Source organism: Streptopelia decaocto (assembly GCF_964273445.1).
Source record: "Streptopelia decaocto genome assembly, chromosome: 5".
NCBI classification, from domain to species: Eukaryota; Metazoa; Chordata; class Aves; order Columbiformes; family Columbidae; genus Streptopelia; species Streptopelia decaocto.
This window is the reverse complement of record NC_138659.1, coordinates 32,648,697-32,937,054: the sequence shown is the minus strand read 5'-3', so window position 1 is coordinate 32,937,054 and position 288,358 is coordinate 32,648,697. Positions and strand designations below refer to the sequence as shown.

At 39.2% G+C, this 288,358-nt stretch overlaps 1 protein-coding gene across 2 annotated transcripts; it reads left to right on the top strand.

Annotated features, from left to right (window-relative positions):
* Nucleotides 1-52,382: 52,382 nt before the first annotated feature.
* On the top strand, nucleotides 52,383-263,272 carry BRINP3 (BMP/retinoic acid inducible neural specific 3; the record flags this gene model as incomplete). Of its 2 annotated transcripts, XM_082053365.1 has the most annotated exons (7): nucleotides 52,383-52,618; nucleotides 163,766-163,956; nucleotides 174,682-174,872; nucleotides 200,636-200,741; nucleotides 203,635-203,871; nucleotides 225,421-225,643; nucleotides 262,156-263,272. In XM_082053365.1, the coding sequence occupies 7 exons, from the start codon at nucleotides 52,383-52,385 to the stop codon at nucleotides 263,270-263,272; spliced, it is 2,301 nt and encodes a 766-aa protein (XP_081909491.1). The 2 variants fall into 2 exon arrangements, with proteins under 2 accessions (XP_081909491.1, XP_081909492.1); XM_082053366.1 differs by lacking the exon at nucleotides 163,766-163,956 and having other exon boundaries at nucleotides 52,498-52,618.
* Nucleotides 263,273-288,358: the final 25,086 nt, after the last annotated feature.

Below are 288,358 nucleotides of genomic sequence, written 5' to 3'. Positions count from 1 at the left end.
CCTTAAAATCAGTCCTATCTTCTGACTGAGGCTGAGTAAAGTAGCTATAAATTTTCACTAATTATGGTAGTGAGGAAAAGGGAATACAGCTATTACACATGAGTTCAGCCAAGAATACTATGTAGTATATCACATCTCCTGAGTTGGGAGGGACCCACAGGATCATGGAGTCCAACTCCTGTCCCTGCACAGGACACCCCACAGGTCACCCCGTGTGTCTGAGGACATTGTCCAGTCTCTTCTTGAACACTGTCAGGCTGGGGCTGTGACACCTCCCTGGGGAGCCTGTTCAGTGTCCAGCACCTCTGGGTGAAGAACCTTTTCCTCATGTCCCACTGACCCTCCCTGGCACATCTTCTGCCATTCCCTGGGCTCTGTCACTGTCACAGAGCAGAGCTCACCCTGCCCCTCCTGCTCCTGCTGAGGAACCTGCAGCCCCATGAGCTCTGCCCTCAGTCTGCTCTGCTCCAGCTGAACAAACCCAGGGACTTCAGCCGCTGCTCATACGGCTTCCCCTCCAAACCTTCACCAACTTTGTAGCCTCTTCTGGACACTCTCCAGCAGCTTTATCTCCTTTTTATGCTGTGGTGCCCAGTAGTCCATCTTCTGAAAACGAGAAGGCATCAAAAGAAGAGGAACTCACCTAACTGGATTATTATTGCAGAGTATATAAGAAAACATTTTGTCTGGCTGTGCTCTTAGAAGAGATTCCAGCAAGATCATGGATGGGATGGCAGCAGGTGGAGGAATTACCATGAATAAAATAGAACCAGCAGCAACAGAGAAGTTGAGCAGCTGTGCTGAGGCATTCAGTCCTGCCCTTTCTCTGCAAGATTTATTCCATGGGCATCTCATTGAAATGGTTTTAGCTGGCTGGCTGGATCTTCCCTAGACTTGTCTAATAAGTGATTTTCCTTCCTAGAGAAGGGCTGTTCGAGCTTATTGTTGTAAATTTAGGATAATGGCTTAGTACAGGCTTAACAAATATCAGCAAGAGATGCTCAGGGGAAGAAAATAAAGTTATATTCCACTTCATTTGGAGGCTCCAGAAGTATTGTAGTAGAATCTACTTTTCCCAAAATTGCTGTGTGTCTGTACAGGGTATTTTATATTTCTCTTGTACCTACTATCCCTCTTGTTCTCAGATGCCTTCACAGAAGACTACAAGGAACTTTTGTTGAGTTATTTCTGTTCCTCAGTGTTCCTCATCTACTGATATATATATAAAAAAAAGCCTCTCTGAAGGATAGCCTGGTGGTAACATGGCAAGTGTTTCTATTTCTCTTTATCCATACATTGTAAAACTCCTGCCAGCAAATTGGATTCTAATAGAGGCAAAGGAAAATCAACACGTGTGTGACTGAATTCCTAACAAAGGCAAATCCAGCCAGTGGTCTACACTTAACTTTGGTATGAGCTGGACACTGAGTTTACTGTTTTGCTAGAAACACAGATGCTAGTGTTTCATCATGAGTTCCTTTTACCCAGGGGTGAGAAATACAGTGAGATTCTTGTAGGTAGCAGCAGATGGCACTTCTGACTACTTTAAAGCAGTGATATTAACAGATGCAATCGAGAAAAACTGTGTGGGTTTCACTATTTTTTTTGATGATGTGTAACGTTGGAGAGTCTCATCAGCTGGTTTTGTCATAATGTGAGAAACAATAATTACAATTGTTGGCTGTTTCTAGCTATAAGGTGGTCCCTTGCTCAATTCAGATGCTGTAAAAATAGCTACGAAGGAAGTAAAAGCAACTCTGGATTTCTTTAAGGAATGTCTTGAGTTTCTGTGCTGTGTCAAGGTGTCCTGGTTTAACTGGGGAAAAAATAAATGTTCTTCCTAGTAGCTGGTAGAGTACAGTGTTTTGGATTTATAATAATGATAATGTTGATAATATGTAGAAGTTTTAGTTGTTGGTAGGCAGTAATCAATGTCTTTTCACCTTCTCACACTGTGCCAAGTGCACAATAACCTGGGAGGGGGACACAGCTGGGACAGCAGACCCCAACTGACCAAAGGGATATTCCATACCATGTGACATCATGGTCAGCACACAAAATTGGTGGAAGCGGAAGGAAGGGGTGGATGTTCTGAGTCATGACATTTGTCTTCCCAAGTCACTGTTACCCCAGCTTTCCTGGGGTTGGCTGAACACCTGCCTGCAATGCAAAGCCGTGAATTAATTCCTTGGTTTGCTTTGCTCTGTGCACTTGGCCTTTTTCTTTTCTTATCAAACTGTCTTCATCTCAACTCATAAGTTTTCTCACTTTTACTCTTCCAAGTCTTCCCCCCATCCCACTGCAGGGGAGTGAGCAAGCAGCTCTGTGGTACTTAATTGCTGGCTGGTGTTAAACCATGACACAAGAAGACCAGAACAAGGCACACTGATTCAAATTTCTTCTTTTGCTCCTCCCCTGACATACCATTTTTTTTTTGCTTGGTTTGGTTTTAACATTTTCACCAGTAATATTGTATCAAAATGTATTAATCCAACATCTCTTTTTGTGTCAGGCTGAACTGTGACTACAAGCATTTCAGAAAAAGTCTTGTTGAGAGAACTTTGGGAAGGTGGTCCACAGTTCATGAAAAAGTTAATGCAAAACGATTCAAGGGTCTTAGCTGGGAAGAGGCATATAAAAGGCCAAAAAAAATAAGTGTTAATAAAACATAATGAATTATGTACTTTGTCCAAGTACAAAGCTACATTGCCCTAAGATTAGTCCAGGGAATGCGCTGAGGCTTTAAGACTTAGTTGGTCTTGCTTCCTATCTTGCTTAATTGGGGGTGCAAAGAAGAACTGACAGCTTGTTAATACATGACTAAGAGCATGCTCTTTTCTTCTGGCTTGCTTGCTTGTATGGGACAGCAAATGCTGTGCCCTGGAAAGCTCAGGTCAGATCGTGTAACGTATGTCTGCACATACTTGAGAGAGGAAAAGCAACACAGAATAGCTCTCTCAGGAATATAAGCAAGCATTTTATGTTCCATTAGTCTCCTTGATTTTATTCTCACTTTCTTCAAGAGAAGCAGACTTTATACTGTACCTGCACTGACTTATAGCCCATTATACAGAGAAACCTGAGAGATAAATTCACAGGCACTCACACATCCCTCAAACCACCCAGCTCTGAGACGCTTTACTCAGCCTTTATCTCCTCTCCCAAATCCATTAATTGACAAGTCTGCTGAAGGCAAAAAGCACATGAGAAATTTCAGGTGCCTAGTCTGAAGGTAAAAAGCAGGGCTGAGGGTCTCTGGTGCCGTAGTCAGGCGCACGGACCTTCAAGCTGTGTGCCAGGCTACGTATTGTGGGCTCCCCAGAAGCAGAAGCACCGTGCAACACAGTAGATGCACACAGCCTGCAGCTGTCAGTTTGAAAGCTGCAAGCGCACACGAAGAACCACGTGATATTTTAACATATTGTTGACGACATCATCATTGAGGTGAGCCTGGTATGCCTAGGTTTGGTTGGTTTTGGTTTTTTTTACAGTGGTTAAAAAAGTAGTAATGTGCGTTTGTAGTAGCAGTGGTTACCTTGAGACTTCTAACTCCTCAGAAAAAGCAAACCAGGAAATTAATTGACTGAATGCCGTGAAGACCAAAGGTTTTTCTTTTGAAATGTTCACATGAAAAAGGGCCTTTGCTCCACACAGAAATCTGAAAATTCATATAAACCCTCAGCAGATAGTCTGAGAGAAATGAGAACCTAATAGATAACCTAATACTTGAAATAGAGAACCCAACAAAAACTTCTTAGAAATTGAAGGAGTAAAATTTTATAAAAAACTTAAAAAGCATAACATCTATTTCGTCACAACCACTTTTGCCTGTAACTGAAAGAAATCAGAGCCCACATCATTTGGCAAACAGATTTCAATATTATCTGGTTTTGTTTTGCTTTTTTAATTCCTTCTATATTGTTTTTACATCAGAAAACTGTGAAACATCCTTATCGCTCTCTTGCATTTGTTTACTAGTTTCAGTAATTGTTAAAATCTTCTTGGGGCAGTAAAAAAAAAAAAGTATCTTATTATTTTGTGATCTTTAAACGAAGCAGAAAATTGGTACATCTGTCCTTTTATAACCTTTTTTTGATCAAAGACAACTAACAGAGTTTAGCAGTCTATAAAGCAAACAGAAGATCTAGTCTTAAAGCTGATATTTATTGCCAGCATTCCTAGGCCTGTCAGTATATAAGTAGCTAAACATAGTTTGACATTGATGCATTTTAATACAGTTCATGGTTAATTAGGTTACTGGTATCACTGACAAGACCTTTAGTTTTGTTTTTGTTTTGTTTTGTTTTACTACAATATATGTAAATGGTCACCTTGAGTATCTGTGTTTTTAGAAAGCAACCTCTTTTCTTCTCATTAAATACAAGGTTTGTAACATAACCTGAGGATGGAAATTGCTTTAGCCTTTTTTGCACAAGCTATATGCAAGTGTATAGAAACATCAGCACTTTTTTACCTCCACTGTAAATTGCCAAAAAGCAGCTCTTCATTCTCAACACGTGTGCAAGAAAACCTTGTTGCGCAGCTGTGGTTCCACAGGCTCAGTTAAGAATCCTAGAATTTCCAGCGATTACTGCATTTGTGTTAGGACCCTAGTTCACACAGAACTGTGGGTAGAATTGAATTAAAAGCTACTTTTAAAAATCTGCTTCATCTTCTACATCAGTAATCTGTCATATCCTGTTGCTTTACAAAAATTATCATATAACGATAAATTTGAAAGAGTAAAGAAAGCAGTAGCTGAATTTTTATCTGGATGCTATGGATGGATACTATCTGAAATACTGAGAGTCACTGAAAATTTAAAGATTTCTGAATTAAAACTAGCTATCTCCTGGTCTTCTGCAGATGCCAGACCTTCCACTAAAATTTTAAGCTGTCTTGCATACAAATGCTTGTCTTTCTTTAGCTCATAATACCAGTCTCCAGAGAAAAGAATCAATTCAGAAGATGATGTCTTACATAACATTTTGCCTGACCAAACTACAGCATGTACCTTCAGAACAAGAGTCATGTTCGTCTTCCCTCATAGCTTTGTTGTTACAGTAAATTTTAAAATATTACAACAGTATTTTCTCATTTCTGAATCTACAGATTTATTTTGCACAGCCTAAAAAATGCATCCTGAAGAGACTGCGGTGTCTTGAAATTTTTTTGTGTAAGAATTTACAAAGGGTAAGAAAACATTTTACCAACAGTCCTTCTCTTCCATGGAGGAACTTATCAGAAAAGAGAAGCTTGATATCAAAATATACTAAAAAGTCTCTTGATATAAGGACAGTAAAGGTGCCAAAAGAGAAGTTTCTGCCACTACATTACCTCTAGGTGACCTGCTTCCTATAGAAAAACTTGAGCAAGGAATCATTCACCACTGGCTAAATTTCTCAAGGGTGTGTAACAGGAGACAAGGGTATATAATAGGAGACTCAAAGGTGTATAATAGGAGATTATGTCTTTCTGTTAACTTCCCAAGTTAGTCTAATGCCTTGGTAGAAGGAGATGGTGTGGTGAATATCTGGTACCTTACCAGTCACAATTCCAAGCACATACAGTAGCAAAGTAGCTGTTTCGGTGTTAAGAACTGTTTCAGAGAACCAGACTATTGTGAGGGCAGATATCATTTAGAAAGAGAGGACTCTGCATTATCAAAAAACAAATTGTTTTACACTGCAAAGGACAGATGCTCAGACTGGGATTCCAAAAATAGTTTCAATATTTTATTTTACTTTATTTTATTTTATTTTATTTTATTTTATTTTATTTTATTTTATTTTATTTTATTTTATTTTATTTTATTTTATTTTATTTTATTTTATTTTATTTTATTTTATTTTCAATGACTGAAACACAGGATTTTTTATGGCAAGATTCTCCCTTTTCCCTCCTGCATGGAGATGGTCTTGGCTTACCAAATTTGTGTTCTAATTTTACACACTCTCTTTTCCCAGAGTGCAATGAACAGAGGGCTTCAGCATATCAAAGAGACAGCATATGACTCAGCAACAGATTCTTCTTACCCTTGCAGATTTTAACTGATTTTGAAACATCAAGACAGAGCAAAGGCAAATAATGGCTTTCTCATTTCAGAAGAATCTTCACATGTGACCATTATCCCTGATGTAAAACAGTTGAAACAGAGTTTGTGTTCATACAGCATCAGTCTGGGAAGCCCAGAATCATACAAACAGTATCAGAGAACGTCTTGGGTGGAAGATCATCTAGTCCAACACTGTACCATGGGCAGGGACAACTTTTGTTGGATCCAGTTGCTCAAACCCCTGTCCAACCTGACCTTAAATGCTTCCAGAGAGGGAGTATCCACAGCTTTTCTGAGGAGCCTGTTCCTGTATCTCACCATCCTCATAATAAAAAATGTGTTACTTATGTCCAATCTAAAATGACCTGCTTTCCATTTGAAACTGTTTCCCCTAGTCCTGTCACTACAGGCCCTGGTAAAAAGTCTTTCTCAGTCTCCCTCTTTAGATATTGAAAGGACACAATAAGGTCTCCCTGGAGCCTCCTCTTCTCCCAGCTGAACAACCCCAACTCTCCCAGCATAAGAACAGGTCCATAATTGTTACTGCATTTCTCTACATACCTTGTGGATAGTAAAAAAAGTTTAAAAATTGCCTCACTGTTGTCCTCTACATGGCATTCTTGTATTATTTACTCCTTAGAACATTTTGCGATGAGACTCACAATTGCTTTAAAATCAGAAGGAACTTTTAATATTGTCTGGTCATCTGGGAATCTAATTATCTGGTCATACTCTCATTTTCTGTCATTGATGGGAGGATTGTGTTCCCATTTCTATGTTTAAAAGTTCAAGTCTTATGAGTCAGTAAAAGCAAAACCTTCTAGATAGTTTTCTTAAAGCTTAGAGTAGTATAAATTTTAAAAATTTCCTTTTAATTGTAAAATGTGTTTTTCAACTCAGGAAGTTAGGCAAAAGAAGACACAGAAATAAAAATCTTGACCTTTATATTAAATTTTCTGTAAAAAAAAGTAACTTTATTGTCATTAAAATTCCACAAAACCAGCACATTAAAAATCCCAGCAACACATAAAATCCTTCGAGAGTTAAGGTGCCTTACCTCAGAATTATCGATATTGAAGAAAGTTAACCTTAGACGTATTACGCAAAATTCAGTCCCAAACTCTTGTGGCTTCACTGAAGTCACACTTGCAAGGAGTGAACTAAATTTACTTTCGAATCATCACTAAACCTTTCCTGAATTTTTTGTTCTTTACAGAGTTGGTAAAGATTTTTTTTTCCCTCCCTATCCTCTCCCTCCCTCAGAAAGGTCCAAACTCATAATAAAATGATCCATTATTTTTTTTAATATTAGGTTAATAATGGAATACTAAGAGTTCAACAAAAACATCGGACTTTTGTTCCCTTCTCTACCTCTTCTTATTCTCTGTTCTTCATTGCTTGAGAAATGAAATAAGTAAAAATGGAACTACATATTTTAAGCCAAGACTACAGAATGGCAAGAGATTCCCTTTTATTTCATTCATAATATCATGCCCAAGACAGGAAGTTAGGAAGTTCCATAACCCTTGAAATATATTGTTTAATTGGCCAACTACAGAAGTCTAATTTCTGTTATTAAGACCAAGCACCAGCGTTTGAACAACTTAGACTAACACATGCGATGTTTTGCCCAAACACAGATTTTGTCAGCTGAAAGTAGAAATGTTTTCTTTCTGGTTATTCCAGTTTTCCCACTGCCATGTTTTACATCTTGGTGGGACATATAGCACACGAAAGCAGCACTACTTTGCCTCCTAGCTCTGTGTATGTTGCAGTCTTCAGGATGACAGAGGCAGGAGACCTCTGCAGTAAACATTTCTAGTGACAACCTTTCCAAACCTCTGCAGCCTTTCAGTTCGGCACACGTAAGCCATAATGCTACTTCTGACTGCTGAGTGGGAATACAGATGACACACTTAGTGGAAGACTTACCCAGCAACAGCTGAATATTTATTTGGCAGTGGCCACTACAGCTTTGGCAGGGAAACATTTGCTATTGATTTAGGTAGAAACATAATTTCATCTTTGAAGTGAGGAGAAATTTTGTATGCATAGTCAATAACTGAGGGTCCTAATTTTGACCAGTGAGTAGCGCAAACCTTGAGACTTCGATCTTCATGGTCTGTGTCTCTCCCTCACCCTGTTAACATACATTAACATCTATTGATACATAAACAGATCTCACTTATTAAAAGACTGCTTTATGATCTTATGGTGTACATTCCATTTTTGTAGCAGATGGTACTTCTTGTTATTGATGCTGATCACATTTTTTTTTTCTGGTAGAAAGTGTAACACTATCGACATAATAACAAATTTAATATGTGGAAATAACTGAGTTCTGCATTCTGCACAGGAATGTTAAAATCCCAGAATACCTGGATTTGTCTGTCAAGTTGCAAATTTAGATACATTTTTTTTTTACAGTTACATTGTCCAAAACATTTAATTATGGCTTTCATCTTAAAATCTCAACTTTTCTTTCCCCCACCAATGCCTTTGCAAAGGCAAACTGTCACAGATCATCAGAGACAGTCTACGGGAGTTCCACCTTTTCTTTCTAATCTCCCCTCCACCCTTAACTGACTTCTTTATTTTTTAACTCTAACAAAATATTAAGCTTTTATTTTTCCATTTACATGGGCAATCTTGCAAGCAAAGCTGAGGCTTCCCACTGCCTTAACCAAAAGCTGTCTTTTGTAGTCTATGCCTATATTTAGGAATTTCAAGCTTGCATAGAAGAAAAAGGAATAAATCAGAACTTGACAAAAGTCAGAAGATAACAATTTATGTGCAAGATGGTAAAACAAGGCCAGAGAGTATCAATTTACCTGTACAATCTGAAGATGGGTGACGGTACCCCCTGGTGCCAAGAATCAGCAGATGTAGTTTAATCATGTCTTAACTGCTACTTCCTTTGCTGCTAGATGGGGAGTTGTGTTTTGTATGGATAGAGGTTTGAGGGCCAGTCCTACCCAGTGACTCAAGGTCAAGAAGTGGGTCCATGTGAACTTCCTGAGGTTCAACAAGGCCAAGCGCAAGGTCCTGCAAATGGGTTGGGGCAATCCCCAGTGTTAATACGGGCTGGGGAACGGAGAGCAGCCCTGTGGGGAAGGACTTGGGAGTGCTGGGGGATGAAAGATGGGACATGAGCTGGCAATGTGCACTTGCAGCCCAGAAAGACATCCCTGTCTTGAGCTGCATCAAAAGGAACATGGCCAGCAGGTCTGGGGGAGATTCTGCCCCTCTGCCCCGCTCAGGTGAGACCCCCTGCAGTGCTGGTCCAGCTCTGGGTCCTCACCACAGGACACACATGGAGCTGCTGGAGAGGGGCCAGAGGAGCCACAGAAATGATCCAAGGCTGAAACAGCTCTGCTGGGGGACAGGCTGAGAGAGTTGGGGTGTTCAGCTGGAGAAGGCTCTGGGGAGACCTTATTGAGGCCTTTCTGGACTTAAAAGGGGCTGGTAAGAAAGATGGAGACAGACTTTTGAGCAGGGCCTGTCGCAATAGAACAAGGGATGATGGTTTTAAACTAGAAGAGAGGACATTCAGGCTAGACAAAAGGAAGAACTTTTTTATAATGAGGGCAGTGAAACCCTGGCCCAGATTGCCCAGAGAGGTGGTGGATGAACCATCCCTGGAGACATCCCAGGCCAGGCTGGACGGGGCTCTGAGCAACCTGAGCTGGTGAAGATGTCCCTGCTCATGGCAGGGGGGGCACTGGGGGAGCTGGGAAGGGCCTTTCAGCCCAAACTATTCTATTATTCTATGACTCAAAGGGACAATTGTTATGTAAAGAAAAAGGGAAGTGCTGCCTTTCTGCTTCTCTCATGCTGTCCAGATCCCTTTCTAATGACCCAGCAAAGTTTGTCTACAGAGCTGCAAAGATGTGAGTCAGCTCTTTCCAGATAAACTCTACCAGAGGAAAACAGCAATCTATCATTGACTTTTCTCAAAGTGCTCTTCATTGCTGAGAATGGGAAGCTTTTATTCCATCCCTTTCCTTAACCTCCATTCTGTTAGTTGGTGATCTTGGATTAGAAATTTTAAGACCTGAGAAGAAAATTAAGAAAGTAGTCCATTTAGGAATTAATTCTTCTTAAAAGTAAGGGCAGATTCCACCTGTTAGCCTCTCAAAATCTCTAGTGACTCTGAGCTCTCCTAAAACAAAAGTGGATTTCTTCATCAAGATCATCTTGTTATGTGCAGCAGTAGCTAGAGAAAAGTAGTCTCTATAAAATTGAGATGCTTTGCTTTGGTATTATCTCTATGCCATAAACCTTTGCATAGAGGTTCCAGGAGAAGTTTCCTTTTGTATCTCACCTTATAAAATTCAACTGTTCTTCCCTTGTCATCACTGTCCCCTTCATTCAGTTTTCCAGCAAGGGTGTATTTCAAAACAAGTCCTAAAATTTTTGTTAGGGATGGGTTTTACTGTTGGACTTCAGATTATGTCACATGCACGCTCTGCATGGCCAGAATTAAATCAAATCCATTCCAGAGAAGAACAATAACTTTTTAAATCTCTTAGCATGGATAGGTTATCTGCAAGATTAGAAGATAAATCTTTACACTTTCCTAAAGTCCTTTCATGGGCACAAACTAGCTATCATTAGTTAGCTAAATACCCCTTTGAGCTGATGCATAATCTTTTTTTATTTTGCAGCATGTAACAGATATTTGTGCATGTTCTAATTCTGTCCAAATTATTTCAGGCTACTAGTCTCTACCTTCATTTGTACTCTTACATGATTGTTTTTCATTTAACTGTTATTGTATTTAAATGGCTTGCACTGGCATTTTTATTTCCCTTTTAGTGATTTTAGATCCCAGTTTTTTCTCCAAGATCTCAGTTTATTTTGTTCATACTGACAGAGTCTGGTTTCTCATTCCTTGTGAGGCATTTCCTTCATTTTCAATGTTAGTCTAAGTACCTTCTGTTGCTTTTTTTTGTTCTTTTTCAGTTTCATAGAATATCATAAAAAGAAAGGCTCAGAGTATTTCAAATGAGGCTTTGTTATTGCTCTAGATGTGAGTATTTAAGTTCTGATTTATACATCTCACTTTTAGAGAAATAATACATGCCAAGACGTGCCAAGACTTTGTTTACCTTCTTGCTGTTACCAGACATTGTGCAGATGGCTAATGCATTATCTTTAATCACTCTCAGGTCTTGCTACTGCTCTGTTTTGTAGATGAATATTCTTATTTGTACTGTAAAATTTGCATCATTTGGTTCTGGTCTTCATCTCCACTTTTCCTTACACAAAGGATAATCATTTCCTATTGAATCAGACCTGAATTTTGGACCATGGCGTAGGGATGCTTCAGAGGATGGCTGCTTCCTTAGGACTGCAAGAAAAATTGCAAATGCTGCATTTTATACTCTCTTTTTTTTTTCATTCAGTGAAATACAATGAGTCACTCCAGCTGATGACTCAGAAATCAAGTGGCTAGAGAGGTTTGGGAATGTATTCTATATCCAATAATATAGAATATAGATATTTTATAGCTAATAACGGGCCTTATTAGACCAAGTAGTGCCAGAGGCCAGAAGTCCACTGTATTTACAAGCCCAAAAACTATTTGACAGGATATTCCAAACAAAGAATTCCCACTGGAGTGCCTGGGTTTGTGCCCAGTATAGCATCCTGTGTCCTGTATGGTTTAATTTCCATACACAGGAGCCATCACAACATCTTTGTTCCTCTCCTCACAACATATTTTCTAACACAGAAGGATATCAACCCTGGATTTAAGTAATACTCTGTACAAGCTGAGCTCTGAACTGGAGCTCCCCGAATATTGTGTTAAAAAGCCCGGTGAGCAGCTTTGTAGCCACTGTGCCCATGACGGAACTGAGAGACTGTTTGTTATTTGGCTATCTAAAATAATTCCAGAATTCCAGTTCCCAAACTCATCTAGTTGTCAGTGTGGTTTCAGTCACTCTGACTGTGGGGGTAGGCAGGAAGCAAGAGCAGTTTCAGCACAAAAAGGGAGAATAAGTGAATCTTCTTGCTTAAATGGCAGCGTGTTAATTTGTGCCTCCCTTTCTGAAGCACCAACTGTACCAGAAGAAATTTTCCAAAGGAATAAAACAAACCATTTAGGAGCATCATGTGAATTGCCTGAGCCTTTAGGTCACAAAAAACGTTCTGTTTGCAAAAAATCCTTTCAGAAACTCATTAGTCCAAACGAACCCCACCTGCTCTCCATTACCACAGTTTTTTTATACTTTTTAAAATTTTTTTAATGTGTAAGAAAATGTCACCTTATCTAGAACAAAGTCTGTGATACTGTAGGAAACAGTGTTAGATGGGCAAGTTTAAATTAAAGTTTATCTTGGTGGATGAAACTTGTACGGAGAGTGAAAAAGCTGTACATAAATATTACATCATTATAAGTAATAGGGTCAGAGGCACATTTGCTGTGTGAGTGTCTTCTGACCTTGCTCAGCTCTCAGGCTATAGAGGCTTTATGAGTGGAATGTATTATTCAAGTTTTTGCCAGGAAACAAAAATACTTTCTCATTTCTGTTTCATGAGAAAGTGATTCCTCTGATTCCTGAAATAACGCAAAGGACAGTGAATAGGGACACTGAGGATAGTTACAGGAACCCCAGGGGGCAATTATGACTCCTTGTTTGAGCAAGTCATAGAAATTTTGAACTATAGAAGGCTGATATTTTTAATTTCAACAAATAGTTGATTAGCAAAAAACAGCTGACTGCCCGAATGCAAAGGACTGTTTTAATGTACTACCTGGAGAATATGCTTGTCTTTCAGCTTTCCACTTATTTCTCACCCCGAGGAAGTTCGTCCTTTCACTGCATATTGCAGTGTCTTATTCCTACTCATTCATGCCTGTTTACAAACAGGTCATGCTATTTTCATTAAAACAAAGTCCGTCATGGGAGTCTAAGGGTTCAGAGCAACACCTGCATACTGCAAGACTCAAGTGTTGCCTCTTGTGGGGAGTTTTTCAATGCATCATCATGTTTTCTTTAAGATTCACAAGAAATGACATGATATTTTTGTATTCCGCTTAAACACTCAGAACCAATTTCAGTTTCACATCCATGTCAAGGTAATTAATTCCCTTTGAATAATTATCCCATATAATCCTCCAAGCTATGCATGAAACACTATGCCCTGAAAAACAAAAGACATCTTGGGGAATAAAGGGAAAAGTAAATAGTTAACAGACTAGTAATCTGGTCACACAGAGTGCAAATGAGACCCATGTCTCTGTTATACCTGATTAGGATTACAGGCTTAAGTATAATTTCATATAGCCCTGATGACTATCTGGATACCAAGTTATTAATTATTCTCTGATCATGAAATCATACAGGGATCCTCTCCAAGGTCTTTCGTTGTGCAAGTTTATTCAAAGCCAGTACATTCCCACTGAGACATTTCAGTCTTGGATAAATAAATATTTTACAAAAATTAGCATCACCATACTGACAAAAGATTCCTATGCAGTTCAATTTTAATGTAATCACACGAAGGGCTCGTGTAACTGAAGAGATGTACAGGCATTGGTTAGTCAGTTAACTGAATACTTTTGATTATTAACAAAAATATTTGAATTGTTTTCCTTAAACCTGGAGTCATACCCAGTTTTTAGAATCATTCAGTGCAGAAGAAATGAAGTTTTTGTTCATCCAAATACCAATTTCCTTATACTTCACTAATAAGATTTTTACCCTAGTCTGTCTGAACCACTTACATTACATACACAGAAATTCATTAATACAGCTTAGCCTTAAACCTACCAATCAATGCAAATAATATCAAATTATATATGGTACTTTATATATTTGGATTATTGCCACCTGCTTCAAAGCAGAGGTTACCCATGGCATAGAATAATAGAAAAGAGCCAAAAGGTTTATTAAATTTGACACCTAATCTTTCCATCAAGCTTATAAAAATAAGACTGTTCTGCAGTAGTGGCCTAGAGCATTAAAGAAGCACTACTGTAAGATGTAGTGTTCTGAGCCACTGCTGTAAAAATGCTGTTTTAATATCAATGCTGAGAAGCTAGCTCTTATTTATTTTGCCATACAATCATGTAGTTATCATGGATCACACTCAAAAGCTGCTACATTTAAGAATATGAAGTGCTGTCATAAGTCTAGGAAAATGGCTAAAAACATAATTAGAAGGTACCTCACCTAAAAGCAAGAGGCTAGTGCTGAGGTATTAAGCATCATGTCACTGACCTAAAACTTCATAAAAATAAAAGGTACCACCTTCCAAAGCACCAAGCTCATTAGCCTTGTGACTCCACTGTTTAATGGATGTACAAAGTGCAAAACAAGAGTCCCACCTGCTCAACTCGCCCACTCCAGCCAGAAGACTTTGTGGTTATGGATTCCCCTCTGGAATAATGTAGTCCTGGAGAACACAAGTCTAATCTGGACCCTGTAACCCTTGAATCAAGATGTCTATTGTCCCTTCTAGAATGGGGTTAGTCTTGCATGATGAGCCTGATCGCAGCGGCTCCTGTTGCTTGGCTTGGCTGAATTACCCGACAGGACATAAAAAATGCATATTGACTGGGCAGTGGTCTGTGCTCCTTTTCAGAGGCCTCAGTCACTCTAGGATTCCACCCCAAGTGCAGTCCTAGGAAGCATGTTCCGATCTTGACAATCAAAATATTGTATGCATGAAGAAAAACTGCATATGCAACACTGAGTACCAGTTTTAGTCACATTAATCTTTTAACTGCCTAATAGCCCAAGTTACCTACTTGCTACAGAAAAACCTCATGAATAATGCAATGAAAATTATTATACAGAAACGGACATTCCTAGTACCCACTGCTTCGTACCCTTCCAACATTCCCCTGTAGCCCCAGGTTGACGTTTCTGGTCTTCCTCAAGGTTTTGGGAAGGAGAGGTTTACCATGTGTAATTATCACTGGGGTATTTTCTGGGAAGATTATGATGCATATGGTGAAGGTTTCATTCTCCTCAGTCTTGGAATCTTCTTGATACTTTTACTCGGAATAGTATTTTTTTTTTTCCACTAGGAATGGTAAAAATCATATCTGTTGGGTTACTAGCTTGTAAATAAGTCTAACTATCTAGTATCAACTCACAACACTTTTATGAAAAGCTGAGCTTTTGTCATACTGACCAGCACACTGATCCCATACTAATCTAAATGGTTTAGTGAATTTAAATTGGTGTATTTCTCAAGATCTTAATTTCAGTACCTCAAGTGGCCCAGATGCTTAGTTGGTTTAATCTGTGTACTTCTGTCAAAGTCAACTAATCCAATATATCCAATGTATCTGATATATATATCTGATATATGTATCTGATACCAGTGCAGGGTGGTATCCACTACAGTTTTATCAACCTGTTTTCAGGAGAAAAGCCTTGACTAATTTTGCTGAGGATGGAGATAAGACATTCATTTCAAAGGCTTTCTATTTTAACTGGTACTCTCGAATTTTCTTCCTTCTTCATGGCTGAATTTAATGAGCCACTGAATCTGCCAGCTTAAATGACAAATTTCTAATACAACCTCTGTTAATTTCTTGAGATAGCTGAATGTATAAAATAATGCATGTAAGTACACAAATTACAGATTTAGTGAGTGGTTGCTATGCTTTTACCATTCTAATTTCTTTCCCTACCATTCCTGTAACATGTATGTCCTGTAAATTAATGTTCGTACCCTTTCATGTTTATTTCATGACCTTAATGTTGACATCTAATACAGAATCTGTTTACCTGAGTTCCTTCCAAAACTCTTCATTGTAAATGACAATTTGCACTCTTTATCAGTTACAAATAAATTGGATTTTTAAAATAAGCAAACAGCTTTTTTTTATGTGGAACTGTTGATAGCAGAGATAAGAGCTTAGGTGACTTTGCCCATTGTACTCAGCAAAAACATCTTCCTGGTAGTAGCTCAAGTCTTTTCTCCAGTAGAAGGTTGCAACACAAACTCAGAATTTAGCCTTGATACCATGAAGAGGCCCCATTAATTCTAAAGCAACTACTATTACTATAAAAGAAAAGTCAAGTAAATACAGAGTTGTGTGAGTCAAATATCTAACTGTGGTGCCTGAACAAAGAATTTGTCTGTCTTATGTTTCTAATACTTCCATTGAGAAACTACACCGTAAGTTAAATTATTGTTTTCTTATTCTGTTAATACAGGTATTAACAGGTCTGTACAGGTATATACAGGTCTACCTGTTTTAGAAAAGTAGCACAAGTATCTCAAATCAGAAGGGAAATCTGAGTAGTTACACTTTTGCTGAAGATGGAGATTGAAATGGAGATTCAAAGAGAACAAAGCTTGTTCCTGAAGGAGGCTGCTTTCTGCATCATGTTTACTCCAATCTAGCGCAAAACCAACAAAAAGCAGAATAAAGAACAAAAATTAAGACAATTTGACTGACAGGTTTCTCACTCCAGGGATTTTCATGTATATTGTGTATTATATACACTCAGTATAACTCTGGAAAACACAACGTAGGTGAACATGTAGGAACCATTTCTGTGACCTGCAGTGTTCTCTCAGAGCATCAGATGGCTTCCAACCACTAGAAACCTGTCAGTATTACTAGACCCCTTAATGAAACTGGCCTAGTTTTAAGGTTTTGGGGATTTTTGTAGAAACCACCTCAGCACATTGCCAAAAAACCCCTACAAAGTCCCTAAGGGTGTGCATTTCTCCACTGAAGTTTCTGTATGGTAAACTCATAGTCCTAAGGTAATTGCTACATGTATTCTGAAAACAGACTGAATTCCAACTGCCATAGAATAAGGGAGGGTGGTAATGACATTACAATTGATTGTGAAAAAGCCAGAGGTAAATCAAGCACAGACAAGACTGACAGCAAACTCTGGGATAAGTCTGTCAATATACAACTCTTACATATACAGTGCATTGAGAAAACATTTTCTAAAGAATAATATACACTTAAAGCTATTCTGACAAACATGCATTATTGTCCCTAGAGAAAGAAAAAGCAAAATGAAACAAAACAAAACCACAAACAAACAAACAAAACCCCAAACATAACATAAGTTTAGAAAACCAAAAATAAGGGACAGAATAATGCAAGAGATTTGTGGTGGTTGGTGGCATTTATGAACTTTTCAGGGTTTCAGGGGTTAGGTTTCTCTGATCAGTATGTGCTTACTGTACCTTCCAGGGCTGGAATTTCTGATGGTCTAGTGTTCTCAGTTCATATCAATTTTGCCAACATCTAGATTCAGTGAGCAAATGACCTAACTGCTTTTTATGCTCTAACTAAATAAAATAAGGGATTAGCATTTGAATTCAAAACAGGAGTGTGCTTTTAAAGTCAATCTGGTCATCATTGTCACTTGCTGCACTTTGGCTTTCATCGTGGAGCAATCTTGGACCTCCCAGACTGGAACCCTTGTTAATAAAATCAAACCAGGAGACTCACTGTAAGTGTTAGTAGACAGTCAGTTCACAGCTCTAGCCTGTCTAAAGTAACCTCTTCCTGAAACACACACCATCAGGCTTTCAGGTCCTTAACACTAACTTTGTCATTCTACAAATCTTCTCTGTTTGCACTACACCTTTTGGTAATATAGATATGGATATAGATATAGGGCCCTCCAATCCTAAATAGGGCATTAGTTTGGGATTCAGATGTCTCCAAACCATGAGTCCAACCATGATCACTCAAGGGGTGTTGGAAAGCAGTTTAATGCCTTTGCTGGCTATGATCTCTGTCACCACACGATTTTGCTCTGTATAACTGAAAGCAGTGTGTACTACACCTCTAAATCTTGAGCCTACACTTGAAGCTCAGAAATATTTGCCATTTTTGTGGTTCTGTTCAGATCCAGATTGGCACAAAGAATTATGGTCCCAGGCCCTCAAATGGAGCAAAGCAGTACCACATGGTGTTTGAGAACTGGTGTACCAAACCAAGCTTGTGCTCTTCTGAGTCTAAACTCTGTGTCAAGACAGAGACCACCTGGTATTTCCCTTAGACCACCGGTTCCCAAACTAGAAATGGTGTTTCTGGAAGTGTGACTGCAAATGCTGTTACAAATCCAACCACAAAGTTTATTTGAGAACTGCTGTCTTAAATATAATTCTATAACATGTTAAAATGAAATGTGAAAAATGTGAATTAATATAGCACTATTAAGATGGTTCTGAGCCCCTTGGAGACAGTCCCCTTACTGTGGAGGAAATATGCCGAGGTCAAAGGATAATTTTTCACTTCGTACTGCCAGTGTATGCCAAAGCAGATAGTCTGCTGTATGGGTACAAGGCTCTGTATTTTTCTCCTCTCTTTTGAAATCTTTATTTGTTGGTAATGTTTGTTTGTTTGTTTTTCTTTTGTTTGTGGGTTTTTGTTTGTTTTTGTTTTGTTTTGTTTTGTTTTTTTAAGGAGGGAGTGGAATTTACTCTCCAGTCTGAAATTAAAACAATCTTAACTACTACCTCCCCCAGACCCCCAAACTACCCAAGATGCTGTAATTTGCATACAAACGGAAAACACTAGATTTTCATGTCATGTACTCTCTGGTGCACGCCCCTCTCTCAAAAGCAGGCGGGGAAGGAAACTTGAGACTGTTTTTATCTTTTTTTTTCAGCATAGCGTGCCGCAATACATTTGTACAGTTTTACTGTATCTGCCTTCTGAGTATTTGGCCATTTACCTTTATAATAATCACCTGTTTATTTCCTTGTAGTTTCACTGTACTTTGGTACAGGACAGAAATTACCTCACACTCTTATGCTGATCTTTGTTTTGTAAGGATTTCAGAAAAGAGGTAAGTTAACAAAGCTGATAAAGTCCTAGTGAAAATTCTAATGTCTCCCCTAGTGAGAGCTGAAGAAGCTGGCATGCAAACAAGAGGACATCTCCTCCCTTGACTTTGTATTTAGTTCAATGCCTACCTTGATAACTAATGGAATGTGATTGCCATTTTTTCCCCCCAATAATATATTTAAAATAAACTAGAACAAACTCTCTTTCATTTATGTATAGGTTTTGGCCATGGCTCAGGAAAGCACTCAGGAACATTTCTGGATCCATTTCTCTTCAAGACAAGAGGTGTTATGAGAAGCATCAGGTAAACTCAAAATCTAAATTGACCACAGGTCTCTCTTCATCCAGCTATAAGTTCATCTGGAAAGTTAATTCCCCTTCTGCTTTCTTCTTCCCTTTTCCTTCAAAGAAAAGGCATAGACAAAGCTGCCTGTCAGCAACACTGGTGGTGCCTCTGTGAAAACGTACTTAAGTGGGGGCAAAAATGCCAGACAGGCAGAAGAGTGAGAGACAAAATTGTGAGAAAGAGCCCTGCAGACACCAAGGTCAGTGAAGAAGCAGATGTTCCAGGAGCCAGAGCAGATTCCCTTGCGCCCTGTGGAGACCGTGTTGGAGCAGGTGAGAAGTGTGAGGAGGAAGGGTTGGCAGAGAGGAGCTGTATGAACTGACCACAACCACCATTCCCAGTCTTCCTGTGCTCTCCAGGGGTGGGGAGGAGGTAGAGGAGCTGGAATGGACTGAAGCTGAGTCTGAAGAAAGGCAGAGGGAGAAGGTGATATTTCGTTTCCAATTTCCCAACTCTATTTTAACTTACAGTAAACCAAGAGAGGTTGTGGAGTCTCCTTCTCTGGAGACATTCAAGACCCACCTGGACACATTCCTGTGCAATCTACTCTAGGTTAACCTGCTTTAGCAGGTGGGTTGGACTAGATGATCTCCAGAGGTCCCTTCCAACCCCAACCATTCTGCGATTCTGCGAAATGAGTTTTCCCCAGGTCGAGTAAGCTTTGTCCATGACAGTAACTGGTGATTTCCCTGTTCTTACCTCACCCCATGAGCTTTCTCACCTTATTTTGTCTGCCTGTCTTGTTGAGGTGCAGGGAGTGCGAGAGTGGCTTGGGTGGGCATCTGGCAGCCAGCCAAGGCCAACCCACCACAAGTACAAACAATTTCTATCACAGGAAGTACATGGAACACTTTCTACGCGGTTTCTGTACAATTTCTACCAGCTTCAAGGTTTAAGAGTTAGGTCATTGTGAATGTACTCAGAAATCTTAGTTTAATGATGATACATTATCAAAAGAACATTTAAAGAAACTTTTCTCATGCTACTTAGAAACCGAAGTTTAAATATTTATAATTGTTGAGGAGAGGGAAAGTTTATATACTTACCTCCTGGAAAGGTTTTCTGTTACCAAAGTAAGACTGCATTTAAGACTGGCCAGAGACATCAGCCATTGTAGTGACATGTTTTGGGAGAGAATTCTTTAAATACTGGAGTGTGTCTGAGCAATATGAGAATCTAGTGCTACAGCTGAAGTTATTTTCAGAAACAAGCTAGTAGGATCACTCTGCATGTCCTTTATCTGACTTGAGTGAAAAATCCTATAGAAAACTTGTTAGGATAATGGTGTTGAGTTTTCAGCACTGCAAGATGTTGCAGGTGATGATACAGTAATTACTGTGCAATGAGCATGTTGGGAAAGAGTGTAACTTAAAATTATTTCTTTTTTTCCAATTGTTGATTTCAAAATGGAAAATATTCCCAGTACTCTTATAAACAGTGGACACATTGGCAAACTTTGTAGTTCTTCTTTGTTGCGTGCCAACTTTACAACCCTACAGGAAGATAAATTGTTTAACCACTGTAAATGAACCACAGTTACCTGTGACAAACGTAAAAATTTACTTTATTAGACACCTTTTTATTAACTGTTGCATAGGGTACATTGCAGAATAAGATCATTGACATGCAAACTGATAAGATGAATGAAATGTAGTGCAGAAAGCATGGGATGTTAAAAAAAAATATTTGAAAGGCATTTATCTTGCATTTCTATGGAAACATTTAACATTTGAAAAAAAACTGAGATCTGGTGACTATCAATGCATGTTGCTGAGTTTGTTTCTTCATAGGCTTCTAAAAGGGTCCTGTTATTATAAGAAGGAGGCATTTTAGAAGAACTGGAATATTTGAGTCCACATACGTGTCTTCTTAATTTGATGGTAGTTTTATGTTATATGCAGTTAAAATGCAGTCCTTAAAATATATTTACAACTGAAACTGATTGCAAGTTGTCAATGAAATGCCTGGTAAATTCTGTCAGAAACTGGCCTATAGAAAGTGAGGATGAAACAAAGCAAATTTTTTTATGTCTAGAGTAAAATTTTTAGTTAGCAGGCTTACTTCAGTTAGCCAGTAATATGCAAGGCAGGGTACAGTGGATCTGATTGAGCAACAAGTGTCTGTCCCATGTGGTTCAGAAAAAGAAGTGTTCAATAACCTAAATATCAACTGACAACCAAAATGATCTAGTGTCTGATCCAGTTGCTACATTTGCCACAGAAATTGTTCTGTTTAAAAACTTATATGCTTTGGATTACTTCTAATTTGCAAGTAAATCAGGAATGATTTTACAGTCTTATTTTGCTGAGGTTATGAAAACTATGTGTTGCCATACCAGCTTGGTTTTCACGTGTTTTAATAATTCTTTAAATACAAAAAACATAAAATAATTTCCAAGTCGTAAACAGGTAGAATTGACCTCTATATGTGTGCTGGTTTGACTGAAAATGAGTTCATTTTCTTCATGCAGTTAGAAATCTTTTTTTTTTTTTTTCATAGCTGGCATGGTCATTATTTGGCCTTAGTTTGAGAACAAGAGGTAACACCCAGCACAGAGTGAATGTTTTAATTGCCCTGGCCTGAGAGCCAAGGACGCTCTGAGATCTGCCCACAGGTGTGAGGCAGCGAGGAGGGGGATGGACGGACAGAGCTGGACGGACACCCAGACTGACCCACGAGAGTGTTCCAGCCCATCAGTGTCATGCTTCAGATTTAAGGAGAGCTGGGATCTTCAAGTGGCTTTCATGTTCTCTTTGCCTTCTTTGCTGTTTTTGTCAGAGCTGTGGGAGTTCTGTTCGGGACTTTCTTTAGTTTGGTCTTTGCCATCCTGCCATTTTGCAGAGGCCTCTGGGCCTTTCTGCCTTTTTCCTCCTTTCTCTCTCCATGATCAGCTGTTCGGGACCAGGTGCTGCTTCCTGGGACTGGTTGCTCAGCGTGGACAGAATTCATGAGGAACTGCATTGAGTGCCTTTTATTCTATACACTATTTCTATTATATGTTTATATTTACTAGTAGTGTATTAGTATTTTGTTATTTTATTAAACTGTGTTTATCTCAATCCAAGTTCCTTCCTTCCCTTTCAATTCTTTCCCCTATTCGGGGACAGGGTTTGCGAGGAGCTATCATGATTGTGTTGCTAGCTCAGGTCAAAACATGACAATGTAAGAGTGTTCCACAGATTAACAGAATCTCCTCTCCTGCCATGCTGCCATGATACTACCAGGCAGTATTGAAGCCCTGCAGGCGCCATGTGAGCCGACTTACAGTCAGAATCCTGTAACCAAAAAAGTTCCTACCTCGCTACGATGGAAGCGTAACAAGTAAGCATGAGACATGATAGCAATCAATGTGGATGGAGGATTAAGGCAGTGATAAGATCCTTCAGTTATACTTACCAGCTGTGTGCCTAAGTGGATGGCAAAGTCACAGTCTATCTACAGCCAACGCAAGGTGGATGTTGCACAACCACATCCACACCACATAGGATATTCATTGGATCCCACAGGCTCGTACTAAAACTTCTAGGTTCCCAAATAAAACTCCATCTGCATTATGTAGGACGTCGGCTTCACTTAACATGTCAAATACCAGCAAATATTATTATCCACCTCCAGCAAGGGCTCTACTTGACCCTGACTAGGTTCACTGGTCCCACACAGACTTTACAGCACAATCACAAAGCAAAATGAGGCCATCAGAGTCTCTGTGGTTCTGTCAATAGCTTATTTTTGTGTGCTCTCAGCCACAAGTAGAGTAGCAGGAAAAGTACAAACTGTGTTCAGTTCTCGAGGAAATGAGTGAACAAATGAAAGGACAAACACAAACAGAGAAAACTCACCTAGCAGAGAAACATGACAGTGATTGACAGCTACTTAGAGAATGAAACAGTGCAGCAAAAGCCATTAGTACTATCTGTACGAGAATGACCTCCTACTTTTTTAAAGTTTTTTTTCTCATTTTTCTGTGATTTCTTACATTTCTTAGGATTATAGATAGCCATTTATTTAACAGAATTTGAGATTAGTGAAATAGGAAAACTGGATGGAGCTGTAGTATTTGGCAGACGAGACCATTCTCTGTTTCAAAAACTCCGCAGCTGCTGAGGCAGACCAACTTCTCTGTTTCCAAAACTGGCCTTGGAGGCTGTGGTGGGTTAAGGACTGGGGAGGCAGCTGAACCCACTCCCAGTCCCTCATTCACTCACTCATTCCCCCACAGCAGGATGGGGGAAGAGAATAGGAAGTGCAAATGGGAGAAAAACTTGCAGGTTGAGACAAAGCCAGCTCAATAATCTCAAAAAACAAAACAGAACAAAACACAAAAAAAAAAACAACAAAAAAAACCCCACCACCAAACAAAAAAACACAAACAAATCAACAAAATAAACAAAAAAACTGACCTGATGCCAATGAAATATCTCACCCCCCCCTGATGCCTGGCCAGTCTCTGAGCAAGGGCTACTTTGGAAAATCTAAGCTCCCCAGTTTTATTGCCGAGAATAGAATCATAGAAACATTCCGGTTGGAAGAGCCCCTCAGGATTGTTGAGTCCACCCATACCCCACCCCTGGCACTGCCCCATGTCCTGAGAACCTCATGTCCGTCTGTCCAACCCTCCAGGGATGGTGACTCCAGCACTGCCCTGGGCAGCCTGTTCCAATGCCCCACAGCCCTTTGGGGAAGAAATTGTTCCCCACATCCAGCCTCGACCTCCTCTGGTGCAACTTGAGGCCATTTCCTCTGCTCCTGGCGCTTGTTCCTGGGGAGAAGAGACCAACACCCTCCACGCTACAACCTCCTTTCAGGCAGCTGTAGAGAGCGTGACATCGTAGGTTACAGAATATCCCCTTAGCCAATTCAGGTCAGCTGGCCTGGCTGTGTCCCCTCCCAAAATCTTGCTCACTCCCAGCCTACCAACCCTAGCAATAGCTACAGCTTCGGTGTCTTATTGACATTGTTTTGGTGACAAATCTGAAATATGGCACCACAAAAGCTGAGAGAATATTTTTTTAGTAGAACAACTTAAATGTGCTTGTCCTTGCTTTCTCATTTTTAATTATACAGAGAAAATTGTTTTACTCATTCGGAAATCAGAGAAATTGTAAATGTTTTCTTCATGTACTTGTAACTGCATTTTTATTTTTGCTTATTTATGCAATTCTTTGCACTGACAATTGTGATGACTACTGGATTTGAAAAAAAAAATAATAATGCTATGGTTATTTCTTAACAGTAGACAATGATTGGAACATTAACTGTAATGTACAGTTGTAAGATACAGATTGGTTATCTCCATACCAATCACATTTGGATTCATATACACATCAGCTTTTAGGTGTACGATTTATTCAGACTCCAACAGAGCTTATTTGTCTCAAAAAAGCAACTGCCAATTACTTTATATACTCACAAAGAATTGTCCAGTAAGTTCCAGCAGCTGTTTGAGAAGACCTTCTATTGTCTCTAGACAGTCCAAACACTGCTCAATGAGAATGGTATTTTAGGGTTGTTTTGTTGTGGGTTTTTTTTTGTTTGTTTTTTTTTTTTTTTTTACCTAGCTATGTGAAGTGCACCAGTAATGGGGACATTGAGATTATCCTGTGTTAATACATTCTGTTAGTGTTGCTTTTCCTGTCTTTACCTGAAAAAAAAAAGGAAACAGATGTCTGATCTCCTAATGCTCAAAATAGGAGCATGACTTAGTGTTTTGCTCTGTCAGAGATTTCTGGCAAAAAGGGAATCTTATTTCTAAGGCTGAGCAAAATGAAGACAGCTAACTCAAAACTGAATGCACATTTTTTTTTAAATCAGGTCCTAAAATTTTATTTATTTCCTTCCAGTGTCATTTAAAGAAATGCAACTGAGAACATGGCTTTCTGGTAAAGACATTTACACCACCTTAAATATATAAATTACTGCTGCTGCCGTGTGATTCAGTACAACACATGCTAGAGACTAATCAAAGACATAAAGCCATTATTGTTTGCTGAAGTTTTTAAGCTCATGCCTAAAGCCAAGCAGATTCCAGAGTGCTTCATAAAACACATTTGGGCTTTGTGCTCCACTGCTTTGAAGAATGGAGACCATAATCAAACAAATGATGTGAGAGAAATCTTTTTTTCAGCCTCCTCTCCTTTGTGACTGAGACGAGAACCTGACATCTTCCTAGTATCAGTCCCCCACAGATCGGGAAGAAGTAGAACTGTGACAAGGGTGACAGCTGCTGCCGACACAAGCACAAGAACACCTACCTGTTGTGTGCCTCGATGACCCAATCCAGGCTGTTGCAAGTCAAGAGCTGAAAAAAACCAAAACCAAAACAACAAAAAAAACCAACACAAACAACTTTATACATATATATCTTATTTTTCATATAATTTTGTTTCAGTTGAAAATCGGGTAAATAGAGTTCATCCATTCAAATTCTTCATGTTTTTTCTATCTTATTAGCTCCATGGCCCAGACAAATGGTGAATGCTTGTAATATTGTTGTATTTTAAGAGCATGCTGGAGACTGGAAATGCATTGAACAGACTGTTCAAGAAACTGTATTGTTCTTGTTCATTATCATTAGTGGCCCACGTATTTTGATTCTTATGAGGTAATGACACATAATAACAAAGGTTATTTTCAAATCTTACTACAGATCTTTTACTCAGCTCATTTCTATAGGACATAACCACATCTATTGAGATAATGTACCAGATGTTATTCAGAGAATGACTATCAATTTGAACCAATATCTGTAAAATAATCTATTTTCCAAATGCAAATTGTTTTCTCTACATGCTCCTTTCTTTCCAGCATAACCACCCTGTAAAACTCTGCCTTTCTAGTGTGTAACTCCTTGACACTACAAAGCATCAACTGGTACCTGTCTGTTCCCTTTTCGGTCCATGACGAATTTCTTTTATATACCCTTGTGAACATGTATTTTACTTCTGCAAACATTCATAAAGGGAAAGTACATAGATTCTAACCAGGATTTTTTACACCTTGAATACAGAATTGCTTTAACTTATAGCAAGTCTGTCTTTTGTACCAGGCATCGGAATTTCATTTGACTCCAGCGCCCTTCCAGAAACTTGTCCAAAAGTGGGTCTTGCTCTTTCACATGCACCACAGAAAACACATTGAGGAGCCTTCTAGTCATTTCAGCATTTCTTCTGTCCTCCATCATTAGTTCAAACACATTTCAGATTCTGAGCTCTCTGAAATACAGAATTTTTTGTGTGTTAATGCCTTGCCTAATCTGGAAGGGACTCAATTCTGACCACTCAGAACACAACACCGACAGCTAGATTTTACTTCTGTGACAACACTAAAATCAGATAGGGATAGGCACTTGATAGAAGATGCATGGCTTCTGTATTTAAGCATGAACACACTAAAAGTAACCTCCATTCTCTACAAATATGCTGAAGTGTTAGGCTAGTGCTTCTCACACTGCTTGTGAGCACCGTGCTTGCGGGAGGCCTCCGTTCCAGTTCCATCGTATCAGCTTCTGGAGACACATATTGAACCCATTCCACAGGACATTCCTTCTGGTATTGAGCTACCACAGCCACATTTTCCCTAAGAAAAACAGGCATTTAATGCATAAGACTCTTCACCACAATGCAATGCATCTCCTCCTTTACCTTTTTCTCTCTAATTATCTTTTTATTTTCTTGAATGTAAGAAAGTCTTTTCTGATTTTCTGAAGTCCAGCTAGCAAGAAAAAGTGAATGCCTGAGTACATCAGACTTTACTTTAAAAATGCCAAGTCCATATTTTTGCCTGCATGGCCACTGGCTATGGAAACATGGAGAAAATATGTCTTAGCTCAAAAAACACAGCAAAAAAAAAAATCAGTAACAGTATTGTAACACATTATTATTGCCATTGTCCCATGGATGTGGAAGAAATTACATTGTTTTCTGTTGTCCACTTAAGTTCTAATGTCAAGGTTGGGAACGCTTTAAAGAAGTCATCTGGTTTCACCTATCAAGCTGTGTGACAACAGTCTTCATTCGCTCTACATCTTAAGGAGAATTTACAGTTATAAACAATGTCTATCACAGTAGAGCCATTAAACCCCTCTGTTCATTCAAATACACAGTTTGTGGTTCAGGCTGCTGTGTGTATTTGCAGTACGAGAAGACAACCTTGTAGAACCCTACCTAGTGCAGACAATAACTGCAAAGGTTCTACAGAACAGATTTAATCTTCCAACAGGGGGCAGTAGATTGCCCACACTAGAGGCATTCATGCCTCAACATCACAAGTGCTATAGTATTGTGTCTCTTCTAGATATGTACGTCTAGCTGTGTCCAGTGACTTTCTGTGAGCTCACAGGTCCTGCAATTAATATCTTCTGAAAACAGCAAATACAAGGCTATCCTATCTCAGAACATTGGTGTTTTAGTGATAGCAAGACCCTGAAAAATTAACAAACACGTTAAGTTTGTCCTCTTCTGCCAAAGGATAAGGCAAGTATGTAATCATTGTTAATGCTATATTTCTTTGATCTAGCTTTTGGGGAGAAATTAGAGAGATTCTACAATACTAGATCATTCCTTGCCATTGAAATGTTGGGAAATGCTAAAAATAATCTCCTCTGCAAGAAAAGAAAAATTAAGTGGATATAATTTTATTCAAATGAATCATATCTCCATTAAAGAAAAAAAAATGTATAGTTCAAAATATGTTGGTGGTGGACAACAAGCTGCATATGAGTCAGCAGTGTGCTGCTGCAGCAACAAAGGTAAATTGAATCCTGGGCTGCATCTGCAGGGATGTTACTAAGAGAGCAAGAGATGTCATCATCTCATTCTACTCATCGTCTGTCAGGCTGCACCTGGAGTACTGTGTCCAGTTATGGTCCCTAAAATTCATGAAAGAAGCAGACAGATGGGAGAGGGTCCAAAGGAGGTCCACAGGGATGATCATAGAATAATAGAATAATTTGGGTTGGAAGAGACCTTCAAAGCTCATCTAGTCCATCCCCCCTGCCATGGCAGGGACATCTTCACCAGCTCAGGTTGCTCAAAGCCCCGTCCAGCCTGGCCTGGGATGTGTCCAGGGATGGTTCATCCACCACCTCTCTGGCCAACCTCGGCCAGGCTCTCACCACCCTCAATATAAAAAGTTTCTTTCTTATGTCTGGCCTGAATCTCTTCCAATTTAAAACCATCATCCCTTGTGCTATCGCAACAGGCCCTGCCAAACAGTCTGTCTCCATCTTTCTTATCTGTCCCTTTTAAGTACGGAAAGGCCACAATAAGGTCTCCCCAGTCTCTCTCTTCTGCAGCTGGACACCCCAGCTCTATCAGCCTGTCCTCTCAACAGAGCTGTTCCAGCCTCAGATCATTTCTGTGGCTCCTCTGGACCAACAGGTCCACGTCTGTCCTGTGCTGAGAGCTCCAGAGCTGTATGCAGATCAAAGGGCTGGAGAAACTGCCTTGTGAGGAAATACCGAAGGAGTTAGGTCTTTTCTCCCTGGAGAAGAGAAGGCTTGGGGAGACCGTGTCATAGTGTTCCAGTACTTACAGGGTGGCTACAAAGAGTAGTTGCGCTGGGAGAAGTTTCATGTCAACATCAGAAAGAATTTTTTTTTTAGTAAGAACAATAATTCACTGGAATAACATCCCCAGGGCCATAGTGGAGTCCCCATTGCTGGAGGTTTTCAAGATGCGATTGGATAAGGTGTTAGATAATCTTATCTACGGTCACTTTTCCACAAAAGGTTGGGCCAGATGATATTTTGAGGTCCCTTCCAATCTGGTCTGTTCTACGATTCCATATTTCTCAGATATGTGTATAAAGCAAAATTCTAAACACAACACATTTGTTTCCATAATGAGCAAATCTAGGACTTGTTTACACAGTTTAATTTATAGATGCAAATAGTAACTAGAAATGAAACCCAGGAATATGTGACACATTGTTTTCAAAGCAAAATATGAATACTGGAAATAGGAAATTAAGCATTCCCTATGTTTTCTAGCTAAATATGCAAATTTGACGTTCAAATCAGACTCCTAAAAAAAATCAGCTAAGCAAAAACTCTAAGAACATAAGCAGTCCAAAGTTTAAGACTTTTTGCTCTAACTTTAATTACTTTGCCATGATTTCAGTTAAGGGCAAGGCGCTTTAGTAGGTTATCATTTTGCTCCTCCCACCTGTTTCAAAAGTCAAGTACAATTTCCCCTGACGAAACACGTAGTGGATGGAATTTTTAGATGGAGAATTTACAGCAGAGTAGCATGCCGAGAATTCATTAGAGCTAGGAGAGGGAAGGTACTTCAAGAAGGTGACAGTATTGTTTGCATAATAGGTTTTCCTGTCGCAAACTAAGGGTAACTGCTGAACTGGCTTAACAAATTACATGCATTTTTCAGTAGCTAAAGAGAAGCATGCAGCAGGTTCTGGAAGAAAAAGCCTGATTAAACGAAGTAAAAAAATAAAATGTTATGGGATAAGCTGTTAAAAAGTACATTTACCAACACACATATACACTGCTAATTAACACAGATTTACAGGATAAAGGAACCTAAAGACCTGTAATTCAAGGCCACAAGGCTGGAGGAATGGTTCTGTGCAGCTCTTGGCTAACCTTGATCACAAGTTTGGATTGAACATTTTCAGGGGGTGGTGTAATTTCCTGCCCCGTTTGAGTACAGTTTCTTCCATTGTTTGTTACTTCAGTGTTCTGCCTCATTATGAGATTTTGTAATGCTACATTATAAGGCCATAGATTATTAAAACCATTAAACAAAAGGCATCATAGTCCTCTATAGCCTTTCAACTCTGCTTCAGGACTATTTTAAGGGCTAAGAGAGAACTATGGTGGCAGATAGCTCTTGGATAGCCCACAGTGGAAGATCCGTGTTGTTAGTTGAAGGCAACTTTTTTTAACCTTTAGCTATTGCGCATTTATATACAATTTAATAATATCACAATACACTTGCTAGATTTAAAGTGGGAAAGGGTCAGGGGAGGTGATACTAGTCAAGGAAACAAAATTGTGCTGCTCTCTAGATTAAAGAAGCTGGCAGGGAGAGGAAGGGACCACAGTGAAATAAAGATCAATGTCCATTGCACAGCTGGGTTCTATGAAAGGAAAACTGCACCTAATTGTGAAGGGTCTGAGCCAAGGCCTGGTGAAGTCAACATCTTCGCTTTTACTGGGGGGGAGGGAGGGGTGGTCAGACTCAAAATTCTCCATGGCTGATTTAAGCTGCCTTTGGTGTGAAGCGGCTGCAGAAGCAAGTTCAGCCTAAGACATCATTAGGGTTAACAAGAAACCTAAAGAGAAGAGCAGAAAAGCATTAGCATATCAGCAAGTGCCTTTTTGTACAGACACACACACAGAGGTTCATTTGATGCTGCCAGTGTTTGCAGTAACAAATACGATATTGCTGCCCATGCACACCTTGGCACTGTTGATCCAACCCACTCACCCACTATGTCTCTTTGTCTTTTCTTTTCTCTAGGATTTTATCAGTGTTCGAAAATGGACAGTGCTCTAATTGAGTGTCTTGAATCCAAAAGTCTGTTTGATAGTCATTGTAGGCTTGATGTACAGCAGTCTTTGCTAAGAAACACAGTGATCTGTACATAAACAGGCTGACCTTTGTAACTGGCATTTCGTCAGGATGGACCGAAGGCGGGAGAGGGAGCGAAGAGAGGGAGAGGAGCCTGTGCTACTTGTTGCTGTAAGAGAAAGTGTGTTCTGAGGCAAAGAAGCAAGATGGTATGCCTTTCATTTCTATAACTGCATAATGAATCATGCACATTTAACAGCCACTACACTTGAAGTGGACTATACATTTTTTTCTTTACTAACCATAACATCCTTTCTTCACTCCTTTTCTTCCCTCCTCTCTAAAGAAAAAGACAATAAAAACCAAAGCAGACTTAATAACTGCTGAGATCAGATTACTGCACAATTCTTTAGCATAGAAATGTTTAAACATTTTTACGGGAACAAACCAATGCGATGCCAGAAGAATTGTGGGTTTCTGCAGTTGCTGAACCTCCCACAAAAGATCCTGGAAACATAAAACTGCCAGACTGGCAAATGTACATCAACACCCCACACTGGTGCTCAGGGAGATAACGGAGAGAAGACAAAAACCTTCTTGATCAAAAATCTCAAGAGAAATGACGATCTGTTTTGCAGACCGCATATAACACAACGGACAGGAGCTGGTGTAGTATTAGTGCTCACTCCATATTGTCCAACATACACATCACAAATAGTCTACATGGTCACTGTGCTGACTGATCCTGGGAAGCACGGTGTGAACACGGCCAGGCTACCTTACCCATGGGCAGGGATGCCAGAGCTTCTTGTTCATCTGCAGGCTGCTCCCTGGCACTGACTGGCATTCAGTTTACTGGTGCCTCAGCCTAACTATACATAGGGAAAGACGTTTTTATTAGCCATAAAGGCTCCTGTCTGCTTACAGCACATATATAGAAGAGGGACCAGGGCAGGAGGGAGGGCAACCAAGCTCCATAAATGCTGGTGCTGCCTCCCCCTCCCACACACACCTTGAAATTCAGCACACACTCTGGAGCCACTATGGGAGATTTTTCCACCGAGCCTGCTCGTGATTTCCATACAGAGGGCCTGGAAGTGCCGGAAAGGGGGGAGTGAAGGGGTAATGAACGGGGGATGCTTCGCTTACCGAGGGCAGGGAGGGGGCACGGATGATTAGCAGGCACATTCCGCCCGTCCCTCTCCCCCCGCCTCGCCGATGCTTCTCGCCGCGATGTCCGCCTCTCTGCGGCGCCCCGAGCAGCCGCTTCCCCACACAACAAGGGCCCCCGGCACCTCCTTTCCCTGTCGGGGTCGGGCAGAGGGGCCCGGCCGAGCCGGGGAGGATGGGGCGGCCACAGCCGGGCGAGCAGGGAGAGAGAGAGGAAAAACAAAAAAAAAAAAAAAAAAAAAAGGGAAGATCCGAAACAAAGGCTTGGCCGAGCGTAGGGGGAGCGGCTGGGAGCAGGGGTGCTCTTACCCGGTCGATACCGCCGCCGTGGCTCGATGGATTGCGGTGAAGGAGGAGGAGCGGCTGCCGCGCCGCCCAGCAGGCGGCCCGGGGGCAGATCCCGCCGCACCAGCCCCCCGGCCGTGCCCCGCTTCCCCAGGCTGCCCCCGGCCGCACCGTGTCCCCCCGCACCCCCCGCCTGTGTCGCTGCCCGCGGCGCAGCGGCGGAGCTTGAGCCGCCCGCCCCCCTCTCCGCGGGTCCCCGCGCAGGCAGCGCCTCCCGCTCTCCCGCCTTCGGTCTCCCCTGGGGGCGCCTGGCGAAGTCCCGCACAGCCCAAGCCGGGCGCGGGAAGCCCTGCGCAGCCCCCTCCCCAGCGCCCAGCCCGCCCCTCTGCAGCAGCTGGCGGGATGAGCGCCCCGCTCGCCCCTCTCCGCACCGCCTCGCCTCGCTGCAGCCTCCCACTGCTCGGTGCGGTCTTGCCTTTGCTCCGCCTGGCTTGGCAAAACCCCTCTCCTCCTGCCCGCTGTTGAGGTACCACGATTTGTTATTCCATCCGTGAGGATCACTACCATCACCACCAAAAAAACCCACCCCAACCCCAGCAAATCCTATCCCTCCCCGCAACTCCTCTTGCTATTCGGATTTCCTTCCCTCTTTCCTCCTCCTCCCCCCTCTTTCCCCCACCCCCCTTTCTTTGGGTCTTGAGCATCTCTCTCCCCTACACACGCACACACACACACAGAGGCACACACGGTGTGAATGGTTTGTTACACTCGCTACTGTTGCCACACAGAACTGCCGATGGTTTCCAAAGTCTCCCCACCGTGCAAAGCCCTCCTAGCTTGAAGCCGAAGATCATGGACTATATGTTTGGAGTCGGGATGCATTTTGCCCACAGCCGCTTCGCTTTCTGCAGTTTCACCCGGTGAGTAGGTTTTATTTCACGTTCAGATTACTTGTTTTCAACATAAAGGACACTTAAAAAAAAAAAAAAAAAAAAAAAAGCAAAGCAGCCTCTCAGTCGCCTAGCCTTGCTTCTGAACCTTTCAGTAGCCTGGCTGGCTCCACTTCTGTACTCGAAGAAATCACGAAGCACCAGCCCCGTTTGCCCACATCCATTCCTTACGTTACCGCCGCTCTCGGCACTAAGTGGCTACCCGCGCCGCAGTCTCACTCGCAGAGTCTTTACCATTCCGCTGCTTATTCATCACATTTTATTAATGTTTCCATCAGGCGCTGTACCTGCTACATTTGCTAGTTTAACCCTTGCAATACAGCCGCTCGCATGGGTGCTGGAAGGGCTGAGGGTTTCTCCCCATGTTAGGAGGATGGACAGAAATCGCTGATGGTTGAGTCGTGAGCGTGTCAGCAGGAGTGTCTGTAAGTCTGCGTGGGGAGATAAGCTGGAAAAGTTCATTACTCTTTCTGTTGCCCTGAAGAAGCTTGCATTGGATTTACGATGGGGAAGGAGTCTCCAGAAGGGATAGGAAATTATTTTCACACCTAATCAAATCTGTCCTGTCGCTTGTGCTGGAAGGTGACAGCGCGTCGGGGTATGCGGGCGGGGAGAGCCGGGCGGGTCGCGGCTCCTGCCCGCACCTGCCTGCTCCTGCCCGCTTCTGCCCGCTTCTGCCCGCTTCTGCCCGCACCTGCCCGCTCCTGCCTGCTCCTGCCCGCGCCTGCCCGTCCGCTGCCTGCTCCTGCCCGCTCCTGCCCGTCCGCTGCCTGCTGTCTCTTCATGTCCTTCTCGCATTTCTGGATCCCATCGCACCTCCTGAAATACCTATATTTTTGCTGGCCTTGAGGAGGGCAGTAAGGCTCATCTTCGCAACACGTACACTCACTTCTATATCCACCTGCCGCGTTTTGAACCATAGAATATCTTTTGAATCAAGTAGGGGCTTCTTTACTTTGAAAGAAAAATAGAGGACCAAGGGAAAGAAATACTTTTTGTCAAAAGGACAAGTGCCTTCAGAGTGCTATTTGTGGCTAATACTTCCAATATTTCTGTGTCTCTAATTAGCGACAGAGATCCACCCACGTTCAATAGCAGAAGGTAGGGAGGGAACATGTTACTTCAAATGGGGAGGTATCGACCGGGCTCCATTTAAATGCCATTTGGTGTGCAGGAAAAGTGTGTGTGTTTGTGTGTATGTGTGTGCAGTCATGTCTCCAAAGCAGTACATGTACAGATCACAAGGAAGGTGCCTAAAGCTTGTAAGAAGGTAGAAATGCCAGTCAGAAATACCCGAGATATTAATTTATTTCTTGGTGGAAGGCAGAGGATAGGAAAGATCAATGCCCCCTTCAATACCGTGCTCCCGGGAGTGCTCCCCAGCCCTTCTCCTCTTCCCCAGCCCCACCGCCACCCCCCTACCCCCCCATCCGCCTCCAAATTGCTGGCTGATGTCGGGAGATGGGGAGTGAAAAATCCCTTCTAGCGTGGGATCCAAAATTCATCCTTTCTCTACTTGCTCGCTTCTCCCAGCAGCTCGAACCCCCCCATGTCTCCTTCTCTCCTTACAGCCGAGTGTTCTCCCCCCGGAGTCTCTCGTCCAGGAGAGTCTCCCGTTACCTCCATTGCCGACCTGGCCGGGCACCCTCCGCCGCGCACACCTCCCCCTGCCCCGGGGCGGGGGTAATTAACCAAATCCCGGCCCTTTCTCCTCAATTACCCGCCTCTGACACTGCTACTGCTGGGATCCTCCCGCACCAGGCTGCTCAGGAAAGTTTCCGCCCTTGCCTTCCTGCCTTCCTGGGTACAGAGGATTACCTAGGTCTGTGCTTTCCCAAAGCTCTACCTGATTTTTAATCCTTAAAAAAAACCCAAACAAACAAACAAAACCCAACCAAACATAACCTTGGAAAAAACCAAAACAAACAAAACAAAACAACCAACAAACCAAAAAAAAAAAACCAAACCAAAAAACCCCAGAAGGTCCTGAGGGATTAACTCGATGTGGAAATAGCTCAGCCGGTGAGCATCACTTCACAGAGCTGGTTAAATGATAGCGCTCTGCAGAAGAGATTTATATGCCCATCAGGAGGATATTTCCCAGGTTTAAGAGCACTCTGTATTCCCTCTGTGCCGACGGGGGTGGGAGATGGTAGGACACAGGATGAGGGCAGTGGAATTGTTTAGATCACAGGCGCTGTGATGGATGGCAGTAAAACGGTGCCTGGGCAGTAAAACTGACACAGGTTGGACCGGGTGGCGTTTCTATACCCAGTAAAAGGCGGGGGGGGGGGGGGGGGGAGCAGGGAGGGTGTCACGCATCCGAAACCCTTTGCATATAAACATCAAATAAATGAATGCAATTAATGTAGGCTTAATGGGTGGCTGCAACAAGCAGATTTGAGGTATGCTTAACAGAGAAGGTTCCCATTAGCCTTGATGGTTCATTTCCAGCATTCAGCACTCCCAGACCCTCTTCTCACATGGGGCTGGATGACTCAGAAAAACATCGGAATGCCAGGCAGCAGCCTGGCGTTTTCTGACTTTGCTTTGGTTGGTTCTTTTGCGTTTTGTGCAAAAGACTGGTGGTGTGGAAATAACTCCCAAGCCGGTTGCCTATTCTGGAAGGAATGGTCCCAAACAGCCCTCTCTTCCCTTCATTTAGGTGTCCACTGTCCCTGCTTGTCCATGTCTGGCTTCACTAGCAAGGATTCCCTCCACCTCCTGTGCTGCTTTCATCTCCCCTGGAGCTGTGTGGCTCCCTTTTGGCTGGGAGTTGATTTCCTAATTTCAAATATTGGCTGTAGCATCCAGGGAGCGGGCTGTGGCAGACAAAACACTTTGAAAGATGCAGGTCAGTGTCCAGCCTGCCTGGTCACCCAGACTTAACCCTACTCTGATCCTTCAAGTTGTGCGTGTCCCCTGGGTGAGGTGCCGAGGGGAAGGCGGGGACAAGAGGAGTGGGGGGCACTCCGGGACCCCCGGCCCCTCACCAGCCTCAGCAGCTTCTCCCACTTCTTAGGGGGAGGAGAAATCCAACCCTCAAGGGAGCAGGTGATGCTCCACTCCAGCCCCATCCCAATGGGCTCGCCAATGCTGCAGGAAGGGACACTTGGCTGTGAAGAGTTAACAGAGGGTTGCAGGGTGCTCCAAGCATGGGTCTGTGTGCACCTCACAGCTGCAGCAGCCAATCCCAGCCAACAGAACCATGAACTAGATGTAGCATGGTGTAAAAAGCAAGGTAAAGAAAATAGGGTGTAAACTGTCACGGTGTATTGGAAGACAGGAGAGCTGCTTTTCTGGGCTGCGATTGCTGTGCTACTTAGCATCATGCATTTAAAAAGGTAAGGGATTTATTACCAGCAATCTGTATCGTGGTTCACTTGCAATCCAAGTGTATTTTCTGTGTACCTTCCATTAAGTGTCAAATTTTGTAAAACAGAGAGTGGGAAGAAGCTAGAATACGGTATGATTTACTGTTTGGGAATTTTTTTGAAAGACTGCATCAGTCTTAGGTTGTAACAATTTCTTTTAGAGATTAGGCAAGTAGATGCATGTGAAGTAAAGTGAATTCATGACTGGCAGAAAAATGTAATGTATGTGATAAGTGAAGCATCAAAATCTGTCATGGATCCATATCAAATGAAGGCCATTGTGAGATAGACCTGATTTGGAAAAAAAATATATAGAGTGATTAAGAGACACGTATCTGACAAGCAAGTCTGACAGAAGAAACAAAAATAACTTATTTCTTAGAAAAGCCCACGTCTAACTTTATTTAAATATGGCATCACAAAAGAATGTTATAAAAAGAAGTGAAGTCAAAACCTTAGAGAGTCTGTATTTTCCAAGATGAGTGACTGATACATTAACCATGCGGAGATAAAGCTAGAGTGGCCCTACTTACATTTACAGGATATAAGAAATAACTTCAGAGGAGCAATCCATTTAGATATCAGGCTTTACAGACTGCTGCCAATGCTCAACTCCAACCGTACAAGGAGTTACTCATTTTAAATAGGTGCTATATCAGCTTTACCGTAACACCCAGCTTTGAGAATAGAAACATTTGACTTTTATCTCTTCCCCTCTAAGCGCAGCAACAGAACCGGAGTCTTAGATGCCATTGCAGTGCTGCCTAATTATCAGTTACTTAAAAAAACTGCCTACAAATTCTTGCCTTCAACCACTTTTCCTCTCTAAATCATGTACATAATTTAAGTGGAGGAGAAAACAAAAAAAAAAAAAAAAGAAAATATGTTCTGTTTTCAGTAAGTCAATCCACCTCCAGCAAGAGTGAACCTCCCCACCAGACGCTGAGTTCACCAGAGTTGCTGTGTTTGAGGTGATTGTTCATGAAATGCTGAAACACTGTGAGTGAAAACATTAACGAGGAAACACGAAAACAAGCAGCTGAACATTTTACAGATCTTGCAGCATTTGTACAGCAAGCCAACAAAACAACTTGAGGATTGTCTCATCCTTACCCATTTTTTCTACTACTGTCTGAATGCTAGTGTGGAGAATTAATTACAGATGTCTACTCATTGTTTACACCAATGTGTGTCTGAAAAGTTATTTCTTTAGTCACACAGGATGCAGTGACTTTTCACTCCTCTCAACTCCAGGTAGAGACCATGATTTGTGGGACTAAAACTGGTTTACTTCATTTGGATTAATCTGAAATTGAGTAATCATACCTGACTATGATCAGTCTAAGAAATTTTTTGCTTGAGATTTCAACAGAAAAATGCACCACCAATTGAAAAGCTCTTTTTTACCAGCAAGCTTTCTTCTTCAGCAATTTTTGAAAATCTGAATGGAAAACTGGAAGACCAATTGATTTGTTTAAGCTTGTGTTTAGAAGAAAAAAGGAGTGGTGGGAAGCATTACATGGCGTTTTCTGGAAACACTGTTTTCTAGTTGTCATATACACCTAGTGCAGCCCTTCCTTACTCCTCCCAAATCTTCATCTTTCCTCAAAGTCAGAAGTAGACATTAATTTTTTATTTTATTTTATTTTATTTTATTTTATTTTATTTTATTTTATTTTATTTTATTTTATTTTTTATTTTTCTCCTCCTGAAACACTACTAATCTTATATGGGAGTAAATCACCAGGAACACATTTTGACAAATCAAGCCAACACACTCTTTCAGAAAGAATGTGTTAAAGAAAACTGTCCTGTTAGACGGCTGCAGGCAGTAACTTACAGTGAGGTGTTTTATGGGGAACTTAGCTTACTCTTCTTCATGCTCTCATCCTATACACTCATAAGAGAGGCTATTTTTTTAAAAATAAAATTGCAATCACATTCTATTCATAGCATTGTTTTCCTGTTGTTCAATATGTCTGCTGCTAGTGAGGGCCTGATCTTGTACAATTAAAGGAGATCAGAGCATTGCTATTAACTTCACTGAAAGCAAGATCAATTTCCAAGATAATAATTTGGAACCAAAATGAACTTCAGTTTGAGAAAAAAGTAGTGAGCATCATGAAATTACACGCTGCATACTGAGCAGTGGAAGGTTTTGCATAGCTTAAGTCAAACAGCATTAAAATACTAAAGAACTGAATGATTTTTAACCTGATCTTATGTTGTTTTAGGTCTCAGTGCTCTATCATCATTGATAAATCAACGTTTTTCTAGATGAAGTTGTGGAACATTAAATGAGCTCCATTTCCTGCAGTGCCCCACTGAGCTGCAGGCGTTCAGCACCTGGTGACTCAAGTCATCATGCTACTGAATACTCTGAAGTGAATAATTTGGACCCCCAGCTCTGAACTTAATCATTGATAGGTACCACATGGAGTGTGCATGTGGAAATACAGTTTGTGTATACATAAGCATACATAGATACAATGGCATATGATACACACCACACCGTTCATCCCTCCGCACACGTGGTTCTGGAATTACTCTTTTGCCCTGGCTCAGCCCATGTGATGGATTCTTTAGCACAGTCTTTTTCCCATCTCCCGTTGAATGTCCCTATGTGTTCTGGGTGCCACAAAACCACCTGTCGATGGGAGGAAAAAAGGACACTCGGCCATGTCAAAGCTTTTCATGTTAAACTAACAAGTCTCTCGCAAAGGCCATGGATTTTCTTCCACCTACTAAAGAAGATTATTCGGGCAATATATACTGATAGCTAAATTTGGACTCTTAAAGTATAGTTGTTTCTCTTATAATTAGGTGGGGTCCTAAGGCTCGTCAGTCAGATACTTTTACTGTAGCAGTCACATTAATGGTGATTAGAAGATTCTGCTAATTTGCAGTAACACCTTCACTGCCACATCTATCAGCACTTGATTAATGAGAAAAGTGGTTTCCAAGCTATTTGTTATACATTGCCAAAGAAAGGACTTAAATCTAGGGAATGAGAGCACTACTCTCTACCTTTAATCCCACATTATTCATGGCTACCGAGAACTCTGTAGAGCTAGTTTAGCTCTTTCAGTACTTATAAATCTATTAGAAATAACAAAAAACAACTGCTTAACTGAAGGATGACCATGGGTGACCACTCTGAAGTCAACTGGGGTTATTAAAATCCATTATAAATAAGTTTCTTCTTTTTTTTTTTTTTTTTCTCCTCTATTTGAAATCTCTGTTTCTAAGGAGGCTTAACATCACTGATAAAAAATACTACTGCATGCTGAAAAATAGTATTGTGGATTGAGGTGGCAGCCCAAGAGTATATTTTTAATTAGCTACTTTTCACCTAAACCATTATTGATCCCTGTTCAATGCTAGTTTGGAGGACAAGCAGAACAAATATTTATTACAACAAATTTTACCTTGGATAATTTTTTGTTTGTTTGTCCTTAATGTGCAGCCCCAAAAGTTAGAATTACTGTATTTCTAACAGGAACTTTTACGTACGTGTAGTTTATAGGTACATGTGTACTTCAGCATCATACCACTTGTATTTCGGTATAGGAAAGATTTAAAAACAGTGCAAGCAGGGTGTCAGCATTCAACCTTCTGCTCTTCCATCCTGCACTGCTGGCCGATCTACAGGGCAGAGCTGATGCTTACCTCTTTTCCTTGAGAATGTGTAAATGCTCAGAATTGCTTGGATTAATGACTTTATTCCTTAGTTTTGTACCAACATTTCCAACAAAGATACTTGTTTATGTAAAGCAGCAAGGTTCATGCAAGTGGAGACTCATCTTGCTGCCAGTCTCTGGAGACTATGAATTTATTTTGCATACAGCCATTAGTTGGTGATGGCCATTAGTTGGTGATGTTCTCTTTTTTAATCCCTGCTCCTGTGGGATATGAATCCGACTCATTGGCTTAAAAACTAAAAGCTTTTGTAACTTACTAAGTATCCGGTAAGCTATCTGTTAGCATATGTTTATTAGATTTATTCACATATATTGAAGAGATAGTAGTGGTTATTTTGAAAGGTATTCTTGTGTATAAATCAGATTAATTTCTTCATGCTGGTTTGTCTTGGCTAGGCAAAGTCTAGAAAATTTTGTTTTCCTCAGCCTTTCTGGAGAAAAGAAAAAAAGAGGCTATAATAAAGAAAACCAATGACCCTCATACTTAGACTGCAGTGATACATAATCTTTAATAAACAGATGATGTGTCTCATATTCTGCACTGAAAAGATATTAGCTGTAAGTTGAACACTTTTCAGCACTAGTTTAGCACCTTTCTGCTAAGTCAGAATGTGTTTTTCTGTGAGCTAGAACAAGAAGTAGTGATAATTTTGTACTAATGTGGTTTTAGACTATCACGTAGCTGAATTAAAACAGTAGGGAGACTGTAATTTGTGATGAGGATCTAAAGCCCAGATTTTCTCTTATTGTAACATGCCGTTCACAAGAAAGACATCTTTTAGAGAGCCTTTTTTTCTTTCTTTGTAATTTCTTCTAAACTTGTAAAATATCAAGACCTGCAAGGAAGCTTTGGTGTCATATTTATGTGAGATAGCAGGCTGCCCAGTACACATGACATAATTATTACTTGCACAATCAAACTTTGTGTATTATCCATCCTGAGATGCGATTAGGTCCAGACTGGCTTGCTGAGGCTTGAATCTTTGCTCAGCCAGCCATAAAGTCCCTGCTCTCGCTATAAAAAAATAATAGCTGCAACATGAACATTTAAGAGGATCTGGCTGCTGCCCATTTAGTAGCTACAGGCTTAGAATGTTGCGGCAAAGGGACTTACGAAAAGTCATACAACAGTTTACAGTAGGATCAAATGTAGAGCCATGGTCTCTTGAATCCTCTGTGAGTCCTGTCTAAAGAGCTTCCACAACAGGTAGCAAGTGGTTTCTGGCAGGAGGACAGCAGTGGTATAAGTCTATTTTTATTTTTTTACTGCTAGCATAAATAGGCTGAAGCTTGGGAACCTGAAAGGAGTTTTAACCATCCATTTACACCAGCTGAAAACCAGCTGCACCATCTGTGAAATCGACTGTAAAATATGCTATGAATGCTGGAGCACTTTCGTCTGAAAGTCATAATAGAAGAGCAAAACAAAAACATTACCATTCTATTAGATATCAGTGTTAAGATATAAAATGTATAAAACCATCCATTCTAACTGCAGCGTATCTAGAAAAGTGCACTGGAAGAAAAATGTCATGCCATTAGATCTTTATGGAGATTATTTCTAACTATGGTCGAAACCATAGCCACTCATTTTCACTTGGAAAATAAAATCAAGGAGAGTGTGAACCCTTGATCAGATATCACTTAGCTGAAATTACAGGGCTATATCCCCTGCCTGAGTCAGAGATCTTAAACTGAGAAATTCTTTCTTAGAAATAAAGAAAACCCACCATTATTTTTGTGATGACATTTTGAGGCGTGAACAAGTTTATGGATTAGTTTAGGCAATATCTGAGGGGATGCAAGTACATGAATCTAGGCTGTAAACTGGATTCTGTAAATATGCCCCCATTACAATAGAGTTAATTGCTTCTTTGGCCCTCTTCTTAAGACCAGAGAACAACTACACACCATTATTTTTTTCTCTTCATTATTGTACAAACAATATTAGCACCTAAACAGCTTCAAAAGACTTCTATTTTTGTCTGGGACTGGTGATTTCTTTTCACTCCATCCTTTTCAGAAGATTTCTTGCAGCATCTCCAGAAACAGAAATTTAAGAAACAACAAGAATAGTCAGCCACTCCACTAGTAGAATGAACATCTTCCTTTTATTTCATGACATTTCTGTCATTCAATGATTTGAAAGTGCTATGTAGACATTAATTGTTCAGGCTTCACAGTAGTCTTCTTTCCCAATCTTACGAACAGAAATTGTGACTAAAAAAGTTAAGGTTCTTGTCAATGGTTACACAGTAAAATCAGAGCTGCACTTCAAGGTAACTCTGCTCCAAGTACTCTCCTTCCTGTGCAAACTGAATCATCTTCAGCTCAACAATCCATTGGTGAGCAAAGTTTCCTCCCACCCCATCTCCCTTTAGACAGAGTCCTTCTGCATTAGAGAATAATCAGTTATATTTGGATCGAACCTCAGACTGGAAAACCTAGAGCCAAAGCCTTAGAATGCAACCTGTAAATAGTTGCGTCCTCCCACTCTAGAAGGCAACAACTGAAACAGCCCTGGGTTTTAACACTAGCGGAAGGATGAAATTAAACTGGTAAGAGATGTTTGTTACTCTGATGTGGTTTACTGGACACAGTTAACTTACATGTCTCTTAGTATGCACGCTCTTTCCCTAGCCAACTGATACTTAGCTGTTAGTCTGTAGACTAACAGTTAAGGGTGGAAAGGAGATACACTACTAGAACTAGTACTTCATGATGTTCCAGTGATAGTTTAATATTTAATTCTAGGGTGTATTCTTGGCAAATCCTAAGGAAATAGTTAATAGCCATCAAAACACACCTGATGCGATTATCATAGCAGATTTTTAGGATGTGTTGGGTTTAAAAAAATTCCAGTAAGTTAGAATGCAAGCTTTTAACTAACTGTCTCCTGATAGGTTTTTCTACAAACTCAAATGCTCCAGTATGCAAAATTGTATGTCAGAGTGATATATGTCAGCTTGTGCCTGAGGAAATACTGGACCAGAAACTCTCCCTATGTTGTTCTTTTTCTTTTCCTGTAGCGCAGATCCCAAATTTATTCAAATAGAGCATATTCTGTTTCCATTCTAATTCTTTTCATACCATCAGAAATTTAGCTGAAAATTTTTGGACACCTAGGAGAATGCTTAGTGCAACTTGTGCAATGGAAGAGTGACTTAAAACTGAAATGTCACACACAGTTCTACATGCAAAGATATTTTGCACATGGGACAGTCCATGTGCAGACGTGGACTTCGAAAGATAAAGATTTGATCCCCTGTGAACTTTTATGGTTGTAGAGTCATCCAGCCTGGAGCAGGTTTAAAGCTCTTGAAGCAGCAGGTTTTTCTGTGGCTTTGTGGCATCCTGGATACTGGTCAGCTAAAACCCAGGCTTGGTCGGGGTCATGCTTAGGCATTCCAGGAATTAACTTCATTTTAGCTCCTTGTGTGACTGATGGATGTCATTGGTCAAGGACTTAGGTACTATCTCCCATTTAAAGATGAGGAACCGAGACATCATGAAGACTGGGTGGATTATGAGGAGTGGCTGAGGGAACTGGAGCTGTTGGAGAACAGGAGCTGAGGGGAGATTTTCTCACTCTCTGCAACTGCCTGAAAGGAGGTTGGAGCATGGAGGGTGTTGGTCTCTTTTCCCACATAGCAAGTGTTAGGACAAGAGGAAACAGCCTTCAAGTTGCACCAGGGGAGGTTCAGATTTGATATCAGGAAAACTTTCTTCACATAAAGGGTTGTGAAGCAGTGAAACAGGCTGCCCAGGGCAGTGGTGGAGTCACCATACCTGGAGGTGTTGAACAGATGCAGAGATGAAGTTCTTAGGGACATGGGTTAGTGCCAGGGTTGGGTTAATGGTTGGCCTCAATGATCTTGAGGTTTCTTTTCCAACCAAAATGATTCTGTGATTTCTCTCTGTTATGTACCTACACGATTCACGTTTGAGGCCTCCAGATGCCTCAAGTGCTTTGACAGACTGTGTGCTCTGTCTTTACATGGCCAAGGAGCACAGCTCCTCCTGGCTCACCAGCACAGAACAAAGGCTGAAGCAGCCAGCCCAAGTGCAGAGGAAGGCCTGGGACAGCCACACCAGCACCACCCAGGCAGGGACTGAAGGTCCAGGAGCCCCAGGGATGGGTAAAAGCCGCAGATGAGGCCACTCAGGGCCATTAAGGCCCACTTGTGCACACTGACAGCCAATTTTCTGCCCTCAGTGTGTTCCTTGCAGGAACAGATTCACTCATTAAGATAGAAAGACTAAAATTGCAATTTAGGGACTCTGACCTCGGTCATCAGCTAAAACACATAAGGATCTGTTTGCACAGGAGGATGAACTTAGATTAACAGATTGAATAAGCACCTGAGGGAATTTATACATTATGATCTCAGCAGCAAAGGAAAAAGATAGGTCTTTTACAAATATCTGGCACTAAAACGATTACCTTGGCACATCTGAAAGCCGGCGTGGACTTCAAGGGCTGAGGGGACTGGCACTGGCTGTACTGGGGTGCAATCAAAAGCACATAGGTACATCCAATTAAAGACTCACAGGCACTTGCAGGAGTGAAATTCTGGAGGGACAAGGCACGTTTCATGGGCAAAAGTTGTAACTTGTGGCAATCAACTCTCCTGTTGCAGACAGACCTGATAATGGCTGCAGAGGTCGGGCTGACATATGTTCACTTTGTCCACAGGTGCATTTTATTTTTGCTCCTCTTCTCTGAAGGTTGTGATGAAGAAAAAATAGCAGGGTGGCTTTTACAAAAAAAACAAAACAAAACAAACAACAACAACAACAACAAAAAAACACAAAAAACCCACCAAAACCCAACCAACCAACAAACAAAACAACAACAAACAAAAAAACAACACAAAAAAACCCAAACAAACAAACCCAACCCAACCCAAACCAAACCAAAACCAACCAACAACAACAACAAAAAAAAACAAACAAAAAACCCCCAAGCCCCCAGACATCCTGTTTGTTCTTTGTTTCAGCTTCCAAGGATGTAGCTACAGGAGTCTTGCCCATGTGTAACATAGAGGGGAGAGAAGAAAGCTGAAATCCAGCAGTGGAAGAAGCTCTATTCAAATAAAGAAAAGATGTTGCTTTAGTATGCACATAGTCAAAGCAGATACCAGGACCTCACTTATTTTTAAGCCTGGAACGTAAAACTCAGCTAAGGATGTTAGACATAGAATTATTTTTTCCTTTCAGACTTGCCAACATATCAGATTTTGAGTCTCTGCTGAAGACAGTTCCTAGGTCAGGACTTATTGTAGCTCACAATGAATAACAGAGAACAAGTTGATTTAATCCCTCTCACTGAAAATCAACTGTTGACAAATACATTCTGTCTATCCAGATGCCTTCTCCTTCTTGCATAATGGCACAAGCTGTACCCTGCAGCTCATGAGTATCGTATTTGGTGCAGGGAGAGCTCTCCATCCTTTAACTCCCAAAACCCCTGTTCTGTGTCTTTGTTCTAACAAACATACATGTTGGCTCTTTTGTTACTGCACCAGGCTTCTTGTGGTTCTCAAAATCCGTGAAAGCTGATCACTGTCAAACAGCTGCCTCTGAGGACAGGACAGAACAGAACAGTCCACCTCAGTACCACAGTCCTTTTGCTGTCCTTCATTAAGTTCAGCTTGGGAGAGCTTATTCTGTGGATTTGAGTATCTTCCTTTTGCAGGACAGAATCCATGTGGTGGCTGAGAGCAGTGCAGAGCAAAAGTGAGATGCCCTTGTGCTCTCTGCTATACCCTCCTCTTCTTTAACTGATCCTGATGGCAGCACTTTCTGCTCTTTTCTTACCCAGTATGTGATCAGCTCCATGACTGTTTCATTTACACTGGACTGTGTGAGAATTTCAAGGACAGGCACCTCCCCAGGTCTCATTCATTTAAAGTTGTTAACATGAGAAAAATTGATTTTTGGAAAAAAAAAAATCACTGATTATAACACAGGGTTCTTATGTGTAGGTCCTGTCATGCTTGACAAAGGGGGACAAGGTGATTATCACACTTCAGATGAGGAAGTGGAAGCAAAGGGACCTAAAGTGATAAACCCAAGGTCTTATAGCAGATAAAAGTTATTTCTGAGACTCAGATGGTTGCTTTATTCTTTATGCAAAATGTTCTTCCATTTGTCAGTGACAAAATATCTCTGAAAAAAATAGTTCTGACTTATGTTTCCTTCTATGAGCTTAAACTGCTTTCAATCCAGCTGCAGTGAACAAAATGTTGCTTCTTGTTATTGATTCAAAGTTGAGGTCACCGGGAGTTTGCCTGGGAATTTTGTGTAATCATTAGAAAATAAAGAATTCACTTCATTCCTGTTTTCCATGGTGTGCAATCTAAAAGAAATACCAAATGTACCCTGTTACATCTAGTATCACACTTCATCAAAAGCAGTAACTTTGAGATCCCTACAGCTGATAAATGAATGGAGGGATGGAGTGCCAAAAACCTCATAGACTATAAAATTATGATGTTACTGAAATCTAACTGCCTACAAACAGAATTGGTTGTGTGTCCCTCAATCTGTTCTTAGGGTTTTTTTCCTTTGTTTGTTTTTAAAGGAATATATACTTACTAGTTATTCATTAGTTCAAAGAAAACTAGGCTTTGTGTTTTGCACAAAACCCCACCATCTTAGAGATATTAAGGTTTCTAACTCCTGGGGGGACATGAACATAATGTTTCCTGATAAGTTGCTTATTACTTTCCTTTGAAAGGATGTATCTGAGAATAACAATCTCAAATTTTTATTTCATTGTGATGGGAACTTGCAGCCAGGAGAATCCCACTTCAGTATAAAAGATTCTTGACTTTCAGTGGGAGGCTTTCTGGGGGTGTTTCAGCATTTTTGTGGAATTCTAGTGAGCATAAATCCCAAAGAGCTTCAGAGAGGTCCTGGTGCTGTCAGAAGGAGATCTCTGTGAGACGCAAAGAGAAGGGGATTGACAGAGGCAAGGCTGTGCTCGTTGCTGGATGCCAACAAGGATTGCAAGGACATTGCTTGTGTGGAACAGGAGACAGCGTCTCAGAGCAAGGCCACAGCACCTCCCCAACATGCATAGTAGAAAAAAATATTGGAAAAAAAAAAAGCAACCTTACCTTATTAAAAGTGTCTGTACATTTATTGTACAGTTATTTTATTTTGATTGTTGAGAACAGCAAGTGTGGCCCACAAAAGCTATTGATGATGCCTAGCATTAGCTTTATTGACTCTTCTATAAAACGTTACTCCACTAGTGGACCAGTAGCGATCCATTTAGTAGCTAAATCACAGTATCACAGTATCACAGTATGTTTGGGATTGGAAGGGACCTCAAAAGATCATCCAGTCCAATTCCCCTGCTGGAGCAGGAACGCCCAGGTGAGGTCGCACAGGAACATGTCCAGGTGGGTTTTGAACGTCTCCAGAGAAGGAGACTCCACAACCTCCCTGGGGAGCCTGTTCCAGTGTCTGTCACCCTCACTGAGAAGAAGGTTTTTCTCAAATTTAAGTGGAACCTTTTGTGTTCCAGCTTGATCCCATTACCCCTTGTCCTATCATTGTTTGCCACCGAGAAGAGCCTGACTCCATCCTCCATATAAAGGGCACTCACCCTTTATATATTTATAAACATTAATAAGGTCACCCCTCAGTCTCCTCTTCTCCAAACTAAAGAGACCCAGCTCCCTCAGCCTTTCTTCATAAGGGAGGTGGTCCACTCCCTTAACCATCTTTGTTGCTCTACGCTGGACCCTCTCCAGCAGTTCCCTGTCCTTCTTGAACTGAGGGGCCCAGAACTGGACACAATATTCCAGGTGTGGTCTCACCAGGGCAGAGTAGAGGGGAAGGAGGACCTCTCTCGATCTACTAACCACCCTCCTTCTAATACACCCCAGGATGCCATTGGCTTCCTGGCCACAAGGGCCGAGTGCTGGCTCATGGTCACCCTGTTGTCCACCAGGACCCCCAGGTCCCTTTCCCCTACACTGCTCTCTAAATCTCTTCTGTATATTAGCACATCTGATTTACACATGACTCTCAACTCTTAGGATTAAAAACAAAAAAAAGTTGTACACTCTGAGATTACCACAGATTTTTTAAATTTATTTTTTCTTTTAGAGAAAATTTTATACTATTACCATTTTAGGAAGGATTTAAACTTATTGATTTGCTTTTCCTTGAACATTGCTGTCCACACGTCTGGGCTGGCCTTATATTGCTCTGTATATCTTACTATCCATGATTTATCAATTAAGATTCTGTAAGCAAGACAGCTCAACCCGCAGACACTTTAGTTTGCACTATTTTAGGTACAGTAGCTTAGTGAGTTCATAACCTACCCATACATAATTATATACCATTCCTAAAGTTGGAAAAATTTATTTACCCAAAAAGAGAAGGACTGAGTTTGGTGGGATTTGCCCAATGATAGGATTACAAAGGAAATACTGCAGACCTCTGCCTTCTTGTTCACAGCTGAAGCTTCATGGAATTTGTCACAGTGGCTGCAATGTTGGTTTTACTCTTGCCAGTGCTGTATTCTCAGATGATGTAAATGCATGGGTTTACCAGTCTTCAAAACCCTTTGCGTGTTCACGGAAGCTAGGACTTAGCTATGGTACTTTCAGAAGATGCTGAGTGGAATTTGTTCTTTGTCAGTGCCAGCGAGGAGACAATAGAGTTCTAACAAAGAAGATTCTAGCCCACTATGATTCTGAACTCACTATCACCTCTGAATTTAGAAGAGGAAGGACCAAAAATGTATTAACATTTGCAAGTGGTAGCTGGGTGAAACCCTGGGGATAACAAAGTAATTGTGCTGCTCATCTGTACCTGATAATTGCCCTCTAAGGTAGCACTTCAAAGAGGCAGAGTTCTGACACAACAATTTTGTTTGAAGATGTCTTCTCTACAGAGAGTCTTCTCCACTGAGAAATCCACCAGCTCTGTTACTTAACAGGTGTTCATTTACTTTTCAATTCTCACATCCCACCCTGAAAACAGCAGGTGCTTTAAATTTGAATTTAATTCAGATTGTTCCTCCCTGGCATTCCGTGATGGCTGTTGTAACTACAACCTATGTTCTGCATGACTATAGCAGTATTTGAAAAATGTTATTAGGGCATGAGCATTCATTAGAGAGCTTGAGTATTTAAAATTTTGTAATATTTTTCACATTGTAAGCTTAGGAAAATTCCTTAGGCTGGAATTCTCTAAATTATTTTTAATATGAAATACATATTTAAATCCCTCTAACAGCTTAAAAATATCTTAGCCTTGGTCTTTTCATGCTTCGGTTCCTTGTTTGTTAAATCAAGGTGAAAGGTCAGTTCTCAAGGGTGTTATGAGAATTAATGCTATGCAGACTGATTCTACAATGGCTGGACAATACAGACAAGTGGACAAGCATCAGTTAGAAATGCACACATTGCTATACTCTCCTTAAGGTCTAGCCATATATTCATACTCTTTTGGAAAATACCTTCATATATCTTTAAAACAAGGTGATTATTTTCTTCTGTAACTATGCAGGTTCTCTGAAGGTGTTTTGCCGGTGGTTAATGTCTGACATGCCATGGTGCACTAAGGCAAGTGCAGAGCAGGGCTCTTCACTGGTGCTTTTCTAGTGCTTGTTTGGTCTAGTTTTAGGAAGATGCTACATGTTCAAAGTAATTAATTTTCCAATTCTAATATCATTTTGTATTCAAAAGGGACTCAATTAGTCATCATTGCAGTTTAATGGCCTGAAACCCTTTAGTGTTAATAAGTATCCAAAAAGTAAACTACCTCTTGTAATTTAAACAATTAAATTATATTTTCAATAGAAAAGATAATTTAGGAAAAATAGAAGCTTATTTCTTAGCTAGCAATTTTATAACTGAAGTAAGTATGAAAATTTAGATTCTCATTATGGTCTTTGTGGCTTCAGGTAGTATCAAGAAATTACACCCAGGGTCTTCCTAGTCCATGAAAACAATGATGGAAGTGAACGAGTATGTTGTGCAATAGTTGTTCGTTGTTTGTGGGGTTTTTTTGTTTTGTTTTGTTTGTTTTTTGCCTGATTGGTAAGAAGAAGAGAGACAGAAGTATTTGTGGGTTTTCATGCTGCCATGATGCAAAAGCTGGTCTGGCTTGTTGAGAAGTGACTGACACATCTTCTTCATTTACGCCGAGCTAATTTTTGACAGCAAATGGCAACCAAATGATAATAATGACTTTTGTGGGTCAGGAGGGCAATCTATCACTTTTTCAGTTTTGCTTCAGATCCGTGCATGCTTTTTCATATTATGTGATGATGCTTACACAATAACGTAACCTCACATACATGACCTTCAACCTGTGACAGAAAGAAATTACCAATCTAGGGAGACAATACTCAAAGTTCAGACGGTGTATCCAGGTCTGTAGGCTTTTTGCATTTAAATGATTGCTTGAGAGTATAAATAAAATTTAGAGAGCTCTTTTAGAGAACTCCTGGAATCCCATTTCAGAGGGATTTATAAAATTAATGCAATCTGTGTTTTATGATCATAAACTACTGTGTCATTGTAACCATTTATGGTTACAACTCAGTGCTTTGGCATATGCTCAGCATGAAATACATGAATATGACTTTTTTTTTCAGTGAGTGTACTTACACATTTATTGATTGCAGGATCAGCTCCAGATCATGTTAGAAACAATTACATTTGTGCCTAAGAAGACAGTAGACCTTGACTATTTCTCTGGTTGTATAGACAGATTATTATATTCTCAGACTGTAAATTTCTGTTGGTTCATATGAACTTCCATGTTCTTCTGGAGGCAGTTAACTTCCTGCAACTGATATGTTTATAATCTATAGAAAAGACTCTTCAGAATATTAATGTCTTGAATATCCGCATGGAGCATATTTATTCAGCTACACCATTTCCATTATAATGGATGAGTGGCACAGAGTATGCAGTTGCAGAACTGTTGTATTGGAAACATCCTTCATTTAGGGTACACTTACAAATTAAATTATTGATGGTTAAAAAAAAAAAATTCTCACCAAGTGAAAAGTCATAGCAAGGGGCACTGTAAAAATGAAATAATGAGTGCTGGTTTGAGTGAATGTGAATTAAAAAATGTTTTTCCTTGTAAACTCATCAGCTAGCAAAATGAAAGCTCTCGTATTAATATTTTTTAACTAATTCTGTGTTGTTTTACTTGACATTGAAAACTAGAACTGATGGTTTCTATATATTTAGGACCTTCGTCATTTCAGTATTTCTGAGAACTTCATGCTCTTGCATAGATGTTTTTACAAAACCTGAGCAGGATATAGAATCATTATCCCCTTTCACAGCCATGGAACTGAGGTATAGAGAGAAACTGTGGCTTGTCTTCACTACATTCCTACATGAAGCTATGGCTAATAGCTGATTTTTTTATTTGGCACCCAAACAACTGTTTAGGCTCTATTAAAATACTGTTTCTGGGCTGATCCATTGGATTGGAGTGAATTGGACTGAAAGTCAAGTGCTGCTGTTAGGGATACTGAAAATTGCAGCGTCTGGAGCTTGAATAACCCATTGAACTCATCACGGTGGGTAGCTCCAGTGCCATCGATCAATGTAGTCACTCTGTCCAGCTCGGGTAGTTTGAACAGAATAGCATGTCTGTTAACTATGTTTGTGGTGAAGACAAGCCATTCAGTGACTTTTTCAAGGACATAAAAAAGAAAGCAATTTGGGTCTTCTGAATCTCATCTGTCCAATATCTGAACTGCGCCCTTATGCATAGACACTGCTGAATGATTTTGTACTGATGCTAACAGGCAATAATTCTTGTGTTGCATATTTTTCATTAATGACTAACATTGTTGGAAAAACCCCTAACAATCCCTCCCCTGATAATTTGTGAAGGTTTCCCTTCAACAGTAAATATTATCACTGATGATGTTAATGAAGACATTAGTTTCACAGCATTTGAAGTACTGAAACACTCCACTGTTAACTAGCCTAGTGGGGTTTATGCTAATGTAAAATGTAATAAAGTAGAGGCCACTATCTCTTTAAGCTGAAAGAAAGGAAACTTGTTTCTACTTCCAAGGGATGCCTAGTGTGTGCTTATCTAATTGACTGTGTATTTTGTCTAGGTGTTGAGGGAAAGCTAAGAGAATGAAGGCTCTAAGTCCCCAGTGGAAGCATGATATGGCGATGCAGTGCTGGTGCTGAATTGTTCTCTCTGATGGCTCTATGGGAGTGGATAGCACTGAGTCTTCATTGCTGGGTTTTAGCAGTTGCTGCTGTTTCGGATCAGCATGCCACAAGCCCCTTCGACTGGCTCCTCTCTGATAAGGGACCCTTCCATCGCTCACAGGAATACACAGATTTTGTGGACAGAAGTCGACAGGGATTTAGCACAAGATACAAGATTTACAGGTATGAAGCAAAGGGAAAGCAATTACAGATATATCATCCTTAGAAGCTGTAACTTATCAACAAGGGTTTCCTTAAAGGAAAGTTTCAGATGTGGGAAAAAAATCCATAGTAAAAAAATTAATTGCTGAAATATATGCAAGGTTGTATATGCACTGTGTACTATGGAAATGCCTGTTTGTGTTGTTTCTATTTTGTTTAAAGAATTTTTGGTAACTGATTATGTTGCTTTGGAAACAATTGTTTACTACCTCCTCTGCCCTAGTGACACACTCAAAGATGTTGTAAGGTATTCAAACACCATTTTTGGTTGCAGAGGGCTAACATGGAACACCTTTGACTGTGCAGCAAGATCCAGATCAATTGCTTTCAGTGTGGCTCGTCAAGGCATAAGCTGAGACTTTAAGGATAAAATTGTGGTTACACAGATACTGCTGACAAAGCATGGACTTCATTGTACAAATCAGGGCATTTCAAATGTGATTCAAGATGTTTAATGTTAGTTTGTACCAGTGTTTTTAGAAGCAGTTTTCTTATCCTTGAGGGACTGACCAACAAGAACCACTGAACTTTCACAGAAGCTGCAGGTGTTTGTTTGATCAAAAAACTCAGCTTTGGGCTGGCCCAGTTTAGTTTGAGAAAAGAAAAAAAGGGAAGGCTTCAAAAGTATAGGTCTGCTTGAGCATTTGTGCCTTGCTGTAAAATTGCTTTCGTGATGCATTTGTCACCTGTCAGTTTTTACTCTTTTGGAACAGCACTGGTGAAATGTCTTCTTAATCATTTACAAGAGGTATAACTCAGTTACATCAAATCAGTTTATCAAGGACATAGGAATGAAAAGGAGAGTTGAGTTTAATAGTAGTGACCTCGCAGCAAATAGAAAGATGGGCAGAAATGAGGGAGCATGAGAGATTAAGGACTGAGAAAACAAATCTATAAGTAGAAAGACTTTTGCACTTCATATTGTTATAGTTGCCTCCCAGCAGCAAAGAGAAAAGGGTGGCAGCAGGGCAATAAAGGACAGATTTTTAACTTACCTAATAACTCTCCAACCTATAAACATAGACCATATTAGTATGGAAAAGACATACAGTGATTTCATTTAGAACCATGAAACAGTTTGTACCGATTTCATACCTATTTTAAACTATTATTCTCCAGTGGTATCCAGCTCTTTAGAAGAAGGTAAGAGTAACATACGCCTATATGTATATTGTATTTAGTTCAATGTCCAGTGGCTTGTGTCAAATCTGCTGCTCTCAGTCTGTCAAGATTTTATTTTTCAAGAACTTGCTTTATTTTCCTTTCCTAAATACATGCAGTAGAGGGCACTCTGTTGCAGGTCAATTTTGCAGTGGATTCCTTTGCCATATATAGATAAATTAAACACATTTTGAAAATAAAGTGTGATTTGGAAATATGCTTGATGAAGTGGCTTGTCTTAACATAATGGCATTGCTCAATATTTACGGCACTTTAAAAGCCAGCTGTCAGGACCAATAATGTAAAGCCAATAATGCAGAGACTGAGGCAGCATATTTTATTCCTATTATTCTGTATTAGTCAACACTGAACCAAAATTATCTTGCTAAAAACATGAAAGATGGAACTGTATTTCATTTCAGCTCTTTCAATCAGGTCTTTGAGAATTTTTCTCCTCTCAGCCATCATTACAGAAACATTGTTAAGTTTTATAGATCTGTAATCATATTATTAATATTTTTGGGGGGTTGCGCATAGCTTTCAATTGACTTTAATTTACAGAAGCCCAGAGAAAGCGTCTCTTGTGTTTATGTCTATTCTCTGCCTATTCCCTTCAAGAAATGAGCTGTGAAGCCAAAAGAGCTACCTGAATCAAAAGAAAAGCTGCATTTTTGGATTTAGCCCTCCAAACACAAACCTTACTGCAAAGTTTCCTTGTAAAATATGTTCCGATTAGCAAGTGGTGCAGAACATGGTGACCTTGCTATGAACCACACACTGTAAATTTAATCCCTGTTGCTTTTCTATGAGGTTTCCCAGGCTGAAGGATCTGAATTAGGTCTGTTCATTCCCTCACCTATCTTTTCCCTAATGAAAACGATCCCTCAGGGACACAGTCCTGATTCAAGTGGAGAGGTAAGGAAGGGGAAAACACAGGTCTGCATTGACTCAGCTGAATCATATGGACAAGAAAGAAAATAACTCCAAAGAGTGCTGACAGGAGGGGCTCCTTTCCCTTTGCTCTTCATTTCAGGCCTTAAAACCTGCAGCTGAGACCTGACATCTTAAGAGTAAAGGGGAAGGAGAGTGGTGCCCCTTCATTTTAACATCCACGCCAGGTCAAAAACCACAGGGCTGAGGATGAGTGAAATGTATAGGGTGAGACTCCGGAAGATTGTGTCCTGTTTCAAATCCTTTCTGGTAGGATGCTGGTACCCTGTCTCCCCAAAAATAACATAGGGGCAGTACTAATTTTTGCTCCAAAAGATGCTTACTTTTTTACATATATACGTCCCTGGATGCTATTTAAATTGACTTTTTTAATGACCTGTAGCTGGGGCTTATTTCTGGAGTGGGGCTTATATTTTGAACATCCTCAAAAATCCTGAAAAAATCATGCTAGGCTTTATTTTTGGAGTAGGTCTTATTTTCGGGGAAACAGGGTAGCGCAGTGGGGTAAGACAGAAAAAGCCTGAAGACATCTTATTTTTTTTTTTTTTAATGGTACAAATGTGTCAAGTAGGTGCAGAGCACATAGAGGTGTGTCTCTCTTTGGGCAAGGAGTTGACTCCAAAAGAACTGGTGGGATGGTAATGAGCAGCAGCCCTGTTGCCATGGGGGGTGCAATGGACACAGACTGAAACACAGGAGGCTGCATCTGAACATGAGCAGAAACTTGTTTGCTGGGAGGTGCCAGAGCCTGGCCCAGGCTGCCCAGAGCGGGTGTGGAGTCTCCTTCTCTGAGACATTCAAACCACCTGGACCCCCCTGTGTGATCTGCTCTGTGACCCTGCGTGAGCAGGGGGGTTGCACTGGGGGATCTACAGAGGTCCCGAAACCCAACCAGCCTGAGGTTCTGTATCTCCAGCCCAATGGCCTCCAAGCCATAGACAGAAGATGACCCATGGTATCTCTCTGCTAAAACCTAACACTGCTGTCCATGGGAGCTAACTCAGGATGACCAACCTAACACTGGGACTAGATGTTTACAATTAATAGCAATTAAAGGGTCTCTGTAAAAATAACATAAAACCAGCAATGAGTTGCACATACTGCATGTAGTATTTTAAAATGTGTCAGGGGAGATTTCAACAGAAGACTATTTTATGACTTTTGTTTTCCTACAATGTAATGATTATGCAGCGACTAGAATGTTATTTTGATTCCCACTATTTTTCTCTCTCCTCTGACAATCTCAGGAGGGGCAGTAATTATGTAGGAAAAAAATAATTAAATCTATCTTCCCTTTTTTTAAAAAAAAAAAATTCAAAATAACATTCCCTATCATAATCAAAATCATATTAAAAAGCAGAGGATACAAGTTATTCTGGTTTTGGTTAAATCAAGTAATGCATATTTCTGTAAATACTGAAGTGCCAGAGATTAAGCCCTTTATCCTGCACCATTGTTTGACATTGATTTGAATAGGATCAAGGTCGCTTACTGCAGGCCCATGGAAGATATAGAATGATTAAAATCAAGACAGAGAAGTCGAAAAACACATATTAAAGAGAACAAACAAAGAATATTAAAATGAGATTACTTGGAACTTGATGGAAAGGTCATTGTTTCTCAGCTATTGAGTAAAACAATGTTGTGCTACTTGTTTTATTACTGTAATTTGCATGGCAGCAGTCAAACTGATTTTAAAGTTTAGTTTCATGGAAATATATAGGGCAATCGCTTTCCATAATGTCCAGTAGGCTTATTTTTTTCAGTTCTTAAATTATATAACCTGTTTGCATTTAAAATAGATGGAGTCCAACTTTTAGACTAAAACAAGAAAGAAATATTGCTATATGGACTCTGTGCTAACATTTCTGTTTTCCTCCTAAATATTTGTATGCCAATGAGACAAAAAGCAACTGCTTTGTATCCACACGCCCTGGTCACCATAAACAAGTGTTTAACTGACCATGAATCTGTTATAAATTGGACAGATGAAGCCAAAGATTGGTACTGAGGAGCACGCTTATTAACCAAGCCAAATTTCTCGTCTTAACTGTAATAAGTTTTTTAAAGATTGAAGTTACACTTTCCCTTATCTCCCTATCTAGCCTTCAGGGCATAAAACAACCATGTGATAAATGCAACCAATGCATAAGTGACGGGAAGGTAACACTAGAATAATCTACAGTCACCCATATTTTAATCTATTAAATTAAGGGTTATGTCTATGGGCAAAGAAACTTATTCTGTAGTGTGGTTAGCTCACAAAGAAGAGGAGCTTCCAACATTACAGGACAGAGCTGAAAGAAACAAATATATATGCAATAATGTTTGTACTAGGTATTCCCGAACACTAAACCATTGCAACTGGTAATGTTACCAACGTTGTTATAAGTTGGGAATAGTGGGCTGGTTGTGTTGAATAAGTGGCAGTGTGATATTTCATATAATTCTTCAAAGGAAATGTCCTCCTGCAGGAAATTTAATAACTTCCACAGTTTTTGGTGGCCTTCATTGCCACTGATCTATGAGAAGAAGTGCCAGGAAGGCACCTGGAAGGCTGCTGAAAACCTCTGAATTAGTGGGAATGCCGTGTGAATATTTTATAGAAGGTGGATCCTGTAGTTAATATCAGCAAATATTTTGGCAAGGAAAACTGAGTTTATAATTGGTTATTTGATACACACTGGGAGTACTGTGCCTCTTATGTAAATCAGCTACCCAGACAAAGAAATTTAAATCCAAGCAGAATAAGATGAGAGGTTACCGGGATGGAAAGAGTGATTGTGAAATTATGTAAAGAATCTACATTGTATCAGAAGAGGTAATTTCTACAGAGATAGGGAAGTATTCATGCTATCAAACAAGGTCCTGAGGAAATATCCTCAGGGACACTGTGTAGTTTTGTTCAAGCAAAATGATTTAAAATACGAAAAAGATGCGAAAAATCAGAGGAAGAAGAGCTAAGCTTTTTTTTTTTTAAGGTGGGAATGTTTTTCACATTAAGGAAAAAAAAAAAAAGAGAGAGCTGAAAGACAATACAATTCACAGACTCACAGAATCAACTGGGTTGGAAAAGACCTCATATCATAAAGTGAGATGAACTATTTAAACCAAAAGTCGTCGTTGTCATAGAACCAAATTGGTATAAACTGGCTATGAATAAATTTAAGCTGGCTACTTACACTTCTAATTATTAGAGTAAAATAGTTCTGGGACATATTAAGTTACAAAACCTTATCCATCCTATGAATAGGGGAAGGGATTATAAGATGTGGTGCTTGTGATAACGGACTAGGTTTTAGTAATTATTGATATCCCTTTGAGGTAAGTGTCCCAGACAAATGTAGAATACTAGTCTGCAAAAGGAAAAAAAAAAAATAAAAAAAAAATCTCAGAACTGAGCAAGTCTGTGGAGCACAGTATTTGTGTGGCTCAATAAATGTTCCTTTGAAGGTTGTTTTTAAAGGGATTGTGTTTGTCCACGAACAACAAAAAATAAAAAGAATATAAAATAATGCTATAAAATTAAAGATTATTTTGTGTCAGGATGTACTGGGTTCCTCTCATGTGTTCCGAATCCTCTGATAACTGAACCTACAGGGTAAAGTGAGCAAGACTGAAGACTGTGGTGGAACACTCGCTAATATGTTTTATCACTTGTGTGTGAAGTCAAGTAGAGACAACATTAAATTCAGTTGTATTTTTTATTCCCTATAGACATATTTTAGTCCACAGCTACCACTGGACTTCTTCACATGTTTACTCCTGACAGACAGTGCTAATGAAAAACTGGGGGTTTCTGTTGTGGATGGACACATCAACATGCCCAGACTTGTAATTTTCTAGCCCAGTGTACAGTCTGGAATGACACTTCTTTGTTCTCTTCCCAAGTTTGCTTCAAAGTGATAATTTGGGAATTTTAAGGCATTGAGAATTAATAAAATGTCTTCAACAATTTTGTCTAATGCAAATATTTAGGAAAATCGAGAACTGAAAAGAGATGTCTGCTATCATACCTTTCAAAAGTCTAACAAAATTACGATACAGCATTTCTTGGTGCTGTTATTTCCTATACATTTGACGACACTCTAGAATCCATCATCACTGACAATTCTTTGGAAGGGCACATTTGCTACTGGAAGCATCGGAGCCGTTGTCTCTTTAAAATAAGACTGTTTCTTTCAAAACTAAGGCAGGAGCTCATTTTCAGCCATGGATCTGAGTTTCCTTAATACATTCAAAACTCAGAAAAGGCGAGGGAGGTAGTGAGAGTGGAACAGGATGTATCAAAGAAAGAAATAGAGCAAATTAGTACTCTAGAAGTTGAGGAAAGAAATGGGCTGTAGTCAGCAAACTGTAGCTCTAACAGGTGAGGGTGAGGTAGCTTAGCAAACTGGTCAACCATTGCCTTCAACTTTTCAAAGCCTTTGCTTCCTTGGGCATTGAATTCCATGGATGGTGTCACTGCTGGGCACCTGAGAACTGGGATTATAACTGCACCAAAGAGCAAACAAGTTTATCTTCCGCAATTGCTGTATCAATAGGGAATAAATAACAGCAACAGTTGTGTGTGCCTCTTGCAGAAATTCACTGTATCAGTAAATTGCTTCTGGCCTGCATCGTAATTGTTTAGCTTGCTTTAGGGAATTTTCCATTCAACCTGGTGGATAAAAAGAACAGTAATCGGCTGTATCATCATTCTCAGAGTGTTTACAAAAGGCTAGACTACTGAATGCACAAAGTCATCTTTTTAAATCCAGTGGCTCATAGGATGGAAACAGAGAAGAGCAGCTCAGAGAGAGACTCTGAGATTGTGACTTGATAGATATCCACTGAAAAAACTCAGCATTTGTAGTCCAGTACTGTGTCCTCATTATTGGAACCGGTGTAGGTACACAGAACAAAAAGATGCTGGTTTTGGTCCTGTGGAATCAAATAGCAATAGTTTCCTACAGTGGACTGACTATTTTAACTAAAATTAAACAAGCAAACATAAAACAAATAGGACTTTTCTAAGAATGTCTGGATCTGAAAAATATCAGTGATCAATGAGTTCTATTACTGATTGTGATACACATTAACAGCCTCTCTTAGCCTAGTTACCTGGGCATAGCAAAGGCATGATACAAGTTAAATAAATGACTTTGGTAAAACTGCTTGAACAATTACATGCTTGAGCAAAACAAAAGCTTTAAATGGCTGTATTTCCAGGTCTAAAAATACCTGGATGATGTTCTCCAAAATCCTTTAATTTCCAGCCCTTTGTTTCAAATGCAAATCTCCTCCATAGGAAAGCGTTTTTGTTTTATCTTTAGGACCTTAACACATATCAGGTAGTGACGCTTTACAATTAGCAATTCCTTTTATAAAAATCATATTAGTTTCTCAACCCATTTATCCAGAGGATTGTCTGGAGGGTACATATTTGTGAAAAAGTGGAAAAGAAAGGAACAGATATTTTAAACTGAGAAGCTATGTATACGTAACAGAAAACGTTAAGAACTGTTTTCAGATGAATTATAGCCAAAGCCTGGCTTAGTTTACCAGTAATCTCAAGGGGTTGATGAGTACATAGAATGGATATTCACAAGGGTGAAGGAGCCTCTCACTGATGTTTCCTATGGCTACCACATAGGAAACCACATTGGAGCCTAAGGAGCCTCTCAGATGGATACCAGAGACACCAAAGGTGCAGAAAATTAGGACTGGACACCTTTTTAGGTCTGTCTCCACCCAGTTACACAGGAGGTCTGTCCCTTGTAGACATATCTCCACAGACAATGATAAATGATCTCCCTAGGGGCAACAATAAAAGAGTCTGAGATCTCATGGATGCTTGTGGTCCAGGGTGGACAGAAATGAGGGGCTCAGAGGTGGGCAGTAAGGACCAAAGGGAGGTAGGGAATTCTGATTCCCAAAACGTTCCTCTCCTTCCAGCTCTGTTACACATGAGGCAGCACAGCAGAGAAATCATCTGCTCTAGGTAAAGGGCGAGCACATATTGCTCAAGAACGCAGGAAAGATCAAGGTCACTTCTGCCACTGATCCACAACACCCTCAGTCCATCTTTGAAGGTCTTGGGAAAAGCAGCACATTGTTAAGAGATGCTGACTTCCTACCGAATCTTGCAGAAATCTCAGTGAACAAGAAATTTCAGTGAACAAGAAATTTGGTTAGTAGATCGAGAGAGGTCCTCCTTCCCCTCTACTCTGCCCTGGTGAGACCACATCTGGAATATTGTGTCCAGTTCTGGGCCCCTCAGTTCAAGAAGGACAGGGAACTGCTGGAGAGGGTCCAGCGTAGGGCAACGAAGATGATTAAGGGAGTGGAGCACCTCCCTTATGAAGAAAGGCTGAGGGAGCTGCGTCTCTTTAGTTTGGAGAAGAGGAGACTAAGGGGGGACCTTATTAATGTTTATAAATATATAAAGGGTGAGTGCCATGAGGATGGAGCCAGACTCTTCTCAGTGGCAAACAATGATAAGACAAGGGGTAATGGGATCAAGCTGGAACACAAGAGGTTCCACTTAAATTTGAGAAGAAACTTCTTCTCAGTGAGGGTGACAGAGCACTGGAACAGGCTGCCCAGGGAGGTTGTGGAGTCTCCTTCTCTGGAGACGTTCAAAACCCGCCTGGACATGTTCCTGTGCGACCTCACCTAGGTGTTCCTGCTCCAGCAGGGGGATTGGACTAGATGATCTTTTGAGGTCCCTTCCAATCCCAAACATACTGTGATACTGTGATACTGTGATTTATCAGTGAGCCTAATCCCACAACGTTCAAAAGCCTCAAAGTTGTTTTGCCACTGACCAGGGTCAGACCTACCCCATATCCCCTGGCTGCATTTTCTTGGCTCGGTATTAAACTCCTGGATTTCAAACCAAGGGCAGAGTTTCTCCTGGTGAGATAAACAAGCGCTGGCACTGGGGAGGACACTTGGGAACGCTGATGGCTGGGCCAGCAGGATGAGGAGTGTTCTCAGGAGTCAGTTTGTTTGACAAGAACACAAGCATGTTTCAGCTTGGCAACAAAGGAGAATACTGACGCCAAGATTGCCAAGATAGATAGATACAGATGAAAAACTTATATCTTCTACAGTCAGGTGTCTGAATCAGAACATTTGACCAATTTATTAAGCCAAGCTTTTGGTCAGCTCTAGATTATGTCACTTACATTAATCTTTAGCTGTTTTTACAATAAAAGACATCTGAGGATCTGTAACTGAAACACATTAACATGAACCTTTGGTTTTGTATAGGGACTTTTATGACTTTACCCCATTGTTTTTTCTCTGTCTTTTCATATGATTCTGGATTCTGATTCTGGATATAGTTAATTAAATAGCCTTGACAAGATATAATTTTTCTCTGTGTGTATAGAAAAAATATATATGTGTGTATATGACTATGAAAGCTCTGTATTTAACACCAGTTTTCCACAGCTTCCTTGTGTAATTGTGTGTCATGGTTTATCCCTAGCTGGCAACTAAACCCCACACAGCCACTCTCTCACTCCTCTCTGAGAGGATGGAGTAAAGTATTGGAAGAGTAAAAGTGAGAGAACTCGTGGGTTGAGATAAAGACAATTTAAAAGGTAAAGCAAAAGCCACACATAGGAACAAAGCAAAATAAGGAATTAATTCCTTACTTGTTGTCAGCAGGCAGGTGTTCAACCATCTCCAGGAAAGCTGGGCTCCATCACAGTTACTTCGGAAGACAAACACCATCACTGTGAACGTCCCTGCCTTCCTTCTTCCCCCAGCTTTACATACGGAGCATGATGTCACGTGGTGTGGAATATCCCTTTGGTCAGTTGGGGTCAGCTGTCCCCGCTGTGTCTGCTCCCAAATCCTTGTGCACCCTGAGCCTGCTCACTGGTGGGTGGTGTGAGGAGCAGAAAAGGCCTTGACTCTATGCAAGCCCTGCTCAGTGATAACTGATATCAACATTGTTTTCAGCACAAATCCAAACCACAGCCCCATACCAGATACCATGAAGAAAATTAACTCTAGCCCACCAAAAAACAGCACATAATGTCACGTGAAATCCATCTGTCATAGATTTTCCACCTGTATCTTCACTTGTGTATCCAATATGTGCTTGTGCTTGGATAGTGAATTCTCTGATAACACCTGTTTGAAAAACATCACAAGTTGTTCATAACACCTGACTTTCAAGGAATCTGGAAGATGTTCATGCTGAGTTCAGTGGCCAAGCTGTGTGCCCAAGTTATGGCTAATAGTGTGTGAGTACAATGCAACTGGATCCTGATCAGTACTTTCATATACCTCTTAAAAGACCCACTAACCTCTGTTTAAATGCCACTTTCTCCAAGGACTGCTTTCCTGCTTAGACACCTTTGTCTTTTCATTTTTTTGGTGTCAGGGATTGGGCGGTATCTGGAAGATATTTTTAAGTTGCCTCTGAAATTTGTTTTTCCTTTGGTAAAACTATTTCTCATATGGTTGATTCTGAAGGTCCATCTGTTTATTTAGAATTCTGCCTGAGGAAGTAATGGCTATGTCTATTTTTACTACTGTCTTGTTGGCCTGGATGAGCACAAGCACATGTGGGCTTGCCTCCTGGTTCTGACAGTGAAGATCTGCGTGACTTGTGACAACCAATGACAGGACAAGGGACAATCGGTGTAAACTGGAACACAGGAGGTTCCACTTAAATTTGAGAAGAAACTTCTTCTCAGTAAGGGTAACAGAACACTGAAACAGGCTGCCCAGGGAGGTTGTGGAGTCTCCTTCTCTGCAGACATTCCAACCCGCCTGGACACCTTCCTGTGTAACCTCATCTGGGTGTTCCTGCTCCATGGGGGGATTGCACTGGATGAGCTTTCCAGGGCCCTTCCAACCTCTGACATTCTGGGATTCTGTGATTCTGTGTGTCCTTGGTACCAAAACCACCAAGGAGTGTTTAATATTGATACAATATATTGAGTCCCCTGACACACTTTCTGTTATGAGAGACAAAACAAACAAACAAAATAAACAAAGAAAGAGTTGAAAAAACTTTTCTCATTTGATGATTGCTTTCCCATTAACCGAGATTGATAGAATATGAATGAATTAAGGAATATTAACCATAGAAATTTGTTGCAATTTAAAGACAATTAACATTAACATTTAAACTTAAAGGGTTTGTGAACTAGGATATTGTGATGACATGAAAATAATGTGCTTCTACTTTTAAAAAATATCTCCATGTGCCTATGCTATATTTATTAAGATACAAAATTTTATACATATTAGTCACACATTTCTCCCTATTTTTCTTCTCTTCACAGTTAAAATATGAGACTTACAAACCACAAGTGGGGTTGCAAGACTTTATATCATTGTTGGCAGCAATAAGACAGTCTTCATTTGGTATTTATGCTAATACAAAATGAGATTTGGCAAGTTTCTACACAACAGAAAACTGAGCTCACGTGACTCCAGTTTATAATTCATTTCGAATCTTTGGAAATTCCAAAGTACGGCTGATACGCATGAGTCAATATTCACTTCTCCCTGAGAAGCACTGGTTCTATCACTGTGATTGGAACGAAACAGTAGGAAAACATAAATTTTAATTACGTAAACTCGGTGGCTGTCTCTCCTAATTCAGTCAGATAACAGAATTTTTGAGAGATGGTGGAGGGGAACAGACGTCCATCCAGTTACACATTATTGAGTAGGTTCGTGGCTAATACCTGTGTCTGAAAACAGTATATACTAAATATGGTTTTATTGTCACAAAATCTGCACCTGTGGTGAAAAAAGACTCATGCTTTTCTTCTCTGCTTGGATGTGAGATCATCCTGAAATGTGGTAACAAAACAGTAATTTCAGAAGGTTCTAGTCTGGCAAGTAGCATTCCTTAAAGCTAGAAAACAAATGAAAATTATGGTAACAACACCAGGTGTGGAAAAACCACTGCAGCAATGGCCTGCTGACGCTACCTGCTGAACGCAGGGCAAGAGGAAAGTAGCTTGAGCTTAATACCCACAGGGTAATTACAGGGAACCAGCTGTTCCTTGAGTGCTGTAATGAATCCAGACTGCTTTCCTACAGCTTTGGGTCTTCTGATTGATGGCTGGGTCTGACTGGAGCTTATCTTGCAGTCAAGGCATTTGTAAGAAGGTTGCTCTTGCACTCACATTCAGCTCTGTGGGGTCATTTTTAGGAGTGGTTGTGATCACATTATTTTGCTCACTTATGGTCAGAAAATGTGAGAATGGTTTTAAAGTGATTTATGGTTCAACACATCTAGAAATCGGTGAAATTTGTTTCAAGCTGGACAGTGTGTTCACAAATTATTTGGAAGAGATATAGCCTTATGTCAGTAACACCCACCTATATCTACTGCCACAATGCAGTGACATGGCCTCCAGTTTTTAAGAAATCAGTCTAAATCAAATCTAAAATCAGCCTAAGTGAGAAAGGTTGCATTCTTGACTTGTAAGAATCACTAAAGTCACTGACTTGAATATGTGTCATCTTACTGAAGTGGGATTTTGAGCTAGTATGACAGGAGATTAAGCCTGAACTAATACCTAGAAGGTGATGCAGACTGTCTCTTCATAGCCAGATTTGTAACAGGACCATGTTCCATCCCCATAGTCCCTGCTCTTGTGAAGGACACGTAGACAACCAAAGACACATTGCAAAGTATATTTGCTCTATAGATTATAAGTGGACTTGTTTAGTAGTGGGGAAGGATTAACTCCAGAGAAGGTGGTATGTGTTTGTTTTTCAGGAGCTGGGACTTGGTATTCTTGACAAGTCATGTCTTGGCAATGTAGCGTGAAGTTAATTTTTTTTAAATACACAGTTGGCATTTCCCCCCCCACCCCGATACATTTCTTTCTCATTAGAGAAATGGAACATGGATTTAATGCTTGCTCGTCACTTTTGCTCTAGGGATTGTCTATTGATCTATGGTGCATGGAGATTTCTAACAGCACTATAAACAGTTCATTGAAGTAGACCACAAAATACACAGGGTGTAGATGAATGAGACAATATGTCAAGAACAGCTTTATGTTTGGTAAAAGTGGAGTTTTTTAAGTTTTGGGTGTTTGATATTGCATCCAAAATCCATAATATATTTTACTATTTTCTTACAGAATGATGTCACTATTACACCTGGTGTTGCTGCCGAGACATATTACATTCATTGAATTATTTGTTCTTACCAGATCAAAGCAATAAGGTGATTCTTTTGTCTTCTCTGCTCTCATGAGCCTTCAGGACAAGAAAGACACAGACCTCATGATGGAAGTGTTCAACGTCAGGTTGTTTTGGGCTTTGAGCAACCTGATCTAGTGACAGATGTCCTTGCCCATGGCAGGGGGTTGGACTAGATGAGCTTTGAATGTCCCTTCCAAAACAAACCATTCTATGATTTGAAGAATGAATGTGAGAAGCTGTGTGGCTTTCACCATTCAGATAATTAGACAACAGGAACAGTTTTCCTCTGTACCTTAACACTGTTAATCAATATAGTTATCATCAGTTTATGATTTCACGAGATATATCACTGAGATATTTAATGAGATATGTCTCACCTAACTTTAGAGTCCTAGCAAAATATTCAGTGGAAGATGGCTCACAGCATATAACCCAGAATCAAATACGGTTGTTATTTTTTTTGGTTCACTGAAAAATAAATCATTAAATTATTCTTCTGCCACAGGGATAGCTAGTACCTTCTAATCGATGTTGAAATGCAATAATGGAGCAAAATGAAAGACTTTGCATTACAGATTCCCTCAGCATAGCCCCTCAAGTTGTTTACCCTTTGGCTGTTACCGGGTCCTGAAAATCAGGGACTACACTATGTCTAATAACAATGTTATGGAAAATGGCAAGGAGTCACGTGTAAATTAGTCTTCTGGAATAGTAAGTGATCCATTTGTAGTTAAAGCAAATGGTCTGAACTGACTGATTACATAAACTTCTGGATTTAGACTGACATTAAATGGTATGTTGATCTTCACTGTAAATAGACAGCATACACAGAGGAAAATATTACAAAAGTATAAACATGGATTTGATGATGAGACTAATCCAGCAAAAGCATCAGGATTTTGGATTTATTCAACTCCTGCCTGACATAAATAAAGATGTTTTTATCACTGATAACAAATGGCGGAATTTGGAACAGTGGCATGGAGATTTAATTCTCATGCTGTGAGATGAGGAATGGTCACAGTCCTCACAGGCAGAAGCAGAAGGTGGCCTTCACAACTAATGTGTTCAAGGATTACACATTAGTTACTTTTTATGAGACCTTCATCTATGAATGAATGCAACACATAAACTGCTACCCCACTAATTACTGAGACATCAATAATTTTCCATACTTTCTTAATGGCAAGACAATGGCCAATTAAATGAAAATTTCATATTTTTAAGGTATCTTTGGAAACTTAAACTCAGAGTCGAAAGCAAACAATAATTTATTTCTACAGCAAAGCTATCAGAGACTGTTAAGAATTTTCTGCTCAACCCCAACCACCACACCAAGTGCCCTGACATCTGATTTTTCTTTATCCTTTTTTTTTCCTATGAACAATTCTGATCACCAATGGGACTCCTAATGCCAGCCCCAAGTTAAACCTGAATACAAAGGAAAAAACTTGCCCAATGCTTTTTAATTTTGGCTGCTGTTTTCATCCTGTTGCTCTATGGACAATCCATGGTGTGCTGGAAAACAAAATACTCTACATAGGACAATGAAATATTGGAAGGGGAAGTTTAGTCCCAATTATGTTGGTTCAAACATAGTGTGAAGTGATAATGACATAGCATGGAGTAGGTACAAATGCTGCAGGATGTACCACTCTTTAATAATGCCACTAAACTGTTTAATGCTTCTGCTTTGTTACATTTCTCTGAAGTCTTTCCAGGTTGTTTGAACACCTTTTTCATACCAAATAATACCCTAAACCACCAGTTTCACTGAAGCCAATGGTATAATTCACTTTTTATTCAAAAGAAATTAAACTTTGGGAATATGTGTATAAGAGTATAGATTTTGGAACTCATTTTGAGGTAGATAGTGTGTTAGATATACAGACTGTTTTTCCTCTGATGTAGTTTGTAGTAATTTCTGTTTTCAACGTTTTTCTTTATACCGATAAGCTAAAATTGGCAATTTCAGGAAAAAACAGAACTGTCTGTTATAAACACCTCCTATTTCCTGGCCCTCTCTAATGTTTTTATGTAATTTCTGCTGTGTAAATCCTGTCAGGTTGGTGGTATTTGTGGGAGGATTAGCTTTATTCTGTATCTCTTTCTGCTCTATTGCCAGGGGTATCTGATGGTACAAGATACTTTTTTTATTCCAAATCTGGCAAAGCATAGAGTAACACATTCCTCCTTGCTGTCCAATAATGCCCTGAAAAGCAAATGGAGTTCACCTTTACAGTTCGCTGCAATGCTTGTTCCTGTATTTTTTTAAATTTTATTTTTGATAACTTTTTCTTCCCCATAGCTACAGCATGCAATGGACTGCAGAAGTAGGTTCCCTCCACCAGCTATGATTGGGATTATCTTTTCTATTTAAACATTTACAGTCTCGACCCCATTTTAACTTTCAGTCAGTGAGGGGGATTTTATTAATGCATTGGTTCATTGAGAAAAGGGATTGAATGGTGCAAGATGGTAACTGTCCTGCTTTGGTTTTCCTAAACTGGAAAGGTTAGCTGGACATGTCAAATGTATAGTAGATAAAATCTGATTTTTCAGTTACGTATTTAATTAATTTTGTGGGGTGGCTGTTACTCAAATATGAAATATTATTCTATCTCTTTTCACATCTTTTTCTCTGTTTTGATTTCATGATGAAAAACTAAAAAAGGGGAACAAAACTGACTTTGAGCTTCATATTAATCACTGATAAAAAGTGGCCTATGTAAATTCTTCTAAATAGTAAGCCATCTCTTGCTGTCAATATAGACACAATTCGCCGATCAGCAGTAATAAAGGCTCTTTAATTGCATATTTCTGTTGCACATAATTCTAAGTAAGCATCTCCAAAGTATAAGAAGCATAATTAAAATCTATAATTCAACTGTCTGGGTCCATTGATAGAAATATAGCCATATTTTAAATGAGCTTTAACAGTTTAACTGCTCTGTGCTTCAAAGAAAAGTAGATTAATACAAATAGCCTGCAGGGAAAGATAAAGGTTCAGATCTCAGCAATCTGAAAAACTTTGCATTTCTATGGAATCCAATTTCAGGCTACACCAATAAAGTTAAGAGGATGAGTAAACTTGCTGCACAGAATATTTTGTTATCCTAACCATTGCTGCTCATTGAATTAAATTTGATCATTCTGCTGAAGTTCCAGTTTTACTTCATTCCTCATATGTTCTGTCTTTGATGTTCTCTAAATATCATTGAAGCTAATACCATATCAATTAAATATGCTGTTTAAGTACTATTTTTTTCTCAGTAGTCAATCTTAGTTGAAATTTGTTATACAGCTTAGCATTTGCATTCAGAACTAGATTCTCAAAAGAGCCTTGTATTTTCAAAAGACTTTAGCCCTTGGTGTGACATTTATTTATTTAGGTGCCTAAGAAGGTTAAGAGCTGTGCTGAAGAAAATGGCTGACCAGGTTTAAAATTAATAACTCAGATGGTTCTGCTGTCATTGGTAGTCTAACACTTACATTAAATTCGTGTAAACTCTTGATGTATTTAACAAGATTATACCTTGTAGTTTGGATTAGCAGGTTCAGATTCTGTTTGCAAGAACTTTGGGACAGGAAATGATAGAGGAACAAAATAAATAATAATGTGAGGCTACAAAAATAAAAGAAAAAGGTTCAGTCTATCGGGAGGGAGCCTTGATGGTTTTGTGAGGTAAAGGAGTTTTATATATGGATACAAATTACTTACAGGAGGTGACCTAGTACTATGGATCTGAAGATTAGGAAGGGTGAAAGGGTTTGCAGAACAACAGCATTTATATCAAATAATGAAATTAAGTGGTCCTCAACAGAACTGGGGAAAAACTTACGGGTGACAAACTCAGATAAGAAAACTATAATTGAGATGAAAATTATTTTTACTGTGTATTTTTACATAATATGAAAGGTATTGGTGTATCAGCATTTTATATAGCTTATGTCACCCTGCCTTGAGTAATTTTTGCCACATGTTGTGTCAAGGAATGACATTATGACTCATCTAAAACAACAAATTTTCTTTTATAAGTTTCTAACATGCTATTTTCAGTATTGCTGCTAGCCACCTTTTGTTATAGAATGAGGAGATAGCATTTCCCTCCACCTTTCCTGGCCCTCTCAACTGTTAGTGTTGACTTCTGACAATTGTATTGACAGCAGCATACTTGCATTACTTGCAAAGAGTTATCTTGACCCAATGTCAGATGTGGAAGAAAGTAGGAGGACTCCTATTCATTCTGGTTTCTCATGGCATACCCCACATTTGAACAGCTATAATTATAAATCAATTTCTCTCAAAAGTTGTGAACTCATGGATAATGGTGGTCTACCTGAGTAACTATAAAACAAATTTCGGTAACATAACATGAAAAAAAAAATCAAAAGAAAGTAGTATTGGCACTGTAAAGTGTCTATACGGCTCCTGATAGCACTGCATTAGTCAAGAAAACATTATCAAGCTGTGTGGATGGTATGCTTATCACATGTTTACTTTTCCTATTGGCCATTTGTGAAGAAGTTGATGCTATTGCAAATCCATGGGTGAGCAGGTCTCTGTCAGTAGAACACAAGGTGATCTGTTGAATCCTTTTCTCCAGGATAAAGGAAAAATTACTGGATGTTGTGAAGAGTTCAGTCAACTTATCTGCTTTGGTTATTATGATTTGCTCTCCAGGGGCCTGGAGCACAAGTGTGATGGGAGCAGCTGAGGGATCTGGGGGGTTCAGCCTGGGGAACAGGAGCTGAGGGGAGACCGTCTGATCTCCAAACTGTCTGAAAGGAGGTTGTAGCATGGAGGATGTTGGTCTCTTCTCCCAAGTAGCAAGTGATAGGACAAGAGGAAACTGTCTCAAGTTGTGCCAGAGAAGGTTCAGTTTGGATATCAGGAAAAAATTATTCACAAAAAGGGTTCTGAAGTAGGGGAACAGGCTGCCAAGGGAAGTGGTGGAGTCATCATCCCTGGAGGGGTTTAAAAATCGCATAGACAAAGTCCTTAGGGACATGGTTTAGTGCTAGAGTTAAGTTATGGTTGGACTTGATGATCCTGAGGGTCTCTTCTGACTGAAATGATTCTGTAAAAAATCAACGAAAACTCTTAACAAGCTATGTAACGGGTTGTTTGGTTGCTTGCTTTCTTTTAGGGACTGCTTTACTTGTCAAATGTTCTGAACACGTCAAGAAGTATTTCTAAGAGGAGAGAAACATTTTAGCTGAAATTTTACTTTTATCTACTTACCAAATCTGTGTGTCCTGTATGTCCCTGTTACGTACACCGGGGCAGTGGTCTCACAATGCACCCTGTGTCAAGGCAATAGGGAGAATTCTGCATTAACAGTGAAGGGGCACAGAGGCAAGAGAAGCTCATGCATATCTTGCTCCATTCTCCAGAAGAAATCACCACAAGGGAAAGAGGGATTAATGAAATAAGAATAATGACAGCAAAAAGACGGTGTTGACAATTTTTTTTATTTGTATGTTGGCGAATATATGTCAGATGGGGATTGTTTAAACATTTAGTTTTGGGCAAATAGTATCTAGAGTTGGCTTCAGCTGAGTTAGTAATAGATAGGACTGTGGATGTTAATTTCTGTCTTCCTGTAGCCTGATTGGAGGTCCCACAGTAAAAAATTCCCCATGTGGTACATTTTCCTTCTGCTGAAACCTCTGATTGGCTGTAATTGTCATTAAAAAGTATAAAAAGATCTCTGTTCCTATACTGAGTAAAAGTGAATTGGTCTATTTCTTGTGTGTAAATGAGATTAGAGCTGAATCCATAACATAGCTAAATAAGTGGATACATTAATGGCAAATTTGTGGGTTGTCTGAGGCTGGAACGTAAGCAGGTACAAGGAAACTTGTGCTACTCTGCACAGGATGTGTCTCGTAAGTGGTAGTAAAAAAAGTGCTTTGCCAACCTGTTACACCTCATTAACTGAGATAGATCAGTGGAGAAGCCTTTGTTGGCAGGGAGTGAGTGAAACTGACCCTGTGCTGTTTGTACACCTCAACCTGCTCTTATTGTGCTCTGTGGATAAACATAAAAGAGGGAACTCTGAACTGGTGTAGACCAGGAAAACAGCCTGTGGCAAGAGATGGGTGGGTGCAGGTAACCTCAACCCTGGAGCAAGGCAGGAACCCAGGCAAGTCTCAATATTCACCTTCATCTCTCTTGAAACACCAAACCCATGAGCCTGAATGAGCAAGTCTACTCCTCAAATCTTAAAAGATTTATCTTGAGCTTTTTTTAAAATGAATTTTGCAGATCAGATCCCTTTGGGGAAAGCAGAATTGAGAGCTGCCAGAATTTCACTTAAAAAACAGTGAAGAAAACAAGTAGTTTTGTTGTTTGATTGGGTGTGGTGTTGGTGCTACTCTATGGAGTAAACAGATCAAATAGAAATGTTGGTTGATTCAATGAAACTTTAGATGTTTAACTTCATTTTTTTGAGATATTGTTACTTCACTGTGTATTCAGAGCATTTCATTATTTTCCCTGTGAGAAGCATACTGACATCATCCCAATCAGAATATTTTACAATGCACTTGTTCTGAAATATGTTTGTTCCTTTAAATTTGAGTGTATACATGTGTATGTACCTGCATAATCCATTTTTTCATCATCCTTGCTTTGCAGGATGTTTTATGTGGGCTTTGAGAACATCCTGCTCTCATATTGTTTGTTGCAGTGGGGAATGGTAAAAAAGCTCTGGACTTTTCTGAAATGAGCTCATATTCATGAAATACTCTTGTAGTAAGCATATATACATATGTTCACACCACATATTAGTGTGTGTGGATGTGTATAAAGAGATGTAATTTTTCAGGGTACTTTGCTTGAACTTAGACTAACAGCTTCATGGTAACATCAACAGCATTGCTAGACACGATGAGCAGAAATGTGAGCACACTTTGGGGAGAGTCTGCTTTGGAAGTATTTCCGAAAACAGTGTCAATCTGTTTGTTTTAAAACAGATTTGTAGAAGGACACCGTGTGATGTCCTATCAGTAGCGTAAGGCTGGCGTTCAGCTCTCTCCCTTACCTAAAGAGTGAACTGTGAAATTACAGATTTTCTTGTGGTGGGCTCTTCTCAAGCTCCAAAACTGTTTTGCAAGGTACAGTCAGTCATTAGCCAGACTAAGAAACTCTTCAACATTAATTCATAAATACACTCAGCTACTCTAAAGTATTTCCTCCAAAAACTGAAGACATCTACTCTGCACCAATGTTGCAGCTTTGCTGAAGTGCTTCAGGTATTGTCAGGACTGACATTTCCTTTGGCAATCTGAAAAACATAATCAGCTCCCTGACTGTCATGTCTCCCTTTATGGAACAGACTCTGATGATGGAAACGTTCTAATTCAGAATGTCAAATATTCAATGCTGATAATTCCAGCCATTAAAGATCTTTCCCCCAGTGTCTTTCTGCCATTTAAAAGTAAAGTTATGCTGCCAAAAAGCTGAGATAAATGAATTAACATTTCTCTTTAGTTCATTAGGTTAATTTCAAGTAAGATGTTGAGACTGATAATATGCAGGCAGAAATACTTACAGAAAACCCCAAATAAACCAAGTTTATTAAAAATTAATTTCTACCAAAATAGTCAAGATGATATATGCCAAAAACATTATGCAATGTTTTTAGTTCTACCTTAAAGGCAAGGAAATAGCCACTAAATAACCCCAAATTCATAAGTGATAATGCTGTAACCTGTTATCCTCTCCAGAATTCCTAAAGATTCTTCTCTGTAACCATCTGGATACAGCTTCACAGAGTTTTTATAAAACACACTTTCACCTAACAGTTGAATTTAAATATAGCATCTCCATTGCAGACTTACGGTATAAGTGTCATTTCACTGTAATGCTTAGCATATGGTACTCGGTGCTGGGAGAAAGAAAATCGAAGCTGAAGCCAAGTTGTCAAGAACTTACTAGCATGTCTATACGATAAACTGTGCAGGTTTTCTTCAGTGCTTTGGGGCTCCTTTCTCACCTGCTAGTATTCTGGTGTATATATCTATATTTGACAGTTTTGGAGCAGTCACAAGGCTTCCTTGGAGGGGAAAAAAAGATTCTTCAAAAATTCTGGTGTGTTGGTATATGTAATTAAAAAGCTGTTGAGGCTATTACTCCAATTAATGAGTGTTTCCTTCCGACTGCAAACCTTGGATGAGAATAGAGTGCATTGAGCAGAGGGACACCTTTGAGCATGGTTTGTAGGTTTGCTGCCCATCTGGCCTTTCACAGTCACATATGCCACAGATCTCGCAAACCTCTTAGCAACAACAGGTGAGAGGCCAGGTGAGACCCTAGACAGCCTTTGTTTTTCCATCTATCTTCTAGAACAATCTTTATCCTCTCTGCTTATTATCACTTTGTTTTCCTTACAAAAACTGGCTTTTAGCAGAGGCAGATTATCCAACAGTTTTTCAAAAAACAGGCTGCTCTTGTAAGAACCTGGCCTAGCATGATTAAGTCACTGCATTTCTCAGCATCTGTTTTGCTGGGTAAAAAAGAAACACATTCAAATGCAGCCACTCACCTTCCTGTCATCATGATAAAGTTCACTGAAAGCCTCTTGCAGCCTTAAACCTGCTTCGAGTGGGTAAAGCTGCACTGATAGATGAAATCTAAACATCTACAATGTGTCTCTCAGGGCCTGATGGGACAACATGCCATTGCCTGACACCACAACTTGTCCTATCCACAGCTATGTAGTATTTACTCATGTTTTTAATTTCACTATGTTTACCTCTCCTGAAAGTTAGATTAGTGCTTGTAGAAGATGTCAGAAAATAACCTATAGAAATGCTGTTTTTTGATACGTTCTCAAAACCAGTTATAGCTCTGGCAATGGCAATGCAAGTGGTGTTGGTCTTATGCTGTGCCAAAAAGCAGTTGTTCTGACTCAGCGGTAGCCACAAAGATGATATACTGTAATTTTTAAGCACTCTTATTAATAATCTAGATTGTGCAGCTAAATAACAGCTCATCATCTGAAGCGCAGAAACTCACTATCATTTAATGTTCACAAGCTTTAATTTTGAAAGCACTTAAAAATTATCTCAAAATTATTTTTGGCATTCACATTTCATTTAGGCACCTATTTAAATCAGTGAGTTGTTGAGGGCTAAATACTTCTGCATGATCTAAACATAAATCTCTCCTTAATATTTTTTCTGTATCTCTTCATGGTAGTTTCTGGAATTGTTTACTTCATTATAAAAAGATCAGGATGTGTGAAGATAATATGGTGTAATTACTTGCAAAAGTTAACAGTTACATGAAAGATATTTTGTGATTCTGTAGAGATTAAGATTGTGTTAAGTAGTCAAAATTCTGATGAAAAAGTAATTAAAATCCTAATTTCAGCTACCCTCTGGAGGTAACCATCATCCACCTGTTTGTTTAAGTTTTCATTTTGTAAAACTCCTACACTTTGATTCATGTAGGAATAAAACCAAATAACCCTTATTTTTATATCTAGATAGAAAAGGAAAAAATAATGTTCAAGCTCTTCCCTTTTATTTCTTAAGTTCTATCTCAATGCAATATGAGAATGATCTGAAGTCTTAAATGAAAAAAGTTCCCTTCATTTTAAGAAAGCATTTTACAATTAATTCTTTTTAATGTTTAAATATGAACACACTTTCTCTGACTGCTATCGCTCAAGTCAGTATTAGCACTACTTAATGCTATAATCTTCCCTGCTGTTACTGGGGATGAGGTAATTATGGTGATATTTGAGAAGAAAAAAACATGTCTACTTGAAAATGTTGATTTGATATGAGCTGCCACTCATTTCTCCACTGTTTCTTCATCATCAGTATGAAACCAGCAGGACATGTTGGAGTTAGTGTCTATTGACTGCTTCATATCTGATTCTCTGATCAAGTCTTTAGTTTGAGACAGTTCTTGAGGTAGAGATGTTCCCTGCAGGCGGTCACTCATGCACGCCCTCAGTTCTGGCAAAAATTGTAACCTCCGTGCTGCTGAATATCTCATTTTCACATTGGTATAGTTATGCCTAAATAAAGTAAATAATCCTCTAAATATATCCAGAAACCAGAATAATGGTTTAGCTGTGGGCAGCTTCCTGTGGAGGGGAAGTGGGCAGGGAGGGGCTGAGCTGTTCTCCCTGGGATCCAGTGATATGATGTGTGGTAATGGGTTAAAACTGTGCTGGGGAGGTGCAGACCTGACATAAGGAAACATTTCTTTACCATGAGGTTGGCCAAATACTGGAACAGGCTTCCAAGAGATGTGGTCAATTCCCCAAGCCTGTCAGTGTTTAAGAGGCATTTGGACAATGTCCTTAATAAGATGCTTTAACTTTTGGTCAGCCCTGAAATGGTCAGGCAGTTGGACTAGATAATTGTAGGTCCCTTCTGACTGAACTGCTCTAGTTTAATCTACCTGAGTTGCTAGATGGAGCTAGACTTGCCTGCCTTCCTTCCTTCCTTCCTTCCTTCCTTCCTTCCTTCCTTCCTTCCTTCCTTCCTTCCTTCCTTCCTTCCTTCCTTCCGCCCTCCCTCCCTCCCTCCCTCCCTCCCTCCCTCCCTCCAAATATATATTTCAAATGTTATTTTGAGGAAGTAGACTGTATTCAAATTACAATTCCATCCAGCAAATAATTTCATACACCAAAAGGTGGAAAAAATTCTGCAGCTCTTTCATAAGGAAAAACTGCATTTCAGTTTCACTGTGTTGTCTCTGTTTCAAAGTAGAATGTTCTTGCCCATGGCAGGGGGTAGACTAGATTATCTTTAAAGAATCCTTCCAACTCAAACAATTCTATGATTCTATAAATCTAAAATAAGCTTTTTTCTTTCTTGTACAAAAATTACAAATGTTTTTATATTCCAGAACTAGGTTGAGCTTTTTATGTGTTGATTGAACCCCTGATACCTCTTTGCAAAACTGTTAGTTCATCACGTCCTTCTCTTTTCCTCCCAGTCTGGTCAGAAGCAAAGAAAGCAGGTGGAGAGGTGGGGGGAAACAGACAAACAAACAAACAAAACCAGCAGTAGTAGTTAACTGTAGAATAAAGGTCTTTTGTCACATTATTGTTAAAAATCAAGTAAATAAACACCATAAAAAACCCTGCAAAATCCACAAAACCCCCCAATCAAAAAATGAAACAAACAAACAAAAACAAACACATGAAGCATTATATGTAAGTACTTAAAACCAAACCCAAAGTATTTACAGATTGGAAATATAAAATTACTGGTTTTAGGGTTTCCTGTCCCTTCAAGAAAGTAACATCTAGAGCCCACCCACTAAAACGGATGCCAGTACAGATGGAAGTTTTATTGCAGCCATTTTATTTTCAATCATTTACCTTTCAGTAAAGGTAATAAAGTCATGATAAATCAAGCCACATGTTAACAAAGTTTGTGCCCAGAAGTCACTGTCTGTGAAATGATACTTAGCTAGCGCAGTTCCTAAAGGTCATAGAAAGGTTTCTTCAGCTTGGGTAAATAGCATTGCCAAATGTGTGCACGTTCTTAGGGCAGCAGTCTTGCATGCACTACCGTTAAGTTATCCGGCGCAATAGCTCCTATAATATACATTTTTACTTTGTTATAGAACTACAGTTTAGATGTGTCTGTAGTCAAATGAATGTTAAAGAAACTGGGGCACCCTCTAAAATGAGATTCCCTGCTATCACTCCGGCTAACACATGTAATCAAAGGCTTAGCAGAAACGTACATACTTCTGATTATTTTATCTCCTGCTGAAACGCAAGTAGTATGCTGAACAATCTGACAAAGAAATATGTTAATCTCTGTATTAGGGAGATCTTCAGGATTTTTTGCTCTTTATAAGAAATCAAGTGTGCAGAGATACTTCAACGGTTCTGAATTATGACTAAGGAATACTTCTGGCCAGAGCATCTTTGCTTATATTCTCATTGTTCACGAGGGTGCAAAATACTTGCGTATGTGGCTTCCCCTAGGCGATAACTACTGCTCTCGAGAACCAAGCATTTTGTTATGTATTACTTTTCCATAACCTGCTACTATGACTTCGATAACCGGTTTGTCTTCAGTCCTTATGTATATAGTATATCTTATCATGATGCCAACATTCCTAGCGCCTCCCTCCTTGGGAACTGTGGCCCCTATCTGCTGATTTGACTTGCTAGCTGGGGAGTTTTGCTGCTTGATGGGGTCTCAGATGCAGCTATGGTGAAGTTACTTCTGAAGCTTGTCTGGCCTTCACACCACTGAGTCTTGCAGCTCATCCATGTGGGCACCAATGTTGCCACTAGAGGAGGCTTTATGTGTATCTACGCTGACTGAAGGTCTCTGGGAGCTCAAGGGGATGGAGCCTCAGATGCTGTTTTCCTCAGTCCTCCCAGTCAAGGGGAAAGGCTGGGGAATGATTGTGGGATCCTGCAGGTCAACACCTGTACTGACAACACGGGTGTATTGTTAACCATGGGACCTTCTTTGTGGATCGAGGAGTGCTAGAGAGAGACGGGATCCACTTGGCAAAGCGAGATGATAGCATCTGTTCCAGCAGACTGGACAAAGCAGTGAGAAAAGCTTGAAATTGTGAACACCAGTGGAGGGATATAATGAATCAAAATTAAATGTGAAAGTGCAGGCCTGGGTTGAAGAAAGAAGAGTGCAATATGGTAGGGAGAAGAGCAAAGAGGCACTAGTCTCAAGGATGTGTACACAAAAACACGTGTCCTGGGAAATGAATGGGAAGAACTGGAGCTCTAAGAGCAGTCACAAGGCTACATCATTATTGGAATAATGTAGGGACAGCTCATACAACTGCAGTGCTGTAATGAATAGACTCAATCTGTGGTAGGCTAACCTTGCCTAAGGACCAGATGCCCAGCCAGCTGTTCTCTCACTCCACTACCTCAACAGGACAGGGGGAGAAAATAGGATGAAAAAAGCCTGTGGTTGAGATCACTTACCAGTTACTGCCATGGGTAAAAGAGACACAACTTGGGGAAAAATAATTCATTACCAATTAGAATAGACTTGGATATTGAGAAGCAAAACCCAGAAAATTAAAATAACACTTGGCCCCTGACGACCCCCCTGTGCTGCCCCTTCCTTTCCCAGGCTCAAAGTCACTCCTTCATTCCTTCATTCCCAACTTCCCCTGCAGTGCAGGGGGAAGGGAAAGAAGGAGTTATGGTCAGTATAGAACAGTTCCCTTCTGCTACTCCTTCCTTGTCACAATTTTTCTCTTCTTCAGCGTGGGCTCTTCCTGGACCACAGTTTCCTTCAGGGTGCATCACTTGCTCTGGTGTGGGGTCCTCTATGGACTGAAGGTCAATATCTACGCCACTGTGGTCCTCCTGCTCCGCAAAGTGCTTCACCTTGATCTTCACCATGGACTGCAGGGGAATCTCTGCTCTGGCACCTGGGACACCTCCTTGCCCTCCTTGTCTGACTTTGGTGTTTATAGGCATGTTTATCATGTTTATCTTTTTTTGTTTGTTTGTTTGTTTGTTTTTGTTTTTTTATCCCCATACTCCCCAACTCTTCAGCCTTTTTTTACCTTTCTTACATGCATTTTCACCCTCTTGGTTGATGGGCTCGGACATGAAGGAGAAGAAAGTGACTGGGAACAGTATGGATTGACCCAAGATAAATAACATCTGACATATGTGATTACATTGTAGGGAAGGGACTGGATTAGTGAATGGGGAGAGCATTGGATGTCATTCACGTCAGCTTTACTAAGGTTTTGCCATAGTGTCCCGCAATATGCTTGAATACAACTTTTGATATTACAATCTAGATGGAAGGACAATCAGATGGGTAACACAGGTTGAATGATTGGTCTCAGAATGTAATGGTTAATTGGTCTTACTCCACCTGGAGCCCATTAACAAGCAGAATTTCACAGAGTCTACCATGGGACCTGCCCTAACATCTTTGTCAATTACACGGAGGATGAGTTGGAGTGCAGTCTTGTTAGATTTGCAGATGACACTAAACTTGCAGGAACTGGAACCATTTAACAGCTTGAAGGCAGGGTTGCAATCCAGTGGGACCTGGAGACGCTGAAGGAGCAGGCGTAGAGGAACTCAATGAAGTTCAGCAGAAACAAATGCACAATAAGAGTGCAAGAGACAGATATAAATTGAAACAAGAGTGGTACAGATTGGATGTGAGGAGAAACTTTCTCCATGAGGACAGTTAAAAATTGAAGAGGTTACCCAGAGAGATTTTGCAGTCTCCATCCTTCCTTGACTTCAGGGTTGACCGTGCTTTGAACAGGCGGTTTGACTAGAGACCTCCTGAGGTCCCTGCAGCCCTTGAACTTGTGATTCTATGACCCTCGTGATGTTGGTGAGCTTTTGACAATGGACTGTCATACTGTTAGAAGTGTTCAGAGAACATTATTTTTGTCAAATGTTGACTTTTTAGTAAGAATTAAAACAAAAGCAACAAGGAGACAAAACAATACTTTGGGATGACAATATCTATGGCCTTTTTTTCCTCTTGGAATCAAGATTATCAGCTGTACCACCATGTTTCAGAGACACTGATTAGTTCAGTAGAGTGGTATATGATGGCAGCTACATCATGGCAGAGGTGATATGTTAATCACCAGAGGAAATGGGATATGAGGTGAGTAGATTGACTCTTCAATGAAGTTCCATGATACTGTTGTCAAGTGAGACCATTTTAAGTTTTGGTTGAGCGTGGAGGAACTTCTCCCCACACTGCCCAAAATCCAATGAACACCACTCCTCACTTTTTAAGACACAACTTCTCATGAAAAACGAAGAATGACACTCCGTGAGGAAGACATGTACTCTGTCTATACTTCTAATTGATCAAAAGCATTTTTCCATTGAAAAGTGTTCAAGCACAGAAAAGCACTTGTCCAGCTTCGTTGTTAATTTCTTGCAGACAAAGAATATAACATTTTCTTTACGTATAGCTCAAATATATCTACTTTTTGAGCTGAATTAAAAAAACCCAGGCAGTGGTACATGAATGCATTCTGGGAGATTTAGTCCTGTGGGTTTAAAAGAGTGGACTCTGGTCTTTCTTTTCCTTTTAAGTTCTAGAAAAGTGCTGATTTATATGTCTCTGTAAGGGACTCAGAATGGACTGCAAGTATGGATAACTAATCTTATATGCTTTTGCCTGCAATAGCTTAACAATCTAGGGCTTAGGGTGCTTTTTGCCCAAATACCTTTTTCCTCATAGATTCACTGTGTGACCATGCACAAATCCTTTAGTTTGATTTTCCAACAGATAAAACCACTTTCCCGCCTCAAAGGAATCAGTCAGAATGAATGCATGTAAATGTGTCCAGGTACAGAGGCAAGGGTGGGGGCCATGGAGATTAACTGAAATGTCGAACACATGATCATTAAGCTATCAAGGAGTACACCTTATTTAATTTTCATAGAGGTTTAAGGGGATTGTTTCCTGTATGTATGCGTGTCTCCTCAGTTGAATCCTCTAGAAATGAAAAACATAGCAGGAAGCAGTGATAGTGATTATAAATTGAGTTTGCAATTAACAAGTGTCACTTCTGCTAGCACAGAGAGTGGAATTTAACTTTTTCAGTCATAACATGTTGTGTAGTTTAGTTATTGGTTATTACAGCACTGTTCCATTTTACAATGTACTGTAAATATGTTATAATGGGTATTGGAGGTTTGATTTCTACTTCAAGGTGTTGTTTGCTCTTTGAGGAATGAAAAACAAAGTCACAGATGGAAGATTTCAGGACAAATTTTCTAATCCTTTCACTCAGGAAGAAGTGGGATCTGGCTTCCATGTGATGACTTTGTGAAGGAGTGATGGTGAGATGTGAACTGCACATGACTTGTAGTTCAAACACAACTTCACACAGATCTGTTCATGAATTTCTTGCAGCTGGAGATGACAAAGTACAGAGTCACAGAGGAAATATGAATATCAGAAAAGTCTGATCAGAGTTTTCCCTGGACTAACGTGGGGAAGGAGGAAGGTTTATCCCAGAAGTTGGAAGCTGAAAGGAACAAAAAAATATTGTGGATTACCCACTAAGTATTAGTTTCCAGTGTAACCTCACCACATTTAAGAATTTCTAGACATTCATAGGACTTTGTCGCTGTTTTCCATAGCTGTTAGCACTGCAAGTAATAATTAGATCCAGAGGGCTCAATTCGTGATTGGATGTACTTAAGAGAGATACTGCTGTTCAGCCACAGTTCCTGGGGTAATATCATTCACTCATGCAGGAAGGAGGAATTTTTCTCTCCAATGGACAAATTACGAGGCAGAATTCACTGCCCTGTGCAGTAGCAGGTCAGATCAGATGAACTCAGCTGTCCCTTCTGGCCTTAAAACACATGAATCTATGATTCTCTGAAACAAGGATGCATCTTGCCTGTAGCTCATCACTGTGTCACTAGAAATGAGGGGACAGTGCACACAATGAAAGCATCTGCTGCACCTTCTCTATCTTTTTATACAGTATATTGTACTTACATTCCCTCCAGTACTTACACTGCATTAATCACTAGAAGTACTTGAGCACCATATAGGGATTAGTTGATGCCCATTTTATTCCTCCGAATCACTGGAGACAGTTTGAGACAACTGGGAGCTGCCCTCAAGTCTTTTTATTCTGATGTGTTAAAATATGGGAATCAACCAATATGTATAAAACAATACAGCTAAGACAAATTTTAACAACTCACATCCAGTAATTTCACTGTGTTCAGCTTCTGAGTGTCTGTTATACTGAGTCGAGGTGATGACAATAATAACGTCATTCTAGGATCCAGATACCTTTCTTTGCAAGTGCTGGAGTTGCAAACTGAACTTTGTAGCATGTTCAGAGGTTAAGAAGTGTTCTTGTATATCACAGAAGAACAAGGGTAAAAACAATATTGATTTCATTCATTATTCACTGGACAGAGGTGCAGCAGGCATAGATTTGGGCTAATATCAAAGTTTCTCTCATTGAGTTACCTGGACAACAGGGATCAAGATTTTGCAGCACAGGGATTTAACGACTTTAGGGACAGGCAATGAAAGGGAATAAATAATTTATCTGTTTCCTTGCATTTACACATATCAAGTTACTTGCAATGTAGATTTGAGAGAAGGTCATGCTTTTCTGAAAGAGTTGTAAGCATGAAGAATTACTATGTCTCTGACTTAGAATGCAATTGAGATATAAGGTAGTAAGGTAGTACCTTGGGAAGGTGGGAAGGACTGGCAAGTGAGTTTTGTAATTGCCATCACAATTTGACTATTTCTTCAGCAAACCTAGTAGATGTGAAGAGAGAGAGCTGGGTAAGAAAACATTCTCCCATGTTAAAAATAGGCTTCAAATACTGACGGAACAGCTTCAGTATAAAAAAGTGTTTGTGAACCAACAATCCAAAGAGGAATTATTCATTTCAGCTGAAGATCTTTATTGCCCTTTAAAAATGTTGAATTTGGACTTTTTTGCTTCATTACTCACCCCATTCTCCAGATGGTTTAGGAATACGCTGAACAAGAGAGATCCATGTGGGACACAAGGATAATCTTCTGTCTTGTGCACAACATGTCATTTTTTTCTCCTATTTTTGTTTCCTGTATTTTAGCAAGTTATTAATCCAGTAGAGGACCCTCTCTTTTATCCCATTGCACCATGGCTTCTTTGTGAGATTTTGGCTAGAAAACTTCTCTAATGCCTTTGAAAAGCGAATGTTCTAAGATTAAAGTGAAGCTGTTTCTGTTTGGACAGGGAAAAGAGCACTCTCCCCCTGGTAACCTTCTCCAGAAGAGCTGTAATGGGACCAAGCACAGCTCGTGTCATTACTACTGCAAAATCATTGAAGTCTACCCATTTTTCTTTCCATACTGCAGTGGTACCCTGGGACAAATCCTGCCACAGGCAGAGCAAACATTTATGCCTCAATGGAGACATTCTACCTTGTATCCAGAAAATACTCCCTGCTGCTGTTGGTCAGACCCTGTTACTGTTTTCCCAGCACCTTTCATTATGGTTCACATCCTAAGCAGTAATAAACCTTTGTCAGCCCAACTTGAACAATTGAAATTCCTGGGTTTAGATCCTGAACCAAACTGAGGAGCCAGTGCTAAGTACACATCTTTGCTACTCCTTGTGATCACATCCTTCTCATGTAATCTGTGGCTATATAACATTTAAGTTGTAAATGAAGACTGAAAATTGAATTTCTAGTTTTATTCAGTAGGCAAGCCAGACTGCCTGTAGGCTTAGTAGCAGTTTGTATAGTAAAACAGGTCTCAGTTCCTTCCAGTCTCATTTATGGTGCATGGAACTCCATTTGACCCTTGAAATACCATGAGACAACAGTGATACCAATAAAAACTTACGTCTTCCTTCTCCATGCAGTTAGTCGTATATAATAGGAAGCAAACACATTGAACAACTACAAGAAGGCATATTTTAAAACACTAGTATATTTTAATGCGTGCTTTGATTCTGGTTAAAAACGAGTATATGGGATTTACACAACATGAAAAAATTGTATTGTTTATACTTTTAGAAGTGCATGTTATGACAGGACAAGGGGTGGTGGTTTTAAACTAAATGAGAGGAGATTCAAGCTGGACAAGAGGAAGAAATTGTTGTCCCTGAGGGTGGTGAGAGCCTGTCCCAGGTTGGCCAGAGAGGTGGTAGATGAACCATCCCTGGAGACATCCCAGGCCAGGCAACCTGAGCTGGTGAAGATGCCCCTGCTCATGGCAGGGGGGGCACTGGGGGAGCTGGGAAGGACCCTTCCAGCCCAAACCATCTGTGATTCTATGATACAAACTGTATATAAAGACTGAATTATTCCCATATTTCTATGCCATAGATTTTGATAACCTCTTTTACAAATGAGTCAACTAAACCTCAGTTTTGATGCCAAACTTATCTTTGGGAAATCATGTGTTTTCTCCTAAGCAAAGCACTTGCTTGTGTTGTTATCAAAATGTCAGTTGGTTACTATTTTGCATGTTGTCATCAGTCAGATTATTATTCATATGATACACAATGATCTCACTGACTATAAACATATCGCATGTCTGGATTTATAAATGAAAGCTGTAGTTTTGCACAGGCTGAGACCCTGTGCTGTTTCCTGTCTCCAAGGGGATACTCGTAGCATCAAGTAAAGCAAGTGTGTAAGAACGTTCAGATTGGATATTAGGAAAAACTTCTTCGCAGAGAGGGTTGTGAAGCAGTGGAACAGGCTGCCCGGGGAAATGGTAGAGTCACCATCCCTGAAGTTGTTTAAAAGGTATATGAACAAGGTTCTTAAGGTCATGGTTTAGTGTCAGAATTAGGTTATGGTTGGACTCAATGATCTTGAAGTTCTCTTCCAACCAAAATTATTCTATGCCTCTATGAATCATAGAGACAATGCAAGCAAAAGGTAAAGAAAATATGACCCAGCAATTTCTTGGGAAGTTAATACTTCATCTGAAAAACAGCAGTGTTCCCCCAAATCAAAGAATATAAAGTCTCCATGGGGGAGTGGCCTTGTGATATTCCCTGTTCTTCCTCTGCTCTGCTTACCAAAACTGATGAAACCATTCTGTACAATAACGTCTGCATCGCTCCGAGGCATAGGATAGAAGACAAAAATCAGAAGGGAGACAGCAACAGTACTGTCTGGTTTGCTGAGCATAGAAAATGCTGCGTGTACTCCCCATGTACACACAGCAGCTCCGTCAGTCAAGCAGCCGTTCTGCACCTCTTGTTCCAATGGGTGTATGTTGCTAAATTCACTGGGCCACTCCACGTGTTTATACAGTGGAAGTGTTAAGTCCTTCAATGAAACAAAGAAGGCAGGACATTTTAAAAATACAAGTGATAGCATACAACTAAATCTGTGGAATATACTGTCACAAGATAGTAGAAGGAGAAGTATATTATCTAGAGTGCAAAAAGTGTGGCTATTTCAATGAACAGCAGTAACAGCTCTAGACTTTCTAACATGAAGTTGTCAAGGCTGCTAGTGTCCATATTTTGGTTTTTGAACTGGTAACCGACAGAACAATGAAGAAATTTTCTTCCATGGTAAAGTATTGCATGATTAAGGCTTCTGGGTAGTGTGCTGAATGCTCTCAGCTCCCAGCAAAGCTGAATACTATGAGCATGTATCCTCCCAGATGCTTTGTGGATGTTAATCCACCCATCTGTGAACCATCCGCTCTACCACAACTGGAGGTGAAATAGAGAAAACAATGGCCGAATAAACCACAGTCACTTGTGGGTGACAAAGGCGATGTGAGGAGAGAAGTGTAAATAAAGTGGGAGGAGAATTGTAAATTCATCATAGGGGCAGCCTCAAAATCATACATAGCTACATGATGAGCCCATTTCTCCATGGGAAACTTCTGGACAGGGATAGCTATTTAAGGGATTTCTAACACCTGTGATTTATTTACTTTTTTTCTCCTAATGTTAATTTGATAAATTTACTGCCCATTCATTTATTTTATTTATCTCATTTGGAACTTTTGAAAGTGACAGACTCTACTTACAGAATCCCTCCTTTGGGTCCTGTTGCTGTGCTTCAGTGACACTGATGAAAGAGGCACTTTGCGGGACAAGAAAAGAGTACAAGGGAAGAATATAAAGTTTTCTTCAACTTGGAGAAGGCTTTTTGTCCCTGTAAGAATCCCAGCCAGAGATAATTCAGGGCTTTTGCTGAAAAACTGGAACTGAAGAATCAGAAAACAGAAATGTTTTTATTTTTTAATCAACTAGTGTTGGTTTTAAAATCACAGTCTATATGAGGTGAGGTTCGCCTTACAGTTTTAGTTCCACCAGAAAATAAAGTTAATAAAGTCACTATCAGCCACCAGTGTTCAGGAGAATATTTCACAGATAAAATATTTTGATTTTGCATCATCATCTGCTGCCAACCTGTTAAGAGTATTGAATCTCAATCAGACTGCCTTATGATGCACTACAGGTATGTTGAAAGAGCCACTTGACCTTGAAGAAAATAATATATGAAAAAGGATGTGACTTCCACTGTTTGACTGGTAATTTTTTTACACTTTCTGCAGAAACAGCTTCCTTCCTTCCTTCCTTCCTTCCTTCCTTCCTTCCTTCCTTCCTTCCTTCCTTCCTTCCTTCCTTCCTTCCTTCCTTCCTTCCTTCCTTCCTTCCTCCCCCCTTCCTTCCTTCCTTCCTTCCTTCCTTCCTTCCTTCCTTCCTTCCTTCCTTCCTTCCTTCCTTCCTTCCTTCCTTCCTTCCTTCCTTCCTTCCTTCCTCTTCCTTCCTTCCCTCCTTCCTTCCTTCCTTCCTTCCTTCCTCCCTCCCTCCCTTTTCCTTTTCCTTTCCTTCCCTTCTCTTCTCTCTCTTCTCTTCTCTTCTCTTCTCCTTCTCTTCTCTTCTCTTCTCTTCCTCTTCCTCTTCTCTTCTCTTCTCTTCTCTTCTCTTCTCTTCTCTTCTCTTCTCTTCTCTTCTCTTCTCTTCTCTTCTCTTCTCTTCTCTTCTCTTCTCTTCTCTTCTCTTCTCTTCTCTTCTCTTCTCTTCCTCTCTCTCCTCTCCTCTCCTCTCCTCTCCTCTCCTCTCCTCTCCTCTCCTCTCCTCTCCTCTCCCTCTCTCTCCCTCCTCTCCCCTCCCCTCCCCTCCCTCCCCTCCCCTCCCCTCCCCTCCCCTCCCTCCCTCCCCTCCCCCTCCCCTCCCCCTCCCCTCCCCTCCCCTCCCCTCCCCTCCCCTCCCCTCCCCTCCCCTCCCCTCTCCTCTCCTCTCCTCTCCTCTCCTCTCCTCTCCTCTCCTCTCCTCTCCTCTCCTCTCCTCTCCTCTCCTCTCCTCTCCTCTCCTCTCCTCTCCTCTCCTCTCCTCTCCTCTCCTCTCCTCTCCTCTCCTCTCCTCTCCCTCTCCTCCCCTCCCCTCCCCTCCCCTCCCCTCCCCTCCCCTCCCCTCCCCTCCCCTCCCTCCCCTCCCCTCCCCTCCCCTCCCCTCCTCTTCTCTCCTCCCCTTTCCCCTTTCCCCTTTCCCCTTTCCCCTTTCCCCTTTCCCCTTTCCCCTTTCCCCTTTCCCCTTTCCCCTTTCCTTTCTTTTTTACCATGCGGTAGTCTCTCACCTTTTATTTTCCTCTAATGCTTTAGAATTTGATATCTGTCCTCCTCTAGCCCAGTTTAATATTTTATTTGGGTGCTAGGAGGAAATATATACAGATTTTAAATTAGAAGAAAAGCTGTTTACAGGCTTTAGACTTCCTTTCATTTCCAGGTTGTGCTGTGTAAAGCCATGAAGTCTACTGAAAATGTAAAATACCATCTGCCTTGGACATCTCACTTCCATTTAAAGTAGTTTTGCACCTGGCAATGAGGTCATGATTAAAAGCATATTCAAATTGCCTTTTACAGAGTACTGTCACAGCTCAGTAATAATTCTCCCCAGTCAGGCAAAGAAATTCATATGATGTTTCCTTTTTTCTTTTTCAGTAGAAATTGAGAAAGGGTGTAATAGGTTATGTTCTTTAATCTCTCTAAGACTTGCAGCTCATCACCACCTAAATAACTGGTTTTTTTTTTCCATTATTTTTCCATTCCTTTTATTACACCTTCTGAGAAATATGCAATAAATAAAAGTGTCCCTCTAAAAGTCTGTTGAATGTTATCAGTTATCAGGTAAAGCTGCTGCTTTACCTTTTCTATCTGAGAGGTCTGATCCAGGCCTTTTGGAAGATAGTAGGAGGAAAAGATACCCAGAAGCTTTACAGGTGGGACACGGTAGAGAACAGCAAGAAGCGGACTCTTAGGACTCTGACAAGACACTCTGAGCACAGCCGTAACTAAATAGTCTCATTTATCCAGGATATTTATAAGTATTTTTGGACTAGAGCAAAGATCTCTTGTCTTGCAGAGCTGACCCCATAGTGTGAAAGGAACAAAAGTAATTTATCATCTCATTCCTCAGAAATTGGTCTCATATATAAAAAGAAGCACCTCAGGCTGGAGAGCCTTTGGCTAATTATCAGTATCCTCCCATAAAAAATGTAAATAAATAAAGTGATGAATAAGGACATTTGCAGCAGAGGAATTTGAACAGGCTTTCTATTTCTTATCTTCATATCTGATTATTCCTTTTCTTTATTCCAGACACGCGTACATCATTTTGCATCTGACCAACACATTTTGCTCTTTCTAGCCTCTGGTAAACATAATTGTGAGCCTATAAAATCCCTCTGCCTTTATCTTTTATGGGGATGCAGCAGTAGTTTGCAGCAGCTCCATACATTTTCAAGTCAGTAAAAATGGCACTTACTCTAATGTAATAATCTTAGAAACTACATTTATTTAAGCAGTTAATGACTCTTACTACAGTAAGTTTTCATTAGCTTGTTTCTTATTTTCACTTTATTTTCAAGTGCCCTCTATTGTGCAAGGAATAATGAAGCTTGGTATTGTGGTAGAAGTTTTTCCTTCACTTGCAAGCATCAGCAGTTCTCTGAATCTCTGATTCGGTGAATCTTCTGCACCACACTGTCTTTTCCATAATACTGTGAATACCTCTGAGGCCAACTAGACACATCCAACATAAAGAACCCTATGGGCTCATGCCTAGTCACTCACTTTGCAGTCCTCTGGGAGACGATCACAGTCTACACCATTCAAGAACTTTGCCCATCGAAGCACACCCCTTCTGTTCATCCAAAGTTATCAGGCTGTAAATAAAATTCATTGTTTTTTCTCTTTGTTACTCTAATTGCTTCAACCGGAATACTCACAGATTTCAAGTGTCTTATGCAAAGGCTGTATTTGTGACCTTCCTTGTCATAGAATCACGGAATGTCCTGAGTCGGAAGGATCCACAGGATCATGGAGTCCAGGTCCTGTCCCTGCACAGGACACCCCACAGGTCACCCCGTGTGTCTGAGGACGTTGTCCAGTCTCTTCTTGGACACTGTCAGGTTGGGGCCGTGACACCTCCCTGGGGAGCCTGTTCAGTGTCCAGCACCTCTGGGTGAAGAACCTTTTCCTCATGTCCCACTGACCCTCCCTGGCACATCTTCTGCCATTCCCTGGGCTCTGTCACTGTCACAGAGCAGAGCTCACCCTGCCCCTCTTGCTCCTGCTGAGGAACCTGCAGCCCATGAGCTCTGCCCTCAGTCTGCTCTGCTCCAGCTGAACAAACCCAGGGACTTCAGCTGCTCCTCATACGGCTTCCCCTCCACACCTTCACCATCTTTGTAGCCTCTTCTGGACACTCTCCAGCAGCGTTATCTCCTTTTCTCCTGTGTCCCCAGCCCTGCACACAGTGAATGCTGCAGGTGAGGACGAGCAGAACGGGACAATCCCCTCCCTGCCCGGCTGGCCGTGCTGTGCTGGATGCGCCAGGGCACGGGTCCCTATTGGCTCCAGGGACACTGTTGGGTCATTTAAACTCCTTCTCAGTCTTCTCTCACACTTGACAGTGGCATGCTGTAAATCAGTCATGTGACAGTTGGCTGCATCTTCTTTGTTACTAACAATCTCAGATGACCTTAGTGCCATGGGCTTGAAGGTGTGTTTATCGCCAAGAGGTAAAGCAAGGAAATGAAATACAGCTCATATATAACTAGATGGATGTATAACGTCAGCAACAGCTTTTTTTTTGTATGAGATGTACAATTCATCTAACCAATTCTTCTGCATCTAGCTTGCCCTTCCATTCCTTGCAAAAGGATTTCAACCAGCCTTTTTCTAGATGAACTGCTAGAAAGTCTCAACAACTATATAATGTCACCTTACTCTTTCTAGGCAGGTATAACTCTGGTTGCTGTTTTTCTATGTAATACCACATATACCTCAGGACATTCTGACAGTTCAAAGCAGGACATTCTTCATTAAATACACTCTGCTTTGGAAGTATCTTCCAAGCCACTTGGATTCTGGGTCTTTCAGAAATGTTTATGCATTTCTCTATGCCTTTGTGATGCTAGAAAGGGTAGCTGGGGCAGACTACAGTATATAAATATGTAATATTATACTTTTGAAACCATTTCTCTAGCTTCCAGATGTAAAAGTAGGGTTTTGTTTATGAAACTGATAATGAACAGTGGACATAATAGGAAATCAAATCCTGTTTTCTGCAAGTATAGCCAGGAACCATGTAAATATATTTACTGTTGGAAAATCAAACGTGAGATGCAGTGCAAGGTCTCTCTTCCAGTTTAAGCTATACCGTGTTTTCTCACTAAAACAAGGAGCAAGAAGTAGGTTGTGAATCAGAGACAGAGTGTTTCCTGAATTGACCTCACTTTTGGTGCCAGTAATAGAACTGGATCTTTATTAAACCACCGAGTGCCATGCCTCTTAACATGCCCAGCTGGGTCATGTCTTTTTAGGCGCTTATGCTATTTGCATCGCAGTGGCAGGACATGTGAAAAAAGTCCTGGAGCCATGCAGCTGCCATTTCTTTAAACTGCTGCCACTCAAGCACACTAAAGAAGTTAAACAAAATGCATTTTAATAACTTCCCTCTGTGTTCAGACCAAAGATTATAAGCTAGCACATTGGACTCAAGCACAAAAGGCCCCTCTGTGTCCACTGAGGTGGAAGCATCTGAAATGGAAGAGATGAAGGAAGCATCTGACAGCCTGGGTCCAAGGCAGCCACAGCTGCCATGCCTGGGACAATGCACAGCCGGCACAGCCACGTCTTCCATGCGTCAGCGGGGAGAACCAGCTCCGTGAAAGGCAGAGGAAAGACTTACTGTTTTTCTTGGTGAGAAAATATAATTCTCTTGTGGGGTAGGCGCTCTGAAGAGAACTGGTATCTCGGACATCATAAATTTTACAGAATCACAGAATGTTTGGGATTGGAAGGGACCTCTGGAGATCATCCAGTCCAACCCACCTGCTGAAGCAGGTTCACCAGAGCAGATCACACAGGAAGGTGTCCAGGTAGATCTTGAATGTCTCCAGAGAAGGAAACTCCACAGCCTCTCTGGGCAGCCTGTTCCAGGGCTCTGTAACCCTCAAAGTAAAGAAATTTTTTCCTTATATTCAGATGGAACCTCCTGTGCTTCAGTCTGTGCCCGTTGCCCCTCATTCTATCACTAGGCACCACTGAAAGGAATCTGCTCCCATCCTCTTGACACCCACCCTTTGGATATTTATACGCATAAATAAGGTTGCCCCTCTCATCCTTCCCTTCTCTTCAATTCAACAGCTCACTCAGTGTGGACTGGCAGATAAAGTTACCAGTAAACCAAACTCGAGTAGCATATTTGGTACAAATCCATAGTATAGAACGATTGGTCTAATACTTGTGAACACTTGAGTTAGTTTTTATTATAGATAGAAATTCTTACTGTAGATAGAGAGAAAAAGTGATATATAGTTGCAAAAAATCCATCGATAGAAATGATCACACATGACTGGGAGACATATGACCCATAATCTGTCTGAATGCATTGGCCAAAAGGCCAAGAAGTGTTAAAGGAAAGGGATGTGAGCACCAAAGCCTGTATCACTTTCCATTCATGAAGTTCATTTTCTCTTCAGCTTTAGATGGAGAAGCCTCAGTTCCTTGCTCATGCCTGACTGTGTTGCCATGAACCGTTACACACCTCTCATATTTCACATCAGCAGTAGTTCCATTCCAGTAGTTAGATGCAGTGATTCATCGTTGGAGCCTATACATACATTAAACTTTGTATGAGAGCTTAATGCTATTTTGGAATTAAGAAAGTACTACAGAAATGAAAATTGTTATTCCATATTAATCAAAGTCAAAATGTTTACTTACTTTAGTTGCTTTATTCTCAGTGGAGGAAAACAAAGCCAAACAGTGAAACCTTTTAATAGTGTCCTTTCTGAGCCCCCCCCCCAAAATTAAAATGGTAGCTGTGTCAAGGTGTTCTCTTTTTTTTATTTTTTTGTCTCTCCTTTTTTTTTTTTCACATTTCAATGTACCATCCTGTAATAGCATCATCACTGCCTGTATCATTAAATTAGCTTGAGTCAAAACTGGGCAATGAGTAAAGGATAGTTCCCCACACACACACCTTCTAGTAACTAGAACTTTAGATTAAAAAAAAAGAAAAAAAATCACTACTTGTGATAAAAAATAAAAACTAAATTCATTTTAGTTTATAGTATAGATTAACTAAAATAGTAACATGTAAGAGGCTTATAAGATTAAATTGTCTTTAGTGTAGAAGGGGAAAAAAGAATCTCTTGATCTTTCAAGCAGAGACCTTATCACCATGTTTCAGTATTTAAAGGGTAGCTACAAAGAAGATGGAGATTCCCTCTGTACAAGGAGTCACATGGAAAAGACGAGGGTCAATGTGTACAAGTTATTCCTGGGGAGATTCCAATTGGGCACAAGAAGGAAATTTTTCCTGGTGAGAATAATCAGCTATTGGAATAATCTCCCCATGGAAGTGGTGGATTCCCCAATGTTGGACACATTTAATTTTCAGCTGGGCAGGGTGCTGGGCCAGCTTGTCTAGACTGTGCTTTTGCCAAGAAAGGTTGGACCAGATGATCTTTGTGGTCCCTTCCAACCTGGTGTTCTATGATTCTGTTTCTATGATTTTTAAATTAACAAAGCAGAGAAAGATGTGATTTTCTTTTTTTTTTTTTTTTTTTGAGGCACTTGAGTGGGGATTTTTTTCTCATTTCCTTTCCCTTTTGCTTTTAATGTTGACACAGGACAAAGTATAGCATCTTGGGAGTTATTATAGTATTTGCAGTACATCTTGTAGTGTGTGTAAAATGTCTTGTTATTCAGGTCAAAAAAGACCACAAAAGAAAGAAATGAATGCATGACAACCAGTAAACTGGTCTGAAACAGGAGCCGTATCAGTTCATGTCAAATGACTGTGACAGAAGATGGAGGACACGAGCTGTCTGACTTCATTTTAGTATCTCAGCATCACTCCATGCTAAGCCCACCTTAGAGATCAAAGCATTCATTAACAGTAAAGAATAAATTATTATTATTATTATTATTATTATTATTATTATTATTATTATTATTCAAACATATATTGTTCCAATCAGAAAAGAGATCAAATTTATCATTTTGCCAAGGTAATGAAAGAAAGTTAGTCTCAGAGGAAGAACAATGAAAGAGAATGGAATTAGGTGGGTGCTCTGACTCCTGGTGCCCTGGTAAATGACAAGCTGAGATGCAAAAGTGAGGCACTGGGCTCCACCCTGGATGTGTCAAAACTATTGACGAAGGATGCTGCTTAACCTGCTGAAAGGAATGTTTTCACTCTACCTATCTGCTCTACAGTTGCATTTCTGCTGTTTACCCAGTGTGATCTGAGCACTTCCACAATGTCATAGACAGCCTGACCAGGCATCCTTTTCTCCCTAGGCAATCCAAGCTTAACCAGCCTAAGCCACTGCAATGCTTCCCTCAGTCTTAGTGAAGATTTCTAGTTGTTCCTGCAATGAAAGCAAATAAAATGTTTACATTTATTGAGTAGGAAAGAGTGCCTATGAATATTTGGCCTGGCTTCCTGGGTCGTACAATCGTTTCATAATTTCTGAGCAGAGCTTTTAGCTACTTCAGGTATTTGCAGTGGTGCCACATGACAGCACATGTTCAGCCAGCTGTGGATACCAGCTTCAGCGTCTGAGATCAGGGAATTTACAAGAATATTTTGGAATATTTGGTTTTCAATCATCTACCTGAGGATAACCTCAGGAGTATTCTGTGTGTTCCTATGGTATTTCACATAACTCCAAAGTTATATTTAGGCAAATGAATAACTTTGGCTTATTTGCTATAGTTTCACACTGTTGATTATTTTGCTTTTTTGACAAGGAAGCCTGATCTGTCACTTAGAAAATTCTTTATTAGCACATGTCATGTTAGCATCAAAACAGCAATATTTTCAGGACTTATATTGATAGGTTTGTTTGTCCTGATATTATCTTTCTCTAACAACCACTATCAGCAGAGTGTAACTATAGGTAGGAGAAATGTGCATTTTTTACTTGAAATAAAACAACATTGGAAGACTGAACTTATAAAAACTGTAAATTATTTTATTTAAAAAAAAAACATTGTTGTGCATGTTTATGCAATATTTAGAGTCATTCAATCTCTGTTGCTATGTCAAACTAATTCATAACACACACACAAAATTATAAAAACTTTCCCTCTTTGTTCAATTCAGAGAAAGATTAATTTCTATGGCAAAGTATTAAACCTAACATTATTGACCAGATGTATTTTCCTTCCTGGTTTTGATTTAGATATATTAAAAAAAAAAAAAGGAGAAAATCCATCTTTTTCCTCTTGACAGTTCCAGTCAAATCACTATACATTGTATATGATATTGTATTCTACTGTAGGACAAGTTATAGCTGTGACAAAACCATATGATTGCATAGATAGCTCTTTATAGGAATGGAAATTTTTTTTTTTAGATAAAAGGAGGTTAAAGAAAAGGTATAATATACAGCTATAATATACTATAAAAATGTAGAAATTACTGAACAGTGGACAACAGCGATGTAAAATACAAAAACTGGAAGGACTGTTTCACCTTTTTTCATTTAATTGCATTATATTTTTAATTTCTCCACCCTCTGTTACACTTCAGTTATTTTTATGGTTTAATCTCTCTCCCTATAGTATCTAATGGGTGATATTATAGATCTAGAGTATTTAACAAAAAAGCTCTTGGGTTTATTATTTAAAATGTGCTGATAAGAGAAAACAATTTACTATGTGACAATATAAATTCAAAGGCTTCTGGTTTTGGTGTTTATGGGTATACAGATATTCTCACTTGGAAAGAGAATTAGTAGATTAAAAAAATATGGAAAAAAATATCAGCCATAATTAATGTTATTGAAAATAATTATATTTCAATTGTACTCTCCTTAATGAAGTAATTTTTCCTTTCAGAAAATAAATTATGGTCTTTGAAGAATAATGTTTAATATCCAATATTACTAATAGTGCCAAAAAGGTTTTTGACGTGTTGTGATAGTCTTTGGGGCTACATCTCTGGATGAAAATGTCTTTCCACAGTTTGTATGACCTTAATAATAAATTCATGGAGCTTAAAGAAATTCTAAAGTCATAGTGGACACCTTTCTATACACCCCATAGTGCAGAGTGTCATTTGCACAGGAAGAAATAGAACTCCTTGTGTTGGCACTGAAGACATTTGAAAATTAGCTGGATTATACCTTTGGAAGTGAAAAGCCTGTGCCAGCATTTTTTGACTAATTACAGCAACACATTTCTATTCATGGGAGTTAAGGTATAGCTGAATACAGTAAAAAAGGAAATTGGAGATTTGTTGAAGCTTCAAGGACAGAAGGACTGGAAGGGTTGACACATCAAGACCTCTGCTCTCAAAAGTCGGAATCCTCCTTTGTCATTGCTAATAAATGGCTGAAACATGTTTGGTTCTCTGTGGTAGAAAGGCATGAGAAACACTTGGTAGTTCTCTGCAGCACACCTCTCCTGTCACATGCTATTAAGTAGTGTTGTAGCACTATGCATTAAAGTTATATTTGATAAACTCATCAGGACTGAATTCCACTTCTAGAACCTCTACTGTAGGAGCAGCTGAAGGCCTCAGAGGATGAGCATTTTGCTTGAGTGGATGACACAGGATTTTGCAGGGAATAGAATAAAGTCAGAAATGTTTTCATCATGCTTTGGTAACAAATATTCTCTTCTGAAATACTAGGCTTTGGTTAGGGAGAAATAATTGATTAATTTTTGAAGGGTTTTCTTTCCTTCTGCTTTTGGACTGCTGTCTCAGCCCCCTAGCACCATAATCAGGGACCGGTGCTGGAACTGAGATTTATTTCTGTGTAGCTCATCACCATCAGTTCCATTTTTATTCACTCAGGTGGCAACAGGAACTTTAGCGGGGTTCTCATTAATATGGGAATCCTTCTTGAATACATATCAGATGTTCCTTGAGTCAAAGACAGTACTTAACATTCTATTTAAATTGAGAAGACTTTATTTCTATACATTATGGTTAGACCTATTAAGCTCCTATGTTTCTTGATTGATATTTTAATATTTGGAAACAGAGGACTTCTTTATATACTTCTCTGCTTTAATGGTTGATTACAAATTTGTTTGGTCTGCCTTTGGATTTCCAACGATATGTTGAACACACTTTGGATGAAGACTAATTCTAAAGTTTTTTTATTACTATTTTTGAGATAGATGTCAATGTTTGCTTTTACTAGAATCTACCATGTTTTATTTTTAAACTCCAGAGTCCTTCAAGTCATATCAGTGAGTCTGGTGAAGAAAAACTTGAACCGCCGTTGTGTCTGGAAACAATGTTATTAAGTTTCCTGCCTCTTTTTTTTTTTTTTTTTTTTTTTTTTTTTTTAATTAGGAAACTCATTTCTATATATGAATACTGTGTTTCATCCTATAGCACCTGCAAGTACAGTCACATTTAGTCTGTTTATAAAGTACAGCAGAGGCCAAGCTCTGTGTAATGGATCCTGGTAATGATGATAAACTTTCTTCTTCTCTTCTTTTTTTCCTTTCCTTTCCTTTCCTTTCCTTTCCTTTCCTTTCCTTTCCTTTCCTTTCCTTTCCTTTCCTTTCCTTTCCTTTCCTTTCCTTTCCTTTCCTTTCCTTTCCTTTCCTTTCCTTTCCTTTCCTTTCCTTTCCTTTCCTTTCCTTTCCTTTCCCTCCTGCCCCCCCCGCCACCTTTGTGTTTTGCTTTTATAAAAGAAAAGGATGAACTGAACTCTTGAGGGTGAAGAAGAGATTGAGAAAGCTAGGACAGAGCTGCTTTCAGAGAGAGCCAACAAGTGAGTTGGGAAACAGTGGGAAACTGTTATAGAAGCATGAAGGAGACAGTCAGACTGCAGACGAGAGGGAAATAAATCCTTTGGAGGTCCTGGGAAATTTCTGAAGGGACAGATAGAAAGCAAGGCATAAATGGATTTTTAATTTCTGCCTTACCTTTTCCAATTGCTTTCAGTTTCGCATGTTTTTGAAGTTGGAGGGGCTCCTTTCTATTTCTTCATTTCTTAAATCTTTATCTGACTACTAGGAGTAGTACCTCTGGTCTTTTGGGGTGGTTTATATGAAGGAGAGGTCAACACAGATCAACCTCAAAGCTGTGTTCATTTTGGGGTCTCACGACACTCAGATAACACCACTTGCCTCTAAAAGCAGCTTTGGGCTCAAGCAACCACATAGTCCCCTGCCGAAAGATATCATTATGTTCCAGGATGAATTCAAACATTGCAGGGATTCTGTTCTGTTGGCAAGTGTAGTTAACATATTTTTGAATTTGAAAAAGATCACAGTGTGTACTTGCATAGGCTGGACTGACATGGTATTCATAATATTAAAGTAATAAGCAATGCCAAGTTGCCCTATAGGAAATGCAATCAGAAGACAGATAAGCACAGTTTAACTACTTCCAAGGTTTAAAAGTAATACCCAATCTACAAAAGAGGTTTTTTGATGAGCTGACATTGGTCTCATATTATTTTAACCCATTATCTTTTTCTGATATACTTCTTCTGGGGTCCAGACAACAAACTAGTTTTTTGAGAGAGGTATTGAGGTCAGCAAGCTTTACTTCTGTATTGAGCCCTGCAGTAGCTCCTTGTCACTTTTTAAGCTCATTTCTGTTTTGATAAATTAACAAACACTAGCCTACCAGTAGCTAATTTTCATCTGTTTGACAGAGGTATTGCAGATAACTGCAGCTCAGAAGGTACATTCACAAAGTCTTCCCCTTTTTCTGTGTCTGTAATTGCACAGTGGTATTTTCCAGTGCCTATCATGAAAAATTTTAATTTCTAGACATGCAAGATCGGTGGACATTTACTACTGTTAAATAACTTTTAGAGGACACTCCTATCCTTTCGTTTTCTGCCGACATGAATTGTAAATATCCTTAGCAGAACTGAAGCTCTCTAGATCCCTTGGTTTCCCAAAGCATTGGGCTTTTTTTTTACATCATCTGGTCTGCTTTTACAGCATAGTTTTCATTTTTATAACTTCAGCTCATAGGTGTCTACTTTCACAAACACTTCCAAGAATTTTGCTGGCCTCTCTTCGTTGCAAATAATTATTCTTTTTCATGGGTTAATTTTGGGAAGAAATTCTCAGTTTGTATGAATTTTTTCACTGGATATAATTTAAATTATCAAGACAATGTCTCTGGCTCTCCTTGAGAGCCAGATTTGATACTCTGAAACACATGCTTCAGGTATGGCCCACTGAATTCTTTCAATTCATCCTGTGACTAGAAATTTGTCTTGAAAACATGCTTTTCTTCATAGCCTCTCAATAATTCAGGAGCTAAAAGCAAGTAAAACTGTTATGTCCATCCTTGAAGGTTTTCACCACTCGGATGAAGCTCTGAGTAGCCTGGTCTGACCACAGAGTTGCCCCTGCTTTGGGCAGAAGTTTGGACTAGAGATGTCCTGAGATCTCTTCTAGCTTATGATCCTATGGTTCTACTCACACACTCAGTATCTGTTCATAAAAAAAATGTATTTTTGTTTTATTTTTTTTAAGCACCATCTTATCAGAAAATAAATAAATAAAAAAAATAAAAATGCTTAGCTAGACTTTACCACTTTATGTTGGTTTTCAGCAGTGAAGTCTCTGAATGTTTTTACATCTATTTCCTATTACTCTTTTATTTTTTTGGTAAGAATATACTTATCTTTTCCAGTTTCAGTAGACTGCACATCAGGGACTTAATTTTTCTCAGGTCTTTTCTTCAGTCTTTCATTATAGGTTACCCAGTGCTAGTCATGCCTGTACAGAAGAAGTCTCTCTGGTTCACCTATCTGTAATTAATTTTGCAGTGAGCTTTTGTGACAAATATGCTAGAGAGTGCATAGTTTGTTGCTGATCTCTCTTTAGGTCTTCATACTCAAAATTGTGCCCAGGTCTTGCAAAATCCTCCTACTGGAAAATTTACATTACACAGAGAAATGAAAACCGACTTGATTGCAGGAATAAAAAAAATGACTGCAAATATCATCATCAAGGCAGTGCTGCCACGTACTGAACTTGTATTTGTTTAGAGGTTTTTGTCATCAGATGATGTCTTGAAGCACCCCAGCCTCCTGGGCAGAGCAGTCTCGGTTAGTCCCTGAAGCTTAGGTAAGCTAGTCAGGATTTCTTCTTTCATAGCCTGTCCTCCTGCAACTGATCATTTGGAGGTAGGATTCAGAAATAAAGTATTAAATACTTTTTGTGTTTGTTTCATTAATAGAGTTGCTCTTTAAAATTTACTTCACATATTTTATGTTTAATACTTTTTCCATCTGGGGTTCTGAATGACTGTTTTTTCAGGATCTCTCAATTTCCATCTCATGAGCGGGTGTTAAGGGTCCGAGAATTTGGCAGCCATGGGGTGCCCTGCTGTTAGAACTGGTTTTGTATCATGTTTGAAATGTCTATCTCTCAGTATCATTAATCATACATGCCATTTATCTGCATGAAATTTCAAAGAAATCTACCTTTTGAGGAACATATTCTCATACCCATTTGCAACTGTGACACTGCAATTTCAAAATTTTCATCAGAAGGAAACAAGTCTCTGGGAAAAATTGCTTTTTCTCAACAGCCTCTACCATCTTTGATGCTCAGAACGTGGCCAGTGTGTAATTTAGAGTCACAAAACAAGTTCTGCCAGATGATGGTTTGCTTCCCAGCACCTAGTTTAGTTAGTCTGCTTTGAGTTTGTGTTTGAAGATGTCTACTTTTCACAACTGGAATGTGGAAGAAAGCTATATTTACTTACACCTAGCTATGAGAAGTGGAACTCAGGTTTAAGGTTCGAAAGGCCTGATCTTGGCAAAAGCCACATACAGAGTTCCTCGGGGATGTGGTTCAAACAGAATTACACTTACATTCTCAAGCTTCTGCTGTTTAACTTTTGTTGTGGAAGAAAGACTTCAGCAAATAGACAAGTCTTAAAATATCACTGAGGCTATATGGGGCAGGCGGAGGGGGCAGGGGTAGGAAGGCCATACAGAGGGATCTGGCCCAGCTGGATCAATGTGCTGAGGCCAATTGTCAAATTGCTGAGGCCAAGGTTCACCAAGGCCAAGTGCTGGGTCTTGCACTGGGTCACAACAACCCCATGAACGCTGCAGGCTGGGGAAGAGCGGCTGGAAAGTGCCCCAGGAAAAGGCCCTGGGGGTGTTGGTGATAGTGGCTGAACATGAACCAGCGTGTGCCCAGGTGGCCAAGAGGCCACCAGCATCCTGGCTGGTCCCAGCACTGGTGTGGCCAGCAGGCCCAGGGCAGTGACCGTCCCTGTGCTGGGACCTGAGGAGGCCAAACCACCAATCCTGGGGCAGTTTTGGGCCCCTCATGCCAAGAAAGACCTTGAGGTGCTGGAGCAAGTGGAGAGAAGGGAACGGAGCTGGTGAGGGGCTGGAGCACAAGTGTGATGGGAGCGGCTGAGGGACCTGGGGGTTCAGCTGGAGAACAGGAGCTGATTTCTTAACTGCCTGAAAGAAGATAGGAGCATGGAGGGTGTTGGCATCTTTTCACAAGGAACAAGTGATAGAACAAGAGGAAACAGCCTCAAGTTGCACCAGGGGAGGTTTAGTTGGGATATTATGGAAAATGTCTTCATTGAAAGTATAAAGAAGCATTGGAAGGGGCTGTCCAAGGAAGTGGTTGAGTCACCATAACTGAAGGTGTTTCAAAGGCACTTAGGGATGTGGTTTAGTGGTGGATTTGGCAGTGTTAGTTTAGTAATTGGACTCACTGATCTTAAAGGTCTTTTCCAGAATGCTTCTGTGATTCAAATGCATATTCTGATTACATTTTAATGGATAAGATGATATTTTGATTACATTTTCATAGATAAGACTATATTTAAACCACTTGTAACTAGGTGAAATAGTACAAAAAGTACCAAAGATCGCTTACTAATGGATGAACCTGCAAAGATCATGCCCTAAATATCTTAAAAATCCCCTATGATCTAGAGTGTAGTTTTACACATTTTAAACGTTCCTTGCTGCTTCAATTCCAAAGGGATAAATATGTCATCCAACACTTTCTGCAAAATCAAGCATCTAGAAAGAACTAGAAAGACTCTATGTGCACAGTAATCTCTTAAAATTGTTTAAAGACTCCTGTGCACAGATTTTAAGTCTTTCATTAAGGTGTTTATTCTAGTATACATTTTCCATTTGAAAGGTTCCAGAGTTTATTAGTTATATTTCTATTATTTAAACAAAACTAACAAATACATTAAAAAAAAAAAAAACCACACTAGTGGGATTATGTAACCAATATTATAATAATAAGCTTACAAAAGATCCAAACTTTCTAATGTAATTTATCATGTAAGTCAAGCAATGATGTAGATTCACTAAAAGACAGTAAAAGACAAATAAATGATAGATAAATCCAAGGCAACAGTGCAGCAGCGTTCAGATCACTGCCTTCAGTGTAGCTGTCGGAAGAAGTTCACGCCACTATGAAAGACCAAGAAATAGTCCATCCACTTTTATGAAACAGCTGATGAGGCTGTTAGTGAGAAACTCTGGCACATAGGAAGCAGGGACAACAAAGTAGATACAGGTTCTGTCAGTTAAGAGTCCTTTTTAATTGAATGTCCATACAATTATTATTACTCTCTGCTTTCGGTGGTGATGATAGACAAGATCAGTCTTGCATATCACCTGCTTTGGTGATATTGGTCATAAAAGTGACTGAATCATTTAAGTAATCAAGGCTAGCTAGACACTTGGCAGCTCGACTTGCAAGAACAACCTTTGCAGAACAAGAAACATAACACACAGGAGCACACTTGAAGTCTTATGGAGATGAGCCAGGGGGTCCTGAGGTGACAAAAGCCATCAGGGAAACACCAGATAAATACTTCAAAGGAATTAAGGAGTGTTCCTCTGAGAAGGATATCTTCCTCAGCTAGGGAACACACAGCCCTACAGCCCCAGTGGGGTGTGATACTGGACCTGATGGTCACCAATGCAAGTGAACTGATTAGTGATGTCAAGATTGAGGCAGCCTGGGCTGCAGGGATCATTCACTGGAGTTCACAGTCCTGAGGGATATGGGTCAGCTGAATAGTAAAGTCAAGACCCTGAATTTTAGGAAAGCCAAATTCCAAATCTTAAAGAATTTCATCAACAAGATCCCCCGGGAAACTGCCCTCAGTGACAAAGGAGCAGAACAGAGCTGGCAGATCTTTAAAGACACTTTCTACCAAGCACAAGAGGTCTCGATCCCCAGGTGTAAGAAATTGGATAAGGAGGGAAAGAGGCCGACATGACCGAATTGACACCTGCTAGTCAAACTAGGGGGCAAGAAGAAAAGGCACAGGCTGTGGAAGCAGGGACAGGGATCCTGTGAAGAATATAGGAACAATGCCTGGTTGTGTAGTGATGGGGTCAGGAAGGCCAAGGTGCAGCTGGAGCTGAACTTGACAAGGGATGCCAAGAATAACAAGAAGGGCTTCTACAGGTATGTCAACCAGAGAAGGAAGGTCAAAGAAACTGTACCCCTGATGAACATGATGAATGAGGAGAAGGCTGAGGTACTCAATAACTTCTTTGCCTCAGTGTTCATGGGCAAGCTCACTTGCACACCTCTTGAGTGGATGAACTGCAAAACAGGGACTGGGGGAGCAAAGTTGTTCCCACTGTAACTAACGACCTGGTTCGTGACCACTTGAGGAACCTGAACGTACATAAATCTGTGGGACCTGATGAGATGCATCCCAGATGCATCCTGAGGGAACTGGCTGAGTTAGTTGCCAAGCCACTCTCCATGATATTTGAAAAGTCATGGCATTCATGTGAAGTCCCTGGTAACTGGAAAAAAGGAAACATTGCACCTGTTTTTAAAAAGGGTAGAAAGGAGGACCCCGGGAACTACAAACCTGGCAGCCTTATCCTGTGCCTGGGAAGATCATGTAACAGATCCTCCTAGAAGCTGTGCTAATGCACATGAAGGACAGGGAGGTGATTCAGGACAACCAGCATGGCTTCACCAAGGGTGAGCCCGGCATGACCAACCAAGTGCTCTTCTATGATGGAGTGACTATACCAGTCCAGCCCACCTGCTAAAGCAGGTTCCCAGAGCAGATCGCAGAGGAATGTGTCCAGACAGGAGAAGAAGATTCCACAACCCCTCTGGGCAGTCTGCTCCAGTGCTCAGTCACCCTCAAAGTAAAGAAGTTTTTCCTCATATAAAGGAAGGGCTATGGATGTCATCTATCTAGACTTCTGGAAAGCCTTTGACAACATCCCTCACAACATCTTTCTTTCTACATTGGAGAGGTATGGATTTGATGAGTGGACTGTTTGGTGGATGAGGAACCGGCTGGATCGTTGTACCCAGAGATTAGTGGTCAATGGCTCAATGTCTGGATGGACACCAGTGACAAGTGCTGTCCCTCAGGGGTCTGTACAGGACCAGTACTGTTTAAGGTCTTCATCACTGACATTGACATTGGCTTGGTGTCCTATCACTGGGTACTTGGGAGAAGAGACCAACACCCTCCATGCTCCACCCTCCTTTCAGACAGTTGTAGACAGCAAGATGGGACAAGAGGTGATGGTTTTAAACTAAAAGAGGGGAGATTCAGACTAGACATGAGAAGAAATTTTTTACAATAAGGGTGGTGAGAGCCTGGCCCAGGTTGGCCAGAGAGGTGGTGGATGAACCATCCCTGGAGACATCCCAGGCCAGGCTGAACGGGGCTCTGAGCAACCTGAGCTGGTGAAGATGTCCCTGCTCATGGCAGGGGTGGCACTGGGGGAGCTGGGAAGGTCCCTTCAACCTGAACTATTCTATGATTCTATGATTATGTATAACATACATAAATTGTTGTTAGATAGGAAAAATGACTAGGTTTTCACATAACAAAAAGATGCCAAATAAACTAATACCTTTAAGTTAACTAAAGTTCAAGCATGAACCATTACGTGACTGGGTTTGTAGTGTTTACCTGATCTCTGCTACTTAATACGCTTCTAGCTGTCATGATAGATGCTTTAACCATCATCTTTCACTCTGATGTAACAGATAAATACTCTTTTATTACCTCTTAAATTAAAAAATTGTAACTTTTGATCTATAATTTACCAAAGCAGCAGATTGCATATTCAAATTTTTTTTTTTACTTTCAATTTTATATACTCTCTAGTATCTGAGGATTTAATATAATGAGTTTAAGAATCTGTTATTATGAACACAATGAATTATCCACAGGATAATGGATGGAAAGTGATGAATTACCAGAACATAAATCTATGGCATTCTCTCATGGTTAGTAATAACAGAAGAATGGCAAGGCTGACTTATTACTTGCTAGTGGAACTATTCCTGCTTGTGATTTTTTTTTTTAAATTATAGTAGATAGAAAAATTTAATTCAAGTTATTAAAATGAGGGAACTATTTTCTGTTTTCTATTCTGTAACTACAAAAGTTTTTTATTTTCTCATAAATTTAGGATAAGTGTAGCATTTATCAAAGTGTAAATAACAATGCTAGGCATAGAGCTCATTTTAAATCTAATTTTTTATCAACAGAAAGGATACTATGCTTAGAGAGCGCAAGAAGTCTGAGCTTTAGAAAATCTACCACAGAAATAAATCATTTTTCATGAATATCTGAAATCGTCATACAGATAAGAGAGATTAAATCCATCTATATGTTAAAACGATACATATAATATTGGTGTAATTGTTTTATTTCCTGTTTGAGTCATGCCTCTTCAGTACATTGGAGGAGACGCCTTGAGACAAATTTGAGAAGCCCTGTCTTTACCCTAAACTCACCCAAAAAGCAAGAAAAGCAGCAGTGTTTCCTACTGGTTGCAGTCCCATAAGTAACCATACATGAGAGGAAACAAAGTATCAAAAAAACCCCAAACCAAAACCAAACAAAACCTAAAAACAAACAATACCCCAAACACCCCCCAAAAAACGCAATATTTTTTTCTTGTTGTCCTGCAGTTGACAGCTTTTTCTAGTTATGGAAGCACATTGTTTGCTAGCCAGAAGCCAAAAGAGCAAACATCATTAAAAATTGATAAGACTTGGGTTATTCCCTCCTGGGTGGTTAGAAATTACTGGGGGACTGTCACCTCTTTCCATGGGTAGAGCTGGGTCCTGACTCACCCTTCAGGGATTGGCTTTCACAAGGTATGTATGCAAGTGCAGGAGCTATGGTATATTAATATGTAACACACTTTCAAATGGAAGTGGAAAAGCCATAGGATGGGGAGAGAGCCGTCTGAGATTGCCAGGTCTTACACAGCTGAACAAATTGCCTTAGTTATAAAGACAGAACCAGGCAGAGACATGTCACAATACCACAAGGAAATGCTCAGAAGTTGCATCGAGAGAAATTTCACTTGGGTGTAGAAGAAAATTCATAGTGAGAGGGATTAAGCAGCAACAAAATTGTCCATAAAGGAAAATATTAATATCTCCCTTCTTGGAGACATTTGAAATTTGACTGGACAAAGTTTTCAAAACTCAATTGAAACAGTACTAAGCAACCTGAGCTGATGGGACCTGCTTTCAGCAGGGGCTTGGACTAAACAACCCCAGAGGTTCCTCTCGATCTAAATTAGTCTGTGAGTTTATGAAGTAATACCAGCACTTGAGACTCTTATTTAAAAAAAAAAAAAAACAACCCATCCATAAAGATGCTTTCTTTGATGCTCAAATATGATCCAGACCTGGAGAAGGAAAGACACATGCAACAACATATTTCTAAACTTACTACAATCACTTTTCTATCAGACTATCCAGAAAGATTTTATTTTTTTTTTTTTAAAAAAAGAAGGTTTAGAAATGGGTTTCTCCTTCCTTAATGGGTTTTTATTTGCTGACAATTTATTTTATTGATTTCTAGTCTTCCAGTAATTTGAATGATTTTTGCGATGGACCAATATGAGATCTCACTCCGAAATTTTATTTTACTCATGGAAGAGAAATTTAATTGGCACTTATGTCAGCTTTGAAAGCATGAAGTAAAAGGCCAGTTATGGTTTAGGTTCTCAGACACTGCCCAGCTGTGATTTATCGTCCAGAATTAAACTTGAGCACAGACTTAGGTAATATTTTCCAACTTCAAGAATTTTCAGCTCTACTTAGGTGTTGGAGCTTTTGTTCTTACAGAGGGGATCTTGCTGGTGAGCCAAGGACATAAATCAGACTCTAAATTCTGAGCACTCTCAGGGTGCCTGTCCCAAAAAGATGTATTAGCTTTTAGTACAAGCAGATAGTTAGCCAAACTGCATTGGCAGAGTTACTTGAGGAAATGCAACTCTGATTGACAGCCTGCATGGAAGAAAAATAATAGAAAAGTTTGATAAATCCAGGTAAAATAAGTGAGCTTAACAGATGAAGTAAAATGAAGCAAGTGATCAAAAAGGTGTGTTAGCTCATACCTAAAGGAATGTACTTCAGCAATTTGTTATATTTCCTGGAAATTGTTGTTCCCATGGTGTGTGTCCCTTTACAGCTCGTGGGAGTTCACAGTGGTTTCCTTAAAGAAGGTATTTTAGCGTAGCAGAAGATGAGAATTTGAATCCAGCAGGTATTTTCCCTTGAATCTTTTTGTTTGTTTTCTTCTTATCTGCTGTTAGACGTTTCTTACAGTTTAACCTTCTAAAAAGCCTTTGTTCTACACCAAAAAAGTGCTGGTGATAAGACTATTAAGGCATCTTCTATGTTCAGAGTTAAAAATATTCAGAGAGGCAAGGAGAAATACTTTATATAGACAAGCAAGAAGAAAAAGGGAAGAAATTCATGTGGGTTGACAGCAGTAGAATAAATGCAGAAACAGTGAAAGCAGCTTGATTCCTCCATAGCATTTCTTATCAAATTATGTTACGTTTTTGAGCAGAACACAGAAGACACAACTCTGAGAGCTGCATAAATACTTCACATAGTTTGAGAAGGGATATTCACCCAGAAGTATAAAAATATGAATAGTTGTTTATTTATTTAATGATACATATTAAAATCTATATATTTCAGTAAGTACTGCAGTGTGCTAGTATGCCCAAAAGATAGATACTAAAGGCTGCCCATGCTTTTATGAAAACACCACTATCATCTGTAACACAGTTATATGAGAGCTTAGTGTAAGTCCACATTCAAGGCCACTCTGAAGGCTTTCTAATCATTTTAGGACACACTCAGACATGAAAATCTGTGGAACTTCGAAAGTATTTTGAGTACTGTGGCCACCAATAAGCAGTAAACACATCAAGATTGCTTTGTTGCAAAGGATTCTTAAAGTGCAAATACAGATTATTGAAAGATGCTTTCCTCAACTAGAGTCTAGAGCTGAGCTTGAATCTGGCATTTTCTCAGTGTTTCAATTTTGCATTGTGTGCATTTCATTGGACATCATCTTTTATTTCATATACTATCAGTGAGAATAAAAATCACGTGCTTTAAAAGAAAAAAAAAAAAAGAGATCTTCTGGACGGTGCCAGTCAAACAGGTTCGGCAGCATGCTACTCTAGTTTTCAGTGCAGGAAAACAGATCACAGATTTTCACTAGTCATACCTCTTGCAATTTCTAAATTGTGAAATTCTTCATTTTTAAGACAACACTCCTGCACCTTAATGAGAATTTTTTTTTTTTTTTTGTCCTGAAGCAAGGCATTAATAACAAAACCGGACTCATATCCATGGTTTGCAGCTGTGCTGGATTACATGAGTCATATGTTTTATTATTGTAGTTTTTGCATGACACAGCTACCAGCATTTGCATCACTGTAGAACTACAGTCCCCTCTGTGTGCATGCCCAGTTCTTCCAACAACAGAACAGTGCGAGGGTGCTCAGCACCTAGATGGTACTAAGGAGCAAAAAGGGAGCTGGACAAAGACACACTTATCAACCCTGTTTCTTAGATGGCTGCAATGAAGCAGAGACTTATCAAAAGTCATATAAAGGCTCCCTGGGGGACTAAAAAACTCAGCTTCCATATGCCATATGTTGAATTTAGTGCTTTACCAAAATGATATCTTTTCCTCAGTTCAATAAAGAAAAATATAACCTTTAAACTAGTGACATGAGTGTACGCTGGACAGGGAACTATATGAATATCTCCAAGCATGATGTGTATTTCTGTTAGAAACAGTGCAGTATGGCTTGCACGCAATCATCCCTTTTAAATACGTTCATTTGAAGAGTATGTAAACAGCCTTTTTAAATTTATGAAATGCTCTCTAGTTTTGCAAGCCATAAAAGTGGTTTTATTTGAAGGACAGTTTTGTATCATTGCTTACTAGGAACAGTTCTTTCTTGAATATTTGGACACTCTTTTGGTCATCAGATGTTTGGGGGAAATGGTTAATTTGGAACAATAGCATAACAGCAAACGGATGTAAATTTGTATGTGTAGGAATACTGGCCAAGCTTTAGCTCAGTAAAACAGCTACATAAAATATAGATACTGCAAGCTGCGCACAACTAGTTCACTAGCAACACACATATGAAGAAAATACTTTTTTGCCACAATAAGAATTCAAAAAATCTGAGTGAAAATAATAACAAAATCAGCAATTCCAGCCTTAGAGGAAAGTAGCATGACTTCACACAAATCTGCAATTAAAGTAAAGATAAAAGAGAGGAATCAATCTTTCTGGTGTCATTTCTGTTTCATCAGATTTGTCAGCTTGCAAGGATAATGAGGGATAGACGTCCTAGATGAAAAGGCGAACAGAAAATGAGTCACAAAGCTTTGTCAGATAGCTGGAGCTTAAACCATGAATCCACAAGGTCATAAAATAATCTGGAAAAAATGTTTATAAACAACCCTTCAGGACACAACTTATCTTTAAAACAAAATCATTGATGCAATCGAATTTCCAAAACACTAATGATACCCTCAAAATCGACATGGAAAAGCTGTAATTTTCACAGAAAGCTTCCTAAAATGAATAGATATAATTATTTTCATTTCAGCATCTCTTTTATTTTAATATTGGACCATAAAATTTTGCAAAATAAAACAGTTTTTAAAATGCCAGGCTTTGGTTTAGCTTTCCATTACAGATTATGATCATGGACAAAGTCATTCTGGAGTAAATTATGAGTTTATGGAGGGTATGTCAATTTGGAAGTTACCCATGCTATAACAGAAATATATATTCGTCCACTATAAATTAAAATATTTTGGAATCTTTGGTAGCAGGCTGGACAGCTTTGTGAGGTGGGGTTTAAACTGAAGTACTTGGGAGAGAATGGGGCCAAAATGACACCTCTCAGACCACTGCAGCCAACTGGAGAATAAACCAGGCCAAGCAGAGCAGTGACAGGTGTTCCTTAGCTGCCTCCCAAGAGGAGAACCAGAAGAACGACCACCTCAGAGGTGTGTATGCCAATGCATGAAGCCTGGGGACCAACAGGAGGACCTGAAGCTTCATGCTTGGTCTGAAACTTATGATATCAAAGGAATAACTGAAACATGGTGGGACAACTCACATGACTAGAGGATCGTGATGGATGGCTACAGGCTGTTTCATAAAGACAAGCAGGAGGCAATGCTAGACTTGCTACAAACAAATCAAGAATACCTTTTTTGTAGTATCTCAGTTAGTGACAGCCTCGGCTGCAGTGATCACAATATAGTAGACTTTGGGATCTTGCTGAGCACGTGGAAGGTTAGTACTGAGACTAAGACAAAGTTTTTAGATTTTTAGAAGAGCAAACTTCAGCTAGCTCAGAGGTCAATTGGGAGGGATTCTGTGGGAAACTTCCATGGAGGATAAAGGAGCTAGTGACTGCTGGTTGTTTTTCAAGAATGCTCTCCTGGAAGCACAAAACCAGTTCAAAGGTAAGGGAAGTAGGGGGAGCAAGAGACCCCTTTGGCTTAGCTGCAAGCATCTGAGTCTGCTCCAAAGCAAAAGAGAAGCATGCTAGAGGTTGAAAAGCAGATGAATACCCATTGAAACTACAAGGTCATTGTCAGGGCATGCAGAGATGCAGCTAGAAAAATCAAAAGCTCAGCTCAAATTGAAATTGGCCAGAGATACCAAAAACTACAAGAAAGGGCTCTTCAGGTACATAATCAACAAGCAGAAACAGAAGGAAAATATTGGCCTGCTGTTAAAAGCAGAGGTGAAGTAGTGACCCACAATGCTGAAAAGGTGGTCAGCACTTTTTTACCTCTGTCTTTACCAGCACTCCTGAACCCCAGGCCTCGGAAAAAACAATCCATGTTCATGCTAACGTAGACCCTCCATCAGTAAAAGAAGAGTTGGTATGTGAACTATTACAGGAGTTTCACCCCTACAAATTGATAGGCCCTGACAATATCCACCCAAGAGTGTGAAGAGAGCTGGCTGACATTGCTGTGAGGCCACTCTCCATAATCTTTGAGAAGACATGGAGATGGGGAGACATCACAGAAGACTAGAAGAAGGTTAATGTCACCCCCATCTACCAGAAGGGCTTAAAGGAAGATCCAGGAAATTATAGGCCCATCAGTCTGACTTCAGTCCCTGGGAAAGTTATGGAAGGAATCCTCCTAGGGGTTATCACATGTAAGTTGAAGCTTGTGGTTGGGAAAAGCCAGCATAGATTCAGCAGAGGCAAATTGTGCTTCACAAACTTGATTGCCTTCTACACCATAGGAACATATTTGATTGATGAGGGGTGATCAGTGGACGTTGTATTTCCAGGTTTCTCCAAGGCTTTCAAAGCAATTTCCTGCAGCCTCTTCCTTGGGACACAGACATGTTATGGTCTGGGCAAGTGGACTCTGTGTTGAGCGGGGCACTGGCTGACGGGACACACCCAGAGGGTGCTGGTAAATGGCTCCTTTTCAAACTGGCAACTTGTCGCAAGCCGGGTCCCCCATGGATCGATATTGGGCCCAAAACTGTTCAACATCTTCATAAGTGATCTGGCTGATGGGATCAAGTGTGCCCTGATGAAGTTTGCTGATGATACCAAACTGAGTGGGGAAGTGGACACTTTGGAAGGGAGAGGCACCCTGCAGGATGACATGGAGAGGCTGAAAGAGTGGGCTAACAAGAACCTTACAAACCTCAACAAGGACAAGTGCAAGATCTTGCACCTGGGAAAACATAATCCAAGGGTGTAGCACGGGCTGGGATCTGCCCAGCTGAGAACAAATCTGTGGGAAGGGACCTGGGCATCCTAGTGGACAACAAGGTCAATATGAGTAACCAGGGTGCTGCTGCTGTGATAAAGAAAGCCAGAGGGATGCTGAGCTGCATCAACAAGGGCATCACCAGCAGAGACAGAGTCATCGTCCTGCTCTACTCAGCGCTGGTCAGGCCACACCTGGAATAATGTGTTCAGTTTTGGTTCCTGCTCTACAAAAAAGCTGTGGACAGGCTGGAGAGCGTTCAGAGAGGGGCCACAAAGATGATCCAAGCACTGGGCAGCTGCCATATGAGGAATAGCTGAAAGAACTGGGCTTGTTCAGCCTTGAGAAATGAAGGCTTGGAGGAGACCTCATCACCAAATTCCAATATTTAAAGGGTGGTGACCAAGCAGGTGGAGAATCCCTATTTACAAGGAGTCACATGGAAAAGATGAGCGGCAATGGGTACAAGTTACTCCTGGGGAGATTCTAATTGGACTTAAGAGGGAAAATTTTCCCGATGAGAACAATCAGCCATTGGAATAATCTCCCCAGGGAAGTGGTGGGTTTCCTAATATTGGACACATTAAAGTTTCAGCTGGGCAGAGCGCTGGGCCAATTGTCTACACTGTATTTTTGCCAAAGAAAGGTTGGACCAGATAATCCCTGTGGTCCCTTCCAACATAATATTCTACCATTCTATGATTTAAATCCAAAATCCTAGATGGATTTTATTGTGCTCCCAATTTTTATGATAAATTTTTACCAAATGATACACATACACAATCCCTTTTCTTATCTGTGTACCAATGCAGAAATTCAGGATTTAATTTCAGTTTAGACCTAGATTCCAATACCCTAATTCATAAATAATTATATATTTCATAGATATCTCTTCCACCTACAAATACCTATGGTATTTAAATCAAAACTCTACTGAGACATGTAGTATAGGTGTTATGTATTTGAACAACAGTGGAAAAAAGCACCAGGAAGTGCCTACCATTTTTCTACATGACAGGACAGACTAAGCAGCAGGATCAGAATAACACCCAAATCCTCAACATAGAAGACCTGATGCAAACAGTAAATACATTTCTATGGCTCCATGTGTACACACTTGAAGGCAACAGAATGGAAAGAAAAACATTTTCCTTTGTATAAAACTAACCAGAGAAAGCTGAATAACGAGTTTATTAAATTAATACTATACCTTACACCTCTAAAATCTGCCCTCCTACTCCTTACTGAAGACTGTCCTCCATCTCTTGTGTAGGAGAACTGATCCAAGGAGGCCTGTGAGGAGTTACTGAAGTTCTACGTAATCTGAAGTGTGGCATGTTCTCATATTAAGAGGAAGTATTATTACAAGAGTGTTGCGGGTTAGCTCTTTCAAGTAGCTGAGCCCCACACAGCTGCTCATTCACTCCCCCCACCCCTCAACAGGGTGGGGGAGGCAATCAGAAGGGTAAAAGTGAGAAGACTTGTAGATTGAGATAAAGAGAGTTTAAGAAGTAAAGCAAAAGCCATACATGGAAGCAAAGCAAAGTAAGAAATTAATTCACTACTTGCCATCAGCAGGCAGGTGTTCAGCCATCTCCAGGAAAGCCAGGTTCCATCAGGCTTAATGGATACTTGAGTAGATAAATGCCATCACTCCTTCCCTTCCTTCTTCTTCCCTCAGCTTTATATGATGAGCATGATGTCATATGATGTGGAATATCCCTTTGGTCAGCTGGGGTAAGCTGTCCCAGCTGTGTCTGCTCCCAACTTCTTCTGCAACCCCTCTCTGGTGGGTGGTGTGAAGAGCAGAAAAGGCCTTGATGCTGTGTAAGCACTGCTCAGCAATAACTAAAATATTCCTGTGTCATCAACACTGTTTTTATCATATATCTAAAACACAGCCCCATACCAGCTACCAAGAAAAAAAAACTGACTCTATCCCAGCCAAAACCAATACAAAGTGACACATATATTTTACATTGGTGAAAGAGCTATGGAAAGCTTGCCTCTTCTCTTTGAAATGCATATTCCCCAGCTGGATGCATCTAATTCAGTCTTGGGTTTCAAATCTGTATAGTAGCATCTATTTCTGCAGTAAACATTGAGTGGGCTCATGACTGTATAAAGCTTCAGCAGAAGTGAGGAAGGTCAATACATATATTTTTACGGGAAAATCCTCCTGGTTTGGATTAAAAGCAAGCTGGAGTTATTAACAACATATAAAAAGTGAAGAGGTTATAGACTGGACACCTCATTTTTTTTCCAACAGCAAGCTTATTGGAATCTATGTGGATTCCAGGCTACTTCTAGTTACATTCAACTGGAATAGTTTTCTCTGTGGATATGATACCTTTGCTTTAGGCTCCATTCCTTAGTAGTTTAGGATTGGCTCTCAAGAGCCCTGGCATCCTAGTAGACCACTACCCCCTAATGGTGTTAATTTAGCCTGTAATTACATTAGTAATTACTTGGGCTCCTGAGGCTGGCCAGCTGTAGTTGTGACGTTACATTCCATAAGCTACTGGGTTCTACTGATGAAGTAATACTGTGAGTTTTGATTGCCATTGTCATCCCTTTGACTGAACGCTTGTAAACAGGCTCCTAGATAGGTTTGTCCCATTCTCCAGCTTTGCTTTGTAGCTGTGCAGCTGATTCCAGCAGAACTGTGCTCAAACTCATGACTGAGAGTAGTAAAACTCAGTTATGTTACACATTTAGGTGGCTTTTTGGTACAATCTAGTATGTCCTGTTGCCTCAGAGACTAATAGATATTGCTGATACATGTGAAGTACTTAGTCCTGCTTTGGAAAATCATTGGCAAGGACTTACTGATTAGTGGCTGACAAAACTGTAGCTTAGGCAAAGCGCATTTTATGGATAAAATTTGACATATCTTCAAAGCTGCTGAGGATGTCATAAGGTTGGGTACATCAGTATGTTGGGTACAACAGCAGTTATATAGTTTGTGCCAGATGGATCTTTACAGATTGAAAAATGTCCAAATGATAATGAATTAGAGGCAGCAGATTTCATTCACTCCAAGAAGACAAGATCATAGCTAATGGGATGGACAAGGATTATTTTCATACAATAATTCTTTCTTGTCACCTTTGCTAGGGAGAACTTGTCTGAAAGCTTGTGAAGCAGATTAAGTAAAAGATTCTCCTCAGTTTTTTGTTGTGCTCAGTTATTGAATGTCTTTTTGTAGATTTTGGAACTCCATTCAGACATACAGTTATCTGCTGGCAATCCTGTAAGAATTTGCACTGCTGCATCCTCAGAACTCAATTCTTGTAATCATTTTATTCTCAATTATTGGTGAGGCTGGTCCCTTGAGTTACAGTTAGTTCCAAAGACAGCAGTATGATTACATACTTTTGTGTTATTACAGTTAAATTCAGCCTGGTTCTTGTACTGCACATTTTACACCTACGCAGTTTAAATTGTTATTTTTGATTGTAAGAACTATGGAATGTTTTGAGTTGACCCTTTTTATGTCTCCAGCTGATGCTCCTGTATCAGCAGCTGAACATCCATGATATCAAGCCCATTCTTGGCAAACTCACTGTTTTGTAAATAGATGTTCCTTGAAATCCAAAATATTTTGTATTGCCATACTTCTGAAGAATATCCAACAGGATTTTCCCCACTTATCAACTTGTTCATTTTGTGGCTTATTTTTTCTTATTGCTTTACCATTTTGATGACCTTAGAGTGATATTTAACAAATTATTTTGTGTTTAGCTTTTGTTATTCAGCATCTCAAATACAATTACCCTATTAAGAGGAGGAAATATTAGTTCATGTCTGTATATAGGTGGGTTATTTTATATAACTATTCAGACTCTGAAGGTGAGACTTTAAATTTTTTCAAAAATGAAAAAAGGCAACAGTGTTCTCAAGAGTAGCATATCTTTCTCCATTAAACCATGTCAAGTCTTATCTCAAGTACATTTCTGAGTTTGCCACTTTCTATTCTTGTTCTAGTGTCACTGAATTAACCTTCTATACACAGTATGATTTCAAAATCAAACAGTTGTTAAGACCTTGAGGATAAAACTTTAAAGACATATGTCTTCCGACAATTACTTGTCTAAATGAAGTTGTCTTCCTTCTTTTCTTCTAAAGAAAAGGAAAAGTACATTGTAAAAATACCACACTTCAGTATAGCTGGGAACCCTACTGTTACATTGCAGAAACCAAGTGCTCAGCTTCCATGGAAAACAGGTTGTCCTTTCCTTACAAGTGTCATGATTAAGACTGAGTTAACGTTCAGTAATACTTCGAGTTAGCTTAACAGCTATTAGTCTTGTTTTTACATCTTTGCCTTGTGACAGGGTATAAAAATGAAGAATTAGTTCCTGAAGTTCTGTTTGTGCCCTCCAGCATTCCCTCTGAAGTTACTTACTACTACACCAACTGAATTAAGGAATGACTATCTAAATCTCTTAATAATTTAAAACTAAATGTTCTATTTGTGATAGAAATTCAAAATGTCTCCATTACTGCAGTATTCCTCAGTCTTTAATGCAGTCATCCTCATATCACTTTGGCAAAGAGGTATCCCCTTATAAAGGGATAGACAACGGCTGACTTGTAATACTATACTTGACATAAATGAAATTGTTTATTGCTAAAATGAGCTGAAAAATCCTAAACAAACAAAAAAATCCAAACAAAAAACAACAAAAAGAGAAAATAACTCCATCTCATAGAGTAACTTAAAGAATATAGAGAGCACAGTTCTCAAGACAGTTTGAGGAGACACAGATCTGTTGCATTTTCTGGTTTATTATTTATTATTTATTATTATTTCTATTTGAAGTTTGTAGCACCAGGAACATTTTTCCCAAGCTGACAACTTGCATCAGTTTTATTTCTATCACTTTTTCACTCCTATTTCCCTGTCACCCTGTAACTTGAACTTTGACATGAACTGTCATGGGGGAAACTTGCATGGGGTAACCAGAAGAACAGAATCTCCTCACTCAGTGTCACAAAACATAAAATTTGTGGGATTGGAATAGCATGCAGATAGTGACTTCAGCTCCCAGCTTTCTGTCCTCAGACACTCATACATTTTGCACTCACACCTGTTAAGGTCGCAGATCCTCCAGCTCAGTTCAAAGGGTCACCTGGGACCCAAGGGGACACTAACTCCCACCACTTGACGTGCCTGAGTCCTGGCTGGTGGCCCAGCCCCAGGCTGTAGCAGTGTCACCTTGGGCTTCGACTTCAACACACTGTTGGATATTCCTGTACAGAGCTCCCCCTGAGCAGACAACTGTTTTCACTCTTTATTAAATAGAGTGTCAGCATAACTCACCAATGGCTTTGCTAATTACATAGTCCTGGGAATATTTCTTTATTTTCCTCCTTATCTCAAAGCCCGATAGTGAGAGGTCACTATTAAAACACAAAGATTTTGTGCAGAAAGAAAGAATCATGCAACAGCAAATTCAGAAGGACTTAGGGTAACATTAGCTAAGCTTTGTTAAACCAAAACATTCTTCATAGCATTTACCACATATTCTGCCATCATAGTACGCTGTAAACGTCGAAGTTGCTGCCCACGCTGGTGTAATTTTTCAGTAACACGGCATATGCTATTAATCTTCTGCTAGTAATGCTATTAATGGTATTAATCTTAATGCCTTCTGCAATAATGGATTGTCAGGATGCACATTGTTAAGAAATCAAGAGGCTATTTCACTGTACAATTAAGTGCATCAGTGTATGAAACTTTAGCATTATGTTAGTATTTGGGAGCACCAACTAGCATATGAACAGGTGATACTGATGACGTGCCCCTGAGATACGTCCACGCTGGTTTAGTAGCTCATTGATAGTACCTCCATCCTTTACTTCTTTGTGGATTTTTACTTCTCAGACAGAGGTAAGAGATTGCATGATTTAATCTTTCCATTTTTTAGTGTTGCCAGTGTTTGTAAGGACATGAACAGTGCCTTGAAGTTTGTACGCCATGTGTTCTTTATGAATACAGGTATTGCGTCTTATGTGCCATCAAACCATGCCATGAAAGATGTCTGAAGTTGCCCAAAACGGTGAATGACTATTTTGTGAGATTATATGGTTCAAGAATGAAATAACAGTTGTCTGGGAAACAAAAAATAAGCAAATTCAAAGCATTTTTCATCTTGACATTTCCAGCTAAATATGATTGTCATTTTGGGTCACCAAATCCAGAAAACTGGGCCAAACAAATGTTATTCTAAAGCTGTTATTAGTCTGTATCTAAAATGAAGCTATGTATTATAATATGCTTACTCAGAGGAGAGGAAAAATAGGAGAGGTGCTCTGGCAGGAGAGGCAAGATTCACCTCAGGAATCATGTGTATGGAAAGCTATACATATGCAAACAATTTTTAAATTCTGCTGTTTCTTTTAGTATTTGCTTCATATCTTCTTCTGAAACATGATAGATTTTGAAAGTTGATGCACAGCCAGCAAAATAGAGAAAAAAATATGCAATACATCTGTAGAAATTGTCAGCTAAAAAAAAATCTTCCTACATAAAAAAGGGACATACAATTAATGACTTAATATAAGTACTATAATTCACAGAAGACATGCTCAAGGGTAGTGAAGGCACAAGTTTAACATAAGGTCTTTTTAAAAGGGCATTTCAGTGCACAAGTTTGCTGCTGATGCTACACTGTGATTGAATATTTAGCAGCATAGTATTAAAAGACTATTGAAAGGTCTCAGAAGTGCTATCATGTCTCTTAGTGAATAGATTCCTTTCAATGTTGGACTTCTTTCAAACAGATGTCTAGCAAACTGATCACAATATTTACTGCTACAGCTAAGACAAATATTTGTAGAACTTTGAATTGGAAAGGAAGGATTATGGTTTTCCTGTGCTGTGATATGCACAGGGGGAAACACACACAGCCACAACAGCCTCTTTTCCCCATATTTTGTCATCCTTGAATTCCTACAGTGAGCCATCAACACTTGACATATCTTCTTCCTGACCTGGGCACCTCCATTCCAGTATTTGCTCTGTCTCCAAAAGCACACAACTCAACTCTTGAAGCTGAAGGTTACTTTTGTAAAAAAATCGATTTATATATTGAGATTTTGATTCCATGGCAAAGGCTGGTCACAAGAAAAAGAAGAATCTAATTTTAATACTCAAGTTGGCAGTAGTATGATCCACATTCCTGCAAAATTGTATCACAGAGTATTACCTGGCAGTCCAAAGAAAAATCTATAACACTGTAATAGAGCAAAGTCTGTTCACGCCTTTGTGCATACCATAGAAATATGGCCTGAGAGACCAGGCTGCAGTTGTTCCTGCACAGTGGATTTGGAGCTGATCACAGTATCTTCCATAGCTCCTTTTCCCATATCCCTGGTCCCAGGGGCTGTAGCCAACTGAGAAGCTAAAAGCCACGGTTTCTTGCCAGGTTGTGCTGTTTAACAAAACACTATCTGTAGCTGACTGACTTCTACGTCTTGCTGCAATGGTGTAAAGGAGTTGAAACAGTATGTAAGAGAAGCTGACCACAAGTATTCTGCTTTATATTAATATTAAGGTTCATTGAAAGAGCTACAAAACTTCAATTTAGTCTGATCCTCCTTATCATGCATTTCTGTCAAGGTATACACACATACACACCAAGTTCCAAAATACTTTTTTATTATTTAGAAGTGTGAAAGAATGCACATTATAACTATAAATTTATTTGTTACAGAGTTGATCTAGCTGAGTTGAAAAGCTGTTTTCACTTACATAGACAAGAGTAGAACTAACCTGTAATGTTTACAGAACAATCGGGTATATAGAAATGTTACCACTGTAAACATTTCGCTACAAGAAACTCACAAAACAAAACTGTGGGATTCCAAAAGATAATAAAGGCCCTTAACCCTTTTGAGGGAGCTGTTGTAAATCTGTGTGGTCACTTCTTGATACAGGACTAAAACCTGCATTGAAATGAAATATGGTAATGAAACATTAATTTCTTAGAAACAAAAATTAAAAGCGGATTTTTACTGTTGCCAGGCAGCATTTCTTCTCTGCTGCACAATGTAGCATTACTGAGTATGAACTTTCAAAATCTGAATGTCATGAATGCAGACTGAGCTGATGCTTTTGAGAGGATAAAAGTGTTTAGTATGATTTAAAATTGGTCAGTTTGTGTATATGACTGCAGAGATACAAATGCATAGTTTAGGATACAAGCAGAAAGTATATCTCTAAAGTGAGAATTTCTTAAGTTCAAAGACTTGCCCAGCTGGTTTAACCAAGAGTAGCTTTATTTTCCTCACCGCTGTGTTCAATGTTTTATTCAAGTCACACTTGCACAGAACTTTCACAGTATTCCCTTATTGTCAGAGATAATTTACTTTCAGCTTGGTCTTGAATAACTGACCAGAGCTGGTTTTGTTCATCTGTGAAACAGAAGGTATTAGATCAGTGCTAAAAGTGCTTATGGAATGCAAACACTGTGGAAATACCATCCAAAATTATACATGCATGAGAGTGTTAGCACTTTAATTTTAAGCTGCTGAAGCAACTCACATCAGTATCTGAGTTCTGCTTACTTCCTAGAAAATTCCCAGATGCATACAAATAAGACAGGGTTAAAATATATTGCAAAATATATGTCATCACTATTTTACAGTGAACGGGAAATTCAAATTGTGACTGCTCAGCAGAGGTGATTTGTGACTAAGGAATGATCTAACATGGAGGACAAAAAGACTCAACTGCAGAAGGGGTAGTTTAACCTCTTCCAGCTCGTTTAGGCTGGAAGCCAGGATGCCACAGACAGAAGGATGTCTTGCAAGAGAGAGGAGTTTCCTTAGGTGAGGAAGTAAGGAAGAGCCTCAGTATTGTCTTGTAGCCACCCTGGAATGCTCAGGAGCACCTTTGGGCAGCAGAGTTGGGTGGAGGATGGACCCAAGAGTGGGCTGAGGTACCCATGGTACTGCTCATGGGATGGGTGCTGCTGCCAGTGTGCATAAAGAATTGGTGACTGATACATCTTTGCAAAATTCTTGAAGAACTGCTTGTGGTGGTAGGACTCTGCCCAATGTGTTGTTCTGGGGTTGTTGGTTTTTTGGGGTTTTTTTGGGTTTTTTTTTGTTTGTTTTTTTTTTTTTTGTTTGTTTGTTTGTTTTTGGTTTTTTTTTGTTTTTTTTTGTTTTGTTTTTTGTTTTGTTTTGGTTTTTGTTTGTTTTTTTTGTTGTTTGTTTTTTTTTTAATATTGAAGTACAAACGCATTTAATTTCCCTCAAAGGGTACCACAAAAAATCTCCAACAACATTTATGTTAATTTAATATGACATGAGTGGAAAGGCAGATTTTTGTGATGTCAAATTTCTGCTATGGATTTTAGGTTTTTTGCCTCTACTAGTCTTGTTCTTTCTTATTTCCTTACTGCCCACATCTAAGCTTATTTTATTTCTCAGCCCAAAAGTTGTCAACCTGTACTTCTAACTGCCCTTCTTTTGAATTTTTTTCTTCTTTGGGTCTTATGACCAAAGCTTTCATGTCTAGTGACTCTTCACAGATTGTGACTTTCTTTGAACTTTGCTTTTGTTTCTAATAACAGAAGATTTGGGGTTATATTCATGAAAATGTTCCTGGGGGTATGGGGCAGAAGCTGATGAGGTTTCCAATCTTCATTAGGAAAACAAACTGGAATCCCGTTTTTTTAACACACAGAGATAGGTTTGATACAGTTCTATATAATCCTTGTTGGAAAAAAAGGGAGAATGAGTCCCTGTTGAGTTTCATTTAAATCCAGGGACTTTCCACTCGAGTTCGTCCTTACAGTTAAATTCTAGAAGATACTATGCAAAGGAAACAGTCTCAGCAACCATCCCAAATGATTTGTAATATGTTTGAATCCAACACGTCTCACTCCCATGATGTCGTATGCTTTGATGCAGATTTTTCTGTTCAGTGTGTGCAAGAAAATTCACACACACACTGTAATGAGGCTTCCTACCCCTCCAGGAGCTTCGACGAAATGTAGGCTGCTTATCCCATTTTTATTCATTGATCCATCCATCCTTGAAGCAAAAGACATATTACATTTCATAGCTTCAGCCACAAGGACCTCCAGCCTCACTGAGGAATTTTCTGAACCACTGACTCTAATTTCCATATTCTGAGGATAGCAGTAGAATGCATTAGATTAATATCTGAACTTAGTAAAGCATTTGATATCATAGCTCACAAGAATTATTCATGAAAATAATCTGTCTTGGCTTGGCTATGACCCTTTGGACGCATTTATACTTAAAAATGTTTAAATCTAAATGTCTATGAGGATGTAGTTGATCTAGGGAGCAATCATGTGAACGCCAGACCTCAGAATGAAAATGAAATTAATGTCACTTATGTAGTCCCTTATCCTACTCAAGGGATGAAGCACATAAGTTTAGAGTCAGTATAGTGTTTGAAAAGTGCTTTGCTCTAAGTGACTATGATATTTTGGCTGACATTCAGGTTTTTAATAGTAACAGTTTTAGGCTTACTTGCATATAAATACAAGCTTGCTTATATTCTCTAGGAGGCCTCTAGGTGCATTTTATTAATTAAAAGAGTATTTTATAAACCATTAACAATACTCTGCCAACAACTGGCAACACTCACCTAAAGCCAGAATAAAATTAAAGCTGCCACTGTGCCACTAGTGAAAAGCAAATGCCACCCACACCTTTTTAGGAGACTTGATTCCTTCACTATCATTTCAGAGAAAGACAATCAGATACTCTAGTGATGGGCATCAGTGAAGTGCTCAGGTGAAAGACAAATGTCATGGAACTGTAGAAGGGAGGAGAAAATTTGTTATAACCAGTTCTGGGAAAGAAGTTTTTGTCATCTCCTCAGGTGATGTGGAAGAAGAGTGACAGGTCATTTGATTTCAGGGAGCTCATCTGGGAAATATTATTGTATGTCACACAGTAAGAGCAGCCTTGGAGGATGCCTGGCTGCTGACATGTGCTGTGACATTCGGGTGACGGCTGGAAACCAGCAGCACTTCCAGAACCCGTCACCCACCGTTCAAGGGGATTGTCACAAACCAGGAAATCATATCAGAAATTAAATCATTCATTTTCATTACTAGTGCAGAAAGAAACAAGAATAAACTTAGATACTAGATTTGTTCCAGCCCTCAAGCAAAAAGGTTAAATGGCAACCATTCGGAATGGCTGCATTTACTTAATTTATATCTAATTGCTTCCTTTTAATTTACATGCAACCATAGAGATGGATGGAAAGGCATTCATACACCTTAGTTTGAACGTTTTCAGGAGTTTCTGATTTCTAAGAATTTCCCATTCCAGGAATCTTCTGTTCCCGAAATCCCTTATAGCACATCTACTTCTAACATAAGCTGTGGACTTCTGAACATGAAGCATCTTAAAAAGAAGGCTGAGCATGAATTTGCATTTTCTTGAGGCAGGCAGGTTTGATGCCTTCTCGCCTCTGTATATTTTCTAGTGACTGAGACAAATTTTGTGCAGCACATGCCTTGGAAATGATAGGAGCTATTAATTTAACAGGATGTTCATCTTGCTGTAGCTAAAATGCTTCACTCTTTTTTTTTTTTTTTTTTGGTGTGCCATGCTCATCTACAGCATCAGGGTCACTAAACTGTAGCTTTATACTTTAATTACATGTCCGCCTATGTGATTGACTGAAAAATTTATAATTTTGACCTTATAGAAAACAAATAGCATTAAGAAAATGATATATACCGGATTTCCTGTTAGTTACCATATTTGCCCTGCAGCAAAACTACATGCAACCCTGAGAGTGAAGGTACAAGGTTAATGGAGATGCTGACATTTAATGCTAGTAGTAAACATTCCAGCCTACGGAAAGCTAATTATTTACAGCTTAAGCAGGGAGAAATTACAAAGCTTGTCTTTAGACCTTGTGGCTTCTTGGCTGGTATTTCTATAGGTGATGTATATACAAAAGGATTTATTTATTGCTGTATTTTCTTTACTGTATTCTCTGTAGACATTGTGCTGAACTTTCTGAAGGCTAATATCTCACAGAACACAATAAAAATTGTTATTTAGAAACACTTCCACAGCTATAATACTTTTTGTTGGTGGTTTGTTTTTTTTTTTTGGTTGGTTTGTTTTCTTACCCTCTAATGCACCTTTTAAATAACTTTCAGCTGAAAATATTACCCTTATTTCCTAAGAGTTCCTCATGTTTATTGAACGACCTGTAGGTATTGCCTTTTTTACAAACCTTCCCACAAAAACAGCTTGTAAAGTTGTAAGTAAAAGATTATTATTTCAAGTTTCAATTCATGGGAACAGAGCAGTCACTTAGAAGCAGTGATGTAGTATAATGCAAGCTTCTTATTCTTTGAAATAGTAAGTCTTTTTAGAAGCTTCCGTGGGTTTCTTCTGTGAATGGTGTATGCTATAACGATTTAGAAGGCTTGCTGTATTATCTCATTTCACAATCAAGAAATCACACATTTAGAAATGACATTGCACTTAAGTAATACAATCGTTATAGAGTTTTATTTAAATAACATTTTCTATACAACAAATCAATTTTTAATATGAATTATTAGGAATTGCTATTATTGCTTACTTTAATCCAGAATGTTATGGTAAGTACCAAAGATGAGCAAACTATGAATTTAGAAAATTACATGTTCGATGTTTTCTTAGAAATTATGAGAATCTCATCAGAGATTTCTGATATTAAAATTGTGTTTTCCTTATTGCTAGAACTAAAGGAAGCATGTCATCTCTGAGCTTCCATCACTCAGGCCAGTATAACTGAGGTCATGAATTAGAAAAAAAATATTACGTCCTTCTTGTGCCTCTTTGGCTTGACTTCGAGAGCCATTTTCATTTGGCACTGAGGGTGGGAGAAGACAAATCTATGTGAATGTTTGCATTGCAATGAGTGCTGGAAGGAAATTAAAAGGCATTGAAAATAAAATCTTTGTCAAGTCAAAGATGAAAAAAAAATTATCCTATCTTAAAATGTTTTCATTGTCTGTTGTGGATTTTGGTAGGAAAAACATTATTTGTCATGTTAACACGGCACGTTTGCTTTGAAGCTGACCTTTCTCCACTCTGCATTGCACTGATGGAGATAGCCAACACTCAGAATTTTGTGAGATTGGCCTTTTTTTTGCCTTCCCCCTGCCCCCATGTCTATAGCAATCTGTACAAGAATAAGGACAGAAAGGATAAATGGCAATGGAAAGTGTCAATAAAAGGTTGGACGAGTGAAGCAGGGATGTTGTGTGGTTACAATGTCTGAGAACTAGAAAACTCAATAAAGGTTACTGAAATGCAAAAAGCCCCATGAATTAGGGACACTAGAAGCTGTTCCAGACAAAAAAGTCCATAAAAAATATCAGGAAAGATTAGTAAACCCAGGGGACTTGTGGTGCTTTAAACACTTAGTGTTAAACTTTTACTGTAAAATTTTGGGGTCTTTTTGTGTTGTGATAGGTTGACCTTATCCAGCTTCCATCTGCCCACCCAGCCGCTCTTGTACTCCCCCTTCTCAACAGAAGAGGGGACAAGAATAAGATTAAAAACTCATGGGTTCAGATGAAGATGGGAAGTCTACCTACCAACTATCCTCATGGTCAAAATAGGGATAATTAATTTAATTTATTGCCAATTAAAATAGTGTAGGAAAGTAAAAATGAAGACTAATACTCTGAGGCAGGTATCTGAGAATATTTAAATTTTTTTTGTTCAAAAAACTGTAATTCATCCCTGTGTACAGTCTGTTTCATGCCTTTTTTTCCTCCGCTCTCTCACTGTTTAATGCCTCCTACCCCTCAAAAAAACCCCAACAAACAGTCTCTTTCCTTCCAGTCCTGAAAAATTCTTGAGCTGAGAACAGTACAGGGATTCAGCTGGCCTTTCCCTTTGGGGAAACAGGAATGGAATACAGCAGATGCCATTTTTCAGCTTCAGGAAAGACTTCTGAAAGTCTAGAAAAAAAATCTGTCCTGCTCTTGGTAGCTGCTCTTGGATTCAGTCTTGTCTTCCCAACAGTAGGTGCCCCAGAAGGCCAACTCCAGCCTTGAGTCAACATTTGGGACACACAAGACAGATAATTTATACAAAGAGATAATAGAGACAGCACTGAGGTTTGAGCTCACATAAAGGTGTTTTGAAGAAATTCTGGTCCAGGTGCCGGGCTTGAAGATAATCTTGTAGCTTGCAGTAGGTTCTCCTGCTCCTCAAAGACTTATGTGGTTCTTCTTTCTGTTTATTTGTATGTGGAGTTGTAAATTTCCAATCTTATTTCTTGCTTGTAGGATAAATTTTCTTCCTCTGCATTTTTATTCATGCAGACTCCCACTTGATCCTGCTGTAAGAGTCTCTCCTCGTTTTCATGTAGTCAAAAATTGTAGCTAAAGCAATTTCCATACGTGTGCAACTATGCAGCTGCTTAACGCTCCTGTCTTTCTTCTTGTGCTTATTTTCCTTCCTAGTGTAATCTCAGTGACAGGAATTATGATGCTGGAGCTTCTTAAATCATCAGTCTTCATGCAGACCACAAAGTCTTCTGTTTTGAAACCTTCAGCCACAACTCGCACGCTCAGCAGCCTGAGCACCTTCCCAACCATGTACAGTTCTGTCTGCTTGGTGTGCAGGGTGTCTGTAGCTATATATCTGCTGCATAAAAAGACATGTTGCATGCTGCATTTTGAGCATCCATGTGACTAGAGATGGTATTTTCAACTGCCACCTATAAAAATACCTAACAAGTTGAGAAAGTTATTTGTGCTGCCTTTGTAATGTGCCAAATGCATCCCTGGAAAGTCATCTTAAAAGGCACCCAGTATGACCTACAGATTGCTTTTAATGTTCTTGCTGTCACGGACACTTCATTCTACCGTCTTCCATTCTTTCAGATATACTTTCAGATAAATAAAGATGTAATATCACACTCTACCCGCTTCCTCCTCCCCTTCCTCCTCCTCTCCTTCCTCCTTAAGAAGAAGCTGTTGTCTGATCTGTCAAGGTCACACACTGGAAAGGATGTAATGCAGGTGCTGGAAGTTGCTTGGCAATCTGGAAACATTTATTTGTATCACAAACAAATTGTTCATTTAGTCTTCAAACTGTTTAGATCTCTGGCTCCTAACATTTTCAAATGACAGTAGTAAAAATGAATGCCGTAAGCGAAGTGTTTTATGTACTGCTTGAACAAAGAAGCTAATGAAACCCTTTTCTATGGTATCATGTTATGAAGTACAGCACAGAAAGGGCTTGTGGGGGTGGAAAAAACACTGAATAACATACAAATTATAAATCAGCTCCTGAAATGTGATTGGTTTGAAGTATTTAAGGAAGAGGTCTTCTCTTCTAAGCTAAATTTGATAGTACAGAACACTTACTCCGGTGTTAAGAAAATGCTGAAGCACATACAAAAGTGACAAGATATTGTAAAGGACACAAAGAAAGGCAGAAGTTGGGAGGACTGGCTTCAACTCTGCAGTAGAAGATCTAAAGAAAAACCTTTGATAGAAATCCATATATATTCCACCACAAGAAGGCTGGCTTTCCATTAGGAAAAAAAAAAAAAATCTACAGTCTTAATAATTGAAAATATCACTTGGATGAGGAAAGGGAAATAGAGCATGGGAAAAAGATTATCCACTAGCTTTAATACTGTTTGTTTGTTTGTTTTCAAATAAATCCTTTATTATCAAAGGTTTCTGTCATACATCCAGCTTTACCCCATGTAACCAATCCCACAAGCTCCAGAACACCTGCTTCTGTCCATCAGTGGCATAGATACCTGTTGCAAAGAAAAAGTGGTTTCACGAGATTTAAATAAATTCAGAATTGCAACCATTTATTGATGCTAAACAATTAACTGTCAGGATACACTGAGGATCAATATCGGTGATACAATGGATAAACCACAGCCCTATACTCCTACAAGATGTAAATACAGACATTTAATTTTCAGGTGTACATCTACAGCTGATCCCAAGAGCTCTGATCCAGCCTGGCCCTGTCCCCCAGGCTTCCCCGGGGTGTCCCTGGGTGCCATCCCTGCATTGTCACCCCACGGCTGGGTGCTGGCAGAGCACCAGCCAAGGTGGTGGTTGTGATCCTAGTAGGGCAACATCTGGTTTCTGCTTGTCCCAACTGACAGATGTCTTCCTCTTGAACTCCATCAGTTTGGGGGCGAATGTTCTCTCAGATGGTCCATTTACACTTTTTGCACATATATTTCTCTCTATACATTTTGTCTGGCATGGTTTTCTCCTTCTGTCAGAAAATTCATGCCAGTGGAGAGACAGACAGGAAGAAGAAAGAGACAAAAATGTGAAAGATTATACAGAGAAAATAATCAGTGTTTGGGAGAAAAGTGCAGCCAAAGTAATAAACAGTAACATTGCTGTTGCTGGGTCTGGAGAATAAGCCCATGCATAAAAAATCCAAACCAAACCAAACCAAACCAAGCCAACCAACCAACCAACCAAATGAACAAAAAAACCCCATAATTAAGAGAGCAAACCAGAAAACAGAGATGATACCTTAGCAGATTTGGGAAAAATTGAGCAAATGAGAGGGGGAACTCTGTGTGATGATATGTAAGAAGGGTCACAGAAATAACACTATTTAATTCGTCATTTAATACCATTTAATAATCAGGTGTGAGGGGTGGTTTCTCTTTAAAAACAAAGTTAAAGTAATGCATTTGTAGCAAAATTTGGTCTTGTTGCTCCAGTAAACACAGACTAATTAAGGTTTACGTATTCTGTTCTTTATACATGTAGAAGAAAAAAAAATGCCTCTACTACTCAAACTGCAAAAAAAGCTCAAAATAATAAGCTCTTTCTATCTATTTCTGTTTGATACTTTCTTTCAATCTCCCTAGATATTTTTCAGTTTGTAAAACCTGTAGTACCTTTCACACAGGTGACTGAGTAATTATTTGTTCAATAAGCTCCTACACAGCTTTTAAAAGGATTGAAGAATAATTATTCACGCACCTAGGGAAAAAGAGTAGTAATGAGAGAAATTGACCTTATACACTATCTGTTCAGGTTATAAAGACACTTCAGTGTTTTACTTTAAAAAGAAGGGAGACCTTCAATTCTGATCTTTTCCAAATATGATAAAAATATGTTTTAAGTTCAGTTTCTTTATGAAAAATCACCAGAAATATATCAGAAGCTACAATTTTCCTAACATTGTTATGAACATTGTAAGCTTTGCAAGTGGTTTCTTTAGGAAAATTTTGAAAATTTTTTGATGAAATATCAGTCTCCTGAAATTCTGTAGAAATTCTGAGTAGCCCAAACTGCTGAGCTGCAGGATAGAGGGGAGGTCCCTTCCTCCTTACTGACCCACCTGCTGGCTGAGCACCCATTGTACAGCACAGCCACCGCTGGGCCCACAGGCCCCAGGCCCCACACAGGCTCCTCTTTTTGCTTCTTCCCACCCTTCCCCATGTAGGTTCTTCCCCCAACTCCTTCTCTGCCCTGAGCTCCTTCTAATTATGACTTGCCCCTACTTACTTTTTCCCCATAGAAGTTATTTTTTCTATGTCAGTACCCAAATTTGGTATTTCTGGTAACATTCTCTAGGTGTTACTGAAACTGTTCCCCAGGCGCTGCTGGCCTTTCAGACTGTCTCCTCAAAAGGTCCTCAGTACTCCTCTCCAAATATTTATAAAACGTGTCTTTCTCTCACATGAATCCCATTAAACCCCTGTGAAATATGACCATTCCTAACAGCACTATCAGTAACTTTTGTCCTCTTCTCACTGTGTTATTTGTTACATCCAGCAATTTCTCATGCCGTGCCTGGTAGTTTCCCAGGGTCTGTTCACTTACCCAAATCTAGGTCAGAACTTAGTCATCTACCTGTGTACTTCAACGCTACGTGCCTAATTCTCTAGACTTTGAATATCTCAAGATAAAAGACCCATAAAATAGAAGAAAAATACAGAATTAAAACAATTACTGGATTTTAATATCTTTTTTTTTTTTTCATTGCATACTGCTACACTTATCAGAAAATATTTTGATAAGTCTAATTTTATTTTCATTTTCATCTTTTAACAGTATGTTTAATTCTTCCTGACTGCACACCAAAAATTTTAATGCCACTTTTTATCCATTAGCAAGAAGACATCATGAGTGATTTGACAGGAACAATATACTGAAAACAAAGGACAACTTTTTCATTCAGAGTCTAAATGGAAATCTTTTTCTGTTCAAAAATGTTTCCAAAGTCTCTCAACTTTTACATATTTGTCTTTTTTTTTTTTTTTTTTTTCTGTAAGCCACTGCTAAATTGGCTCTCAGAATCATAGAATTATGCAGCTGAATGTGATATGCCAGTGATTCATCAAAAAACACACACTTTGGTAACATCAGAAAAAGCTGGAATCGCTAGGTCCCCAAACCTTGTTCTGTCATATCAATGTTGTAGAGTTAATGATCTCAAAATGCCCAAACATCTTCTCAAAGAGACTCAGATGTGCAAATTAGTAACCTCACAGAGACTGTACAATCAACAAGTTGAAAACCAGAAATCTAACACTCAAGATCAGCCCAGAAAGGCAAAGGCTTTGAGCTTCTTGACACTGAATTCCCACAAGGACAACCTTGGATTAAAGAACTCACTAGGGCTTGTGGTTTGTTACCTTTCAGCTGCAGCTGTTGAGCCATCAGCTTTCAAAAAGTTCCCTGTCATCCCAGCAATCTATAGATGTGGTCCCTTTGACCTCATAGAAACCTGTGTATACTTATCAGCCAATCAAGAACAGGTGCTGAGTCAGGAGTTTAATGCAGTCCTGTGCTGTCACCTCAATCCAGTGTGCAGAGAACCTGAGATGGGCACATCCCAGACACCTTCACCATGACATTAGTGCAAATTGCCAGGGATACAAACTGGTCTCCCTTGCTGTTAAAATACACCAGACATGCCACAGATGCCGATCGCAGAAGGTCTTGCAGTGAGCTGGAACTTATAACCAGTAACTTCACAAATGCCTCATACCAACATATGTGAACATCACATATATTCAAGTACCACAGCAGTTTTTGCCTTGTAATTTGCCCTGCAAGATAATGAAACTGGAATACTGGTCTCCTGGCACCCTTAGGCTATCAGATCAACAACCACAAACTCCTAAGTACCTACCTGACAAGACTTTAGCTTTGGCTAAAGCATTAAAGGAATGTTGATCCCCCTGTGGAGCCTGTACCTTAATGCAGAAATAGTAAGCCAAGTCTCACAAAGGCTGATTTTGGCAATATTTCAACAAGTAAAAGATGTTGAACTTGAGGCCACATAAAAGAGGTCAGGGCCTTTGTAAAACTCCAAGTGAGAGTTGTGCTCAGGTGCCTTGTGCCTGGCTGTAAACTCAGAAAGAATGAACTGCCAAATCCCCAGCCTGAGAAACTCATAGTTAACACGTGGAAACTGCCAAGACGGTCACCCTCTTCTCACCTGTGCTTTGGCTAGTTTCTATCTTTGTACATAGCTTCGACAGCTATTAAATCCTCTTAGTTTTAACACTGGGTTTGGAATGTGTTTAATTTTCATACTAAGAGACCCCGATTGTTGATGCAGGATGAAATCGAAAGTTCACTGAATTCAACAGAGAAAAAAAAAAAAAATCACAGCCTGACTGTATCTTGGAACTAGTAATTAGTGCCTGAAACTATCCTACAACTGACATAATACTCTTTAATCAAGGTACTATAGTGCTGAAAGACATGCACAGAACCACATTATCAGGTGCATGATTTCTTTCAATTTATTGTCTTGGTTTGCTGTGACTAAACATGGTTGAATGTGAGGTGAAAGGTACTCTGGCAGGATAGCCTGGTATATAATGTATAAATAAACACCTTCGTAAATGGTAGACAACCACATTTCTAGTCTTTTAGTACTCCAGAGCCCCAGCTGACATGCAGTCAGGTAGTACTTTAGCTTACTCAATGTGGAGTAATTCATGTTGTGCAGCTCTACTGCTTCCCATCACCAGGATAGTTTTTTTTAAAAGGTGCCCACTAGTGCAAAATCTTTGTTTTCACTGATAAAAGCTGATAACAGTTGTTTACAGCATTTTCCTTATTATCATGTTGAAATCTACTAAAGTATTTTATTTTTAATGCTCATGTGCAGCATTTGCTTGTTCAAAGTATTTTCATATTATGTTGCAGGCTGTCAGACAAAGCTCCCATGCTTTCTAGGCCAAGAACTGGTATAACTCAGTTCTCCAGTTCACTGGGCGAGGAACGTGGAGCGCTGGGTATCTCAGGCCAGGTCAGGCTTGGTTTAGTTTTCTGTCTAAAATCCATTTCAATTAAAAGCCTTGCTGACAGTAGCACTATTATTCAAACTGCGAAGAGTTATTACATGTTGATAAAATTTTATTTCTTTCTCACCATCTTTCAGAATGCATCCCAACAACACATTGCAAGGGTGATTTAATCCACTGTGGTTATTGCAATTACAAATAGTGTTCACAAAACTGAACAAAATTCATAACTGAGCAGGCACATTCTCCAAAGTGTCACACTGTCATTCAGCCACAGCACAGCTGGGAAAAGAGTGCTGAAGAAGCTAAGCAAAATAACTGATTTGGGTGATTACAATGAAAATGGTTTATTATTGCCACACAGCAGAAATTACCCACTTCCTCCCCCTTGGTTTTTGCTGTGAAGTCATAACGGAAACATTTAGTTGTTACTAAGCAGGCACACCAGTTTGAAGTTGAGACACTCTGTAAAGAGATCTCTGCCAGTGTGCCCTGTAGCGTGAAAGTCTGAAAATGGCAGCAAAACCTGTGTCAAAGCTTAAAGGAATAGAGATGGAATCATAGAATCACCAAATCATTTCAGTTGGAAGAGAGCATCAGGATCATCGAGTCCAACCGTAACCCAACTCCAGTACTAATCCATGTCCCAGAGAACCTCATGTCCATCTGTCCAACCCCTCCAGGGATGGTGATTCCACCACTGCCCTGGGCAGCCTGTTTCAATGCCCGACAAACCTTTCCATGAAGAATTTTTTCCTAATATTCAATCTAAACCTCCCCTGGCACAACTTGAGGCCATTTCCTCTTGTCCTATCACTTGCTACTTGGGAGAACAGACCAATCCCCGCCCCGGCTCCAAGCTCCTTTCAGGCAGTTCAGAGATCAGAAGGTCTCCCCTCAGCTCCTGTTCTCCAGCTGAACCCCCCAGGTCCCTCAGCCGCTCCCATCACACTTGTGCTCCAGCCCCTCACCAGCTTCGTCGCCTCCTCTGCACTCTCTCTAGTGCCTCAATGCCCTTCTTATGGTGAGGAGCCCAAAACTGAACACAGGATTCAAGGTGGGGCCTCAAGAAGACTGATGGTTTTGGCCCTTTGACTAAATCTTGTAGATGTTCTTGACCATTCATGCAGCATTAATCTAAATATTGTAACAATGTTTTGGAAGATCATTTCACAATCATTGATGCCCTTGCTAGTCAGGCTATTTTTACTTATGTACACAGAGCATCCTCCTTTCCTTCAAGGAAATCAGTTTCAAAATATGCTTGAAAGTACAAAGTGAGCACTCATTTCAATTTTTGTTATCTGGTTGGTGCTTAGGATAGCAAAGTGGGACTAAACAGTCTCTACTGATGCTTCACCCAGCAAATGGACGCTATCACTCCAATTGGTCTTACAAGAGGTTCCTGCCATAGTCTTCAGAGTGCTGTGGGATGATTTACTCAGTAAAGTAACTCTACTTTTGGTGAACTTTCTATTTCTTCGGTACATGAAGCAGTAAGCGAGAACAGCGAGGAAATGCACAGAACTTCTGAGAAGTTCCAATTCTGTTCTGCTTTCTAAATTAAGTCATTGAAACTCCGTGAGGATTAGTGTGCAGCATTCAGATTTTCAAAAGAAAACATCTGTTTAGTTATTAATTAATATCATTATAACTATTACAGAAAGTATTTGCTTCTCTATCAGTGAGTATTTTTATTTAAGAAGATTATTTCTATTTCTCCCATGACCTGACCTGGAAGTACAAACTGCCAGCACAGAAAAGAGAAAGACTAATTAGATGGGGAAAAACATGCATTGCAGTCCAAGCATTGAGTTTCTGTCATTGTTTAGTCTCTGTTAATGCAGCTTCCCTTCTCGGTTTGCATCCTCTCCCTTCTCCCTCCCACAAGTTCAGTTTAAGCTTTATTTTCAGAGTAGCAGGAGCTAGTCAAGCTCTAACTGATCAACAACAAACAGAAAAATAGGTCACAACCTAGAATATCTCTGAAACATACACTTCACATAATAATGAAACTAAACCCACTAATTTTAAGAATCGTATAAGATCTCTCAAAGCTTTCAGTTTCTCTGGAGAGTTAGACCCCAGCTCTAATCCTGAACATGTCAGAATTTTGAAGGACCCTGAAAGTAGTCGTTCTTCTATAAAATAAAAATTCCGTGGTTGATCTTCTCCCTTTCTCATAGCTATGTAATTGTTACAGCCAAACATGACCCGTGCATATATGTGCCCATTAATGTTACAGAGGCTCCCAAGCCCAGTGGCACCACTGATACAGTCTGTGGAGGCAGAATTTCACACCTAATTAAATAGCAGTCACATTACTATTTACCTACGTTTTGTCAGAAATAGCATGGGTATTTGAGCAATGAAAATTAAAGCCAAAAGCAACTGTTGCATCTTTTGTATGTGTGTGTTTTATTTCCCTGACATTCAGTATAGGTAGATGAGTAACTGGGCTAGCTTGCATTACCCCTTCTTTGAATTAAGTGATTATCAGGCCAGTCAGGGAAAGATGGGTCTTGCCAGCCAGCTGGATGATCCTGAACATTTTAACTGTGGGTGGCACCTTTAAAATGGGGATAATGCTTCCCAGCTCCTTTGTAGGCTGCTCTAAGATGAACTGACGAGGGAGAGTCAGGAGGTAGATACACTTTAGATTCAGATACACTTCTGAATATGATTTCCTTGATGTGTTGTTTTAGACACTTTTATTGAGTATTTTTAAACTAACTGCAGATCTTGTTAGAACTACTATTGAGTTTTATGAGGCTAGAAATCACCTCTTATCTCTCATGGATGTATGTGGGACTGGGATCTGATGGATTTGGCTGTCTAGGTTGATGAGGTTTTCCACAGTGAAGCCATGCTGCTTACGTTTAATGTCATGAAAACACCAGCCCAGCTTTTCCTCGGTAGACATTACAGAAACCTCACAGTTAAAAGCAAAATAACCCCAGAACAGCTCTCCAAACATGAAGCACATATTTGTGTTCTCTAATGTTGCAACACATTTTGCATATGTTCTGTTTTCATTTTCAGTTGGATCAGCATGATGGAATTATTAGATACTGTTATTATTATTAGATACTCTTATTATTAGATACTCTTCCCAGATATAGTGCTTTTAAGAAAAAGGAAAAAAAAGGACATGAAGAGAAAAATATTTTTTCGGAAAGCATTATTTAGTTGATTTTGTCCTCCAAGAGTAGGAATGAATATATATAACATGCCAAGGATACGTGCATATACACAGACAAATACGTATACCAGCAGCGAAAGTCAAATTAAAATCTACCGATATTAGCACTTTCACCATCCTAACTTTTATGAGTTAAAAGAAAAAATAAGTCCCAGTTAGGAGAGCATTACAAACAGGTATAGGGGTTGTGGTTCCATTTCTGTGTCTGCTAATTGTCTCATTAATAGCCTTGGTCACTTTGCTTATTTGTATCTCCCCTTTTATAAAGGCAATCCTTTCTTGAAATACATTTCAGTCTACTCTCAAAAAGCATGAAATATTGCTGTTACAATTACTAAACGGATTGACTAATTAAAAAAAAAAAATTGAGGGCTTGAGAGGAAGGTCAGGATGGAAACTCCCAGCTATGCTGAAGAATAGTGTGGTTGTCTAATTTAATACTCACCAATTTGCTAAGTAACTGAACTTGAGAGCACACTTCCCAAAAAACATAAGCTAAAACCATCAGCATCTCATCACTGCAAAAGGAGAGTGTCATAAGAAGAACATAATTTGTATGAAAGAATATATTCCGCCTGAATATCTTGGGGTTATTTAGTTCTTGCTTACTTTCCTGGTTATTAAAACCTGCATAATTTCAACTGCAGTAGGTTTTCTGCTGCACTATGTCAGCATTTCTATTGAAAAACTCATTTTAATGGGAATGCTGTTCATCTGCAAAAAGTGTGTTCTAAGCAGAAAAATGGAATATCCAGGATCAAATTCAAGCACACCACCAGTTAAAGGAGTATTAGCAATTTTAAAAAGAACCACTTGCCTCTTTTTGAAAACACAAGTGTCAAGAATTTCAGTTTAATATTTGAAGATCTGTTAAGTCTTGGCTGCAAAACAACTTTTTAGAGAAATGCCAGGGGAAGGAAGGGGCCTGGGGAAAAGATCTATTAGACCTGTTTGACATTGTTAACACAAATCAGGAAATAAGTAACAGTCTGAAAAAGTGGGATACTGACAGTAAAAAAAAAAAAAAAAAAAAAATCTAATAAAAAGAATGAATACAATTGGATCCAATCCTAAGACACCACTGTGTATTTTCAAATGGGTGTATGAATGAGGGTGTATGAAAAGTGATCTTCAAAGGAAATGCGCATAAGACTGTTACAAATTAAGTAAGGTCTGATAAGGTGAGATACAAGGTCTGATAAAAATATCATCCTTAAATCCAAAGCAATCCGAAAAAGGCAGTAGTAGAAAGCATTGGCAGTGTATTTTGGCCCATCTCCGTCTACTCCTGAGCAGGATGGAAGGAGGAGAGGGGGCCTAGCTCTGATTCTGGCATACAGGATTGTCATAGGCATTACAGCTTAATTCATTGTCCTGTCATCTAGTGATTTCCAGAGCTACAACCACCCTAGAAAGAGTGAATATTACAATTTTACATGGTGGACTGAACTATAAACTTTAACAGATTTGAGTGTCAGAGATGTCATGAGGGTATGGAAGGCCAAAGAAGTTCAAAGCTGAGGCAGCATTTTCAGCTGCACCTTGGTATCACCGGATCCGTGTGATGCTGACCTGTGTGGCCTTCGTCTCTGATCGTGAAGCCAAGAATCTCCTTGTGCTCAGAATGTTAAAGCTTCAGATCACATCATAGTTTGTTTCTCAACACAAGCTTGTTCATTCATTAGTTAGAACACTTCCAAAATATTTCTTTCCTAGCTACATTCGTAAGAGCGCAGCCACCCAAAGAACAAGTGCTATGATTGCAAATTTAGTGGTTTCTTCAGCATGAACTTGTCTCTAAAATGTACCCATTAAGCATCTTTCCTGTGATTTGTAGCAGCTGTTGTGTCATCATGTCAAGTGATTGGTAAAACAGGGGAAGGGCACACTCAAAGTCATTTCTGAACATGCAATATCTTATGAAGAAAAGCTAGTGATTATAATGAGAAAAGTAATTCCTCACCATGAAAGCTGACTGAGAGCAAATGGAGAAAAGTAAGACTTTCAGCTAAAGAAAAATTGAGTAAGATTATCACCCTACACAAAAAAGGTTGAATTGCTTTGGAGATGAGACCTTCATCCTGCCCCCTAAGAGCAGCTCCTGGGAAGGACTGAGAACTGGCTATTGTGAGAACTCTTTGTGCCTGTGCTTGTGTGGTGATAAAAGGTAAGAGGATTTAGAGTGAATCTCCTCGCTTCCAAGCCTTTTACCTGAGGAGAACAGTTAATTTTGCCAGAGGTGTGTGTGTAATTGGCTCAATGCAGATGGCAAGTAGGGACTGACGAAATAACACACAAGTGCTAATGGTGAGAGAGAGCAAGAATCTTCAATGCCTTCCTCAAGGTACAAATATTTCGGAAATGCAATAGCTATAAATAAGAGATCTTTGCCAGCTGTGGTGACAAGATACACAAAAGGAGCAAAACCCACTAGAGGGAGGACATGCTAACATTGAGGCAGTGACACAGATGTTGAATATACAGCAATATCAGCACATTCTCAGTCATGTAGTTGTTGTTATCCCAGACAATGCATTTAAGTATTTGCTGCAATCCTATTTAGCAGATGATAATGAAATAGCAGGAAAATACACATGAAAGAAGATGGAAATATCTTGCACCTCCTTGCAGGGAAGCTATCAAGCATAGAAACAGGGAAATGATGAACAGAGCACTTGGAGGAAGGCGATTGCTATTAGCAGCTTCTACGCTGTAAATTGGGCACTGGGGAAAAGAGACAGAAGTTCCACTGAAGTGTAACAGAGGGTAACATTTGCCACCATGTGTTAACTGTGCTCGCAGGGAATGCAGAGGAATGAACTGGTTTTAGAAATTAATCTGTAATCACTTTCTAATGCAGAGGAAAATGTCACAAAGAGAAAATGGTGGTGAAAGTAGAGAATGATGCCCTTCTCATTTCAGGTTCAAACAACCCTAGTTACGTGCATGTTTTGCTTCTTCACTCCTCTGTGTTGTTTCTGTACTGGGTCTGAAATATTGTGTTAATTTAAAATGTTTTTTATGGACAGACCCACTGACATACCACATCTCACTTACAGTTCTGACCTGGGTATCACTTCAGCATCAGTGTTTATATTACAGTCTAATCTTCTATGATATATGTAGCGTATGGTTTGAATTTCTGACTTAAAGAATAGGCACAAAGGTAATTGGTCATGTCAGATTGTAATACCTGTTGAAAGAATTACCTTCACAAATGGAGTTTTGCTACATTAAGCTCATCCTGAATTTTGGATTCACTCTCAAAGTTGAATTTACAGAATAATAACAAAGACATACATGCAGGTAATAAGGATGTGGTATGAGGTGGATGCAACTGAGTAGACTTCACTATTGCTCAGAAGTTGTATCAGCTTCACAAGTTAAGCCTAATGTAAATATCTGTGACTAACACATTTATTCAATCTATACTTTTCATGACAATTTGAAGGATTTTCTTTTCCCCCCTCTTTTAATGTCAAAATAAACGCGGCAGCATTCCATCTGTTTACATCACAGGTGTCAAACCCCGTCCTGCGGGCCGGGTCTGGTCAGTCCCCTGCTGGATCTGGCCCAGTGCTTTGTGTGTCCCCAGACTGCGGCCAGCACTGGTCACGTGTGCAGCACATGTGACGTGTGCACCTGTGTGACGTGTGCAGTGTGTGTGACGTGTGCACCTGTGTGACCTGTGCAGTGTGTGTGACGTGTGCAGTGTGTGTGACATGTGCAGTGTGTGTGACACGTGCAGTGTGTGTGACGTGTGCAGTGTGTGTGACATGTGCACCTGTGTGACGTGCGCAGTGTGTGTGACACGTGCAGTGTGTGTGACGTGCGCAGTGTGTGTGACACGTGCAGTGTGTGTGACGTGCGCAGTGTGTGTGACGTGTGTAGTGTGTGTGACGTGTGTAGTGTGTGTGACATGTGCACCTGTGTGACATGTGCAGTGTGTGTGACATGTGCACCTGTGTGACGTGTGCAGTGTGTGTGACGTGTGCAGTGTGTGTGACGTGCGCAGTGTGTGTGACATGTGCACCTGTGTGACGTGCACAGTGTGTGTGACGTGTGCAGTGTGTGTGACACGTGCAGTGTGTGTGACATGTGCAGTGTGTGTGACACGTGCAGTGTGTGTGACGTGTGCAGTGTGTGTGACATGTGCACCTGTGTGACGTGCGCAGTGTGTGTGACACGTGCAGTGTGTGTGACGTGCGCAGTGTGTGTGACGTGTGTAGTGTGTGTGACATGTGCACCTGTGTGACATGTGCAGTGTGTGTGACATGTGCACCTGTGTGACGTGTGCAGTGTGTGTGACGTGTGCAGTGTGTGTGACGTGCGCAGTGTGTGTGACGTGCGCAGTGTGTGTGACACGTGCAGTGTGTGTGACGTGCGCAGTGTGTGTGACGTGTGCAGTGTGTGTGACATGTGCAGTGTGTGTAACACGTTATGTGTGCAGTATGTGTGACATATGCAGCATGTATGATGTGCGTAGCACGTGTGGACGTGTGTAATGTGTGCAGCATGCGTGACGTGTAGCACGTGTGACAAGTGTAGCATGCATGATATGTGTGGCACGTGTGATGTGTGGAGCACATATGACATGTGCAGCACATATGACGTGTGCAGCATGTATGATGTGTAGCACGTATGACGTGAGTAGCGTGTGTGTCTTGTGCAGCGTGTACGATGTGCAGAGTGTGTGACATGTGCAGTGTGTGTGACGTGTAGCATGTGTGACATGTGTAGCACGTGTGACATGTGTAACGTGTATGGCACGTGCAGCATGTGCGACATGTATAGCGTGTGTGACATGTGCGGCATGTATGACATGTGCAGCATGTGTGACATGTGCAGTGTGTGTGACATGTGCAGCATGTATGACACGTGCACCGTGTATGACGTGTGCAGCGTGTATGACGTGTAGCATGTGTGACATGTTCAGCGTGTGTGACATGTGCAGCGGGTTTGAATCCCAAAATGTAACGGACTGTTAGGGAGTAGTTACATTTATCCAGTCCTGAAATTACATCTGGCCCTTTGAAGGCAACTGCGAGGCTGGTGTGTTCCCCGGTGAAAATTAGTTTGACAGCCCTGTTTTACATCCAGCTGTGAACTACCTCTGCGCTACCATTCAGAAGCTGTTGGACAACTTTAACTCAGAAATTACAAGTCAGCAACTATCTAAGCCCTTCCCTCAAAACAAAGCTGTTGTGAATGCTTGGTGTTGGAGTACATAAAAATTCATTGTTTCATATAAAATATAATTAGGCAAAGAATCACAGAATCACAGAATGTCGGGTGTTGGAAGGGCCCTGGAAAGCTCATCCAGTGCAATCCCCCCATGGAGCAGGAACACTCAGATGAGGTTACACAGGAAGGTGTCCAGGTGGGTTGGAATGTCTGCAGAGAAGGAGACTCCACAACCCCCTGGGCAGCCTGGGCCAGTGTTCTGTCAGCCTTACTGAGAATAAGTTTCTTCTCTAATTAAAGTGGAACCTCATGTGTTCCAGTTTGCAACCATTGCACCTTGTCTTACCATTGGCTGTCACCGAGAAGAGCCTGGCTCCATCCTCCTGACACTCCCCCTTTCCATACTGATCCCCATGAATGAGTCACCCCTCCGTCTCCTCTTGTCCAGCTCCAGAGCCCCAGCTCCCTCAGCCTTTCCTCACACGGGAGATGCTCCACTCCCTTCAGCATCTTGGTGGCTGCGCTGGACTCTCTCCAGCAGTTCCCTGTCCTGCTGGAACTGAGGGGCCACAACTGGACACAATATTCCAGGTGTGGTCTCCCCAGGGCAGAGCAGAGGGGCAGGAGAACCTCTCTGACCTACTGACCGCCCCCTTCTAACTCACCCCAGGTACCATTGGCTTCCTGGCCACAAGGGCCCAGTGCTGGCTCACGGTCACCCTGCTGTCCCCAGGACCCCCACGTCCCTTTCCCCTACACACATTCCTGCTTTTTCTTGCTAGCAGGCTTGGTCGTTGCCAGGGAGCTTGCAGAGGACATTATGACAAAAGTTCTCTCACTTTTATCTACTTATGATTCTGCGTAAGGAGAGGTGTGAGCAGTGTTGAGAAATAGTTCTAACAAACAACAGTTCAGATTACAATGGAGAAACATATAGATTAACTGACAGTGACCTTTCTGAGTCAACATACCCACACTTGGAACTTCCAGCATTTTTAGTCCTGCCTTTTTGCCTTTGATTCTGACTTAGTACAACTGGAAATAAGTACAGATCTGTAAGTTAAAACCCACAATGACTATACTTCCAATGTATCTTTTGACTTGCATGCTAGAGGCTTTAAAAAGTGCCTTTTTCACTAGTAATCAGTGGGCAATATTAACAGTCACATATCAGATTAATTTAAGATATGAACAGTTTCATTTAGGAATGTATTTTATTTATGATAAGACTAGAAAGCCTTTTGTGTGTGTGTGTGTTTGTGTGTGTGTGTGTGTGTGTGTGTGAAAATTTCCCATCATTCACATATATTGCAGATGCATAGTGTATCATCACATCAGTGGCACACTGTTTGTAAAATAAGACAGCAAAATATTTTACTTTTGTTTATTAGTCTATTAATAGAAGACTGCATGAATATAATTGCAACTTGTTGTGATATGTAATTTATATAACTAACCTTGTTGATAATGTAGCTTAGAGTACTGGAACATTGCTAAAATATAAATAACTGAGGACAGTTAATCTTATCTGAAACCTTCAAGGCTGATATATCCAGAGGGGAATTAAAAGGTCATTAGTTATTCTGCTAAAGTCATTTGAGATTTTCATTGATAAAGTAAAAAGTGAATATTTCTATGCTGAAAATTGATTAAGAAAGAGATACTCTTTTCATCACAGAAAATCAGACTATTGGCTAAAATAAAAGTTCTTATACACTTTGGTTAAAAAAGATCTTCTACTATAATATCTTTTAACTGGAAAAAATGGAGTCACATCTGTAATGAATGGAGTATGACTTTGGCTGTTGTCCAGTTCTCCATAAATTTGCATAGATCAACAGGAATAGATAAGTGAGCCAAAACCAATGAAGCTAATTTTAGTTGGCTCAAATCAACACCATCTGGATTTCTGGCCTTGGCAACTTTATATTGATCCAGTTCTTTTAGAACAATTTGATACCAAATATGTAAGCTAGTTTTTCAGATTGATGATTTGTAATGAGATGGCCTGTTTAGATATCCTCTCCTTTGAGTGTTTCAGATGCTCTAATTTTCTTTTTTTTGACTGGAGTGAAAAACCCTATTTTTGCATGTATATCAGGTAAACATGAGTATCCATTTCTTTTCACACTTTCAGAAAAGAAATATTTTAATTTAAGTTGTTCTCTCCCCAAAGCAACAGAACCAATTTGAAACAGACAGCTCAGCATGTTCTCGTGTGATTCAGTTCAGCTATACATATGCTTGCTTATCAGCTATGTTAGACCCAATCAAAGAAGATTCATGTAGCAATCACTGTCAACCGGCACTCTGGGTATGGTGTCAGGTAGATACAATTAATTACTCCAGTATGATGTACAAGGAAATATTCTCACTACATTCAAATATTAAATAAGCTACAAAAATTACTCTGCTAATGTACATGTTGTGAACAAAAAGAATTCAGTTTGGTCAGACATTGATTGTGTATGATTTACTCAGTTTTAAGTTCCGTTTTAAGATCAGAAGAATAGAAATGCCATTTGAAAATCCTTGTGCCTTGTTGATTTACTTTCTGTCTCTTTCTTAATTTACTTTGGTAGAATTTGTATTTAAGTCTTATAGGGCAGACTTACAGTAGACATCATTAAACTCAAGGTCCATTTTACCATTTGCTTCTGTAATTTTAGGACTTGATATATGTTCTGGTTTGACTGAAATTAAGTTCATTTTCTTCATGTGGTTAGAAATGTTTCTTTTCCACAGCTAGCACAAGCATTGTTTGGATTTAGTTTGGGAATAATAAGATAGCACCCTGGGACAGTATTAATGTTTTTCTTCAAGTAACTTTCCAGTGTTTTTCAGTTGGAAAGAAGAGAATGTAAGAACTTACTGTTCTCTTAGTTGTTGTCTGGGAGCCAAGGCCTTTCTGGACTCTGTCCGTGGGTGTGAGGCAGCCGGGAAGGGGACATGGAGGTACAGACAGTTTGTGAGGAATTGCATTGAGTACCACTTATTTTATATTTGATTCCCACTTTCTACATATAATTATTTTTAGTAGTATGTTAGTATTATTTTGTTACTTTATTATACTCTTTTTTTCTCAATCCGTTAGTTTCTTCTCTTTTGATTCTCTCCTGTAATTGGGGGTGGGGTGGGGAGTGAGTGAGCACCTGTCATGGTTGTGATTGCTAGCTGGGATTAAACCGTGACAATAGGAAAAATAATTTGCACATAGTAGCTTCTTTCCTCTGTTAAGATTTCTAAATAAAGTAAATAATATGCTCTAACCTCATGGCATTGACAGCTTTTCTGAGAGATCTTAATTTTAAATTTACTTATAGAAACAGTAGGATTATCCACAGAGCTCACTAATGGCATAATTTGTGCTCAATGTAGGTATTTTAGTTTATGGTTAGTGTACATCTCTTACATATTCTATACAAATCCTAAATATACAGATACACTTTTTTATACCTACTACAAAGTAACTAATATGCACTTATAGATTCACTACTCTCTAGTGACTGATGTCCATTCAGTACCAGAACATTTCAGCTGCCAACATTTCATCAACGTTGCCTTTGCACATCCTTATGTAGTGTCACAGCCACATCTTAACAGTATCACAGGGTCTTGAACCCTAAGGTTCAAGATAACTTTCCACAACATCGATGTCCTGAAATATATTTATTAGACACCGGATAAGCCGAGAAAGCTATCTTTCTTTGATGTTGGTATAAACAACAACTTCTGTCTTGTTATTGAGGACACCTCCCAGCGCGAGGAGGCCTTGGGAGGCTCGTGGCACATTTGCATACCTACAGCAGGTGCAGAACAAACGGAATTCGCTTCTCACTCCCCAGCCATTTCTGAACTGCTTCACACTGATCTTTATTTACATCATTAGTTGTGCTTCCAAACTTTTATTTAGGAGATTACTAGTTTATTTGAGCTATTGAAAGTATTTTGAGAGCTCACCCCTGTAAAGATGCCTCAGGGAGTAGTTAGATATTCAAACGTCTAGGTATAGATAAAAAGGAAGATGAACATTTGCGTTTTTTTATACCTATTTTTGATCGTCTTTAATCAATTAAGTCAAAGGCCAGGTGGGAGATGGAGGAAAAGAGCTGCAGACACTGAGCATACTTACTCCTTACCGAAGCAAGTGTTGAATTTAGAAGACTAGTTTCTACCTTAAATGAAAACTATTCAATCTTTAAATTTTATCATTAAATTTATCTCCTTTCACCCTAGCAAATTTATTCTAGATTTTTGCAAAATCCACTGTTTCCATCCTTTATTTTTGTATTTTTTAGCACATTTTAAATGCTTATTATTTCTAGAGGGAGTTATTTCTAGAATATCTCTATTCTTTCATTTATCTTGATTAAGGTAAGATATGGGCAGATTAACCCCCCTCAGGTAAAAGTGAGTTTGTTGTTTTATGATCTTTCGTGCCGCTCTTCATTGTGTCTCTGCTTTTTACTGTCACTTGTGTTTGCACGTGTTGTACAGAAAGATAACCTAAAGTTATTAAGAAGCTCGTAAAATATACTTTTTTTTTTTTTCTTATCTTGCCAATAAACTTGTCACAGAAGTGTTCCAGGTTTAGGTACAAGTGGTTGGCCAACAAGCACAAAGTGTCAAGCAGTTATGTTTACTTGACATGTTTTGAGGTAAAAGACCTGCCGCAGTAAAGGGGAGGCACAAATGAAAAGGGTTTCAGCAGCAAAGTGTTACACTGCTGTCTCCTTATTCTGTCTGTCTTCCATCACCTATTTGAAGGATTTTTTAGGGGGGTTTGGGGCAAGGAACAATTTAGCTATGACAGATACAGCTGCAATTTAAAATGATGGTGTATACAATTGCAAAAATACAACAAAATCAAACATGTCCTCTAATCTCAGCTCTGATGCTGTGAATATTATAACTTTGCTGCTGTCAATGATTTGACTGACAGCTTGATACAAAGATGTTAAATCCAACTGATCTATCCACCCATACTCATTTTCACCTTCCCAATAACATTCAAGGCTTGTACAAGTGATATAGCCTATTTGCCTATGAAACTAAATATACTTGAATCTTGTCCATTTTGACTATTGGCACATTTTTGACTCGTTATAAATATATGACTTGGATCATCCTATGATGCCATGGTTATTATCTTGCTAGAAAAAATTCTGCTAGCAGGTCTGTATTCCTGTCTCATTATCCGACTGAGTGCAGTTCACGGGTCTGTGTACGTCTGAGCAGAAATGCAGATAATTGCAACTTGAGCATCTCAAGGAGAACAAACAAACTCCCGCTGCCAGGGACAGCAGTGATTGCCCAGAGCTAGTGAAGCTCCTCCGCACATGGAAGTGCAATGAGGCTCCTTATAATACACGGGCAAACACAGAACCTTCCCACTATTGTAGAAAGTTCAAAGAGTATCCCCATCCTCATTTCAAATTACTTTTGCAGAAAGAATATGATGTTGGAAGAGGCATTTAAAATCCCTTCCTAAGCAATCCTTTTCGTTCTATACACTGTATGTCATTCCTCTCACCCCAAAACACATGGTCATTTTAAACCAGCCATTCCCCCAAGCATAACCCTCTTTAAGTGCCTTGGCAAAATTCCTAATTCTTCCTACCAGGTTCCAGCCAAATAAGCGCTCTAAGCTGTTTTGGTTGTTTTCTAATCAGAACAAAAGTTATTAGCTCTGTTCTTGCTGGTCCCTAGACAGCAGCTTTGGGTCACTCTGTACTTTGTCCGCACCATAACGTGAGTACAATGGGGGAAGGGAATGGGATTTCCACCTGTGCACTCTTTGTCAAGCTAATAAAGAAGGACTGCGGCTGGTCAAGAAGAGAGTAAAAACATTGGCAACCCCGAGTTTTCCCTCAAGGTAGTAAGATGTAAAATCTCACTGTCTTGAACTCTAGAGAATGAGAGGAACAAAAGAGTGGGTGAATAGATTCCTATGCAAATATTCCTGGTTTTCATTTAGTAGGTTATGCTCTTCCTGAGCAGTTTCTTGCAAAAACCTGCTCTTCTTGTGTTGAAGAAAGGCACCAATTATATTCCCAGTGTAGGCATTTCTGATTACAGAGTGTCACAGAATTGTGCTTTGAATAATGTTTTACAAATAGAACTCTTATGAGTTGCATGTGTAAGGAATAAATGTCTCTATACCTATAATTTTCCAGATGGGAAAACTGAAGCTCCCAGAAGTTATTGTCTTTGTTTAAAGAAGTGCAATTTGCATTGGCTATATGACTCATTTTGCTCCTAGAATCCCTAAAGCCCCTTCCCAAACATCATAAGGTCAGTGATTAGTCAGTGATTACTCACATATTTTGTATCCCAGAGTACTTGCTAGAGAAATTAAGCTGTTTAGTGTGCTACAGCAAAAGGTCTAAGGATGTAAAGAATCTATAAAGACTATGCTTAGTCACCCATGAAAATAAGTTCTCATACAGATCTGGTTTCAATGCCACCGTATACAACCATTTTCATCCCAGTTGTTGGCTGAACAAATACAGTAGAAAAATATTATGATAAAAAATCTCAAGATGATTTAAGATAAATAGAATCTTAACATAGCATTTCAGTTGTACTTTCTCAATATGTTGCCATAAAAGATATGAAGCAGGATGTTCCTGTAAACTTCAGCCCATCTACAATGTTTTCACATTTCATCTCCTACCGCTAGCTTGTAAGCTTTGTAAATGTTTAATGACAGATCAATCCACGCTGTTTCCACCGTGACGGCAATTGCTGTTGGGGATCACAGTTATCGCAGCCGACCTGGGCAGTTTTAAACTGCTGTGCTAATAAAAGCCGAGCGGTGGAAGGACTGTACCCTTCACGTAGGTTTTGCTGCTGCTTACCCAGGCTCTCTCTTTTGTTCTCCCCTAGCAGCACATTTCAATTATGTCAGCATCTCAACGGGAAGAGCTGTTTGTCACCCTACCTCCAGCTGTCAGGGCAGCGATCATCTCCGAGTTACAGGCACATTTGAGTTACTGACTGTGGGACTGAAAGGGCAGGATATCACTGCAACTGCACTTTATTAAAGACCCGCAGCTGTTTTGCAGAAAATATGGAAATACAGTTTCCTAATAAATAATTCTCCTCCAGTTTGAAAGAGGTGTATGTTTCTTCTAAAGATTCAGCTTCTAAAGAATTACCTGTTATCAGAACAATCACCTGAAATAATCCTTATAGGTTTTCATAATAACATAACTTTTTGCAAGAATTTTTATGACTTGTATAATCATTATTCATTGAAGACAGCACTGTAGTATGTAGCAATGATGTGAGCAAAGTCAGTGCTTTATGTAGCCACGCTTCAAGCAATGACTGAAAAAATGTACTAGTAGAATGCAACAACGCAACCCAAGTAAGTGCAGAAGAAGAAAAACACTTCATGAAAATTAAGTTTTCTGTTCTGAGGCTTCCATCAGGTCACACAGGAATAACTGGTGATGAGGGCAAGGCCATATGGGAAGGACAATGTGTATACCTGCTGTCACTTTTTCCTCTCCCCTTCCTGGATGCGAGATGAAATGATAACTCAGTTATTTAAAAGTAGGCCTAGAATCTTAATAATAATAACAACTAAAAAAATGCATATATATTATTTTTCTTATTTTTAACCCCATGAGGATAAAAATTACATTAACTTTGAATGACACAACTTCTGTGTAACTAAAAGGACATATTATTGGTGTCTCTGAGTCAAAATATACCTAGTTTGGAAAAATATTAGTCAAAAAGTTAATTGATTAGAAAATCATCTTGAAATATTTTTAATATCACTGAAACAAACCATTTTATCTAAGTATAATAAAACTACTGAAATGCTGAAACAGCAAGTAAATCTTGCATATTTGACATTTTCAGTGAAAACAACATTTTTAACAGCATAGCTCTAGACTACAGCTCCACTGTGCTACACCAGAATAAAGTCCCCTGCACACTGCAACGTTCATTACATGATCAATGAAATTTCACAATTAGAATTAGGACTTCAACATTTCTTTTATTCCAAGTTCTTATGTCAACTTGTGGCAAAGCCTTACCCAGCATCAAACATAATTAAACCCAGTTCTTTCACTGACAGCTTCTTATTTTCCTTCAGTGACAATGTTTCTAAACATGTTTCAGGAACTGTTTTGTAGCACAAAACCTGCTACTGTTTTGTAGCACAAAACCTGCTACTATTATTAATTTGTGTACTGGGAATTGCCAACTGACCAAGACTCACGTCATGTCCTGCAGAAGTTTGTGTTCTCTTGAGAAAACAAAGGGTCCAACCTTTCCCAATAAGGAATTTCTATTACTTTTTAATGTCCTTGTTGTTTCCAAAGGGATTTAAACAGATTTTTGCTTGCTTGCTTGCTTTGGGGGCACTATTCTCATCAAGATATTAGCTGAACTCTGGAAAATGACATAGCAATTTTGTCCTCATATGCAGCATGCCCTTGTTTTCTGCAGGAGTCTGCCACATTTGCAGTGAAATTCCAAGCAGATTTAGGTGTTGGTGGTTTTTAATGTATTATATTTTACCATATTTCTGCTTCCTTAGGGGTTTTTTTGTTGTTGTTTGTATTTTTTTAGAGCATAACAACTTGCTTTTTATCACATTCCACCTTTTTGATTTTCAGTCATTTCTCTGGTTTCTATAAATCTCCAAAAGCACTTGCCATAGCCCTCAGCTTAGTATCTTCTGCATGTTTCATTAATATATTTTCTATCATCCTACTCCATAATAAAAATTTTAAAGAGGACTAGGTTCAGGATAATTTCTGTAGGATCATATAAAAACCTTCTAACTTGATGATTCACTGCACCACTAACAACTCAGCCTTTGAAAGGGAGCTAAATTCCTACTCCAACATTCAGACAAATGGCTGTAATCACTCTTCCTGTGGAAAGATACACAAAAATTTTGTAATTTATTTGGGCTGTAGATGGATACTAATAGATCAAATGGCAGCATAGCACAGAGTTTTTTGCACCTCATGATGGTTATTGGGATGATGGAATTTCTGTGTCAAAGGAGAAGATTTTGAAAACCTGCAGTTAGGTTGCAAATTATTCTATGCAAAAATATTTTCTCTTCATGTATGTTGTAAAAGTGCCATTTATATATACAAAACGTTACAAAAATTCCAGTAGAGAATCAAAATTTGCATGTTTCCTAAGTTTTGTGATATGCATTTTTCTCATGTAAGCCAAAGTACACTAAACTATTAACCTGAGAAACAAATAGATTAAAAATTACTATGTATGTGAAAAGTGTTTGATTTATAACCACTTTAAGTACTTTGACCTTTTAATACTTTTAACTTTTTGTTGGTAATTAGCTTTAGTATGACATGGATGTAAAGCTGTGGAGGATATTTTTCCTGTAGTTTCCTTCAGTTTCATTAATTGTGTTAATTTTCACATGATGCAGCAATACTACATAGCAACAACAGTTACGACAATATCAAGCATTTTATTAAAACAAAAACAAAGGGTTTGGTTTGCTACAATTCTTTTTATTTCTGTTTCAAGGAAAAATCAGAGAGGAAATGAAATCACCTGCTGTCCCAATTAGCATTTAAATAGTCTCCATTTGGCAGTGGATTTTGTGATCTTATTTAGGTTGAAGAGGTGAAGAAAGTGTTTTTTCTCCCCTGTGCAGCCTCTGCTGGGTTAAGTTTCTCCTGAAAGGATGCAAGGATCCATGAGTATGTCAGACTTGTTGGATACAACAACTTCCTAATTCTTCCTTTCAATGGTATTTTTTGGTCTCATCCTCATTCAGGCTAGGATATCCATGTGTTCTTCCTGTGCCTTAATTTCCTTGGAAGAAAAGACCCATGGATACGTGTTCAATATAACACATCTCTTCTATCTTCCAGGAATATATCTGAGGAAACACAGAGTTCTTGTGGGAGCTACACATTTCTCTTTGAAACCTGTTCTTCTGCTTTTTCTGCCATGGTTTCAGTGGGGTGAAACCCCTTTGATAAAGACCTCTTCTGGTTGTGGGTGCCTCTGACCTCTGCAGGAGAGACAGAGTTATTCACCCATCTACAGTGACCCTGGGGCAAGGGGAATTAAATCTCCACCACACAAAACTGTCAGGTTTAAGATGAGCAAAAAGCAGGAGTAATCAAGAGGATAATTCTGTTCTATCTGTCGGAGCATTTGCTTTAGTCTCATGATACCGTGTTTGAACTCTTGCCAGAAAATCAAAAGCAAAATGTTCACCTCTATCACTTCCTTTCTGGTAGAGAAGTAACTGACGTGTAGGGGAGAGAGGGAGATTGTGTTTTTGTAGATTTGTTTGTGTGTGAACAGCTTCTTACAAGAAAAATAAGGCAAGGAGTCAAAGGGAAGGGAGGTTTCTGTGCTGTTCAGCTCTTTACTTATTTCCTACTCTCAATTTATTGTCATCTTTGATGTGCTTTCAGCCGGTCCCAGGTTCAAGGGTGAAGAAAATTGTTCCACGTGTACAGTACAGTAACCACCTCTGACCTTGTCACAGACACATCCAGAATCACTGCTGTCTGCACCACAGTGGGCCTGATTCAGAGAAGATAAACATACCTACAGGTGTTGGAGGTTGTGGGAATTTTGTGCTAATGCAGCCACGTGTGTCACAGAACAGCCTTGTACCAAGCCAACTCAATGCACAAGCAACTTAAAGGTAGCATTTAGTGTAGTGAAAGAAGATTTTCAACCATCCTGTCTTTTTCTTCTACTGCTTAGATTTTCTGAGACAGGAAGACCAAACCCTAGTTAATATTATCAACTTGCTGCAGTGAGAGTGTTGAGCTTTGTCCTGTAATGCATGTGTGAGATACATACTTTACTGTAGGACTGGAGTTGGAGTTCCCTTCGCACCAGCCGCTAAGCAACCATTAGATGGTAAAAATGTTTGCTTTGCTGCCACACTGAGCTGCACTCAAGCTGGCAAGCCAGAGGGACAAGATTTTATAACTCATCACAGGCCCCTACTTCAACAGACTTGTAGTGATTCATTGCCATTCTTCATAACTACTATTCATTTTGTGTAACATATTCTTGTTATATATAAAATACTGGACTATATTTACAGAATCACAGAATCACAGAATCACAGAATCGACTGGGTTGGAAAAGACCTCAGAGATCATCAAGTCCAACCCTTGGTCCAACTCTAGTCCATTTATTAGATCATGGCACTAAGTGCCATGTCCAATCTGAGTTTAAAAACCTCCAGGGACGGAAAGTCCAGCACCTCCCTGGGCAGCCATTCCAATGCCTGACCACTCTCTCTGTAAAGAATTTCTTTCTAATATCCAGCCTCAATTTCCCCTGGCAGAGTTTAAGCCCATGCCCCCTTCTCCTATTGCTAACTGCTTCTTGATTTTTTTGAGAAACAGCACACACTGTGTAGGTGCACTGATATTTTTCATGGCAGCATTGCAAAGCTGGCATGTTTTACAATAGGTTGGAATTCATTCTGGCCAAGACATTGATAGCAAAAGCGAAGTTTACTGTGGGCATAACAGAATCCCCAGTAATTGCCCAGCATTGCTGCTTACACAAAGAAGCTGGACAAAAGCACCATCACATCCGCTGCGCATATGGCTTGGAAAGCCAGTTAATCTTGGCTCTGTTTCTAGATCTGTACAGCCATGTTGCATTCTGCTTCTTCTTAAGCAACATTTCTAGGCAAATACTGTAATGTTCATGTAAGCCCTAATGATCTTAAACCTGGTGCAGAAGAGCAGGCAGAACAATGAGGTCCTAAGCAGAGTTGCTACACTGTGGTTAATAATGCAAAATTTTTGGCTAATCAGCCTCAAGTTGAAATATGAAAATAATAATAGTGAAATATGAAATATTAAAACAATCATATTTTTGCTAATTTTAATTCAATAATTATGTCTCTTCTTTATTGCAACTGGCCTGCATATCTTACACAGCCTCCCATGTATGCTCAGACTCCCATTTCATGAACAGAATGGAGAAGGGACAGGGAGCGGCAGAGGAGGGTTCTGACCTGTTGAGCTGACCAGACATGAACCAGTGTTACAGCTGCACTCACACGTCACCTCACTCACACTAACAAGCCACCGTTTCTGATTATGCTTGTTTGTTTGTGAAATACATCCCTCTTCTGCAGTTCTTCTTGCAGCCTCTGTCGGGTGCATAAAGTCTTGCTCTTTCCCCATCTGTGTCCCTACCATAGCATTACAAATAAAATTTATGGTGCACACGATAATTATATGATATTATAAATAATATTTTATCTCCCACTGGTGCTTATATCCCATTTGAAATTTTCCACAATCACTTTTATTTTTCTCTCTCAGCCCTATTCTATAAAGGTGTTATGAGGGATAATGAAATGAATGCAGACACACAGAACTTTTATGATGATACAACCTCAATACATATATTTCACAACAGTAGAATTCAAAACACAACTTAATTCTACCTGAGCCTTCTTTAAAAAGCTCATATTTGGACTCTGCAGAAGGATTAAATATCTTAGTATTTTTAATGTAGTCTGATCTTCAGAATAGATCCAGTTGCATACAAAGTCTCCAACATATGTATTATAATATGAAGTGTATTACAGGCTGACCTACCCAGTTTTATACAAGTCCTAGAGTTCTGAAAACTTCATTTCTAAGTTTATTTCCCTACCTTGCATAACTTTTATGTCCATGTCATTCAAGAACTGAGAGTGAAAACAATGTAACAGGTATATAGACTATTCTTTCAGACAATAAATTGAATGTTTAATTGTTTGTGTTGCAGAAATTAGTAACTCAACTCCCATTCAACACTTTTATTTAGCTAAGAGCATTAGGAAGTTCTCAGTAATCTGGAACTATATTGACAAGTTTATTGCCCTGATTCTCTGTTGAGCTCGCTGATGTAATTTCACTGGTTCTTTAGAGATATTTTCAATTTACACCACTAGGAAAAAAAATAATAACACCAGAACAATTTTTAATGAACCAAAGCTCCAAATTCACTTTGGAATTGATGCGAATAGTTGTGCTAAAACAGAAGCATCCTTTGTTGTGGCAAAGAATAAAAATGAAACCTTTTTATATGCTGAATAAGAATCTCTGACTTTATTGTTGTGTGCAGATAGAGATCTGAGCATTACCTGCTGCCAGCGAAAAAAAAGATTTAGATAGGAGGATAACATTTAGATGCAAAGAAGATCAGCAGCACATTCCCCCAAGAGCGAAGCAATAAACAAACAAATATCACACCAAAGAATTTGGGGAAAATATTTTGGTTTACATTCTACTGCTTTCAACGATGTGAATTGTTACAAATAGAAACAGTGTAGTAGTTCTATTTCACAAGTCAGAGTCATCCCACAATGTTGGTGGAAACAACTACCTTTATAAATTCAAATGCAGGTTAAGTAATTGTCCCCTATCAGTGCTGTGTATATTAATAGTATTTCTGGCATGCACTCCGCGAGAGTGTGGTAGAAGCAAATGAAAGACAAAAAGCCTTTTATTTGGAAGGATAAATGTACAAATTGTATAGTAAATGAGCCAGATAATCTACACTGTAGAAGACCGATTAAGTTTATGCAACATTCTCATTGGAAAAGGAACAATTCTAGGCACTGTGTATAGCTTTGTAGACAAGGCTTTGGATCAGTATTTGAGTATATATTTGAGAATATATTGAGAATACATATTTTGTTTGATGCCAGTCATTTGAGGTACATTTTCCCAGTTCCAGGCAGGCAGGAGCAATATCAGCCTTTGGTTTGCCTCAGCCAATACTGACCACTAGTAACATGCCAGAAACAGCCCAGAAACTCTTTATCCTCAGCCTTACTATGCCTCAGTTTTCCAAATGAGAAATAGGGTGAACAAGAAGCCCTACCTTTAAATTTTAAGTTATTTATGACAGTTTGGTTTTGCCTCTATGCCTCCCTATTGCCCTGTACAACAGAACAATTTGTAGTTCTGAAACAGAAATTAAAAAAAAAAAAAAAAAAAGGAATAACAGATGTTTCAAAGACTTTGAGACTATTAACTGTGGCAAATAACAATGAAAAATTTTAGCCATTTGTGTTTCCCTTGTGATTCATCTGGGAGTATCCACCAACAGTGAACCAACGAATCTTCTATTATGTTTTATTGTCTCCAACAGAGTTTTATGCTGATTCAGTCTTCACAAACTGTATTTTCATATGTTGTTTCATGCACTAAAACACTTCCACAGATTCAACTTTCTCCCTTCTGTCTGGAAAAAAAGTTTCCTTTTTTTCTTTTTTCTTTTTTTTTTTTTTTTTTCTTTTTGTTATTTTAGTCAGAACAAGAAGAATGTGATTTTCTTGTTGATTTTGAAGCAGTATCAGGTACAGTGAAATCCATAATCAGTGAAATCCTCCCCAGTGAGCACTCCCAAGAATTCTGAGTTTCATTTTCTTATAAAATTCCAGAGTCATTAGGTTTCATTCAGGTACAATCAACTACAGGAACAAGACCATGATATCTATTGGCTCTTAAGGTTAGAAGAAGACTGCAAATATACCTTTCTGCTTCTCTTTCTCATAACTCTTCTCCTGATTGTATGAGAAAACTCTTCTCCAAGGCAGACTTCTCAATTTTAAAGCTTAACCACTGTTTTATCTATTGGTAAGATAGGTGCTTCTCCAAAAATCTTTTGGGAGAGTGAAAGTAATCGATGCATTGTGGAAAACATAAGAAACAGTTTTTATATCATATTTAAAAACTGAAAACCATACCTTCTCATCGCATTGAAATTTAGATAATATTGGCTTTCATAACAGTTGAAAATAAATTGAAAGACATGCAAGAATCTTCAAGTCAGAGGAAATTTTTTATTCCATTAGTCTTCTGCAAGTCTAAGTGAATGCACCATTTTACAAAACCTTTTGCCTAGATAACAAATGACTCCTATGGGCAGATGTGAACAGGGAAAAAAAGATGTTTTGAGCTTTCTAGGACTGTGTAAGGGCTGGATCCATCTGAGCAATGCAGGTACAAGGTGTTAGATACTGTCAAGTTGGTGAATGAACAGTCTCCTTACCCCTCTAGGACATGTGACAAGCCATAATATCAGTACTTCTTGCAGGGAAGAACATATATATAAACCAAAGAAAATGAATAGTGACCTGGACTTTTCATAATTAATTGCATGGACAACTACTTGTGACTCCAAAATGCCATTGTCTTACCCAGCAGGCTGTAAGTCAATACCGTTATTGCCATTAATATAGGAAGGAACACGTGCTGGCCTGAGAACATCTGAATAATCAAAAACCAGAAGTATAGAAAAGCAGCAAAATCTATGTTCTGTTTACTCAGACTGTAAGACACACCCCCCCAAATATCCCAGTCATTCTCCATTTGAGATGCAGTAGAGACAAGAGTAGGTTTTCCCAGGAATTCTCCATTTTCCGCTGCTCTCTGTGACTCATTGTTATTATATGTAGCCATACTTAATTATTTGCTTGGAATTTAATTAATCTTAAAATTCTGTGCAAACTGGTGCAATTTTACAAACTATTTCACCGGTTTCTCATCATTAGATGAACCACTCCACGTGGTCTTGCTGTTTATCTTTGATGTAGTTTGCCACATATTCCTAGTAAGTGCATTTATTCATGCTGTTCCTATATATCGCTTGGCTGATTGAGCTTCAGCTAAGGTACAGCTAAATACATGAACAGTGAGGCTTTGAATGAATGCTCACAGTGTGTTTGGAAGGATATCACACACTAAAAAAATCAAAGCCACAAGAAAAGACACAGCAATAATTCGCTCTCAGATTTCATTAGGAATTTTTTGGTACACATATTACAGAGGCTGAATGTCTATCAGACATGGACAAAAGGAAAGCCACCTTTCTTGCTCTTGTGTAGTAAGCCTTCTGACGTTCATGACAGGTGAGATGTCTCAAAACATGTATGTCACGGTATCTGGGAAAATAATCTGGGATTGGTCATAATAAATGCATCTGAGTACATTTTAAATATATAGTGTATATATTTTTAATTAAAATTTGTTTCTAGATTTCTACATATTTCATATTCATAATGCAAGAAGAAAGTGAAGCTGATAGTAATGAATTAAATTTCTGGAAGCAGATTTTCAAGTGCTGGGAAACTGATAAGATGAAAAAGGCATAGAAAGGCAAAAATGTCACTAGGATCTTTCAAAAGAATAATATACTAAGAGGAAAAGAAATGTTAATGATAGTGCTCATTTTTTATAAGGTGAAAACCAGTAAAAATATATACATTAATAAGGAAAATACATACATGTTCAACAAACATTTCCGTTTTGGCTTTGGAAAAATGCCAGCCATTTATGAGGATAGAGTTAATGAAGAAATACTTTCCATTTCAGCAATGGGAAATACCTTTAAAAGGAGCTTATTATCGCTTGACTTTTTTTCTTTTCTATCAGCATGCCTGGATAATTGACAATTTTAAGAGACATAAATAATTGTGTCCCTCTGCTCCGCTCAGGTGAGACCTCCTGCAGTGCTGGTCCAGCTCTGGGTCCTCAGCACAGGACACACATGGAACTGCTGGAGAGGGGCCAGAGGAGCCACAGAGTTGACCCGAGGCTGGAACAGCTCTGCTGGGGGACAGGCTGAGAGAGCTGGTGGGTTCAGCTGGAGAAGAGAGAGACTGGGGAGACCTTAGTGTGGCCTTTCCATACTTAAAATGGGTCAATAAGAAAGATGGGGACAGACTTTTGAGCAGGGCCTGTTGTGATAGAGCAAGGGGTGATGGTTTTAAACTAAAAGAGAGAGGCTCAGGCTGAACATGAGGAAGAAATTTTTGACACAGGGTGGTGAGAGCCTGGCCCAGGTTGCCCAAAGAGGTGGTGGATGAACCATCCCTGGAGACATCCCAGGCCAGGCTGGATGGGGCTCTGAGCAACCTGAGCTGGTGAAGAGCTCTGAAGGTCTCTTCCAACCCAAACTATTATATGATTCTATAAGATGTGTTGTATACAATCAGGACCTTCTGCTTCTTCCCATCAAGTGAAGCTGTTATGTTTACCTTGCCCATGTTGCAGTGTTTGTCCCTATTATCTTGTTTCTATACAAATGTAGATATTTTCAGAAGGCTGTTCAGTCAAGATATGACTAATTCCCTTTGTCTTCACCTTGAATAGTAAAAATCAACTGTATCAAATGTTTAGGAAAGGTTGTGTCAGATTCTCCGTCACCGAGATGATTTTAATAAACATCAAAAGTTCTATGACCTGTGCTGGTAATGAGAATTTTTTCACCTGACAAACTATGTAGATTATCAACCTTCGCTGTTATCTGATTCTGCTTCTGTCCACACGTGAGTGAATCTTCTCTTTAAAAGCCAATTTTCTTCTAGAAAATATTTTCCTTACTTCTCTGTTATTGTCATAGAACTGCTAATAGGTAGCTGCAAAGTAACGGGACATTGCTGCTATGGTATCCTCTTTTATAGAATCTGTAGGAACATGGTGTAGTTTGACACCAAGTGGTGTATGTACAATCCACTCTGAGCCCATCTCCTATAGAGGAATTAGCCTGTGTATAATTTCACCCAACAGCCATAGCTGGCCACAGCTTTTTCAGTGAACAGGACAGAGGAAATGTGGTTGACAGTGTTATGACCCTGATCAGAGCCAGGCAGTTGAGCTGGTTTGTGTCTGTGCAGCTGACACGAGCCTCAGTCACAGATCAGTGCATGATGCAAATTATGAGCACGGTAATGTTTCCCTGACTTTTTTCTTCTGAAGTTCAAGACAGTAGTAGTGCCATTTTATATCATCTTGGCCTTATTCAAGCTATGGCCTCAGGCATTAAGAAATCCTGAGGCTTTTTAAGAAGATAGGTGGAGAAAAACACTGTATATTCTCCCATGGAGCTGTTCTGCCAACAGATTCACTTGCAGCTGCATGGGAAACGTTGGCTTCAGCTTCCCACCGCCATTCCAGCCCATTTGAAGCAGTCACCTCACCATCCAAGAGATAAGCTGTCTCATTTAGAAGACATTAAGAGAAAGGAACATAGATAAGCTCTTTATTAGTAAATATGGTGTGAAGTTTGTTTTCTGAGAGTGCTTTCTAAAATATGTCACAATAGTATTCATTAATATTTATGCTTACCAGTACTAATATTATTTTATAAAACATGTAAGTTGCTTACAATGAGGCCCAACATTGCTAATTTTGCCTGGGCTCAATTTTGTGTATAGTTGACCTTAGGAGAGACTGTTGTAGTTAAGAAGAATCCATCAGACTCAGTGTAAATCTCTTTGTAGCTTCTGACTTAATTATCTGCAATAGCAGAGACTATATTCCCATTCAAATCTTTTGCATGCTACAGTTTTAGTGTACAATTGCATTTTTAAAAAATTTCCTTCAACTAGTTGTTTTATATAGAGCTTTCACTATATCTCCCCATAGCATAAAGTTTTAAATGTATTGAAATGAATACAGTGATAAAAGAAAATGTATAATTTATACACATATTTGAAAAAAAAAAAAAAAAAAAGCTATGGCATGAAATTCAAAAGAGACATTGACAGCCCTTGTTGGCCTGCTGCCCTAGAATGACTTTCAGACCCACTTGCAACTTAAGCTTCTTTCAAGATGAAAACATGTCCATGACTTGTACAATACCCTACTAAGGGGTGTTTCATTATTCATCGCTCTGAATGTCATAGCAGAGCAACACAAAAAAGAAATAGTAACAAAGAATAGAAGAAATGGTGTTGAAATAAAAACTGTATTTTAAATGGTGTGCTTTTATTGTTTTACACCACACTGACTTTCTGACTGATCATTCTTCAACCTAGCTTTGTCCAAGTAGAACGTTCATTCAGCAGACAGAAGCAGTGGCATGCACGAGGTGCAGCTGGTCAGAATTGGCACTGCTGGGCTTCAGGGCTCTTGCATGTGTTAGCCAACCAGCCAGGAAACAGATTTTTGGTAGGACATACAAATCCACAGTTCTGATATCTAAGAAGATGGTGAGAATGCTGCCCATGGCTGCTGGCACTACTTATGATAATAACCCGGTTCGTTATAGGCTTCACCCTAGCAGCCAGACTGACTTATTTCCTCTCCCTTGTACAAGCCCAGGAACTCAAAGCCATCATCCTTCTCAACAGCAGGCTTTGCAGTGAACATTAAAGCACTCTGTCCAATGGTTAACATATTGTCCAGGCTGGAAATAGATGGGCAGCTCAGGGGGTACCGCCTGCTATTAAATCTTAGGTTCTGGATAGCGCCATGACAGCTGCTCGTCTTGGCTCTTGAAGAGTAGAAGAAGAGGTAGAGGAGGAATGAATAAGCTTCTAATATCTCTAGTGTTTGTATTCAGAGCATAATTGGTTTTCTTGTCCAGCAGCCAGCACTGATACTATGCCATTCTGTGGGAGGTGTTCTTCTGATGAATGGTACTCCAGTGACTTCGGAAGACAGTATTTTCTCCACTAAGAAGAAGATCATTAACTCTGTCAGGCCTGCTAGTCTGCCTTTGGCGGTGGACAGGAACATGATTTCTAAAGGAGAATAATGCACATTTGGTACAAAAATCGTTTGAGGGCTGAAGAGTTTGTGTTAGAGAGAATGACTGCAAGACAAACAAATAAATAAAGGCTGAGCTTTACTGTGTGATAAGAGAGGAGAGAAGGAAATAGGAGAGAATGGTGAGATCAAGCGAAGAAAGGGAACATATATATACATCAATATAAAATACATATTTATATGTAATGTATATGTATTTATATATAAAAAGAACATAAGGATATTATTTTACTTATAGTGAAATTTTTGAAAGTCTGAAATCTTTGCTCAGGTTTCCAGCTGGAGAAGCTGCTAGTCGCTTCTTGCTTGTCCTCATCTAGCTGTCACTGCTCCTGCAGCCAGGTAGCTCAGCTTTGGTGTCCTGGGTCACTCTTTTATCTCCAGAGATGAAGCTTCCTCTTCTCTCTCCCAGAGGGTTTAGGTCTTCGTCTCTCCATATTCTAAATCACTTCATTTAAGAAAGACTTCAGAAAAATACGAAAGCTGGTTTGTATATTCTCTAAAAGCTTCAGCTCATGCTGTGGCAGAGTTATAAAACTGTCATCTTTGAAAAGAAAAAAAATCCAGCTTCCACATTCTACTCCTCAGCTTCCTCAGCAGTGAATGTCAAGGAATGATTACTTGATGCATCACGATTTGTTTCCACTGATATGCTCTGAATCAAAAAAGAGGCCAAAACTTTTACAAAATCATTAGTCTACTTCCTCACTTTGAAATAGTGTAAGATAAGGCAAAATAATCTTTCCATAGCAAAAACTGTGGAAGGAACTCAAGTTTCCTTAACTAAATCAAGTAAATTGCTCGTAGTGCTAGAACAACTCAGTTGCTGGATTCAGTAAATAAAGGACTTGTGGTAGAACAGGAGGACCTCGACTTGCAAATACTTCTGAATTTGGTATGGATGAGACCATCATTTCAAGCCTTACTCTTCCAAGAAATCATTTACCACTTTTGGAGAAGAGCTGTAAAATGTATCATCTAAAATCACTGTTCAGAAAGAAACAAAAAAGAAGGCAATCAACTTAGCTGAAGAGTAAGAGGAGATTCAGAAAAGAGCTGTAATTAGTTACACAGAATGTACCTAATATTTAGAAAGAATTTTAATCTGCATCTGTGCACTAAAAGCTCCAAAAATTGGAAACTGAAATTGGCAATGTTCAAATTGAAAAGAAAATGCATTCTCTGTAGTTAAATACTACAACAGATTGTTGAGAAATTCTGAGAAATCTTCAGCATCAGCTTTTAAGTCAGGGTTATACATTTTTCTGGGAAACATAAGCAGCAAGAGCCATTTGGTGATACTCCTTTGCATCAAAAAGGGAGCAGACAAGAGGATTATGGTGGTCTCTCTGTCCTTAAAAACTCTGACAATGAAAATCACATAAAGAAGGGTAGCAGCAAACCAGCTTTTATAAGAATTGCAACTTTTCTGGTATTCTTGTATTTGATCCTCAGTTTTGATACAGACAATTAGTCTGATAGTAAGTTTAGAAGAAAATACTTCACCAAGGTGTAAAATTAATATTTTACATTCTAAAGCTTGTATTCTTTTCTTGCTGTCAAAGCAATTATGTCTTGATGGCCTGTTCAGGCACTACAACTGACCTATATTTTCTGATGTATTCAAATAAAAACAAAACAAAACAAAACAACAAACCCCACTCAAATATGCACAGAAAGCAGAAAATTTAAATAAAAAACTGGTTTTCTTGTTTGTGTCTTTCGCTTGAGAAGTACATTTACAGAGCAGTTTTTAGTCTTTGCATTGATGTGGTCAATATGCCCAATGAATATTTTTTCATCTTAGAGATAAAAAATGTTTGTATTTTTTCTCATCTCTTTCTACTAATATGCAGTAGTTCCATAAAAGCTGGGGAAAAAAAAAAAAAAAGTAAAAACAAGAAAAGAGGTTATTGGCTTCATAGCTTGTTAAAAGGAAAGTAAATTTATGAGAGAAAACTTTAAAACTTAATGCTAATTTAGCACACCAATAATGTCTAGAGTCTTAAGACTGGTAAATTGCATTACATTTCCGGTAAGTTGCATAAAGCTCTTTCTACTATAATAATTCTGATTACTTTTTGATAAAAAATAGGATCTGCGAGAGTGTGTCTGAGAGGAAAGGCAGTTCACAGGAGCTGCACCAAATTGTCACCTATTACATGTGTAAATCTGCGCTAGACCGGGGTTAAGACCAATTGGATCTGCAAGAGAAACAGGAGGATGCTGGAATGTGTTAGGGCAATGTAAGAATGTATTTGTCTTGGCTCTACTAATAGTTGTGGACTTAAAAGTACTAAAAAATATTAGTGTTGATTATGTTAAGAAAGGTTGGACCAGATGATCCTTGTGGTCTCTTCCAATCTGGTATTCTCTGATTCCATGATTCTGTGTGTTACGTAGCTTATCCCAGACATTCAGCCAGGGCAGCTGCTGTGATACCCCTCAAATATTATTTTCTTGATGCATTCTTGATTTTTGCCTTCTGTAAATGAATATTGTACTATATTTAACTGGGACCTCCGGCAGGATCTTTCAAGGATCTTCCAGCAGGATCTTTCTTTCTCTAATTTGTGTGCTTTTCTACGATCTTATCTATGGAAAATCTTAATTGACATAGCTATACAAACGACTCAATGAAGTGGCAGCTAAACTGCAGCCTCTAGGTTGCCTTGGACTTAATTCTCACAATACTCTGTAACCAAAACAACTATGAACTTTGCAAAAGCAAATGCTGTGTATCTTGGCTAGATTTTGAGGACACTGATTCCTTCCACTAATAACTCTATCTGGCGTCTTAATTAGTAACTAAATGAATAAAAGAGGTGTTTATTGCTGTGTAATTGACTTGTTTGTTTTCCCTGATATCACTGATTTATTTTGGAGAGGGGAAGGGGACACGTCTCCTACAGCTTTTCAGTTCTATTTATCTGCTTTTAGGAATCAGAATTACTATATGCATATTTCCTCAAAATGGGCGCCAAAAGTACAGAAAACCAGAAATATCATAGTAAGGTCAAACGTGGTGTGATCGTGTTTCTCTAAATTGTTCAAACTAGCCTGCTATGTGCCTAAGTGGCTTGTCATCAAAGAGCAAAAATCATGGCCTGTTTCATGAAATGTTTTTTTTTTTTTTAATTTGTCTTGTACTAATGAAAATACTTGTTGTATTTGGTCCAAATTTTTGGAAATTATGACATTAGTTTCAGTTTCTAGCAAATCTGTTTGTCCTGGGTCTGTATTCACATAGGGACTAAAGACAAACAGTAGGAACAGCAGCATCCTAAGTGGCTTATTTTTTATTTATTTTTTTCTGAACAATGATTTTGTTATGGAGTTGTGTCTCCACTCCTAATAAATAACACTCATTTCTTGTCCTATGCCTGTAACACATGACAGAGTATCACTGTCAAGGCCTGTTGTAATACCCAGCTAGTCGCCCCCAGCTAGTCAGCAGAGCAGAGTGTTTGCAAATGAGGAACATTTGTCTGAATGACATATTTCTGAATGAGAATTGCTTTGTTTTGCAGAGAGTTCGGCCGCTGGAAAGTAAACAATCTTGCTGTTGAAAGAAGAAATTTCCTTGGCTCCCCACTGCCACTTGCCCCTGAATTCTTCCGTAACATAAGGCTACTCGGGCGCCGCCCGACCCTTCAACAGATCACAGAAAACCTTATCAAGAAATATGGGACACATTTCCTACTATCAGCTACCTTGGGAGGTAGGTTAATACTTGAAAATATTGTGCAAGAGTTTGGCGTGACTGAACTGATAGAATTGGTCACAACTGATTTCTGTGTAAAGCGGTGGGGCTCCCTTCTCAGAAGAGCTGGGCTGAGCAGCTCTCCCTGGGCTGGACTTCAAAGCATGGGAGCAGGTTTTGTCTACAAGCCTCATTGATTCTTCCGCTGATGTTAAACTCCGCTTCACTGATTCCATATAAACAATTTTAGGAACAAAATTATAAAAAAATCCCATTGCTAAGGCTGAGATACTTGTCCTGGTGTGCCTGCTCCTGGGATTTTGGGCATGTTTCTCTGCACTTAGAGGTCATTAAGGAGGGTGACATTTTTTCTGTAAGAGTCTGTTACAACAATTTACAGAAGAAGAGATTACACAAGTATCTAGGTCCATTACAACACTGCAGAGATAAAGCAAGAAAACCAGTAATGATTATTTCCAACAGAACTTTTCAACCAGGAAATTTCTGAGCTACTTCGACTGCTGGGAAGTCCCCATATTGTCACTCTACCCTTTTAGTGGGACTAAAAGTTTCAAAATGGCATGATGAGGCTTTGTCATGTGGTTCCTACTAACTTAATGCAATCTGCGTCTCTAAATCCCCACAGACTAATTTGAAAAAGGGTAGCCTGATGTGTAACTGGGATCCAGTCACCAAATGGATTGAAGAAATCCAGTTCAAGAGAGAGCATAAATTGTTCTGAATGAAAGATAATTAGTGCTTGCGATTACCCATCTAGGCATTATAAAATGAACTGACATTTTAGAAATGTGGTTTTATCCCTGGGTGGGTCATTATCCTAAAGATAATTCTGGTGATTGAGTATCCTTCCAACAGGACAGTCTTGTCAAAATCTTTTATTCACCTGAGGAATGGTTCTCCTTAATACATTTCATAACTGAATTCTAACCATATATTAAGGAAATGACAGCCTTCCTATTCTCTTTTGGCTGATATGTGAGATCTATAACAACGGAAATGGCTCACAGTAGCTCCATTTTGGAAAAGATGATTCCAGAATTTCTGTCTTACTGTAGTTATTTAAAAAATAAAGAACTAATTCCTATCATTATTTTGGGAACTAGTGCTTCTACAGCAAATCCATCACCATTAGAATTTTAAGAAAAATTTACATATGTAGACCGGGAATTTGGAATAAAATTTCCAGAATTCTTTTGATTACCCAGTATATTTCTTCTATACAATAAGTACATATTTTATGAATGACCGTGTATTGCCCTGTGTATACAGCACGTGTATACTGGGGTGGGGTACCCTTTTTTCATCCCTCTTCAGAACACATCACGAAGCCCCTAAAATGCAGTAGCAACCACATGCTTGCAAAAATTTTCCACTCATAGGGAGACAGTTTTGACTTCTGGGCTCTGTCAAAGCTAAATGAAGTCAAAGAGGGGGTTTGTGTTAACTTTGATGGGTTTTGATTTAGGTCCTGAGCCTCAATTTTTAGGCATGATTTCAGGCACACCTGCTGCTTTCTATTGTTGTTGGATGGGTGCTGAATACTTTGAAAAACTGGTTCAATTAAAATAATTACAGGGAATTAGTAATTTCTAAGAATGCTTTCATGAGGTAGTTAATAACCCTATACTTTCCTGTATGTGCTATTTGTCATTTTTGGGCTAGATTGAATAGGGATTCCCCGAGATGCTTGTCCACACTTTATTAACATGTAATTAGATTTTTTAATTTCCATAATGTATTCATAGTTTCTCTTTAATTACAAGTTGTTTTATTCTGAAAGCTTTGTCAGTTATGTAGCTTCTTAAAAGCAGAAGACCAAACTGAGTGTGTGTAGTACTTTTATTTAATGAATCCCAAATCATCTGTATTCATGGACATAAAGGAAAGCCTGGCAAATGAACAGTCTCGTGGTAAGATTTGTGCGCCTCTGTGACCATTTGGCTTTCATGAATATCCCTTTTTGGCTATAAAGGGAATGCTCACACATGGTTGTTTGTGATACGTTCCTAAGTCTTTATTCACAAACACAGAAATATATTCCTCAAGGGCATTCTGAAATGAGGACTTAGGGAAGTTCTATTTTTCTTGCTGCAGCAAGTTAATGTGGAAAACGACATTTCTTGCTGCTCCTATTTCTTATGGAAATTTTATCTTTTTGTGACATATGCCAAATGTCCATAATGAGCAGCTTCAAGCTGCATGATAGAAGGACCCTACGTAAAGCAGTGTTTGCAGAGCAAACACCGAATTGAGCAGTGGGTTCATGGGTGAGCTCGTGTGACTGTGCCCAGGAACAGCTTCTGCTTCTGCAGCGTCAAATCTGCAGAGAAAGGACAGCCACAGATGCTGATTTGTGTTTATTTTCTGTACACATGGGGATGCTGAGTGGCCACTGGACCACTCCTTTAGGACAACACATACCCTGTTTGCATCAGCAAAATTGCATATTGACGCAGCCCAGCCAACACTGACCAGAACAACTTTAGGGGAAAGGCAGAAAAAGGCTCATACAAGGGAATTCCATCCTCGAAGGTGAGAGAGACTCTACTGGACGAGTCCCTGAGCATCTCATTTAATTAGACTTGTTTTGAGCAGAGGATTGGACTGGATGACTGCCAGAAGTCCCTTCTAGCATAGATTATTTTCTGACTCCATGAGATGTATTTCTAAATTCTTTATCAGCTTTCAACTAGCAGTTCCAAAAAGCAAAGATTCTCCTTTGAATGAAAGACAATACAGAGTATTACTATTTCTCTTTTTGTTCTGCATTTATACTTTCCTCTTTTTCTTGCATACAGCATGATGCAATGATGGTCCAGCCTGCTGAATAATATGTAAGAGCATTAGCTGCTGTACACTTTAATGGTTTACAAAAAATAGTGTGCAACAGGGATCTTCAGAACTGGAAATTATTGTGAAGCCTAGGGCACTGCTGCAAAATAAGTGTAGGAGGATGAAAATATCAGTGGATCTCATGTTTAATGCTATTCTTACCTATAGATGTAAAGGCTGCTCAGCAAACCAATAGACTTGGTGATGAGGAAATTGCGGATAACTTAACATACTACGATGAAATGATAGGCTCTTGTTCCAGGAATCCGGATGATGTGAGTGGGATTTAGGTGCTTTGCAAGATGAAGATAGTGGACTTTGCAAATGAATCCTCCTTGCATCTGGAGACATGGTAGTTGTTCAAAAAAAGAACACAAATTTGCAGTAGGTTGCCAGGGTTTCTCATGAAACTACCACATTTTTAAGCAGTTGGCTAAATGGTAATCTCAAATATTCGCGATAGATTGTTTTATTTTTGCTGTTATTGTCAGTCATAATTGCTCAAAGTGTTCATTACCAGACCATCAATACATTCAGTTCTCTGTGTCAGTAAATATCTCTTGATATTGTTGAAGGCTTTGAGAACCAAAAAAAAAAAAAAAAAAAAAAAGTAGATTCGTCTTTCCACCAGACAACCTTAACAGGCATCAGCAGATCAGCTTGACCCCAATCTCTTGTCATTCTCCTCTCCACTGATTACAGTTTGGTAGTTACACTTTTACTATTCTATGTGCTGAATAAAGAGGGTCAGATTTTCTGTCCCTGATTAATATTCCTCTTGAGCAGTACATTACTCTCCTTACAGAGATGGGAGAAATTGTCAGATGTTGTGAAAGAGTGAATCTCAATGAATTCTGAAGGATTTATGATCATTTACAGTAACTGCTGATATGACCTTTGTTTTCTTTCACATTTCTTTCAAGGTAAGACACAAACTATTAACGAATAAGGGAGGGAGATTCCAGTCACAAATGACTGAAACTTCAAAATTTAACATCAGACTGCGCCCTCCCATATGTATATTTTCCCAGCATTTAAGATTATGGATACTAAGAGGAAGAAAAAAAAGCAAAAATATATTCTCTTTCTTTTCTTTCCTCATCTACTCAACGAAGAACAATTTAAAACCTTAAACCATGTGGTATATATGGAACTAATGTGCTCTGTTATTCACTTGAACCACAGAAATGATATCACATCTGGCCTGGTACAAATTCATATACTATTTGAACCTGTGCACGTTCATCAGCACCTGCTTAAGCCTGGGAAAATGACCTGATAAAACCCTAATGGTACATGCTGTGATCCATACATAAATAGATTTTCCAGTAGAACTAAACTATTTTTTATAGCAAAGGCTTTTTTTTTTTTTTTTTTTTTTTTTTACTGTAATGCATTACAGCTATTGTAGCTGAGGTATTCTATTTAATCAGAAACTGTTGATGATTTCATAGACCAAAAACCTTTATACCTTTGTAAGACACTGTCGCAAGGGAGTAATTTAGGGTTCTGCTCGCTGCAGAACAATGTTTAGATTTCTCAAAGAGAAGTGCGACTTAAAATTTTGAGTTCAGTGGCGGTTTCACTCTATTGTTTACTGCATGGGGGAAATACACCAAGCTGAACGCTGCTGACCTGCTCTCCAGGAGCCTGTACCCATTCACAAAGTAAACTTTCGGGATTCTTCCCTCCCTGACAACCGTTCACTCCAGAGTTTGTGCCTTGGAGCTCTGGAGGCAGACGGGCGAGCCCTGTACCCGTCGAGGTGCAAACTTTCAGGATTCTTCTCTGCCTGATAACCCTTTGCTCCAGAGTCTGTATTTAGAGCTCTGAAGGGAAACTCTCAGGGGATGCCTGTACCCATTTGCAAAAGCAAGCTTTCAGGCATTCCCTTCATGATAACTGTTCACTCTGGAGTCTGTATTTAAAGCTCCAGCAGCAAACTTTCAGGTGAGGGTTGATAACAGTGTGCAGGGCAGACTGTCCGGAGACAAAATCCTCAGAGATCAATGAATGTAATGGAGCAGAGCAGCAGCAGGGCTGGCTCAAGCTGGGACCTGCGCAAAGGCCCAACCTGAGCACAGAAACACAGACTTTGGTATCTACAGACCATTCACACCGTGATTCAGCCCAACAGCAACACCGCACTGTGGGGGTTTCTTGCTCCTCTCTGGATCCTTTTCACTGGTCTCACATGGGCCTTTGTTTTGTTCAGCTCTAGATGCTGTTTATGGCCCATGGCCTTGCAGGTGCTGTTTTGTCTGAATAAATCCTTTTCTTCCCAGAAAAGTGCAAAACAGCCCTTGTCTTGCAAGTGTTCAGTGTAGTTTGTAGTTGCTTTTGGTAAATATGCACGGAATTTACAGCTTAAGATTTCAGCAAATCCAGCTTACCGAGTAACATGAAGCAAAGATCATATTAAAAATCACACAACTTTATACTTCTAGATGATTCATTATATTCAGTATGCATTTCCTTCAGCTAAATGATCAATATGAAACCTGTGAGAAATAAAACCATTGCCATACAGCCAGCTTACTTGGCAGAGAGAGCTCACAGCAGCTCCCCCAGGCTGTCAGATTTATGGAATAAAGTGGTTGTTTGTAGTCAAATCACAGACAGCGGGACAGATCTGCGTGACACCCCCTGCACCCAAAACGCATTGGGGTTCAGTGTCTGTTCTGCTTCCTTGGGGATTTCCCAAAAGGAAAGTTCTGGGCCCGGCTGCAGCTCCGGCCTTTCCCTCCTGTGGAGCCTGAACACGCTGCTCTGGTTTGACTGGGGGTCCAGGGCACCCAATACAGATACAATTAATTATGTGAAGACAGAGCTCTAAGTTAGCAGCTGTGGATGATGCTCAGATATACCTGAGTGTTATTCTTTTATTACTGTTTCCTCACTTTCTGACGTGAAGTGATAGGAACTGCTTATATCACTGCTTTCTCCCACCACTACCCAGTCTACACATGAAAATATGAAATGTCAAGGCATATGATCCTTTCATCGTTACAATGTGGGTACAAGAAAACAATCTCTCAATAATTGAGACAGAAAATAGCACTAAGTATCTAAATCATATGAATATGTATTATTATGTATAGTATGTATAACAAATTTACTCCTCCAATAGACAGTTACATTTAGTTACAATATTATTCCAATTCTACCATGTCAATGATGGTGATTTGCATTTTTAATTTAAATAATTCATGAAGATATTCTTAAGATGCACACAAAATTAATTTCTAATTTCTGAATGTTAATAATAAATGGTTGTTTAGGAGTCTTCTATCTAAATGGCCATGGGTAGGTTGTGTATCTACGTAAATTTCTATATGCATTTTTTATTTCATAGTTTTATTTTTTGAAAACAGCATGTTGAATGCTTTTCTTAACTTGGGAGTTTAACTTATAAATAAAAGTCCTGAAAAATATGCTCATATAAACCTAAAAATAATTAAATATATAGGCTAATTTATAAGCTTGCAAATTCCAGGGACATTAGCATATACTGTGCCAAGGTCAGTCTATAGTGTGAATGTCATTCTCCTGCCCCCCAATGTATATCTGTCAGTGACAACAGCTGCATGATAATAAAGCATTGGGATAGGGACTCCAACAATTTCTTGAACAAATAATTGGATTATGTGGTATTGTTTTGTGAGCATGACCAAAAGTTTTTTATGCTATTTCTTTTGAAACTGAGAAAGCGAAGTTAACTTACTCTTGAATTTGGTAAAAGAGAGAATATTTTTTTCAGAGCTCGCAGAAAGCACAGCTGTGTAGATCCGATGCAGAATGTTGTTTTGTTATGATAAACTGTCATTAAACATTTTCAGTTGTTGAAATTCATAACCTTGAATAGTTTTCTAAATCACATTTGGTTTTTAGCTAATGCTTCAATGTCTTCTTAGCTCATGTCATGATGGCAGACTGTAACCATTAAAAAACAAGATTCATCCATGTTTCAAATGTGACAGAAGAATCTCTTTTGTCATGGGTTTAGTTTTCTCTAAATTAACTTAAAACTCAAATTGTCTTCCACAAATTAACTATGAGTCCATGATGTTACTTCACAAACCCCAGAATTCTGGGTGCAAAGGGAGCCCTGTGACAACTTCTCAGCGACACGGATGCCTGAGTACCAGCATATGCGGGAGTTCTCAGGTTTTTCATCTACTTTTTCTAGCAAGTGCTAAATCAGCTCTGACAGACGAAAAACTTTCTGATTCTGTAAGATGCCTTTTGAACGGCAAGTATTTTTGAAACCTGATTGCACCTGGTATTAGCATAGTGCTTGAGCATACCAATGATGAATTAGGACACACTTGTTTGAGATGCAATAAAAACACAACTCAGAGATTTTTGAGGAGAAAGAGCTTCCTTCACATTTACACAAGAGGCCACATCACTCCACTGCGTGCCTTCCCTCAACCTTGGGAGATGTAATCTGATGTGATCTGAGTCAAAGTAAACAATCAAAATCATTTCAACCTGGTTAGAGAGCATAAAAACACAACGTATCTGTCAAGGAGAAGGGATGCAGACAAAAAAGGGCTGGGGATGTGCGAAGATCCTTCTGCCAAAATGTCCCCACCAGCAACTGCCACAGCAAGCATGGAATCAAGGACTAGGAAAATAGGATGATGTAATAACCATGAGGGGCTTCAAAGGTTCTTTTCCTGACATTTTCTGATCAAAACAAAATAATGTGACACACAACACTGTCCTTTTCCAAGGTTTTTTGTTGTTTTTTTTTTTGTTTTGGTGGGGTTTTTTTGTTTGTTTTTGTTTTTGTTTTTGTTTTTTAATGGGCATTTTTATTGCAGTTCTGCTTTCTGCCCCCTGAAAAACAAATGTTTATAATGACAGAAAAATAAACAAAGTCCGGTTTAATAATAAAACTTATCACAATTCTGTTGAAATAGAAGCAGTCTCACCACCTCTACTTGTAACTAATACAGATTAATCAAAAAGCTCACACCACACCATGGGGAAGCATACTAGCTAATGAAATGAAAGAACTTTACATATTTTTTCTCAACTTTCCAGTGATTTTCTGCAATAATATATTTTCAGTCGAAAGCCGGTTGAGCTTGTAAAAGTCACTTGAATCTAAATACACTAGCTAAGGAGCTAAGGCCTCTGGAAAAGTGGAAAAAATTGAGAGAAATCTCCTAGCGAAATTTTGCATCTTATTTTCACAGCCTGAACAGGTCATCGATACATTATTTATCCCTGTGAGTCTTGATGTTGCCTGCTCTGACACGACTGTGACTTTATAGCTCCACAAAGAGCTGCACGAAGCCAATGGCCCCTGGCTCAAATTGCAGGCCACTCAATGGCTTTTTATTTCAGAAACAACTTTCATATTGGAGGATGGAGCCAAGCTCTTCTCAGTGACAACCAATGATAGGACAAGGGGCAATGGGTTCAAACTGGAACAACAGGAAGTTCCACTCAAATATGAGAAGAAACTTGTTCCCGGTGAGGGTGGCAGAGCCTGGCCCAGGCTGCCCAGGGGGGTTGTGGAGTCTCCTTCTCTGCAGACATTCCAACCCGCCTGGACACCTTCCTGTGTAACCTCATCTGGGTGTTCCTGCTCCATAGGGGGATTGCACTGGATGAGCTTTCCAGGTCCCTTCCAACCCCTGACATTCCGTGATTCTGTGATATTGTCTAGAGTCACAAGGCAGGTGTTGAAAAGGCAGATTTTAATGCATAGGCATAGTTGAATGCCAACAATGCTGGAACCTAGATGAGATTCTGATGGCAAATTTCTCCCAAAGTACAAGTCATAAGACTTTGCTGTGTTTTGAGCGTTCTGCTCATGTGGTGAATAATGTCCTGCTGGCCCCAGGACCAGCACCACCTCTCACCCAGGGAGTTTAGCAAAATGTGGTGCACAAGCAACGTGCTCACGCCTGCCCTGCCAAGCAACCCCAGTCTGCTTTGCAGGAGGTTTTGACCGCAGTTAAATAAAATGCAAACTTATGTTTATTCATTACAGCAGAAAGGTTAGGTAACTGAATGGGGAAATCCTGTTACAGAGGCTGCTTTAATTCCTGGCTCTTTGGAGTTCAGGCAATTATTCTCTGCTTTGATGACTGCATGCACAAAAAAATTACCCATTACAAAACTGTAGGAGGAGAAGTGCAAATATAGTGGTGAAAACAGAGGTAGGCTCCAGCTGGAATAGCCAGCTGTCCTGGGCATCAGCTGTCCCTTCCAGGACAAAATTAACATACTGGACAAGCCCGGCAGGTCTAATTAGACAAGAGGCTCCTGGATACTGGCAATTTTGCCTGTGTAATGTCTGAAGTGCCTGACTGTCCTCTGAATTTGTGACACTGGGAACCACTGTAAGGCACATTGCTTAGCATGAGTGTACTCCTCTTTCTCCAAAAACAAATGAATTTTGCAAGTTGAGGTAGCTGTGTGTCAAATTTGTCAACAGATGTGGTCTCCTGCACAGATGCATGCATTCTTCATTTAGCATTGCCCACCACCACCATTATCTCCCTTTAAAGATGATGTCATGTTTTCATCCTACATATTATGCCTCTACTGCTATATTTTTTGGCAAGTATACCCATCCAAAGCTGGCATCCTGTCCTCTGCATGGGCAAAATGCCACTGCAGCAGATGGGTGAGTAGAGAAACCAGCACAGTGGCAAGTCAGAATGTATCAGGGCGGTTTCCTTTCCAGGAACAATGAAATGGCATTCGGTGTAGATATCCAGCACCTAAAATGCAGGTATAATGATATTATTAGCTGATTCTTGAGTTTATGTTGAAGAATGCAAGTTACCCAATACAGACTTTCTGTTTTGTAGTTACTTTGGACATAAGTTGCACAGAAGAAAATAATAAGCAAATTACTTTTCTACTTCTTATTCTGAAGTAAATAGTTCTACCTAATCACATTGTTAAATGAATGAATTCTTGCTTAGCCTGAAATGCAGAAAAAAGATCTGTCAAATAAACAATAAAAGTGGAAAATTCCTTATAAGTTTAACAGTATTGGTAGGTCTGGAATGGTTCTTAAGAACTCACTCAGTTAAACGTGAGATCTTTCTTTGGTTTTGTTTTCAATAATCCTACAGGAATCAAAATTTCTATATTCAATAGTATTTCTCTATGTCTCTTTAAAGGGAAAGGAAATGCAATATCCACAACCTAAGATGCTGGAACTTCTCTTTGCTTTCGGAAAGACACCTCTTGGAGTTAGGAAAGTGTTATTTATGTTTCCTTTTTTTTAGAAGAAACTTATTAACATTCTTATTACATATTTTTATACTTTTTGGTTATATAAATTTGGGTTTAAATGTCTGTTACACCACGTGTCAACATCCTGGCATTGTTGAATTTATTAGAAAGCATGGGATTGCTTGCAACAAGGTTGCTTATAAGAAGTAGTAACTTTTTTCTGAAATCAGATATATATTTTAAAATAAAAAAAGTCTCAAGCATTACACTGTTTTCACTTTCTTTTATGCTGACATTAAATACTAAAAAATGAAGGTACTAAGCAACCTTGGAAATAAACAGGTTATGTTTAATTTAAATTGAATATCTACACAATGTTGTTGGTAAATAGAAGTCAATATAGCAGCTGTATCCCCAGTGTCATTACATTTTAGGCACAAGTGTGTCCTGTTGTATATTTGTGAACTACACAAGGCACTCCAAAAAAAATAATAGATACTTAGAATAGTATCTGTTGTCCATGTGCTTAGGCACTGAATTATCTGCATCTGCTACCAGGGAGGGATATCTGAACGTTAGACAGCAGCTGGAGAAAACTTTGGTTTGCCACCTTATTTCTGGCAACGTGCGACTCGCAGAACTGTCCCTGATGAACATTGTTGTTCCTGTTTCCCTGCTCAGGAGAGGAGTCGCTCACGATTTTTGTGGACAAACGGAAGCTGAGCAAGAGGTCGGACGGAAGCGATCCCAGCACAAACAGCTCCACTGTCACCCTGGAGACCCTGCACCAGCTGGCAGCCTCCTACTTCATCGACAGGGACAGCACCCTGCGCCGGCTGCACCACATCCAGATCGCCTCCACTGCCATCAAGGTAGGGAGCTCCTCGGATGTGTTTCCAGACTCACTAGCTGCTTCTCAGGAAAGACGTGTCTTGATTAGTAGAAAAAGGTTTGTTAGCAAAACAGTATTTTTTGTTCTGAACCTTTTTACCTGAATAAAAGAACTCAGTTGATAATGAAGAGTCTAGTTTAGAAGAGGGTCTGACACAGTGAAGGCATTACTTTTGATAAGTGGTACATAATTTGAATGATACAGCTAGCCCTTATAGAAGTGTTTGGTCATTGAGACAATCCCCTTTACATTTATGACAAACCTATATCTGTACAGGTGCATATCGTTCTGTCAAACTTATTTTCTTCTTTTTTATTTTTTTTTTTTTTCCTTACTGACCTTTGGAACAATTTGGAGCACTTGGTTCTGCAGTTCTGTGGACGCACACCTTAATTTCTGTTAGAAACTTATTTTAGTACAATTTGTCAGTCAAAGCATCCTGCCTACTGACAACTGTATGTCACTCATACCACCGGAGGGTGCTTGGCTAAGATCAGTGCCCTGGCTGGTATTATATAAAACAGCACAGAATCACAGAATCACGCAATGTCAGGGGTGGGAAGGGCCCTGGAAAGCTCATCCAGTGCAATCCCCCCACGGAGCAGGAACACCCAGATGAGGTTACACAGGAAGGGGTCCAGGCGGGTTGGAATGTCTGCAGAGAAGGAGACTCCACAACCTCCCTGGGCAGCCTGGGCCAGTGTTCTGCCACCTTCACTGGGGAGAAGTTTCTTCTCATATTTGAGTGGAATCTCCTGTGTTCCAGTTTGTACCCATTACCCCTTGTCCTGTCACTGGTTGTCATCAAGAAGAGCCTGGCTCCATCCTCCTGACACTCCCCCTTTCCATATTGATCCCCATGAATGAGTTACCCCTCAGTCTCCTCCAAGCTCCAGAGCCCCAGCTCCCTCAGCCTTTCCTTGTGAAGCAGATGCTCCACTCCCTTACAGCGACTGTTGTTTTGAGCAGCTCTGTAGCCTAATGCTGCTTATTTGAAATAACCTCTCTGTCCAATTCCAGCATTGAACAGCAAATAAAATTTTAATGTGCAGTTGAGTATGCATTAATTATGAAGCTTTTAATGTAAGATGTGATTTAGAATCCATTTTGTTCATTGGGTCTTTCCATTGGTAACTAAGGTCTTCATTAAATACCGTCTGAAGTCAATCTGCAGTTTCCAACTAGCTTAGCTGTTACTCAAGTAAATATAAGTTTACCTCCTTGGGAGTGTGAGAACCTTTACAGTAAGAAAGAGACAACTGGAATTTATGGCTTGGCAGCACCTGTTCAGTTTGGCTGCTGGTATATAGAAGATACTCCTCCTGTAGCATCCATCGCAGGCTTGCGGCATGGCAGCTGACCCCACATCAGAGATGGTCAGCCCCAGGTGCAGGATGGAGTTTGGCTGTTCAGGCACAAGAGCTGAAAATGCAGTAGAACCAACACAGAGTCTGACTGCATTGGAGGGCTGCCCAGTGGGTCACTCTGTCTTGCTGCAAACCATGGTACTGTGCACCCCTCTGACCTGACTTTTTTCATTGTTTAATATGTAGATGTACAGCAACCTTTAAAACTAGGTTCCTTCTGTTTTTTTGCACATGCAAAACTTTTCTTCTATGCTAATTTATGGCTGAAACCAGTGGTAACTGAACTGATAGAACATAGAAATGTAAAGACAAGACAGTGCCTGAAAGAAATATGTCCTTTCTATTCTCTAACTTATTTTAAAGCAAATTTGTATCATAATGCAAAATTCAACTCTTCTTGCTAGCAATTTATGTAATGAAACTTCTGCATGTCCAAAGGTTTTTACCAACACTGCAAAATGACTAAGTTTCCTCTCCACTCCCTCACTGTTCACAAGCAGGATACAAATGCAAGCTGCAGTCCATCAGCAAATCTAATTTGGTTAATTGACTGCAGCAGGTCTCTAGAAAACAGTTCTCGTATCGGATGCAACAGTGCTGATACATGAAACCCTCGCCTTTTAGCTTGTTGTCATTGAGAGACCGGGAGCATTTGCATTACAGATTTCTATTGCCAGAACACTTAACTGAACAGAAAAACTGTTCCTGTTGAAAACTAGGAACAGAAAAGCAGCCAGGGAAGGCATTTTTTGTTGTTGTTGTTCTCTCCCCACACAGATTTTTGAAACACTGCTCTTTTTGAATTGGAAAACCATCAAATAAAGTTTCAGATCCATGGTGTAAATAGGATATTTCAAGATTATTTATTAAAACTTTTGTAGTGACTTCTGAGTTAGAATACAGGCTTTCTGCAGGGCTGAAGAGCCAGATCTCTGTGTTCCAGCAGATCAGCTTTACAGCTGATCTGATAGAAGTGCCACCCTGGGGTCCTGAGGAGCAGAGTGGCCACCAGCCAACTCAGTGCCTTCGGGCCTGGGCTGCTCTGGGAAGGAAGTCGCCCTTTCCCACCAGGTGGGATGAGGGATGAGTTAACTCTGAATGCGATGTGTGCCCTGACTCACCAGGTGAGATCAGGTACAAGTTAACTCTGGGTATTTCTGCGTGGTAATGGGAAGTGAATGACAGTCACTCAAGAGGTCCAATTTAATTATGAACTTACTAAAAGCACTTAGTGGAATGCAAATTACAGCAATTAGTAACTTGGCAAAAATATATTATTATATCACAAAACTTAACAAGACTTTAGCAGCGGAACTCACAATTATATTACCTTTATATAAAGGTAAGAAGGAACAAGAAAGAAGGAAAACTAAGATGTCAGAGAGAGAGTAAGATATCACTGCTTCACAGGTCAATCGGTCCCGTGACATCCTCTGGAGAGGGGTGGATGCATTGAAGATTTTCGTACACACTACCAGGTCATATCACATATGAAGTTGTTTTATAACCCAGTTAATTTACATGCGAGATAAGAGAGGGCGGTTTGTCTCCTCCCTCTGTTTGCTCTTCATGCTAAATTAGGAAAACTCTTCTGGAAATGGGTCTGGGGTCTTCAAAGTAGGGGAAAGTTCATGATACTGACCAAAAATGAGTTGTTTTGCCCATCGGGAGTAGCTGTTGGTTCATGGTTTCTTCTGGCAATTGGTTGTCCCACAGATGGTTCATCTCTGTCATCCCAATTAGGCCATGAGACCTTCACAGCAACACTGCTAATTGCCTCTATCTTTCACAAAACCTTGGGAAAGAAAAGACAAGGTGTCTGCCTCCACAGCCATCTATCTTTTCCACCCAAAGTATCAAAAACTAGATGTTTAAGGCAAAACATCATTCTTTGTTTTAATTGGAATGGGGGGAGTGCTTCAAGGTTGTCACAGAGAGGGAACTGAGTGGGGTTTTGCATTGTAAACTACTGGGCAGCTCTTTAAGTCACAGCAATCCTGTGTCTGCTTTGTGCACTGCAGCTCTGCCCAAAGCCTTCTCTGCATGAGAAATCAAACAGGGATTTGCAAAGGGACTCCAAGAAATCTCTCTCAGCTTACTATAACTCCCTTCTGACCAGCATCAAAGAAATCCAATGTAAGGGTCTCAAACCCATCCCAGAGGTGTCAGTGGGGGCAGAGGTGACTCCTGTCCGTGGGTCCCCTTGGGTGGAGAACAGCACACACAACACTTAAGCTCCATAAACAAGAAAGGCAACACCTTGTATTTTGCAGTTCAGTCCAATTAGTGGATGATTCAGTGGCAGAAAGATTTATGTTACTTAAGCCTAATTAGTGGACAGTTTAACAGCAAAAGGATTTACCTAAAGGGGTTTGTGGCACATGTGGGGCTGTGAACCTTGTGTGATTATACTGCTCACAGGAGGAGAGGCACAGAAATAGGGATGTAGGGAAGGAAAAGAGAAGCGAAGAAAGAAGAGAACGGAAAAGAAAGGCAGAAATCAACTGAAGGATCCCAGTGGAGATGGCAGGACTCGCAGTCCAGGCCAGGGATGTGCAGCCCCGCTGTCCCCACCGGGGCTGCCGGGGTTTGTAGTTCGGGAGCGCAGTGGCCGCAGGTGCTGGTTCAGTTTCTGTGATGGGACTGGAACGTCCTCAGGATGACGGGACATCCAGCACTGTACAACGAGCATTTTACAGCCCTCTGGATCAACTGCCTGGGGAACCTTTGGTGTTTTGTAGAGGTGTTATTGCAAAAGAGGGAATCTGGGGGGTGATTGCGAAGGACGGACAAGTCTCGGCCATCTTGAAGAGTCTCGGCTTTTCCCTCCATGCCAGGCTGGGCCGATCAGAAGATGGAGCTCTGTGCTCTCTGGCACATCCCCCTCCTGTGTCACCAGCGGCCTTTGTCTGCGGCTTGTGTTGGGTGTAAATCACAATTCACCTTCTCCTGAGTGTCCCCTCTCCTGCCGCTGGGCCACAATGTCTGAGGCAGATTCTCTTCAGTGTGACAATGTCCCATCCCCTGTGGCTGAAGGAACTGGTTTTGCCACAGCGTCTGAGGCAGAATTATTTTCAGTCTCTGACAAAAGGCATTGGAAGAGGTTTAGAAATCTCTGAAATTCTGAATTTATATTAGAAGTTTTCCAAGTGATTCACAATCATTTTTTGATTGCTGACTAGTTAACAATAAAAAAAAATCATATTCAGAATCTGTTTATTATTTGATATGATCAGTTTTGATTCATTCTTAGATAGCAATTCTGTGTCTTAAAACACAATTTGTATGTGTGTACATAGAGCTTAATTTCATTGAAAAGAAAAAAAAACAGATAGTTATCTTTTGGATAGTTTGTTTTCCCTTCCTTTAATGTCAATAAACTTTATTTACATTTTGAATGGCTTTTTAATATGCCGTATACTTGACTCTATCATACTAGCAGAGTTCTTTATATTTTAAGAAGAGACTATGACTATTAATAATGCTTCATTTAACTCATCCTCTTACTAGGAAGAACTTAACTACCCTTTTGGTAATACATATCTGAATAAAACAAAAGAAATTATTATTTGGAACAGGCAAGACTTAAAGCACAAATCGAAAGACATTATATTTGCAGATAAATCATAACACATCAGTGCACAAATGAGCTCTGTTACAAGGTGTTCCTGGAATTTTTTACTTTGAAACTAACAGGGATCATAGAATCACATAATGGGTTGGGTTGGAAGGGACCTTAAAGATCATCTAGTTCCAACCCCCTGCCGTGGGCAGGGACACCTTCTACTACACCAGGTTGCTCAGAGCCCCGTCCACCCTGGCCTTGAACACTTCCAGGGATGGAGCATCCTCAGCTTCTCTGGGCAGCCAGTTCCAGTGCCTCAGTACCCTCACAATGAAGAATTTATTTCTTATATCTAATCTAAATCTACTTTCTTTCAGTTTAAATCCATTACCCTGTATCCTTTCACTACATACCACATTAAAAAGTTCCTCTCCAGCTTTCTTGTATGGAAAAGCCACAATAAGGTCTCTCCAGGTCTTCTTCTTCTCTAGGCTGAACAACCCCAACTCTCTCAGCCTGTCTTCATAGGAGAGGTGTTCCAGCCCTCAGATCATCTTCATGTTCTCCTCTGGACCTGCTCCAACAGGTCTACATCCTTCTCATGTTGGGAGCCCCAGAGCCAAATGCAGCACAGACACAGAAGAGCAGAGTAGAGGGGGATAATCCCCTCTCTCGACCTGTTGGTAATGTTTCTTTTGATGCAACCCAAGATACAACTGACCTGGGCTGCAAGTGCACATTGCTGACTCATGTCGAGCTTCTCATCAACCAACACCCCCAAGTCCTTCTCCTCAGGTCTTGTCTCAATCCCTTCATCCCCCAGCCTCTGTTTGTGCTTGGGATTGCCCTGACTCACATGCAGGAGCTTGCACTTGTCCTTGTTGGGCTTCATGCTGTTCACAGGGGCCCAGCTCTCCAGCCTAACAAGGTCCTTCTGGGTGGCATCTCTTCCCTCCAGTGTGTCAACCACACCACACAGCTTGATGACATTGGAAAACTTGCTGAAGGTGCACTCAGTCCCGTGTCCATGTCACCAACAAAGATGGTCCCAATAGTGACCCCCGAGGAACACCACTCACCATTTGATAATAACTGTTTGTTGGTTTCTTCATTTGTTTTTCAAATTTCCCGTTTCTATGTACAATCTGAAATTGCATAAGTAGTTAGAAACAGCTTTGCACAACTGTTTGCACAACTATGGATTTGCTGTTTGTAGCGTTCTGAGATGGCTATCTCAGTGGCTGTTACATCCCTAAAAGTATTATATGAGAAGAGAGATTAAAAATGCACTTTCCTTCCTTCAAAAACACAAACAAAAGAAAAAAACCAAACATTTTTGATTCCTTTTAGTTCCAAAATCAGTATAAGTTTCCTTTTTTCAGGTTAGACTAGATCAATTCTCACACCTCTTTTTATTATACATTTGGACCTGCAAAAAATGCTTTCTCTGAAAAAGCAAAAAAAAATAGCACTTATAAACAACCTGATGTATCTCCTGAACAAGTTACTACATTAAGTCTGTTCCCTTTCTTGTGATTTTTCTTTTCTCGTTACTGATCTGCCTTTTACCTATCTGCTTTAGACAGGGAGAAATATTCTTTGTGGATACATTGTAAATTGGTAACACATCAATATGGTTTAATAATCATTTAGTGACAAAGACGTAATGATAGCATTATAGGAAGAAAAATCTCATATATAGAAGCATGAAACTGTAAGAAAAAAAACTAAGCATCCAATAGGAGAGAGGGTCTTTAAGATGCCTTGAAAACAATTATAGCTGAGCAATTCTTATATTCTTCATGCAAATTCATTGAGATATTTGATAGCCGATTTTTTTTTTCCTTGAAGGTCTTGATACATTGTTTTGTGGGACTGCTGCAGGAAGATAATATTTTGATAAGTTTCATAATTAAGCTTTTCTATCCAAAAACCTAAGTTATGTCACAGAGAAAGGAAAGCATGAAGAAGGGGGAAGTAAGAATTCATATTAGTCTTCATGTTTAATTCTTACTTATCTAGTGAAAAACAATACTGTTTAGAGTAAAATCTGTCAATGTGCAGCATGAGGAAAGGAGTGGAAGAGATGCATTTGATGAATCAAGTTTGTTAATCAAATTTGTTCGTAATCAAGTTTGTTAGCTGTGACATAATTATCCTTACAAATAACATGAGCATAACTGATTGAGGCTTCACATTAATCACAGAGACAATACATTGTTTATTCCACATTAAAAAAAAGGTAAAATCACCACATCACATTTTCCAACTGGAAATCAGATGTTCATGGGAGCCACCCAGAGCCTGTATCAATATTTAACTTATTTAAAAGTCCCTGATACATACAGTCTTTCAATGTAATTTAATGCATGAATTTTAGTGTAAGTGGCTCAGCTCATATGCTAAATCAACAGTTTGCGGCCCCAAGGGCCTCATTGGAAACTCACCAAGTGCCTGACGGCTGCTTCTAATTTGCATATACATTTACATGAATGTACATCCTGTTGTGTTTGAAATATTACAGATCCAACATTACTTCTTTTGTATGCTCATTTTAGAAGCTTTTTCCTGTGAAAATTTCTCTTCGGATGCACTGATTGCTGTTAGCTCTCCCTATTAACATCCCTGTTAGGATGATGGGTATGGTCTCCTCTTGTCTAATAAAATCCGGTACTGTCGTGGAAGCAGGGTACAAATAAAGTCAGTAAGTGTTTTTCTTTCCCTGTGTGAAACCTTTAACAAGCAAAATTCTCAGCTCTTCCAACTCAGTGTGGTTCTTGCTTCTGTGTAGCTGTGCTAACGTGGACCTATTGCAGATCTACCCATAGCTGGAGGATCAGGGGAAGGTGAAATCAGACCTAGGACTATGCAATGACCATATGTCTGACCTTTTTCCTTTGCTGATTGATGGATGGTGTCAACAAGACATGAATGTCACAAGTTACTGTAGCATCTCCTGTGATTCTGGTGACAAGTCCTGTCCTTGCCCACTGGCAGCATGGCCTTGGTGAACAACCCTGAGATCACGCATCTGTCCACCTAACAACTGATTAGGACACCTTTTCAACAGCAGGTAGATGGAGAGGGATGTGCATTGTACAGCTCGGTTTTATTCTGCTTTCTGAGTCTAATACAGCTGTGAAACAACGGTTGCTTCTGCTGAAATGACCCCAGTTCCTGTTTGCTAGAAGTTGTAATTCCACCAGTGTCACTAACAAACTTCCGCACTAAGCCCAAACAATTGTGCAGAACACATAAGAAACACATTGGTTGCATGGTAAATTAACTATTATTGAATACTCTCACTCTGTTCTGCAAAAGGATAAACACAGTTATGTTAAGCAAGTAGAATATTGTCGGTTAATAATGTGAGGATATCCTTCCATCTTAGAACACATTTTCTTTGCAGGGAGTTGGGGTGGTTGAATACAGTGCAGGTGTTATCTCAGGGTCCAAATAGCTGTGGGACAGTCACAGTGCAACAAAAGAACAGGAGGCAACAGAAGAACAGATGCATAAATTGAATTTTCCAAAAGCTATTTACAGCCAGATTACAGCCCATTTATTCCATCTGAGTGAGAAAGAATAAACATCCTTGAGAACGTGCCCCCTAATTTCAATTAAATTTTATTGTGCAATTTGGTTTTTTTTTTCTTCCCCTAGAACACTTTTCTTGCTATGAGAGATTTAAGCACTTTTGTGGTCTCTGAAAACTTTAAATTACAAATAGTTTATAAGAACAGGGCTCTATTGTGATGGTAAATATATCCGATTATCTATAATTAACCTATGAATGACTCACGGTGCGTTGTTAGAGGAGAAACTTAAAATGGAATTAGTTTCTCACTCAAAACTCAGAATGAAATCCAGACCATGTTTTGTTTGTTTCTTTCTTTTGTCTGAAAAAGCTTCCTTGCTTCATTTTTTTCCTTTCATACCTCATACTTGAATGTGTTTTTTCTGCGGATTCAAGTAATTGCTGTAATCAAAAGTAGAAATGCTGCGACACCATAAAGACTTGTGCTTTTGTCAGATTTCTGGCAAATTCTAAACGCAGACATTTTTCACCATTTTCCCAGTTTTGTATAAACAGCCAAATTTTTGAACCTTTTGAAATGCAGATCTTGAACACTTCTCATCCTCATTTATCCCATTCAGTTTGTGGGACGGGATTTAAGATTGTGTAGCTGAGAAACCTTGTAAATGACCCGATTTTGCCCAGCAAGAGCTTTAATTGTAAAATCACAGTTAGAAACATTGCGTTGGGAAGACCTGTAATATCAGATATTCATTGACTCAGTTGAAGAAATTGAATAGTAAATATATGTTTAAATAAAGAAAGCTCAGGAACTGAAAGCCCTTTTCAAAAATTTGTGCAGGTATGGTGACGTTACTTATTCATGTCAAGAAGAAGCCACAGTACAGATTTTCAAGGACAAGTATTCAGGTCTGTGACAAAACTCCAAGTTCTTCACTACCTTCAGAGATCAGACAGAACCTCATACAAGGGCAAAACTTGAATTTTTTCAAAGAGGGAGTTAAAAATTAAGATTTTCAGGAAAGACCTAGAAACTCCCAAATCTTTGTCTTGACGTAGTAAACTCTCATGAAATTTTTGTGAGAATTGAATATTTTGCAGATTAATTTGAAAAATCTCACTCATCATTAAAAGCTCAAAAAGTCAGCTCAGCTATTTATGTAGCTAGGTATTGATCTTTAAATTTAAATTTGGGGTAACATCTAATCTTACCAGAGGAACTGGGACCTGCAGTTGAGCATTTAGCTTCCAGTGCATTTTGGGTATCACGTAGATCCTAAGGATTTTTCAGTAGCCTGAATTTAAGTGTTGATTTGGATAGGCAAGTTTAGACAGCTGGGATCAAAATACCGACATTCTGGTCTCGGACCACCATGTGCTAGTACATGGTGCTAACAATAAAAACAAATGCAGCATGTTTCTCAACAGGGTTTATTTGCTCAGGAGCATTCCTGGACTTCCACAGCATTATCCCTTCTTTTTCTGAAGCTACACCAGTCTCAGGTAGCCAAGATGTCTCTGTACCATGTTTTACTGCACAGCACAGGACTTGAGTTTGTCTCGTTATCAAATTGCAATATATGAGGTTTTATACATTTATGTCTGGGAGATGTTGGAGATCTCTGGATCAAGTTCTCCATAGGTATAATGAAATCTTGTGCCTGCTACATGTGGAATGTTAACTAATTCTAACAATACACCAAGTGTAAAGGTTAGGGATTTATTTCCATATCTTATTCAGGAATTTAAGGTGATAATGTTAAAAACAGCTTTAATTCATTTCGACAGTCAAGTTTTAATTAAATTGAAACTCCAGGCTACTTTCCCTAGAAGGTAATGTAGAGGTCGTCCATTCAGCTGGTGTAAAACAGCAAAATTCCTTTGAGAATCTGGCCTTCGCTGTTTCAGAGAGTGAGAGAAAAGGGAGGGGGGAAAGGACCAGCAAGTTAATGCAATAACATGTTTTACTAAACACTCTCAGAATGCATACTCAGCAACATAATTGACACAATACATCACAGCAGCTGCAGCATGACACTCATAAAAATATGTGTTTTAGCAGCATCTAATACAGACTGCTCTGTCTCATTATATTTTCAGCAATGTGCATAGAGGAGTAATGAGTGCAAGAAGTTATAACATCACCAGCTAGTTGGTAACACAGCATGAAATGCTTCCAAAGCCACAAAATAGCACACAATAGAGATGCTGGGATATGCATGTTCGAAAAACTTAAGATAACTATTCTTAGCTTAAAAAGAAAAAGAAAGAAGAACAAAAACCAAACAAGAACAACTGAACAACCAAGCAACAAAGAAAAGATAAAAGCAAGACAAAAATAAAAACAACAAACAAAACCAACCCGCAACACAAAAGAACAATAAAAAAGGATAGACCATATGACGTGATGGGCTATAAAAAAGTGAAGGACTTCGTTATTTCAGTTATGCGGTTTAGTCAAGAGAGAAGGGTAAAAACACAAGAAAACTAAGACTAGCAAACCCTAAGGAGATTACAAATATACATAAGTAAACAAGAGACCTTAGCAACACTTACACAACACTTGTCATCACAATTGTCAAAAACCTATAAGTTCATACTACAGGTCCTTAAATGTTTCTTTTTTTTTTTTTTTCCTTAAAAAGTAAAACAAAAGTAAATAAACCCAGAAAATGGAGAAGGATTTTAATATTAAGCGGCCCACAGTGAACACATTGAACAATCCAGACAGAGCAATTTGCTGATGCCACCAAACTGGGAGGAAGGGCTGACATAGCAGAGGCTGTGCTGCCATCCAGAGACCTGGACAGACCGGACTGGGCAGAGAATAAACTGATGAAGTTCAACCAGGGCAAGTGGAGGGTCCTGCACCTGGGGAGGAACAACCCCAGGCACCAGTACAGGTTGGGGTTGACCTGCTGGAAAGCAGCTCTGCAGAGAAGGACCTGGGAGTTCTGGGGGACAACAGGGTGACCATGAGTCACTAATGTGCCCTTGTGGCCAAGAAGCCAACGGTACCTGGGGTGCATGAGGAACAGTGTGAGCAGCAGGTCAGGGAGGTTGTTCCTCCCCCTCTGCTTTGCCCTGGGGAGGCCCCATCTGCAGTTCTGGGTCCAGTTTTGGGCTCCCCAGTTGAAGAAGGACAAGGAATTACTGGAGAGAGTCCAGCACAGGGACACAAAGATGCTGAGGGGTCTGGAGCATCTTTGTGCTGAGGAGACACTGAGAGAACTGGGGCTGTTGAGCTAGAGAAGAGAAGCTGAGAGGGATCAATATCTCAGGGTGGGTGTCAGAGGATGGACCAGACTTTGTTCGGTGGTGCCCAACGCCAGGGTGAGGGGCAATGGGCACAGACTGAAACACAGGAGGCTCCATCTGAACATCATGAGCAGAAACTTGTTTGCTGGGAGGTGCCGGAGCCTGGCCCAGGCTGCCCAGAGCGGGTGTGGAGTCTCCTTCTCTGAGACATTCAAACCGCCTGGACCCACCTGTGTGATCTGCTCTGTGACCATGCGTGAGCAGGGGTTGGATTGGGGGATCTACAGAGGTCCCTGCAACCCAGCCAGGCTGGAATTCTGTGATTCCAGAACTAAGTTAGAGGCACTCAGATTTGTATGGGGTTTAATTTAGTCTTTATTCTGTTTTATTCAGTGTTTTGTGTTTGAGTTCAGACACTTACTGCAGCACTCGCCATGTCCTCCACTCTCTAATTGACAGCTACCAGCTGTCAGCAGGTCAGAAAATGTCAAACAAGGACTATAAAATTCACAGAACAGTTTCCTACCTCTGAACCCTAAGAAATATGAGATACCATGTATGAACAACATGAATGAACACAAAAGATTCTGACCTTATACCTTGAATAAACTGCAATGAAGTCAAAGGAATTTCTTAGCACAGGTATTGATATCATCGAGATCAGGGTTTTCTCCATTCAACCTCAACTATCATCTTCCTAATCTATTAACTATTAACTATTAGCTCTCTCTAGCTTATCCAAATTAATTCTTTCATTCCCAGGGAATAGTTAATGCCTTTCATGGTTCTTGGGGTAACTGCAGTATTCTTCCTTTGATTTTTGTTAAAAATAATACATTTTTTTAAAAAATCATAAAATAACTATAATGTCACAGTTATACTAGTTCATAATGTTCCAATAACTATAATAATTCCACTAAATAGGGGAAACTGGTATGCATCCTCCTACCCAATATGTAGATTTATAAAGAAATATAGTTCTGTCTTCTCCAGTAGTGCCTAGAGACTTGAAAAAGTATTCCATGTTTGTCCTTCAAATTTTCATGAAATCCTCAAAGTATAAAAATAAGTGGTGATAAAAATGTTACAGATAATAGAGAAAATTGTTTGAAGAGGACCATTACAATATTTTTTCTGTCATGTTTTAGTCTATTTAAGTAGACTTTATTCTTACTCTGGTTCCCTATTTGAAATACGACATTCACAGCAATACTAAACCATGCATATAATTGTAAGAAATAAATACTCTATGTTCCTTCAAGCATAGCTATTTATATACTTTTTAAAAGTATAATAATAAAATGTGTGGGTCTACTTTTATGGGTTTTTTTTAGGATATGCAAGAGGACTAAAGCATTTTGATTTTAATCTATGTTTGAAAATTCTTATTTGATCCTAAAGACCAATCTGTTAAAAATAATCCTGTAGAATGGAGCTGTTATATTGTACAAACTGAAAAGTAAGGTATCTTATTGCTTTTTTCTTCAGGTAAAAGACAGAAACACTTTAATCTCCACAACATCAAGAGGTTACAGTGCAGAAAGATAATAAAGAAAGTTACCTAAGATTATAATTAAATCAAGTTTATCACTAATGTTGGTGTTGGTTTACTCTGGGTAGAATTTGTCCTTCCTTTATGAAAATACAGAAAGCTGGCAAGTCTACAGTGTATGACATACAGAGTTATACAGTATTATACTTTCACGGCATAATAGCTTAGAGAGAATTGTGCACTACATACAAGGTAAATGTTCTAATAAGCTAAAAGGTATGAAAAACCATGAAGTGGCATATATAAACTTCATGCAAACATGTGGAAGACCTGTAACTCAAAAAGCAGCTTGTGTCAAAGGCTTTGCACCTACCACATCATAAAAAGAGATGGATACTAAGATATCTCTAGAAATCTTGTAAATTACGTGGAGTCTGCATAGAAAGAAATCAAAACCAGCAGGTAGTAGTGTTCCTTTCAATTCTGAGCAGAACAAAGTCTTTTCACTTGTAGAGGATTCCTCAGTACTGATAATAAGTGCTACTCTCTTTTCATTTGTTTCCTCCTTTTCCTCCTGAACTTCTGTCTTTCCCTAGATTTTTATGTTCATAGGAACTCTGGCTCTCTCTTCTATTTTTTTGGCTGAAGAAATGCACTTGCCTTTATGATACATCACTCTTTGCCCTAGGTGCTCTCTCATCTGTGTCAGGTCCAGAAATAAATGAATAAAACAAACCCTTGGACAAGATTCCATATTCTAAATACTTTTTGCAAAAATTTTATCAATGCAAGATCCGTAATAGGACACATTAATGTATGGTCTAATGAACAAGCCTCAATATTTGATAAATCTTTCAAGTCCAACGAATCAGGATGATCTGAACGATGATTTTCCAGATAGGCACAGTGGTCTGTCTGGGTAATGTTGCCCCTGGAGCCTGATACCAAGAGCAGACTTCTGTACATTAAAAATTCTCTTTTTCTCTAGTTCATGAAATAAGAATATCAAGAATCAGTTATCAAGCAAAACTTTCCAAAGAGCAGTCAGTTTGTTAATTCAGGAACCTTCATAAATGCAGATTTTGATGAAATATGCTCAATGCCATGTGACAGAGGTGTTTTCACCTGTTGAAAACCTGGAAAGCCCCATGGTCCAAATTGTGTTCCACTAAACTCAGTGTTGATTTACACTGGGGAGGATCTGGTCTTTCTTGATGAAAATACAGGATCCTGGTATGTCTATAGGATCTTTCCATCCAGCTGTAATTCCCACCTCTCAAAACAGCTTTTTTGTATGCATTCTTTTTGTTTCAGCTTTGTACTGGTCTTTATTACCATAAATTTACAGATATATTTGAGTACCATGTGATATGTTTGCAGTTCTGAGCGTCTTTACTATTTAATCAAACTCAGCAAATTTATAAATCCAGTTTTACTTTTGTTCTCTTAGGTAAAACACTGAGGTCTCATCTGAATTTCCTACCTCCAGATGTGATGTACAATTTTTGGACAGAGAAATATTCTCTCTTTTCTTCTCTGTCACTTTTTGTGTGTTTATTAAAACTTTAAGAGATATAGTGAAATTATATTTTTGTACCTAAACCTTCCCAGTTCTCATTTGCTAAAGGCAATTTCTACAATTTTCAGACTTGTGAGTGTTTGACGTTAAAAATTTCTCTATTTAAGAGTGAGTATAACCAAAACCATCTCAGTCCTTATGCTAGAGGGTTCTTCACTTGACTTCTGCATATTTGACAGGACTTAAGTGGAAAAGAAATAGTATTTTTTTCCATTTATTTTGACAGACCAAATAAAAAAAATCAGACTGTATATCTAACACAGCTACCAACTCTCATTTCCAATAAATTTTGACTGAAATGAGAAACCTGGATTCAGTCTTCCTTTCTCATCTATAGCAAAAAGGCAACAGAATTATCTGGAATACAACTGGTCTTAGAGGGAATAAAAAGGAGAATAAATTCTGTTTTGGTTAAAGTGTTAGGAGTTTATGGTTTATTTAAAACCAAACATTTTTCTTTTATATGGCTCCTCACTTTCAAGTTTGTTTCTTTCCTCTTGCCTTGTCTTTACCAAATTTTTTTTTTTTTTTAATCTAGAATACTGCTCATTATCACAGTGGCAAGTTTTTTGTAGAAATTGCTACCTGAAATGTCAGCTTTTATTGTATATTTATAGTTAATTATTAAATAATAGTTTGGTTCATAGTAGAGAGTTCTCGGTAGAACTGTGTGAATATTTGGATCTTAATCAAATATGGCCTCAAGTTTGGTGTATTTGCCCTCACCTCGGACTTGCAGCAAGTTGACCTGACACAGAAAGTTAATACAGCAAATAAACTGCCTCTTTTCCCAGTCACCCTTCCTTGGGGCTTCCTCAACTATTTCTGTCTGAAACCAGACTGGGGTAGCAACAGGGAGACTCTGGAAGGCTTTTTTGCTATGAGTAATTTACATATGAAGATAATGTACAGAAAATGAAGACCAATTTTATTCTTTTCTGACCACTGTGTATTGTAGAGAAGCCCTGAAATGTTTCTTTAACATTCAGCACTGGAGTGAAATCAGAAATACCCTGGATGACAGTGAACCAAAAGGCTACTGGAGACCTTCTACATCTTGTGAAAATCTCTCAAGTCAAGTCCTCAAACCTGCTTGGATGATATAAAAGCTATGGCTCATTTATCAAAGGAAGGACCTAAGACTTTTGAGGCTTGCAATGGTGTCCTGAGTGCTCACATTAGCTTTGACTATGAGCATTGCTCCTTTAACTCACTTAGATGATTTAGAAAACACCAGCAGATGTGCATGTTTCAGAATAGATTCAGCACTAAGTCCTTTGTGGTTTACTGTTCTTTAGCTAACTTGATGTTTGTCTTTGATTGGAATTTCAAGTGCAATTTCAGATAATATTTGAAGATGCCTTTTCTTACCACATAATATTTAACAACCAAAACATATGTTGAATTTAAAAGGTAAGTGCCAGAGATTTGATTTATGAATCCTACATCTCTTGTAACTTATACAGTGAACAAGTTTGCCAATCCTGTTGGACCACTTTGAGTAAGAACCGTACGATCTGTAGCCGTGCACTGTGCGTAATATATGTATTTGCTGCAACAAAATTTGGAATTGGATTTAGGTCTCAGATGTTCTTTTGGTGTCTTTTCATAAGTTAGTGGGATTTGAAAGTTGAAGATTTGCTTTCACCACAGATGAAACTACACAATAGTAATGGAACAGAATAATCAATCAAAGATATATAGCAGTGTACCTAAACTAGTAGTCTAATGCTGAGGAGGCATCTGTATGAAATCAAGTTTAAAGCTCCAGTATAAAGTTTCTTTCTTAAAACAAATTTAGCCAAGTGTTTCCCTTTAGTTTGAGTATCTGATAGGGATTTAAGGATTACATTATAGATCAATTGTTATTGTTAACCCTGTGGGTAGCCCTTTAACTATGCAAGAAAATGTGTAAAACTAGTAGCATAAAAAGTTCTGCAGAACTGTAAGTTGAGAGTTGGCAGTACCAATGAGACAGAAAGGGCAAATGTGCTACAATCATTTACCAGGGGGAATAAACAGGTGGGAAGTAATGAGGATACAACCTAAAAATAAATGTCTGAAAACATATATGTGACCCAGGCGGAGAGCAAGCCAGCAGACGTGAGTGTTATGGACAGCAATGTGATTTCTTTTGAGAGGTTAGAATGACAACCCCATAAGGGGTAGTTTGACTGGAGTATGGTAAAATAAAGTGGACATGCAAAATGTCCTGCTGCAGATGTCACAGCAAGTGAGGTACAATGCATTAGGAATCGTAGTGCTGTGGACAGCAGAAATGAATCGGGAGTTTACATGCATTCCAGGGGAGGAAACATGAGATCTGAAAATAACTCAGATTATTACTGAAGAGAATGTTGGAACTAAGTTTTCGAACTGCACAAAAATATATAATCACAGGTAGGATCTCCATTGAAACTCTGGTTCTTAATTAACCTGCCCTTATCACTTTGATTTTTGACCTAAAAGATATTAAATCTTTTTCATATTGTTTTTAGGTCCTCATGGTAACCTTTAACACATTTTTTTAACATTATCTATATGTAATTTTTAAAACTGACCACATTAAAGGTGAAATGTTCCCAAATTATCATAGATAATTTTTATATTGACCTAAACTTTCAGTGAAGACTGTGTCTTCACCAGTAAAAAGAACATTTTAATTTTTGATTCTCATTCAGGAAGGACTATATTTTTTTATTCACACTTTCCCAATCTAAGAAAATAATTTTCCATTCAACTGCAGTATTATTATGACTAATAATATCTGTGAGTCTTATAAATAGCAAAATCATGCTATCTTCTTGAAACTAATGGAGAAACGATGAAAAAATCCCAGTAGCCTCAGCGTTGCAGATCAGAACTGAGCCAGGAAGATATAACTCCTATTTCTAATACTCTTGGGAAGTCCTTGCACGGGATGTTGCAGTTGGGCTAAATGTAGGTAGATGGTCTCTCTTTACAGTAGATGCCCCAAGATTTCTTTGAAGCTTTTTGTCTTTTGTATAGTAATGGAATTATGGTTGGAAAAAGAATGGAGGGTTAGGAATTGGGGTTTGCTTCAGTAGGCCTCTTTGCTTTTGCTTTCTGCATATACCTTGAGGTTTTTATGAACATGAAATATTATTTCAATTTGTATCTGTGTTGTCCTCTTTGTTTCTAATTTTATCTTTAAAAAAATATAGATTTCATTTATTGTTTATTACTCAGCTGTCTCTTTAGGCAATAAAAGGTGTGAAAAACAATAGTATTAATTTAAGTAAATTGTGGGCAAGCTGAAGTATCTAAATGTAAACTGGAAAAAAAAATATTTAGCTTTTATTACATTTTTGCTAAGTCTATTGCTTCTCCGTAAGAGAACTTCACTCTCGTCTATTCTTCAAGATTAATTAAGAGAGATAACTTGTTCTTTCTGAGACAATGCCTGTTGTCATTCTCTGTATAAGCCTCATGCACTCTTGATTCCTGAAAGTCCAGGAAATAAAGGCTCTGATACCACTACCCTGAGGGGTTTGCCAACAGCCTAATTTCCTGCAAACTTCCCTGTTGCTTTACAGGAGGATGCATGGGAACATTGCATCTGACATGCAGTGGATTTAAAATGCCCTTGAAAAGGGAAAACTGTGGCTCCAGTGCCAGAACTGTCAATGCTGCCAGTGATTTCAGCTGGGGTATATCCTCATTTTCAAGTTCTATGGACTCAGGCATGTTGCACACTCTGCAGAGTCGGCATTACAGAACATGTAAGGAGTAATCACAGAGTCACAGGATCCCAGGCTGGTTGGGTTGAAGGGACCTCTGTAGATCCCCCGGTCCAACCCCCCTATTAATGCAGGGCCACAGAGCAGATCACACAGGTGAGTCCAGGGGGGTTTGAATGTCCCAAAGAAGGAGACTCCACACCCGCTCTGGGCAGCCTGGGCCAGGCTCTGGCACCTCCCAGCAAACAAGTTTCTCCTCATGTTCAGATGGAACCTCCAGCAGGTCAACCCAAACCTGTGCTGGTGCCTGGGATTGTTCCTCCCAGGTGCAGGACCCTCCACTTGCCCTTGTTGAACTTCATCAGGTTCTTCTCTGCCCAGTCCAGCCTGTCGAGGTCTCTGGATGGCAGCACAGCCTCTGCTGTGTCAGCCCTTCCTCCCAGTTTGATGTCATCAGCAAACTGGCTGAGGGTGCACTCACTGTGTTCATCCAGGTCATTGATGAACAGGTTGGACAGAACTGGACCCAACACTGACCCCTGGGGAGCCCCATGAACCACAGGCCTCCAGCCAGACTCTGCACTATTGATCACAATCCTCTGAGCTCTGCCATCCAGCCAGTTCACGATCCATCTCACTGTGCACTCATCCAGCTCGCACTTCCTGAACTTGCCTATAAGGAGGTTGTGAGAGACAGTGTCAAAAGTCTTGTTGAAGTCAAGGTAGACAATATCCACCACTCATCTCCTTCCTAAATGACCTCTGCCTCAAGTATCTGTAGAAGTTCGCTCAACCTATATATGTTACCTGCTAGTTCAGAGCTGAGGCATTCCTAAGAGTCTTGGTTTCTTGTCTAATTTTCCTGTGGCACACATGATTCAGAAATATACTTGTGGATTCTCCTGGAATTTACAGATAATAAATTGCCCTGTGAGATAATGAGGAATAGACAATTGATAGCTTCCTATCAAATGAACATAAACAGCCTTAAAATAGTAATATTTTTAAGGAATGTTAAAACACAGAAGGATTCAAATAATCTGAGTTAATTTCAAATACCTGGAATATTCTGATTCCTGAGGTATTTAATGCTTTATGTGGGGATAATACATTTCCGTTTCATTTTTGTTGTAGTGCAGTAGTTTCGCTCACTGTAAATTCCTCAGAGTGTACAAACAAAGGAGAGGGAATGGAGGGATTACACAGATCTCTTGGGAAGCTTTATTGCTGAGTTTGGAGAAGTTGAAAGTCGCCTCCTTGCCCAGAAGCTTGAAAGAAGTCATTATTCCATTTCAAATGAGGTTAATGGAAATTCTGCAATTTATTTCATTTGCAGAAAGATTAAGTTTACTGTTCCTTACAACAGCAGATGATAGACAAATATGCTGAGAGTGACTCCAGGTTTCCTGAGTTAGTGGGCTCCCCAAATTAAAAAGTCAGACCTATGCTACCAATACTGCTGCTAAAAAATGTGTTGAAAATGTTACATGCCTATTGTTTTAGAACAATGACAATTATTTTGTAATTCAAAAAAAAAAAAAAAAAGAATGAAAATATTAATCCAAACTCTAACATTTTGCGTGCTGTTGGTTTGTCTGTACCTCCTTCAGAACTGTTCATCTAGCTGGTAGCGTGTCAGTGCTTGGAACATTCAGAAGATATGATTTATTTTAATTGCACACTAATTAGTGGAAGCCTTTTAATACGCTCAATGACACAAGTAGGACAGCAGGGCAGCAACTACTGTGCGGTAAAGGAAAATGCTGAAAGAAAGGTGCTTTTGTCAAAAACTGTCGAGCCTGGGTGAAAAAAAAGGCAAGTTGGCAGGAGATCCACTTCTAAATAGAAAGTACATTTAGTTCCTATTCATTTGATCAACTTTCTTTTAGGTGAAATAAGCACTGACTACACTGACTGCGGCGACAGTAATGTGCTGAAACATGGGCTGGAAGACAAGTCCCGACAGTGAGGTTGATAGTAGGGTCATCCAGAGGAATCCTAAAGAATGCTGGAATCATTTTGGCTTGAAAAGATGTTTAAGATCATCAAGTCCAACTGTTAACCCAACACTGCCAAGTTTACCAATAAACCACATCCATAAGAACCTCATCTACATGTGTTCTAAACACCTCCAGGGATGGTGACTCTAACACTGCCCTGGGCAGCCTGTTTCGACATTTGATAACCCTTTTGGTGAATAAGTTTCTCCTAGTATCTAATCTGAAGCTCCCCTGGCACAACCTGAGGTCATTTCCCCTCACCCTATCACTTGTTCCTAAGGAAAAGAGACAAACCGCCTCCATGCTCCAACCTCCTTTCAGGCAGTTGCAGAGAGCGAGAAGGTCTCCCCTCAGCTCCTGTTCTCCAGGAGCTCAGCCGCTCCCATCACACTTGTGCTCCAGCCCCTCACCAGCTCCGTTCCCTTCTCTCCACTTGCTCCAGCACCTCAAGGTCTTTCTTGGCATGAGGGGCCCAAAACTGCCCCAGGATTGGTGGTTTGGCCTCCTCAGGTCCCAGCACAGGGACGGTCACTGCCCTGGGCCTGCTGGCCACACCAGTGCTGGGACCAGCCAGGATGCTGGTGGCCTCTTGGCCACCTGGGCACACGCTGGTTCATGTTCAGCCACTATCACCAACACCCCCAGGGCCTTTTCCTGGGGCACTTTCCAGCCGCTCTTCCCCAGCCTGCAGCGTTCATGGGGTTGTTGTGACCCAAGTGAAGGACCTGGCACTTGGCCTTGGTGAACCTCAGACAATTGGCCTCAGCCCATGGATCCAGCCGGGCCAGACCCCTCTGTATGGCCTTCCCACCCTCCAGCACATCAACTCTCCACCCAACCTGGTGTCATCTGCAAACTGACTGAGGGTGCCCTCAATCCCCTCATCCAGACCATTGATAAAGAGACTAAACAGAACCTCAGTGCTGAGCCCTGGGGACACCACTCGTGACTGGTCAACAACTGGATTTGGCTGCGTTCTCCACAACTCTTTGGGCACGGCCATCCAGCCAGTTCTTTATCTGGTGAGGAGTTTTCCTGTTCAGGCCATGAGCTGCAGCCCTTCCAGATTTCTGTAAGAAATGGTGTCAAAGGCTTTACTGAAGGCCAGGTAGAAAACATCCACAGCCTTTTCCCTCATCTACTAGTTGGGTCACCTTGTCATAGAAGGAGATCAGGTTGGTCAAGCAGGACTTGCCTTTTTAAAACCCATGGTAACTGGGCCTGATCACCTGGTTGTCCTGCATGTGCCATGACCTTCCCCAGCACCGAGGTCAGATCGACAGGCCTGTAATTTCCTGGATCCTCCTTCTGGCCCATCTTGCATATGGGTTCCATGTTGCCAAACTCCCCTCAACAGGGAGCTCTCCAGTTAACCAAAACTGCTGATGAATAATTGAAAGTGGCTTGGTGAACATTGCCACCAGCTCCGTCAGACCTCAGGTTTCTCCTGCTCCATACTTTTGCCCTTTCTTCTGTCTGCACCATTTATTCAGAAGATACCTTGTTCCCTGAGTATTCATGTATACACGATGAGTTTGCTCTAAATCATTATTTTAATGTTTAAAATATTAAAGAGATTTATATGAATATGAATGCAGCTGCTTATTTTGAAGTGACTAGAATTGCCTCATTCCCTTTGTGTTGGCTTAGCTATTTTCCTTAGAAGCCAAATACATTTTTTAAGAGTTTTGCTGAAGAGGATAGTCCTTTATGAGAGACAGCACACCACCTCTGCATGGGCATGTAGTTAGGACTATTAGCTATGTGCATTTGAAAAGGCACATCAGGAACAAAATCTCTGCAGAAACAGATTTTCTTTTTATTAGGAAAGCCTTCTATGGGCTTAATTATCATGGACAAAAAAAGCACACTGTTTCCCAGGGAAATGCTACCCACCGATATCACAAGAATTCAGCCTTGCTTAAGTGCTAGGAGGTACGTTCTCAGTGCACTTATAATCAGGTCATTATCACCATGGTTATGACTGAAAACTGTAGGCATTTGTCTCGTTAATGCCAAATGTTATAGTTTATTTCTGGGAACTGAAAACCTTGCTGCCCAGGGAAACCTGTTCTGCGATAATATTTGAAAACAAGGCACTTGAGAATAGCTTGCCTGGTTCATGTCAGATGGTTTCACACATATTTTCTTACTGGTGCTTAGGGGGTTTTGGTTATTAAATAACTGTTCTGTGGTATTTTGCTTTGTGAGTTAGTGTTCTTCACGGATTGCAGCTCTAGCTCTGACAAAACAAGCATGTGGTGATGATGCTTTTTGTTCATATATGTTCACTTCTGTACTATACCAGCATCTTAGCATATTATTTGCGTTCACATTTTACCTTTCCCTCTCCCCTTTTTGGTTTACCTTTTACGTACACTATCCAACAAAACTTTTTGAGCTGTGGTCTTGGGACTGAATGTAGTCACACTTCTATGCTTGGAAGATAATTAAAAGAGTGCCATTGCCCTTCCAATTTTGTTCCTATCATTCCTAAAATGTAAAATCATCAGTGATTGCAGCAACACTTGGATCAAACCAGAATAATATATTTGGACCCTTTGTTCCCCCCTCTAAAGTCTGCTTTGTTAATAAAATGAGTTAATCACAACTGAAAACCTTGCATTTGATCAGAAAAAATGACAGAAATAAATCTGAGACTTTTGTATATCAACTACTCAATTTTTGCTTCTGATTTACAGTCTTTGTTGAGTAGGATTTGTACAGAGTATAAAAAACATACATAACTACATTGCTTTAACCTCTGACTAGAAGTGTCATCTATCTTAAGTTGGAGTTTGGATTATTTTTATCCTTCTTTGTTGTATATCTGGACATTTTTATTTTCTTCTTGCAATGTATTTTGTGTGGAGAAGCTAAGAGTACCAGGGCAAAGGAAATGACAGAGGAAGCTGAGAGTACTTGGAAAAGTAAAAGAAAGAATAATATAAATAAATAAATTTGAATGAAAACATAATGTTTGGAAAAGATCCTTATTTATTGCTCTATTTATAGAATATTATTTATTATTGCTACTATCAGAACAATATGTTATTGCTTACGTCTAACAATGATGAATATCTGTAAGTCATCCCAAAACCTGTGTTCATTTTTTTTCATATGTACAGGGATTTTTTGAAATGGTAGATTTATACAACCGGTCTTTAAAATCAGTCAAAAAAAAGCCATTTAGTGATGATTTTTCTCCATTCTGCTTCTTGGCACACCTAAACACATCCCATAATCAAAACAATGGTAGTGTCTACCTAGGTCTTGCATGATCCAAATGAAGAATGAGGATGCATGCACAAAAAAGGACACAGTAAAAGCTACATGTTAACCTTCTTTATTTTGTGATTTCAGGAAGTATAAGAATTTTAAAAATGGATAGGAAATGTAAAATTTGCTTTACAGTTTATACATTCTGTATAGCTTTATCAAGCTACATTGCCATATAGACAAATGATTGAAAATAATAATGATAATATACAGAACAAAACAACACTAAAGTAAACGGATCTTTCAATCAAGATTTGCATAGATAAATGCTGAGCATAATCTTTCAGACAAAACTCAAAACAGCGTTCACCTCTTTTATTGTCTTCTGGCTATTTATCTTCATTAATATAGGTTGACTGTCTTTGTTATTATATAAACAGATTAGGATTCTGTATATTGCCTGGGGGTACTACACAAAAATTAAACTTCAGAACAGAATTTTAGACCACATGTTGGGAGAGGAAGCAAACTGAAGGATCACAGGTAAATCAGAATTGTCATTCCAGCTATGTCCAAGCCAAATCTGATGCCCGTGCAAGAATCTTTGTGCTGAATCAGGATGATTAAGCAAAAAATATGTTAAATCTGGCCCTGGCATAAGCTGTAAAGACTGACAAATATAATATATGCAGGGAGAAGAGAGCCTGACTCGGTCTCATCTCCTTGTGCAGCTGGCACACTGCTAACAGGTTTGGCTGAAGCTGCTTCTGTGTGTCCTCTCCATGGGCTGCTGGCGTTGCCAAGAGCTTGCACTAGCCTAAAATTTTGCATAAACTTCACAAAAGTGCAAGAGATCTTGGAAAATGTGAAATCTTGATGGTTTCAAGAATATCGTGATCCTGCTGTAGCCACCCACAGATACTGGTGGTAGCACAGACTGTAAGAGAGCCAGGCAATCCTAAACAACATGAAAATTCATCGAGAATTTAAGCAAACTTTGTATTATTTTCAAAACAGATCGTTAAAGTAACAAGCTTCTTTCTATTAATAAAAATTAATGTTAGTTGTCTGCATGTCAGTCAGCTGCTCAGTGGAGATGTGTATTTTGGAAATGAGCTCCTTGACCCTATAATTTAGGTTTATGGTCCAGGGGGTCCAGAGCTGAATACAACACTTTAAGTAACAGAAAACAGAAGGGGTTGTATTTAAAACTGAGGCAGATCACCAAATAGGGGTAAATCTGACCACAATCTCCAAGATGATGAAAGCGAGAGCCTCTATACTTATTTGGTTGACACTTGAGAATTATCTATAATATTCCCTGAAGCATATCAATCACTTGTTGTCTTTTTTTGGTTTTTAATGTATTTACTCATTTAAACAATTGCTCGTTACCAAGCACATTCTTCTACTACTAAGCCAGAGCTCGACTTGCAACAATTCTGTTTTGATAAATTTAGCTATATTTTGCTTCTGTGATCATGGATTCAATGAATACAATAGGCAGGATGTCTAGAGTTTGATGTCTAAACTTACCTTTGGCCATACCCTGATGAAAAATACCCCACTGCTACCACCATTATTAATACAGCTCATAACAAGTTCTGACTTCTGAATCCTGTTGTGCTACACAGGAAAGGCCAAGGTTATTTCTATGGTTTCAATAAGGAGTTGCTATGTGCACAAGTTTCATCAATGAAAATCACAGTCCTCATTTTTATGAACCCCGTTTATTCCTCATTCTTGCTCCCATAGCTATGAAGAAATAAATGGTCTTTAGGCTGTAGGACAGCTGAAGCGTTTGTAAGGATTCTGTGCAATAGAAATAGCACTTGCTGAAGATTGTGGCACTGGTAAAACATTTGCAGTCATACGTTTCATAATTAAATTGAGCTATTTCACCCTAATTAAGTCTGAAATGTACGGCCAGCCAAAACAAGGGGCAACTTTATGAAATGAGCTTCTGAACTCCTCAGTCTGTTTTGAATAATACAGCAAATGCTTTTCCATTCCCTTACCATCAGGTAACAGAAACGCGGACTGGTCCTCTTGGCTGCAGTAACTATGACAACCTAGATTCTGTCAGCTCTGTTCTGGTTCAAAGTCCTGAAAATAAGATTCAGTTGCAAGGTATGTAGGCGCAATTTCATGAATTTGTTTTGGAACTGGATGACATTTATCAGATTATTTGTTTTTCTTTCTCTCACCTCATAAAAGGTCATTTTCCTAATTTTGTGTGTGTGTGTGTGTGTCTGCAATAAGTACATTCTAGACAAAGAGAAGGAAATGTCAGTAACTCATTTTGCCTTTGAAATGGAAACAATTTCTGAACATATCAGAAAATGATTTGAATAACGCTGTTAACATTTTATAGCCCTATTTAGCAACCATTCGCAGATTTTTTAAACAGCCTGATTTCCCATAGATTCCACCAGGCAGGGAGTGACATTTAATGTGCTGAGCCTGCTTTGAACAGACTGAGTAGGGGCTTATACCTCGTGCAGTTGTCCCACTGAAATGAATGGAGTCATCAGAGAAGCAGGATATAGATTTTCAAAGACTCTAAATAATTTAGAGTCCAAAGGCTCGTCTTGAGACAATTAAGGAAATTTAAAAGGTTAGGCATCTCCCTCATTAGAAAAATAATAGTAATTATTAAAAAAACAAAACAAAAACAACAAACAAGAAAAAAGGAAAAGAGAGAGAGAAAGAAAGAGGAAATGAAAGGGAAAGCAAAAAGAGGTAAATGGAAAGGAAGAGGAAAAGAAGGAAAAAAGGAAAAGGAAAAGGAAAAGGAAAAGAGAAAAGGGGAAAAAATAAAATAAAAAGAAGATACATAATTTCTTTTATTTTTATTTATTTATTCCAGTAGATTCATTTCCCAACCTAAATATTAAGTACATAAACCCCTCTAGGGTATCAGTCCATTAATAATTTGGGGTTTTTTTTTTCAGTTACACAAATGTAGCAGGACCAACTTATTATTATTACAAAAACAGACTAGATGGTCTTTTATTTATGTCCTTGTGTATACCTCTGTGTATATACAATGAGAGAAGAATACTGTTCTTAATTTGCAGTTACAAGTAGCTATACAATTATTTCCAGGTTTAAAAATGTTCTGTATTGGTTCATAAATCAATTGGACATTCAGTGGGAAGCTGTTGCTGAATGGCTGTCAGGGAAAGATTCTTTTCTTGTTCAAAACATGCATATGCTTTTCTTCCCCCTTTAATTTCTGTCTCTCCAGAATAGGTAAAAAGCCATGAAAACATACAATTATTTCAGAGATTGTATATATATATATGAAAAAAAAAAAACAAAACCAACAAACTTGTCATTTCTACTGGGATGTAATGAAAAGTTTCCAGAAACAATTTGCAATTTTTAATAATCTCCATCATATGTACAATGTTTATCAGTTAAAATTTGGAAAATAATCTTTGCATTCCTCATGCAGTGGTTTGATGCATGTCATTGGATTGTCATTATGAGAAATAAATTATCAGAGCTATTTCATACTTATCATGGAAGAACTGAAAAAGAGTCAGGTTTGCTTATGTGGGCGTTCTTTTCCTTTCACAATTTCAGGGCTTTTCACACGTATGTAAGTACATTGAAAAGTTTAGTCAAGTAACAAGAGAGTTTTACAAATTTTGACATGAGGTAGAAGAAAGCATAGACAGACCTGATTCTAGCAATTGGGATATAACTTTTGACTTGGAAAAGTTATGAAATTACTGTTACAGCTATTGTTTTTATGTATCTAAAAATAAGGGATATATCTCCATGAAATTTTCCAAGTGCCTATGTGGAAGAAACCTACACCATAAATAAACAATCCATACGCTGAGAAATTATTTGGCTCACAAACAAGCTCCACTGGTTCCAGATATATTATTTTTGCCACAGAAAATAACAATTAATAATAAATAAACAATTATAATATACCTTGCAGTGGCTTTTTGAGTGGTTGATCACTATTGTAGCTGGAGTGACTGATAGCTAGTTAGATAAAATGCTTGTATATAAAATATTTGTTCCCATCAGTGGGATAATGTAAACAATGGTCAAAAATTTTCAGATAAGTCTAAATTTCTGGTCATAAAAATTCTGGAGTTTAGATTCACCTGCTCCGTGGTTCTGATATGCTGGTGTGACATGATTTTGCAAGGCCTCTGCACGTCATGGCAGGGTAAAGTGTGAAAACACTTTGCAAAGGGATTTGTGACATAGCAGGGGCTTTTTGAAATACCATGGGAGCTACACTTTGCACCCTTTCTCCGTGTTAAACCTTTACTAGATTTAAGCAAGAATTTTATTTTTCAAGGTTTTGTAGTCCTGCTGACTGTCCCTTAGCAAATAAATACCAACATTGTAAAAAACGCAATATCAGAGAAATTTTACTTTTCTAAAATTTCCCCTTTCTTCTTAGTTTGTCTCTACACAATCGTAGAGAGATAACTGAAGTTATTTAGAGAAACTGTATCTTCTTGTGTCAAAGGCGACATGGAAAACAAGTCCAATACGGAATGGAAATTTTTGCCTTCACACCTCTTTTTCTGATTACGCTGCTCTGCTTTCCCTTCATCAGCACTCTCAACATTTGCATGAGCTGCTAGTACCAAGATTGTAATCCAGCTCTGTGCTTCCCTACTGCAAAGCTCTTACTGTTGGCTGTTCATTCAGCCATTCTTTACAAGGAGAAGTCGATGTAATCCTTCCTTTCTCTTTTTAAAAATTCTTCTGGAAAGAAATCACAGCAGCAAATGCTCTATCTGAGGAACACACTAGTTAGTGGAATGGATGTTCCACACTGAGAAGGAAATGCAAGGAATATATCTGAAATTAATTCTGAAGCATGAAAATAGATGACACAGTGCAAATGCCAGACAGATGTGTAAATTGTCCCAAAAAGCCATATAGTTTTCTTTTTCATAGTTTGTTTGTTACATAGGTTGGGAAAGATGCTTGTCTAGAGCATCCCTTTTGCATTTATAACATAATACTCTCTTTCCTTTAGGTCTTCAGGTCATACTGCCTGAGTATCTGCAAGAACATTTTGTCCAGGCAGCTCTGAGCTATATTGCCTGTAATTCAGAAGGGGAGTTCATCTGCAAGGACAATGACTGCTGGTGTCAGTGTGGTCCCAAGTTCCCAGAGTGCAACTGTCCCTACATGGACATTCAAGCCATGGAAGAGAATCTGATCCGCATAAGTGAGACCTGGAATGCATACAACAGTGAATTTGAAGAGTCAGGTGAGATGTTTTATAAAATTTTTGTCTGTTTTGCTCTGTCCCACAAAAAATATTTATACAACAGACTCCATCTGAAATCTTCCTAATAGTTTGTACATCTAAAACTAAGCATACTTAAACACATCCTGCATCTGAGTCTTAATTATTATAACATTCAGATAGGCATCTTGTCCTCACCTCATGATGATCAGCAGTCTGTGCAATTTCATTGGGATTTAGGCAGGCTGTATTTGAGTATTTATCAGTTATACTTTGTGGAGTCCAGGGCTGCAAGGACATGGCCTCTGTTGGAGCAAGAAGTGTAATTCAGAAGGTAGAAAGTAGAACAAATGAGGAAAAAAGTCATGTTATACAGTTTATATGGTTATTTTACATCTATGTTCTGTAATGCAGCTGAAACAGCTGCTTGATTTCAAATCCATTTTTCAGTGTTGGAACCAAGTTTCTCCTGAACTTCTATTTTATTCTGTCCCTCAGAAGGTACCATGCAGCTGACATGGTGAGCAGAAGTAGTTAATAGCTCATCCCATGATAGCAGGCAACTTCTTTCTTCATATAATTTCTGCTTCAACTAGACCTATCCAAGTTGTCTCTACAACACATTTGTGCCACATCGGTTTTCTCTAAAGCACTGAGGTGTGTTTCATGCATCATTTCAAGTATCCTGATAATCAGAACTTCCAGTCCCATAGAGAACGGTAACCACAAGTAAAATCAGCTTCCAAACAACTGTTTCCACAACTCACTCACTCAGTGATATCAGTAACAGCTGTCCAGCCAAATGGTAGCAAAAGTAAGGAGAGTTCAGCAGACCTGGTAAAAATCACTAAAAAAAAAAAAAAAGGGACAAAAGAAAGAAATAGAAAAAGGCAAAAATCACAGTTTTTAATCGGTTGTGTTAGAGAAAGAGAATGAGTCAGTAGAAGAGAGGAGGAAGAAGACTCAGTGGTCATGGGAAGAGAGTATGGGAGAGAAGAAATATCAGTACAATACTTAGCTGTGAACAGTACATTATGTACATTTTTTTATATATTTGTTGTTCTATTGTTAAAGACTGATTTCTCAATTCAACATTGAGAATTTCAAAAGACCTGCTATCAGTAAAAATTTCAGTTGTTGTTACTTTTAGTAAGACCTGATGCCTAAATCTGAGTCTATTTGGAAGATCTCAGGCCCTTTTCCCATCCCCAGTCTCACTCTAGCATGAGGAGACCAGAATTTATGATATTTCTCCTTGGAGGATCACAGACTTCTCTCATTTACAAGCACGAATGTATGGGGTTTTTGTTTGTGTGTAAAAATGCGTATTCCCAGTGACTGTTTTGATGCCTTTAAGCATTTCTGGAGTCATGCTACCATTTACTACTTTGCAAAGTAGAACAAGCGTATTGACTCTACGAAAAGGCACAGGTTTTTTTACCGTATTTTGTCCTATTTGAACAGCCTATGATACTGTTCAGTGACTGAAGAATGTCAATTGATGACACCTTAATAGCAACTGTAGTTAAGCTGAAGGAGCACACACATGTGAATCTGGGAAGGATTCTTATACTGAGCTGTATAGGGGCATAAAATTACTTACAAGTTTGAGAAGTTAATTGTCAGCTACACTATAGTCCTATGTTCAGGACTGTGACATGAATGATAGGAAAAATGGGTAAGAGTTAAATCCTGTGCTTTTAAAAAAAGGCTCTTAAACTGTGCTGTGTGAATCACTAACATGGCAACTTTATGTACATCTGTCAATTAGTTAATTGCTATTAGGTGTGGTTACTAAAAAGGGTGAAATAGAATTATTACTATCATTAAGCCATATGCCACGGCCACTCTTTAGTCCTTGAATTATTTCAATTGTTTTTAATCTAATAAATATACAAAGCAGGATTTCTACATCTCATAGGTAGCTTAGATAATTTCTGCTTTTTCCTTATAAACTGTTTTGCATAGAAGTGTTCATGGAAAGATGAGATAGGTAGCCTTGTATGTGTATGGGCCTGTACTTTGTTGAAAAAAAGTTGGTATGTGAGCTTTTTGATAGATAGATAGTTGTTGTCCATTCAGCCTCCCTATATAAATTATACATTACAATCTGAAAATCTCTTCTGGTGCTGTCACACATGGTCCATAAGAATTTCCAGCCACAGTGATTAGAGACATGTTCTGAAAAATTTAGAGCTCTTGAAATATTTATATTATGAAAAGTACTGTTAACAAATATCAGTATAATCTGATTCATGTTAATAGCATGTTCTGAGAACAAAAGTGCCCTTTATTAAACACAACTGATGTTTTCAGTCGATACTGCATAACTCTGATGAGGGATATATTTCCTTCAGGCTTTGTCTAAATCAGCGGAAGTCAATATTTGAGATAAGAGAATACCTGATCTCCTTCTATGACAAGGTGACCCAACTAGTAGATGAGGGAAAAGGCTGTGGATGTTTTCTACCTGGCCTTCAGTAAAGCCTTTGACACCGTATCCCACAGCATTCTCCTGGAGAAGCTGCAGCTCATGGCTTGAACAAGCATGCTCTTCACCGGATAAAGAACTGGCTGGAGGGTCGGGCCCAAAGAGTTGGGGTGAAGGAAGCCAAATCCAGTTGTTGGCCGGTTACGAGTGGTGTCCCCAGGGCTCAGCACTGGGGCCAGTTCTGTTTAATCTCTTTATCAATGGTCTGGATGAGGGGATTGAGGGCACCTTCAGTCAGTTTGCAGATGACACCAGGTTGGGTGGAGAGTTGATGTGCTGGAGGGTGGGAAGGCCATACAGAGGGGTCTGGCCTGGCTGGATCCATGGGCTGAGGCCAATTGTTTGAGGTTCACCAAGGCCAAGTGCTGGGTCTTGCACTGGGTCACAACAACCCCATGAACGCTGCAGGCTGGGGAAGAGCAGCTGGAAAGTGCCCCAGGAAAAGGCCCTGGGGGTGTTGGTGATAGTGGCTGAACATGAACCAGCGTGTGCCCAGGTGGCCAAGAGGCCACCAGCATCCTGGCTGGTCCCAGCACTGGTGTGGCCAGCAGGCCCAGGGCAGTGACCGTCCCTGTGCTGGGACCTGAGGAGGCCAAACCACCAATCCTGGGGCAGTTTTGGGCCCCTCATGCCAAGAAAGACCTTGAGGTGCTGGAGCAAGTGGAGAGAAGGGAACGGAGCTGGTGAGGGGCTGGAGCACAAGTGTGATGGGAGCGGCTGAGGGACCTGGGGGGTTCAGCTGGAGAACAGGAGCTGGAACCTTCTGATCTCTGAACTGCCTGAAAGGAGCTTGGAGCCAGGGGGGTCGGGCTCTGCTCCCCAGGAACAAGCACCAGGAGCAGAGGAAACGGCCTCAAGTTGCGCCAGGGGAAGTTGAGGTTGGATTTAGGAACAATTTCTTCCCCAAAGGGCTGTGGGGCATTGGAACAGGCTGCCCAGGGCAGTGCTGGAGTCACCATCCCTGGAGGGTTGGACAGACGGACATGAGGTTCTCAGGACAGGGGGCAGTGCCAGGGGTGGGTTATGGTTGGACTCCATGATCCTGAGGCTCTCTTCCAACTGAAATGATTCTATGATTCTATGATAATAAATAAAATTAATTAAATAAATAAATTTACTAGACAATGGCAGAGTGAACAAAGGTCAGAATATTTTATAATTTTGAGTCAGGATAATCCAAAGAACTAACTAATGGCCCATGTAGTCTACTACTAACTGCAGAGGAATAAATTGATGAATTCTGTTCTTTGACACTGTGAATCCCAGATTCAAGTAAAGGTAAATACATGTGTATTCATGTCCTAACTTTCCTGCCTTCCTAACCCTTCCTTACCCTACATATAACATAATAGTCCTCTAAATCAAGAAGCAAATTTTGACCTCAGATACAGACTTGTAAAACTTACTGGGTTCACTTGAGGTAGTGCACATTATCTGTGGACAGAATTTAGCCTAAAGAGGAAGAAGTAATATTCTATTTAAGATGCTTTTTTTTCTGTCAGTGTTATCTCTCCTTCTGTCTGTTCAAGATAAAACAAGTAAGGAACAGATTTTCTGAAATAAATAATAGAAGATCTTCACTGCCTAAACCCCATTTGAAATCAATGGATAGCTAAATTTAGTTTGTGTTTTTGAAATTCATCTGGATTTCCAGAAATAAAGAAAAAAAGTTAAAAAAAGCAAGAGGACTGCTTTCTCTACAGCCTGCTGCTCTTTTCCGAATTATACAGTTTGCATTACTGTATTACCTTTTAAATCATGAGACGCAAAAGAAAGCCATATGGGGAGCGGCTGAAGTCCCTGGGTTTGCTCAGCTGGAGCAGAGCAGACTGAGGGCAGAGCTCATGGGCTGCAGGTTCCTCAGCAGGAGCAGGAGGGGCAGGGCTGAGCTCTTCTCTGTGACAGTGACAGAGCCCAGGGAATGGCAGAAGATGTGCCAGGGAGGGTCAGTGGGACATGAGGAAAAGGTTCTTCACCCAGAGGTGCTGGACACTGAACAGGCTCCCCAGGGAGGTGTCAGGCCCCAACCTGACAGTGTTCAAGAAGAGACTGGACAACGTCCTCAGACACACGGGGTGACCTGTGGGGTGTCCTGTGCAGGGACAGGACCTGGACTCCATGAGCCTTGTGGGTCCCTTCCAATTCAGGACATACTATGATTTGTCTATGATTCTATGATTCTGCTCTACTCAGTGCTGGTGAGGTCACACTTGGAGTTCTGGGTCCAGGTCTGGGGTCCTTGGTACAAGAGCGACATGAACATATTAGAGAGAGTGCAATGAGAGGCCATGAAGATGATGAAGAGTCTGGATCAGATGTCTTATGAGAAAATGCCAAGACAGCTGGGACTGTTCATCCTGGAGAAGAAAAGGCTCGGGGGATCTCACCAATGTATGTAAACACCCGCAGGCAGGGTGCAAAAAGATGGAGCCAGGCTTGTTTCAGTGGTGCTCAGTGACAGAACCAGAGGCAATGGGTACAAACTGAAATCCAGGAGATTCCTCTGAACACCAGTAAACACTTTTTCATTGTGAGGATGATGGAGCACTGGAACAGGTTACCCAGAGTGTTTGTGACGTCTCCCTTCTTGGAGATACTCAAAAGCTGAGGGGTTTGCATCAAAGGTCTTTTCCTACCTCAACCATTCTGTTACTTTGTCATCAAAGAATTTTCCTAGTTTTCACATAAAAGGACTCTGGTCTGCAATTTGGGTTTGCTGGTAGTGGCAATTCCCTTGAGTGACTGTGATTAGTATAGATTAGATGACCAAACATATTCCAGTTTAGAATGTGTCATTCATTGTTTTGTGTAGGTTTCATTTCACTTGGGCTCTTCTGGCATCTTTAAACGACTCAAATCTCATTTTGGAGGACACACAGCAGTATGTTATTTATCTCACAGTAAATTTGGCTACATTTTTCATCTTTCTAGCTGCTCTCCAGCAGTACACATTTGATCACTATTAGCTCAATGGGCTTCATATAACCTCTTAATATCAGGTTATGTACTAAGTTCTCAAAGAAATTACAAGAGCTACTTTAAATTGTTTACTCTGAACCATCTGCTTATTCTTTATCATATCTTGTGGCCTCCAGACTCAGCTACTACCCTTGCAAACGAGCAGCTGTTTCCTTATGAAAAAAAAAAAACATGCTAAAGCAGTTCAACCTTTATTAACAAATTTCATTAGTTTCTTGAGGCCTTGGGCAGAATTAATGTCTGAGCAAAGTTCTCTCTGAGAACATCATTCCTAGAAGCTGTGTTCCTATCATCTAACACACGGGCTAAAAATATCACCTTGAATGGAATCAAGCAATATTTAATTTATCCTTTCTTTATGTGCATGAAACCAGTCTTTCACAGGAATTAGTAGCCTAAAAGGACAACTAGGTAGTCTAGCTGACCTGCTGTTATCACAAGCCACTAAATTTCACTGAGATTCCAGAATATGGACTCCATTTAAATTAGATTAAAGCATTGTAATCTTCACTAGCATGCCTATGTTCTGCCCTACCTTTTCAATGTGTTGCTCTTTGAATATTGCCAATTTTCCTGTACCCCTTTTGCCCTTAATAACAGGAGCAGACACGTATCCTGCTCCTCTGCCTACATCATCCTCTCAGTAAAATTCATACTTCCCTGTCAGGATAAAGCTTTGACCTAAGCACTCAAGTGTTACACTAGTTTCATACAGTAAAGAGTGTCAAAAGATTTCTCTAAAAAAATCCCTTATTTTTGCAGCATGTAGGACTTTGACAGCTTATGGTTACCGCAATGTTGAAGATGGTGTTTGTGAATATGTTGACTCTTTTGGCAACACTTAATATACAAAAGCAAATTCTAACATCCAACTCTGTCAACTACTGACTGGCAATTTAACATTTTACAGAGATTATGATCTGCTGCTCTAAAACACATGAAAGGCATGAAGGTGCATAAAAACACTGACAGGCTCTGGTTTCTGACAGCAAGGATAAGAATATGATCGTGCATTGTCTGTACCTTAATCCTGGTGTGGGTGGCTGCTGAGCACCTTCAGAAATCTGGTCACTTCATTTAAACAATTCGAATGACAGTGATTTTCTTTTAAGATTGTCTGCTCAGCAGCATCTAAAATAAATTTGTAGCGTGCTGCAACTTAATTTTTCTAAATTAAAAAGGTTACTAAAATAAATAGGGAGAAGAATGATAGGATTATTTAGACAACAGAAGATGGCGAAGGGCATGGGATGATTCTATGTTCAACAAATATTTTGAGGTATATTTTGAAAATTTATTTGAGATTGAAACTTTATTCTTTCAAACATTTGATTTAAATACAAAATACTATGAAAGGAAATAGCACATCTACAGCTAATTGGACAGAAATTTTTCTGTCACAGCTGGTCTTAGAGGTGATTCAGTGACGTGCTGAAATATGTGCTTATTGCAGGCACTTGTAGCCATTAACTTCATAGATGTTCAGCATCAGCTCAAATAGATCAGAGCCAAGGCCACCAAAGACCTTGGAGAACTTGGCCCACTGAACACAAAAACTGTTTGTGCTACCAGACGTGATGTAATGACACATCAAAAGTCATCCTGTAAATATTTTGAAATGTATCCTTCTACAGTTTGAAAAGACAAAGTTCTGTCCTCAAAATCCGGAGTTCCATTTTTCAGTAACTTCTGCATCTGCCTTACAGAGATACTTCAAAAGGTAACTTTCAGTATCCCAGCAAGTGAAAGTGGTATAAGTACAGCCAAAGTAAATTGATACAAACTTTCACGTTGATATTTGCTGAAACTGCTTTTCATTGTGCATCCATCCTCCATCATCACTTTGATTGCAAAGTATAAGCTGAAGTCAATTGCTTTTGCAAGCTATTTGTTCTTAAATCCCTGGATTCACTGGATTTGGACTTCATGTCTAATGCATTTCACAACTCCCTAATAAGTCCATTATATGCCTTGCTGTTGAGCATTGGTTACCACTTACATGTACTTACATGTACTGACTTAAAATCATCTGAAAAAATCCCCAGTTTTGAAAGGTTTGCCTAAAAATTAGATCTGAATCCTCAGTTGATATATAGTCCTACAGAGAAAGTTACCCAAGTTTTCTTGTTTGCCTCAGATTCCTTTTGAGACTTCAGAGTCCTGTTTCCCTCAGTTCAATTATATTTTTCCATTTTTTTATAATGATTGAATTAATTATGGTCCCCAAATCCCTTGTATAAAAGAATTGGATTTAAAGTGTTGAAGAAAGCAGGTTCTAATAGAGGAGATGATAAGCTTATTACTGAATTAAGTATCGGTAATACTCAATATGTGGAAGTTCAGGCATCCCATTCTTTTTGGGGGGGCAGCATTTGCATCTTATGTAATCACTTTTATGTAAAATCTACAGAAAGTAATAGGACTGATCATCTCCACCATTCCACAATGTTCAGTGAGATTTAGAGAATTATCCATTTAATAGGGCCATGAATTTATATATCTCCATCTTCTAAATGTCATAGTGGTGGAAAACCACCATGTTTTGGTGATGCACTTTCAGAACTGTCTCCCTTCTCCTTCAGTTCATATTTTCCCGTATGAAATACAAGCATACAGTAAAATGCCAACTTTGAAATAGGAAAAGTTCTTTCCACTAAACACTTCTGTTTCTCAGATCTGCAGATCTGCTGTATTAAAACTAAGCACAACAGAAGCTCAAAGCTGGTCTTGGAAAAAGTGAAGAATTAGTGTTCCCTCACTCTAGAGTTTAATCGAGACCTTAATCAGTTGAAACTCATATGCAATATTTTGGCTATTGACAACTACTAAAAGACAGAAAACAGTTCAATTCACACTTTGCATTTTGAGATCAGTGGTGGTCTTGCTGTGTAGACACCTGAGTTGTTTGAGTCATGACTTCTCAAAGTATTAACCAAACATTTGTGGTGTCACTATGTGCCTTTATAGAACAGCACTCTGTGCTGAATCCAGGCTCAGAACTGTTCTCCTGAAGATCTCTGTTCTCACAGCGAAGGTGATTTCCAACACCCAGGCTGCAAACTGTGGTAAAATCCATTAAAATCAAAACTGAAAATCACAATTGGCACTAATGAGGAAGTGCAGGTGCTCAGGGAGAAATTCTTTATACCTTCTGTTAACCCTAAAGACTGAGGGAGCTGGGTTTCTTTAGTATGGAGGAGACAGGGGTGACCTCATTAATGTTTACAGCTATATAAAAGGTGAGTGTCATGAGGATGGAGCCAGGCTCTTCTCAGTAAGACAAGGGGTAAAGGGTATAAATGGGAACAGAAGAGGTTCCACTTAAATTTAAGAGGAAACTTGTTCCTGGTGAGGGTGGCAGAGCCTGGCCCAGGCTGCCCAGGGAGGTTGTGGAGTCTCCTTCTCTGCAGACATTCCAACCCGCCTGGACACCTTCCTGTGTAACCTCATCTGGGTGTTCCTGCTCTATGGGGGGATTGCACTGGATGAGCTTTCCAGGTCCCTTCCAACCCCTCACATTCTGGGATTCTGCGATTCTGTGAATCTTTTACAGATGCGCAGTGTTGCCTTTATGATTATTGAGGCTGTAAAGAAGCTGTAAAGGAGGAGTTCTAAGATTGTTCCAAAGTCAGAGACTGGGTATGACAGTCACACAGTCAATATGTACATCCAAAGCAAGTGATCCTATTTTATCTCAAAATCTACACAAATCTCTCACTGTTTCTCAGGGAAGAGAATTTTACAGTCAATATTCTTCCGTGTAGTCTCTTAGATGCCAAACACACAGTAATATGTCTGTTGAGGTTTTTTCTTTCAGTTAATTTGAGTAACCACTAAAAAATAGCAGACATAGACAAACAAATCAGACTTCATTAATTTGCTAAAAAGATAAAAAATAAAAGCTTAAAGCGGACATAAAACAAGTCAGTTAAACAAAATGTAAAGTGAAACCTTTAAGTTAGATTTAAATAGATTAAATTTAAAGTATAAATAAAAATAAACTAAATAATGTAAATAAATTTAAATAGATTGTCCAGTGCTGAAGACAGAAATCTTAGACGTCTGGTTGACAGAATGCATTATTATGAGAGTCAATGACAAATCCAAATATTCAAGATCATGGGACAAACACACAGGAAACCTGGGGGGAAGAAGTCTGCATCATCATATAAGTCTTAGCTTTTCCATAATTTCATACACTGTTGTCTGCTGAAGCTCTAGAATCATCTTAATTACGAATTATATTAATATCTCCCTGCAGTGCATTGAAGAATGCAACTAGTACCCCTCACGTGGTTCATTCTTTCTCCTCCTCTCCATCAGACAAGCATTTCAAAATATTGCTGTGATTGTATTGTGTCAGGTTCTTCCTGATGGATGACTCCAGCGAACAACAGCATGTCTGAATTTAGTCTGTGATGTTTAACCTTTACTATTCCTCCAGTCAAAGGAATCTAATATAACTTTGGGTATCATTCCAATAAGACAGAAATTTTTGCTATTCCTCTGGTGTAATTGCCTTCTAAAAACTAGTTTAGCAAAAGTGGGCACCATGGGATTCCTTTTTATTGCCTCTCCCTATCTTCATATCAAAGTCACCTAGCTGACAAGTAAAAAGGTGATTTTTTCTAACTGCCAAGCCTGCAGATTGCCTGCATAATGTGGACATCAGCCTGGGTTCTGGCCCTTGTTACCAGCAGTGATCACAACCCTAAGATCTGAGCAATGCCCTCAATAACTCTTCTGTAAACTACAGCGATGTTATTTTAAAAAGTTTCAGACTACCTTTTAATTATCTTGTTTTTTTGTAGGGTTCCCTGTGATCCTTCTAGTATAAGATAAAAACAAACAAATTTTTAAAAATACATTCTGCATTCTAAGGTAGATGTGTTAAAACATAGTTAATGTACCAAATTTCTCATTTACACCTGTTCCAAATTACTAAAAGTGGCTAAAAGGGCAGAAAGTAACTTCAGGTTTAATTTGGGAATGTCAGTTTAAACATAGCTGTTCCTGTATGTGCACTCTGATTGGAATAAACTTCTTGCAATTATAAGGGAAGTAAAGTGTCCAGATTGACTTTCAGTCTCAATGTTGGGATTCCAAGTCTTAAATAACATTGTGAGATGACTACGTTTGATTTAGCATCACAAGCAGAATAAAATGTAGAGTCCCACATTGCCATTTGCCATGAAGGCAGTTTCCACTAGAAGTTCTCTCTTAGTGGTCCAGTGACATGTTGCTGCTCTTACAGTCACTGTGCTTCAGTGCAAATGCACGTAGCACAAGCTTAAAAATGAAACCTGGAATTAAAACTGAACACTGGAGGGTTTCTTCCATTTACAAAATCCACACATTTAACTTTGCCCTAATGAACTTTGTTTTCTCTGCTTCAGCGGGATGAGAGAACACACCTGTCAGAGCGTCCTGCCCATCTCGCTGTGCTGGGGACACGGCACGGTCGCTCGGGTCGTGCAGGTAGCACAGGCTGTCCCTCTCTTGACCAAAACAGACCGATTGTGATGCAAAGTGAGTCTCATTTGAAATCTTAATTGAATGACTCCTTGTGCAAAGTCTGAACAGACTCGCTGGCAGTTGAAGGTGCTTTTTAATCACTGAGAATAAAGACTTCAATCAATATGGTTCAAACTATTTGCCCCTGAGCAGTAGAGCGGTGGTTTTCTTTAAAACAGTGCTTACAGCTTCAGGCTCAAGGCCAAGAAAACTTAGCCCCCTGAGTTCTTAATATAATTATTGTTTTCTCTATTATCTTGCAAGGGTGTTAATTTGCCTCCCAGTAATTAACTTCCCTTTGTGGATGTCAGGAAATTTAATCAATAGCATGAACAGACACACCAAGCTGTCATCCCTTCTGTGACCAATGCTCCCCTCCCTACCTCTCCCACCCCTGCGGAGGTGTCACTGTTTTAATAAAGTGAACAGGTGGTATGTGCATAATTTCTTCAGAGAGTCAATGTTGAAATTGTTCATCTCCTACTCCAAAAATGAAGGTACGGCCAATCAGGTCCTGTCAATATAATCGCCTCTTTTTCTTAACTAAAAGCATTAAATGACTCCTGGTAAAGCAGCAGTTTTACACCACATTGCCTTCTCAGACACTTTAAACATTCTGATGACATTGTAATAAGAGGAGGAGCAGAAGGCTTGATCTAATATTATTCTACTTATGTCCACCATGTACAGGACATAATGTAATTCCCTTCAAAGCTGGTGACAAAAAACCTCATTCTTGGTGGAGTTCCAAGCTGCCTTGGCAGCTTTGGACTTTCTTTATTAAGAGGGATGTCACTCTGTGGCCTCTCTTTTCTTCTAGGGCAGCGTTGTCTGTTCTGATTCATGGCTTCTTAAATCTTCTCTTGCAACAGCTTAACAGTGGTTATTTACTTCGGTGTGTTTTCCAAGAACACTTTTCCGTTTCACTCATTGTCTTCCCTGAACTATCCTTCTGTGACGCATTATGTGTTTATTTCCCTGATCCAGTTTTCAAAGCACAGGAGATACCAGCATGACCAAGAACAAGGTAACTTCTGGGGTGACAGAGCTTATATCTAAATCTATGCATACTGCTATAGAAAGATAATAACTAACACTAGATAGAAATTTGAACATCAATGCTGCAGGAATACTTGTAAACCATGTTGACATGAAATGTGTACAAAAAAAAATCCAAAATAACCCACAGATACATTTTTGCAAAATTTTTCTTGAAAGTTTACAATGAATTCTAAGGGACATCTATTTGAAAGGTAGTGATGCAAATGTTTTTAAAAGAGTAATGAACCAAAATCAAACCCGAAAGAAAAACTGACAGGAGGAAGGGAATGTCCTTGAAATGTTGGGATTTACAGAGACAGCTGTTGGAGTCTCGCTTTTTGGTTTCTGAAAAAGGAACTTGCTGTCAAGGTCGTATTTAGATTGAGAATAAGAAACAAGCCATTTCTTGATTATAGAAAATATAAGTCTTTTCAGCTTGCACCATGGTCTAGGGAAAGATACTATCTCCTGCCTACTAAAATTTCAGAAAGAATCTATGATTTCCAGGGTGATGTTCTATTTTTGCTACTAATGTTGACTCTGCAATATTCTTCCTCTTTATATGGGCACCAAGAGAGTCTCAAGGCTTGTGAGGGGAGTATTTGTGCTTTCCTGTTCCTATAATAGGTTCACATTACTTGTGTTAACTATATATATAACACATACATAAATATACATGTCTATCTACCTAAATATACGTGACATATATGTGAAATCAGTTGCATTGTAACGTTTGCATAAGGTTTCTCAGAAACTGCATATTAAAAAAGGATCAGAGAATCTCTGCTCTTGATCAATTCCACCGTGACCTGTGCTGATACTCAGCCCGGTTCGTTCCTCCTGGCAAAGCCAAGGGTTTAGAGGAGCTATGCCTGCAGCATTCCCCACTTTAAAAAAATTGAAAATCAGCAGAAAATAAAAGCCCAAACCTGCCTCACTACTAGAATCATAAAAATTTGCTTCCCCTGAGGCTGAGAAAGCAAATAGATTAACCAGTTTCACTCGCCTGTCCAATATTAGGTGTTGAGCTTCTCTCTTCTTCCACATGCAGTGTGTATCTTCCAGAGCACACACCTTTCTTTCCCTCTATTTGTCCTTCAGAAAGTTTGAAGGGGAGTTTGTTTGCTTTGGAGAAGCAAATATTTTAATTATAGAGAGAACGGAATGATCTAGCCTTGGTGTGGGGAGGAAAATTCAGCTTTATGATCTTTTCTGTGAAGAAATAAGGTTGTTTCAAGCTGCAGTCTTGTACTTCCTTCAATTGGATTATTTTCAAACATATTTCTTGAAACACAGCTGCTACTTTGACAAATTAAGTAATGCATCATGAACAACTAAAATTCATTGCAACATAAAAACAAATATATGTTCATTTTGGTATTTTGTTTTCTCCAAGCTTTAGAATCATGGTGTGATATTTTTAAAAAACATATTTCTTTTATAAATCTCTTTAATAATATCTACACAATATTAAGGCAGCACTTTATTGAATAGCAAACATAACCAGCCATTTGAAATGTAGGTCCTATTGCTTTTCGTTCTCACAGATTACCAGCTTTGTGGTTTGAGGTTGCAATTTACAGTGCACATTGATATTTGACTTGCTGTCATATTTATTGCCCTGGTTACAATTAAAAGCATTGTTACGGGAAAGGAATGATCATACCTTGGTCACATTATTAGAGTGTAAGGTTTTTCACATACAGTACTATTATGTTTAAAGTGTGATAAACTGTTGCGGATTATGAGATCTTTCCTACCAGAACTCTTGCTCCTCACAATAATTGTAGTTACCACAGAGGACTCCAAGGAGGATGTAGTTGCATGGAACCATAAGCAAATTTATTATTATTATTTCTGATACATGGCAACAATTAAATTTGGGGTTTGTTGTCATAACCGCCCTACAAAGATACAATAGGAGACAGGCTGAAGAACTTGCAGTCTAAACAGAAAAGACATTTGAAGGGTAGCAGAGATATAGATTTATAGACAAAATATTGAGGCAGCTGTTTTGAAATAAACAGGAATAATCTTGCAACAATTGCAAAATGGTGGGTTTTGACAGAATACAGTAAAGTGCTTTGACCTTCATTCTTAAAAGATTATTCATTTTGTAATTTCTTACTTTATAACTTTCATGTTATAATACATAATTAAAGGTTGACATAAAAAGGTAATATTTCTCTTCTGTCAAGGTGAAATATTTTGTTTTATTCGAGGCAAAGTAAAGCAAGAAAACCTTGCCATGTATTTCAGAAAAATAAGGAGCATTCAGAGAATTTTAGAGAATTTCAAAAGTTTTCAGTCATATTCTAATTTTGATATGCTGAAAATCCTTTGACAAAATAGATTTTTCTATGCTCTGCACAGTTCTACTTGAGCCTTCTTTGTTGTGAAATTAATGGCTTTAGCAGCTTTCCTTAGCTTTTGTGTGAAATTAATTGGTAGTCTTCTTTCCCACTTCTAATCTATAACAAAAATAAGCTGGTATCTGTATTAAATAATAGGCCTATTTACAGCATCAGCAACTAAGGTCAGCACTGAAATGGGCATTGAGGTTACGTAAATTGGCAGAGCAGGGTTAGATGCCTGGTTTTGCTGTTGTGTGTCATCTTTTCTGTAGGTAAACTCTATGGTTAAAAAGTTGATTTATGGATGAGGGAAGAGCAATGAATGCCATTTACCTCGGTTTTAGCAAGACTCAAGACATGGAATCTGGCCATGCAACTGGATTTTTACCCATCTGTTTGTCGTTGCATCCAGACCACTGTATCTTAACTTGGATAGCGGAATACTATGGGAGACAGAGTGTAAGGTTAGTGGGCCACATATTCTGCCTGAAGACCAGTGACAAGTGGAATACAGCAAAGCTCTATTCCAGGACTTGCTCTGCTTATCTTCTTCATCAACGACCTGGAGGAGGCAGTGAAATACACTCATCAAGTTTGCAGATGATACCAAATTGAGGGAGGGAGATGGGAACCAAGCGATATGCTTAAGAACAGGGCTGCCATTCAGAGGAACCTGGACAGGCTGGAGGAATGGGACAAGAGGGACACAGTGGAGTTCAACAATGGCAAATGCAAAGCCCTGCCCTGGGCAGGCAGAGCCACAGCAGCCAACCAGGCCAGCCCTGCCTGGCTGGAAGCAGGAAAGTTCCTGAGGCCTGTTGGCACAGCATGGAGGGAAGCAAGTAGTGGCCCGAGACCACCAAGGCCACCGCATCTTGGTTGGTTAAGAACAGGGGCATGACCAGGAAGAGATAAGGAGGCTGTGCTCCAGTTTGCCAATGTCTTTCCTGTGCTGTGGAGCCCAAAGCTAGATGAAGTATCTGAATGTGGTTTAACAAGTACTGAGGGAAACTGGAGCATGGTCAGTGATGTCCCCAGAGTGGTTGGGCCTGGAGCATGCACCATGGGAGAAAAGGCCATGGGAGGAAGGCTTGGTTAGCCTTGGGCAAGGAGGCTTCAGCAGGACTCAAAGCAGGCACCCTATCTGCAGGGAGGGGATCAAAAACATGGAGCTAGGCTCTATATCACAGCAGCATGGTTAGGGTTGGAAGGAACCTCTGGAGATCATCTAGTCCAACACATCTGCTAAAGCAGGTTCACCTGGAGTAAATTGCACAGGAATGTGTCCAGGCGGTTTGAATGTCTCAGAGAAGGAGACTCCACACCCGCTCTGGGCAGCCTGGGCCAGGCTCTGGCACCTCCCAGCAAACAAGTTTCTGCTCATGTTCAGATGGAGCCTCCTGTGTTTCAGTCTGTGCCCGTTGCCCCTCACCCTGGTGTTGGGCACCGCTGAACAGAGTCTGGTCCATCCTCTGACACCCACCCTGGATATATTTATAAACAATGATTAGATCCCCTCTCAGCTTCTATCTCCAGCTGAGCAGACCCAGCTCTCTCAGTCTCTCCTCATAAGAAAGATGCTCCAAACCCCTCAGCATCTATATGGTTAGAGGCAACACGCATAAACTGAAACAAGAGAGGTTCAGACTGGATGAAAGGAGAAACTTTTTCTCCTTGAGGGCAGTTGAGTCTTGGTTACCCAGAGAGGTTTTGCTGCCTCCATCCACTACAGTTTCCAAGACCTAACCAGATCAAACCCTGAGAAACCTGGGCTGATGACAGAGATGATCTGCTTGGAGCCCAAGGTCACATCAAGCTTAAATTAACTTCTGATCCTATCATTATGGTTTAAGAAGGGAGATAGCTTAGCAAAGTAGCAGTGGTCTACAAAGAGTAGTGGTCATGTGCAAGTAATTATCATCATAAGAATGAGAAAAGATGAAATACAACGTAGAACATGAATTCACTTCAGCTAATTTTGAAACTATGAATTGCTCTCATTTGGACTAGCATGTCAGACTACATAATTTATTTTTCAGACATATACTACCACATTCTTGTTAAATACCGGTCAATTTTTGTCGATTTGCCTTGAACCCACTGTAACATTTTGTTCTAGTCAAAGCAGAGCAGTTTTTACATGAGATATTATACGCTTCTAGGCTGTGATGGAAGAATTTTAAAACCTTTAGGGTGAGTTAATGAGCTTGATAGAAAAAAGGACGTATGTACAAATGACAGATCCATAGATTTTGCAGACAATGCTGAAGTGTCACAAATGCTGTCAATCAAACTAATGAACATACATCATTTTATCCACTACAAAGTTTGCCAAAGATTTTTTATTATTATTCTTAGATAAATAGGGAAGAAAAATGTTTCATTAAAGCATCATTTAGAGAAAAGACAAAATAGTCCATTTCAGTTGCTGTCAAATGGTAGATTTTGACATGATAATATGATGTAAAAAGTGGTTTTCTCTGGCATAGTTTTACTAAGCTTCATTAAATGGAAAAACTGCTTTAGTCCAAAATCTTACTGATTTTAGAAAATACATAGACCATGCATAGGCCTATTTTCAATAATGTGTTTCAGTCAATAAAGGACTCTTAAATTGACCAGGCAAAATACTTTTTCATTTATTGTCAGGTTGCTTTTGCTCAGAAATATTATTACTTTTTCCATATTTGGATGTTGGTAAAAAAAAAAGTTTAAGTTAACTGTATAATCCACAGTTAGACAAGGTTATATATTTACTGAAACATTACATTGTAATTTCCAGTATTAAAAGTTTTGATGCCATGAGATTCAATTATTTCATTTAATTTAGCTCATCAGAATATGGCATTAAATTAAATGACAGAATAAAACATGATGGAAGGTCAGCTCCCTGGAAACAATAATTTCTAGAGGCTGAGAGAAGACGGCTGAAATTTCTTCTAGTTTACTTTGTTGTGAGACGATTTCTTTCTTAATATATCCCCGAATGGAGGTTTTTGTCAAACTGTTTTGCTTTGCCTTCTCCCAAACTGCATGTAGATTGTGCCCCCAGCTTAACTTCTTCACATGTACCTGTATGCTGTCATTCATTTCAGGCATTATACAGAGCCAACATTAAAACAAACAAACTGTATTTTTTTCTTTGTTAAAAATCCATGTCAAATTTGTTTTTTTCCTGTTTACCAGGGGACTCAAGGATTTTGACCTTCCATAAAGTACGTTACTGAGATGTGCCTAAACACAAGCTGTGGCTTAAAGGAGCTATTGTTTTATCCTCCTGCTCGTGTTATCCTGACTGCAGGCGCTGAGATTGTTCTCTGCCTTTACACAGAGCGTGTCTTCGGCTGTGAGGGGAAATCACTCTGATTCAAACCCCCACAAACTAGAAATAATATCGGTGACTATCTAATTTAAAAGAAAAATTCAGGAAGAACAGTTTGAAAGCTTAGTCATGGACTTGCTCTGTTTATCAAAAGAAAATAGAAGAAGAAAATGCAGTGATATTATGCTGCATGTTACTCTTACCGGCATTACATTATACAGTCAGATGTCAGCCTGTGGTACCACTACTAACTTGGTTTTCCAAATTCCCAAGCTGGCATAAATCTGTTGGCTTCCCAGATGTTTCCAAAGAGCCTCCAAAAGGGATCTTAGGAAACAAGCTAGCAGAAGATATTTTGATAGCCTGGGAAGGTTCCAAAAACCACTCAGCTCAGCTGAAATCATCAAACTATTTATAAAGTGAACTTTTAAAATGGACACAGAAGCGTGCCGTCATCTTCTCGGTGTGATGGTCTTGTACAGATCTTATGATTCAAAATATTAGGCACATGCGAAATATTCGTAGCAGAGAAATCCTGTTCTTTCCCAGCACAGCATAGACACCCTTTTTTCCTTGTAGCAGAACATTGTAAAATCCTTCAGTGAGGGTTACTGCATTTTTCTGGTCCGTATGCAGAATGCAAATCATTGTGTTCAGCACTGAGCCCCTCTCTGACACTGAATAACACTGAGAATCCCAATTACAAGCTAACAAGCTCTAGGCATTTCTCACAGCTTAAGTATATCTGGTATTCATTTCATTTCAGCAATAATGTTTGCTCGCATTATGATATTTTTCATTTATTTTTTGCCACTGAAATTTGTCATTTCAATCTCCAGACACCGTTAGTACAAGGAAGATTTTCCTTGCAGAAAGGGAGAAGAGAAAAACAGACATGGACAGCTATAAAATGAAAGTTAAATAAACTTAGTTGATCAACTGCTGCATGTAATGTTCTACATTTTTCCTCATTATTTGCAATTAGTTAACAATATGAAAAAAAATGGTATTGCATGTGCTACCTGTGTGAAAATAAATGCAAAAGTGCTGAAATCTTATCATTTGTGGTATCAAGTATCATGTTTTTAAAGTGTCAATTTCTATGGCCCCCAGCACTGAAATACTGGCTGTTAATCCTCGGGAATGGCTGGTATAATGTGTTGATTAGAGTGTAATAGTTTAATCATCTCTCAGTGATAGGAGTTCATGTTGTAGTTTCACAGATCATGAAATGTGTCTGTTTAAGATATGAGCGCATTATCTTATCTTTTTTTTTTTTTTTTTTCCAGAAAGCACTGTGTACCCACGCTCATTTTATCTGTCTCTCTTTTATCTGCATTGTGGTGCTCATTAGCATGATCATATAGGGCACAGGGATAGTCAAAAATGATGTTTATTACAGGGAAATAAAAGCAGCATTTTCTTATTGGAAATGTTTTTGCATTGCAAGTTAAGGAGTGTAAACCCTCCTTATCACCTCCGAACACAGCATCCGATTAGTTGGTAGCTGCAGAGCTTATTGCCATTGTACAAAGGACAGCAAATTGACAATGTTTCTTAAATAAGTTATTAAAGCAATATGAAAACTGAAAAGGCATATTCAGAGTATCTCTTTCCTCAGGGATTTGGGTTTATTTTTAGCTTAATGAAACTGAATTTAGGTAAATAAACCAGGGTCTCAGAAGAGCAGAAGAGAAATGAGAAGTTAGCAATTAAAACAGGTAGCCAGGAATGTGGCTTTTGGATCTGATCCTCCCTCTGAACTCAGTAGACCTTGGCCAGTTTCTCCAAACTGAAGATCTGCATTTTGCCAAAGGACATTTGTAACAGTTCCGTTAACCTTGTTTTCTATTCTTTTTGTTTGTTTGCTCTATTGTTTTACTACCACTTTGTTAAATTTGCAAAGACAAGTCAGACATAACTCTCCCATGGCATCTGAGCAGGTCTTGAAGGGAAGCGAGGACCGAGAAGTGTAGCATGAGGAGATTCAGGTGTAATTGTCACTTGGGCAGGGGAAAACGGAGAAATGGTTTTCCCAAAACTATAATAAGACTCACAGAGATGCTATCCTGGTGGTGCAGAATTTATCAAACACTTTAAGTCCAGTTACTAAGCTACAAGACCAGGAACTTACCCTTTTGGACTGAGGATAAGAACCAACTTCTTAGACAAAATTAGGGGAAAGCAAAGGATAAGAGGCTCTGAATACTTGATAAAATAAAGAAACAGTTCCTTTCCTCAGTCTCTTGGTTTGTACCCAGGGACAAAAGAGGGGCGTCACTGCTGTCCTCAGGGGATGACTGAGGGCAACTAATACTCAAGGAGGAAGGCGTGAGGAGAAAATGAGTAACACATTGGAAATAGCTCCCAGATGCATTATTAAAACCACTTTGTGAAATATAAAATCATCATCTTTGCCCCTTGCCTTTCATTTTTTTACCTTCCAGAAGACATCTCAATGCCTTTTGTCTTCCGGCGAATCTTAAACCATCACAGAAATGCTATGCCAAGATCTGGCTGTTCAATTGCATCGTGGCCCGGTGTCCCTCAGGATGTGGACGGGAGTCACTGTAGCTCATTTAGAAATTTCTATCCATCCATTTTCCCTTTTTTTTAAATTTATTTTTATTTATTTATTTATTTATTAAAACGTTGTTAAGAAAGCTAAACTGAAGCTAAAGCTAAAATCATAAGACGTTTTCCCCAAACAATCCTCTCCCATGAGCGATCTAAAATTATATCAGTGTTAAATATTATGATTAGCTCTAGTTTTAAGCAGGAAGCTACTTGAGTTAGTTGGAACATTGCATGCCCATAGCCTCCTAAATTGCAGACAACCCAAAAGGAGCATCTGGCAGGGTGAAAGCCAAACAGTGGAAGAAGTGACTTTACTGCAGGAACAAGCTGAAAGAAAAAATGAGTTGTGAAGGGTGGGAGGATAGCAGCAGGCAGGAAAACATACTGAGACATGGAAACAATAAAGGAAAAGGATAAACGTGCATTCAAGTGTGCTACTCATTTTCCCTTTTTCTCTTTTTTTTTTTTTTTTCCTGCAGTAATTACAACCCTTATAAAGGAAAATGTTTTTAGGTTCAAAACTTACAAATCAACTTGTAAATAATCCTACTTATTAAAATAGACTCACTTGCTAATAAAATTCCGTTAATAAGATTCAGTCTACATATATTATGTGGACTGAACTACCAGAACAAACCACCAAGCATAGAATGTTCACAACGACAGTGATCCTGTGATTTTAAAAAAGTCCTTTTTACCACTTTAGAGGCGGGGACATGAGACAAAAGGAAGTTATGAGAGACATTTTTGAAGTATCAAAGTACCGTAAAATGCTTTAAAAGGCTCCATTTCAATTCTAAATACTTTGGAAAGTCTGATCCTTAATGGCTTGTCTCAGGTGAAATAGCATTTCTTAAAGAGAGCTGGCTTGTAAAATCACTTTTACTTGCATTTGCTAAGTATTGGAATATACTCCTTTAATGACAGATTACTATCTTCTCCAAATGAATCAACAAACACCGATCTTTAAATATCTGTTTAAAGATAGTTGCAGGTAAGAAACTCTGGTTCTTATTTAATCTGTGGATTCTCCAGGTTGAGAAATAATAAGAGCACTTGTATTTCTTTTTACCATAAATTTAATAAATATATAAATACTGATTTTTGCTGGTTTTATTCTAATATTACCACTAGTTACTTTTCTACTTTGAAAGAGTTAAAATCTTCAATTCTAAAACTGCAAAAGTTCAAGTTTTAAAAAATCAGAAGATCAAGAAAAAACAAATTAAAAGTTAATTTTTCCTGTAACAATAGGCATAATTACATAATTAAAGCCTATTTTTTTTTTGCAGATGAATTCAAATTATTTATGAAAAGGCTGCCCATGAATTATTTCCTGAACACATCCACTGTAATGCATTTGTGGACAATGGATTCTAATTTTCAGCGTCGCTATGAGCAACTAGAAAACAGCATGAAGCAACTCTTCCTCAAGGCACAGAAAACTGTTCACAAGCTCTTTGGCCTCAGTAAGAGATGCCATAAACAGCCACTGATCCGCATGCCAAGGCAGAGGTAAGAAAGCCCATGAAAACCTGAGAAACTCAAACTGCTGTCTTGACACTAAAATCTCCTTAAGGGCATCGATGTGGGAAAAGAGCGCAGCATACAGTACATGTACAGTATATAATCGTTGTATATGGAGGACTTGAATAACTCCAGCTTTCAATATTGCTCCATTTGTGTTTTCCTAAATACGATGGGAAAAGTCAAAATAAAACCTGATTTGTGGCTGACTGCGTATTACGCAGTAACGTGAGCGTACAGATTCTTTCCATTTGGTCTGCTGTTTTAGAGAACTGTATTTTCAGTGGAACTTGGCCAGGTGTAACAGTGCCAAATAATTGTATACTGAACACTGAATACCTATTCTGAAGCAAGCACAGCTATTTTAAGAACTTCCCAGGTCGTTATACAGTAGATACTACATACTATTGATTTCTCATCTTATTTGTCAGATATGAATTAGATTTGAAAGGATGCCTAAGGAAAGGAAATAGAAGTGTTTTAGTCCTTCCTAGAAAAAGAGAGATCCTGAAAGCCAGTTAGTCAAATCTGTATTAACATAAAGTGGCTATAGTTTATTGCTGATCAAAAATTGGTTCATTGAAATTAGTGGAATGACACTATAGTAAATCTGAAATGAATGAGCTTTTAAGGACACTACTCTTCTGAGTGCAAGCATCATGGGCCTAATTCAGAGACTCCTGCATACAGCATATATCTCTGTCCGTCTTAAAGAAATCTAGTTTAGGTTCAGTGTTGCAGAACTGCCAGGGGTGTTCTACTCACCCCCTCGTTCAGCTCTCGCGTTCCAAGCTAAGGCTTCATCAACTTCACCTTTTGGTGACACTTAGCTAACCTGCTTTTGCTTTCAGAAGGTGACAGCTGTTAAGGCTCTCATGCTCCCCTTTTTCTACATCTTGTGCTTTGCTTTGTGATCTGCTAGTTGAAACTAAAAAAATGTATTTTTCACTTGCAGGGTCATTTTGTAATTAGAAAACATTCCTCTAAGAAAGGTTGTATAGTCACTGCGGCACTTCAACATCGTCTCCTGTGTTTCTTGGGCATGACCTTAATGACCATTCTGAAATAGAGATCATTCAACATGAAAGACTTCAGCAGGAACCCAGACCTTTTTAAAACACAAGAAACAGAATCCAACCTCCCTTTCTCTTTCTCTATCAAAATTTAAAATAAACAGGTCTTCCAAAATAACCACTGTAGGGTTCTGGGGCAATTTTGAGTTGACATGGGTAATGACAATGATAGAGCACAGATAAACTGAGACAGAAAAAAGCAAAGATCGGTTGAAATTATTAATCAAAACACCTTTCTTGTTACATGAAGGATCTTTTTTTTTTCAAATGCAAAACTTGTGAGTTCATGGTTTATTTGTTAATAATGAATTTGACTAGCTATGGGAATACTTAGCCAGTGGGATGCATTTGCTAAAAGAGAGCATTTTCCAAGGCTGGATTCCATCTGACTATCTGACATCGAGGCTTTTATGGCTGATAATCAGAGCTTTAAACAGAGAAGTAATGGAAAAAGGTCAAAAGAAGCTGGTTTAATTTCCATACCTTGTTAGAAAAAATCTGATGGACTAAGATAAAGGAATGGATAAAGGAATATCTGTGAGCAGATAAAAAGCAGAGAAGAAAGTGAGAAGAAAGAAAATACGGGTATTGATAGAGTAGTATTCAGGTACTTCTCATGATGAGAGTATATCTAAGACAAAAAAGGTGCTGAATTTTTAATACAGAACCGCTAACAGGTAATCATGGGTAATGCAGTGGACAATGAATACCTGAATAATGCAATGGACAAAATGAATTATTGCTCAGGCTGCAAAAACAGACATTTCAGCACAAAATGAGTGACTAACAGAAACAAAACCAAGTACTATAATTTCTTTTATTTAAGGGAAGACAGAAATAAAATAATAATTAAACAAAAAGAAAACAATGCAGCTTCATGGGCCAATTGATATTCTAGGCTCCAAAGAAACAAGAAGAGGGAATTGGAACAAAATGTAATCCTTTCCAAAGACTTTCTGAACAACTCCTTTAGATTAGTGTTTGGGTTCTGCTATTGATAGATAAGGGTGAATTTTATTATGGACAGAGAAATTAGATAGAGTTAATGGAGATATAAATAGTATTTTAAATTGCATTTTATGGGCACTTGCCTTTTCAGATACAGATTAAAGAGACAATGCTTCAGTTTTTAATAAAGGTCATGATGCTTGCAGTGAGTAAAAACAAAATAACTGTGCTAAGGTTTAATTTTACACTGTATTTCACAAGTCAATAGAAGATATATTGAGACTTGGTTTTCTCTTTCATGAAACTGGGAGGTATGTCCTAAAAGTTTAATATAATTCATGAAAACTTTCTATGAGACTGAGTTTTATAGAGATTTATCTATGTAATCTGCCAGAAATCATTTTATCACACTTGAAGGAGCTCCTATATACGGTCAAGGTTATAATTCTTTACTGAAAGTACCTTTTTTCTCTGGCCTCAATATTTTGTTACTGAAAATGAAAGAAATTGTTGCTTGATTTTATTTTTTTTTTAATTAGACAGAAATGCCTGCAACTTTTTCCATATTTCCTGAAGAACCAAGCCTCTTCGTAAGACCAAATGAGATTTGTATTTTAATTTTCTAATCCTTGAACCAAAATACCATTGAATCCTCTTCTAACATCATTGTTCGTAGCAGAAAAGAGTCAATTAACTTCAAAGTTAAAGAAACTACATTCCCATGCCTCCTTTTTAAACACAGTTTATATTCTTCAGCTAGAATAACATATAAATAGTTTTCTTTCAGTCTGCACTAGCAATCAGAACAATGTCTTATTTACTGCATTTTGGTGTACACTGTGGATGGGAACAGGATTACTATTTTTATTCTATTCTGTTCATTGCAAATCTTTTCAAGTTCCAGACGTTCTTCACAGATTTTAAGCTTTCTTTCATTAACATGAAACAGACCATTGTTCTTTTTTATGAAAGTTAAATCATGCCAAGATACATCAAAAGTCTGTAGATTTCCATTATAAACTGTTATGGTGCTACTAAGTGTAACTTTCAAAAGTCACCTGAATTAATTAATACACTTTCTGTAATCAGTGAGGCATTTACTGGTTGTCTGAATTCAAAGAAAAATACCAACTGGAAATTCAAAACCAACAAAGAGCACAGAAATTGGTGTGTAGATAATCTGTTCCTATGTTGTATATAGGGGTAGAACGATAAAACATTCAATTTCAATAAATAAAGAGAAAAACAAGATTAAAAAGAATGCACTCTGAAAAAGCAACTTGGTGTTCTGTGAACAGTGCTACCAGGTGAGCTACTGCCTCCATGAATTTGAGGCTCTGCTGATTCAAAAGGCTCAAGTGATTATTACTGGTGTGTTCTCACCGCGTCCACACGTCATATGCTCGCTCGTCACTTTGCTTGGCCAGATCCCACCACGTGCAGCAATTGTTATTCCACTAGATGGCCAGCTCTTGCTGCGATTTTTCCAGGGGAAGGTTGTGGAAACATAGCCAGTGGCACAATACATTTTGCTTTGCAGGAACCAGTAGGTGTTGTAAAATGTATACAGCAGGGTTGTCAAAACAGTGCTGGAAGCACAAGATGTTTTGCTTCGTAGGCATCAAGATGTGGGGTAAAACCATCTGTCTGCCCTCAGCTCCTCATGCTTATTTCTGCATTAGGACCATGAGGTGTAAGGAACAGTTGTTAATCTTTGGGAGCAGTTTGCATATGGTATCTGTAGTCCAGTATATGTACTCTGAGAAGAGGACTGACATAGTCATGAAGTTAGTTCAGGCTCTTGATTTCATCTTTCTTGGATGAGGTGAGAAAGGTGATGCCCTGTCACAGGCAGCAAAAGGCAGGCTGAGCATTGTCACTGCACATATAATCTCATGTTAACATCACCTTTGAATTGAGTCTTCTTGTTTTTCAAAGGCAAAATAAGTGGAGGGAAAAAACACGTATCATATTTACTCAATGGGGATGTCCACGTAGGACACGGCAGCTCACATATGGCAATGGGAAGAGGTAAAGCAGCAAGTAAAGCTGTGGTTATACATTCATCACTGTGTTATGGGCAGGGAAAGCTGGTTTTGTTTCTGATTTTGTTAACATGGCAGCAAGATTTATTTTCAAATGTAAAGATTCTATGCTGAGAAGCTGAAATCACAGGAACAGAGATCTGATCCTACCCGTGTTGCTGCTAGTGAAACCCCTGCCGTGAAGCAGAGCCAGGGGTGAGAAGGAACTTACATCCACCCAAATCATGGAACTAAAATGACAAAACAGGAATATCTATGCCTAAGAGCATAAAAGAAATGTAAACTCTGTTGGAAGAGAAGGAGAATCTTCACTTTCCCAGATATTTTTATATAAGGATGGCAATGATTCCCTGTAATTGGATTTAATATTCAAACACCAGTGAAAGACACTGAAGACAGGGAAAACGTTTAATTTCTTCCTTCAGAAGTGACGGTTTAGTACTTGATTTCATTCTTTTCTGTGTCATTCAAATTGGTTCCTTGGCTAATGTTACCCATTTGAGTGAACGTGCTCCGTACAGTGTATTGCTGTATGTACGAACCTTGGTTTTATGTAGTTTAAATAACTTCATAATGAAAAAGGTTCACTTGAGGACAAATTTAACCACACAATATATGATTTAATAAAGACATAAACAAAAATAACAAAAGGAGAAACAGTGTAAATGTAACAATAAAGCAGTAGAAAATATTAAATCTTCCTTGGCATAACAAAATGGAAATTTACTGCAACAAACTGCAACTGAAGATTATGAGCAACTCAAGTAAATAAGAACTTTAATTTTAAAAGATGAAGGTACAACACTTGCACACAAAAGCACGTAATCTTGAATAAAGTGTCAGTATTTGAATTTTTGAAATGACTGGATACTTAATATTACCATTTAATATACAGGGAAGGTGTCTGTTATCCCAACAGCCTAGCCAATTTTTTCAAGGATCTTATTCTGGTAATGTAAACTGAAAGTAAATACAGACAAAAGTACTTAATAACTTAAACAAATATTTTAATTAACATTAAAAAACCCTTATTTCTGAAAGGAAAACCATTCTCAGAAGCTTTATGTTTGAAGCACGTCTTTATCTTCATAAAGGACGTTTTTTTAACAAATGTACTCTGAAGCCAGTGTAGACTTAGAAGGAGTTAATCAACAGGGGCAGTGAATGGCTGCATCAAACAGAAGAACTGAAGAAAGGATTCTGGTTTTTAAAACTATAATTTATTTTGGAATTTCCCACTTTATTTTTCTTTTTTTTCTCTTCTTTCTGAATTTCACAGAGCAGAAAATTCACATGCCCTAAACTCGCAACGGGGCCTGAACACTATGGCAACACTGCAGAGAAGGGACTTGTATCTTAGATTTCTTTTCAGTCCATATGCAGAAAAAAATATTTGAGATATTTGACTTTTTTATAACAACCATAACAGACTACATCAAATACTGAGGCCTTGAAACCTGTTTTCTTCAGAATTCTTCAGAATGCAATACAGGCAAAAAAAATATATTGTAGATTGATCCCATGCTCTCAGGATGTTACACAGGATTAGTTCCTTGCAACCCAAAACTGGTTATCAGCTACTTTAGATTGTTTTGCGACAAGTATAATTGATTCATGGGCACAAAATTACTGAGGAATAAATTCTTCCACCAAGGAAGTCACAAAATTCAATATATGGAAGTTTCACAGTACATCACACAGAGATTTATCTTTTCAAAGCACATTTGTGTAATTGGATGTGAAGGAAAAAAATCTAATTATACATCACTTAGCAGACTGCTAGAATGAGGGTGAGCTATGAGTCTGAATAAAATTGTGTTACAGAAAGATCATGTAAAGACAACAAAACCTCAGCTGAATGGACTGAGTCTAATGTATATGATGTTTCTGAACAAGAGGTGCTAAACAAGCAATACTCTGGTTTTAGAAAATCTTCTCCTTTTAAGAGGTACAATGTATGATAGAGACGTTCTTAAACAAAAATAATTCTAAGAACAAACAGAAAAATGTACTTAGATTGCACATAAATTTGTACTATAAAAAATATCATAAAATTGTTTGATCTCCTTCAATTAAGACATTGCATGTAGGAGTTAGAAATATGTTTGCAAGTTTCAATGTAAAGCAACGTCTCTCCAGCGGAAACTTTGATTTGATCTAACACATCAGATGCACATCTGAACCTTGCATGTCAGAGAAAAAGCAGGTGATAAGAAGAAAGTGTGTGAGATAAAATGAAGGTCAGCTTGGCAGTGGTTGCTTTACTAAAACGAATGATGATTTCTCAAAGGAAATAAAATTATCTGCTTTGAGGTGATACCTTTAATTGGGTTGAGGATTAGAGTTATTTAAAGCTAACGTGACAAGAGATTAAAAATATGATATACAGGACTGCAAATAACAGGTCTGATGACAATGACAAAGTAAGATAAACTCTTGTGTATATGTGTTTTTTCACACATATTTTAATAACTGTGTATTGCTCTTAGCATCTGTCCTTGTAATATGTTTTCTCTCAAGGAGATCTGTTTTTCTGTTGCAGCACTTCATTACATACTCATAGAAGCTGTTCTTGATCACATGCTACACATGAAAATTTTTTTCAATCTCCCCACAACTCCATTTTTTATTTTTTTGATGAATAACAACATTAGAATGAAGTAATTTCACTGTATTATAAAGTGCTGTGGAAATAGTAGACAGGTTATATAAATGTCATAGATCAGGAGTATGTCTGCTTCCATGCTCTGGACATACCATATGTGTAATATATAGAATGAAGTCACATCTCTCTATGTTTTGTCCTTTTAAAGTACAGACTACCTGCCAGTGCAAGTGCACTAGCAATCATATTTCACATTTTGTCACATGATGCAAACTGTTAAAAAGATAAAATAATCTTAGCAGGAACCAGCTGACATGAAAGGAGTATACCGATATAGTATGATATATGATATTAATTTAATATTGCAGGATGTTCTATAACACTTTCTTCTAGACTTGCAATACTAAAATACGATTACTGAACCACTAACCACTATTGGAGTGCTGCTGCACCCGCAGACAGTCTATACTTTAAAAGCACAAGACACTGACATGAGAGATGTGCCTCCATTCCATGTATCACCCATATATTATATAGCACTGCTGAACATTCCGACAAGATCTCAAAGGGATAGTCTCAAAAAGTGTAACAGCAGAAGGTGACTCAAGGAAAACATTTCACTCAAGAAGAGTGGCTGCTTTGGTGTACATCTCTTTCTTATGGGCTTTCTTCTAAGAGTAACAGAGTGACAGGACCAGAAAACCCATATTCCTTCGTAAGACTCATTTCCTATATACAATCCAGCCCTGAGAAGGGAAAGTTGGGCCTAATTTCCCCTTCTCCCTCATGAAACAGAATCTAGAGCATTCATCTTTTTTCAGATCTGTTAACACGCATTCCACTACAAGTTGCCTCAGGCCCTTCCACCTACCTTTTTGTTATTTCTAACCCAAATGTCCAAACTTCCCCCCCTTTTTTTTCTGCAGACTAATTTTGTAGTGCAAATGGTGCTCTCAGTACTGGAGCCTGAAAATTTGAAGACAATAAAACACAAACAGCTTAAAATAACATTTTAATTCACATATATGTGGTATTAAAAAAGAAAAGCACAGATCAAGAAAAAGCTGCTGCAGAATTTCTGCTACAAAGACACAGTATTCAGCAGATTAACCCCGGTGTAGATGACAAAACTGAGGGCCTTGCTTTTGGCCTTGTTTTTTTTTTCCGTGACCAAACTGCTGTAAACCACCTTCTCTCAGGCCAAATTTAAAGATATCTTAATCACCTACCCACATGAATCACTTGTAGAAACAACATCGGCGCCAACACTGGTGACTCACAAGGCTTGCAAACCTAAACTTAAAAATAATTATTTGACTTGTAGATAGGTCCTGGCACACATTTCTGGGCTTGGCAGCTTCTGTTTGCTGCCATCCTGATGACCACCTGTCTTTGGAGTCATGACATGTGACGTGATGGAATGAATCTATCTAGATAACACCCCCCCTACCGTCAAGCTTCATGGTAATGTACACCACAAATACAACTGGTGGTCAGACATGGACACCAGGGTGAGATACTTGATCTTGGACCACCTTGGCCTTCAGGCTATCTCCAAGTCCAGAAAGTTGCAGTGTCTTCCAGATTCCAATGTATAATCTCAACGTTGCTTCATCTGATCCAGAAGAATATAAAATCTGCCACAAGGGCACGTCTTTTATAAGTTATTAAGTAAGATAGGAGAAAAATAAGAAAGGGTGACCTTTGATGGTCAGTCTCCAGCATCAGGCTTCCTCTGTGGAGTCACCAAAGTCCCTCTGTCTGTACCCACCACAGCACAACAGTGCTGACAATATCACATCTCCCTTGCTCTCTTTTGTCTATTCGGTGTCTTCAGAGCGATACACAGACTGTCTCATGCTCAGCGTTTGTACATCTCACAGTGGGGCCCCAACCTCAGCTCAGGCTGGGATGAATTGCTGTAACATAAATCCTTTTCTCATCTGTGCTATTTGAAGTAAAAATGTGTCTCCTCTGTGGGAAGGTGATATTAATGCAAAGCATAAGAAAGGTTTGACATGAGTGCAGAATAAAAGGAAAGATGAAGACTGGACTTGTGGGGGGTGGGGGATGTTGCCATGCAGATCCGTATTTCAGGCAAAACCTTTTCATCGCTCTGATGCCTCACTGACAAAGAGGTCTCTGCTTGTCAGGTCATGCCAGTCAGCACTCCGAAAACAAGTTTTTCAGGTTCTGAATTCTAAGAACTTCTCAATTAAACAAGTTAGAAAACCCTGAGATATGCATTGACATAGAAGCAGACACATACAAACAAGCGTCTTATATTTCTCGCCTTTGTTAAGCCACATGCAATTGACTCTGCTCACTCACTCGGAAGGTGAGATACTGATTCGCCAAGGGGACATCAAAGGCCAGACTTTAACCTTCAGGGTTGTGCCTCAGGTCATCTCAACTAAAGACGTATGACAGCTTTGTCTTTAGACACATTTGAAGGCTGGATGGTTTCAGGCCTGCGGAGAGTGGGATTTCAAACCTCTGATTTTTAAAAATGGTTTGAAAGGCACTATAAGCCTGCATCCGAGTTGTTCGTATTGTCTCATGGCTACTGTCTTGTTCCATTTTTTAAAAAAATAAGTCATTTGCTTCCAACATGCAAAATGCATCAAACCCATTGTGTCTTAAGTGCTTCTAAATGACATGGTTCTGGGAACAAGTTCCCTACCTGGCCAGTGCATACAGATATGATCATGAAAGACTTTTTCACATTTTGAAATGGCTGTTTCATACTATGTCATTTTTCCATTTGCAAGACAAAGAAAGAAAGAATTCTAATATATCAGCTTCCAGGTCATTCAAAGTTAGTAATTCTTTCTTATTTACAGTTCATTATGTCTTTTATAAACCAAAAATACATTAATTTTGGTGTAGTATGTTCTCTATATTTTCTTATGTGCTCTTGGTAAGACCAAAAGAAGTTAATAGAAAGAATAAGGTGCATATTGAAAGGTAAAGGGTAGGGAGACATTTGATATTTCTGAAATTGAACTGCTAGATAAGAATTCAGTTTGTGCATAATTGCTATGGATACTGTCAAGGGCACAGTAGTTTAAGGACAGAAACAGCAGGAAAAACTTATATACAACAGCAGTTCATTTTTGAAAACATGAATGTCTCTACTGTCAGCAATGAAATGACATGAGCTAGAAACTGTCTTTGCCCTCTCCCCTCACGTTTCTCCCTTCCTGCCTTCCCCAGTTTCTGAATGAAAAGGTTTATCACTGAGGTATTCACCTCATAGTTTGTTTTGTCAGAATATTTACATTCCTGACAGATTTCTTATAAGCTCAAGGGCTGCATTCGAAGACCCCAGATAACACAAACCCCAGAGTTTTCAGTTCACTTTCTGTCTGGTATGTGACAATATCTAGCAAGGTATTACCTTGCTTCCGATATGACTATATACCACTTGGATATTTTTGTATCTCAAAAAATATTCCAAGTACTAATAAGGAGCAGGTTATCATCTCTTACTCTGTGTAATATCAGAGTTAGAATAATTTCCAGAGTGATTTCTGCTTTCCTTATTCAGGTTGACCAAACTATTTGTACCTGGAATAGGAACATGTGCTTTCAGATGACTTACCAAACAAGAGAGAGGAAAACGTGAGAGCAGAAGACATGAGAGAAGTTGCCCATTAGAAATGTTAATTTTCAATGCAATCATTAACTGCCATGGATGTTTATAGTCTGAGAATAACTCCTTATTTTATTGATGTGTAAATTTGGGTCATATGTTTTTTATCGTTCCGGAAAGAAAAAATTATGTATTTCTTTGTCATTGAGACTTTCCATAAGATATTAATGTACAAAAGGCATAGAGCTGCATTTGTGCAATTTCTTCCTAGATATTTCCAGATACTTGTATTGTTTTGCAGAAGTACCATAAATATAGCACAGACAACAAATACAAAACACTATGGTATCAGTATGATTCTTTAAAGAAATCAATTTTAAAGTCTTTTTAGGCAGGGAATAAAAAAGCTTCAGGCTGAGAGAATGCAAATAGAGTTTTATTTCATTAATAAGGGAAGGAGGTCAGGGCCTTAAAACAACATCTGAAATGAGAACAAGGTTGCCTTTCTATCCAGTTTCCTTCCTTCCACGTTCACACTTCAACCAGTATTTTGGAGCTAAATAGTTGTCTCCATATCCTACAAGTGCAGAAAAAACAATGACAAAGTCAAACACCTAAGACATCTGTGGCCTTCAACCCACACCCAGTGGAGGAAATGGTGGGAAGGGTTTTTTCCATGGGATTGTGTCAGGATTCATAAGAGGAAACAACACAGAAATCACACCCTGGGATCCCACGTGGTCTGTCCCAAGTGGCTGGAGGGCAAGTGCTGATTAAGAACAAATAATTTGTTTACCCACCTAGTGCTTGCTCTGGTGGACTCTAAGGCATATTAAAGAGATACAATTAATAGCGTAGTTTAAAACTGATGACCACATCATTAGGAAAAAAAAAATCCCTCAAGTAGCAGATAATACAGCACAGCTGCAGAAGGCATTAATTCCAATTAATTTGTTAGGAAATTATCCCAATCATAGTATTACCAGTTTTCTAGAAAGCCATATATGCAGGCACAGATGATAAGCATAAAACAAAAGACTTATGCATTGCAAGGAGCAGAAGTAATAAAAATTGTTGGCACTCTGGACAGAAGGTGACACTTAGTAATTTTATAATGTAGTTTTATTTTATTATCTTTAATGACTGACTTGTCTCAATTGTCAAGTTATTAAAGTAAGAAGGTGACCCAAATCAAACCAAACTGAAATCTTCTCTGAATTCTACCCAGAATCAATTTTTCTTTGCCTACTTTTCAATAATAAATGAATGCGTTTGTTCAAAACTCAAGAAACGCTAAAAATAAATGCAATCTCTACAGAGAATCAAGCTTTTATCCCCATTGTGAAGCTTCTGTCATATCTACCACAACATTTATTTTCTCCAGGTTTTAGTTAAAAAACAAAACAAAACAAACCCAGAGGCTTCTTATTTTTATTTTCCTTTGATTATCTGGCTTTTTGATCAGATTCTTAAAAAAATAGTTCCTCTTCTACCCATATGACAGGAATGACTTCAATATGCATTCAGACCTCTCCTCATTATATGAAAGTGCACCAAATGTCAGGATTTGTTTCATCAATTAAAATTAATGTGTAAATCTTTGTTTTTTAAAAAAAGAAATTTTGAAAGAAATTAGCTTTTCAAAATGCACATTCTTCTGAAAAACAGCAATTAGAAATCTCTCTCAACGTTGCTTAGACTGTGTTCATTATATTTCCTAAGACTCGCCTTCTTTATCTTGAGCAATATTTCCAATAGAAGCTGAAATCGAGATCATTATTTTAAACATTCATTAGTTTTAGTTTTGGTTTAGGGTTTGGGGTTTTTTTTCTTCCAAATTTAAGAAACTTCTGGTTGATAGCTAAGAAGAAATCCTAAAAAAGTTGTTTAATTGATCTTAGAAGAACCCAAGGGCATCATGCCCTTGAAACTGTGCATATATTATTCCACAAATTTTTGCACAAAGTTGCCTTAATTTTGGAAAAAAATGGAAACAATAACTGATGATTTTTTTAATGTAAGTTGAAAGCTTACCATCTGTGTAGATTGCTTCATCAGTGTATTGTCTGCAGAAAGCACTACTCGTTTAGATAATTCCTGGAGTGATGGCTAAGGTACAGTATAAATATAAATGAGATAGTTGGCAAATAAGTCCAAGATGTGAGCAGGGTGCTGTGAAATGGATCCTGAGCTGCTGACTGTGTTGTCCCTAATGTTTCTCTACAGAACTTCAGTTAAGGAAGCTCTGAGTACAGACAAATGTAGCAAATCCCGAGACAGCATGTAGACTTTCTGTTCAATCAATTTAGCCCTCAATACAGCGCAAAACGCCTGAGTAGCATTTTCTATACTGCTGAGTCCAGTCCACGGTTTAATGAATCTTGCCACTGGTGTGAGGTTGTTCAACATTAAGTGATTTTTTATTTCTTCTGCTGACCATCTGCTGCATATGTAGGCTATTTATTTTTGTATATCCACATTTGGATATAATGTCAACTGCATTGGAGAGGAAACCTTTTACTTGTGGTTTAAGAGATGAGCAAAAGTTCATGAAAGCCAGAATCCTCAGCTTTGAATGACAGAAGTAGAGAAACAGGTTTCTACCCATGAATATTTAAAAGGAAGTCTACACAGAATATCTGCATCTGTGCTTCTAAGTGTTGCTGCAACTTGGGGCTGGATTAACTTCAAAGATAAAAATAGACCCTCTGTCTATGAAAGGCAACATTTCTCTGTACTGAATAGAGATTAGTGTCCTGACACAGAGGAGTGAAGCTTCATAAAGAAGTTTTCTACGGGAGGCACCTGTGAATCTTGGCAAATGATGATTCCAGAGCCTGTTTCTGCTTTTTGCTGAATAGCAGACAGTCATCTGGTTATAGAGCTCTATAGACAAATCCAGATGAATGGTGGCACACAGTTGTGAAGTCGATGACATTGCAAGTCTCACAGTCCATGGGATCACACATCTCACCCAAACTTGCAAATGTATTTTACAAAAAAATAACTCTTCTAATCTATTTTGTCTTTGAAGTTTTCAAGAGCTTTCACTACATCCCTTACATCCTTTGTGTGAAGATGATAAGGAAATGGAACCAATACTTTGCGTGTGTGAAACTCACATAATTTTTGTTTAATTTCTAGTTTAAATGTCTAGCTTTGATAGTAAACATAAGTAGAAATACCTTGCAATATTTGCAGATCATAATCCCTAGTTATAGCTAAAATAGTTAAAATGTATGACTCTACACACACAAAATCATTTCCACACATTTACAGAAATTTCATGAATGAAAATAAGGAGAAAATTTTCAGAAATCTCTCTTCAACCAAAACTGTACAACTTTCCTTCAGAATTGTCAAGTAGAAATTTATTGTGCACACAAGTTAAAAGGCACAAATCTTTTATTCTTAATTTTATATATATATATATATATATATATACACATATATAATGGTGCTGACTTGTGGATTCTGCTTGTGCACTCTGAGAAGCTTTGTTTTAGGAGGGTACATCACAGATTAATCCCTCTGAGTCATAGCACTTTCCATGCTTTGGAACAAAATCTATTTCACAACAACTCTTTGGTTCTGATCTGAGGTATTGCTGTCATGATTAAGTAGAAAACCAGAGTTTCTGACTATCAGATAAAAAGTACTAGTTAGTTACAGTAGTTTCCTCTCTTCCTGACCTTATTATATGTTTCTTTTTAGATCTGAACCCAGTTGCTTGATCACAGTTCAAACCAAACATCACATCAATGCTATTCAGGAGAAAAGTGAGCGGAACTGAGTTTTAATTGTTTGCACTCTTATGTCTGCGAGCTCTCCCAGACTTCAATAAGATTTTCATTTCTTTATTGGCAACACCAGTCTAGTATGGATTCATTCTTTTGAACCCCAAATAGTCTAATCCCTTCTCCCCACAGTGATGTTGACCGCTTACTGTTATTTGTGCCCAGTATCCTCATGGAAAAATACAGATGCTAAATCAGTTCAGCTAATCTGTAAAAAAAAACAGAATAACTGATTTTTTATTTTATTTTTTTTTTAATGTGGTCAACACTTTATATTCAGGTATGGAAACTGCTGTACTTCCGAGGTTTCATTTGCTTACCTAGATTTCTAGGCTGTTCTGCATATGTTGTTGACATCAGAAGGTGCTGAATTAACATTTCCACTGGAGGAAAGGAAAAGATTGAGCGCTTAATTTCTGGAGAAGATAGCTTTTAAAGTGCAGTTAACGTGTGCAACTGCCAGGACTAAGGCACCTGGATGGCAGTAACACTTTGCACACTTTTAAGCTGTAAAGTAAAACTGAGTATGATTAATGGGATGGCTTTACACATAACAGCACAGCTGGGAATTATGTTATTTTATATTCATCTTCCAAACTCCCATAAAAGTAGATTATTGTAGCATAGCACTTCTGAATAGTTACATGATGATTGGACTCCTAACAGCTCCTATGTTCTTACAAAAGGAAATATACTGCATAAAAACTCAGTCTTCCTCTGTGGAATTCACCTTTCAAGGAGGAAGAGGACTATAAAGCACTGGAAGGCTGTTTAGGGGACATTGCAGTCATTATGAAAATATCAGAAGAGAAGTGAATATTTGGCTGGGCATGAGAAAGTACATGAACAGAATGTTTGCTTGACTTCCGTGGCCCAGGTAGGCTGAGGAGAGGTTGAGGACCCAGCTGGGGCTATGCAGCTGATGGCTGAGCACTGCTGCTCTCCTGGAATGTCCTGAGCTGGAAGGACTCACAGGACCATGGAGTCCAACTCCTGTCCCTGCACAGGACACCCCACAGGTCACCCCCTGTGTCTGAGGACGTTGTCCAGTCTCTTCTTGAGCACTGTCAGGTTGGGGCCGTGACACCTCCCTGGGGAGCCTGTTCAGTGTCCAGCACCTCTGGGTGAAGAACCTTTTCCTCATGTCCCACTGACCCTCCCTGGCACATCTTCTGCCATTCCCTGGGCTCTGTCACTGTCACAGAGAAGAGCTCACCCTGCCCCTCCTGCTCCTGCTGAGGAACCTGCAGCCCATGAGCTCTGCCCTCAGTCTGCTCTGCTCCAGCTGAGCAAACCCAGGGACTTCAGCCGCTGCTCATACGGCTTCCCCTCCAAACCTTCACCATCTTTGTGGCCTCCGCTGAGTATCAGCACCATAGTTGTTACTGTACTTCATGGTGAAGGGATTAGTCACAAAACCATTACTATAGTGTGAAGACAGTGCCGATGTTCTTCCAAGGATCAAGCTCAAATTCCTTCAGTGTCATGTCTGAGCTTCTGTGGTGCTGACAGCACCCATGGTGGGACCTGTACACTAACACCTCAATAACCTCAACAGCAATAGGCATTCGACTTCTGGTTTTTATTCCCCACTAATCAGAAGACAACAATTTGCAACCATCTAAATTCTGCTGAACTTCACCTGGAATTAAAATCGCTGCTATGTGTTGTGTGGAACCTCACTCACAAAGAAAGTTCATTTAAGGGGTTGTTGGCACCAGCTGGGAGATACCCACTGATCTCACAACATATGAATAAGAGTTCTTTATAGAGACTACCCAAATTAATATCCTTCTTATAACAAATGAAATTTTCCTATATTAATACCAATTTTTTCGAAGATTTTATTACTTATGACCAGTTGAGTCACAAGAAGAGAAATTTCTTATTGCTTAATTTCTCTCCCATTGTTTGTCCAGCAGTATAAGTTTATCACTAATGAAATATGAACAATTGAAAGAATTTTAACTGTACCTATAGTGAAAAGGATTCAGTTTGATTTCTGCAGCAGCAATCATATCTATCTACAGAACAACTTGCTCTCGGTCTGGCAAGTATCAGAAAGATACAGGTACAAAGAAAATTAAGAATACAGAAATGAAAGTTTTCTGAATTTCCTTTACACAAATAAAATTCCCTGAGTAGGATTTCAGTCCTTTTTTTTTTTTTTCCTCCTTTTTAATTGAAGGGTAGTACTAATTAAATCCAGATTTCTGAACACTGTGTTCTTCAGTACGTGTGTTAAGGATCAAAGAAGATATTGACATGGCCTCAGATAAAACTTTATTGTAATAATTTCAAATTTTTCATGGCTACATTAAGCTTTTAGTGAATCAGTAAAGAAATTTTGAATGTATTTCAAAACCTGTAATTTTCTATAGAAAATTAACTTTATTCAGCTGCCTGGTTTTTAGTATATAGTATTGTATATCTTTGTGAGGCAACAACTGTGTATTTAAACTAAAGCTAAACACTGAAGACTGTTAGTAATATCAATATATTAGTGCAGTGTCACGACTGTGTTCCTCGAGTTCTTACAAGGATAGATCCTACTAGGAGAAACTTAAGTTTGATAAGAAATACTTTAGCAGGCCAGAATGAAATAAATAATAATAGGTGATGTATTGCTTTACTTGACAATGAGAAGGAATAATACAAATACATTAACCTTAGCAAAGCCATCTTAATGATAAATAATGTAAACAGATACTCAAAAGCCGTGTTCTATGGCTAAAAAATACTGTTGTTCTTCATGCTTTATAAATATGTCAAACTAATAGTTTTCAGTCCAGTTGTTCAAACCCTACACACTGCTTTAGAGAAAAATTTTTGACTCTGAAAACAAGGATATTTTTAAAGAAAATCCCCCCTTGAAACGGCTCAGCTTTGCATATCCACTGTAACTCTTCTTTGGCAACCTGTGATAAATGGGTGTGCACAGCGCCGGTGGGTTTCTGAACATCCCAAAAGCTGGTTACGCTACATTAAAGAACAAGTAAGCTATTGATATGAGCAATGAGTAGTGTTGTCCTGTGGTCATTTTTCATTTGTCATAAGCACATTAACCCAGGAGAAAGGTGACATGTCTTAATGACTTCAGAGACACCGGCTTTGGCTTTTGACCAACTTCAGTGTTCATAGAAGATCTGTTAAAGATGTGCTTCTACAACAACACAATTTAAAATACATCAGGCACCTATCAGAATACTTTCTCCCAAATCTTTGTGGGTTTGCTTTTGGTGTTTTTTTTTGTTTTTTGTTTTTTTTTTTTTTGTTTTGTTTTGGTTTTTTTTTTTTTGTTTTTTTATTTTTGGTTTTCTTTTAAGAAGTTCTTGCCTAAAAAACACATGATTCTAAAAGAAAACAGTTCTGTATGGGCAAAAACTAGTAAGTGCTCTTTCCCAAAAAATTAAACTCTCTTTGTTGAATTCTCATGTGAATTTACAGAATGTTTGGGCTCACACAACTTAATAGGATCTCCATCCTATGGACTATCTTCTTGCTTTCATAAAACTTAGAGGAACTCAATGTTTTTGATACTTCTAATCCTTTGCCAATTTTTGTAGATATTAGCTGAACGCTTCTATAACTTGTTGGCAGGAATAACGAAGGAATTGCAGAGAGTACTGGTAGACAATACTGCTAAATAAGCTTGCTTTGTTTCAGATTCCAAGTGGGAAAACATGCAACATGAAAACAAAATCAAGAAGAGTGGTTTCTTTAGAGTCTTAAATGAGAAAGCTTAAATGGCAACGAGGTTTTCGAAAGTCCCAGCACCAGAAACAAAATTATGAGGATTTATCCTTAGCAAGTATCACATCTCCTAGTTTGATTTGTGCTTACATATTTGAGAAATTCTCTGTGTTTACATATGACCACACTTTTTCCCTAAAACTCCCTCAGTTTTAAATAATTTATGAAACAGAACCTCTATTCATTGCTTCTTCCTTTTCTTGTGAGATGTCTTGTAATTAACAGTACCATCCTCTTGGACAGAATTTCACATGATGTTTTTCATCACCCAAAGAGCATCAAGGAGGTTTAAGCTTGACAAACATTTATGTGGAGATTTAGCAATAAAAGAAAACAGAAACAGCAAACGTAACTCCACATGGGTACATAGTAACTATAACAATGCTACAGCAAAATTACTTTCGCCTCTGCAGATTCTTGGATATGTAAAGGAATGACCCAGCTAAGACAAACAAGTAGTTAATAGGGAATGCAACAGACCACATTAAAGCTGAATAAAAAACAAGCTTTCAAAATTATGACATCTCAGAAGAAATAGACTGTAAGTTTGAAGAGATGTATGAAATTAGGAAACCAACAAATCCTCTCACAATGTAGATAATGTAGAATCTTAGTTTTTTGTTTGCCTTTTTTCTTTTTTTTTTTTTTTAAATCAAACCATCAGGGTAGTGTTAGCTAAGTCAAAAATGGAACAATCAGTTTGCCTAAACTCTGTAAAGTGACAAAGAGGAAAAAAAAAAACTATAGTGATCTAGTGGAAAATTGCAAATGTAGCAACAGATGGCAGGAAATGGAATTTACTGTCTTATCAGGACTATAAAGCAGAAAACAGTTGGAGTAAACTTGTTACAAAGAAAAAAAAACTTGCAGAATAAAATAGGACAGATACTCTAGTCCACATTTATAGATTCTATTAAGGACAATCTGTTTTTAATTGGAGAGGGCTTCCTCAGCCTGTAAATGTAGCACACATGCTCATCTAAAAAAAGTATTTACAAGTCATTGTCATGCTGAACACAAATGGTGCTCATGCACTAAATTAGATTCACTGTTTAGAGCCTACAGGACTCTGGCCGCAAACCAGGAGAATCATGAGTGGTGTCTGAAGCATCTTCACAAATCACTTCCACTGTAGTGGATCCTGAGTAGAGGAGCTGCATATTTCTACAGCTGAACTCAATCACTGTTGTATCAAAGGTTTTGAAAACTTATTGTGCAGATGACTAATATATTCAACATGGCTTGATGATGACTAGAATGGTCTGAAATTCTCTCTAAAAGGGAGTGGGACATGGGAAATTTATGTACCGTTTCCACTGCAAACGAGTGAAGAACTGGTTTCAGGAGAAGACAAATAAATAAAAGATGACTCCCAGTGGATGCATACAGTACAGGGAAATCTGAGATTTAGGGACCCCAAATGCTCGCACTTCCAAATTTTGGATGATTTGTTTTCTTGTTTGTTTGTGTTTGTTGTTGTTGCTGCTGTTTTGTTTTAAGGTTGGTGTTTGACAAGGAAAGAGGATGAAAGATGTAATGAAGTGATAGTTCTGAGTTCCCTGTGATGTGACTGCATATGACCCTTAGAATCAGCTTTGGGTTTCTTTGTCCTGGGTAGAGCATGTTTTGGGGGCAGAAGGTCTTATCCATCAATCATTTCTGAGAAAGACATTTGCTCAGGGAGAAAAAGAATTGCCGCCATGTCCAATATCTGAACTAGGCATCGGCAAATAAATAAATAAAAATTAAAAAAAATAAAAAAAAAATCACCTTTTATCCCTCCCCTTCTATCTGATGTGAGGACAACGTGCTGCTTCCACCTTTCCCAAAAATAAGTAAGCTCTTTCATAATCGTTCTGGGTATCACAACATAAGTGATGTATTTTCCCCACTATTTGCCAAGTTTCCCAAGAAAAAAAGTTCGTAGAGCATCTTTTGTTTATGAATAATAAATGTCCCAGTGATATTTAGAGAAAAATCTGGTCACTGTTATGTGTAAGGTCTTCATAATTAGCGCTGTGTTTATTTAAGATACTGTAACTCTGTATTCCAAGGGAATCATACATAAATGAAAAACATTTAGAAATTAAAAGGTAGTCAAGAAGAAAGTAAACAAAAAAATGCTTTCCAACATTACGAAGATGGTAATTTTCTGCAGAACAGGATGAGATTTTGGGAAAAGATGATTTTTCTTCTGGATGCAGCAGTGCTAAAGCCAGGCTTCCGCAGAGGGCTTTTGCTTTTTTGTTCATCTGTTCTTTGCCTTGATTCCATTTTGTTTGAGGTCCGGTGGTTCTGTCCCTCAAGTGGAGCTCCCTGACTCTAAGTCTTGATTCGTGTTTTAGCAAAGGGCATGGGAATTACCTACCCAAGGTGTCCCCTCAGAATTCAGTGCTGCTACTTGCTGCCTGGGAACCATACTTGACTTTAGGATTACCGGAACGATAAGTACCATGATTTTCAGGTGGCAGATTATGTCTTGGCATTATGGACGTTGCTCTTAAACTCACGCTAATGGGTTTGTGCTTTACATGCTTAATAGCATTAGCTGAATAGCAGCTGGCTAAAAAGCATAGACATTGTTTCCTGGTGCACATTGTAAAAGACCAAAATACAAACTATGTTTAACAGTTCAAAATCTAAAAAGTCTGTAAAACAACTTCCTTGACAACCATGCTTTACTTCAGCAGGAAATTTTAAGGAATGTCAGTAGAAAGAATCAAACAAATTGCAGATCAGTGGTACCAGAAGCAATAACCCCCTTGGCAAGCAAACAAGGCTTTCTCCCACAGCAACCAAGATTAATAACCCTTTCTTCCCCTCCTTGTAATGGTTACTTTTATCCTAACATCTTCTTCATATAGAATTTGGGAAACTGTTGAGATCCACAAGTTGCAGCATACAGTGGGATCAGAGATCATTCCATGGCACTTCAGGTTTCACATTTTCTCACCTATCTCAGTTATTTCACAGTATCACAGTATCACAGTATGTTTGGGATTGGAAGGGACCTCAAAAGATCATCTAGTCCAATCCCCCTGCTGGAGCAGGAACACCTAGGTGAGGTCGCACAGGAACATGTCCAGGCGGGTTTTGAATGTCTCCAGAGAAGGAGACTCCACCACTTCCCTGGGCAGCCTGTTCCAGTGCTCTGTCACCCTTACTGAGAAGAAGTTTCTTCTCAAATTTAAGTGGAACCTCTTGTGTTCCAGCTTGATCCCATTACCCCTTGTCCTATCATTGTCTGCCACCGAGAAGAGCCTGGCTCCATCCCCATGGCACTCACCCTTTATATATTTATAAACATTAATAAGGTCCCCCCTTAGTCTCCTCTTCTCCAAACTAAAGAGACCCAGCTCCCTCAGCCTTTCTTCATAAGGGAGGTGCTCCACTCCCTTAATCATCTTGGTTGCCCTACGCTGGACCCTCTCCAGCAGTTCCCTGTCCTTCTTGAACTGAGGGGCCCAGAACTGGACACAATATTCCAGATGTGGTCTCACCAGGGCGGAGTAGAGGGGAAGGAGGACCTCTCTCGATCTACTAACCACCCCCCTTCTAATACACCCCAGGATGCCATTGGCCTTCCTGGCCACAAGGGCACAGTGCTGGCTCATGGTCATCCTGTTGTCCACCAGGACCCCCAGGTCCCTTTCCCCTACACTGCTCTCTAATATGTAATCTCCCAACCTATACTGGAACCTGGGGTTGTTCCTGCCCAGGTGCAGGACTCTACACTTGCCCTTGTTAAATTTCATTAGGTTATTCCCCGCCCAACTCTCCAGCCTGTCCAGGTCCCGCTGGATGGCAGCACAGCCCTCCGACGTGTCAGCCACTCCTCCCAGCTTGGTGTCATCAGCAAACTTGCTGATAGTACACTCAATTCCCTCGTCCAAATCGTTAATGAATATATTGAATAATATTGGCCCCAGCACTGACCCCTGAGGCACTCCACTAGATACTGGCCTCCAACTAGACTCCGCACCATTGACTACCACTCTCTGGCTTCTCTCCCTAAGCCAGTTTGCAACCCACCTCACTACTCTATTGTCTAGACCACACCTCCTCAACTTAGCTGTGAGGATGCTGTGGGAGACTGTATCAAAGGCTTTACTGAAGTCAAGGTAGACCACATCCACCGCTCTGCCATCATCCATCCACCTTGTTACATTCTCATAAAAGGCTATGAGGTTGGTCAAGCATGACCTACCCTTGGTAAAGCCATGCTGACTGCCCCTAATAACCCTCTTATCCTTGATATGCCTTGAGATGGCACCAAGGACAAGCTGTTCCATTACTTTCCCAGGGACAGAGGTGAGGCTGACCGGTCTATAATTACCCGGGTCCTCCTTCTTGCCCTTTTTGAAGACTGGAGTGACATTTGCTTTCCTGAAATTACGTGGTCTTACTAGTACCCAACAAATCCTTCATTTCTGGACCTAAGGGTATAGATAGTTCATTTAAGAGTTCAAATATCCACACGTGGACTGGTAGTCTATGTAGCAATTCAATGCCACGTGAAAAATAAAAATTGAAATGGTTTCCACAGAAACCAAAAATATCCAGTGGAAACTGCTAGACAGTAATAAAATAATTCAGTCAAGTTGTATTTGAATAAATAAGGATCATTTGCAACATACTATTGTTTGCAAGGATGAGTGGTGTTCTTCGTAAATATTTTAAAAATTGTATCATTAAGCTGCAGCTTTTAGTTGAGCATGTGGTTTCTAACAGGGCTCCAGGCTGATATTACAAGTATTAGTGCTATGTAAGTGGTTGATTGTGAATGCTCTGAAGTTAAAGGGATCCATTCAATTGATGCTATAATTTTTTTGTCCATAACAAGGTAAATTAAGTAGATGAAGACAGTAATAAGCTTTCAGGTAATAGTAATGTTTGACAGAACTATAGTGCAATAACAGCAGCTTGCAGTCCTTATATCACATAGAGTTTCTCTTTCTGTGAATGAGTGCTTGGTTGTTAAGAGTTAACTCCAAAATCAAACCAACAAGAAGCATTTGAGCAGGGTCAATTTTTCTTTAACTTTCCGGTAATGTCAATTCGAGCTGCAAGCGGCCTTGTGAAAAACACTGGATTATGTGTGGATTTGGGCTCCTCAATCCGCTTGCCAGCAGAGACTGATTGTGCTGCAGAGGCAATGCAATTACTCACCAAGGTGAGAGTGTTTGTGTCGGAGCCCTGCTTACTTTCCTGGTGACAAGCCCGCTTGCCTTTGCTGTCAATCAAAAGCACCACAGAATGGTAGCAGCTCGAGACGAAGGAAAAAGCATTAATGCACTGAGGGAAAGTGCCATAGCAAGCAGGCTGAAAAAGATCCCCCCCAGATCTCTCTGCCTCTGTAAATGCTCCTTTAATAGAAATGCTAAGTCACCTTACCCACCAAAATGCATGTAAGAGACACCTCCAAAACCCATACAGACAGACTGTGCATTAGATAAACAGGAGAAATGGTGGATAATGTGTTTGTCTGAGGACATTAGGGCTATTTTTACAGCTAGTCCTTGTTATTCAGTGGTATTCACTGTACACAGTAGGAAATCCTCTGCAGGACAGGGGAAATATTAAAGATCCAAGCTTGTACTTTATCTCGTGGCTCTGCAGTTATCCGCCCTCTGTCCTCGTCATCTCTGAAAACTTTGTGAGCACATCTTACATTCTATTTCTATTCTTTTTTGTCTGTTTTGCACTTAGATTGGAAACTCTTCAAGGCAAAGGCACTTGAGGCAGGTTGGTATTTTCCATATGGACGATGTCTTCAGGCTTTTTCTGTTGTCACTTTTATTGTAAATACCATAGCAAGTAGAATATTATTTGTAGAGTGTTGAGAAGAATGGATGGAATTCGTTTAGGGACATCTTGGCAGTGCTGTTACCCTAGTAGTGAACTATTTAAAAAGTATCACTATGGAATTCTTCATGTTTCATGACTTGCTTCGCAGTCTTAAGGTTTAACTGTCCTTTCTGAGCTTAACTCATTAAAAGTACAAAGATATTGAACTACAGGAGTTGTACAACATTGTACAAGGTAAATGTACAATATATGCATATAGGTTCCAAGATGAATATATATGACATCCAAATACATCAAGCAAAACACAGCAAGTTGTTGCACATGGCATTTCATTCTGTAATAACTGAAGACAGCATTGCACATTTCTGCAGCTTGTGCAGCAATTTCCCCCCAGGTAACTCCCCAGAAATCAGCACGCTGCTTGCATTTCAACACAAATTTCATATCAGAAACCCCATTTAATGGAAACGCATTTTAACAGTAACATAAGCACACAGTACTCATGTTTTCTCTCGAGGTTTGGGCTGTGACCGGCAAGTTACACTACAATGATTCAGCATAGTGCCTTTTTATTTTTTTCAAGTCATTCTCACACTGCTTCTTGTATACAGGACACCCTTTATAATTTCTCCGTCCCCAGTAAAAGATTCAGATTTATCTCACTTTACCATTCTTCTCCATTAATTAGAATAATCATTCCCCTAATGCCATTGTGACCCTGTTCACTTGCTTTGGTTGCAGCCCTAGAGACTGGCTTTGGGAGGACTTTTTCAGAGGATTTATGTAGTGCTTTTTCTTTTATGTTTGGTTTATTTTTCCCTAGGTGAAAGCATCCAGCTTTCTGAGAGGGACAGATAAATCTTTCAGAGAGAGTGTAGTGTATTAAGGAGGAGTTTGTGCTTATATATGTATATACATACACATAAATATATGTAGAAAGCAGACTAGACACCTTGTTAACAATAGATTTCCTCCAGATTCTTCAGAATCCCACAGTGCTTCTAAACAAAGCTATGTGTTAAGGATGCTAAGTTTCTCTTGAAGCATATGTTATTCTCGGCTCTGAAATGTTATATGTCACTATGTCACTTGTCAGGAGAATATATTCTTTAACAGATTTTTTTTTTCCTACAAGGAAATCGTGTCTGTTCCAATCCACTTTCGGTTATTAATGTTAAATTTCAGAAATCTTTTCCAATAGCAGCATGGTAGTTTCCCTAAGGAGGAACTTAAGAGATGAAAATATTTGCGGGTTTGATTTTATTTTCTTTTGTTTTGTTTTTAAACTATACTCCCTTAAATAATAATTGCATGGTATTAAGGAAGCTGTTCAGCATGGGGAGATTTTCTTTCTCCCTTTTAGTATTCTGGTACATAAAAGCATGTAATAATGAGGAGGGGATCAACTCAACAGAATGAGATTAGATACCTAGATAAATAGTGTATCAAAAGTACTATGTTCTTTCTTTGCAACAAGACTTGCCATTTCTTCAGGATATGATTTGGAGTTGATTATTCTTATATACTTTTCTGAAGGGGCGGGGATTTGCACGTAGTCCCACTGTTACACTCCAGCATCTGTGATTTACTTTAACAGCTACCATGCTGATGCAGAAAATAAAACTATGGACAAAATGGGTTGCCCCAACTATGTTTTCAAAACAAAATGTCCAGAAAAACATAGAAGAAAAAAAAAAAAGTAAAGTTCAGTTATATATTGGTGAGATATCCTAACAACTTTGATTTTTTGACAGAGTTACAAAGTATTATACAGGAGTTAATGGCCTCTAAAACCATTTCCGTGGTGGTACATATCACAATTCCACCTTTTCATGTGGTTCTGCCAGAAGAAATTTGGAGGGGTTACCAAGAGGTGTTACGTGTCCTGGCTTCTGCCACCAACACCAGAAGCACTTGTGGGTCCCGTGGGTTTTTCTAACCAAAGTGAGTGAGTTTTACGGACAAGTACAAATGTTTCAGCAATCTGCAAGAAGGATTATTCTGAACTCCATATGTAGATCTTTTTCTCTCAGCAATCATTCAACACCTGGTGGGGCACTGAAAATAGTTTTATAAGGTAAATCAATTTATCTTTGTAGCATTGTATATATTCCAAAATAAATCTGTACACCTTCCTAAGGTGGGACTTTGGCTCTTCACCCTCAGCTATCTCTACTAATTTTCCTTTTTTTGGAGATCAGTGTACAGAAATATTACACATTGTAGTTCAGGCTGTTGGATTGTTTGTTTTAGGAAGGCAAAAATGTCAGAAGAACAGTTATATTTGCTTAATACTTTGCTTATAAGCATTATTACTGTAATGTCTCCTAATTTATATTATTTACATGCAACATCTGGCCATTTATATTAATACTTTCCTACTTATGACCATTACACAAGTGGCATCTTATTACAAGACAAACATTATTAAGTGAAATACATGCTGTTTTTGAAAATACAGCATGATACAGCTTTTCTAGACAGCCTTTAATTTTCCTTCAGAAATTTAAGAACGTCCTTACATACCATGGCAGAAAAAAACCCCAAACTTCTCTTTTGTAACATATTTTGTGCCTATATTAAAACTGCTCAAAGTTATAGTTATTTTAATTTATTTTCAGTTGTTCTAACGTGAGAAAAAAAAGCACAAAAAAGTACAAAAATAGCCCACTGAGCTCAGAGTCTTATTTTATTTAATATCATGATAAGCGAGGTATGAATACAGAACTGAGCTTTGTACTCTTTAATTAAAACCATTACTCTTTACTGGGAGATTCTTGCTTTGGTGCAATTCTTTTGATTCTACATAATGGAAGAAAATGACAGAGTGTTGCTGTTTATACTACAGTAGTGTCTAAAGGCAACTTAATTTATAACCCAAATAGGCAAATAGTAGGAAAAAAATTAAATCACTATAAAAGGAAAAGAGTAAGTGATGTGTCCGTAGCCATGATCATACATAAAGATCATGAAGAAGCCAGGAACAGAATCCAGTTTTTCTCTACCTCCATAATTAGAGCTGTAACAAATTTTGCAGGAACAGAATCAGATATATATATATATATTTTTTTTTTAATTTCAGTTATTTGTATCTGGGAATAAGGATGCCTAAAATAGGAACAGAGGTCTTATCTCAAAACCAGTAGGAAAATAGGAAACTATAATGGTCTTGTGCTGGTTTGACAGATATAATAATGGACTTGCCTTTAGGCTACTGGCTGTTAATGAGGCTGTGATTTTACCTGTAGTAGTAAGGTTTACTTTCAGAAAAATATACAATTTATAGCTTTTTTTTCTGGCACTTAATCTATTTCCATATCCAAATTTGCCCCTCATCACAATTAAAACTTGGGATGCTTTCATCAGCACAGGGTTTTTTGCATTTTTAGTAAGGTTTAGAGCTACCCTAAGAATTACACTTTCACATGATTTTTTATTATCCTACAAAATATTTGAAAGCTTCCAGCTCAGAAATTATCTCCAGTCTCCAAAGCCAGAGTGTTCCTTCCCTTCAGTCCATTCATTGTTAGATCTTATGGGCAGCTAGAGAATAATTTTGGTTGGAAGAGACCCTCAAGATCATCAAGTCCAACGATACCCCACCCCCGGCACTGCCCCGTGTCCTGAGAACCTCATGTCCGTCTGTCCAACCCTCCAGGGATGGTGACTCCAGCACTGCCCTGGGCAGCCTGTTCCAATGCCCCACAGCCCTTTGGGGAAGAAATTGTTGCAACCTCAACCTCCCCTGGCGCAACTCAAGGCCAAAGGTGAGCACAAATAGCTTCAAGTGGCCGTGGCTCAAGCTGAGAGATTTGGGGTGTTCAGCCTGGAGAAGAAAAGGCTCCGAGAAGACCTTATTGTGGCCTTATTGCAGCCTTTCAATATGTAAACAGGGCTTATAAGAAAGATGGAGAGACACTTTTTACCGAGGCCTGTAGTGATAGAACAGAGGGCAATAGTTTTACAGGGAAAGAGAGTAGATTTAGACTGGACATAAAGAAGAATGTTTTTTAGGGTGATGGTGGTGAGACAGTGGAACAGGCTCCCCAGGAAAGCTGTGGATGCCCCATCCCTGGAGACATCCCAGGCCAGGCTGGACGGGGCTCTGAGCACCCTGAGCTGATGAAGATGTCCCTGTCATGGCAGGGACATGGGGGAGCTGGGAAGGGCCCTTCAGCCCAAACTGTTCTGTGATTCTGTGACTGTGTACAGTTGTGTATGTGGCATTATCATGCCCTCATTTTACCTATCTCTGTAAAAGTAGAGGGGGGGGTCTACTTTCAGTTTACCCAAATTTATGACACTTCCTCAGTTTTTCTTCACACACAAAAAGCTGATTATGTTACAGTAAGATAGGTTGTTATTTGTCTAGTGCTGTTAAGGGGCATGTTCATCTGACTGTCACCAAAACATCTAGATAAATTTGTTTTTGTTTTTGTTTTTCCTATAATTACCCTTCAGTATACTTCTGGAAAAGTCTACCTAAAATTCCACTGAATTAATGGATAATCTGTGGCTCAATCTGAATTTTGCATTCATCTAGCACCAGTAACACAACTACACACGTACATAGATACATAACATATGAATGTATGGGTTAGGTTTTTTTGTTTTTTTTTTTTTTTTTTACTTGTTAGTATAATTTTTTTTCTTTTGTGTGTGTGGCATCTTTCTTTCTCCTGTACATGAATACTCTTATTTTTCCTGTCACCTCTGATTTCTTTCATTCTGCTTTTGACACCATTAATTAATTTGACTGGTATTTCCTTTATCACTGCTGCACTACAGGTTATTATTTAGTAAAGCTCTCAAAAACTTATGTTTGATTTGAACCTCTTCAAACAAATAGCTGGTACTACAAAGCAATTTTATTCCTTTTTCAGTCTAGCACAGTGGTCATTATGATTATAGCTGTGTCCAAAAAAAATGTGGGTATGTTATCTTAAAATGTTTTTTCCATAAAAATTCTTAGGTGTGTGAGGCAGAAATGTCTCATAGTAGAAAAACTTTGCTATAAGAATGAAAATGGTGCAACTTTAGCATAGTTAAAGCTACAAATCTTTGTAAATAAATTCATAACAGGCTAAGCAGAATTATCTTCTGAAACATTAAATGTTGTAATGTAAAAATATTGTTTGTCAGGAATATCAGCTAACTCATGGCGGTTTTGTTCTGTGTGGTGCCACAGGTTTATATGATTTAATATAGGGGCTTAATTCCTCTACTTCTCATAATACAAAGTCTATCTGTAATTTAAAAGTGATATGCAGTATTGGCTTCAAAATATACAGTACAAACCTTAAGAAGGGTGGAGAATGGTGGCATGAGTGCCAGAGGATAAACAATTAACACTTCCATAATGATTTCATAGCTAATTAACGTCCTTCCTCTGCATGCTGATGGGGTATTTCTAGGAAAGGCATCCCTCTAAGCAGAGCCTTTCCTTTATATGCATTTATAAAGGTATCATACTCCTTCTTTATCTCGCAGTCACTTGCCTGTTTTTCACCATGGGCCACCAAGCCAGCCCAGACATTTAGATCAGTTTAAAGTATCTGGCTCAGGTGGAGTCAGCTGTGAAATTTCAAGTTGTGAACTCAGAACAGCTGCACCACTCCTGTGTACCATCTTTGTGAGCAGGATTTGCAGCTGTCATTGATAGTCTCACTGAGGTACCTGTAACATGAGCCACAGTAAAATTATTTCAGGCATGTTTATTTGAGCGGTGCTTGCAGTACTGCTTTAATTTTGTGAGGCTGAATAAACTAAAACCGATCACTCTTCTAATCCCTCACTGCCCTTCTGGTGACTGTGCGGCTGGTAGTTTTACCCCGATTTCCAGAAGAAAAGGGCGTTCACATGAAGACCATTATCAAATTTAGTAGCAATTAATGTTCTTGTTATGAATCACAGCACAGAAACAAAGTGCTTGGAGTCTTACTTGTCCTTCCCAAGAGGTGATCCCACAAGATCAAGAGTAGGACATTTCAGAGGTGCCTTTAAGTGCATTTGTCTTTGGTGTTGCCACCTTACAGATTTATACTGGGCTCAGCCTCCAAAGGAGGGAAAAATAGGTAATGGGTATTTTATTACCTATACACTTCTTGTTAAATTGTCTTCATTTTTTTACTTAGCGTCTGCCTCACTGAGTACTCATCATCTGCTACTGAGCCATCTGATGTACAACAGATGTTAAGCACTTAGTGATGCAGAGAAAGAGGTAAAAGTGTCGTATCATGATTAAATACCTGCTGCAGCTATTACATAAGGTGACCATACTGCTTTGATCTTATATTTGATGTTACAGTGTATTGAACAAACATAAGCACATGTTTTGGATTAAACTTGCAACTGCTATTGTTCAAATCATTTTTTTTTAAAGTAAACTTATTTCATAGTCCCCCTCCCACTCCGCCCCAAAGGGGGTGAAATACTTTAAATACTCTTTAGAATTAAGAAGTGAAGAGCCTTTCATCAAGAGGTAATGCAGTACAACTTCATATAGAATTATTTCAACTAACAAAACACTTCAGATTTATATTTCTCATTGAGGCAGTTCTCATCAGAAACCTGGATGATGTTGACTGATACACTAACGTTCACAGGATTATCCTATTTTTTATCATGTTTATGTAAATGTGAGATTATATGCCAGGCTTTCTTTACCCTTTAAGTATTCCAGCTGAAAGCATGGTAGCCAACTAATTAGTGCATCCTATGCAACATAATGTTCAGCCATGAAAGAGTCTCATCATCCGGCAACAGCAGCCTGGTTGTCTTGTAGTATAGTAGGAAAAGGACTGAATGTAGGAATGTGGAGCTGTTATTAAACCATAATTAGTTAACAATCTGGTTCCCAGTAAATTTTAAGAATTGATAAAATTTGTGGAACAGGAAAATCAATAATATTTATATTTTCATGGAACTGCCATCCTGGACTTAGCGCTTATTTTGTAATTTTGTGCTGCTTTCGAAAGGTTGATTTCAATGGCTCAATATTAGTACAAATTTTTTAAAAACATCTAGAGAATTTCCATGAAGCCGTAATTCATTCTATAATTTGATAAGAAGTATCCTCTACTTATCAGGCATTTTATTTCATTAAATGAAATAGTATTTTATTTCTAAAGTAAAGTTGTGATTTCAAGTGTATGATTCACCCAAAATAGCTTTTGATTACAGCTTATCTCCATTTGATGTTCATTGAAGTAACTAGGAAGATTTTTGCTGGTTTCACTAGGTTTGGAAGGCAGAAGTTCTGTATCTCAGTGTTTGGAAAACTGACATATCAGGCCAGTAAATATAATTTTCCAAATCAAATAATACTGTTTGCAGTATCATTAAAAGAATATTTGGAGAGCTCTTTCAACTCTCCCATAGAAGCTAATTGTGTTAATTTATTTATTAACTTCTATAAACAAGAAGCAACTGCTCAAGATAAGCAGCCTTTGTCACTAGTCCCCCATTAACACAATGAGAATATAAATGATTGAATAAAACTGATTAAAGGTAGAATAACAGTGGGAATATGTACAGAACAATGTGGTGGGGAATAAAGTAAGAAGAAATAATTATGCCTGAAGAAAAGAATAAAAGTGTACAAAATTTTGAGAAAAGTCTCTTATTAATTTAAACGTGGACTTGAGGATCTTAAAGTCAGAGATTCAGATTCAGTCCCTATCAAAGTAAACAGGAGTTTTTCTTAGTGACTTCGATAGACCCCCACATATCAACCCAACTTTGAAAAACAATGAAACAATGCGAGGATACAATGAAGTCCCATAACAGAGTGATGAGCATTTTTCTTTCTGGTATCACAGCAAAGTGTAGATCTTGAATATCTCAAATGGTGAATAATGAAAAAGAGGAATTCGGAGTGGTATACTCAAGTTTGCATAGAGTACTTAGACAAACAAACACTAGTTGAGACAAATAACTTAGGCAAATAAAGAATAATTTGACCTAAAATAGTAGAAAAAGGAAACCTAATCATAGAATTATAGAATCATTTAGAGCGGAAAAGACCTCTAAAATCATCAAGTCCAACCTTTAACCTAACACTGCCAAGTTCAGCTTTAAACCACGTCCCTGAGAGCCTTGTCTACACAACTTTTAAATATCTCCAGGGATGGTGACTCCAGCACTGCCCTGGGCAGCCTGTTCCAATGCCCCACAGCCCTTTGGGGAAGAAATTGTTCCCCAGATCCAACCTCAACCTCCCCTGGCGCAACTTGAGGCCGTTTCCTCTGCTCCTGGCGCTTGTTCCTGGGGAGCAGAGCCTGACCCCCCCTGGCTCCAAGCTCCTTTCAGGCAGTTCAGAGGTCAGAAGGTCTCCCTTCAGCTCCTGTTCTCCAGCTGAACCCCCCAGGTCCCTCAGCTGCTCCCATCACACTTGTGCTCCAGCCCCTCACCAGCTCCGTTCCCTTCTCTCCACTCGCTCCAGCACCTCAAGGCCTTTCTTGGTGTGAGGGGCCCAGAACTGACCCCAGGATTGGCGGTTTGTCCTCCCCAGGTCCCAGCACAGGGACGGTCACTGCCCTGGGCCTGCTGGTCACACCAGTGCTGGTACCGGCCAGGACGCTGGTGGCCTCTTGGCCACCTGGGCACACGTTGGCTCACGTTCAGCCGCTGGCACCAACACCCCCAGGGCCTTTTCCTCTGGGCAGCTTTTGACTTGACTGTCTTGCATCCAGTCCAGCCAAGGCTGCCATCAGCTTTCACACCCTCAAACAGTTCTTCCCTATTTATGAGTAGCAGCTCCACCAGACCTTCTCCCCTACTCAGCTTGTTCAATACCTGCAGAAAAATCTATCCCCAATGCATTTCTTTGCTCTCCTAGATTCTTCATGTCCTTCAATGTTAACCCCACCTGTCACATCACTGCTGGAATGGTTGAAGTCCCCCATGAAGGTCCGAACCTGTGGTCATGTTGCTTCCTCCACTTGGTTAAGGAAGCTTTCAACCACTGTTCAGCCAGGCTTTGACCCATGGGAGGCACCTGCTTCTGACCATGCCTTTCCCTTCGCTGCAGGATCCACAATTTTAAATTATCTTTTATCTAAGAGAATAAGAAAGCTTTCAGAATGATACTCCAGGGTGAATTTGTCTAATTACGGATGAGCAGCTTAAATAAAGTAGATATTGCTGATGTTTTACGTACTTTCACTTAATTTAGTTAATTTACCCGAGCGAAAGCAATAAATTTACAAAGAACAACAGTATTTGTTATTGACAACTTTTTTTTAAAAAAGCACCTAAGGCAGTTGATTTTATTTTTTAAAAAAGAGTTTATGTTTGCAAAGTGATCAAGGACAAGTAGAACTTCTTCATATCTCTCTGGGTAAAATTAAGTTAAAAAAAATCAAACTAAGTTAAAAATATTAGAAGGTTATTGTTTTGAACTTTATTTGGAATAAGGAGAAAACCTCCTTCCACCTCCTTCCCTCTAAAATTCTTGGTCTCCTTGCAACCGCCCATGGACAGAGATATAGTTCTTTTAATAAGCTGAATAAACTGCTAACTAAGTTTTAGAATGGAAACGTACTTAATTGTGCAGCTATGTCATTTCATGCAGGCTTTCAGACTGCTGCTTCTGTCTCTTAACAGAAAAAAAAAAGGAAGGTAGACTCATTAAAAAAAAAAAGAACAAAATGTCACATTAAAGATTTTGTTTCTTATAGTAATAGAAACAGTAGAATAGATCATTAATAAGGAAGAAAAATATTTTAAAGACCTTGTGGCTGGAGAAGTGAGTAACCCAAACCTAATCAACCCTTGCCAGTAAATTAATTTTGCTAGTTTAGGTAGGCTTATTCTAACAATAGAAAATTCTCCTCTTCCAGCAGTGCCATCTTCCTCATCAAGTACCTGCCTTTCAGTCACCTCCATGGACCAAGAGAATTCCTCCCCTGTTTTCCAAACTCCCTTCTCTTCATCAGTCTACAGTAAAGCCATGATGTCCCTTTTTTCCTTTGCTTGGCATCCTCCCCATTCCAGATACCTGTCCCATCTAACCATGCTTTTCCCAAGACCTCTTCTATATGAAAAAACGGATGTGCAGAACACTCCTTCACTTATTTCAATGCCAAATAATAAGGGGAATAATAAGCAGTAATATTATATATCCTACCCACTTTATCTAAGAGGAAGAAAAGGCAGATGAAATGTAACAGGGATCAAATTGAATCTATACATTATCTCCCTTACCTTCCGTGATGGGTTAAGCTAGGCTGGCTGACAGATGTCCACCCACCCCGCTGCTCACTCACCCACCCTCTTTAATAGGAAAGGAGAAGAAAATAAAATAAAAAATCCTGTGTGTCGAGGTAAGAACATCTGTCTGGAACCAGATGGACCTATCTGGAACCAGCTGTGTTTGGTATGGGGCAGCCCCTGGCCTCTTCTCACAGAAGGTATTCCTGTGCCTGTCCCCCACTGTCAAAATCTTTTTGGTGACACCCAATACACATCGGTAAAGAAATATTCAAATATTCACTGCTAAAACCTATCAGAAAATATCTAAAAATAAACTCAAAAAATTCATAGCCATCTGTGCCTGAGCTTAACCTTCAAACTGTACAGAAACTTCTTTTCTGTACTAGCACAATATCAAATCCAGGCTAGTAATCTCTGCTGAAATACTAACGTAGTCATGTGAATCTCTTCCACTTTGGAGCTCAGGTACCATTAGCTTTCTTCTGACTGGAATACATCATGCAAACATATCCTTTATGCTATGAACACAGTTGATGTTTTGTCTGAGTGAGCCAAGCAGATTTAATCTTTACGGATGACATTTTGTGATACATGAAAAATCTTTACAGAAAGTCTTCAAATATTTATCCTCTACTAAGATTAATTCAAAACCACAACTGTAAGATCAGAGTTGGTCTACTCAAAATGAGGTTTTCTGGAAATGTGCTCCTAATAGATGACAAAACTTCTCAAAGGCATGGACTTCTGTTCACAAGACAAGTGGAAGAGGATGCTAAAATTCACATTTACAAACCTGATTAATATCAGCTGTTGAACACACTTAAGGTTGACACAGCAGTCATGTGGTACCAGCTGGTAGTAACAGTACAAGCAGAAAACTTGGAGATTAAAAAGCAAATTACATGTTATTGAAATCTGCCTCGTTATGTGTCCAAGGTGACAAATCAAAATAAAGTGAAAACTTTATGAAGGCTATTGTGAAGCAAATTGCATAATCCAAAGCTCTAACGGAGGGGCGTCAAACTCATTTCACTGGAGGTCACATCAGCCTTGCGGTTGCCTTCAAAGGGCCGAATGTAATTTTAGGACTGTATAAATGTAACTACTCCTAAAAAAGAGAAAGTACACAGGAACTTCCCATTCCACCTGGGAGAGCAACAGCTTTAATGTTCTACTCAGTTTTGGAGTGACTTTTATACTGTGACATTGACCTTGCTTGTAGAACAGACATTATGATTTTTAGTCAGGGAATGAAGGAATAAACTTGCCCCAAAATTTTTGCTTAATGCTGATTTTCAAATAACCATAGAGAAGAAAGTTGTTTAGGTATTCTTGTCCTGAATGTTATAACATTTGCTTATACTTCTAGAAAATACTAATAGACAATATGTGTATTAAAAACAAACAAACAAACAAACAAAAATTATTCCCTCCCCTAACCAAAAAAAAGAGAAAAAAAAATAAGTAACCAAAGTATACACTGAATTAATTGTGTAATTTTACTAGTCTTTATCTTCATGTTTCTGAGGAATCAGACTTTGAGATGTCATAGATTTTTAGTTTTAACATTTTACTTAACATATATATAGTCCAGGAAAAAAAAAAAAAAAAATTCTGAATTATTCAATGCTTAAGACAAATTCAGATATGTCAAAAAAATAATTCAGCAGTAAAAGAGACTCTTGCATTTTTGTCTTTTAAACAATTAATGAAAAGGGAAGAAACCGTATAAACAGTCATTCATGTGGCAATAATAAATCTGACTCTACAGCAGCCAAAACAAGTTCTTGAAACTGTGCATTGCTAGGGTTATTAAGAACTGAAAAATACAGACAAAGAAACAAGATAATTTTTCTCTTGACTATTTCCATACAGCCCTGTTGTTCCCATTGTCCTTCCAGTGACTGTGCCTCATCACCCTAACTGCTGGTTTCAGCAGTGTGATGCAGGACATAAATTGATGTTTCTAGCGAAACTAAAATGAGATGGCAAGAACATTAAAGTGATCTTTTAATTTCATCTCCAAAGATGAAAAGCAAACACAGCATTCTCATGCATGGCTTCCTGTAGGGATATTGTCCTACTGGAAGTCCTTTAAAGAATTAAGACTGAACCTGTCTTACTGGTGTGCGTGGTCCTGTTTGCTATTCCAGGAAAGCATTTTGGCTCACAGTCTATAAATCAAAGCAGTTCCAGCCAGTAACAAGAAAGCTTACAAGCTTACAAAAATCTTCATGATGAAGTAGATGGTACAGAGTTACACAGACTTAGACACATACAAAGCACCTCCCCGATCAAATAGTACGAGGAAAAATAATCTCAACTGCATAGAATTTCAAGATGTTAATTTGAAGACAACTAGGGAAAAACGGCTCTTTGTCAGTTTTCCTTGACAGAGGTGCAATGAGAACAAATACATGAACCAAATGTTCCCGTTGTGCCTATGAGTTTATAAGGAATCTTTTCTTTTGTGATTTTGCATTGTTAAAAGGCAATTTATACATGTATTTATGTGACAGCAGATGCTGTCATCTGACTTTAGTGCCTTAATCTGCTACTAAAACCAGCTTTATTTTCCTCTTCCCCATATAAAATAACAAGGTTGTATTTATCGTGTGCAGGTCTCTCTTTGTGTTAAAATACATTATTTTCACGTTGCAGATCTTCCAACTATTGGCTCAACCGCATCCAGTCCTTTCTCTACTGCAACGAGAACGGCCTCCTGGGAAGCTTTTCCGAAGAGACTCACACGTGCACCTGCCCCAACGACCAGGTCGCCTGCCACGGGTTCCTCCCCTGCACAGTCGGGGACGGCTCCGCGTGCCTGAGCTGCGCTCCTGACAACCGCACCCGCTGCGGGAGCTGCAACGTCGGCTACATGCTGAGCCAAGGGCTTTGCAAGCCCGAGGTGGCCGAATCGACAGAGCACTACATTGGGTTCGAGACTGACCTCCAGGACATGGAAATGAAGTATTTATTGCAGAAGACAGACCGGAGGATTGAGGTCCATGCCATTTTCATCAGCAATGACATGCGCCTCAACAGCTGGTTTGATCCTTCTTGGCGCAAGCGAATGCTCCTTACTCTTAAGAGTAACAAGTACAAGTCCAGCCTGGTCCATATGATACTGGGCCTCTCTCTTCAAATTTGCCTAACTAAAAACAGCACCTTAGAGCCCGTTCTTGCTGTTTATGTTAACCCTTTCGGGGGCAGCCACTCTGAGAGCTGGTTTATGCCTGTGAATGAAAATAATTTCCCAGACTGGGAGCGGACTAAACTGGACTTGCCCCTTCAGTGTTATAACTGGACGCTGACTCTGGGCAACAAGTGGAAGACATTTTTTGAAACTGTACACATTTATTTGAGGAGTCGAATAAAGTCAAATGGTCCAAATGGCAACGAGAGCATCTACTACGAACCCCTGGAATTTATTGATCCCTCAAGAAATCTGGGCTACATGAAAATCAACAACATTCAAGTGTTTGGCTACAGCATGCACTTTGACCCAGAAGCAATTCGGGACTTGATTTTGCAGCTGGACTACCCCTATACTCAGGGATCACAGGATTCAGCACTTTTGCAGTTGTTAGAGATACGGGATCGTGTAAATAAACTCTCTCCACCTGGTCAACGTCGTCTAGACCTCTTCTCTTGCTTGCTCCGTCATAGACTCAAACTGTCTACCAGTGAAGTGGTGAGGATCCAATCTGCTTTGCAGGCCTTTAATGCCAAATTGCCAAACACAGTGGATTATGACACAACCAAATTATGTAGTTAACCATAAATGTGAAGCACAACACAAAACCTTGAAGGAGTTTTTACAGTGCTTTTGTGGAACAGTTTATGTTTGGAAGAGTAAATTTAAATTGTCTTTTCAATATCTGTCTTATATCAGTCAATACTGTTGGATGGCAATTTACACACATGAACTTGCTGACAATGAATATATTATACCTGCAGTTTTGGTTTATGAATGAAATAAATACTGACACCAGTCTAGAAGACATTGTACTTTTTACAATAAATTTCATTTGTAATTTTATATGTTCCGTGGCAATGCTTTTGTGCATTACATCCTCTAGAGGGAACATAGAAGGATACCAATAAAATTTTGTAGCAGAACAGTTATTAAAAAGAAATGCTGTGGGATTCTTTTTTCTTACACAAAAGTAGTAACCTTGATACACTTTTGTGTGTGTTGAATACAGGAGGTGTAGTTAAAGAGAAGATAGTGATTCAAGATTTTAACAGAAACTGTAGAAAAATCAAAGCCATATTCTTAGGACATGGATGTAAATGTTCATGCTGAGCTGAAGTGATAACTGTAGTGATGCTTTACTTGCTACACCTGAGACTTTCTGAAGGCATGCCCTTTTCAAGGTGCTTACTATGACATGCAGACTCCTGGAGTGGTAATATTGAGTGTTTTAGGACGGACGGTTAGAATTGTGAGATGCGCAGTAATGAGAGGTCGCATTGACTCAGTAGGAGTTCGGTCAGAGGCTGTCTTTGCAACTGATGTTACTCACGTTACAAAAGGAACAACCTTTTGCAGCCAAAGTGCTTTTTGAAAGTCTCCATAATCCTTTGCTTTGCATATTTATAGAAAGAATTCAGCACATGTATACATTAACTCCTCCCAAATACACACATTATAATTTATCTAGAATTTTCTGTTTATTTATCTAGAATTATCTAGATATTTATCTAGATTTATTCTATTCTATTATCTAGATCTATTCTATTCTATTCTATTCTATTCTATTCTATTCTATTCTATTCTATTCTATTCTATTCTATTCTATTCTACTCTACTCTACTCTACTCTACTCTACTCTACTCTGTTCTATTTATCTAGAATTATCTGTTTTGAACTAGTTACTTAAATACCAAACACACTGATTAGATTCAAAGTCATTAAAAAATTTTCCCTAAAAATGCAACTGTTTAGTATGTGGATATTTTTTCCTTAGTAAAGATAATAACCTTTTGGTGCCCTTTTACAGATGATAACAGTTATTGAAATCTCGTTCATAAAGCTGAAAGTGCAAATAAGTACGTCATTATCAATTAATGAAATTAATTCATGTGGATTAAAATTAGGTTCTTGGTTATTTTACACATTCAAGCAGAAACAAATACATCTAAGATGGCAGAAGCTGGGACTCTCAGGAAGCTTTGGTACACCTTGCAAGATAATAGTATAAATAGCTGGGCTATCAGAAATCATTGTTATTAAATACAGGGTAAAGTGAAAGAAATTGATACACATCTTTCAGTAGCACCTCCTTAAGTTAGGTCTGAATCTGTGTCAATGTAAAAGCCAATTTGTTTTTTCAAATGGGAAAGACTTATGTATAAAACCACCATTTTATGTCCAAGCAAAGAAAGAAAAAATACCATATTTAATTAATATACAATTTTAATACAAGCAGAGTTCAATTAATTTCAATTCAATTTAATTTTATTAATTTCAATTTAGTTATATTGCAATTTAATTCTGGTATCCTAATCTGAAATAAAGTTACACTCCTCACTTTGTTTCTAGCCAGACCACAGCAGCACAAGAAATGCAGCGCTTCGTAAATATATGTAGTCAAAACAAAACACAAGGCCAGAAACAGGAAGCCTACTGCCAAGGAAAATCTCTTCTTTGGTGATAACTCTCTCTCCTGATGTCACCAAACATTTATAAAGATTACTATTTCACCACCAGACATTCAGATAATTCCTCAGACCTCCTATATTGGGAAGACCCTCAGAACTAAAATTAACATATTTTTTCTGATAATCAACCTCTAGATGAATTCCTGGTCATTTTCTACTTAGAGTTTTCTTTTGCAGTTAAATTATGTAACTCAGCCCTTCTTCTGCATGTCAAAATTTTGGCTTGCTCTTGCATTGGTAAGACCTTCTGAGTTCAGATTCTTACTATTCTTGTTTTCATTTCCAAGCCTTTCCTTTGGTATGTCTTTAGCAGATATAATAAACTGTAGAATTAGATAGTTTGATTTTACTACTCAGTACCTTGTGTAGTCTTTCTAAACAATCAAAAGACAATGGTGTTATAAAATGAACAAAAGGCAAAAAAAAAAACCAAAAACATGGTAAATAATCTAAGGGATTTTCCCCCCCTCTTTCATGCTTCTTCCTTAAACAGTTCCTCAATGATTATTTTTTCTGAGTTGATTTTTTTTCCAATATGTTTCTCTGCCAAGATAGAAAGTTCTTCTTTATACCCAAATCTGTACACAATAGAATGTACAAATAAGAAGAAGCCAAAAGAGGTTTCCACAAGCCAACTATTAATTATACAACACATTAAGTGTATTTGATTGGACTATTGGAACCAGCCTCTCATTGCTGTATCTTTGTGCCAAATTAAAAGTATGATACAATTTTCTTAGCCTACTAGTCGTGAACTAGATTCAGATTTTGGAAACTATGGGATCTTGCAATAGTGAGGATTTCTGGCTTACTGGATTCCATAAAGTTAAATATAAATGGGGAGAAAAAGAAAAAAAAAGTGAGCAGTGAAAAAAGTCACACGATTTATCTGGTTCTCAAGTTACAAACAGGAGCCAACAATATTTCCCTTTTGATACTTTTCCAGTTGAAATCTTTCTATGTTCTCAAAAAGAACTCCAGCATGTGTAAGAAAAAGATGAGTAAGTCAAAAGAGGCAAGCGCCTGATCCATAAGAAAATTTCGTAATAAGATATTAATGCAATTCTGGGGAAGAAACAACGGTGGCTGCATCTATGGATGCAGCTGGACATGGCAGATAATATTTAGTGTATGCTGTACATCAGATCCTGATTCTGTTCTGGTGTTTTTTGTTTTGTTTTCTGTCCGTTTCCCTTTGCAATCACCAGAGATACCATGACAATCTAAACCAGCAATCAGAACAAGCATTATAGTAACCTTCCTCTTTATGTGAAGGCAATAATTATCTGATACAAAAATCTTATAATACTGTTTTCCAAGCAAATACAGTTCAGATCATACCTAAAAGCTGGGAGCCAAACTAACGTCTAGAACTTCTGTTGCAGGAAAAAAAAACTGTAATAAGGATAGCTTATCACTGCCTAGAAATGAGAATTCAGTTTGCCAGAGCAATATAAGCCCCTGGGTGACACAATTCAGAATACAGAGTCTAAATTGAATTATATTAAAAATATTGTGAAGATGAATAAACTTTCATTTCTCTCATTTCTTACTGAAAAGATACAGGAAGAAAGAAAATGTATTCAAATTCTAGTTGCTGAAGGTGGGGAGAGGTGTAGTTGCATTTCAGAGTGTTTCTTCTGCTGCCACATAACTGGACAAATATTTGGAGGAACAGCCTTTGTTTCCAAAAGTATTCATATGGAGACTGCATTTGCCGTGAAAGTTTAAGAAGTTTAAGAAGGACAGATTTAAGAAGGACAAGGAATTACTGGAGAGAGTCCAGGGAGAGACTCAAAGATGCTGAGGGGTCTGGAGCATCTTTGTGCTGAGGAGACACTGAGAGAGCTGGGGCTGTTGAGCTGGAGAAGAGAAGCTGAGAGGGATCTGATCAATGGATCAATAGCTCAGGGTGGGTGTCAGAGGATGGACCAGACTCTGTTCAGTGGTGCCCAGTGCCAAGGTGAGGGGCAATGGGCACAGACTGAAACACAGGAGGCTGCATCTGAACATGAGCAGAAACTTGTTTGCTGGGAGGTGCCAGAGCCTGGCCCAGGCTGCCCAGAGTGGGTGTGGAGTCTCCTTCTCTGAGACATTCAAACCGCCTGGACCCACCTGTGTGATCTGCTCTGTGACCCTGCGTGAGCAGGGGGGTGCACTGGGGATCTGCAGAGGTCCCTTCAGGCTGGGATTCTTTGATTCTGTGAAAGTGCTTATTCAGCAGATACTTCAAGTCAATAAAGAGGCAAAAGTGAAGAGCAGCCAGTTTTTCCCAGGCTAAGCAAGCAGATTGAGCTGGAGAGAGGACGGAGACATGATGGTAGGTGCTACAGCTGTCCAGAGGTCATTTGCTTGGACATATTCTGGATACAAAGCAGAACATAGCAGATCACCAAGGAAGAAAAGGGATCAACACCCACATGACTGCTGTACTGAGCTACATCTGAACTTTGAGTCTTGCCTGGCAATAGAGCTGTGACAGCAAATAGGCAAATGTGATACGGTGAAGGATCAGATCCAGCAGCTATTGTTTCTTTGACACGTAGATGACAGAATCTAAAATACAGCTTGTGATTGCACTTACCCCTAGCTCCTCTGGATGGTGCATCTGGGGCTCCTGACAAGATCATCAGGAAAAAGTGGAGAGAGGGAAGGAACTAGGGTCTCATTTGTGTAGGCTTTTAAATAAACAGAAGAGAGACCTTATGTCCCATTCTAGGTAAAACAAGAGATCAAGATCACTTTGGATGTGGTAGGAGCTCAGCAACAAGAAATGCCACGGTTCTTTTTTCATCAGAATCAATGACATGAAACATCTTGACACCGCAATTAGTAGTGTCCTTACTGGCATACACAGTTGATCAAAATACCACAGGCAGTTTATAGGGCTGTGTGACTGAGTTTGGGTCTATTCACTCAGCTTCATAGAATCATTTCGATTGGAAGTGACCCTCAAGATCATTGAATCCAACCATAACCCAGCCCTGGCACTACCTGATGTCCCTGAGAACCTCAGTCTGTTCAACCCCTCCAGGGATGGTGACTCCAGCACTGCCCTGGGCAGCCTGTTCCAATGCCCCACAGCCCTTTGGGGAAGAAATTGTTCCCCAGATCCAACCTCAACCTCCCCTGGCACAACTTGAGGCTGTTTCCTCTGCTCCTGGCACTTGTTCCTGGGGAGCAGAGCCCGACCTCCCCTGGCTCCAAGCTCCTTTCAGGCAGTTCAGAGATCAGAAGGTCTCCCCTCAGCTCCTGTTCTCCAGCTGAACCCCCAGGTCCCTCAGCCGCTCCCATCACACTTGTGCTCCAGCCCCTCACCAGCTCCGGTCCCTTCTCTCCACTCACTCCAGGACCTCAAGGCCTTTCTTGCCATGAGGGGCCCAGAACTGACCCCAAGATTCGAGTTTTGGCCTCCCCAGTGCAGAGTACAATGGATCAATCACTTACCTAGTCTTGCTGACCATACACTTCTTGATGAACAACAGGACGCTGGTGGCCTCTTGGCCACCTGGGCACACGTTGGCTCATGTTCAGCCGCTGGCGCCAACACCTCCAGATCCTTTTCCACTTTGCAGCCACTCTTCCCTGATCCTGTAGCACTGCCTGTGATTGTGTTCATATGGTAAGTAAGAAATCTATTTTAGACGTAGTATAGTAATTGAATGCTCTGCTTACAGATATCACTTACGAAGCAACCTACAACACTGGGACACAGTGTATATAATGTCAACTTACCCACATGACAGAGGAGCTAAAGTTCACAACACCACAGACTACACTGGTTTAGGAGTGAGTGAGTGAGTGTGGAGGAGCAGGAGTCATAATTTCTTTCTCTCCTTGTCAAAGCAACAACATTAAGGTGTTTATTATGAATTATGAAAATAAAACAGTTTTACCTCCCAGATACGGTGCAAATTTTTCCTTCCCTATACATTATTTATTGGATGGTATCATACATCTGAAACTATCAATGTCTCTTGTCATCACGCCTACATATTGCCCTTATTTTATGTTACATTTTAGCCCAGCATATGCATATATGAAAGAGAAATACATCTAAATGACAACACTAGTAACAACAGCTGATGCGGAATGTCTGCTCTCTGGACACAGCTGCACCACAGCTACACCCGTTATTGTATGTTTGCTATGATCTCCTCTTCAATGTACAGCAAACACAAAAGAGTGTAAAACCACCTGGGAGGAAGAGATGGTTTTGCTCTGAAAACAACACCCCCTTGAGAGGGCCTGATCCAGAGCATGAGAGTTTCCACGTTTTTTAAAAAAAGGTTTTTTTGTCATTTCTTAGCTGACATGAAAGGTGGGAGAGAAGAAGAGGATTAAAACAAAGGTAGGTGTGTGCAAATCAACACTGTTCTTCTGTGGGAAAAGGGGGAAGAACAAAGAATCTTTGAAGTCCCTTTGGGAACTCATCACAGGTCATAACTCACCCTCAAAGCATTTAGACACAATAAGGATAGATACAATAGGAAACCAGAAATACAAGGATTAGGTACAATCTCTTAGCATGAATGAGACAATAAAATTGACCATAATTAATTTTGAACACACAAAATTTTGTCTTACATCTCTCACTCTCTCTCAGCAAGGAAGAAACTTGAAGTATTAAAAGTTAATAAGAGAACTACAAAACATAACTAATATTAACAATGTGTAGACCTTTTATGTGTCTTTTTTTATTGAGTTCCCACTTCCACTTTAGTTATTCAGCGTATCAGTTGGGTATCAGGACAAAACTCCTTTGCCTGTAAAATTAAGTCATCATAACCTGAGAGAAAATTATTGTCATATGAGTTAGATTTCCAAATAATTTTAAATAACTATATGTCTTGCATATAATTAGAAATTTTCCAAGTAAGTAATTCCTCACCACTAAACAAACAAACAAACAAAAAAAGCCCCCAAAAAACACATACACAAAAACAAACAACTACAAAACACCCACACTAAAAAAATGTAGTTAAGAAAATTTCCAGAAAGAAATGACGGGTGATATATGATGTTCATCTTGCTCAATGAATACAATTACGTCAGCCAGTTTTATTTGGAGAAGCTGAAAGCATTTCATATTCTTACAGTGTAACAAATTTATCCCATCATTATGTTGTTAACATAGCGGCCTTGGTGCATGTAAGTATGTTTTTAAAAGACATGCCATAGGTTAGACAGTAGTCAGTGTATCAGTGACCTCAAAATTATTAAAAAAAAAAAAAAAAAAACAACTGGTTTTGTTCCACTGACATTCTATGAATTTAATTCATCTATTGCTGTCCAATACCCAAGATTTTACTACTAAAATCAGCATTTCTTCAGGGAAACAGCTTAACAACATTAGATATGTAAGTTCTTGTTTCACAGCAGGTTACCAGATAGTATCACAGCTTTTTCTATTTGGATCTATAAATTTAAGAAGAAGACTGAGTTGCTAAGTGTTTTAATATACTGAATTGTCAACACAAAACAGAAAATGGAAATTCTTAGTTAAAAATTTTATCTGGACCAATGAAAACATAAAGGTCTGTAGCCAACCAGAATTTATTTATAGACATGGAAAACTACCAAGCATTTATTTTCAAACGACCAAATGCAACTGATTTAGATTGAACATATCAGTGTTATTTCCAATATATCTTAGGTTAAATTGAATATATTGACGACAAATATTTCCCTTCTTCAGGAAAAGCAATGTGATCCCGGACATATTATTTTATTAGAATACATGGGAGTAATTGTATCAGTTCAGTTCATCCCAGATTTATTTGATTTTTTTTAATGTGATTATTTATTAGAATAATTTATACACACACACACAGAGTTACTCATTGAACTTACCTAGTTGCTTTTTTCTTTGAGCTAAGTTCTAGTGTCTTTAATAAAGTGGGGAAAAGCTGTTATATAAAGAGCAATTCACTGAACAGTAATCCCCCTGAAAGTCCAGCTATTTGACTTTAAGGTTAATAGATGTCATTTCCACCTAAGCACTCTAGGAATGAGCAATTCACAAGAAGCTGAAGCTGGTTTGTATCAAGCTCTGATCACAATGATATAAGGTAACACATTTCAGATAGCTGAAGCCATCCATGCTTGCATGAAGGCATCTGTCTGGTAAAACTTAAGACATCTGAAATCCGTGTTTTAGGATAGAAGCATAGGCTTCTTCTATTTGCTATAAAGCTCTGAAGGGAAATTCAAACATCTCAATAGCCTGTCTGTCAGCTGTCCATCAACTATCCAAAGATCCCAGGTTCCTAACCTAGATTAGATGTATAATGTTGGACAGCACGAATAATCAAGGCACGCACAAAAATAGGCAGAAGTCCTAAGACTGTTATTTATACTAACTCTGTTGAGCTTAAGAATATTCCCTAGGAAATTCTGAAATGTGAGAGATTAGGGGGAGAGGAGAGGAGAGAAGAGGAGAGGAGAGGAGAGGAGAGGAGAGGAGAGGAGAGGAGAGGAGAGGAGAGGAGAGGAGAGGAGAGGAGAAGACTAATTTTAAAAGCAGTTATAAAAAAAAGGTCACAAGAAGTCATTGAGGGCCACATTCAGCTATGCATAATCATGCAGGAAGCTTCCTTAGTCAATTCACTGAAACTCAGCAAGGTTTGATGTAGCTTAATGCAAAGACTACTGCAGAATCAGGCCTTACGGAAATATTTTTAAAACATTAGGAGAAAATGTAAAATCTCCTTAGGAAATATGATGTTTGACTTTATAACCTGGTTTCCCCTGGTAAGTTCTGGGAAATATCCCTTAATCAAATTAAGCTCAGGGAGCAAAACCTGCCTCATAAATCACTAGTCTCAACCAGGCACGCTTCAGGTGATGCACATCCAAATCAGGAAGTATGAGGATAAATTTGATGACATGAAATGAGCCTGTTAGACCTGGATAAACCTGTGAATAGGCAGTTTTTATATCTTACCCAGTGCAAATGAGGCCTGTTTTTGTAAAATATGGGATCAAGCGTCCATACGTGCAAGCTACGCTGCTACAGTCCCACTTCTTCTTGTTCAAGAGCTTATTGCACATTCACAGCAATGAAAAACCTTTCTGCTCAAACAATTTTACAGGTTACTCCAAAACTTGAATCTGAAAATGCACAAATAAGTATCAGGTCCTGGATATCTGCTTCTCCAATGTCTATGCCAACAGGCAGGAGGCAACTAGAGAACAGGCAAAATGCTACGAATGAAGCCTCTTCATCTTAAGAAGACTGACACTAGGGTAAGAATGAGGTCTTATTTCTCCTTAAAAAAAGTATCAAAGTATCAGAAATTCACATTTCCCTATATGACTATGCAATACTGCATTTACAGTGAATTAGACACAGTGGAAAGCATCTGTGCCCAGCTTCCATTTACCAGGAAAGCAGCAATGACACTCATTGGGTGACTGAACCTCACTGGGAAGGTCTTTGGTGGGGTTCATAGTCCTGCAAGAAAGGATCTGCTGGTGGGGAAGCACCTGTGCCTGGCTCCTAATCAGTATTTAAATGGCAATTAGGGAGCACAGTGACCTGGAGTGCTTCAAATAAGGGCTACCCACAAAGATGTGCTGCTTCAGCTGCTTTGAGATAGTGAGGTCTATGCTGGTGTTCTGCCAGGAAAGCTGGTGACCATTTCAGATGAAACAGCACAGGATGCTGCTCCTGGAGCAACCCCTTGGGCTGTTCTGAGTATCCCAGAGACACTGACCCTGACATTGCTGCTCAGGGGAGATCATAGAATCACAGAATGTCCTGAGTTGGAAGGAACCCACAAGGTTCACCAAGTCCAGCTCCTGTCCCTGCACAGGACACCCCACAGGTCACCCCGTGTGTCTGAGGACATTGTCCAGTCTCTTCTTGAACACTGTCAGCTTGGGTCCTTGACAGCTCCCTGGGGAGCCTGTTCCAGTGCTAGATGGTCATTCAGATGATGGGTTGTAGCAAGTGTCTGGTGGAGCATATCATGGGGGAATGCGATACTGGATGTGTTGGTCACCCAAGCGAGCTGGTTGGTGACATCAAGATTGGAAGCAGCCTGGGCTGTAGTGATCACACGTTCATGGAGTTCACAGTCCTGAGGGATGTGGGATGGATGAAAACTTAAGTCAGGAGCCTGACTTTTAGGAAAACCGACTTCCAACTCTTCAAGGAGTCAGTCAACATCATTATGAATCTGTCTTCCAAAGAATCAGCACTCCGTCTTTACACATGTGTCTTGAAGGCCTTGGTGTTGTAAAGAAACACACACAAACATGGATACAAATACAGATCTTTATATTATTTCTCCTAACATCAGAAAAAAAATTGTGCTAAAAATACGGCTTCTCCAGACAAATATTTCATGTAAAACAAATTATTTTTATCAGCATATATAAAACCTTAACAGAATAATCAAAGAATTAATATTGGTTCAGGTCAAATTATTAGAATAAAAACAAAAAAGGCAAGAGTAAAATACTCCTACACACTAGAAAGTAGTAATAACAACCATAATAATAATAGCTAAACATATTATTTGGCTTCAGGCAAATGCACATAGAGAAAGATATCAGCATCTCAGTTCCTTTACTGGGAAGAATAGGGTGTGATTTTCCACCACCCCCATCTCAGGGATATGCTTGATATTTTCAAATGTTTTCTAACAAGCTTCTACACCTTGCTCTTCCTTCACTGGTGTGAAAGTTCACACTATATGTGAGTTCACTGCACATGGTGCGTTTTGTATAGGTTAGATATTTGGGGTTTGTTCCCTTTGTTACCTCTAAAATAATTTTGTCAAACCCGAGGTCATTTTTTTAATTGACTATAGGTTACTTGTTCAGTGCCAAGCCTGTGCCTTGTCTCTTATTATCCTGTGCTGTGTTCCTATACCCTGCAGCCTGTGTCCCTGTGTCTCTAGGGTTCCGCCGTCACACTGAGTCCGTAGTTTTCCATGCTACATCATTATGTTCAAGTTGTGTTTTGCTACACAAACCAACTCTTTCTTAATTCTATCTATATAAAAACTCTGGTTGTACCATAAGCATAAGAAAAGAAAAACAAATTATCCATAGCTATCCAGTTTCCAGGAAAAAAAAAAAAAAAAAAAAAAAGAAAAAATTGTTACAGCTAAACAGAGTAAAATCAAAGATGCTGCCAGCAAGTCAAGAAAAGTTCAGACAGAGAAAGCCTAATGAGGCTCAGTGCTAAGGCTTTACAAACTCAACAATACAACCAATGGCAATACCTTATTACAGAGTTACCTTTCCTGCTTGCACAGGAAATCAGTAAGAATGCACAGTGCAATGTAAAAACCTGTATCTGACTGAAGCTTTTGGACATGCTAATAAAAATAAAAATTATTTATTGTACCAGGATTTTCTATGATATTCTGGTCTACCCTATTAACCCCCGAGGACACACCAAAAGCTTAGCACAATTTCAGGCACTCCAGCGGTACTAGTGTGATGGCCTGGTTTCCATTTAGAATGATATTGGCTTGCCTTTGTTTTCATTTCCAGAGTGCTTCATTAAGTTTACAAATGTTTCATTAAGTTTTATTAAATGCATTAAGCTGAGAGTGAGGAGCTGCACTTTGCACACTGGGTGAAATGGACTCCACGGAAAAAGCCTATTATCAAGAGTGATCAAGAGTGATCTATGAATGCTTTGGCTAATTTGTGGTTTGAGGGAGAGTGATTTTTACTTGCTGTTTATTTAAGGGAATGAATTAACATTTTGCCAAACAGTTAATACAAATAAAATAAATCCCCCAAAATAAATCACTGTTTTGATTAACTGTTTTATGGTTTTTTTTTTTGTTTTTTTTTTTTTTTTTTATTTATCTGGAGCAAATGTATATTCTTCCTGTTAGCAAGCAGGCTGAACTGACTCATTTAGGAAATACTGATCTTTTGCCAAATCATAGACTTTACTGTAAGTCTGGTGGTACCTGATTTATGTTTTAAAGTCCAGGTCTTGGAAAGTTGTCATTAACTGAATCTTCATTGTGCTAACACAAAAAAATTCTAGTCCTTAAGCTTGTCTAGAAACAATCAGCAATATAATGGGAATATATTGAGGAATAGGCTTCCAGGTGGCATGTTCCGTACTAGGCTCAAGCTGAAAGAAAAATCTGAAGTTTTACAAGCTGCCAAAGCCGTTAAAGTTTCTGATATGTAACATCTCCCATTTCTGTGGCAGATGAAAATGTTCTTGCTGTCCTTCTTGCTTTGAGTGCAACTGACATCTGTGGCTGAAACTCCACGATGTGAAAAAACAAAACCAAAAAGTCCAAGTCTTCAATTTTACAACATAGTCACATGTTTTTAAGCCTGATTCTGATGTTCAAATGCTGCTCGCTTTTGTAATTATGCTAAGTATATGTAATTTATGCTAATATATCTCTCTGATTACTGGAGGTTTTACGTTTGTTTTTGTTTTACTTGAAAGCTCACAACTAATCAAAAAACTATTTCTATCCTTGCTTGAACTTCAGTTTTTATATTCAAAAGTTTTTACATGCTATAATGTTCTTGAGTCCTTGAGAAGAAGATACTGGTTTTGGAGAAGAGTAAACTCTTCATTCAACATATCCAATGCTTTTTGTCTCAGTTAGTGTATACTTTGTGCTAATTAAGACAGAACTTTAAATATAATTAATTATATCAATGGAGCATCTAATCTACACCGCACAGCAAAAATATTTCATTTGTTAATGAAACTCTAAAATACTACTGTTTTGAAAATAAACTGGAAGTGAGGAAGAAAGTGTGAGGAAGAATCCCAGAATCCCAGGCTGTTTGGGTTTCGGGACCTCTGTAGATCCCCAGTGCAACCCCCCTGCTCACACAGGGTCACAGAGCAGATCACACAGGTGGGTCCAGGGGGTTTGAATGTCTCAGAAAAGGAGACTCCACACCCACTCTGGGCAGCCTGGGCCAGGCTCTGGCACCTCCCAGCAAACAAGTTTCTGCTCATGTTCAGATGCAGCCTCCTGTGTTTCAGTCTGTGCCCGTTGCCCCTCACCTTGGCACTGGGCACCACTGAACAGAGTCTGGTCCATCCTCTGACACCCACCCTGAGCTATTGATCCATTGATCACATCCCTCTCAGCTTCTCTTCTCCAGCTCAACAGCCCCAGCTCTCTCAGTGTCTCCTCAGCACAAAGATGCTCCAGACCCCTCAGCATCTTTGTGTCCCTCCCTGGACTCTCTCCAGTGATTCCTTGTCCTTCTTCAACTGGGGAGCCCAGAACTGGACCCAGAACTGCAGATGGGGCCTCCCCAGGGCAGAGCAGAGGGGGAGGAACAACCTCCCTGACCTGCTGCTCACACTGTTCCTCATGCACCCCAGGTACCATTGGCCTCTTGGCCACAGGGACACATTGGTGACTCATGGTCACCCTGTTGTCCCCCAGAACTCCCAGGTCCTTCTCTGCAGAGCTGCTTTCCAGCAGGTCACCCCAACCTGTGCTGGTGACGGGGGTTGTTCCTTCCCAGGTGCAGGACCCTCCACTTGCCTACACCCAGGTGAGACTAGAAGGAGGAGGAAGAGGTGCTCCAGGCATGGAAGGATCACAGTGGGGCAGATGTATACCCCAGAGGACCCCACACCAGCACAGGTTTACCCCAAAGGTCTGTAGCCCATGGACAGGACGCACATTGAAGCAGAGGAAAAATGGTAGGAGGAAAGCGCTGCAGAGGGGAGACGGCATGCATTGACTGCAACCTCCCGTCCCTCACTCCCCTTTCAGCACTCCAGTAGGGAGGAGATGCAGGAGCCAGGAATGAAGGAGTGACGTCAAACCTGGGAACAAGGGGGAGGTGAAGGGGGCTGGAAAGTGCTGTTTTAATTTATCCTTTTTTTTTGTAGTATCCATCTCTCTTTTTAATTGGCAATAAATAATGGTACTCAAAGAGTTTTAAAATGAGGAAATATGCTGTCTGACTTCAACACAGATAACAGAGAACTGGGATTATCTTTGTTCACTAAATCAAGGGATAATTCACCAGTAGGTCACTTTGTGAGAAAACTTAATCCCAGTAATTTTTCCTTAAATCTTAGTGTCTAATCACACATAGCCTATAGATGGCACAGACATGGCTACTATTTACTGCAATGTATGACAGTTCAGCGTGAAAGTATTTTGTGACAGGAAATGTGTGTCTGAGCAAAGCGAAGGGTGAATCACATAAAATAACTCTGTAGCCCATGCAGAACTTCCTCATGAGACACGGTTTTCATCTTCCAGATTGATAAAAGTCCAAAGAATCTGAGGCAGGACACACCTGTGCACTTTTCATCCAGCTGAACTGTATGGTGAAGCAATACATTTGGATTAGTTTTAAGTATTATGAGAATGGGTAAGAAGTTATACTCAGAATAGCTGTAGCTTGACAAGAGCTAAATAAGAATCTGGGCAGAGCTCAGGTGTTACCTCCCTGACATCAGTGAGACTATGTTTTAACCACCTATGTGATACATACATTCACGTATCAAGACTGTAAAGTCCACCTGTAATGTAATATATATAATGTTTTTTTCCTTTTTAGATTGTTATAATTATAGTATCCATAAGTTGAAAGGATCAACACTACAACCAGTAATAAAGGCATATGTGGTCTTTTGCATTGTGCTTGCAAACATTTCTGCAGCATGACAGATTGTTTGAAAACAATGCGCCACAGCCTTACACAGGGCTCCTCCATCTAAAATTTGAGAATTACATAATTTGCAAATTACAAAAGATAGAAGATGTATAGTTCTCATACATAAAATATACCTACCATATCCTGTGTCTTACATCTTACACCTTACATCTTATTAAGATATATTTCTCCAGGTAGTTGGCACTTGAGGTAGATGGAAGGTATTAAATTAGTACTTTTCAATCATTGTCACCCATGTCAACTTTTTCTCAGTCATTCATTCTCAGATGAGCATATTTTTAACTCATAAAGCCCTGCAGGGAACTTATGAGGACGATGAATACTGAGAAATGAGCCAAAGAACTGGAAGTTTCCATCAGGTTCTAAATTACTCTCAGACCTGAAGGTGTGTGAGAAAGAAAGAATGTGTTAGGTTCACTTCTAATTGCAAACGCTCTTGTGTTTAAAGCATCCTGCAATTTGAGAAAATACACAAAAGAGTCACCCCTTCATTGCTGCTGAAAGCTGTGAGACCCGTTCACCATCACTTTCAGACTTTCACAGGGAGTAAATTCAAATTCAGAGTGAGAGTGTCTCTCTCTCTTTCCTCTTCCTCTATCAATCACTAAGCACCACTTGAGCCTGAAAGTCTTGCTTGAAAGAATCTACATTAATTACTACTCATCAGCCTTAAATATGGTGACAACTCCTGTTAGCAGCACTGTTTATTTTGTGGCCACCTTTTCAGCTCTGCTGTAAAATGGGGATTTTGTTCTTGTTCCCAAGAAAACAACCTTCCTCTGTGACCAGCTGGTGAGAACAAATCTCCCATCCCTCTCCTTTACAGTTCAGGATTTGCCATCCTCATATCCTTGCCAATGAAATTTTACCCTTATAGATAAGGGCCAGTCTGAAGTTATACATACAGTTTTAGGCTGCTCAAAGGAGAGGAGCTATATACTACTTATCAGCTGATATAAGACCAAGAGAAATTCTCCTGAAATCAAAACTCCTTGATGGTACATAAGACAGAAGCTAAACTCAGCTAGGTCTTCCAGAACAATAGTGTGCTTTATTTACAATTATTCCTGTTAGATATATTCAGTGCTCGCAAGATGAAAAAAATAAGGTAATAATTGCTGGAATTTTTTAAAACTCAATACAGTGTATTAGTCAATAGGACTTTCCAGTCCTGAAAATACTAAGTAGCTGGTGGTTGGCAACTAGTATTTTTTATCGCAATGGATATGAAAAGAATATGTTCTATGTGGTATTATGGATGTTTTAAGACTTTAAAAGGCTTTTCTTTCAGTGGCAAGAAGTTTCAGGTGAGGCTGTAAACAGCAAATTCTATTAAGCTGTTGCAGTGAACAGGAGCAGCCTGAGCACAGACTCCTCTCAGCACACAGGGAGATCTGGATGCCTCTAAAAAAATGATTTATGAAATCTTTGCTGCTAGTAATTTAGCTGGATTAAACTTTTTATTGCAAGTTGGGAGGAAGAGAGAAATACTGAGTTTATACATCTGTGTGGCTGCAGCATACTCACTTAAATGACTTAAAAGATTCTTGTATCAATGTTAATGAATAGTACAAACTCAATGACTGTATAAGCACAACTGTTTCAGGTGAGATTTTTCATAGCAGCAATGAGCATGGCACTAAAAAAATTGTATCATCCTTGCCTATGATACGTTTGTCCTTACTTTATGCTACACAAAAATAAAGTATGAGATATTATATCTGTAGAATGAGTAAGAGCTTTTATATCAAAGGTAATTATGTGATACATTTTAATGAGTGGTTTGTTATAAAGAATTGCATACTATATTTATGCCAAGAATCTTATTAATCATTGTAAGTTACTTTTATTTCTACTCTTCACTTTCTTTTTTTCATTCCCTAGAAGGTTCAAGACAGGTTTATTGTTCTGTCTTCTGATTTGAGTTAATACTATTGTCTTGAGACACTACTAAAGAACGTGTGATTAAATATCTGAGATAGAACAGTAAACTACATGCATTTTTTGATATCTTGAGAGATTGATGTTATAAAAATGTTGTTGTTACTCAAATCAGTTGAGTTGTAATAAGGTTTTATTTTAATTTGTTGGAAGTTTCCAGTTTTCTATGTGTACTTCTTGCATGAAGGAAGAAAGAACTTTAAATATTTAACTTCTGCAACATTCAATGGAAAAATATTAATGTTGTTGGCTGCAAGCACCTCTTCGCAAATCCTGTCCTCAAGGATCTGGATTGTGTGGGGAAACTTTGACATTAGCTGCTTTCAGAAATGAATAATCACAAATTTTTGGGTTTTCTAACTACCCTAAGTGGAACTCTAAATTAGATGGGTCAAAGGAAAGAAAACATTTCTGCAGAGAAGTCTAGCAATAAAAGTCGATCTTGAAAATCAAAGAGAATCTTGCAAAAAACAGGAGCTTGAGAAACTGTGAGTTGTTTGGTTTTTCAGTGGTGTGGATTTAAAAAAAAAAAACTATTTTATTTTTTCTGTCCATGATTTCAGGGACTTATAGAAAATAATTGGACATATTCTTCTATATACAAGTTTCCTCATTATTTGCATTGAAGTTCCTACACCTACTTCATATTTTCCATCACTCAGAACTATATTCTTTGTCTTTCTCCTAAGAAAAATTTCAGTTAGCAGTATGAGCAGGAAAAAAACCACAACATCTTATCATTCCTTGGCAGAAAAAACAAAAAAAAGCAAACTCAGGAGGAGTGATGCACCGAGCAGCATGAGACAGCCTTAACCTGCAGTGTTTTAGTTTTAATGTGTTCTTGAAATGAGAACTGAGAATTTAATTTGGGCTTTACTACAATGCTGCACCATTAACTTTCAGGCACCTCTAGAGCTTTTCCATTTCCCTGGATTCATTGTTAAATCTTGCCAATCATATGTTGGGGTGCCTCAAAAACAGCGTGACCAGAAAGTTGAGGGAGGTGATTCTGCCCTCCATTCCACTCTCATGAGGGCCCATCTAGGGAACAGTGTTCAGCTTTGAGATCCCCAACATTAGAAGGACATGGACCTGTTGGAGGGAGTCCAGAGGAGGCCACGGAGGTGATTAGAGGGATGGAGCACTTCTTCTATGAGGAAAGGCCGAGAGAGTTGGGGTTGTCCAGCCTAGAGAAGAAAAGGCACCAGGGAAACCTTAGAGTAGCTTTCCAGTACCTAAAGGAGGCCTGCAAGAAAGTTGGAGAGGGACTTTTTACAAGGGCATGTAGTGACAGGACAATGGCTTTAAGCTGAAAGAGGATAGATGTAGAGTAGATATAATGAAGAAATTCTTCCCCGTGAGGGTGGTGAGGCCCTGGAACAGGCTGCCCAGAGAAGCTGTGGAGGCCCCATTCCTGGGAGTGTTGAAGGCCAGGTTGGATGGGGCCTTCTCGTGGAAGGTGTCCCTGCCCATTGCAGGGGGGTTGAACTAGATGAGCTTTCAGGTCCCTTCCAACCCAAACATTCTGTCATTCTATGAAGTAGACTGCATTAGCCTTCAGCTGAGGTGCAGTATCCACCTCAGTCTTACACAGCTGTTCTACTCCTCTTCCTTTAAGTAAATGTCCAATTTCTCCTCCTCTCTTCTTCCTGGCATTTTTTTCTTCCTTGAATGTTTGACATAAAATCATCTCTATTACTTCTTACTTTCACTTCTCAAAAGTAGCAGGAAGATGCTATTCAACAGATATGTGAATAACAGGGATGGTTAACAGAGACCAGAAATACAGTTTCGTGATTTTTTTGTTTGTTTGTTTTTTGCTTTTTTTTTTTTTTTTGCATTCTACTTTGTTGAAAATTTCAAACCTTAAAAGGCTTTCAAAAAAACATAATTTTGTAAATATTTACTTTTAGCCCAAGGAGGTTTGGTTTTCATTTTAATTTCCCTTCAACCAGTGGATTTACCTGGACCTCATAAAACTTTCAGTGAGAAAGGCTGTGAAAATATACACAACTCCATGACACATTTAGCTTTCAATGAAATTGAATTTTCTGCTGAAAAACCTTATGACCAGCCTTGGTGAATGATACCAACTCTGACAGATCTCGCTTACATGGGAAGATTTAAGAGAGTGTCTGTGTCTTCTGTACATTCACCTCAGTAACTTCTTGTTCTTGTAGTAACAAGATCTTTCTTATTCTCTCACCAGGCACTACATCATCACCTGCAAGGAAATGTAGGTGTCAATGCCAAACTCAAATCAATAAAGAGCTGGAGTACCTGCAATCGTGCCAGAGGTAATGTTACAATTAATCTCTCTGAATTAATGTCTGCTTCATTTCCAGGAAGTCCAGAGGCATACGTAATTGACCCATTTTGCACTATTAAAATACTATGAGAAAAATGTTGCTTCTCTAATTTGGATTACAGACCAGCAGGAGGAATTGGGCAGGAGGGTAACAACTTTGATTCTGAGGAAAAACAGAAACCAAACAAAAAAAAGTCCCTTTTTATTCTCTTTTGCAACCAGGTAGAAAAGAGGAATATTGCTCCTGTACTGTACTACCAGCAGGAGAACACAAATTTGCTGCCAATTCAGCCTAAAAGAAATTACTGGCCCTGGTGACTGGTGCATTTGTGTCATTGTGGAAAGACCTCTCCACCTGAGCTCCTCTTGAGGTCCTGGAATATTTGAAGCCTCCATCTAGCATCAAAATCTATTGGAGAGACTGAAAGTTACTCAAAACTGCTGGACATGGGCAAGTTCATGACGGTGATTGCAAGAGCCTGGACCCCATGAGCTTTATATTCGCCTCAGGGAGAATGATGGACTTGTGCTCTGTTCTTCAAACAGTGCACAGGCGCCTGCTGCCTTTCTTTCCTAAGGCTCTTTTACACTCGTCAAGCCACTATAATCTGGCTGTATATAACAGTGATGAAGCTTTCTAACACTGATGCCGATAATGCTGTTATTACTTGGTAATTTCTTCCATTGTGAACACGGCAATGCAATGATTGTTTGCCTGATGCTTGATTGTGATTTTGTCAATACGGAGCTGTCACTTGCCAACAACCAAGAAAGTATCTGATTAACTCTTTTTTTCTGAACTGTTAAACATATTTGAGTCTCTCTGCTCTCCTGCAAAGCCAGCTAGCAGGAGGGCTCCTCATTGATTCATTCATTGTTTAGTAACAAAGCAGCTATAGGAGTTCAAATGAATGGCTGAGTGGCAGAAACACTGCCATGTTTTTCCAGCACAGCGCCTTTTGCACCTTGTCATAGCAAAATATATGTATATGTTTCCTGTGAGCAGCATACTAAGACTATCACTGTGTAATTTAGTTCCATCAGCTGTCAGTTCTCAGTAATTCAACACAGCTCATTGTAAAGTTGCCACAAAGGCGAGAGCCAAACGAATTGGAAATGTAAGAACTTCTCTGCAATTTCTTATTGATCCATAATGAAAACTACCTATCAAGATTAGAAAAGTGTGTATTTCTTAAACTATTTAGAGCTTTATTCTTTGAGGTCCTGTGTACTTCTAGAGAAGTCACAAAGAATTAAAGTCTCTCAGCATCTCATTGCTCGGGGCCTATAAACAGTACAAACAGTGCAAAATTATTCCTTTCTCAGCTGTTTATATTGAAATAAAAAGGCAGTGAAATTATTTGATGTAATATGAAAAGTGCATTCAGAGAGTACTAGAGTCTTACCACTTGAAGCTGTTAGAATACGTACAGAGGCACTATATTCTTACTTAAAATAATTTCTCCTACAAAGGTATATGGAAAAGAAGCCAAAGTCCGGCGTGCTAATGACTGATGGGGAGCTTGCAGAATGCACACAGGAGGATTAAGAGGATTATTTTGTGTGGAACATTTTCATGGACACTGAAACCTTTACTAAGGACCAAATCTACATCAGGGTTTCCTTTCAAGACCATGTACTTCTAGAGGAACAACTTTGGGCCTCATATTTTCTACCTGATAATCTCAGGGTGTCTGTCAGAAGTAACTATTTTAAGTGCTGACATTCTTATAGAGTAGAAAGCCTTTTGGAAATAACTCATGAAAACTTTTATTTGAAAGTTTTGGTTGGTTGGGTTGCTTTTGTTTGGTTGGTTTAGGCTTTTTTTTTTTTTTTTTCTATCTGTGGAATTTTAGTGTATGTTTTTTCTAAGGCTCTGTGCAATTATTATACTAACAACCTCGGTTCAAGACATTGACATTTATGAACGCTCTGTAAATTAAGTTCTCTGTCTCAGATTCATTTTAACAGGAATCTGAGCAGGATTAGGAGTAGGCTCAGATATTTGCTCATTGATAAAGAACAGTATTCAAACCACAGAACAATTCACTCATTACTTATGGCCCACATTGAGCATTATATGTAACTGTAAGATTGTCTGATGTATTTTTCTCAATATATCTTAACAAAATTTGACAAATTATATATAAACAGAAAAATAATTTTAGGAGTGGCAATGTTACTACATCTAGAAGACAGTTTCCCTTGCTATTTCCATTAATCAGGGTGGGATGAAATACTAAGCCTACAAACGATCAGTAGAAAAAAAATACAATAGAAGACAGACATTGGCTCAAAATATATTTAGAACTTACTAGTGTGTTAAATAGTCATTCAAGAACTTTTCCTCTGAGTCCTCACAGGACACAGATTTGTTTCTCTTTTCGTATATACAACAGATAAAAGGATCTAATGAATAATTTGTTGAAAAGCACCTCTATCACATGGAAGACTCAGAAATTAAATCAATAAATCAGCATTTGACACTTATTAAGTTTCAGCGTCCAATGAGGAAGGAGAAGATGGTCTGTGTGTTCCTCACTCAATGGCAACTGTACATACGACCTAAACTGGAATTCAGCTCAGTCCTAAAAGAGCTTCACACTCAGAATTAGCAAAAGGCCAGTAGCATTTCCTTACATTTATGATGTTGCTACTGATACTACAATCTGGCCATAAGAACTCATAGAATACTCAGATACGATATAGTGCCACCCTAGTTTGCAGCCCGTAAGGCAATAAATGCCTCTTCCAGAACTGCTTATAAATTCTAACTCTCACAAGTAACAATGTTATCACTGTTTGATGAGGGAAGGCTAATAAATTTTAACAATAACCAAAGAATGCCCTAAAACCCAAGTGAATGAACTGTTTCAACAGAGCTGGAATGAAAACCACGAAACATTAAGAAGCATAAAACCAGTACAGTGCAGTATTTTAAAATTTGGGTTACTGCAATCCTCCAAGAACCAACAAGCTTCCAAGTTATCTCCCCTTTGTGGGAACAGAAACTCCCATCAGATCTCATCATACACACGAAAACGCTTGATAGAGGAAAAATATTGACAGCTAAGTATGAAAGACACAAAATCATATGGTGAGAAAGAAAGATTTGGTAGTTTGAAAGTTTTAAATATCATTTGATTATTCAAAAGCTCTAAGTATACACAGCTCCTCACGCTATGTTAAACCAAGACCAGTGTAACATGCCCTACGCTCCCTTCGGCCCCCTGAAAAATATATTGAGACTTATCTCTCATGAGGGTTAAGGATTATCCAAAATCAACAAGAGAACATGTATTAACTCTTCCATTGAGTTTGAAATTGCAAACAGAGCATATCGCTGTTCTACTGAAATGCATCAAGGGATAAACAATTATTTTTTTGGCTCCTTGTCTCTTGTCTCCTTGCTTGTACATTTTTTGTGCACTGTACAATATCATAAAAAATGACTAGCACATACAGAATCACAGAAAATGGGGCTGGCTGGAACACCATTTAGTCCATTTTCTTACAGCAAGGCAGCACTAACCATCCAAATGCAGTTCCTGGCAGATAGTGGCCTGCTTTGTTCTCACAGAACTTCAGCAACTGAACCTCCTCCGCCCTGCCATACAATTTATTCCGGTGCTTCACAACTCTTGCATTAGCTAAAAGAACGTGTTTTTAATATCAAATTGTAGCAATAAAATATTATGGTTGAAGCCATATGTTTCAACTTTCTTCATAATGGACAGGAAAAGTGGATAATTTCCTTTCCCTTGGAAGTTTGTTATAAAGACCATTGTTTTCTTTTCAGAGTGAATATGCAGAAGAAAGTTACAGAGAATTAATGATCTCATAGTCCCTCTAAGGACTTCGAAATAACTTAGGTAGCTCTCACTAAATTAATTATTGAACTTTCTCTAATTAAAAATTGTTCATAAGAAATGCTTCCTAACTACACAAGGGAAGCTTGACATGCCTGGTGAAAAACTGTGCTTGCACATTCAGTGTTTGGTTAGCAAAGTAAAGTTAGATGAATATTTAAAAGGCCTCACAAAATCCAAAAACAAAGTTTTGCTGCAGATACAATACAGTGCTAGCTATTGATTGCAGTGATTCCAAGATGGATTTCCCCACGTAGTGGTTAAAAACATGTCTTTCCCCAGTGCTATGGGCAGCACGAAGGCTCAGCTCCCAACAGAAATAAGAATCCACTCTCAAAATTATTGTCCAACTTTAAACAAGGCTAGAGTAATCCAGCACTGGAAATGGAACCAACACTTTCCTTAGGCACTACCATGGTGACACCAGTAAAATTTTATTTTTTGTCATTATTGGTACAACTACAACCAGAACCAAACTGGTTGCACAGACTCAGAGAAGGAAGAAAATTTTGAGTTGTAAGTTTTTGAGAACTAATATAGCTATTAAGCAACACAGACAATAACGTAACGTAGTGTTCCTGTCCTCAAGAATAATTTGACTAATGCTATAGTACATTGATGCACTGGGAAATCAAGAGAAGGCTTCTGCTGAACGATGGTGATTGGGTATAAATCGCAAGTCAGTGCTTTGAAGTGTTGTAAAGAATGCCACTACCTGTATATATAAAGAGTAGCGAGATGGTTGACAATTCTTATTTAGGGAGGACTACTGTGTATGTTTCACTATTTTAACTTCATACTTATAGCAAGAAAAGATTAAAGATACAGATAACCTGAATGGAGGTTGGTAGTTTCCTTCTAGCAGCCACAACAGACACGTTTATTCAAATTGAAAGGGCATACAGTCTCTTCTTAAAAATAAGGTGTCCCTATCCTTAACATGTGAAAAAAAAATATGTAGGAATAATTTACATGAAGAACACTTTCAGTTATCCAATGTTTAGAGCTGGTTTGGCTACTTGGTTTATAAGTGCTGTGTAACTGACAACTAATTGACATTTTATTGCTTCAGCTATGCAATTACTCCTCTAACACACTGCAAAAGGTGCCTAATAGGAGAGCAAAAGAGTCAAATGGTTAAATAATTGCATTTTTTCTTCAATTTTAGGACTACTACAATTTTTCTGGATGTCTAAGACTGACATCTTTCAGGTTAATACTAGTGATGGGATACATATCAGTGGATGTAAGAATGCTGAAAAGCAGCCAAAAATGAATGAAAAAAAAAAAATAGCAAGTACAAGAATATTCATGCCTACTTTCTAAAGCTGAATTTCTTGTACAGAACCTTAAAATGTAATTTCTCCTGAAGCAGGGCTCTAAAATTCTGCAGTGATTTTATTCCTGAGCAGCACAGCTAGTGCTGTCTTAGCATCAATCCTTTCTTAGTGGTGCTCCAGTCTCTCTGTGTATACGATGAATGGAAACCTCAGGCAGCAATGGCTTCAATGCACTGTATAAATCATTCTTTTGGTTTATTATCCATATCTTCAAGAGAAAAAGATTGAAACCGTTCACATCAGAAATCCCATCTTTTATATTATAAACCCTCTACTCTCCCTTGGGGAGAAGCTTGTGAACCTGTTTGCCAAATGTTCTGAAGCAATGAGGTACAGTTACTATTTAGATACTCATGAGCATTGTTCTGACTGAATAAATCACAATTTAGGCTTACTACCTGTATCAACTAGAGAAAACCTTGGTGACTCAACACAGGATTGCAAGAGCATTGTTAGCACAAAGGTAAGTTCTTCCTGTTATTCCATTTAGCTGATTCCTCCCTCTGCAAAAAAATATGTTTATTTTCTTCATACAAATTATTTGATCCAAGACTATCAACATTTAACAACAGCATGAGGAATCATGATTTTTTTTTTCTGTAAATTCTTTATATGCATCTTAAATGTGTTTATTAACAGCTTAGATGAAAACAGAGTATAAGGTCCCAGTCTCCAATGTTACACTACTAAAAACAATTCAGCTATTGGAGTAGGGATAGTAAAAGAACTACAAGTAGTAACTACACAGTTATGTAAACCTGTGTTTGATGGTTCAAATTCTTCCTGAATTATTTCCATTTAAGACACACTGTCAGATTTGGTTGAACTAACTGCCAAATTAAAATAGGTTGCGACTTCCTCAAGAGTTATTGGTTACCAGTTCTATTCAAAAGCTTGCCTGGTTATGAGTGAACAGAAATTCCTTGTTTACTATAGAAATAAGGAATTGTTGTATTTTGGAAGGAGAGGCTCTTTGCTGACCACAATATTTCTGTTTAAATATGCCTCAGTTGCAAAAAGAAAATAATATTTAAAAAAAAAACAAACATGAAAGAGAATGTATATTGTCTAAAAATCTC